Source organism: Phaethon aethereus, assembly GCF_964289735.1.
Source record: "Phaethon aethereus genome assembly, chromosome: 2".
NCBI lineage: Eukaryota > Metazoa > Chordata > Aves > Phaethontiformes > Phaethontidae > Phaethon > Phaethon aethereus.
The window spans coordinates 9227249-9515606 of NC_138582.1; the positions used below are offsets into that span (position 1 = coordinate 9227249).

The 288358-nt window shown below is 40.6% G+C and overlaps 5 protein-coding genes across 6 annotated transcripts in view; 3 read left to right on the forward strand and 2 right to left on the reverse strand.

Annotated features, from left to right (window-relative positions):
* Positions 1-15058: 15058 nt before the first annotated feature.
* On the reverse strand, positions 15059-180396 carry TG (thyroglobulin; the record flags this gene model as incomplete). The annotated part of the gene is made up of 48 exons (XM_082014969.1): positions 15059-15174; positions 22246-22436; positions 23209-23349; positions 36263-36370; positions 40669-40850; positions 48856-49023; positions 49769-49933; positions 85389-85588; positions 90574-90733; positions 95489-95582; positions 99665-99887; positions 101753-101917; positions 102882-103016; positions 114869-114934; positions 117655-117798; positions 119596-119675; positions 120236-120347; positions 121317-121493; positions 123175-123312; positions 125435-125515; positions 126239-126304; positions 126853-127020; positions 128807-129004; positions 130249-130357; positions 131006-131121; positions 132871-132993; positions 136411-136581; positions 138131-138280; positions 143004-143228; positions 147695-147851; positions 148331-148485; positions 150665-150874; positions 154824-155024; positions 156647-156758; positions 157435-157547; positions 158005-158082; positions 158648-158785; positions 159126-159368; positions 161822-162409; positions 164026-165090; positions 168294-168479; positions 170295-170438; positions 171548-171654; positions 176415-176574; positions 176928-177131; positions 177589-177686; positions 178592-178700; positions 180330-180396. The coding sequence occupies 48 exons, from the start codon at positions 180394-180396 to the stop codon at positions 15059-15061; spliced, it is 8307 nt and encodes a 2768-aa protein (XP_081871095.1).
* SLA (Src like adaptor) lies at positions 63202-79150 on the forward strand (the record flags this gene model as incomplete). The annotated part of the gene is made up of 7 exons (XM_082014970.1): positions 63202-63262; positions 69102-69201; positions 72530-72616; positions 74016-74119; positions 75309-75440; positions 77842-77974; positions 78931-79150. 7 exons carry the CDS (start codon positions 63202-63204, stop codon positions 79148-79150), a joined length of 837 nt encoding a protein of 278 aa, XP_081871096.1.
* Positions 180397-190852: 10456 nt separating the features above from the next.
* On the reverse strand, positions 190853-245114 carry PHF20L1 (PHD finger protein 20 like 1; the record flags this gene model as incomplete). 2 transcript variants are annotated; one of them, XM_082015073.1, is made up of 21 exons in its annotated part: positions 244469-245114; positions 235712-235883; positions 235481-235565; positions 234600-234688; positions 232039-232101; positions 228213-228420; positions 227411-227536; positions 223602-223684; positions 219559-219811; positions 217354-217539; positions 216944-217150; positions 209284-209502; positions 209028-209084; positions 207616-207720; positions 201455-201619; positions 200889-201070; positions 198877-198976; positions 196544-196739; positions 195776-196145; positions 192156-192318; positions 190853-190995 (listed from the first exon to the last, which is right to left on the reverse strand). In XM_082015073.1, the coding sequence occupies exons 1-21, from the start codon at positions 244549-244551 to the stop codon at positions 190853-190855; spliced, it is 3255 nt and encodes a 1084-aa protein (XP_081871199.1). In that variant the 5' UTR covers positions 244552-245114. The 2 variants fall into 2 exon arrangements, with proteins under 2 accessions (XP_081871199.1, XP_081871200.1); XM_082015074.1 differs by having other exon boundaries at positions 192156-192321; positions 207616-207732; positions 227411-227539.
* A 5059-nt stretch (positions 245115-250173) lies between these two features.
* Positions 250174-270553, forward strand: TMEM71 (transmembrane protein 71; the record flags this gene model as incomplete). Its single annotated transcript, XM_082015059.1, has 7 exons — positions 250174-250247; positions 267233-267445; positions 268260-268429; positions 268955-269134; positions 269667-269742; positions 270240-270289; positions 270477-270553. 7 exons carry the CDS (start codon positions 250174-250176, stop codon positions 270551-270553), a joined length of 840 nt encoding a protein of 279 aa, XP_081871185.1.
* A 10194-nt stretch (positions 270554-280747) lies between these two features.
* DNAAF11 (dynein axonemal assembly factor 11) overlaps positions 280748-288358 on the forward strand; it is a gene marked incomplete at both ends in the record, with an annotated part of 44530 nt that continues 36919 nt past the window's right edge. The window contains 3 exons of the mRNA XM_082015060.1: positions 280748-281078; positions 284292-284459; positions 287386-287463. Coding sequence (XP_081871186.1) covers positions 280748-281078; positions 284292-284459; positions 287386-287463 — 577 coding nt within the window. The remainder of the gene's footprint in view (positions 281079-284291; positions 284460-287385; positions 287464-288358) is intronic.

The following is a 288358-nucleotide window of genomic DNA, read 5'->3' on the forward strand; positions in this document are numbered from 1 at the left end:
AGCTGTGCATCAGTCATCACTGATCGGTTTTGAGGGGAGCATGTGGCAACACAGGCAACTGCTCCTGTGTTTCCAGTCCCTGGATTATCACCGTCACTTCACATCATCCTCCCTTTCAGGATAATTAGATTTGAAGGATGACAATCAATATCAGCGAACAAAGGAAGAGGTAACAGAAATATTTTTGTGAGGATAAAACATCTCAAAACACTATTCAGATGAAGATTAGAAAAGATTGAAGTCACCCAGACATTTAGAATAGTAATGAAACACCTGGCTCCACCTCATCTGTGATTTCTTGCAGGACGAGGAAAACTGAGGGCTCTTGCATAGCTTGCAAACCAAATGATTCAGGGACACCTGTTTGCTGCACAGGCTTTTTTTTTTTTCAGTCACGTAAGATAAAAAAATGAAACTTGCATTTTCTATTGTGTTTTCTGCTCTTTGGAAATGAATAGAGAAAATATTCTTCTATTTCAAATTAAAGGTCTGCAGACCAAAGTTTTCTGCCTCGGCCTTCCTTGTAGAAGGATGACTGGAACCTCCACAACATCATCTCCTCAAAGAGCCAAGGTTTTATGTAAAAGGAATACACTGCCATATCCTTCCTCTTTTTTCTCTTTTCTGCCTTTTGTGCATCATTTTGTTCTATCAACACTTTATTTTTCTTCACTGAGAAACAACCTTTAATCCCAAAGGACCCCTGAATGGTAGCCTGACGCTTTTCAGAGCTTTGAATGCTTGGATTCCTTAAGCAGAGAAGAAAAATGAAAGAAAACTTCAGCTCTTCATCTGAAGGCTGTGTCTGACTCACCAGCTACTGGACGACAATCTGGAAAGTTTTAAACTCTCCTGACAGTTTTGGCCATTAATAACAGAAGATACATGCTTTTCTGAGACTGCCAACAACCTCATCTGTCACAGGCTTTAGTCAGGACTCTGTAGATTATTTTTATGTCACTTAATGCTGATTCTGCAGAGGACATTTCAGTTAATAAAGTTGTTCACAAGAAACCCCTGAAAAGTGGTAGGGAAAACTCATCAGGTGCCTGTGGAGGGATGCCTGGCTCCACAGCCCTGATCAGCTCATCCCAGTACTTATGCAGGGCCTCCCAGGTCCTTCACTGGGATTGTGCTGCAGATCCATGGATGTCTATGCCATCTGCAATTTCTGTAGCCATAGACAAGCAGAGTGGTGCTGCCTAGAGGAATGACCAAGAAACTTGCTACTGATAAGTGTTTTTAACGTTTCCCAATAGCTACTAATGGTACTCTGTGTTTTGGGAATTTAAGGTAAGAGGCATTCTTGTAGCTGTCAGCAGCTGCAAGTTATTTCTGTACTCATCATAACTGCTGTCTGTCTGCAGGGATTGCCCCAGAGCTGTAATAAAAAATAACATCCCTCACATGCCACTAACTCTGCAGGTTCAGATTACAGCTAAAGAAATAGTGCCCAGTCATGGCTGCAGCCACCGGGGCAAAAAGAATATATGAGTAAATTTGATGGTCTTGTGTTCTGAAAGATGCACAGATGATGATGCACAAGAGGAAGCCTGCGGAGTGTTAGTGAGCTGTTAGCTGTGCATCTAAAAGCCGCATAAAGACTTCATCGGTCATGGGGACCAATTTACTCTGTGTCTTAGTAGGGTGAGAAGGTATTGTGTGTATGTGCGCATATACAGAATGTACTATTCCCAAACAGAGACTAGCACAGTCTTCCTGCCCAGGATTTGCCAAAAATGCTACACTTTCGGCTTTTGTTTATCTTTTAAAAGATACTAGCAAGTGGCAGAAAAATATGCACTCCAGTCATGCATCACACTTGAAGGGAGACTTGGCAAATAGCTAATTATTTATGAATCACGGAATCATAGAATCATAGTATTGTAGAATACCAGGTTGGAAGAGACCTCAGGGATCATATGGTCCAACCTTTCTTGGCAAAAGCATGGTCTAGACAAGATGGCCCAGCACCCTGTCCAGCTGAATCTTAAAAGTGTCCAATGTTGGGGAATCCACCACTTCTCTGGGAGATTATTCCAATGGCTGATGGTTTTAATCGTGAAAAATTTTCCTCTTGTGTCCAATCAGAATGTCCCCAAGGGTACCTTGAGCCCATTACTCCTTGTCTTTTCCATGTGACTCCTTGTAAAAAGGTAGCCTCCATCTTCTTTGTGGCCACCCTTAAATACCGGAACATGGTGATAAGGTCTCCCCTAAGCCTTCTTTCCTCAAGGCTGAACAAACCCAGTTCTCTCAGCCTTTCCTCACATGGCAGGCTTCCCAGTCCTTTGATCATCTTTGTGGCCTTTCTCTGGACCCTCTCCAGCCTGTCCACATCTTTTTTTGCATAGCAGGGACCAAAACTGAACACAGCATTCCAGGCATGGCCTGACAAGCACTGAGTAGAGTGGGTTAATGACTTCTTTATCTCTGCTGGTGATGCCTTTGTTGATGCAACCCAGCATCCTGTTTGCTTTCTTTGCTGCAGCAGCACACTGTTCACTCATATTGATCTTGCTGTCCACCAGGTGCAGCCTGTGAGCCAGTTCCTCACGCACCACAAGACCACTTCCCTAGACTGTAATGCACCAGATTCTTTAGGAGGAGGCTGTGGGAAGACATATTGAAAGCCTTGCAGAAATCCAGGTAGACAATGTCCACTACTCATCCCACATTAACCAAGTAAGTTACTTTGTCATAGAAGGTGATCAGGTTTGTAAAGCACAATTTACCCTTGGTGAATCTGTGCTGGTTTTTCCCAATCACGTGCTTCATCTGACTCGTCTCCAGGAGAATTCATTCCATAACCTTCCCAGGGACTGAAGTAAGACTGATGGGCCTAAAATTTCCTGGCTCCTTCTTTAAACCCTTCTTGCAGATGAGGGTGACATTAGCCTTCTTCTAGTCTTCTGGGATGCCTCCCAATCTCCACGACTTCTCAAAGATTATGGAGAGCTGCCTTGCAATGATATCAGCCAGCTCTCTTAACACCCTTGGGTTGATATTGTCAGGGGCCATTGATTTGTAGGGGTCAAGCTCCTGTAATAGTTCACATACCAACTCTTCCTTCACTGACAGTGGGTCTCTGAGTCAACATGGATTTTTGTTCCCAAGGCCTGGGGGCCAACAGTGCTGGTAAAGACAGAGTTGAAGAAAGTGTTGAGAACCTCTGCCTTTTCAGTGTTGTTGGTGACTAATCCACCTCCCTGTTTAACAGTGGACCAATATTTTCCTTCTGTTTCTGCTTGTTGCCTACATACCTGAAGCATCCTTTCGTAGTTTTTGGCACCTCTGGCCAATTTCAATTCAAGCTGAGTTTTTGCTTTTCTAACTGCATCTCTGTACACCCTGGCAATGCCCTTGTAGTTCTCAATGAGTATTCGTCCACTTTTCCATCTCTGGTACCCTTCTCTTTTGGTTTTGAGCAGACTCAGAAGCTCACAGTTAAGCCAAGGGGATCTCTTGCTCCACCTACTGCCCTTACTCTTAAAGGGGATGAACTATTTTTGTGCTTCCAAGAGAACATTCTTGAAAAACTCCCAACACTTGCTAGCTCTTTTATCCTCCATGGAAGCTTCCCATGGAATCCCTCCCAACTGATCTCTGAGTGAGCTAAATTTTGCTCTTCTAAAATCTAAAACCTTTGTCTTAGTACTAACCTTCAGCATGTTCAGCAGGATCTCAAACTCCACAATATTGTGATCACTGCAGCCAAGGCTTTCACTAACCGAGATATTACAAAGTAGGTTTTCTTGGTTTGTGAGTAGCAAGTCCAGCAGTGCCTCATTCCTGGTTGGCACATCTAACATTTGTATGAGGAAGCAGTCCTCTTCTGCATTCCAGGAACTTGATGGATGGCATGTGAGCTGCTCTATTGTTCTTCTAGCAAATGTCTGGGTAGTTGAAGTCACCCATAAGAATCAGGTTCTGTTGACCCGAAGCTTGCTTAAGTGACCCAAATATTGCTTTGTTGGCCTTATCACCTTGGATTGGAGGTCGGTAGCAGATGCCTACTGTAAGATCCCCCTTGGAGATGACCTCTCTGATCTTGACCCAGAGGCATTCCACAACCGCTGTAGTTGACTTCTATACTTTCAACATTCTCCTTTACATAGAGGGTGACTCCTCCTCCTCTTCTTCCCTGCCTGTCTTTACAAAACAGCCTGTAGCCATCCACTCTGATCCTCCAGTTATGTGAGTTGTCCCACCATGTTTCAGTTATTCCTATGATACCATAACTTTTTGACTGGGGTAGAGCTCCAGTTCCTCCTGTTTGTTCCCCAGGCTGTGTCCATTGGTATACCTACACTTGAGGTGGTTGGTCTTCTGATTCTCATCTTGGGAGACAGCTAAGGAACATTTGTCACTGCTCTGGTTTGCCTGGCTTATTCCCCAGCTGGCTGCAATGGCGTGAGCATTGCCACTTCAGACCCTGCACCCCAAGTCCTTGTGTCTCCCTGTGTAATCTTAGCAATATTTCAGCTGCATTGATTCTCTGACTTGGCTGAGTTTCACACCCTCGGAGGGAGACTTGCACTGACAGAGGGAGCCTCCATCCTGATGGGTGCGGCTGTGTTCAGCTGAGCACCCTGCTTAACCTTGGTCCTGCTCCTCCTCCTCCCCGGTGCCACTGGCTGATGCTCTGAAGGAGTCCCCAACTCATTCCCTGCACGAGGACGTCTATCCCCCTCTCATTGCCCCTGCTGATCTCTCGTCCTTGCTGTTGCAAGAAGCGAACACCCAGTCTGCCCTGCAGCCCACAGAGTGATGGGGGTTTGGAGTTATGCCCCATTTATTTCTAAACTAGCCATGGGCCAGGTTCAGCACTGTATCATCTCCCCTTTTTAAGGCTGGCGCTCGGTGGCCTTGCAGTGCCAGCATGTTTGTTTTGCCTTTCTCTGTCCACTCCTCTCAGCAGGTAAGACTTTGACTTGAAGTCAGAGAGACTTTTGCTGTGGGTTTCAGTGGGAGGAGACCTCAGCTCTGTTTGACCCTCTATTTTCTTTCAAAGTACTCAAAACAGAACTTCAGCTGCTTCCAGGGCCAGACATTTCCTTGGCCAGTTGCAAGAAGACTTCCTGATCTGGCTGTGGTACAAGCGGTCAGAATTTCAGTTGGATGGACTGTTCTCAAACAACGTCTCCAATGTATTAGGCAAAAAGGGGCTTTTTTTTTTTATGTCAACTGTGATGCATTTTTTTTTATCTCAGCACACTTTTGTCCACAGACCTATTTTCTGTGGTGGATGAGTGAAAATTCTGAGTGGGAATTAACCATGTTGTGTCTCAGGCACTGATGCAGTGCAGTGTCAATTTGCTTATTTTTCCCACTATACTATTACCATTAGATTTTTTCTACTACCCTTAAATGTTGTTCTCTGGGGCTACAAATCAGCCCCTTTCTGCAGAGCTCTAATCTTTTAATTAACGCTAAACTGACTACCCCAAGCATCTTTTAACAATATAAACACTATATTAATTTTGAGTGTTTTTTCTCTCTTTGTTTTATTTTTCTATTCCAAGTCTAGATTAACTGTGAAGCAAATTTCATGAAAAATGAAAATGGAGGATATCCACGTTCCCCACAGCGCCAGCACAATGACACACAACAGAGCAATGACAAAGCACAGCGGGTAGAACATTTCTGTTAGGCTTTGCTGCCGCTAAGGCCAGCATCACATCACAGAAGCCAAAATGAGCAGGGACTGGATTCCTTGCTAAGTAGCAATCACCTGGAGAGAACAGAGAAGAGGGGTGCCTTGCTGGGACTTTGCAATGCACCCCAGCTGTTGGCTTTGCGTCAGAAGCTCAGCTTGAAGAGGGGGAAGAAGAGTTGCGTGAAATGAATACGGACAGCGTGAAGAAACACGATAAAGTGGAGATAAATAATTAGGGGTTAAAGAGAACAGAAAAAGCAGCTGCAGAAGGGAGGAGGAAGTGGGAGCAAGACAGAGGCTGTGTCCTGGAAAGCTGAGCCGCAGCAGGCCAAGGAGGGGCTGAGGATATAGAGCAGGACTCTCCAGGACAGCATTTCCTGTTGACTCAGGGGCTGTGACAAAACCAATATCTGTTGGGGAATGTGGATTTCTTGAAACATTTCTGTACTGGTAAAAGCACCACTATTATAGATAAAAAGGGCCTTTTTTTTCTTTCTTTTTTTTTTTTTTTTTGAGTCTCATGAGAACTAGAAGTGCTTCTTCACTAGTATAAGATGATTTGTGTAGAAAGGTCTGGCTGGACCAGCTACCCCAGTTCAAGTATCCTCACAAACCTTTTTTAGCACAGACCTGACCTGTGGCAGCAACAAGAGCAGGGTGGGAATGTGGTTTCCTCTAATTTATCTTTTTCCTGAGAGTAACTCTTTGCATTGCTATACCTTAAAACCTACCTGGCTTTCCACTCTATCCCCCTCCTGTGGCCCTCCTGAGATGACAGAAAAAGAGGAGTCAAGCAAATGATGAAAGAAGCCCAGGTAGACACGTTTGAGGGCCTCCAGCTCTCCCAGCCAGGCTTACATTTGAACTGGTACACTGCAGAGTTGTAAGCATGACGCTGCTGGCAAGATGAAACTCCTACTGCAGCCTACTGAAAAGCTGGAAGAACTTCTTATATCTGTGACTTGGGTTAGTTATACCAGGTCTGTATTGTACTTGTCTGGCTGTAAAATAGAAATAATAAAAAATCCCCTCCTTGCAGGCAGGAAAAAGAAGTAAATGTCTCATATTTTAAGCTATCATTAAAAACATGACTGATATTTTTTGTTTGTGAAAAGTAGAGAGACATCCTGTAGGGACTTAAGTTTTGGAGATACAGAACACTCACCTTCCCTCAAGGTCTGCTGTTGGTCATTAAAAGTAGTAGCTGCTCTTGAGCATCATGCTGCACAACCTCTGGTGGGACACACCATGTATGTCATGCTTACACATGATGTCATGTTTTGTAACCACCATGTTAACTGAATTTGAAGTGATGACCATCAGACAAGGAGGATCATGAAACCTAGCAAGTAGTGAGGGTGACAGGAGAAGAGGAATAACCAAAGGAAGTGACCACTGACACCAGACTTGGGTCACCGACAGGCTTTTGTAAAGGGGAACATGGGATCCTCCACCAGATCCAGCCTGCTCAGCTATGGGGAACTGCATGCACAGGGGAGCAGTGTGAATAGTAATAGGGAAGAAAAATTTCACACAAAAGAAAAGGTTGTGGATTGAAATCGCAGGTTAAGTTTGTCTGGGCAGATCCCAAGCACCTGATCCCTGGGAATCACCCCCAAAGTTCAGCTTCCTAGTCTTCATGAGGCTTCACTGAGCTCCAGCCTGTGACACAACAGCCTTACTGATAGCTAAACGTAGGCCAAGGGGTCTATTTTAAGCATGCTAAACTATTTAAAAAAAAAAAAAGTGAAAAAAGGGTGTAAATCTGGATCTGGATTCCAGGGAGGAAACTTTTTTTTTTGTGAAAAATGGCTTCTCAGAGAAAGTGCTCATTTTGGAAGACTTGTGGCATCTTGGCAAAGGAATAATTCATCCCCTCCTAAACACAGCCACCACTCTGGGTGCAACTGGTGTAAATCAGGGCAGCCTGTGGCCTCTGGCTCTGCTGGGATTTCTGATTTCACCTGAAGGGCAGGCCCACGGCTTTTGATAGAAATAGCACTGCCAAATTTAAGAGTTTCAGCCCTCATTCAGGCATTTACTACCCCACATGAAAGGAGTGCAAACTGCCATGCAAGCGACCTGAAGCAAACACCTCTGTCAGAGTTTGACCTCTCTCTGCCTGTCAGCCCTCTGCTGCCTTTGGAAGCGGTCAGGCTCGTGCCTGTGTGTTTGACCGTGTCAGATGGGTCGGAAACAATTTTTCAGGCTGATCCTTTAACTCGTTTCAATGGGAGCCTGTCTCGTGAGAGTGTGCGTCCCTAAGGATTCCCACAGGGAGGCATGCACCCCTTGAGTTGTGATGTCCAAGGGGTTCAACCTTTGTCTCAGAGCACAAGTCCTGACAGCCCAGGAGGCTATAACAAAAACTGCGAAAAAAGAAGATTAGAGTCAGAGAAACTGGGCTGTCTGCCACAGCTCTGGCTAGCCTTGAAAGTCTTATTTCATGCCCACATCTTATGTGGGTGCTTAACAAATTATTTTTCTATAGAGTATTTACTACAAGGATTAAGGACAGCAGGTGTAGTAATATGCGTAGCTCCTAAGGTGCTAAGTTAGGTGCCTAAATAACTTTGAATTTGGGCCAAATGGGGAGATGGCATAAGTCTGTCTTCAGCACATTTTGGAAAGTGACTGCCTCCTTTCTGGATGCTTCATCCCCCACAGAGTCCTACCCTGGCAAGGGAGAGACAGGGTGAGGTCCGTACTTTCCCTGCTGTAAGCATTGGTAGAAACACCTCTATGACTTCTGAAGAAAGTGCTGTTGGTCACCGATGCTGAGCTATACTACACCCCACGTGATAAGATCTGCCTTGTGTAACTGCCATACATCTTACCCCTGCCACAAGTTAGGATTTTGAATCAAAACCACCCAGTTGGAGTTCTTCTGCACTTTAGGCTGGGCTGAGATGCTGGACCTAATGATGCTGCTTTGGTCTATTCCTTTGATAAACCAATCATTCTGTTCGTTAGTTATTTGTTCTTTCACCTGAACATGGGCTTTACTTCCGAGTTAAATCTCCCAGCCGATAGTATCCCTCCCTCATGATCTAATCAAATCCTAGTTACCTCTAATGACCATCGCAAACTGCAGATCGGAGGTCACATCCCAGTGAGTTGCCAGCCTTCCTACTCTAATAGTATCTGTTATCTCCACCCGGCTGCTTGTGGTCCTCTGCACCTCTGCTCTGCGCTGCCAGATGCAGTAATACCTACATGCAGGTTTCATTACATCATGATGCTGCAGAATTGTGTCTTGGTCTACTACATCACTGAAACACTCTTATAGAAAAATCCATTCTTTCTGCTTCATGTTAGGTTTCTTAAGCTCAGTGTTTGCCCATGGGAAAAATAGTCATCATAGTCATGATAATAAAGGGCAGTGCTAGATGCAAGCTAAAAGCCTGCTTGAGGAACGGCCTATCAGTCTTTCATGCTTGTGCTGTGCCAGTTTTGGTAGTTACAGAGTAAGGTAGTCAGCATCCAGCCATACACATTTGACTTGTCACTCCAAAGATCAGCCGTTAATTCAAACTTGTATTCCCTGTGTCTTATGATACAAGTACCGAGTAAGCTCTTCAAAGCCACAATAAATCCCTGCCCTACCTAGATATCCTGTTCTTGAGGTACCTAGACAAAATATTTTAAACAAAAGACTTGTCACTGAAAATTCATCCTTCCATTATTTAAGATTGATGTGTTTCAGCAAGTATGATTGCATAATGTAATTCTTTTTATGAGAAGCTTAAAATCAAAACCATAGCCTTCCTGATACTGGTGTTTTATTGGTTTCATTTTTCTTCTCTTCCCATCCCTCCAAAAAGCAAACACCATCAGTTCATCTGACTCCTGCAGGGTGACAACAATCTTAGAGTTCTTTACAAAACCTTTTTTTTTCCTTCTTTTTTTTTTAATTTTTGGTCTAAAATTTTGATCTGATTTGATTTTTAGCCTTTCAGCCCAAGGGGCCTCCATTTGCTTTGCTGTGGAAAGGCAATTCTACTTTACGCACTCTCCGCACATGATGTGTCAATCTGCGGGAGCTGAACTGAGAAGAAAAAGGAAGCCTCTTTGTTCTTCAGCTTGGGCCCTCATTTCACTTAAACTGCCTGACACATGCAGGCCAGATCACTACCTTTAGCGGCATATATAAAATGCTGCTGTAATCTGGTTCTGACTCCATTGACTTCTTTTATATGGTTGCAAAACAGGGGTATGTGGCGTGAGAGAGTACATATATATTAATAATGAAAAATGGTCGTGAAAGGTGCTAGCTGCCCCTGAAAACCAGCCAGCTATTAACATGAAACAAAAATAATACGTGAACTTTTTTTGGTTTGTCTTGCTAAAATTCTCAATCTTCACCAGGGAAGCTAAGCAAACAGCTAAATTCTCCTTTCACAAGCCAATGAACTGCTGCCAGTCGCAATGGTGCTTTTCAACATGTGGACATCCACTCGTTATGAAAGGGCTAAGACTCCTAAATGAGCACTGACCATTGCACAGATGTCGGGTGGGGCTTCCAAAGCCATAATGGGAACCGGGCATCCGAATTCCCTACAGGTCAGTGGAATCTGACTTACAGAATTCCTTAGTCAGCTTTGAAAAAACAGCTGTAATGGTTAAAAATATGCAGTCCTGTCTGACTTTTTGATGCAGTAGCATACAAGATACTATCAGTTTTGTTGACTTTTGCTTACTAGCCTCTCTATAGAGTGATTTCGTAGAAGCAGCCAAGATAAGATAAACTACTGAGACATTGCCTCTCACACCATGACAGCAGAATATGTGAGGAATAACAATAGTAAGGAAAAGGAGGTTTCCTTAAAACAACAGAATAACAGCTTTTGTAATGACTCATTCTGTGCTGTGGAATGTGGCATTTTCCACACCCAATCATACAGCCAGCCTCCTAAAGAGTGAGTAAATTTGGCAGGAATCCTAATGCAAAACTGTCTTAATTCTCCTTGACAGCACATCAGCTCTCAGCTGAAGTCCACTGAGTTTTAGTCACTGCTGGAATCAGAGGGTCTTTCTTGGGCGGATGGAAAACTAGGAGAGGGAGCTCACATCACCGTGACCAAAGGCCATGCTAGAGGATCCACATCTGCAGGAGCAGGAACTAGTGACCTCTCAGCTTTGGGCCAGATCAACGTCATGGAAACAGAAAAAGTTGAAAGCACTGACTATCACACTTCCTATTAACCAAATTCTCTCACCAGCTGAAACTTATATAAAATCCCTGCTAGGCTGGTGTCTACGTTTCAAAGACCAAATGAGAACCATGCGGAGGATCTTTGGCTTTGTGATCATGTTTATTTTTCTAGCTTCATATAGGGAGGAGCAATGGTCCGTAAATCTATAATTACTACTATATAAGCCACTGCTATATATTGTAGCTGGAGCAAGTTAGAGAGAATATGAGCTTTTCATATAATCCAGAGCACTGACTGTGTTGCTGCTATGGTGGAAGACTGAGTCATTAAATTTAGCCAAGGAATTATATGATGTGGGTCCCTGAAATAGCAGGAAAGCAACCGTGATATTCCAGCTGTATGTGTCAAGTACTTATGAAAACAATTAATGTTCCAGCATTGCCATTTAGTCAGTTGTTTTCTTTCCAACTCTGCGTGGTAAAACCTTTCTAACACTCTACTTTTTTTTTTTTCTAATATCTCCTGTGCAAAAGAATCAACACAAAATGCTGTAGGTTAGATATTCAAGCCTCAGCTCCATATACAGAAAGATTCTGACGGCTTGTCTTTCAAAATGTTCAGATTAAATGACTTAGTTGTCATTAACATGGTGCGTCTGTGTGCGTGTTCATAAGGAAGTTTCAAAGGATGCTTCACTTTTAATAACTTATAGCTCTTTCCAGCAGGAGGGAGGAAAGCATGGCTCTACTCAGCATGCTTCTGTGCATTGTTTCACTACCAGATCACTGAAGTCTTTGGTATTTCAGCTTAAAGCGCAATGACCTAAATAGTCTGAGAATGTATCTTTGTTACTAAGAATTGTATGTGGGAGCAGACTTGGCCTCTCAGTATCACTAAGGCTAAAGTCTCTTGACCTCCCTGTTGGTCAGCCCACACGTAGGCTTTTCTAATTAATTCTGCCTATTTGAATTTGACTGGGCTGTTTCTATCCATGTGGTTCCCCATGAGGAAGAGTAGTAAAATTAGGAAGGTGACCAGATTTACAGCCAAAGACTGTATCTCTTGTACTGCTGCAAAAGTCACTTCAGCTTTCAAAGATGTTTGAGCTTAAGAACTCAGGATGGAAGGTGGGTGAAATATGGGATTAGATGAATGCAGGGGATCATGAGACTGCATTTGTCTGCATCAAAATGCACCTTGCTAGAAGCGAGGTAAAAGAGGTATGGAGAATGAACAGGACTAGCACAAGGGAAGAAGAAGGTGCAGAGTATTGTTATTTTAAAGGAGAAAACAACTCGTGGGCTATAGAAAAGAGGATGAGGGCTTCTAGGAAACCTAGAGAGAGACAGAATCATTTGAAGAGCTGCAACAGGGTGGGTTTGGGGCAGTCAGCCACTAATGAAATAAAGATGTTTTACAAAAATTCCATGCTTAAAAAGGCTCTTTTACCAAACTAAGTCGAGCTGAATACCTCAGGAGGGGTGACCTAAAAGCCCAGTCATACCTACCTACCTACCAAGCCTACCAGATGGCCAAGGACATAATTAGGAGGCTACAAGGCTAAGCTGCTGTGTTCCTAGTTCAAAATTAAAACCTTTTCTCAAATTCCAGAGGCATATCTGGGCTCAGGCTGGAGTTGAATAGTGAGTGGGAATAGATTACATATTTGGCTTTCACTAACATAAGTCAATACTGAAGCCTTTTAAATCTGTCCTCCCTTTACCAGCTCCACGGGCAGCAGATTAATACTGTGTACAAAAATTAGTTCTCAAAGATATTTAATTTTGTATGTTATATTTTATACTTTATGATATTGTGATGCAGAAGACAGCATGTTCACAGTATTACAAAAGGAACCGTGATGAGCTGAGCATTTCCTGTTGGAGTTATTGAATTTATTGGAGGTATTTGTTTTGTCTTACATTTTGATTCTTCAGAAGCCAATTGAGATTATCTACTTTTTGGGAAGCTGCCCTGTTTGGAATGACACTACCAAACTTGATATAAACAACAGGGGAAAAAATTCTTCATTTGCATTTCTCTTTGTAAATATTCATCTATATAAAATAATAATTTAAAACATAAGTTTATAGTTTACTAGGATATAAATGATCTAGGTATTATATTTAGCATTCCAGTGTTCATACAATAGCCTTTTAACATCTCTTTAACAGGAGCTATGGGATATTGTGTTGATTCATCAAAACTGTTAGTCTCATGGCGCATCTTTCCCCAAAGTGAGTATTGACTCAGGTAACAATACAGCCTGGCATATGGCTATATCAAGGCCATTCTCCGCAAACAATAGCCCAGTTAACCTCAGTATTTCATGGGGATTTGCCTGGTGTTCTGGAGAATTTGATTTCTTTGGAACAGTGAAGAAACCAAAGAACATTAGGTAAGAGAAGATGCTTCAGTGTCAGGAATGAAAGATAGAAGGACCAGTTAGGGAGAGCAAAGGGACCTAAAATACTTTTAGATGAGTTATAATGCATTTGTAGAATGGATGAAGAAGAACTCTTCACATTTGCTGAAAATTTTTATATATACACACACACACATATATATAATAATAAAGATTCACAGCACTATTAAGGTCAAGCTAAGGAGGACCTGGATGCTGCCATTGCGGAAATTAGGTGACAGAGCTAGAGAATCCCACATTTCTTTAACCCAACTCACTGTTATATGAATATGAAATACTGTAGCTCAGCTTTGGGTCTTCCCAGGACTGGAGATATGCACATGACTGTCTTCATATGTGGACACATGTAAAATCGTATCTGTTGTGAAATTGAGAGGTTTTTGCAGGGTACATTAAGTTTTAAATAGAATCTATTAGACATCGATTTCCAGGAACAGCCTCAAAAGAGCAAGAAGTAAACCCAGTTTTGGCCAAGGAATCACAACTGCTGCAAAGAAATTATCCTCTGTTGAGCTATACGATTAAGATCTGGGCTTTTGAAAAAGTTCTAAAATCTTTTATTTTTTTCATTTCCAGTTAGATAGCACAGGTAAAGATAATGATGGAAAACACACTTTGATTTCTCCATCTTTACTTTTTTATATTTAATCAGTTAACAAGCTTCTTGATTCTCCTGTTCTTTTTATTGTTTATTGAACAGGATGTAAGTATTAGAACTATGAGTGCTACACAGTTTTTATTTTAGCTAGGTAAAATCTTTGGAAACTTGGATACATGGCGGACAGCAGTAACTGCTCATGCAGTGGCAAAGGTCCCAATCAGCAAACAACACCTTATGAGTTGTTTTATTAAATCATCTCAACACTGCACAAGAAATTTGGGTCCTACTGAAATCAATGGAAATTTTGCTATTAGTTTCAGGGCAACCTTGACTTTACTTTTTGTTCTCAAGTATCATGAACATAAGTGTGATACACTGTCAACTGAGTATTATCTGTTGCCAAATAATTACAGCAATAAATTAACAACCTAACCCAAACTACCTCCAGAGCTATTAGAGATACCCTACGATGCACTTTTCCTTATGCTTCCAAAACTATTCTGTATCTCACATTCCCCTTACAAAAGATAAATGTTCCAAGGACAGCATATTCTAAGCTTTAATTAACATATGTTTTGTATTTTCTCTGCTGTGTGTTGTGCTTTACCCAAATAGTCTTATACATATTTTCACAGGTGATCACGAGCTGAATATAGCATGTGCATGTGCCTGACTTCATGTGAGCACACTCAGTGCACACTCTGGATTCCCTGCTTACATCGTTCTTCCTGGATCCAACGCTTCCCCATCTTGAAGCTTTTTAATTTTCTCCAGAATGCCAAACCAGTCTCTCACTCCTATCGGCAGCTTGTGATAGAATGAGTAACAAAAAAGAACAAGTCAGATATGACATGCAGCAAATTTAAGCCTCATTGGCTGAGGGACTTCTCAGAGTTTCAATGTACATCATTTTCTGGCTGCTGGTACTACAACGTGTAGGTATTTGGGCGCTTGCAAGAAATAAAGTCCAAGTACTTTTGTTTGGTTTTCACAGTTTTTATTCATTTTTCAAATTACAGATTCATTTGACCTATAATAATAGCTGTAGGGCTTATTTTGTGCCATATTAAACGATTTTCTTGAAAAACTACTTTCTTGAGAGGTTTACTTTACTTGTTCAGAAAGTTAACTAAAGGAAGCAACTTGTTCATCTGGTGTGACACAGTTGTATGGATGTACAACTGTGTGACAAACCCATCCAATAGCACTGTGACTTTCTATCTGCTGTAAGCCACCTTGTCTCCCAGAGGCTGGCTCTCCCGGGAGGCAAGTCCTTCTCTGGGAGCTTCCCTAGGGCTGTTTTCTGCAGACGGCTCTCCGTTACTTGCACTTCCTGAAAAGACAATATAACTAAGATTAAAATAAATGTCATATCTTTGATGCTGCAAGTTAGAAGATTTACACTTTGTCAATGACACTGAAAAGCCTTTTTATGCAGCTGTAAATGTTCAGGAAGCTATTTTTCTCAGTTTGTAGTCCATTTGCTTTAGGATAATGACACATCACCTAACGGTAATTAATTAACATGCTTCCAGCATGCTTTAAATAACTGCCACTGGAATGCATAATAGTTTGCACTCCATCTGTGCAGGACTTGTGCTCTTTTTTGTATTATCTCCTGACACTTACCTACCAGTCAGGAAATGTGGGGAACATGATTTTTTTTTTCTGTCTGGGATACATAAAGCCCCAAGCACCCAACTCTAATAAATCTCTTCTTCCTTAATCTACCTTCCGTGATTTTTAGTCTTCCATCCTGTTTCAGAAGTGCAGTTGCCTCAACAAGACCAAACTGTGCCATAAAGTGTACTGATGGTGTTTATTTAATATATCCTACCCAGAGTGCTCTCGTTGCTGCACAGATGTGCTTCATACTAAAGGAATATGTTTTCTAGTGGAGATTTCCAGAAAGAAGTTGTGAACAGAATGGGTAAAAGATGAATGCTAACCACAACATTCCTGATTTGGTCTTGATTCAAGTCTGAACTATGAGCACTGTTGCTTTCTTTGGACTCTTGTGTGGCTACAGATGGTGTTTCAGAGCCAATGGAGAAGACTTCAGCTTTGCTAGCCGTTGAATTTTCTACAGGTGGGGTCCAGTCTGGCTAACTTGCACATATAAAGTATGCCTAAATGTCTAAATTTAAGCGCAAGAGTTAGGTAGGCAAGATTTTACTTTGGAGACACTGAAGGCATCTCCTTCTCGCCAGTTGCAACACTGCTTACAGAGGCACTTATTTTAGGAGTTTAGACACCAGTTAGATGAGTAAGAGATGTAGACTGGATGCAAGATTACCTGTTCAGGGTGGAGTGAGAGGCCCCTTATAAGGGGACTCACTGATATGCAGCACAGTCCTTGCATAGGCAAGGGGAATTTTAGCCTTCAGACATATGTCTGAATATGTATAAACATTCTGGAGCTCCTGTTTTTAACTGAATTTCAAGTTGTTAACACATTCCCTGGAAAAAGCCATCCACAGCTTTTTTCCACAATGGCCACCCTTCTTGTTTCTCGTTTTGATGTTTCCCATGGAAACCATCATGATTCAGAATATGAAGCATGTCTTTGAAATGCAACCATGGGAACTCCGTTTACTAAATTCAAACCTTTTCAAGCACCATCGCTTTCATAATTCCCCAGGTAAACTGCCCCCCAAAATGCCAACATTACAAACTGGCTTCAAACAAAACTTCAACAGATTTATAGAGCATCTGCAATGAAAGAGATTCAAACTTTCCTCCGTAATTTGTAAAGGCACTGCCAGTAAATACCATGAAGAATCATTGCATCTATGAAATTACTTTTGTTAAAATATCTTCAATTATGACAACATACATTTCAGTTATATGCCAGGAACAAATGGTCTCATCATTAAATGTTGCAGTCTGACCACAAAATTAAACACCTATTTCAACTTGGACAATATTTTTACTAAATGCAATGAAAATTACAGGTAACAGTTAAGCTGGATATATAAACAACAGCTTCTAGATCCAGCAGTGACTAACCTAAAAGACATGTAACTTCAGCTGTACAAGAGATTCTAAATGTGAGAGGCATTATTCCAGAAACTGCAATTTATGAGTTTATGAGTAATTCAGTTTTTCGTTGGACTGAGACCTAGGGTCTAAGATACTGAGCCTTCAGTTATCCCTAATTTGACATTTCTAACTCAAGATATTTCACCTGACAGTAAACAAAGGATCAAGAAAAATTTTTGAAAAGAAGTTGCAGTTAGATTTTAGGATCACTGGTTTGTCCAGTTCTTCTCCATATTACTGAAATATATTGGGGTTTTTTTTGCTTATAGATCACAGATGATATATGAAGCTGGAAAGATATTGATTTGAAGGAAGTGGTGAGATGGATAAAACGGGATTCATCACAGTTGGTTGAGATTGCATCAGAGTAGACCTTCTGCAGCTTTGCACTTGGATGTGAAAACTGGATTTGTTTCATTAGCAATGCCTCTTGCCGCCACACTTGTAAGCTCCATCTACTTGGCATAAGGCCACAAACTGCAACCCACAACAACTGAGACTCAGCAGTCAGAATGAACAGTGTATCATTTCTGATAAATGAAGATTTATAATTATCGAAAGGCAGGAAATTGCTCTTTTTTCCACTATGTGTTTGATTGGGTTTAGCTGACTGACAAATAGTTCTCCCTCAGGATGGAGTGCAAGGTACACCATCCAAAAATGGCTTGCAGCATTGCTTTCTCAAATCTAGCATCCAACATCATGCCAGGATCCCATACAACAGCCTGGCAGCACTCCAGGAACACAGTCTGGAGCAGTCAGGTAACAACAGAGGTGCAGTTCTTCAGCTCCAAAGGGAGGTACAGCAAGCTACCTCTGGTGCGGGGAGGCACACCAACCAAGCACCAAAATGGTGCTTAAAGACTTAAAACAAAAGAAAGGAGATTTCTGTTCTCGTGACTGAACACATTCTACAGTGTCACTTGTCCACTCCTCCAGAATGTGATGTTTGGGAGCAGTGCAAGTGATGAATTTATACCGATGGACTGACACTGCTTTGGCATGAATTTTGGCACAACCTCCTCTCAAAAAGAAATTGAGGGTGTTTAGTCCTTCTAGCTGAACTGATGAACATTATGAATCTTTTTTCCCAAGACTTGTTATCAAGTCATCAACTTCTTGCTATCAAGACACCCACAGCAGGAATCTTTGTAAGGTACCATCCCATACCGAGGTCTGGAGCAGAAACGGGTTTGAAGTGATGCTTGTTTAAATAGAAGTCATATGAGAAGTTTCAGTATTCTGGGGTGAGATAAGATTAAAGATGACTATCAAAGCAAAGTGACAAGTCAACATTGCTATGAGATGGAATTTAGTAGAAGTGAACTGTGTAGCTGCATTACCATGGAGCTGAGGCCAAGCAAATACTGGCTTGAAGAGCAGGCAGGGTGTACTCCTGCTTGCAGAAAAATATGTTGACATGTACTTTTTAAACCTTCTCCTTGACAATCCCTACTCCATAAATCTCACACTGTGTGTCTTGTTTTCAAAAATTTGACTCATCTTTGTGAACTTATTCAGTGTGTTTTTCTCTCTCTCTCTTAATTTTTATGTTTAACATTCAAGTATTTGGTTTTGGCCACTGACAAGGGTAGGATATTGAGCTAGGCAGGCCATGGACTGATCCATACATGAATGTTATTGTGTTCTTATGCCAGTTTTCATGGTTTTAAACCTTCTCCATCTCAAAAACAACCTGTCCTTGTAGATACTTTCCCACCTTTTTTTGGATTTTCTGTAAATGCTGGGAGTAGCCTCTGTCCTTGGTGCTCCATCAACTCAACACTCATCCTGCCAGAGCTGTGACTTCAAAACAGTCTGGCGTTACGTAGCCATAATGCTGCAAGATGAAGTCCCAAAAGAACTAGAAGCTATACCCAGGACTGTTTAAACATCATAATAAAGCTTTGCAAATTATGAGTATCTCAACCAGCAGAAAGCGATCAGAGAGATCAAAATATCCCCTTGGAACTTGAAAGACACTGAGGGATACCTAGAAACTGATGAAAAGGCCTATAGCAAAATCTTGAGTCCACTTTTGAAGAAAGACCATAAGTAATCACAGAATCACAGAATCACTAAGATTGGAAAGGACCTTCAAGATCATCAAGTCCAACCATTAATCCAGTGCCACCATGTCCCCTAAACCATGTCCTGAAGCGCCACATCCACACGTTTTTTGAACACTTCCAGAGATGGCGACTCCACCACCTCCCTGGGCAGCCTGTTCCAATGCTTGACCACCCTCTCAGTGAAGAGATTTTTCCTAATATCCAATCTAAACCTCCCCTGGTGCAACTTGAGGCCATTTCCTCTTGTCCTATCACTAGTTATTTGGGAGAAGAGACCAACAACCTCGTCGCCACAACCCCCTTTCAGGTAGTTGTAGAGAGCGATAAGGTCTCCCCTCAGCCTCCTCTTCTCCAGACTAAACAACCCCAGTTCCCTCAGCCGCTCCTCATAAGACTTGTGCTCCAGACCCCTCACCAGCTTCATTGCCCTTCTTTGGACACACTCCAGCACCTCAACGTCCTTCTTGTAGCAAGGGGCCCAAAACTGAACACAGGATTCGAGGTGCAGCCTCACCAGTGCCAACTACAGGGGCACAATCACTTCCCTACTCCTGCTGGCCAAACGATTTCTGATACAGGCCAGGATGCTCTTGGCCTTCTTGGCCACCTGGACACACTGCCGGCTCATGTTCAGCCGGCTGTCAACCAGCACCCCCAGGTCCCTTTCTGCTGGGCAGCTCTCCAGCCGCTCCTCCCCGAGCCTGTAGCGTTGCATGAGGTTGTTGTGGCCGAAGTGCAGGACCCTGCACTTGGCCTTATTAAACCTCATACAGTTGACCTCTGCTCATTGATCCAGCCTGTCCAGATCCCTCTGCAGAGCCCTCCTACCCTCCAGCAGATCAACACTCCCACCCAGCTTGGTGTCATCTGCAAACTCACTGAGGGAGCACTCGACCCCCTCATCCAGATCATCTATAAAGATATTGAACAAGACCGGCCCCAGAACCGAGCCCTGGGGAACACCGCTTGTGACCGGTCACCAGCCAGATTTAATGCCATTCACCACAACTCTCTGAGCTCGGCCATCCAGCCAGTTCCTCACCCAGTGAAGACTAAACCTGTCTAAGCCACGAGCCGCCAGTTTCTCCAGGAGAATGCTGTGGGAGACGCAGTCAAAGGCTTTACTAAACTCCAGGTAGACAACATCCACAGCCTTTCCCTCATCCACTAGGCGGGTCACCTGCTCATAGAAGGAGATCAGGTTGGTCAAGCAGGAGCTGCCTTTCACGAACCCATGCTGGCTGGGCCTGATCCCTTGGTTGTCCTGCAGGTGCCCTGTGAGCACTCTCAAGACGAACTGCTGCATGATCTTCCCTGGTACGGATGTCAGGCTGACAGGCCTGTAGTTCCCAGGATCCTCCTTTCCGGCCTTTCTTGTAGATGGATGTCACATTGGCAAGCCTCCAGTCTTCTGGGACCTCCCCTGTTAACCAGGGCTGCTGATAAATGATGGAGAGTGGCTTGGCAAGCTCCTCCGCCAGCTCTCTCAGTACTCTCGGGTGGATCCCATTAGGCCCCATAGACTTGTGGGTGTCCAGGTGGCATAGCAAGTCCTTAACTGCTTCCTCCTGGATTATGGGCAGGTTATTGTGCTCTCCATCCCCATCTTCCAGCTCAAGGGTCTGAATACCCTGCAGATACCTGGGCTGGCTATTAAAGACTGAGGCAAAGAAGGCATTAATTACCTCAACCTTGTCCTCGTCCTTGGAGACAATGTTCCCCACCATATCCAGTAAGGGATGGAGATTCTCCTTGCCTCTCTTTTTGTTGTTAATATATTTGTAGAAGCATTTTTTATTATCCTTTACGACTGTGGCCAGACTGAGCTCTAGCTGGGCTTTTGCCTTTCTAATTTGAAAGATTTGTTTGACCCTGTTTGACTCTGTTTGACCTAACGAGATCCTTGTACTCTTCGTGAGTTGCCTGCCCCTTCTTCCAGAGGTGATAAACTCTCCTCTTTTCCCTGAGTCCCAGCAATGATTCAGGCTATCTCTTGAACAAAAATATTGATGCTTTGTGTTTGTATCAGAACCACGAACTTGATGGTTCTGAGACACTAGTTTTGTATGACTCAAAGATCATCCTCGGTCCATTTGAGGTGGACTGTCAGGCACAGGTAGCTTAGGTAGCTCGGTGTCCTGGAGAGTACATTTTTTTCCCAGAAATGCAACTGCCCTCCAAAGCAGAAAGGGCCTGAACTGTGTTCACAGAAGATAAGTCCTTAGGACATAAAAAACACTTGTAAGTTTGCAAGCCTCCAAGAATAATTCAAAACATCTCAGCCTGCCAAAAAGGGACGGTTTTGTTTGCTTTTCTTGAGTCTATCCACATTTATTTACAACATAGACAATCTCTACCATAGGGTAGATTTAGACTAGGTATAATGAAGAAATTTTTCACAATGAGGTGGTGAAACACTGGCACAGGTTGCCCGGAGAGGTGGTAGATGCCCCATCCCTGGAAACATTCCAGGTCAGCTTGGATGGGGCTCTGAGCAACCTGATCGAGTTGAAGATGTCCCTGCTCATGGTAGGGGATTGGACTAGATGACCTTTCAAGGTCCCTTCCAACCCAAACCATTCTATGATTCTATGATTGATTCTATGAAGGGGAGTTTTCCTACAATTTTACTAGAATAAATTGAGTGTTCAGGGCAGAGCAGCAGATTGAAATCTCAGCAGAGTTGATCTTACTGTTCTAAGCAATAAAAAAAAAATGATGGAATCTCACAGATGCATGGAAATTTATGGAGAGAAAGGAGAAATACAAGGGGCATAACCAGCACAGCTATAAAAAAAACCAAAGAAACTATCCAATGTGAAGTTAAAATATGCAGGATCCATACTGATATATATCTAAAGCCTCAGTTGCTTTACAGTGGATAGAAGTTATTGTGCTCCTCCTAAACCACATGAATCTCGACATTCTCATGTTAGGTGCTTCTGGTAGACAAAAGAGGACACTTCCAGTTTAGTCAGAGTCTACAACTGCAAACAGAGAGCAAACTGTTAGGAGATATAGCTTCATTATATCTTTTATAATCACTGTATAATTCTCTAGCTCTAACTCCAAGACAATAAAACTTTATTACAAACTGTCTGCTCTGAAATAAATTTCTTTAGTGTTGCATCAGGACAGTCTCAACCTTAGACCCTGGACAGTGCAAGATATTTCATCTATGAAAAGTATTTTTCTACACTGACATAACTATATTAACAGGACTACAGACAGAGGGAAACATTAAGCAGCGAATTTAGGTCTTATTTAACGAGAGAAAACATTCTGCTCACCTGTGGATGCTTTCAGTCTTCTCATATAATCAGACCAAAAGGAACAGTCTGCTTTTTTCAATCCTTTAAGAGTTGGCAAGGAAACAGTGAACTCCTTGTAGTTATCACCATCATCATTTGGCAGATACATAGGCCAGGGGGGCATCACCCCTGACATCCTTCTTGAGAAACTGTGAGGGTAGTTTGGATTTCTAAGGGAACAGGAGAAATGATCATTAGAATACAAAGACATGAACAGTAAAATGCAGAAGGAGATCAGCTGGGTCAAGGAAATGTATAACCAGTTCCTCTGGCCAGTAGGGTTCAAATTCAGTCCACACTGGTGAATCATTCACGGTGTCTCACCCAGCAGTAACTTCTTAGTCCAGTTCACTTTCCTAGGGAACAGGTACACAGAACCTGTATAGACACAGGCTCGTGAACACCCTCAACAAACCTTGTTCTCAAACCCAAGGGACTCTCAAAACCACGTAAAGTCACAGTTCCCACACAAGCTTTCCAGAGATACTCCTCATTCTCAAGCATGACCACAGCACAGTAAAGCTGAGGGTTATTCGCAAGGTAGTTGGGAAAGGATGCACTGTGTCTTCATGTGCTTTCCCCTTTCTTCTGGGAATAATGGAATTCTTAGCCAAAACATTTCAGAATTGGGGTCCTAGAACTAAACTCTGGAAACAATACCGAGACATTTGTAGCCCCAAATATATCTAAGTAGAATTTGCAGCTGCTGCATGGAGATAAAATTCCTATTACTTCTAGCTAAGTGTCACAGTACAAATCTTTGGTATCTGCTTGACAACTTGGCCATGACTTTCCAACAGCGTTGACCAAAGTTCCCTCTGTAGGATTACAAATTGCTAGAGGAAATGGAGGCCACTTGAGTGAGGGCAGGATCTGGACTACATTCCCTCTACTCCTTGCCCCCTTCCCAGTCATTGCAATTCTTAAATGTTACATACTTACCCGGAGTTTATAAAATTGGAGATATACTGCATAATTTTCAAGGAAAGGCTCTTTTCTTCCAGAGTAAATTGTTCTTCATACTTTGGGTAGAATGGCAGTCCAAATGCATACTGAACATCCAGTAAGAGCTCCTGACCTGAACTAAAAAAATATTTATATAAAGATAATTAAAATCATGTATTTATTTGGGGGAAAAAGGGAGCTAATTTAATTCAGGTGATAATGCAAAGTTTTAAATAATTAATGACCATTAAGTAGACTGTGGTGAGCTCTGGGGCTTCTTCAGATCGGAATATAAAAGAGCAAGCAATAACAAGGAGAATTTGCCATTAAGTTAATGTAGAGTCTTTAACATCTGTTACAAGAAAAACTGTGGAAGACAGAAGGGCATATTTTCTACATTAACCGGGCATATAAGAGAAAGTGATAGAGGGAGAAAGTCGCTTGGCTACTCCTTAAGGCTACTCCTTAAATGCATCTTAAATTTTGTACAGATTTTCACTAAAATTAAATTCAGAAAGTGCAAGCAAGTGGGGACATGGAATCTGGCAGCCATGATGGAAGGTTAATTATGGTTTATTTCACAGATTTGGAATAAAATCCTGGCCCTTCTTAACAGCAATTGGAGTTTTTTCCATTTACTTCATTGGGGCCAGCATTCTGCCCCAAATCTTTGGATAAGGAAAGACGTAACAGGAGATGTTTATGAAGATTTTTCTTAGACATAGTTTTAATGTAATTTCTCTGCTGGCTGTGTGGTTTTGGTTCATACAGTCTGTTCTGCTCAAGTTTTATATGGCAGTCAAGTCAAAACAGCTTGAGATAATCACCTAGATCAGATTTAAGAATTGTTTACTTTCATGTAATAATTAACACATATAGTAAGGAATATTTCAACACTCAGAGACAAGACTGGCCAGGCAAGACAACACTTGTAGGACCTAGCAGCAAAGGTTACGCAACGTAACATCCTCAAGTCCTGCAGAAAAACAGTGGCCAACTTCTACTAATAAAAATTATAACTAAGCTATGCTCAACACCCAGCTTTGAACCACAGCTCAGAAGGAGACATTTCTGGTATGGAGTCCAGTTGCGTTTTCTGTATCCCACATTTAGACAAAGATCTTATTGACTTGGTTAAATGCTGCACGAAGGCAGACAGCATCAGGGGACCTGGGAGAAGGAACAGATGTATGTGAGACTAGGACAAACAAATCCCAGATCCACTCAGCAAGATTCCATCTGCAGTAGCTGCAGAGGTTGTTATTGAAAGGTGGCACAACTGAAACTATTTTATCTTTGGACATGAAATGCAGCAGCATTGATATGACTCTGATACTGCCTCTAATAGAATAAGGCTTGTAGTTCAAACCATTATGGGCAGGTGGACTGAAAGCAAGATGACTCCTTTAGATTTTATGAGTGGTGGCACCAAAGCCTCTGTTTTGAAAAACAAACACACAGCCCTCTAAATGAAATACATCTTTGGTTGTATTTTCCTTAGTCTTATCATAATACCTCAGTAATACTTTGCATCTGGAAAGTGAATTATTCACAGATTATTCACCAAAAAAATGTAGAACTGAAACAAGATTAAAGCATATTTTTCTTCCCCAAATATTTATAGAAGGATTAAGCAAGATCGTAGTTTAATAATTTTGCTTTAAAAATAATTTGCTTGGCCCAATGTATTACAGCAATGTTTAGTGTCAGTATTGCAGCAAAGATACTATATACTTAAAGGAGCTATTTTCTTTCCAATAGAGAGTCACTTTTGAACAGAATAGAGGACATGAAATTAGTTAAGATGTAATGAAGGGACAAATGTACCCATGTAGGGAAGGCATAGTAAAGGTGAACTTTGGTCTAAATCTAAAACAAGTGAGCTAGGACTGAGGGTTTCCCCTCAAATGAGACTGTGTTCTCAGCCTTCATGTTTCTAGAGGTAAAACCTGTTAAGGTCACAGCCCAAGCTAAAATTCAGCAAACTCCTAAACAGAGAAATTACAGAATCACAGAATCACTAAGGTTGGAAAGGACCTTCAAGATCATCAAGTCCAACCATTAACCCAATGCCATCATGCCCGCTAAACCATGTCCTGAAGCGCCACATCCACACGTTTTTTGAACACTTCCAGAGATGGTGACTCCACCACCTCCCTGGGCAGCCTGTTCCAATGCTTGACCACTCTCTCAGTGAAGAAATTTTTCCTAATATTCAATCTAAACCTCCCAAATTATAATTTGGAATAATTATTAAACCTCCAAATTATTAGGATTGAAATTGTTTGTACAACTGTAATGGGTTTGATACAGAGACATAAAATGGTAGAAAACTCTACACTTTTATGGACTGTTTTCAATATTTCTGGTTGATGCTACCACACCCCTGCCAGCGAGTATCAGTAGTAAGAGGATGAGAAAGAAAACATAAGGCTAAGAGGGAAAAGAGGCACCTATATATCTGTGCACAGAACAGCAGTAAAGACAACTGTGAAACATCTAGATGGCAGCTAGATGGAAAATATCAGGGGAACAATTCTGCCTCCTCCCTCGAACTCTGATAATAATCCTTTACTGCCAGAAGGGAGTGCAAAATGGACAGAAACACCCAAACAAGGATTTTGGAGTCTCATAGGAGCTCTGAGCATACTCAAGGTATGGCAGGTACCTGGTACCACTAACATCACTAACACAAACACTACCTGGTATCATCAGGTAGTGATACTGTTTTCACTGGAGGAAAAGCGGAGCGAGCGAGCGAGCGGAGTGACAGATAAGCATGTATAGCTTTGCTGTTGTACCCTGCTAGCTCTGTCCAGAGGTTTTTGTTTGCTGAGCTGCTCCAAACTGCACTCCTGAAACCCATATAGGTGCCACATAGGTGACTCAACAGCATCAGCTCTAAATGGGGAAGTGCAGTGCCCACCAACTGGTGGACTTCAGAGGACAGTGTGATAAAAGGGAAGACTGCAGAGACAATGGCAAGAGGGATTTTTAAAGTGTTTTCAAGGAACGCAAACTAATAGCAGCAAACTTCCCCGACAGAAGTCTCTTTTCAAGGAACAGATCTGTTATTTTAATAACGGTGGTGAATGTAGTTATATGTAAGGATGAAATCTTGGCTTTAGTGACTTCATGGGACTAGTACTACATGCAATGGTATCACTTCAGATCTTGTATGTATACCTTTTCTTTTTAAGATGTCAACATTTTTAGAAACAGATCCACAGTTCTTCTTATGTGACAGTATGACAGACTGGTAAATTGAGCCATGGGGAAGCTAGGAGCCAGACCCTACCACTTCATTCACACTAAAGTAAGCTCCCCTTGGAGAATTATTACTTTGCTTCAGAAGGAGGCACTGCTTTAGGTCAGTTATCCAGTTTACAGAAAAACAGGTAGTAAAATCAGAAACTTTGTGACAATCATAGCCAGCAATTTAACAGCAGACCCTGAAATATCACTTGCTGGGAATTTTCATTATACAGTGCCAACCCATTTAATTGGGAAGGTATTGGTTCTGAGAAAAATTTTCCTTAAGCCTGAGATGGAGTTTCCATTTAAATATTTCCAAGTAAGAGAGAAAGGGGTTTCTTAGCCATCAGATACTCCACTGCTTTTTCTATAGAACTGTGGCTACTTTCACATACAAAAGAACAGCTTCAACAGGGAAGAGTAAAAGATGAGAATGTCAGAATTTAAAACAAAAGTACTCAGGCTACGGTTGTTTTGGATCAAATTCTTGTTCCAGATCAAACAGAGCATAGATATAAATCCAGATTTCCAACAGCTGAAGTGAATATCTTAACCACAAGCTTTTGGAACAGTAAAAAAAAACAAACCCCAAAGAACAACAACAAAAAAAAACCCCAATGCAGAAATCCTCAAAAATTTTCTTTGCAAAATGGGATGTCATTAATGGCTATCCATAATCATGGCAGTCAGGACAGAAGAAGATGAATTGGCAGACCACCGTGCTATTCTACATCAGGGCTGAATGCACAACTTAGAGCTGGGGCTGCAGAGACCTCATCACACGGTGATCCATCGTCAGTTAGGACACACATCTCATTTTGAACTTTGTCCTTGTTCTAGATCTGGCTAATTGTTTTATACTGGAAACTATTTTTATGATTAATGACTGACTGTAGCCTAACACTTCTCTCTTTTTTTTCTTTCATTTAAAAAATGTAACAATTTCAATTAATCTTGAAGCCTTTTGAGTCACAGCTTCTATTCTTAGTTGGCTTAATGCAATTTTTGGTTCTTTTTTAAAATTCCACACACAGATAGAAGCCAATGTAAATTAAGTCAAAATTCAAATGACAGCCTATACAATACCAAAATACCAAACTTCCCACTGCTATCCAATCATTTAAATTTTAAAATAACAAGATAAACATAACTCTAGCTAGAGTTCAGCCAAAGTTACCAGCAAATTACTCAGGATGAGAACGCAAGTTGAAGAAGAATACATTCATCATTAGTGAACATACCAAAGAGATATTTATTTACCAATATTTTTAGCTGCATTGCCTAGTAAATACAGATATTTTAGTCCACATGAAGCACAGATAACTATTAACAGAATAGTTGTCTAATATATATGGTCTAGAACAAGAAACTAACGTGTGGCCATGAGTTTGCTTTTATTTTTGTGCATTAAAATTTTTTACTGATACCTAGACAAGAGAACCACGCAAATGGAAATTTAAACCTACTGAAGAACCTGACACCACATCTTAAATACTCTATGGGAGTAATTTAACTGATATTTTCACTCCAAAATTCATTCTATCTCCATTCATACAAACAGTTTTAGCCAATTTTCTTCATATTCCTTTTTATACATTTTTATATACTCAACCTACTGTCCATTTTATGACACAAGCACCCCCTTTTTCACAAGAGACACTGTTTTAGCATTCTGGGTTTTTGTTTGGTTTGTTGTTTGGTTGGGTTTTTTTTACTGAATTATAAGTTTGCAACAAATACAATCTAGCAGACATATTTCTCAAGCCTCAGCCTGAAAAACCCTGACCCTCAGGTGATCTTCAGTCTTCCCCAGCTTTGTCTAGAGATGTTGGCCAAAATTTCTATTACCCTATGTGATATGAGGCCAGGCTACACAGCCCGGTAAGCTAGGCCCAGCAAAAACCAAAGCAGATAACGTTAGATTCTTAAGTCCCCAGCCCCATCACGCTGGGGACAGTAACATCATTAGTCATAAATGGTCTACTGGGCAACTCCTTCCTTCTTCAATGCCTGCACAAACCTTTCAGTTCAGCTAGAGCATTGCAAACCAGCCTCTTCAGAAGGTAAAATAGAGAGATCTGTTCATTTTATTTCAGCTACAATGGTTGTCTGAGAAATTTAGAAGAAATAGTGTACCCAAACTCATGTTAGTCACTAAACTTAGCAGATATTTGCGATCTGCGACAAATGAATCCTTTACATGTAAACTTTTATGAGCATAACTGCTTATTCCAACAGCTTTGTGAAAGGATCCATGTTAGAGATGGGATCATGGTTTTGAGTTCCTAGCTTCATATTCAAGACCCTGTTCAGTATCCCATTGGCAAGGATAGGCCTGTCACTTGGAAAAGAAAACAAAAATCCTACCCACTGTCATTTGGCTTTGGTGAGAATAGGTCATTTACATGCTGACTGGACTGAACAGCATAGGTGAAACCCAGGCTCATAGAGCTGATGATAAATCTGCTGATTTGAGTCGAGATAGGATTTCCTAACCACCATATCCCTGCAGAAGAAGATATGATTTATATATAAAATGCCACTGCCTGCATGATCTTGTGGCCCTCTTCTATGTTTATTTTCAATAAATGAATTTAAAATTAATTTTTGCAAGAAGTATTGAAAATACTAATTGTGGTTGTTAGCACACATCTACGTTCTCTTCATATTAATATCAGCAGATCTGCAGAGTGGGATCAAGTACCCTAAGCTCCTAACAGGCACCATCTCGTCAATGTCATGGTAAAGGAACAGCCTACAAACCCTGCACTTTGCCTGGACTGAAATGTTCATTTTGATAATAAGCAAAAATAATAATAAATATATATATATGTATATACATAACAGCACATCTTAGAAAAAGAAATGGTATGTGATTACAGGAAGAAAAAAAAATAATCAGAGGATAGTTGGATATTTATAGAAATGTAATGAGCCAAGGTGTGACGTTTGCAGTTCTAGGGATGCATTTGGCTCATTGTGTCTCACATTACAAAGTCCTGCCAAACAAATGGGGGAAAGCATGTGAAAAACAGATGAACGTTTTTCTTTCTTTCTTCTTTTCAGGAAAATCAGGACATATGGAAAAAGCTTAACTCCTAACAGGATTAAACTGCCAAGTTTATTCACCTTTGCACCAAAAAAGCCCTATAGATACATGTGACTTCCAAAAGTATCCTGTGTCTTTTCCACTTGGATTACTCCTAATACACGCAATGTTCTACTTTGCATTATAGCTGTGCCAATTGAAGAAAATAAAACTGAAGTAGCAGATAATAAATTCAAGAACCTGAAAGATCACATTCACTGAAAAAAAATTATAGATATTAGTGCAGGTACAAAGCACTTTTATCATCTCGACAGATTACAGAATTTTTTCAGGGAATTACCATATTAAAAACCTAGTAATAGGCATATTGACACTTGAGTGCATCTTTGGGGGACAGAAATTCATGCATTTATTCAGTACACCTACTCCTGAGCTGAATGAATGGATGAATTTCCTTAGAAAGGTGATGAGTCCATCCAAAGACCTCAGAGCACCAAGAAAGGTCTCTCTGGGTATATGGACTTTTTGCTTATCATAGAATCATAGAATAGTTTGGGTTGGAAGGGACCTTCAAAGGTCATTTAGTCCAGCCCCCTGCAGTAAGCAGGGACATCTTCAACTCGACCAGGTTGCTCAGAGCCCCGTCCAACCTGACCTTGAATGTGTACAGAGATGGGGCACCTACCACCTCTCTGGGCAACCTGTGCCAGGGTTTCAACACCCTCATTGTGAAAAATTTCTTCCTTATATCTAGTCTAAACCTACCCTCTTTTAGTTTAAAACCATTACCCCTTGTCCTGTTGCAACAGGCCCTGCTAAAACGTCTGCTAAAACGCCCCTTTAGCAGCAAAGGCTGCTCTACCCAGAGCCTTCTCTTCTCCAGGCTGAGCAATCCCAACTCTCTCAGCCTGTCCTCACAGCAGAGCTGTTCCATCCCTCTGATCATTTTGGTGGCCTCCTCTGGACCCGCTCCAACAGGTCCATGTCTTTCCTGCGCTGAGGGGTCCAGAGCTGGAGGCAGGACTCCAGGTGGGGTCTCACCGGAGTGGAGTAGAGGGGCAGAATCACCTCCCTCGACCTGCTGGCCACGCTGCTTTGGATGCAGCCTAGGATGTGGCTGGCCTTCTGGGCTACAAGCGCACATTGCCGGCTCATGTCCAGCTTTTCATCCATCAGTATCCCCAAATCCTTCTTGGCAGGGCTGCTCCCAATCCCTTCATCCTCCAGCCTGTATTGATTTCTACTATCTTCTAGGTTACATTTCATTGGAACAGCCTGTCCCAGTGCAGCACATGCAGTTCCAAAAATTGTTTTGTACTTTTCTGAGTCTTTCAGAAGAGTTTTGGTTAACTTAAAGTTGATTTCTGCTTTTTCTGAACTTTGTGCTTTACATTTGCATGGTTATGGCTAATTTTCAAGATCTGAAATATCTACCGAATGATAAAGATCCCTAAACCACTCTGTGGGAAGAAAAAATAAACTGTCTAAATCTCAAGCCTTTAGCAATACAGAAACCATCTAAAGACTTGAGAATGGCATGATGTGGTTGAATCAGTGGGAGAGTGTTTTCATAGCTTGCAGCTGGCATAATGTAATAGATAAGGCCGGAGGGATGAGAGGCAATTCCAACAAGAAGAGCAAAACAACTTTTAGGAGATCAGAGGGAGTGGAGCTTTACAGAGAAAAATTACAAGCTGTTGTCGCAGGAAGTGTCTGTAGCTACCTAAGGTGACTGTGGTGCCTGCCCAGCTACTGAGGCAACGTGCATCTTTTCGTTCTTGTTACCACCTCTCCATGGCCTTACCTGCCCTCTGTGTTTAGCTGAGTTTCTCTGAAGCCCAGAGACATAACTTTCTGTCTGCCTCCACAGCACCCAGTTCACACTGTGGCCCCCCAACCTCTGGGGTGTTTGTACTCATGGACTAACAGCTACAGTCAGGAGGAGAGACTCAGGTAGACAACAAGTGGTGGCTAGATTAAAGGACAGGGATATGATTATTACAAAATCAAAAGAGTAGAAAAATCTCCTTTAATTAAAGGGATATTAAGAACAGACAAAATTAGCACAGCATATATAATAAATAGAAAATTAAAATATTTCACATAGTTGAATGGCTTTATACACAGACGTTTATTTTTTTTTTATCAGTCAGGAGTTCTCGCGTTCAGTTACAGAAATCATAAAAGGTGTCACCGAAATCCAGCCGACTATGTGAGCATTGGCACGGAGCAGTCTTTTAACAACTCACATCAATATACACAAGAGTGCATAGTCAGGAGGTAAAGACAGCCCCAACTAAAATGACTCAAAACAGACAGCAGCTCATTAATCTTGGATTAATCTGTCCAATGCACAACAGTTAACAAAAGCTTTTGTGACAATTATTATGGTAATGTTAATGACTATAAGATGGAGCCTCATTAAGTCTCAGTTTAGACCACTTCAATGACAACAATGATGCTTTGCCATCCTGCTGCAGCTGACGATCCGGCCTCCTCAGTGAGCAGAGCACTGATTTTTATCCACCATTTTTAAGACAGCACATTTGGCACCGCAGCGCAGTGACTTGGAAGTTATGCTGGTGTGGCAAGCAGTGCTACTTTATAAAATATGCAAAAATCACCCAGAATCCCCTTGAAGGGTTAACAAGGCAAATCTTTGTACAGTTAATAATAATATTAGCCTTGTCAAAGCATACTTCTCTATCACATATTTCTTTACTGTGAATAAAGCTATACTCCAGCCCTCCCCGCTAATCCTAGGCAATGCTGAGCAGTCACATTCCTCCTGCATTGTTTAGAATAAATGTTTACTCCAAGGCCTAAGTGTTCTCAAAAACAGAGTGAGAAAATGGCATCTGGGTCACGTATATATTTTTACCACAGATCATTAATGTGGGAGTCGGCTATGCATCCCCCTCCTTATTCAAATAGGAACTGAAGACTAAAGCAGACACGGTGTTATGCCAAGCTGGGGAGAATGCTACCACGTGGAAGGAGATATTAGTTTGCTCTCTGCAAGATCCATTCGTCTATATGAAAACTGTCAGTTCATGGGTTTATGTGATTTACCACGTGTCACAGAGTTTAGCGTGGCCTTTTTAATCCTACCCCTGTATCTATGCATGCTTGCATGTGTGTATATGTTTACATTTTAGAAACACCTAGTCGTGAGACAAACTTCTGCTAATTGACTTGTACTGGTAAAAATTCCTCCCTGTTTAATAACCTTTTGACTACTTTGCATCACTGCAGTTGGGTCTGTCTTTACTGGCTGACTTCCCCCTCCCTCTTGTTTATCTTGCTGTGAGTTATTAAGGGACTGCTCCATGTGAAACAAGAGGAAATACCAGTACTTTTTCATCTCTCCATTTTAACTCACTGTTCTGTTACACATTTTGGGAGACACGCATAAAGTAGAAGAGAGGTGACAGAGTAGAAAATGAAGAATGTGTTACTATACTGTGCCTTATCCTAGTTAGTGCATGGCCATTTCCCCAGCCAGAATATTTATCTAAGAGTAAATAGTCTTTCAATATTGTAATTATCTGAACACAATATTATTTTAATGTACTTTTTCCAATATCCCTGTGAGGTAGCTATTTGTAGTTATTATAGATAATATGTAATTATATTATCATCATCATCTTTATGATATAGATAACAGACTCAAAGAGGGAAAGGTCCATATCCTGTGTAAACTGAGGTCTTAGGGAGGATTTAGACACCAAAGACCAAAAAAATCCTTATTTTATCTCTTATGTTAACCTATGGACATAATACTATAGAAGTTTCCATTTTTACAAGCAAAGGTTTGTATCTCAGCAAACACAGATGTGATTCAATATAGAACGGGCTGAGAAATCGTTTTTCTGTCAAAAATGCCTATGAGTGATCAGGAATATCTAATGAGGTGTTCCTCCAGCTACAATGCACCAAGGCGGATCTGATCCAGTTTGTGTACTCACAGAATATCCTGTACGTGCCTACTATGTGCAAAACATACTGTTGGTTATTGCATTCATTAACACAAAGAAATGGCTGTAACAGGGTTCTTCTATTCAGGAATTTAATAGCTAGAATGTTTGCAGGATCCCAGATTCAATTCTCATTTCTGCTGAGCAAGTTCAAACCCCACATATACTACCTTCCAGCCTAAGTTGTAGGTTACTCAGTAGTGTATCTGCCTCTGCTCCTCCCCGTAAGAAAAGTCACAATTTTCAAAGAAGAACTTGAGAAATGGCAGGACTTATTCATCCATTGGTTAGGAAAGTCCCTTGGGACTTGGTGAAATGGATGCCAGATCGTTCCTCAAGATTAGTTTATATATTCTACTTGAAGGCTGTTTCATGTACATCATTGGTTTTAATCCAGCAAGGCAAATCACCAGTAATATTCCCAAACACTGGGTTTTGCTGGTTTCAGATTACTGAGAGTGTCTCACAGTTTTTAGCAGTTAAGGCCACTCTCCCATGCAAAGCTCCTACGCTCAACAGCATCACTTCATTGGCATGCGGTGAGACTGCTGGACAGCCTGCAATGCACGTATACTAGATGTAGGGGGGAAATACTGTACGAAGGGTGAGGGAGAGAGGTCACATGGCAAAACTGGGATAAAGAATAAGGAAGGATTCATTTAGGAGTGAATGACAGAAAAAATTCGCTGTATATTCAGCAAAGGACCTAGTGCGGCGTCCCTTGGGAAAGTGAGGGTATCACTTCATAATAGTCACATCGCAGTGTTAAATGAGATCCTTTGGTACATGGACAAGCTGAATTCTGCAATTTCTGTTTAATTGCTTGCCTTTGCAACTAAACAACATTTATTTTAATGGTACTTAAGCATAAACAAAGACAAAAGGAGTAAGAATGTAGATGCAGCATACCAATTTGGGTCCATTTCTCCTTGCACGTGCATTAGCCTAAGGCATTTGACCCTGTGCCTCACCATTCCCACAAATTTCAGACAGCATACTGGCTTTGTTTGTTCTTTTAAAGAGGGTTATGAAAAAGTGAAGTAATAACTTCTGCACTAAAATTTAAAGTAATTAGCTTAGAAGACCACTGACAACATAAATATTAAATTCTGTAGCTAAGTGCTACGTAAACTACTACTAAACTAGAGAGCGTGAGAAATGCTAAATAACACGAGCACAAGAGAAATCTTAAATAGGGCTAGATAGAAGAGGAAATTCTCATCAATTCACAATCACTGCCTCAAAACCAGTGACTCTAAGTTGTATAAGTACCTTTTCAACTACTTTCAAATAAGATCTTATCGTAGATGACTGGGTCACTATCATTCTCCAAAGCAAGAGAAAACTTGCTAGCTAATTTGAGAGCACATCTTTTCTCTTTGTGCGGCTGGATTTTTGGCATACAACAGCTCAGCCCTGTTTGGAGCCTTGTAAAAGTCACTTATCTGAGACTATCGGTAGCCAAACAGAGCACTGTGAACATTCCCGCTGGAGCTGCCAGCAAAATAACGGCTCCCCGAGGATTAACTTCTCAGCTCAAAAGAAAGCGAGCCTGTTTTACTGCAGCATAATGGCCTTCATCTGTAACCTAGATCGTGGCTGGTTTCTTTCAAATGCTTTTTCACTATGCTACCAGGAGAGGAAAAAACCCCACGTAGTTTGCAGGGAGCTTCACCATATCAAATGGTGCCAGTAGGAACCTGCTGTCTCTCCCCTGAGCCCTTTCGGACAAAGCCTGAGAAAAAGGCAAGGGTCTCAAAAATCTCTCTTGGAGAGAGGTGTGGGGAAGTACAGGGGGCAGGGGACAAGCACTGCTCCCTCGTAAGGAGACAGCTAGAAGACAAGCATCCCTGTGTGCTTTGCTGCCCTAAAGTGTGGATCTAAGGGACAGGAGGGGCTACTGTCGCTGCAGTTTCTGATCGCTCAGCCTTTGAGAGCAAGGGACCAGGCGCTACCGTGGTGCATCACAACAGCCTAAAGTGCTGACCACTGCCTGCAAACCTCAGTGTCTCATCCTGACTCCTGCGTCTAAAATAAAAGCAGGGAAGGTCACCTTAATAGTCTCTGACTACCAGCTTATTCTATGCCCAAGGGAACAAGGCATTTGCGTCTCCCACAGGCGTTTAGACTTTTCTGTCTAAAATATGATACAGCTTCTCCTGCTGAAAATTTTTCAAGTAAGCTTCTAACATGAAGGATGACATAGAGCCTGAGTCTGCAAATGCTTGTGTTCAAAATACTCCCATGAGACAGTCTGTTGGCTGATCACAAGTCACAGTGCTGGAGCAGGAAGGAATAAATCCCAGATCCCGTCCACACTGAAGGCCAGTCAGGGTAACTGTGGTACAACTGCATTGACTTCAAAAGGAGGCAGTGTGAAATTAGCACTGCGTCCTTAGAAAAAGTTACCCCATTTATCTTGAGAGCTGTGGGCTCCCGAAGACTTAGACCACTTTCTGGTTCTTTGTGGGAGATTTATCAGATACGGAGTAGAAATCTAAAAGGTTATCTGGAACTGGCAAAGGTAGGTAAGTTGGAAAAGGGAAACTCAATTTAGACATCTAACTTGAAGTGCCTCAGTTGAGAAACAGCATTCCTATATAGTCAACAGAGAGAAATAATCTATTAGAGCCCAGTTCCTCCTTTGCTAATTCAAACTGTTTATTTGAGGTACCTGCATCTGTCCATTTACTCGACAGGGTGCCCAAACAGACAGCCCTGTTTTTGCAAGCTCTAAATTCAAGAAACATCATAAAATACATCTCCTTACCTGCTCTGTGAGGAGCTCTCAGGTACGTGGTACATGAAGACATTTCCTCTGGAGGCAGCAGCCCAGTGACTGGCCATGTTTATGATGGGACACGTGATAAACTGGTCACTGATAAAAAGGAAGCAGGAAACAGACACAGTCACATAACAGGAAAAAGGAAAGAAGAAAACCCCGAGGTATCGATAGCCTTCTTTAAGTCTTCCAAAACAGCTCGTATCTCTGCCTTCAAGTCCACTGAGGGAAACCATCTTCACCCTCTGTGAGCCCAGTACAGCTTAGAATTCACTAAAATTGCTGTTTTATGGAGTGTTGAACAACGGTAAAGATACCAAATATACCAGATCTGACAGATAAGGAGTATCCTGGCCAAAAAAATAATCCCATTTTAGTCTAGTTTATGGAAGGTCATGCTTGTAATAGTATAAAGCTCCTTCTTCTGGCACCACTAGGTTGTGATGGCATCTAGTAAAAGGACTTAGATATTTCCTGGGTTAAGGATCAATAATATCGTTTCTGCATTTGGATCAGTGTGATTTTTTTAGGTAGAGTTTCCAGAGCTGGAAGGAGTAGGCGACCACTTTTGGAGGGCCTCTGGTAGGGATCATCAGTGTGGAGTATCTGGTGCAGTATGTTGAGGAGAGAAAGGTTAAACAAGAAGAGTGCAATGAAATAGTTAAATATCAGTTTATCACCAGGTATTGCAACGCAAAGGTATGAGTGAAGCAAATGTATCCAAACCTTCCTAGCTTCCATTGACCCAAGACGTGGGGCTGGAAGATGGGGTGAGCAGTAGCTGGACGGAGCACAAGCAGTTCAAGAGAGGCAGGCAGAAAACAGGACACCTTACTGCAAATATCTCATTATGAATCCTCAAGGCAACATTATATGTACACATACCACCACTTCTCATTCTACGTATGCCTGAAGACTCAGCACACTCTTTGGGTGTTTATACATCCATAACTACATGAGCACACGCAAACGTATCCGCTGCGGAAGTGGGAGGTTTCAATTCTCAGTCTAATGAATCTGAAACAGTAGCTACTCCTTCAGACTTGGTAGGTAAAAAAAGAATGCAGGCAAGAAAGAACAGTGTCAGAGCATCAGAGCAGCATAAAAACATCTTGCTATATTTAACTGGTATGATTATGAAAGACACTGTTTGGGTAGCTATCTTGGTTCAGCAGAGTTTATTTTAAGCCCATCTGTGAGACCACAAGCTATGGGCTGACTGACCACAATATTCTGTGACAGTTATGGTTGACAACACCCATATGAAACAAAAATTACTGTTCTTCACATGCCTACCAGCATGAGGTTTTAGAGGAGCAGATGGAATTTAAAAACTAGGGAGTCTGTGGAGAGCATTAGCTCTCGAGAGATGCTTTGAGATACATTTCACCACTTAAAACTGATTCTCAGTTGGTGCTATGGAGGCGGGGGGAAGTCAGCTATTCTGGGGAAGTTACAAAAAAAAAATAGTTAACCACAAAAATGAAATGGGGGTTTCTTACAGGTGTGGAATACTAGAGTTAAAAAAAAAAAAAGGAAGAAAAAGAAAATGAAACTCATTTTATACCTGGGAAATATATCAGAGAACTGCAGCTAAAACAATTTTTAAAATGGAAATATTTTAAATCCACAAAATATGTGCAATGTATGTAGTTTATAACAACTGCTTATGCTGCTTTCTCACACTTTATAATCCTGTTAAAACTTTAGCAATTAATTATAACTTCCTGACATAGAACTTTTCTTGGGTTACACATCTATGCTGGTAGTAAGTTTTTGGTTAAAAAAAAACGCAACCAAAAAACCAAAAAACCCACCCAACCAACCAAATACCAAAAACCAAACCCCTCTTTTCTCCACCACATATGTGATACTGATGTAGATGCCTGTCATTGTGCAACTGCTGTCTCCCCTCCCTTTCTGCTGTAGCTGGAGTAATTTCCAAAGTGTTTAAAGCAAAGGATTATCATCAGATGGCCTGGTTTCACCACTCATCCTTCTGCTTGCTCGTGGTGACTCTAAGCCATTCACTTCTTTCCCTAGCCAAGCCACTTGCCTCGTACCACAAACAGGCAGGTAATCCCTACGCCCGGAGGCCGCGGCTTGCGTAGCGCACCCCTGCTGCAGCCCGCCGTGCGCCAGCCGTCATAGCTGTGCAGGAGTCCGTGCTGAGCCCGGGGCTGAGCCTGCATGTCCGAATGCGACAGCCCTGTGTTATACCAGCTCTTTATGGAGCTATGGATGGGAAGAAGGGTTAAAATTTAAGTCCTTCAGTGTTTTGTTATGGCTTAAAACCTTACTGATCTGACTAAAGAGTTATAGCCCCATGGGTAACGGTGGTGATGGAAAGAGATTGAAGACAAGTTCTGGGTTTAAGGCCCACAAACCACAGCACTTCCACATGCGCTGCATGCAGCGGCCCCAGCTGCCAGAGTGATGGGTGGCCTGTCCCTGGGACAAGCTATGAGGCAGGACAAATGCGGCATGGTGTGAGACTCGATAAATGGCACAAAGCTCAACCCACAGCCTTCTGGCTTGTTTACTCCGTGACCTCAATGCATCAACACACCTGGACCACCCAGAGATCTTCCCCAAACAGATTTGGTCACTGCTGTCTTAGATCAGATGTTTCCAAGTGAATCTTGGCTCCTATTCTTCTCCCGCTCCCTGAGGCCACTCTGGAGCAATGACCTGCAATTCTGATGGAGGATGAAGACCATCTGAAAGGAAAATCTTGTCTCTGAGGTTTCATGGAGAGGCTCATACACAGTATGAGTGTGACAGAAAGCTATAACACTGAGAGTGCAGATACCAGGAGCTTGCAGTTATGATGTCTTGGTTCAGAACAGAGGTGAAACAGCTTGGATGGGGACACTAGCACTCAAACCACCAACTTATAAAACACATCACCTTAGAAATGTAAAGAGTTTTCATAACAAATCTGCTCGTGAAGCAGAGACAGGAATAGGGAAAGAGTTTTGTGATTTGTTTTTTGAAAAACTGTTCCACTTAAACGTTCAGCCCCCGAGTATTCACAGAGGCAGAAAAGGGAGGTAAAGAGATTCCCCCTCACTTTGCCTCCTTTCAGAAAAACAGGACACCCCGCCACAGCTCAAGATCTGTAATTGGCTAAAGCAAATTGGCTGCCCATGAGGGAGAGAGCAAAATTTACAGTTTTCTTTGCAGACAAAACCACCACATGACCCAAGCTAAAGGTAGCCACCAGTCTCTATGGCTTACCATAGGTGTCATGACTGCTGTGGAGACCTAGTTCAACAAAGCAATGAACTCTTCAAACTGTTATCCAGAACTGCTGGACCCTGATGCTATATCCATTAAGGGTTGAAGCTACGCACAGGTACTAGGTGGTGTGAACATGGCCCACTGCCCATCATCCTCTTCCCAATGGTCCCTGCCTGCGATGTTTCAATGCAAAGTACGGAAGCATATATGCTGGAGGTAAGTTAAGTTGCTCATACATCTGCTAACATTTCATCACTATTTCCTGAAGAGGCTGGGAGGCACTGTGAGTCTACCACGTGTCCTGATGGATCAAACAAGGCAAGAGTCAGGTATCATGTGTTCTCCTTTCACCTCCGCAAGAAGACTTCATGCAGAAGCATCTTAATGCCTGATTCTGCTTTCTTTTACCATGGGAAACCATACACAAAGGGAGCAAAATGCGGATTGGGTGACATTATACAATCACTGTACACTGGCATAAATGATTACACACGGGTCAGGGAAGTACATGAATAAGCTTAAGTGGATTCTTCTGCCATAGGTAAAATGGAGATTAGCAATGCACAGAATGGGGTTGGGGAGCCACTTTTCTGAACATTCACAAATGCTTCACTGTTTTATACAAGGATACTCAACTGTAGAAAGCCTGACATTGTGAAGAAATATATTTTGCAGGTTTCATAATATAAAAAATAATGTAATTGCTGAAATCAAAGTTTTCAAACTTGACCACTCTCCAAACCTGCAAAAACTAGAGGAAGTATCTAACTGTATAATCAGGTGACTGTGCATAAAAGCCAGCCTATTAGTTCTTCTACTGTCACAGGGATGAGAAGACTCAAGAAATAGTTGATGCAGAGTGTGTTAAACGAGCAAGACATCTTTGTCATGAAAGCATACACGAAGAAGCATTAGTAGTCTGAATCCAATATACAGTTCAAGAAAGACAATTCAAACTGACAAAAGTTGGTTCAATTTCTGTTTACCAATAACATTGGAAACCTCATGGAAAATGAAATAATTTTCCCCATTTTCTGTTCATTCGTGTAAGAATTTCTCAAGTTTTTCAGAATATAAATGCACACTTGAGATAAGCAAAACAAACCTTGCTTAACCCCAATTACACAGTTGTAATAGGATGAGTTTCTTACCGGGTGGCATTTTCCAAAGCCCTGGAAAAGGATGAATAATCATCAGTTGAATGTTCGAGGGAGTAATACCACGTAGCTGCATCTTCAATGAAGGAGTTGGAGTCTTCTCCTCCTAGAGAATTTTGCAGAGCCTGATAAAAGGCTGTTTTGCTGTTGGCTCTTCCTTGACTTTCTTCAAATTTCTGAGAACGAAATGCATACATGGAATTTACAAACAAAAGATAAGTGTTTAATGGAACAATACAGCCTCAGATCTCCCTCTACTGGAACAAGTCCGCTCTGCTGTGATCTCTGATTCCTAGGGGAAGAAGTAGGGGACAGTCCTACTTTTGCTTTCCCAACACTGGTGACACCAGCCAGCTGTATTTGTTTCCTCATAACATACGGTAGGACTTAATTCCTAAGCTGGTAAGTCCAAATCATAGGTAAAATGCTGTGCAGATGTAGCTCTAATACTACAGAAGCCCATCTGGCTCCCACAGAAGTAGTCCACATGGATAGTTCTCCAGTGTGAGTGTGCCAAATGCTGTCTTTCTGATGAGCTCCCTGCAGGAAAACTAACAGGGAGAGAGGGAGATATTGCTCCTTTCCTTTGGAAACTCCAGAAAGTGAACACACCATAGAGCCATTTCATGGCTTTATCACTCTGCCTCTTCTGGAAATATCTGCAAAGAAGGTCCCTTCTGGACTAATATCTGCCTTAGCCCTGGAGAAATCCCCCTCCTCCAAATCCCAATGAAAGTAGCTGCCATGATTTTCAAACTTCATAACCCCTAGGGCCTTTCAGTGAGATCTACCTTGAAATGCCCTTTTCCTGAGATATGTGGTCTGAAACCTTTCCTGACATAAAGGCATCTTCACCGAGCAGAGTGCCCATGTCACTGCAGAATTACTAATAGCAGGGGGACCATCTTCAATGCCAAATTGCTTACCTGATCCTATTTTTACCCATGCTAAAGACTGCTGGAAGTTTTCACCACATCTTTCTTTGACGAAGTTCTTTATTTTATCAATTCAGACTTTTCTTTTTTTTTTTTTTTTTAATAATTTATTTCAAGTTCAGAACAGAGCTGAACCTTATTGTGGATCAAATCCTTCCAAAGAGGGCAATTTGCAGGTGCATGTTGGCTGAAACTTGGTATAAGAACTCCAGAGAGAAAGATCTAATAAACCACCCATATTATTTTGGGCAGTCAGTCTGATGCAAAATAGGCTGGTGTCTGCCCAGTCCAGTTACCATAAATGCTTTACTGAATATATTATTTTGATGGCCTGCAGCTGGTTTTCATCACGCAGCTAGGTCTTTCCACAACCCTATACAGAAAGTACAGAGGGAATAATTACTTTTCAACAGATTCACAGAAATGAAAGATGAAAATAAGTCCCTGTCTGCTGAGGCCGAGGTCTGTCCTTACTGACATACTCTAGAGCCTTGTGCATTTTGATTAAGTGACTTTTCAAGGGATTTCAAAACACTACCAAATATCCTAAGGTCTAAAAAGAACTTGGCAATTTTCCTTTATTTGTAAGAAATTCCTCTTTTGCTAGATTTTGGCCCACGCAATGTTAAGAGAGTCATGTGGTGCCAGTTTTAGTAATGGAGCTGTACTTTGAAAAAGATCTGCACCTCAGACACGACACGTCACTTCATGTGCACAAATGCCACACATGACACTGCATAGCACATTCACCTGCAAAATCATTCTGTTCAAATACAGCAAGGACATATATATTTTTCTGCAAGAAACAGAAATTATCACTGAAGACCTGACTGCAGATTCACTGAATTCAAAAGCAATCTTCCCATCGGCTTTGGCACAGATCCGTTCAGCTCCCTACCAGCCAGCAGAAGCATTGCTGCTGTCTTATTAGGAATCTCTCATTTGGTGACTGGAGCTGGTGGCTTTGGCTAGCAGATATGGATAAGAACAGATGCTTTTCTGTGTCAGTGCGGAGTCCAGGCTCTTATGTGTAAAGCAACCTTCATGCAATGCTTTCACTTTGTCGGTTTTTTTTAAATGGATTTGTTACCTTATTCTACACTTGTCATGGATAACTTAAAACAGAGAAAAAGAAAGTGAAAAAAACTTTAGAGTATTGATTATGTACCCTAGAAACTGATCCTTCGCTGTCCTATCAACTACCAAGCATCAAATAAACATTATAGTTGAAAACCACAAAGGAGGAGATGGATCATCATACAACACATGGTAAAGCTGAGGAGCTCCTTGCCACATGGTTTTGCAGATGCCAAAATTGGTGAAGATGAAGTTTCATGAACAAGTTTTTGAATTAAAAAAAAAGAATAAATCGGTTGATGGTTATTAATTACAGAAAGATCAGTTCAGGCTAGGAAGTCTCTGAGCTGCAAAGTGCTAGAGGTTTGGAGAGCATTTAGTAGAAGTATGAGATTTGCTTACCCTATTCTTACAAACATACACTCTTAGCCACAGCTGAAAACAGCATTCTGTGTTAAATGGGCCTTTGACCTGACTCAGTGCGGTCAGTCTTAGGTTTTAACTGCACCTATGGACTAGTTTCTGTGATCTTCAGAATGCCCCCAAAATTTTGGTGACCTTTCTCAGCAATCATTGGTGACAGAGTGGGGTCATTGAGATGTGTTGAGTCAGGTAAAAGAGGACTAAACAGGCAGAGATGGATGAGAAACAGAACTGGCATTTGTAAGACATTTTGAGATTTTTTTCATCCCAAACAGCACTAAAATAGCACAATCTGAAACATGATGTCTCAAGTGTCTCTTTGGCTAAAACATAATATAATTTAAACATCTGACTTCAACATGATAGCACAAAACAAAGCAATACATTCAACGTAAAACCCATGAAACGTTAAAAAGACAAAGCATTTTAACTTTTTGAAATTCAATTTGACCAGTTTTGCACATCCAACAAATGTTTCCCATTAGAAAATATAAGACCAAAGAACAATTTTCAAATAGCAGTAGATACAACAGCTGCTATCAGAATAATAGAAACAGCTGCACATTATGTAAAATAATTTATATTCTGCTAACCTTTAAAGAGGTATTAGCAACTGACCTCAGAGTTATAGTGGGGTTTTCAACTATTTTTAGAAAGTAAGTAAGAAAATAATTAAAAATAGCAGGTGCACCGCTTTCTACTGTTCTGGTGATGCAAAGTGGTCATAAAAATTGTTTAAATAATGAGTTGTATAATGCTTACTGTTCTTGTTCCTGCAGCATAGCTTCTGGAGCATATGAATGAATCTGGTCCAGTGTTTTATTTAAAATGAAATTGTAGCAGTTAGTAGACCAAACATTTACATCTCCCAAGGGGCAAGATGTACTTTTCTGACAAACTGGAATAGTGGTAACACTAACAAAGTATGTACAGATCTTAGGTCTTAAATGGCTTTTGTTAAACGTTGTCACAAAAGATGGTGAAAGACTGGCCAGATATTCAGCAGAGTGTTTCAAGGATTCCAGCTAGTTACAAGGTGAAGCAAATACCAGAGCTGATATCAGCCCATTCTCCTCACTGATGACATTTATCAGGACACTGCTCCCCTGGTCATTACAATTATTATACACATATCTGCCATCTGTTGCATGTTGCTGAATATCTTTATCAATAAAGAAATTAAATACTAGTACAGTGCAGGATGGAAGATCTGGTCTGCATAGATCCAGTTGCTTACATCAGGTAAATAAGCTATATTTCTATCTATCCACTCCCCTATGTCCTGGTTCTGGGTTCTGCAGCCAACTAGATTTGCACTAAGGAGGGAAAGATAAAGAAAGAAAACACACAAAGTGCACAGGCTTCCAACTAAAAAGAGAGTTAACATTCCTTGCCGAGTGGAGATTATATAGTAGGCACAGAAGTATCGAGGAGATAAACAGTGCCATACTGACTTACATGCATATACAGCCAAACACAGCATGAGTGACTCAGTATATTTAATGCCAGTTGGAACCATTAGATCCTTCCACCTGAGCATCACATATAGCACAGGGATAAAATTTTGCCCAGTTGGGAATTGAAATCAACATTTTTAGGTGTTTCTGCTCAGCTGCCCTAATCTATGACTGCTCAAAGTTAATATCCCTGAAGGTCTGCCATGGGAATTGCAGTTAACAGGTTCAGGCTTAACCGCTCCATATGGCACATAATAGTGCATTATGGCACCACTTGCCATTCCCTTAACAAACTCTGCTTTGTTTCTCACTTAGGTTCAACCATCTGATGGCTGCTCTGCGGATGAGTACGAAGTGCTCCAGGAAGTGGTAAATCTGTCTCAGTTCACATGAATAAGCATTCAAGTGAATGCCGTAAAACGGTCGTTTCCATGGGCAAGACACTGAGCATGAATATTCAGCATACTCTCTGCTGCTGAAAGACCTCGGCCTTTAATTGTCAACAAATCAAACATAAATGTTTTTCTAGCATGTAAGTGGTGCCTTTTGTCTTACTATTTAATTTTTAATAGTAAAGGTCTTAACAGGTATAAGCACAGTGTTGCAGTGGGAGTACGGAGACATCCAACACAACCAAATTCCAGTAAGCCCCCACAGAACAGCATGGTGCCCATCACCTTCAGGTCTGGTTGCAGTCTAGAGGTTTTACGTTCACTCCTAAGACTCGGCTAAGAGTTTATAAAACTTGCATGCAACGGCAGTCTAAGGTGATAAGATTGTCTCAAGCTTGCCTGCATCCAAACGGTTAGAAGTGTCTCCTCACCATTTACAGGATCAGTATTAATAGAGCAAGACCAGGATTAATAGAGCAAGCCCTTGGCTTAATTTGCCAGTACAGCTGTTCCCAGGAACAAGTGGAACAGATCAGGAGAGGTTAAATTTTTCTATCCCCCACTCTTTGTATCTGACTACGCTGAAATCAGTCATCCTAAAGGAGATGGAAATGAAGGACTTTGCAAATTCCATACACTTGCCACAGCACTTTAGTGCTATTTATCTACCCAAATACATGCATAGTTCTTCTCTCTACAGAGTTGGAGTACATGTACAGATGGATTTTCACCCCAGGGAGGTTTGGTCCCTTCTTTGTAGAACAGATTAAATAACTTGGTTGTAGTCAGAGGCAAACTAGGGACTATGCCTTGGTTCCCCAAGTTTAGTTCAGTGCTCTGCCTGCCAGCTAAGCCCTCCCACCTTCCCTAGTATTTCAGTAAAACCAGCTTTGGGTTTTCCCAGAAAGATGCAACTCAGATCTACCTCAAGGGAACCCTTAAAATGAATAAAGTAGAAGAGTGGGATACAGCATGGGTTGTCTCAAATCCTTCTTCTAGGCCTATTATGGAGAGAGGACAGTTAACACAGATCAAAGACCTCTTATGACATTATGACATAGGAAAGGGTGCCCAGACGTTTTGGTAAGAACCACGACCCGCACCAGTTTCTGCCACTGTAGCTAAATACATCTGTGGTCTACTCAGGACTTTGTCATCTGACTTTGACTGCAACCATGCATGGTCGTGGCTATGATGTAGAAATGCTTTTGAGGACCTGCGAAATGCATGTTTTTAAATAGTTCAATGATGGAGGAAGCATTACAGTTTCCCAGAAATTAATACACTAACTGCGTGGACAAGGAAGAAATCAGGAAACTTTAACCTTGCAGTAAGTCTTTAAGAAAACAATCTGAAGACAGGAATACAGGCTGGTCAAAGCAGTCATATTCCCTCAAGCCCTATAAACCTGAAGACACAGAAAAATAGAAATAGAGGAAAATGTGCATTAAAAAATCATCAGTTCTTACTCAGAACATGAAAACAGCTTAAGTCAAAAGGGAGAAAACCAAATATAAGCACCTACCATGAACAATATGAATTTTCTGGAACAGAGATGGAGTCTGACTTACAGCAGTAGCACTAAGGTAGCTACTATTACAATAGCTAGTAAAGAAGTTAACTATCCTTCTAAGTAAGGATAGTCAAACCCTTGACAAAGGAGATCAGAAGATCTCCAACACTATGAGATTTTAAAACAGGTCTCTCAGGTTGGGGTAGATGTGACCATTTCTTAGGATCAAGTTGCACCAACTTTCTGAGCTCCCTTCCAATCTTATTTTCTGGACGCTTTTAAATAAAGAAGATATTCCAGATTTTCTTTTTGGAAAGGCAACATTTTACTGCTGTTCTCTCAGTTACAAGTATTTTTCCTTTTCATTTCCACCTGACAGTGCTGGCTTTTAGCACTTGTGGCTTTCATTAACACCACAATTTGTTGCATAATTTCTGATACATCATGGAATTCCATTTTGATTTTGCAGACAACTGTCACATGTGGAAATAGCGGTAAAGGAAAGAACTTCACTTCCTAGTCTTCATCACACGACTTGTAATGAGGTTACTGAGGTTTATTCCCCTTTCACTGGGTCCGGATCATTATCTGCAGGCCTCCAGCACCACAGTCCATTTCCTATGTCTGACTTCCTCCTTTAATTCTTAACAGAAGAGAAAGATACATGAAATAAGAGCAGGAAACTTCTGATGGAGACTAAACAAGCATTATGAACTTTGTTCAGGTGGGTCAAAAAGCCTTCTTTCAAAGGGATAATTTTGTCATTAATTCTGAAGTAAATTGGTCTATGTGTTGTTACTGGCTACCGGCAAATACAAGCTGGGATTAACTTCTCACTGCCCCTAAGAGATGAAATCCACACAGTTACAAAAATATAGCAGCAGACCCACAGTTCACGTGAATAACCCTGAAAATAATCCCTTGCGTGTTACTTTCTCCTGTTGATTTCTTAGTATATGTGTGAGTGTGTTGGAGCATTTAATTTAATTTGGCAGTATTAAACAGGGAAGTGTTATTGTTCCCATCGTAGAGAAGGACAAATGAACTAGATGAGGTTGATATTGTGTCTCAAGAACCAACAATGCCAGAAGGTTCAGAAGAAGATTCTGAAGGCAATTCTTTTTCATTTTACCAGTTTATGCCCTGAAACCCCAGCCCACAGATCAGGCCAGTGCTATTCTTAGTCATAGTTTGTCCATATTCAGAATCATCTTTACAAGAAAATGCACTTACTAAAGGTAACAGAGAAAAAAAGATTGCAAAAAAAAAAGTTGTCATGGAAAAGACTGACTTAGCTCTGCTGCACAGTGAAGAACCTCATAACCAAGTTATGAGCTTGCTTTCTTCTTTGTGATACACAACTGAGATGATTGCCATATAAATAGGATTTCAGAGACAGTAAAACATACTGTTGTATATTAATACATGCTAAACCACTGCTGATCTTTTACCTTTTCATATCTCCACCCCCGCCCCCCCATGTTGATCAACAAATATAATACTGCCACTAATCAGCCTAAACAGGACTGGAGATGGACAATGCCTTTGCATATTTGCATGGAGTATAGTTCGCACATTGTAGAAATCAAAAAGGATCTGTCCTGGCTGTGTATGATTACTATCATCACTCTAGTGATAATTATACCATCAGTTCCTTAACAGTGAGTCTCTTCCATTCTTGTGGAAGTCCTCTTTTCTCAATACAATGAAATATATTTGTTTCCAAATAATCATTAGCCTAATATGTTTTAAACTGTTGCAAAGGAACTACTAATGTTCCTCTTAACCTACTAGCAGAGCAACACTGAAAAAATGGAGAGTCCTTGCTGGGAAACAGAGATTTGGCATTTTCAGTCTAAATGCATCAAAGGAAGCATTTGAAGACACATCAGGGCAAGAGGAGAAAGAGGGTCAATCTACAACTCCATTGTTGGCGTTGTGAGCACAACAGTGTAAAGAAAGGGGAAAAAAAAAGAAAGAACAAGGCAGAACAAAGAAGTGTCCAGGCCTGCCTTGGCTTGTGTTGGGAACTGAGATGTTATAAATTAACAAATAAAAAAGGACAGGTCAAGCTGTTACCCAAGCCTCTACAGTGTCTGAGCAGAGATGAACATATAATGGTTCTAAACTAAAAAAGGGTAGATTTAGACAAGAGAGAAGGAAGAAATTTTTCACAATGAGGTTGGTGAAACCTCCTGGGTTGCCCAGGTTGCCCAGAGAGGTGGTAGGTGCCCCATCCCTGGAAACATTCCAGGTCAGGTTGGACGGGGCTCTGAGCAACCTGCTCGAGTTGAAGATGTCCCTGCTCATTGCAGGGGGGATGGACTAGATGACCTTTGAAGGTCCCTTCCAACCCAAAGATTCTATGATTCTATGATTCCTACCTTAATTGCTTTAGCTCTGCTGATCAACCCATCTTGCTGAGCACTTCCAATGAGCAGATCTACTTTCCGAAGTTGAGGGCGCTGCAGGGCTTTAGCTAAAGGTTCCCGAAGGTAAATTCCATCCATCACTGGACCCCAGTACTGGAATGGGCCACTTATAGCTAGGAGCTAGGTTAGAAAAAAAGCAATAATAGTGCAATTAAACTAGCTTACCCATGTCATTTCCATTTTACTTATGTTTCAGAAAACTGAGCTGATAACCTTCAAGTGAACAAGTGATCACTTAATGGAAGTGCAAACTCACCATTGGCAGGAAGCAATGCTTTTGCTGACAGTCTCAGTAGGTGAAATGAGTTCAACAGGCCAACAGAATTGATGGTCTTACAGTCATAAAAATATTGTTTTAAATTAGGGATTGGCTCTATGCTGGTCCTGATTGGAAAATGTATTGGCAGTGGGTGTTTTAATCTGTGGGTAAAGGATCCATCTCTAGAATCATTTATACTGCAGCTTTCACAAGTCTCCCACTTACGAGACAGAGCACTAATATCTCTCCCCACCTCCTTTTCTGCAAAAATTCAGTTAGTAAAGCTACAGACACTTGTTCCTTCTCTAGAGTAACACCTAGGGGCAGATGAAAGGGGACTGAAAAAAGGCAAAAACTATATATAGATTAATTGTGGAAGACATGGTCAAAGTAGTATAAAAGGAAGTTAATCTAAAGGAGAACCAAGCTGTGAGTATTCATAGTCAGATCTGGATGTCATGGACATCAGCATCACTCTACCAAAGCTAGTCCAGTTCCTCTTTCACAAGGATTCAGTCCAATTTATTTTTTAAGCTTCCTCACAGCTTCGTGTCAATGGCAACTTTTTGATTCCTTGCCAGTGGCATATATTTTGCTATGGTGTACCTTAGTCTGTGCATCATTGAGGACATGAGCAGGCAACTGCCGGAGGCAGGCTACAATTTCCTCACTGGTAGATGAAGGACATCCCACATCTTCAGCCAGGACTGCTGCTTGGGTCTGTGCTCTCTTCTTAGTAATAATGGATGCTGGAGAAAAAGCTGAACCTCCCTGGAAAAGAAAGACAACATCAGTTAATACATGCTGTCAAAACACCTGGTCCCCTGGTGCAGGTAAAAAAGGTGAGAAGCAAAGTCTGTCCAGTTGCAGAATGTAGAACACTAGCATTTAAATCATAAGAAGTAAGTCCAAACGAACAAAACAAAGGAGACAAGGATAGGTTTGGCTGTTTTCAGCTCTGCAATGGTTCTTTTGGAAGACCTCTGAAAAGTGTCTATGTTTTGTCTATAACCAAGACACAAATCTTTCTGAAAACTTTGCTGGAAGGAGAAACGTTCAGACAGGAGCAGATACAAAGAAGGTGCTGTGAGGCACATCAGGGAATGGAAAGCCCATCTTAGAAGATTAGACTAAATAGAGTTTTACTTCCTGAGCTGTAATAAACAAGGACTGAGAGCAGGCATGATTTTTATAAATGAATCCATGAAGAAGAGCTATTTATACCCTAGGACAATGCTGGTACAGGGCCAAATGGGCATCAACTATTCATATTGAGTGTAAATAAATTTAGGCTAAAAATGCTAAGATAGCTAACCCAAGGAGTAGTGAGAGTTTAGAAGAGCTATGAGCAGAGGTAGTAGGAACAAAAGGCTAAAACCAAGCTGCAGAAGATCAACCAGAAACAGAGCATATCAAAATCAGAGCACAGGCTACAGCCCAATCTCAATCCCAGACTCTTTGTTTCTTTCCCACAGCTGTGTCAGCATGGAAAAGGTCATCACCAAGAAAAGATGGTACAACACTGTTGAGTAACCATGAAAACTACTTATTGAAAATGCAGATAAATTAGAATAAACCTGATAAGATCTGACCTAGAACAGAAAGGCTGGAATAGCTCTGACATGGTTCAAATGACTAATTTCCAAACTTTTACATCAGTTTACTATAAATAACTACTAAGATTAGCTTACATCTTCTAAAAACACCCAAAGCTTAGATGCATGATATGAAAGACTTCGATCTATTCACCTGATTAACTTACTTCTTACTGAGTTTGCTCAAAGCATAACTACAAGTCTGAAAAAGCATAAACCCAGGAGCAAGTTAAAAAGAAACAGAAAACAAACAGCAAATCCTTAATTTGAAATTGTCTCAAACTGAAGAAGAGCCTGAAAACCTCTGTGCAGCCCTGGCCAGCACCCAGGACCTTTTTTATATTTCAAACAAGCAGACCCATTGATACTAATAGGATACCATTGCTCCCAACTGGAGAAATTGGTTTCCAAAAATAATTAGAAAGAGGTTATTGTTTGGATGTAGGGACAGTCTTTTTAGTTTACTGTATGTAGAATTTCCAGTGCTACTACCTTCGAGAGAGGTTTCTCTTCCTTTTTAAGGGATCTGGAAAAGAAGCATGGTTATTAGCTTAATGACTCAGATGCCGATGCTTGCAGATAAGCAAAGGAAAAAGCTAAGACTGTCAATCCTGGGGCACTAGAAGAGCCATCTCTGGTTTTAAGAGGGCAGAAGAACTAAAGAAGAAGAAATAAACACTGCTTGGTCTTATTCCTCACTTCCGCCCTCAATTTAGATGAGAACTTGAGTGGGCAATGGGCTTTCTCCTCAAGTGGGATTTGTGGTGGCCTATTTTGTGTTTGTAAGGCACGACATTTGCCAGCTGCTGATTAGGTGCACTGACTCAGCTGGTCATGAGAGAGAAAGAAAAATATCCTTGATGACAGTATCTCTGTGTGTGGGTGTGTCTCCCAGACACAGAATGAGAACGTTGCTTTTTTGCCTGGCCTGTGGAAGAGCATGTTCACCAGAATTAGGATGAGTGAGACTGGAAAAGTGATAACATGGCACGCACGCTTCCCTCAGAAGAGCTGCTTCCCTGCTTTTCATTTGGAGCAAGGAATTATGTGCGACCTTGGTATAGCAGAGAACGTAGATCTAGGATTGCACAATATTTATCCACTAATCTGGCAAATATGTTCTTCAACATCAGATCTGAATGTGCTCAGCATGTTTTATCAAGTATCCAGTACCTCTAAATGGCTTTCATTTAAAACAAAAAAAAAGAAAACCATAAGAAGTTAAAGGGCTTCAGTTTCCCAAATTCTGAAAGATTCACAAATTTTGAAAGTGGCAGTTTCTATGGAAATTCTAAAGTTGGCTTATTAAAAGGCTAAGTTTGGTATGGAAAGAGAGTACTGAGATCAGATGACATACAGAAAAATTCTCTAGGACCAACCAAAACAACCTAGTATGGGCTTGATTTTGAACACATCTCCTCCCAGTGATTTTAAAAGCAATGTTCCCCTGTGTCTGAGACCTTTACAAACTGAAAGACTGTCCTTGGGTCAAGTACTAAGTCAAACAACAATAGCTAAAGGTTCTGGATAGAAGTGTCCCACAAGTCCTCTCTGCAGAGGGAGAGCTAAAAGCCTGGACAGGCAAATTTTCATGTCAAAGCACTGGATGTGTATGGGCTAGCGTTACGTATGGTCCAAGCTCAATGAGTAAAAGAAAACCCCAAAACTTCTGCGAATACCTTTGCAAGGTGAGGAGAGTTCTTATCTGGAGCCTTGCTCTAGCTGTGAATATTTTCTCTTTGCGTGAGTGGTTAGAACGGGTTTATATGCTCTCCTTTATGCTGTTTTTTAGTTCTATTTTCCATGGTAATGCACTCTTCCTCATTTTGTTTTTTTTTATAACATCCGCATTCAGGAAGCATGTCTTGCACTTGGGGTTTGAAATGATGTGGTATCCACTACTGTTATTCATGTTCAATTTTTATTGGGACTGGAAGCGGGTGATAGAGGAACTTGGGACATCATTTAAGCAGTAGTTGGAAGCAATATCGTTATGTTCCCTCCCCTGGCACATCTGAAATACATTCCAGGCTCTGGAAACAAAGCTTCTCTTACCGCAGCAGTTAGGCAAGCAAAACTGTACCAGTTCTCTGTTTTTCAAATTCACATCACAACTGAGGCTCATTGTTTCCTCATCCTCACCAAAAAAACTCAGGAACAAGTAAGTGAGAGCAGAAGCTGGAGACTGCCCAGAATTAAATTTCTTCCTTTTTGAGCCTGCAGTTTTCACATTAAAAAGAAATCATCCCTAAACACTGTAGCCACATTAGAGGCAGGCTCAGGACACAGGGGATAACATAGCACCACTCAGTATTTCCCTCTTTCCCTATAAAAATATAATTTATTTGTGTGATTAGTCCCAGCAACCAGTAATGGAGTTGTGTACTTTAAAAAATAGGACTATTTAGGCAGAAGCAGAAATAGTGGAGGGACTGTTCATTTCCATTACATGACACCCATATTACCATCAACATGACAGAATCATGAATCAGGAAACCAGAAATCATGAGATCAGCTCAAAAATAACAAACACCCTGTTCTTTTTGTTAGTCTTCTGTTTTTTAATTCTCCAGGAATTCTCCTGTACCTATAACCATAAGAGCTAAAATATTCACTTCTAAAACTAACAATTGAGATCTTCAGATAATCCTGCAGAGTAGTTTTTTGAAATCAAACCTCTAAAAAATATGAGATACCCCATAAAATTGTGGATGTTAGCCATCTTGCCATCACAGGGTATTTCCTATCTCAGCGTCATTTAGATGGGCTTGACAGGGAACTGAAGCCACACGTAGTTCTTGTTACAGATGTCGTTACGCATTGATCCGCCATCATCTGAGGAAGTTCTGATGACATTTTTGACAACGACCCAGAGGAAAGCATTCAGTACTGAATTGCTGAGAAGAAGTGGTTGCAGCTGTGTTGCACAATCCACAACAGCACTGACCTCCTAAATTCATAGGAAGAGTGAGAAAATTACAATGTTGGCCAACAGCACTTACTGTGACAAGTGATGGCTATAAAAATGGAAAGCAAAGATTTCAATCCTATTTAGTTCAGGGACCAGCAACTTTGCAAGCATTTCTTTATTTCTCTTTTCAAAATTAGAGGTTAAGCTAGACAGTACAAATTCAGATACTCGGAAATGTTGCAGCTCACAATGGTGAGAAGCTGATGAATGCAAACCCGTATTACGTGAAGAGGAATTCTTGCTTTGATGTCAGGCTGTGATCAGTGGAGTTGAGGCTGGTACCTCTTGCAAACTTCTTCCTTGGAACATCATAGTTCACAGATTTGCACTAGTCCACCCCAATTCTCCCTCCACTTGTTGGGCACATATAACTATTCTCGTCTAGCCAAATGCTAGCTTTCTGCTTCAGATGTCTCACAGTTCAGGAGCCTTTAGTTAAATAGCACCCCTTGCTGCTATTCTGATGAGATAATAAAAAAGAATATATGGACTATTATTGAAAGCCATACCTCTGTCTCCAAACATAGCTGGAAAAGGCAATTGCTGAATAAGCTGCAGTGCTGAATGTCTTTTAATTCCTCATTTACTCTGGAAACTCACTTCTGCAAAGTTTTTCAAAACTGATTCACAATAGAACTAACAATTAGAAACATCGCTGCAAATATTTTTTATCACCCAAGCTCTGTAAACTCAAAACCTTCTTCCTCTCCTCATATTATGACCTCTTCTTTTTCCAACCTGACTTGAAACTGAAAACCCCGCTTGAGCCACGCTCGTCTCTTCAACATATGCACTCCCTCCAAATTAATGCGGTTTCTCTGATGGCTCCAAGGCTGCAGACTCCTTAGGAAGGAAGCTTTCTGTCTGCCCAGGAGCATGCTATAGAAAATGCAAACAGCAATAACAGTAACACCACCCAAAAAGCAAGATCAAAAAATATGTAATGAAAACAGTCAAATCAATGAAATGTCCTGATCATTCTACTTTCCCAAAAGAGGCAGCAATACAGCAATATTTTGTTAAAGATAGGCACAGATGCGTACAGTTCACAGTTAGAAGTATCTGTCAGACCATCTGGTTTGACCTCCGGGATAGCCAAGGCTCTTCCATGTCTTGCCTGCTGAGCTCAAGAGCTTCCTATGACTTAAAACATGGCTTGTGTTTGACTAAAGACTGATCTTGCATAAGGCACCTAAGCTGGGCTCAGAGACACTGAGAAATGGACACTGAAATCTTCTCCTTTGCAGTTCATGCCTGAAGATACTCACTCCACTGACAGAAAACCGCACCTTATTTCTGTTTGAGGATGTCTTCAGTTTCAGTTAATGCCAGATTAAAGACACTGTTTATATCCTGTTTTTTCTCCCTGCAAAAATAAGCAAACTGCAACTAAGTGACCACTAACTCTTCTTTCCACTTATCTTAACAGATTGTTCTCTAAAAGACTGGATTTAAAGTGTTTTCAGTTGTTCTCAATTTGGGGCCTTTTGTTTCTTTCTTGCAGGGTTGTATTTCAGTGCCCTGTGTTTCTTGTCCTTAGAAATCTAGTTCTGCATAGTGGCAAGGGCTTACAACACACCAAGGTTGTAGGGCTCTATGTGAAGATGTCATTTTTCCAGACTTTCAGACAAAGTCTATCTTCAAGAACCTGGAGGAATAGAAATCTTTGGGACAACTCAGGGAGTCTGTATCACAGCTAAGGAACTATGTGGCAGACACTAGCACACAAAGTGTAACAGGGAATCGGCAGGTCAGTCATGCAATGGAAAGGCAGACTGAGATAGAAACATTTTTTCCCTCCATAACCATCTACTAGAACTGTGATTTCCAGATAACAATGGGGGAAAGGGGAGGATCCTCTCTCTTCTGTCAAATAAGGTTTTGACGAAGGAAGATTCCTTTTTTATACATGACTCTTCACAAATCCCTCTTTGCTGTAAGCAGAGGCAGTCCTGCAAGTGCAACGTTCCTCGCTCAAGCGACTCACTGAGTGCCTGTGTCAGGTTAGTGACTTGAATAACAGGATATGAATACTTTTAAGATGATATATAAAGCCCTACTTAATTCATATAAAACCTTTCCTCCATTTAGAGGTAAACATTACCTTATCAATCACCTTATCATTAGAACAAGTTATTATCTGAATATACTGAAAGGGTAAACTGGCTCTCATCATTGCATGAGGGTAAATAGCCAGCAGACACAGGCAGAAATGACATGGAAATGGAGAATTTGATTTACCTCCCTCCACTGCGAACTCATCTGTTCCTCTACAAGCATGGTACAAACCATGGCTGAGATATATTTTGTTTCCAATGGAGCATGTTCTATAAAGCAGGTCCAACCTCTTCTTTAGTGTGACTGAGACATGCCCCATTCGTGAGTGCATCTTGGGACGTAACATGACTTTTTGCAAAGGCACAAAGACAATCAGAGCCAGCCTAAGGCAGATATTGGTGAGAAGGGTCAGGAAAAGGCAGAGCTCTGTCCCTGCCTGTTCCCACATGTGGCGCACACATCCCCCAACCTGTGAACTTCTAGTAATTCCAGAAACATTGTACATCCATTTTGGTGAATGTCATTAAGGAACACACATGCCACATCCCTATGCTTTGAAAAAAACAGTAAGGTCCTAAACAATCAAAATATAACTGGTGGGGATAATCACGGGGCATTATGGTAAAACCAACTCCCCAGAGCACTGGATATGACACTGTCATGGCTCTGTGTTGCAGACTGATTTGCTCCCTAAAGCTTTCCAGTCCCTTCAAGGTGAGGATTGCTAGCACAGTCCATCAAAAAGAAATGATATTGTCCTGTAATTACCATATCTCCAAATTTTGGCACAGCTGTGGGAATTTGATCACTGCCTCCTGGTTCTAATAATGCTTACACAACAGCTCCCACACGTGTCAACTTTTAGTTTTCATCATCAAACAGATTGGCATTAAAATGAGCATCTACTCGGATCTACTCTGGTGTGAAGTAGGAACTTTACTTTGGTTTGCTGGGTTTCCTGGTGGATTTTTTGTTTGTTTGTTGGATTTTTTTTGTTTGGTTGGTTGGGTTTTTTTAATTTTACTATACAAAATTAGGTATATGACCTTTTCAGATCACATCTTGATCATAAAAGCAAAGGGTAAACCTTCATAAAACCCTTTGACCTCTTACTCATATCTGCAGTAGTATATTCTTGAGCGACTTCAGTCAGGTTATTTAACAGGTTAGTATCTAGTTTTCCCCATCTCAGACATTGAGATGAGAGGTCCTGGGGCTCCTGCTTCTGCACTTTGTACAAATGATGTGAAAACATGCTTTATGGACAGGCTTTCACTCCATATTCCTTCATTGCTGATATTGAGCTTCAATTATTTGCAGAGAGATATGTTTTGGAATGCAGAGTAAAGAATAAAGCAAACCTTACATTCCCATTCAGGCTCAGTAAGAATGGAAAACAAAGTTTTGTGCCTCTTCCTGTCTGTCTGAAAAAACTAGCAAAACTACATAAAACAAAACAGTTGGGGACCGAACATTACTGGATAAATGAATTTGGAAGAAGAAAAAAAAAAAAAAGGAGAACGATAAACCCTTTCTAAGTAGTGTAAAACAGGCTATTTTGCTCATTTTTTATATCTATCTGCTCAAACCAGCCCTGATGCAGTGTGTTGAAAACCTCCCTGTTTTCCTCAGCCCATAGATAAAAAGTGTGTTGAGTAGTGACTTGCAACAGGAACCTCATCTGTTGCAAACACTTTGAGCCTTCCTTATTTCTCAGAGAGGAAGTATGTGGCCTGTTTGGCAAATACTGCTCTACATGACAGCGTGAACTTCACAACACACTCATTCGACCGGCTGCTCCTCGACTTGATCAGCTAAACCTTGCTGGCAGCACGAGAGCAGTATTATGACTACGGCTTTTTTCAGAAATACTGCGACCTGGAATATCATGCCTAGCATTTAAAGGTAATCATTGCTCTGATACGTTTTAGATTATCTGTATACGGGACCAAATGTTGCAATTTTTTTTTATATAAAAGGGAGTTCTATTTCATTAACAATGACAGTATTCAGACCATGGATTTCAAGTACCACCAAAGGTAGAAATAGAAAAGCCTGCCTTGATCCTTTTCATAATGAGTGGTACTAAAGATAGTAGGGACGGGGAGCATTTCTGCTGAAAGCTCACAGTAAGATAGATGCACAGGACCTTATGCTGAAGCAAACTACAGTTCATTATAACCCAAAATATGAGAAATGTCACAGACAGATTAGTGGGCTTTTTATTCAAAGCGTTAGAAGTTTGCATAATGTGGTGTTTCTATGTCGTTTCATAGTTGCATGTTTCTGTGAATGACCTTGATTACAACATTACCTTGTTCTTCTTAAGCACAAAGGTACAAGTGCCTAAAAGCTGAAAGGATGCTCAGATTAACGACAAATTAAGGGAAATTCACCCAAAAATATACAGCTTCTGAAATCTAAGCTGGGGTTTTTTTCCACATGAAAAATAACAGGCTGCTGGTGCTTTCATTTTCAAGCCAAATGGGTTTCAGACATTACCTGTGAATCTTGCTGAGAATTAAATTCTAAGGCCTTGGTGGTATAGATGTGAATATCCGGCAACAAAAATAAAATAGGGTATAGCATCTCTGGAATGATGAATGTCCTAATTTTCCCAGCCTGCAGTATCCCTTGCAGAGAGGCTTTACTTAGGTGCTTACCTTGCTTTTTTATTTCTCTTCTCATTTTAATTTCTTTACATTTACTAGTTCTCAATCATTTAAAATATAACTTTGAAAAAGTTCTTACAAAGCAACGGACTTTCCTATGCACCGTGCTATTTCGCTGCTCCAGAAGCACGTTTTCTCAGAGAACAGACTCTGCGAGGGGAAATTATTGCTACACGTGCTGCACACAGGAGCGGAAGGTGTAAATTGTACCACAGGTTTTTGGGTCAGTGAGATTCCAATATTGACAGGTGAAGAGTTCGTATCTGCCGAGAGCTCTGCCATTGATAAGCAGGACACAAAGGAGGACTGGGGCTGTAGATGTTTCCTCACCTTCCTTTTGGCAGCAAAAATAAAGCAGTAAAGATCACTAAAGCCCACTAGCTACATGTTTGCAAACAGCTATGGCTGCAGCGACCGGCTTTTGTTAAACACCGTATGTGCAGGTGGAAAGGGGAGGAAGGACCAAAGCTTGGAAGCCTGCAAATGTGATCTGAATGCTTAAAATCAGGTTTCCACACAAGCCTGAGGAGGTGGCTTGTGAGAGGGAAGCCACCCTTACACCTGCGGATCGTTTGGTTTGCAGCCCAGCAGCACAGTGGCTCCTCTGAGCTGAGCGGCAGCCGCGCTCCTCCATGCAGGGCTTTGAGTTGGCAAGAGCTGAGCTTAGAGTCTATCATCTCTCCTTAATCCTTCCCAAATCACCCTCAGTGAATGTTTTTCTTTGGATCTGGCATAATTATCTGCTTCTGTGACAGAGAGATGCCGCCTCTGCTTGTATCCCAAACTCTGTCACAAAGTGTACGTGAGATGCCGTGCCTGGAGCAGATTGGCCATTTCAAAAGAATATGATCTATAAAACCGTTATTGTTCCGCTATTGACTTAAACGATAAAAAAATTGGCTCAGCCACAAGGTACTCTACAGTTTCCTTTAAGTCTATATTTGCAGAGCATCTCAAAATTTCAGAAAGCCACCGTACAGTTTATCGTACAACAATACAATGGATTTGTGTTGACTGCCAATACTTGATGCAAGCACAAGCTACTTAAGCTATTAAGTTCTATCGCGGACTTGAGATTCACGTGCACTGTTGTTTTAGAAATACTTAGGATACAGTGATACACCATTGCCAGCAAGCAAATAGAAATAAACTTCTGTCCCTCCCCATCCTAATTCAAACAAAAATTCCAATTTATTCCATTTCCATCCCATTTTCAAATGTCTGAGAGTTGAGCCATATCTGAGAGCATTCACTCCATCAACTTTGACAGGACTATAGGCACCTTTACTCTGACCAAACGCATAATGACAAGTGGCCTTAGTGGTAAAACCTAGTGTGATAGCTGCCATTTTCCTTTTAATCACTTTGGATAAGGGAATCAGCAGCAATGGCCACAGCTTTCCATTTGCTTATTTTTATTGAACACTTAGAATCATAGAATCATTAAGGTTGGAAAGGACCTCTAAGATCATCAAGTCCAACTGTCAACCCAACACCACCATGCCCACTAAGCCATGTCCTGAAGCCACATCTACATGTTTTTTGAACACCTCCAGTGATGGTGACTCCACCACTTTACTGGGCAGCCTGTTCCAATGTTGTGATCACTTTTTCAGTAACGAAATTTTTCCTAATATCCAATCTGAACATCCCCTGGTGCAACTTGACACCATTTCCTCTCGTCCTCTCATCTCTAGACTTCTGCCATGAGTCTAGAGAACATCTTGAACTCTCTGTTCCTTTAAGACTTTATGCTGCCACCAATGGTAATTAGTGATGGTAAAACTTAGCATGGAAAATGTAATGAGACACAGTAAACCATCACGCTAGTGACATCAAAGTCCAAAATGACATTGCTCTTCACTGTTACCGTAAGTACTTTATAACATTTGTATTTTCCGTAAGTCATATTCTTCCACCTCTAAAGTAGCAGCACTGAGCTGCACGCTTTGTCCTGTTGACTTCAGAGGTCCTTTGAGAAGAATGATGATTTGTATGGCAGAATTGAGCCAGGCCAGTTTTAGATGCGCTCTGCAAAAATACGAAGTAGGCACATGCCTGTTGTCTGGTATTTAACCCATCTGGACTAGACAGCAAGTGGTTTAATTACAAACTGCATATAGGCAAGCCTTCAAAAACACTTCCAGTATTCTTAAAGCAACATTTAGAGTTCAGACCCCTAAATACCATCTAGGAAAATGAAGGTGCCTTGCTCAAATGTGCCATGCTTTTAGAAAGTTTGTAAGTGTGAGGTAAAATTTTCAGAAGTCTTTCCATCACGTAGAAATGCTACGTATCACTTTCCAAAGTGACTCAGGCACACCTGAAAATTGTACCCACTATATCTTATGAGTAGGAAAAAAGCCCTTGAAAGCACTCTGTCACAAGACTGATTGCTAGCAGGGTGACTTGCTCTCCTGGCCCTCAAATACCAAGACCCAGAATAAAGGGGTACATAGAGGTAGGACTCCATTATTTTTATTTTTGCATGTTTTTGTGACACAAAATTCAAGTACTATCGTCATCTAAATAACAGTCACGTGTGTTAAAATTATAGATGGGCATAAGATACTTATGCTACCATGCTTGGCACCTATCTGGAATTGCACAAATTTTTGGTAATTTCAGCTTACTTACTATACACTTCGACAGATACGAACTGCCCTTTTCAAGTACTGCAAAAATGCGGCTGCTACAGCACAGAGCACAGCAGAGGTTATCTGTCCAGGTATTCACCTCACTTCCTTGGCTGAGTTTTTCAGTCCTGTTGAGGTCTCTGTTGCCATGCCCAGGAAATTTTGCTGGCTAATTTGAAGATGAGCAGGAACACGTATACAGCCAAAGTACAGGCTGCACTATTCCTCGCACTATTCCTCACCCTCTTCCTCTTATTTGTGATGGGATACAACTGAGAAAAATATTGAAAAAATTAAAATTGTGTCTTTCAAAAAAAACCTTCATAGTTAGTTCAGGAAATTAAAACCTTGCAAGTAGACAGTGCCTGCCAAAATGAATTCTGATTTTAGTTTTAGAAACTTAGGTGTGTTTAAATGGAGAATAATTTTGTGTTTGCTATCAATTCAAATTTGCTAGCAAATATGGATATTTATTCAAATATGGATAACCAAATAGTTTATTTAAATTTAAGGCTACTTTTTTATTCAGCTTCTAGACTTCTTATATCAGGCAATGAAACAGTTTTTTGTTCTTGTGAAAGCAGATTTCAGGCACTTGGCAGAAAGAGACTGGCACAGCTGCATCCTACAGATGTGCCACAAGCTGGTTCCTGAGTGCAGGCAGTGAAAGGGTAATGTGTCATTTGGCTGCTGAAATATAGAGACTTCTAGCAAAGAGCTTTTGGGAACAAGCACTGAGAAGCTTGAAAACGAGATGAGGTGGAGTCAAACTGCATTACCGTCTGTTTTAGCACTAAGTCTACTTGCATTTGATAAGAGACAAATTCTTTTTCTTCTGAACTGCATTTTATTCTGGAGAGTGTCTCCATAAACTCGCTGTAACATATCAAAAATTTATGGTATTAAGCACTATATTCAATTCTGGCAATCTTATTCCAAAAGACAATTAGTAAGGAAGTCTCACTGATTTCAGCAGTACTGCTGCTCAGGTTGACACCTCTCCAGCTAACACCGTCAGGTTCTAGCCTGTTGTAAGTCAGTCAAGAGCAGCATACCAAAGGCAGCTGTCATCTTTGAAATATTTAAGCTAGAAAAGACTGAAAGATGCAGATTGCACCTGAGTTTAGCAAATACCTACACGACGCTGCTAGAAGTTGTGTTATCATTTTTACTGGGCAACTGACAGGTATATATTTTTAAAAAATAATTGGCAATCAGCTCACGGTGTTGAGTTATTTTGCTTTAATGTACAATTTCAAACAGATACAGCTTATTCTCCTCTGCCTCTGAAAATATACCATAGCATGAGACACCTTCCACATCCAAAAGGTTTTTCTCTCTGTTCTCTGTCAGGGAGAATTAGGATGGGTGCAGTAAAGCCACAAGAAGGAACTCTCCCTCTCACAATATTTAGTTCCATGATTGCCTGATACTGTTTCTTGTACATCTACCAAGACTTTTAAGACAAGTGTCTGAAGAATTTGCACCACTGGCTTTATGCAAGAGTGTTTTGACATCACAAACATTTTGAGGCAAGGTGTTACTTAAAAAAAAAAAAAAAGAAAGAAAGGAAAAAAGAGGGAAAACAACATTGCCCACATTCGCTGAGGGCACAACTGCATCAGACAAAAACCACTGAGTAACATTCTTAGTGTTTGGCAATAAAGCGACATAATATACACACAGCGCTGAAAACCCGATACGACAATCTAATTAATTTCTTTGTAGCTTCAGAACTCCGCATGCTGAAAAGAACGTTTTGTATATGAAATGACTGTACGGGCATGGCTTTGCTGTGACTTCCTATTGTGCTGAGGTACTGGTAATGGAAACTTTTACTACATTGCGTTCTTCTGAGCAACTTCCCTAGCTGTGGTTTTCTGCTATTCCCCTGATAAAAGCACCAAAGTGGTGAGAGTTTAGCAAGTATGTAAAACTCTCACATGAATTTAACACAAGACTTCTCAAAAGCAAAACGCTATAAGATTGGAGACACCCAAACTAGGTCATTTCTCATCTGTTGGCACAGCAGGTGTTATTCTGATGTTTAATTTCAATGTCTCCTTTGATTTAGTTCTGAAGAGCTTTGACAGAATTAGAAAGTGCAATGGGAAATACTGTGAAAACGCCAAGAGCCTCTGAAGAAACAAATGTGCCGAGCCAAACGGGTAAGCACTCATTTAATTTCTTTCAAGAGAAAAAAAGATGTTCAAACTATATGGTACATTCATCCATGTGTCTTCCTTCATCCTCCTGATGCAGTAAAAGCAGGCAAGTGTGTGACTGCTGTGGGAGAAGGAGGGCATCCTGTAGACAGTGCTTATTTTTAGGGACATTCTAGCTCATTTTCCAATAAGTACTTCAATTAAAAAACCCAAAAGTTAAAGCTATTATTTGCTGGTGCTCCTTGAAAGAAGTTCCTTCCAATTCAGAAAGCACCGAAGCACTACTTCAGATATGAGAAATACTGTATTTTGACATACTTGCATGTGATGTTTTATACAAATTTGGTTTTGCTTCATTTAAGGTTAAAAACCTTGATGATGTTAGGCTTGCACTGAACCTGAAGTCCACTTACTTAGTTGCATTAAATGTAGCACGCGGCAAACTTTCCACGTCACCAGGTTTATCAATAAAGGTTATACAGAAATACACATTTCACAGGCCAAGCTGCCAAAGGGACATCTCACACATCTGCCCTATGCATCTGCGCGTGAAAAAATCAGGTTGCCAAGCCCCCACGTAGGCTGGTAGAGGTCATGCATCTGCGGGGGGAAAGGAGGGATTCAGTGACCTGCTACTCCCAAACTGCAAGTGAGTAGGTGGAGAGTCAGCACAGCCTCAGCTCTCATGCCACAACATGACAGACAGCTGGTGCAAGAGGTCCCCAAAGGTGCGGAAGAGAAAACACTTTTGTTTTAAACTTCTTTTTTTGTTGTTGGGGGAAGGCATTAATCAAAATTTTTGGATTTTCCATGAAAGATGGTCCAATGTGTGCTGCTCAGTACTATAAGGACAGGGAATCAGCCTGGTTTCATTTGTGCTGGAAGGAAACCCAGCCCTGCTTTTAGCATGGCCAAGAACTAGCTGATAGGGGCAGCCCTCATAGTCCTAGGTCCTGATAAAGCAGATACTGCATACCGCTAAGGCTACTCAGAGGCCCATAACATTAACTGACAATTTGGGGGGGGGGTTGTGCCTTTTGTTGATAATTCCCAGCAACCGCTGTTATGAATACCATAACCATCAAAACAGAGACATGCTCACACCCAGAGCAAGACCTCGTTGATGAGCAGGGGAGCGAGGGGTTGCTGCCATGGCTGTGGCCAAGTTTGTATTGTTCCTGCACATGCTAAAAGTCAGGATTCAGCAGGGCTAAAGCCAACCACATCCCTCCCAGTGACATAAATAGAACATAGCCCTAAAAGATAACTCAGCAAACTTAGAGAGCACAGCGAGTGCAGGAGAAATTACCCACTTAGGAATTCCAGGCTTGATCTACTTGCACTCTCCTACACGTCTAGCACATCTAGAAAGGTGCTCTCTCAGACCCTGTCTGACCTTCTGCTGTCACCTGGCGGGGGGGTCAAGTCTCCCATAGCTGCAGTGAATTTTTCACAGTAAGGATGGTGAAACACCAGCACAGGTTGCCCAGAGAGATGGTAGATGCCCCATCCCTGGAAACATTCCAGGTCAGGTTGGACGGGGCTCTGAGTAACCCGATCTAATTGAAGACGTTCCTGCTCATTCCAGGCGAGTTGGATTAGATGACCTTTAAAGGTGTCTTCCAACACAAACTATTCTATGATTCTGTGATCTAACAGCCTGCATAGCTCTTTGGATCTAACTCTTAGTCTAGATCAGACCAACATCTTTCATAACGGCTTAGATGTTGCTAATTAAAGTTGGGAATACAAGCATCAGTACTGTCATCCAAATCCAATGCAAACAGACTTTTGAAAAGGAACTTGGTACTAAAAGCATATATTGGGATTAGTCTGGTGAGTTTGTGTATGTCTGTTTTCCTGAGCAGATCAAACTCCAAATCACATCACCAAACACAGAACATTTCCCCCAGGCCAGGAATAGCCACCTTAAAGTGAGGTGAAGGATCCAATCCACAAACTTACAACAGTCCAAATAGTTATTAGAAAAAGCAGGTTTTACACTGGTTCATTTCAGTGAGACTGAATAAAATGAAGGCCTGAAACAGAAGGGAAAGAACGGAAGGAAAGAACATCCAACAAGAAGGGAGAAGAAAACAGATAATTGGAGTCTCCAGACTTGATACTGCAGCGTGAATGTGTTCATCAGACCGCCATAAGCCCCTCGTGGTGCCCAAGACCTGCACTGAAAGCAAAACCTTATGCTTTCCTCACCTCCAGTGCATCAGTCTTGGTCCTGAGAAAGGGAACACTGCATAAACTGCATTTCCCAAGGAAGCATTTTGACTCCAAATATGACTGCACTCCATTTGTATGGGCATCCCTGACACATCCTAGGTGCTGATAACAGAGTAGCTACAGGAGCAAGGGGTCATCAGGGGTTGTGAGCCCACCCCCTTCTTTTTCATCCCCCAGGACCCTGAATCAAGGGTTAATCCTTACTGAGCTGCACCTGCATAATTCTCAGTTCCCAAGCTGGCTGGTTTAGATCTAATTTGGGTACGCCAGTGCGACTCTGCAGCCACACCTTACGGCTGCTGCACGGCCAGCCTCCTACACACACACAAGTGCCCTCCTTTACCCTCTCGGGTACACGCCATGCCACAAATCATAGTATTTCTGCTGGACAGTAAAGCTGGGATGATGCAGGGTGCTGAGCTCTGAGCAGCTCACTTCCACTCCAGACAGGGACCACACTGCTACAGAGCACAGTGTTTCTTGAGGGTGATGAGCTGGATCTGGACGCTCTGCCTAGGCTCTCCCTTCTCTCTAATAGTGTTTCGTGGTCCATTCACAATGAATAATTTGAAGCATGCAACATTCAGTCTCATAGTTTGCAAGACATCCAGGGATGCAGGCATCTAAAACTAGCATGTATTTAATATTCATTTCCTACTCCTAAAAAAAGCCCCACCAGAATTAACACCTGATTCAGTGGAAATGACTCTGCTCCGATCTTCCCACTCTTAACTTCTGAGTTGTTCCATTTCAGATGTAACCTATGCTTGCACTGCGGAGGAGAGGTTGTGTTAGAAAAACTCAGGCAAACCTTTTTTCTTCTATGACTTAAAAGTGTGGGGAGCTCATCAGATCAAATCTATTAGATCACTGTGAAATTTAGGTGTGGAGAAACAGTGTAATTTGTTTAGTTCCAGTTTCGAGGCTTTTGTGTTTGAAAGGAGCTAGTATGGGTTCTGTGAAATGTTGTAAAGGACCCCACCACACTCTACATGACCAAAAAACCCAGTGAGGTTTGATTTAAATACCAATTAAAATAAGGTCTTGTTTGTGGAGTAGGATGGTTGAAAGGTTTTGGGTAGTACAAAACTCCTTTACTTTCACTCTAAGTGAAAGGTAGTTTAAGAGGTAATGTTTGCATGGATGTAGCAGTTAACACTGTGATTAATTCCCTCCTTTTCAGAACTACAAATTCATGTGCAAAATTGAAACAAAAACGAATATAAAGATGAAAGTGTAAGCAAAGTAATGCAGATCTTGCGAGAGTAGAGAAAAAGTCATGTACCCTGCAGTGCATAAAAAAATGCAAACCACTGGGTACGCAAGGAAGGAGAGCAGAAAAGCACTTTTTTCCACCCTTTCAGTACGGAAATAAAACATTTATAAACAAACAGCATAAGTTTAAAAAAGGTACTGCTAAAGGCATTTTCATTAAGCTAAAAAAAAAAAATACATTCCATGTTGAACTGCTCTCTAACAATCTGCAACGAGAAATGAGGCAACAGCACTTTATCCTCACTCTGTAGGTCTTGCAATGTACCTTCTGGCATTAATTTCATGTAGTCCTGGGTAAAGATTTTGTTTTGTCGAAAAAGACTCAGCACCAATACTTAGGTCTCATTAGCCTCTGTTTCATAGACACAGAGTATCTCAATTTTTAGTGCAGAACAGGGAAGAAATCAAAGGCACACTTAGCAGAGAATTTCTTCAGCATAGTTGAACAAATTGTATAAGTTGCAGTAGACTAATCAGGGCAGTTGAATATACAAATACAAATGTTGGAGTAGTTCTGTTTAATTCAGAGACTCTAATCAACTAAGAAAATGATGGCAATGCTAATACTAAACACACTCTCAAACTAATCAATGTCTATTCCAGACTCTACAAAAATATGCATCCATAAGGAGGCTTACTAACTGTATCGTGGGGCTACTTCAATGGGCAAAGGCTAGCAAGACTGAAAACGCTTACATTCAGTTTGAATATTAAGGTAAAATGACCCACTACTTTGCATGACTCTGGCCTCCATATCATAACAACAAACAGCTACTCAAAATCAGCTGAGAAAACACTGGGTTTTATGTCCTTTAAACCACAGATGTGGAACATTTTCCTTCAGGCGTTCTCATTATCACTGCTGTAAGGGTAACAAATGTAAAATCTCTCCTCTTGAAAATGTTTCTTTTCCACAGACTTGCATGTTTCCTTCAGCCTTTCATCATTGTCATTATGAGTTATTTGTAAGGTCCTGGGACACAGGGGCTGAAAACACAGACCAGTCTCAGCATTCATTCTGGTTGCTGTTTCTAGGTTTCCCTCAAAAACTGTTGACAAACTTTTCCCTAAAAGACAAGTTGACGAGGAACCTGTATTAAACAGGAAAATCTAACAAGATCTGGGAGCGCGCCTGTCCCTCTGGGTAATTTCTTTCTCTCCTCCCCTGAATTCATTCCCATTTTTGCACATGTTGAGCTGCACAGAGCGGGCAAGCACGGAGATCAAACCGCCTCTGCAGATGTACTGCTAGATGGTTTTACTACGGAACAGGACACTGATCCTGCCGGAGGCAGAGGGGAAGCTTTGTCTCCCCGTGTGCGAGTGGAGGGTCCTGCAATGTGCAGAGGGAAGGGACACACCTCCAGGAGAAAGGCCTTGCACGATCGCCCTTGCCAGGACTTCTGCCAAAGAGCTGAAAACACCCAGCATGACACATTTCTGAACCTTCCACCTGTCAGCATGTGCTGGGCACCGCAGATTCCCACTGGATGAAGAGCTCTTGAATGTTTGATAGTCCCAATTGCATGAAAAGTGCTTCCTCCATCCCTCAGGAACCCAGGAGAATCAGCACGTGCTGTGCAGTGCTGCAAGGCCCAGAGTCATCTCAACTGATCTAAAAGGCCTTCTTATCTCTACTGACCTCAGTTCTGCAGATTGTAGTTGTACAATGATTTAATTATAAACACCCACGTTGCCTCTCTTCTTTAATTAAAGATAAGGGCATCGTGCTACCCCTAGAAGAGTTTCCATGCAAAGCACGGAGAATAAAGCTCTCTGACTGTTCATCAAGCTAATTTACAAAACTGATGGGAATTGGGCAATAATGGCCATGCTCTCATTGTCTTTGCTCTAAACTAATTCCATACCTTTGAAAAGCATCCGTGATGTTAAAAGATGGAACAATTCAACATGCATCTTCCTTTCCTTAAACGCAATGCATCAGCTTGGCTCAGAATTGTAGCTGGAGGCATTTAGAGACAGTGGCATTAATCAAACTGGGTTACTTCCTAATACTGTAAATACTTACTAATTTTGGTAGTTTCAGACTGAATACGTCCTTTAAATATGGTAATTACTAGAAAAAGTGGTCTAAAATTAGTTATTTACAATTAACCAAATTACTTTTTTCATTTCTAATATCTTCACATTCTTCTTATAAATTCACAGGCTCATCTTTATCTCTTTATGTTTACCAAGTGACATTTCAGAGTGAGATTTTTTTCATGTTTGACCTATTATGTAAAATGTAACATACATAATGAAAAATCCATTTCTGCTTCAGAACCCTACCTTGTTTTTAAGTTAAATTTTCTTTCTTCTTTAACAGGTCAGGAGAGTGATTTCCTTGCTGTCCTCTATGACTATCCCTCAGCAGATATAAGCCAACCTATATTTCACGTAGGGGAAAAACTACGTGTGCTATCAGAGTAAGTTGATCTTTTAAAAAAAAAAAAAAAAGGTTCTGTTAACAATTGATGCAAAGCTCTGTTTTATGCACCTGGCCCAAACTGGATGCAGTTCAGCAAAATAAACTGAGTAGAATTTGCAAGGAAGGATGCTTAGCCGTGGTGTAAATTACCCTACAGTTTAAGGATTTGGGATTTCAAATTGTTTTTTGATCCTTGGATTCCTCTGACATGGTTTCTGAAGCTGGATTCAGACTCTATTCTAAAGTAGGACTCAGAATTCTGCTTTGAAAAATGATTTTGAGAAAGTATCCCCCTCACATTAGTGGAAAACAAAGAGCAAAAATAGTTGGAGTCACATAGAAAACAAAAATTATTATGAATTTCTCTGTATGTCAAGTGTGTGTCTCATTTTCTCTTTCACCCTTTTTATCTAACAACCTCTTTATGATTAGGTCTTATAATTTCACCCTAGATTTAAGGCAACTCTAACAAAAGTAAAAAAAAAAAAAAAAGGGAGGGGGATGCCATCTTAATGTTTTGATTGATTATGCATTTTCTTGGTGGGGGTAGTGGAAGGTCAAAGATTTCCCAGCAACTTCCACTCAAAAATTTTATGAGCCCCAGAAGGAATTAGGTTTAAGAGAACTAGTTCAGACTGACCTTAAGCATAGTGCAAATATTGCCACAACACAAGAGTGAATACACTTCTTGAAAAATGGAAGCCAGCAAACCCTGACGTTCATTTATGCACGCCTTGTATCGGCACACAGTGACCTCCTCGGAGTTACTCAGCCCCACAGCCACTGTTTGCACTGCTTAAACAGAAATGAGAAATTTCATTTTTGCAGCTGGTGGAGCAGATGGATTCGAGGGGAGACCAGATACATTCATAGCAGAGAAATCTTCTGAGGATTTCTAAATTCATAAAAAGAAATCTCTATGTGGAAAAGTCAGAGCGTCAAATGGTTGGAGGACAGAAGTACTCAAGAGAAGTATTACAGATGCTTGATGAATTATCAGACTCTTCTCCAGGCCATGGTGACCCACAATGGCCTTTGTCAGCAACAAGATATGGGGCTATGTGGACCTTTGGTCTGACCCAAAAAGGCTGCATTTATGTTCTGCTGATGAAGTGCTTTCCCTGCCTCCCTGAACCTAGGTCACAAGGCTCAGACAATACCACTAGATCAAGTTTCTGCTGATGGAGAGCTTCCCTAGAGCAGGGGAATTCTTCTCTGGTAACTTCTAGCTAGTTAAACCTTGCCATAGTTTGTGTAATATATACGACATGGTACAACAATTGCTTTCGCTTGGAAATTCCAGCTTAAAGCCTTGCTCCTAATTTTCATCAGCTACGGGCCCCCATAACACCACATAAACTACATATGCTTACATGAATGGGAATTATATGCGTGTCATATCACAGGCATACATGTGCTGCATAGCATGATCTACTGGACGAACAACTTCTAAAAGAACTAGGCTTCTGTGGCAGCAGTTTTTGTCATGTTTGTCTGTTGTGCTGCAATCAAGAGCTTCTCCTAATAGCAAATAAGAGCCAAAGCAAGCCTTGATGGGAACTTTCCTCTTCCTGTTTTGAATCAGCTTGCTCACAGAAGACAAGACACTCCAATGCTCTATGCAAAGCATAGTGTCCTAATGAAGGGCCTGTTCTTCCCTGCTGGGGTATGTGCTGATATTAATAGGAACTGTTTGCATACAGACCCTTGCTGCACATAATCTGAAGGTATAATCTTTTTCTCAAGTCATCCAAAGAACCAAAATGCAGTGGAAGAGAGCAGCAGCATGGCAGGCACGATCGGAACATGACTGACAAGGAGTCACCACGGAGAAGCCAGCATGAGCAGGCAGCACGTCCTGCTTTGATAATGGCAGCTTTTCAGCCTTCTACCAAACCAATTACGTGTAGCGGCAACTGGACCCGCCAACCCTGCCAGGAACACGATGTATGGAACCCCCACAGAAAATACAACTCCTCACAGATATCTGTGACTGCTCTGCGTTGGCAGGACTGGCCCAGTTTCTCTGACGCTTGTCAGACACCTTTCAGTAGCTGGCAGTAGTCAAATCAGACGTCCTCCAATGATCCCCCGAATCTACATAATCTCTGGGGCTTCTGCCCCAGGAGACATGTGATGCTTTGGGACTTTTAATCATCACCAGGATTTTTCAGGGTTAGTAATATTATAGTGCAGGGGGAGGGAGATGCTGAGTCTCTCGGGTTTTTTGTTCTTGCAGTTCTTGGTTCTGTCTGGGAGAGTCACAGGGAAACAAAACCCAAATAACCTGAAGTTCTTATAGATTACTTCATGTCAGCTGGAAACCCAGAAACAAAACTTGTGGGGCTGTGAAATTTCCAGCTCTGAGGAGCAGACACTTCTCCTTTTCCCTCAGCATATACAGTCTGGGCCATGGTCCCAGCAGCTACAACTCAGGAGGTTTAACTTGTTTTCAACTCAGCTGTTTTGACATTCATTGAGAATCTGGTCTACAGTCTGGGCATTATTTAGGAGCATTTATATGAACACCCACAAAAAGAGCCTTACAGGACACACTATTATTTAAATTCAAAGTCTTAAAAGAAAAGGTGGAGAGAATTCATCAATCATCGTAACACAGCACGGCCACAACCCCTTTTGTTAAGCACTAAAGCTCCACAGCATCCCTGTGAAAATTCTTGTTACTCTGCCCTTCCTAAAGGATTCAAAAGCTAAAGCCAGCACTCAATATCACAGCAAGAACCTAAAATGTGTCAGTGCAAAAAAAAATGTGCCTAGTCTCCTAGTTGCAGCTATGAGGTATTTTTTATTGGAGCCTGGTCACCATCTCATTGAAGAAAAGAGTAAACCATGAACCAGGTTCTGTTAGACTGAAAACCTGTTCCCAGGCAGAAAGAGTCCGTTTGCTGAGTATCTCTACCCTGACGTTACAGGAGTAACTACAGGGCCGTCCAGACACAACATACTCAGCCGTAAACCGAATATCTTGGATACCAGTACAAGTCTAGCTGTGGGAAGGCAGAGCACAGCATGGTTTAACCACTGAGTATTTACCCTTCTCCTTTTAACTACAGAAAAATATTTTATTACTTACGTAATTTAAATGGAACAAATGTAGCTTATTTCTGTGTCCAAATTTAATCCTAATGTAGGTTTAGAAATGGAACTACGCTACATGAAACAGACTTGGGTCCCTTTCTGAATATGTAGATTCAGGAACACAGACAGAAGGTTACAGGTTAATCTGTATATCTTAACTCATTTCTAAAATTAGGACAAGCTCTGAAAGTACATCTGAAAATATCTCTTCTCTTGTTTTCACATAGTGAAGGAGGCTGGTGGAGAGTCCATTCCCTTACAACAGGTCGAGAAAACTATATTCCAGGAAAATATGTAGCAAAGGTTTACCACGGGTAAGTAAATGCATTTCCTATAGCCTTTCAACACTACATTTGTACACATACTACCCTGATTAGAGTTATTCAATGTCATAATTAAAACAATGCCAATAGTGACTAGACAGACAGAAATTTTATTTATTGATAGTCTAAAATAGTTCCTTTGAAATCTGAGTACATCAAATCCACATCTAAGTTCACAATATATGAAAAGGAAAATCCTAGTTTTAAATGCTGGGAAGGGTCAAAAAGCCCTCAAACATCATAGAAGATATTTAAAATATTTCTGTTGCATGGACTGATCTCTAATTTTAAGACATGTATAAAGACAACTTATTTAGAAAAATTATTAATATTTACAAAGAGTAAAATTTAAGCTAGAGTTGCTCATGAAAAACAGACCAAAAAGAACAAATAGAAAGACTAATAAGTCATTCAAGGATGTAAACCCTCACACTGGAAGAACTAAGGAAGGTTCAGAGGTTTCCTGTTGCCCTAGACACCAGTCAGGAAAAAAACATTAAAACACACACTTATAACTTTTCTGGCAAAGGTTTTAATACCTGTTTAATTTTAAGCATATGAAATGCGGACTTCATTGTGATTTATGCAAGTGCTTAAATTTTAATATGCTTTTATATCCTCCTGAAGTAGAAGTGCTTTTCCAAAGACAGGGCACATATGGGTAACAGAAAGCTACTGTCTGCAGTTCCCCCAAGACCATTTTGCTGAAAGCAGACTAGATTGAATCTTACTGATGAAGACAATCAGTAAGACTAATTCCACTTTCCCTTATCCACAAACCCAATTGACTTAAACGACTGGACTGTGCCCCAGCACAGGCAGAAAAATTGTATCTCATTTTGTGTATGTTTACAATACAATAAAATTTGGGGCTAACAAAAGTGGTTTAAATGAAAAAGAGGGAGTTAACTAATGCCACAGATACGCCATCAATCTACCACTCCTTGGAAACATTCAAGGTCAGGTTAGACGGGGCTCTGAGCAACCTGATCGAGTGGAAGATGTCCCTGCTCACTGCAGGGGCGTTGGACTAGATGGTCTTTAAAGGTCCTTTCCAACCCAAACCATTCTATGATTCTATGACACGTCCCAAACTATTCAGATCAAGGCAGCTTGAAAAGTTTTGTTTTCCCTAGTAAGTCCAAACCTTATTCATTCTTCTCTTAGTCTCACAAAAGTAAATGGAACTCAATACATGAAAAAGGAGAGCAAGATATTCTCCATAAACTGGGGAAATATGCCTGGACATAGTTGAGAGAATAACTACAGAAAGCCACAGTGTTATTTTTGCAGTCACTTTTCCTGGCTAATGCTGCACTTTCATGGCCACATGCTGCTCTCCGTTTCACTGGTGTCCAAATTTCAGAATTTGTTTTTTCCTGCTTCACAGCTGGTTATTTGAAGGACTGGGAAGAGAAAAAGCAGAGGAACTTCTACAGCTACCCAACACCAAGGTCGGCTCCTTCATGATCAGAGAGAGTGAAACTAGGAAAGGTGAGAAAATATGATTTTTTTTTCCCACCTTGATCTCAGGCATTAACAGTTTTACAGCTCTTTAATTCATTCCCTGTCCTGCTTCATATGGATCAGTCCAAAACCAGAAAATGCATGTAATGGGGAGGCAAAGGCACCCTGTGCAGCCTGCCGGTCTTCACCAGTCACCTACGTTACGAGCGGTGCTGGAAGCAGGGTTAGTGATGGCCGTGGAAAGTTCCACAGGCATCAGCACAAACAAGACACAGTTGTTTAAACACTATTATTTACTTTGATTGCATGCAAAGCTTATAAGGCAGTGGGACTTCTCAAATGGAGGAAAAGTCACGGCTCTGCCTTGGTCCACAAAAGATTGCTTGAAGAAGCTATAAAATACACACCAAACAGTGCAGGGAGGGCTGATAATTGCATTTCCTATATAAACAGGTGGTTCTTTTATTTGCTTTTTAAAAATTACATGTCTTCAATTTTATTGTCTTTTGTAGCAATTGTGTCACTACATGGGAGTTGTGCTGTACACACTTTATACTTTTATTCTCTTCAATGGGAATACATTTCCCATTGTGCAATGTGGTATCTCCCCTTTTTCTGAAGCATCAGAGCACATCCTAATTTCATGATACTACAGTAAGAAAGGAATACTAAATCATCTGCTCTGACCTCTTGCATACCATAGGCCAATACCCATAGTAAATTCAAAGAAAGTTAGCATCAACATTCAGTCCTTACCAACTAAACGCTGCACGATATTTTTAAACAAAGCAACAGGAAAATCCAAGTTGTCATCTCCTGCCAGGACTGCACTATTAGGTGTCAGCTGCTGCACTAGTAGGAGCTGATTAAATCAGCGTACCAGCAGATGAGTATGGTCCCCATCTTCAGAGGAAGGCAAACAACTTCTGTGAAAGCCTATTTCATTTACACCATTTCAAAAAATCCCACACCAGCAAAAGTAAAGGGAAAACACACCAGAAATTTAAATTCAATCAAAACCTCAGGTCCTGACGCTGAGCCCTTTATTCCCTTTGTTATACTTAAGTATATATATAAAGTATACTATATAAGTAGAAATTAGGATGGCCACTTAGGTTTTTCTGTGACCTTTTTCTGGATCATGGCACCATGGCCACTGTTATCCATCCAGAATTAGGGCCTTACTTTGGTGTAATTAGTTCTCCTCTTTCTCCAGGGTTATATTCCTTGTCGGTGCGGCACAGGCAAGTGAAACATTACAGGATCTTCCGCCTTCCAAATAACTGGTATTACATCTCTCCACGGCAAACCTTTCAGTGCCTTGAAGACCTTGTGAATCACTACTCAGGTAAAAAGAACTGCAGAATAAACATATTTTCCACGGGCAACTGTAAAACTATATATCAAAGGTCCAGAACAAAAAGTTTTTCCTATGTCCAAGACTTGCAACTACTGTCACAGAACAAGGAATGGAAAAACCTTTGGTTTATATCTTTTACTTTATTTTTTATCCTAAATAAAAATATGTTACCCCTAACAGTACAACTAAAATCAACCCAAGAACTCCACTAAATAACGACAAATAGGCTCTGCCCAAATTGGCATATGATACTGTATGGCCATGTCATTAGAGCTGTCAATAACACTATTTTGGTCCAACCACTAGTGTCTGGCACTCCCTTAGACAACATTCAGAATCACAGAATTACAGAATCATTAAGGTTGGAAAAGACCTTTAAGATCATCAAGTCCAACCAACCCAACGACACCATGCCCACTAAACCATATCCTGAAGTGCCAGGTCCACATGTTTTTTGAACACTTCCAGTGATTCCAATGGTGTTTGGAAGTTAGCATAGGCCAGGGATGCCCTGCCCCTCTCAGAGCACAGTTAACATCAAAATCTAGGTGTACAGAAATGTTAAGTTGTATGGATGCAAGTCATGTTTCTGGGTCCCAGGGCCAGAGTTCAACTCCTGGCTTACACTGTTTACCAACACAGACATGTCTGACTATTATTTATTTACCATATAGACAGACAGAGAGCATCCAGGACACACCAGACCAGGTTCTGCAATCACGTTTCTCTTAGAAACTACTGCATCACACAGATTTATCTGCAGCAGAAAATTCTCAAAAGTGTTGTTAGTTTCTTCCCTTCCCTTTTAGAAGTGTATGGCTGGATTTTCTCAGCAGAATTTATCTCAAGGGGCTCAAGCTGTTAGCTCAAATCTAGATGCATGGCATTTTTAATAATATCAGTCCAGTGGATGACACCTGTTTTAATGATAGTTTTTGAGATTTATGGCAATCTAACCTGTGTCAAAGAGATAACTTGAAAAACACCACAATTAAGAGGTTGCAGTTACTACATATTAAAAAGAGAACATTTAAAAATGAGGAAGGAAGATTGCAATAAGTTAATTGCATAAAAGTTACAAGAGAACAATAGGTTCTGTGCTTTAATTAGTCATGGGTATTCTGTAATACTAAAAGTGTAAAGCCACCATATCTGCGTATGTCATAGATAAATGAAAAAGTGTGCTGGCCAAAGAAGAGTACTCTGATAAACTGGGGAGAAAAGCCATATTTACATTCACACCATGCAAATGAAATTCTCAAGTCCAACAATATAAACAGAAGAGTGAGAATTTGAACGGGACTTTTTTTTTTTACATTTTAGTTAGTTGAAACCTTTCTCCATTTAGAAAGAAGCAAACAATCAAAGCCTAAAATTTGTGAGGGGGTATGGGGGATGGACACACCAAAACTTACAACAATTGATATTTTTACTGGAGTTATAGATGTAAGAGCAGACAGTGAGATTTAGCTCTTCTCCTTCCTTCACCGTGACATGCTACAGAATCTCACCCTGAAATAAGGCTCAGAGGTGTAAAACACTAGTATTCAGCCACAATATTCTGTGCTTGGTCAGCAGAACATAAGCAACATTCCTAACAGAGCAAGGAGAAGAGGCTCATAGAATCATAGAATCATAAAATCATTAAGGTTGGAAAAGACCTTTAAGATCAAGTCCAACTGCCAACTCAACACCACCATGCCCACTAAACCATGTCCTGAAGTGCCACATCTACACGTTTTTTCAACACGTCCAGTGATGGTGACTCCACCATCATCCCAGGCATCCTGTTCCAATGCCTGACCACTCTTTCAGTAAAGAATTTTTTCCTAATATCCAATCTAAATCTCCCCTGGTGCAACTTGAGGCCATTTCCTCTCATCCTCTCACCAGTTACTTGAGAGAAGAGACAAACACCTGCCTCACTACAACCACCTTTCAGGTAATTGTAGAAAACGGTAATGTCTCCCCTCAACCACCTGTTCTCCAGACTGAACAACCCCAGTTCCCTCAGCTGCATCTGTTTTGCACTCTATTTGCACAGCTGAACAGAGCAGAACTCACTGAGGACTCAAGAAACCTGGCTTTAAGTCCTTGCTCTGTCCCAAACTTCCTTCTAGACTTTGGGCAAGTCTAGACTTTATATTTTTGTGTCTCAGTTCCTCACTTTTACTGTGGGAAATATACGCCATGATAAATTAAAAGGCAAAGGTATGAAGAAAGGAAAATGTTAAGTCTGTGTTACAGTGTCCTTGCTGAGAACATCACAACTTATTGACTACTACTACTGTGTCCAAAAGTGTTTACATGAGCATGCACCAGGGTAGGAAAACAGTGAAGAGAACAGTGAGCAAAGATTAACTTTCTGTGTATTCATTTCCCTGTTCAGAAGTTGCTGATGGTCTCTGCTGTGTCCTTACAACACCTTGTCTTACCCAGTGCACTAACAACAACAGCATAACGAATCAAGTTCCTCCTGTGGTGATGCGGAATAAAAACTTCAACTGGAGAAACATGCACAGGTACCACAGGCGACACAGGCTGCCAGAAACAACAAGGGGTTTTTCCAGCCTTGTATATACTTGCACTTACAGCACAGAAGAAGCAGCCATTTCCTTCTCCTGAGACCAGTTTTAAAAAGCAGACAAAAAGCTACTGACAGCAGGTTAACCCATGAAAACTGGATGTCCAGCTTTCTAACTGATAGTCTTGGTCTAACTTTGGAAGAAAGTATAGTTAACATTAAATCATTTCTCCTATGCAGCTAAGAGTGTGGCCGCATACAGTCCCACTGAGACTCATGAGTCCTCTCCTCCAAGGGGGCAGGAGTAAGAGCCACGACATAAATTCTAGTCAGAACCACCACCAATGGCACACTAATGTGCAATGGCTTACAGATGAGCCCTGATAGTAAAAAATGGTTCCCCCTTGTTCACATGGTGGCCATCCACGGAGCACCACAAGTGCAATGAACACATTATCCCAGTGTAAATCTTTCCTGCTGTGTCTCTCAATACAGAGTCCAACTCAAGGTTCATGAGATTTCTAATATCATGACTGCAACTAGAGAAAGTAGGTCAAGTTTCAGAAGCTGGTGAAGCAACCACCTTCAGAAACAAAAACACCTCTTATTTTTGAAGTGTAAATTTCCCTCCACTACTCTTCCTTCACAAAGCATACATTTGCTTGCAAATGCAAGAAAATTTTGTGCAGTAGCGAGGCTATTTTTCCTACAGATCAAGAAAGAGAGAAAGTGTATCGACGTTACTTCCTTTACAGATGCCAAAAAATATTTACATACTACTATTGTAGTGATTGTTTCAGCAAATCACTAAGTGACAGAAATGTTTGGTGATTTATGAGCCAGGAAATTTTTTATACAATGATATTAACATAATTTGGTTTAACAACTGTTAATATTATACTAATAGGCTCAGTTCAAGTAGCTGAAATAGTAACAAAATTTTGTTTTTTAAAGGCTGGAGGTGACTGAAGATACTGAAAGCACCCTGGCAGCAATAGATGATTCTTGTCTCAGCTATGGCCTGAGGGAAAGTATTACTTCCTACCTCTCCTTAACACAGGGTGACGACGCTTCTTTTGCAAGTGCCAGAAAGAAGAAAGCCCAATCTCTTATATACACAGGGAGCAAACGTAAGAGTACCCTTCACTTGCCACCTACATACTATGAAGACTAAACGTAAGACAACCAAGGAAAAACTAGGGGTTGGAAAACCCAGGTTAGAAGAGAAACCCAGAGCATCCTATGGTCATGCAGTCCTTCGACAGCTGAGGGATACAAGCACACCAACTGATGATCAAATGCTGGCAATGCTTCTGCATTTCTTCTTCTGAATGTTAACCAGAGACCTTATTAAGGGTGGTCTCTCAGCCATGGCATATGCTGGGAACATCCCCAGTACACCTGAAATTAGAACCTGCTCACAAGCAGGATAAACTGATAGACTCTAAGTCAAGAGCCAAGCGAGGCAGATGACCCTTCAGTGAGGGTGATGCCCACCACTGCACAAAGGTGATTGCATAGGGAAGGACTAACTACAGCTGAAGAACTTAATTTAAGTCTTACTCTAGTCTTCTCCACAAGGCTGAAAACCATCTTTACAGAACCTACTTATGCTGAGAAAAGGAGCCTTTTTCTTCTCCATATAGAATCATTCACTGTCATTGACAGTGGGTCAGAAAGCCATCAATAACCCTGAAAGAGTATTCAACATCTGGAATGCAAGAGCCACCAGATTATATTGACTCCATATTTCTGTCATTCTTACTTTTTAGGGGAAAAAAATTAAAATCATTGACTTCCCAAGTGGCATTTAATTCAACTGCTGGTAATGGCCTTCAGTGTCACAAAAAGGTCACAAAACTAAGAGTAGGCTTAACTGACTGAGAGGTTCCTGCTTAGCCCTGGGATGGGAGTACAGGTATATACGAAAGCATAGCTCAGCTGCTCATAGTCTAGCAGACATGCATCAGAGAATAAAGTGGGCTTTTTAAGTGAAAAGTAAAATGTGGTAATAACTTGCCTAACTGCAAAGGTAGGCTTGCAAATGTGTGACCTGTTATGTGTAGACAACCAGATTTTAACCTTATCTCCTGAAGGCACCCCCATATTTATGTATAATATTTATATTAATAGCAGCTTTTTAAATATAATTAAACTAAGAGAGCAAATCAGTAACAGTGGATGCTAAAGAGATTTCTGAATTTCTTGTCTGAAGAGACTTATGTCAAATAGCAATGACACATTTCATTAAATTGCTTAAAGATTTCTAACTGGGTCATCTGAAATTTCACAGATTAGAGAATTCTTTTGTATACATGTATTCTTTGCTAAGTTATAAAGGAGCATGGTCCTTTGAACCTGATTTGTGATTGCTTTCTAAATCAAATAGTCACATCTAGGTGTGTAAAATGCTGCAATCTATGTTCTCAATTTGAGATCTTTTGAATCTGATATTCTGTCATACTTTTTTGCACAAATTTGAGTAATGAAGGTATGGCGAGATAGAAAATTTGGTTTATATTTTTTCTTTTCCTCCGTAAATACCTCGTAGCAAAAATAGTTGTGGTCTTTAGATCTTGTAAGAGATGATTTGCACTAGCAGGAGAGATTCAGAGATCAAAATAGTTCCCAGCCTAATTAAACATATTTCAGAACTTAAAGGGGGAATGTAATTTGGCTGATAAACACTGAACACCACAAAGGAAAATGAACTCAGGAACTCTATGTTTGTATAATCTCATTATTGTTACTGATCATTAATGTGTTACGATGACTGCATTTTAACCAGTGTATGAGGAGCATGATAGATTTCTAAGTCATGATGTATTTATTAATTAAAATAATATCCAGTAGTTACTTTTCCTTGCTTTTAGAAAATGGAAAACTTAGTGTGCAACTAGTACAAACACCCAGTCTTGCAATGATGCTGCCAGAAGGTATCTTTGATGGAATGCAACAAAAGAATCCAACACTCCCTTTAACTGGGCAGCACTTGGAATATGCTCTGTGGGAAGGGGATAAGACATGTTCTGATAACGACAGGTTCACACAATCACAGACCAGTTCAGGTTGGAAGGGACCTCTGGAGATCACCTGGTGCAACCCCCCTGCTCAAGTAGGGCCACCTAGAGCTGGTTGCCCAGGACTGTTTCCAGATGGCTTTTGAATATCTCCAAGGATTGATACTACACAATTTCCCTGGACAACCTGTGGCAGCGCTCGATCACCCTCACAGTAACAACATGAGAAAGTGACAAAAACTTATGAATTGTGCCATAAGGGATGGCTGGATTTCACAGATGGTTATGGGAAAATTCTGCGAGGGCTGGCCATTTCTCACAGATAACTAAAAGACTCTATGAGGGACCTTTTGGGAAGCACGGTCTTTCAAGGGCCAACAGCACCTATGTGGTTCTATACAAATCTGAGATTACCTAAGAAACAATATCAAAAATACCAAATTTGGGTAAAGATGTAGCAAAACTGGGACCAATGGAGAAGTAGTAATCAGAGGTGGTTGGTTTGCTTGAGAGGGAATGGGGTAAAGGGGAAAAAAAGGGAGATGGGAAAAGTTCCCTGAGGACCTGTCAGCCTCACCTCTGTACCTGGGAAGATCATGAAACAGTTCCTCCTGGAAGCTATGCTAAGGCACATGGAAAACAGGGAGGTGATGCAAGACAGCCAGCAGGGCTTTACCAAGGGCAAGTCCTTCCTAACCAGCCTAATGGCCTCCTATGATGGAGTGACCACATCAGTGGACAAGGGAAGCGCTATGGATGTCATCTCTCTGGAGTTCTGTAAGGCCTTTGACAGGGTCCCTTAGAACATCTTTCTCTCTCAATTGGAGAGAGATGGATTTGATGGGTGGACTGTTGGGTGGAGGAAGAATTGGTTGGATGGTCGCACCCAGAGGGTCGTGGTCAATGGCTCAATGTTCAGATAGAGATCAGTGATGCGTGGTGTCCCTCAGGGGTCCATACTGGGACCAGTACTCTTTAATATCTTCATCAATGACATAGACAGTGGGATCAAGTGCACCCTCAGCAAGTTTGCAGACAACACCAAGCTGAGCGGTGCGGTTGACGCACCTGAGGAACGGGATGCCATCTAGAGGAACCTGGACAAGCTGGAGTAATGGGCCTGTGTGAACCTTGTGAGGTTCAACAAGGCCAAGTGCAGGGTCCTGCACCTGGGATGGGGTAAGCCCCAGTATCAGGCTGGAGGATGAAGGTATTGAGAGCAGTCCCACTGAGAAGGACTTGTGGGTACTGGTGGATGAAAAATTGGACACGATCTGGCAATGGGTGCTCGCAGCCCAGAGGGCCAACCATCTCCTGGTCTCCATCCAAACAATTGTGGCCAGCAGGGCGAGGGAGGTGATTCTGCCCCTTGACTCCACTCTGGTGAGACCCCACCTGGAGTCCTGCCTCCAGCTCTGGAGCCCTCAGCACAGGAAAGACACGGACCTGTTGGAGCAGATCCAGAGGAGGCCACAAAAATTATCAGAGGGATGGAACACCTCTGCTGTGAGGACAGGCTGAGACAGTTGGGGTTGTTCAGCCTGGAGAAGAGAAGGCTCTGGGGAGACCTTCTTGCAGCCTTCCAGTAGCTAAAGGGAGCTTAGAAGAAAGATGGGGACAGACTTTTATAGTAGGTCCTGTTGCAATAGGACAAGGGATAATGGTTTTAAACTAAAAGAGGGCAAATTTAGACTAGATCTAAGGAAGAAATTTTTGACAATGAAGGTGGTAAAACAGTGGAACAGGTTTCCCAGAGAGGTGGTAGATGCCCCATCCCTGGCAGCATTCCAACTCAGGTTGGATGAGGCTGTGAGCAACCTGATCGAGTTGAAGATGTCCCTGCTCATTGCAGGGGTGTTGGACTATATGACCTTTAAAGGTCCCTTCCAACCCAAAGATTCTGTGATTCTGTGAAAAGGGGGAAGGAAGGGGATCTAAAGGGTAGCTGATCCTAAGATCAAGGATATTTATGGTCCATGTCAGACATCCCTGTACCCAATTGCAGTAGGTTTCAGTAGCGAAATGAATCTATTCTTTCCACCATCAGTTGACTTGCTCTCATGGCCAGGAGGGACCTTGTGTCTTCCCTTGTGTTGGGTGGAGGAAGCCTGGGAGCTTTCTTCCTGACACCCACCAGGGAATGCTGGGATGGGACAACTAATATCTGACCTCCACAGCCTCCTGCAAGAGACGGAGGCAATCCATACCATTGATCCACTCTTCTACATCAAAATTACACTGGTAGATAAATCAGTTAAACAAAAGATGAAGTCAAACACCATATTAATGCTCTTAAATAATTTAAAACAAGACCATAATTACTGAGACTACTTTTTTCTGATCATACTACTGAAGGATGAAATGTGATAAAAAGTCCTCATGTCAGCTTTACATTGATTTTGTACAATCTCTTTTCAGATGTGTTCCAAACAAAATCTATTATAGAGCTGACATAGGAAACTCAAAAGCATTTTTCTATTTCAGGTACACGCCTTCTTGTAGAGAAGGCTTCATACATCACACCTCTCTGCATGCTAAGAAACAGTATTTTTTTTGTTGTGTGACAAAGATCCAAACAAGGAAAGCAAAACTAACTTTTGCAGAAAAGCTGTTTTGCTTCATGGGATTTTCCCTCAGGAAAGCTATACCTGGTATATATTCTCAGTTTCATGATTCTTAGTCTGTGTGCACCTCCTTTTCTTACAGTAAAATTAAAAGTACGCAATGATTTTGGTGTCTTGGAACAAAAACAAGATACATCCCTTTACAGATCTAGCTGAGAAATCTGAGTAAGCCAACAGTTGCATTCTCCATCACTATACTGCACACAATAAAAGATATAGTATATTCTTAAGCCACTGCCATTCCTGCTTACTTTTTATTTTATCAGCGTATTTCACAAGAAAATTAAATCCACCATGAAACTGTGAGGATACATACTTAACGTTACTTTGAAATACGTGGAGATCCTGCTTTTGACAAGTCAGTGGTCTGCACAGTCCCCAGGAAGAAAATTGTAACAAACACTAGAATAGTGGGAAGCACTGATGCACCTGACTGCTCATTGCACTTGCCACTGTTTTTCAGTATTCGATGTCCTGCTGCAGGAGAAAGAAGGAATCCAAACCTCATTTTATAAAAGAAAAGATGTAATATGGAACTACATTCCAGCAATAATGATAAGCAAAGAGGTCCCTGCATTTCCCTTTCATCAGCTGCTCAACTGGTAAATTGCACTGTACCCTGTTCCATCTTTCACCCCATCCTGAGCCATGGCAGTAAAGGGTTTGGAAATTCAGTGAAAGAGTAAGAAGAAACTGTACTCTGACAGCAAAGGACTCCGTGCCTTTTAGAAAATTAACTGCTATGCCAAGAGCTGAGGTAAAATCTAGGAACTGTGTGAGGAATTATCTGAGAATGACGCAATACTGAACAGCAATTTTCAACAGTTTCCTTTGCCTTCTCCACGAGAGTGATACAATTAAAATAATCTTAGTCTTATTGAGACATGGGGATGCAAAAGGCAAAGTATGTTTACTGGAGCAAGGAGACACTGGGAAAAAAAAATCAAATAATAGAGTAAATTATTTCAGGGCAAGATTTTATTTAATTGGGTCCTATGTTTCCTGGACCAAAAATTCTGTTCCTCTGCTCATGTTTCCAAGTGAACACTGCTAGCAGAGAAAGCATTTTGTCCAAATACCATTTCTGCTGGATTTATAAACCTCCACTGAAGATTAAGCCTCATTTCAGAGCATGCTACTCTCATCTGAGCCTGTAAAGATCAATGGTATTATCGAAGCTGACAAAGCTTGACCTCAAAGTCCTGAGATTTGACATGGGAAGGGATGTAAAAATACAGATCATTTGGGGTGACTGTGAAAATGGTCCCGGCTGACAGCAAACAAGCCCGTGGGTAACGGGATTTTTACTCACTCTCTGAAACTTATTTTTGCTTTTTAATGAAATCCGTCATGAGATCAGATAAAAAAATTGGATACTTCAAACATGCGGATGTTTGGCTCATCGGTTTTAGAGTTTAAAAACTGCTGATCAACAACCGTATTTATGGAATGGAAACGAACCTGTTGTACCTGCCAGTTATGAAACATGACTATTTATATAACACACAAAAAACCACAGTGACAAAAACCAGATTCTTACTATGACTAAATCAAACACCAAAGTGCGTTTCTCGAACATCCTTGTGAAGCACCCAGCTCCTGGAGACGGCAGTCACAGGTGAGATGAAAAATAACCATAGAAATAACAGCCCTATTAGTGCTGCCAAGGTATGGATGAAATAAAAACGGCACCCACACCCTGCAACATCCTCACATCTGTAACAACAAACTTTCACAATGAAGTTGAAGTGGCAGGAATGGGACTTACCATCAACAACACCCTCCTGAAGAGGTCCATATCTGCTGCCTCTGTGAGCAGGTGAATGCTGGTAACGTCTGCCCCGCCACGGTCGGCTCCTAAAGAAACCTGGCTTGGATCTCCTCCAAAGCTAGCGATGTTCTGCTGCACCCACTTCAAAGCTGCCAATTGATCCAAAAGGCCAGCATTTCCTCTCGCCTCAGGAGAACCTATTGTGGAAAATAAGTAAGTCTGAAAAGAACTAAAATTAAACATTTTAAGTTTTTATTAATGTTACATTTTTAGCAGCTCCTGCAGCTGAACCTTGACAAAACTGACACCGGAGCTTAAAAGCCTGAAGTCTTTTATAAAGTCATGACTATATTAATAGACTCCATTTCAGCTTTGACCACTCCAAGAATTTAAAAGAGCTAGAATTCAGTGCTATAGTTACCATGTATTAATTCATTATTACCATCATTAATTCATTAATCCCTTGAAATAATCAGATACTTTGAAGACTTCCCTACCCAAATAACCAAAAGTTTCATATCATAAGCATGATGCAAAGCCAGAGTAGAGGGCTCTGCGGTCTGCACCAATACTTAGGCTAGGATGCAACTAAGAGTAACTAAATATTACTCTGATTAATTTTCAGTACTTTCAAAAACATCTGATCAACTCTTTCTCCAGATACCATTCTGCAGGAGTTTTTTATACAAGCCCCATAACATAGCATTAGTGTATTTCATTACAAGACCAGAGCAAGCTAATAAAAATACAAGAAATACATAGAAAGCTAATATAATTAGTGGTTCTTCCAAATGCAGCCTTGGAGGTGCCTAATTGACTGTCCCGATTATAGGAAAATAACAATTCGAATTCTAGTCTTAATTTGGACATCTCATGGCAGGAGACATAAATCGAGGCTCAAGTACCCATAAATTGAGGCCATGAGATTCTTTTTCTAAATAAATAGCTTGATCTTAAAATTAATTAAAAGCAAACAAAAAAATCAGTGTGTTTGCCAAATGCAATCGACTGTTTCCCTGGAGTATACCTAATTGCATCTTTCTGCTTCCTAGATCCCTTCTACACTTACCTGCCTAACCAATCATTTATAAGTCACATCATCTTTCATTTCTTTACACACATACAAATACTATTTTATAATCTATAATATCTCAATATACATCCTTTGAGATTGAGCTGTGCCTAACTGATAGAGATCTGAATTACATGTATTCAAATATTTGTTCCCATGAAAACAAGAGAAAAATAATTAATCATGTACTCTCCATGCGTAGCTATCACCACTGAAAAGACTGCTTTCTTTTCAATGCTAATCAGTGGTAACCTGATACTTTGATTAATAGGAAACTAATGCTGAAAGCATCTAATTATGCAAACCCTTAGGCAAGCTTAATTTTATATCAACAAAAGCAGAAATAAGTAATTCCTACACAGTCCCTAAGAAAGGAATAGAAAATGATTATTCACTGTCTACTTCTATTCTACTGTCTACTCCATCTACTGATGGAGTCATCATCACTGGAGGTGTTCAAAAAATGTGTAGATGTGGCACTTCAGGACATGATTTAGTGGGCATGGTGGTGTCGGGTTGACGGTTGGACTTGATGATGAATTACTGAGGTATCATAGAGACCTATTTAAGCAGCAGAATAGAATATAGAGGAGACCAGACTATTGATAGCCTTGCAGATGTTACAGATACACACATCATAATAGCCATCACCATGAGTGCCCTTTGAGTGGGACAGCCAAGAACAAAATGGCTCCAGAAACTACAACCTTCCATCTACACCCATAGTTTCAGATGATCAGGCCAAGCCAGTGAAGTAATGGAGGAAAAAACTTTCCCTGTTTTAGTTTTTAGGGGATTTTTAGTTTTTTTCTGCACACCATGACCAGTTCCCAGGGTTCTCAGTCCAGCAGTAAACCCACTCTACACTGTTAAAAAGGAAATCTCATTTCAAGGGCTTGCTGCATGCCTCATGAGACCTCCCCAGAGAAAGTGAAATCCATGTAAATGTTTTAGCCACACAACGTGCCTCATTACCGGTATACTAAACAACAAGACCGAGGAAGGAAATATAACCAGTTCCTTCTGCCCTGGCAAAAACCTCAGTCAGGCTGTGAAATGCACCACACTGGCGAACAGATGCATGCACAGACATTCACAGTAGTTAGACCAAACGAAACGTCTGCCAGGAATCTTTTCCACTGCTTGAGTGATAGGACTGGATAAAAATCTCATAAGTGTTTTTTTTGCGGGAAAAGATCACATTCCTGGGGACCACAGGAGAATGAAAACAAAATGGTGACCAGAAGGAAGCAAACAATGACAAACATATGCATTTCTATTATTACCAAACCGGAGAACAACAATAGTGTTAAATTTAAGAATAAAGTCATCCTGTTTTATATGACTTCATGGACTCTTAAAAGAATCAGGCCTAAAGACATGACTGTCTTCTCCATACTCTTGCCATCTGTATCACTAGCAATTCACCTTAACTTTTCTGGGTGCAAAGTGAGAGGTAAAAGCACTAGTAAGAATGTGCATCACTTTTTGCAACATTAATGGGTAATAGCAAATTAAATTAAACATCCTATATACTTAGAAGAATAAGAGCTCTTTCACTGCTTGCAAAAGTCCTGACAATGAAAGACCAAAACAACAGCAAAACAACTAACAAAAAAAAAAACCCCACAAAAAAAAGAAACTCTGTTGTTTTCACTACTGTTCCTCCCCCAAAATCTCCATTTAACATCTTCATTTCTAGTTTTGCAATTTATAACAAGTCAACATGAGAGGGTTGAGCATTTAGTTGGACAACGAAACTGGTGTTGCTCACTTTTGTTTGTAACTTCAGGGCCTTCTAACAGTCCTGCTGCTAATGTCCTCACAGTCCTAAGGGTGAGATCCTGCCCCCTTTGAAACTGATGGCAAAACTTCCAAAGGACCGGGATTTCTCCAAGTCTTTCAGTAAGAACGGAAACATCACTGGAATATCATTTGAGTCTTGAGAAAAAACTTTATAGTGTTTGACCCGGCTTGATAACCTTCACTGAAAATCCCCAGTGGCTACTGGTCATGTACAGAAGGAGCCAGAGGTACTCTACCAACCTGTGGTGGAGCAAAGAATAGATCTTGCAGTGGGAGCATTGCTCACCAGAATGGGTATGACTGAAAACCCATGCTGACAGGGAGCCCGGTGCAGATATACAGACAGCTCATCACCACATGGACTAAAGGGGATATAAGGGAGACAGGAGTGTGGCACCGAAGGAATTTTAAGGGATTCCTATGAATGTGGTATTTAGTCTGCTCCAGTGACTCTTGCAAAGAACTTTTCCTACTTGCTCCAGTTACCTCTGGAGCAACAGGATTTTCCCAAATGCACACCAAGGGTTTCCCCCAGGGGAAGAGGCCAGGAAAGACTGCACTTGTCCCTGGCTGCAGCACAGAGAAGGAGAGGGCCTCCGAATACTCCCTACTGGTAATAAATCACCTCTATTTGAAGGTTTGTACCAATGCAAATTCAGGTACATTCAGCTCATGACCTGACTTTTTGGGACATGTGTGCAGATGCCTATGAAAAAGAGCCTGGAGAATTTTTCTGATCCCTAAATTATGGGCCATCATATAAATACTGCTATACAATATTCAGCCCAGCTACCAGTTTCCACTTAGGAAGAAGGCTGGGTGAGATTCACAGGGCTGAAGGAGGTTAATGGGTAACGCGTGGGCAGGGCTGCATAATGGAACTTGCACAGCAAGTATCCACGCTGCATTAGGCTCTAGATAAAATGAAGCCACGGTATCACTTTCATAAGCATCGGGTTTGCACTGGTGAAAACAATGATTCTTTCCCCAGATACACCTGTTACCAACCTCATATCTAAATGAGTAAGGAGTTTGTAGTGCCAGGTCTCTAGTTACTGAATGAAAAACAGTCTTTGCTGGGAGTGAGCTTTGAACAAAATTGCACAACAGAGGAAGGAAACAATAACCCATAGTTGCAGCTATAGCCCCAGACTAGGCAAAATCCACCCAGCATCACTAGCAGTAAATACTCAAAAGAATCATGAGGCAAAGTATGTAGGTCCTGTATTTGCAAACATGGCAAATATAACCTCCTAAAGGTTATAAAGGTACTAAAATACCCACTAGAGAGACCAAGGATTGCCACAAGACCGATGGAGCCAGAGCTCCACTTGTGATTGTTGCATTTTCTCTCCATGGCTCTCTACCTTAAATTCCCCAACCACAGACAGAATTGAAAGATGGTAGAAAGAAAAGTGTTCCCTAGTTGCTTAAACAGGCAAATCTAATAAATGACAACATGAAAAAAAAACAATCCCAAAACCAAAGGTTTAGGGAGATGTGAATGTGCTTTTTCATGTGTACATGCCTCTTTGCACAAGATAAAATCCTGTATGTAACAGGAATTTATATAATTTTTAATCGCAATTGGTATTAGGAGGCAATAGGAGAGCAAAAGCATTCTTTACACTAGCATAGGGGGAAAGGATGCAAGCACAGAACACGCGAACGTGCAGTCACATCCAGGACAGTAAAAGGGGCTAAGAGAATTCAAATTAAACATGCCAAGTCCTTCAGAGGAGACATCAGGTTGAATTACTGAGGGACCAACCAACTGTCTTTGTGCTGTACTTTCCATACACTCATGTCCTTCTTACCATTAACCTGCAGTCATCCCTCTCTGCCTCTTCGGCATGCTGACATGGGCACAATCAAGCATTAACAAAATTCCACAGATGGAACAGCTGGAAGTTGGAGACATTGCAAACCATATCCACAATGACAGGCCACTGACATTAGCAGGAATTTTAATGCCTAACCTATTTTCATGTGCGTCTGCAAAACCCAATATCCACAGTTTCATCTGCAAACAGAAGTCCAGCCAGTGCTTTGATATAGATGCTTGGGTTTTGTTTGATCTTATCCCTGTTTGTTCTTGTCCCTTTGCCTCCAGTCTCTCTCCTTTCTCTTCAGATCAAGTGCCCATCACTTCTTGGCCATTTCTCCCCCAAAAACAGTGAAAGATACAGGTTCCTCAACTTTAAAAAATAACTTACCTTTTAAAAAAAAAAAAATCAGAAACACAGGTGTTACAGAATGCAATTTTGTCTATAGTTGTGTTTGTTCTAGAAATCCATGACTTACCAGTACTAAGGAAGCCAAAAACACCGACCCGGTAGTTCGCTGTCACAACAATGACGTTACTGACGGCAGCTAGGTATGATCCATCTATGGCTGTCTTTTCCGCCCCAGCGTTGTAACTCCCTCCATTGTGGAAGAACAGCAGCGCTGACATATTTTTGACCTGTTGTGACAACCAGGTTAATATTTCTGTAGCCAACTGCTTTTGCAGGTCACTGATGAGAACACAAGCATCTTACCCACTAACATCATCTAAGCCATTCATAGCTCTTTAACAGTGGCCATAATGAGTGGCTATCTGGCCATCTGTCTAGAATTCTAGGGCTGAATTATCCACAATGACCTATATACCATTAAAGAGGACACTATGTCCAGCATAAATAAGATTTAATGGCACCACTGTGTTCCACCAGCCAACAACTCTACCAGGTTAGCTCAAGGCAGAACCCTCCTACTGACTTGGCCATTGAGCATGTGGTGGGCTTGCTTTTGGTGTAACATGTCCACTTTGCACAAACCCGTGGGAAAAGCTGAAACAAGTGGGAAAAGCTGAAACAAGTGGGAAACAGGAGAAGAAAAAGGCCTCTTGGGTTGTTTCATCTTCAGCGGGACTAACTCAATAGCTGTGCAGAGCTACTTCCTACTCTCCAGTCTTCAGTGTTTAAATACTGGCTAGCCTAAAAAATCTCATTTGACAAGAGCTCCTCCTTGCCTGTTCACCCCACATGGAGGTTTTCCTCTACTAGTTATATAGAGGAGTCCTGCAGAGAGGACTGTATCTCAGCATGGGAGAGACTCACCTCCCATGAAGCACAGAGGGGGTCTGCCCCAGAGAATACAGCAGGACTCCCAGGATGGGAAGAAGCTGGTGCCCATATTACCACTCCTTGCAGAGCTACCCAATTTTGTGCAGAAATGGAGGCTTTTTCTCAAAGGAGCACCACATCTGGGTGGACTCTCTCTGCACAAACAGCAGAGCTGCCGCTGCGTGACCAGCACAAAAGCAGAACTACCCAGGATACCTCAGCATTTACCAGCAGATTACAGCTCTGTCAAGATGACACTTAGAAGAAATACCAGTGAAACATATGAAGGGGTTTTCTTTTGGCTTTTTCCCTTTTTTTTTTTTTCTCCTTTCCCGCTGCAAAAAGCAGAATAACCTGCTCCAAATACTAGAAAGGTTTTTTCAGAGTGTAATCTCGATTTTCCGTTCAGCACTTTCATGTCCTATTGCCCACTTCGGGACCCTCCTGAAGGAGGCTCCTCTCTCCTCTGCTGATCAGCAGGTCACACACACCAATTCATCCCTCTTTCTGCTTTGGTAGATGGTGGTGTTTTTCAAAGAAGGGCTGGTGTCCCCTGCAGCAGCATCACAGTACGTCTGAGGTTTGTTTTTCCCTGCAGCTAGAGGGTATTGGGCTCTGTTGCTGTTATTTTCTGGATGGAGCTTAGCTAAACACAACAGTCCCATCTGCTCTGGCACAGGATGTCTCCAGCAGAAACTGTCTCTACAGGAGAAGCGGCAGGGAAGTGATGGTTGCAGCCTCCTGCAAAATGACAGGATAGGAGGCGAAGTCCCCTCAGTTGCCCTTAACTGTGTGTGCTCCTCACTTATCTATCTGAGAATCACTTCAGAGGCTTCTCGTGAACACAATGTTACCAAGAAAACCCCAGAAATTACAAGCACTGAAACATGCTGCTCACTCTCAGGAACTTCTGCTCCTGAATAGAAATTGCCCAATTCACAGTGTCTTGTCCCCGGTTCCCATTTCTGCACTGCATGCAGCAGAGAGAGACATGGGGGGATGGAACAAAGAATGAATCTGTGTTGACATGGAAATTCATTCTAAAATACAACCACATCAAGCCCATGTCAGCTAAAATGATGTTAAACATGATGCTGAGCCTGCGTCATCCTGTCAGCTCAGCATGGTTAAGCCTGAGTTTCTAACTAGGCATCTCCTACCTATCCAGCAAGACCTCCATCTGCCCTGTAAGTTGTATATTACATTATGTGGAGCGACTGTACGCAATGGTCTAAGTGATGAAATGCTTAAGAAAGGAAAAGATGGGAAATAAAAGTTTAAAACAGCAAAACAAAGCCTGCTGCAACAGATACGGAGCAATTTGGGGGAAGATTTAGCACTGGGGCTGCGCCTAATGCCAAGTGTCTGGATGTAGCCTTCCCATTTCTAATCTGCATCAAGCAAATACAGATCTCTCTCCTATGTAAAGGTAAACTATCATGAAAAATAATTAGGGTTTTAATCCCAAGGCATTTCAATCTCAGAGCTCATGGATTTGGGCATTGGAGATGAAGGCTATTTAACATAATTGCCTTCCCATTTCTTATTAGCTGTTTTAACAGCCTCGCACAATTATTTTCATGCTATAATTGAACTGTGCCTCACAATATGAGATGTTTAATATCACCTATCTATATATATATATATTTGGTCGCCAAATATATATATATATTTTTTTACTATATATATATGTATTTTTACTATACATTAGCTGCTGGATAATTTATTTTGAATATAAGTGAATTTCCCCTAAGCCTTGTTCTCAATCAAATTCAATGAAACACTGCAATTAAATCTGTGAGGCAAAAGAGCTGTCAAGGCAGAAGAAACACAGGACCTTAACTAAAGCCTGCTGGAGTCAGTCTCTTCACCCCCCACCGCTTGGTACCAGGCTTAGATGCAGCACCGCCAGCATCAGTGCCAAGCTGCAGTGGGGCACACGTGGACCAATGCTGGGCAGAGTGGGGCCAGCACATTCCTCATAGACAGGCCATGTCTGCCACATAGCTACTGCCCATTGCAGCATTTTGCTCCATACTTAGCAACAAAACACAGACAGTTGCACTTTGAGGTGTAAAATCTGTGCAAAGACTTCCAGCTGGGGCATGGTCAGATGGCTCCTGCTGGCTTCGCTAGCACAGGGGTGTCTTCTACAATGGAGCCACTGGGCTCCCCAGGTCTCACACCTGTAGGGGCTTAGGTCCCATGTGCAAACCCTCAAGGAGTTCCTTGCAGGAACCTGCAAGTCAGCTGGAAGTCTGAAAGTCTTTATAATATTCAGAATCATCTTCTCTGTCCTCCTGTAAAACATTTAATGAGCTACTTGGCAGGGATAGATTTAAACTCTACCGAGCCAGGCAACATCAAGTGCTTTTACTACTGTACAATATTGCTCTGTAAAGAATTGAGTGCAACAGGGATGATGCAATGAGGATGAGAATAACACATGCAGGGGATGGGACAAGAGGAGAGAAGGTGCACTTTCTATTTTTATTTAGTGGAGAATTTCAACTCTTGATCTTACATTTGAGCCCTTTGCAAATCAAGCTGAAGCACAGCTTTACTTTGCTAGTGTGACAGGTAGCGATGGTTATAGGCGGAAAAAAGTCTCTCAGAAGTGCCAGTTTTATTTGGAGGGTTATGCGGTACACGTAGCTTTGGAAGCAAAATGAGGTGATGTCATTCACCTTCTTCACTGCTTGACAGTTAAGGAGTCCTTTGGTGGCAGGCAGCAGTCCCCGCACCATGCTCTTGTTCAGGCTCAAAATGCTGCTGAACGACCTCTGCAGTCGCTGCTCTCCAGGAGGTTTTGTATTCAGTATTTACTAGTTAATTTAACTTTCCATGGGCTGAAAACATATAACTATGGCTTTCTGTGTGAGTAAAAAATAGAGCTCACCACAAAAAGCAACAGGAAAATGCCATGCCTTCTGCTCCCATCTACTTCTGCAAAAACAGAAGTTTTGGTTCTCTCTTGGGCTAGACTTGCGCATGTGAAACTGATTGACTTGACTGGACCTACTTCTACCTTACACCTCTACACAAGACAAGAGGGATCCAGTTCTCAGTACCACTAAGGAGAAAAGACAAGCCCATTTAGTCTATCAGACAGTAGAAAATACAGTGCTTTCAAGTAGGTTGCTTGAAAGCAGCACTTAAGCAGATCTGGCAAACTGCCTGGGACAGTGACCTGATGTTTTCAATAAGCGATGACTGCACTCAAGGCAAGATGACGGTCTGGTGCTGCAGGGAGAAAATTGCTGGTCTTTCTGATGATTAAAAGAACCTTCAAGGGACTCTGTGTGCTGCTGTCACATAGCTAGACCAGCTCTTTGCAGTATGACAGACTCATAAATTTCTATTATACCTACTGTCACCTTCTGAAAATTACCAGTACTGTGGAAAGAAAAACTCTGTTCCTGTGCTCTGGGCCCACTCTTTGATGGGAGTCACATGTTATTCAGCACCTTTATCCCCAGCTGCCAGGGGTTTGGCCAATCATCTAAACTTGGCTCTAACTTGAAGCTTTATTTTATATCTGTTTAGAATGAGAAATTCAAGAGCTTTCAAATGACAATTTCTCAGATTGTACCACTGGCCCCATCATCTTTAAAATATCTATCTGTATGCTCTGTGGGCTGGGCACAAATCTAGCATTGCTTGCTACCCTCATTCTTCAACAGCTCCCACAGATGTCAACAGGGGAACAGTAAAGATGAGGGTGAATAATCCCATCTGCTGCTGCTTGACTGGTAGTGTTGACGTTGTATTGCGTTATCGTCTCCTGGACAAACAGTCTCATTTCAGGGACATTGCTGTCGCAGTCTTTAATTTCTCCTCCTTTGCTGTCACTTTGTTCTTGTGTTTTGTTTCCCTCTTTGTCCCTCTTTTATTTCTAGCTTTTTAATTTTCTACCCTCCTACTTACCCAAACACGGCTCCCTGGAAGCCTACAGGGAATACTCTTGCACCAGTACAAACAACAGAGTGCTTAATTTAACTTTGCAGGGCTTTGTGAAGACCACATGAAAAACAATCATTCATGCCAATTAAAAGTGCTTTGAAAAGACACAGTGCTCAGCTACAAAATAATTCAACTCATCTCCTACTTACAGTGGTGGCAGGAACAAAGACATTCAGATATAGGCAGTCTTCACTGACAGAGTGTGATGGGGCCTCTCCATCTCCTGGCTGCCAACAAGTTGCCCTAGAGACACGGATTGAGAAAATTACAATCAAAAGGCTTGTACTCTTTCCACTGCTGCTATTTTCTTACATTTTGATGCATTAAGTTTATACAGTCTTTAAATCTATAGATCTGAATCACATTTAAAACTATGCCCACTTATACCTCAGTAACAAATACGTGGGTTTGTATACACATATAAAAATGCAAAAAACACATTGTATTTTCAGGTCTGTAATTCTTCCCTCAGAAAACCAGCACCATTTAAAAAAGATTAGAACTTGAAAATAAGCCTTCAGAAAACTCACACTTTACATAAACTGCACAAAATTAGCACCAGATATAAGAGGAGCAGGACGGGGGGTCTCAGGCACAGACCCCTGCTATTGCCTGCACACCTATGTAATCCACTCTTTTGCTGAAATGTCAACTATTTATTTTAATTTCTAATAGTCTGTGGGCTACATTTATTTATATTGACTTTAATTTCTAACGGTCTGTGGAAAATATGGTAAGTTTAAAATGTTAACGCATTTTTAAGTCTGTTTGCTCTAAGCATCGTAGCAGACCATTAACAGTGCTCAGAAATGTTAAAAGTAACTTTTCAATAGGAATTCAGCCAGCCAGCCACGTACAGAAAATAATTTTCTGGCCATCGTCTGTATGAGATTCATATGGTTGAGCTCTCCAAGAATCAAGTGGATGACTTTTGCAGTTCAGACATAAGCTATTTTGAAGCCAGTTCCTTCTACTTCACAGCCATATTTATATCACATAATGAGTTATAGAAAAGCATCACAATTTATTAAGGAAGAAGCCAAAAGAGGCTATTGAAAAGACAGTAATATCTCAAAGAATTATTTCTAAATTATCATTTTTAATACCGTCGGTGTAAAATTTTACACCGACGGTGTGCAGAATTTAGTAGAAAACTGCAACAAAAAGGACCAGCTTTAATGCAATTCTACAAAATCTTTCCATAAGGGAGGTTCCCAGGATGGTGATATCACTCAGTAGTTTTTACACTGACATAGAGAAGCACATCATCGCCAACCAAAACTGCTCAAGCAATTTTTGGCAGACAAAATACTAATGCCCAGGTAGGAACCCGGCCAGGACAACAGGTCTAACACTATTAATCATACAGCTTTCCACAGGGCAGCAGGAATCATTACCCATGCTCATGGCAATTTTTTTTCTTTTTTTTTTTTTTTCTCCTCATGCTGGGACCAACTCCAGGGAAAGGCTGCCACCTGCTGAGGCAAGTCCACAGCTCCTCCAACAGCTGGATAGGCTTTTTGGTTGGTTTTGTTTGGTTTCTTTTTCTTCTAAGTCTTTTATCAGGTCCAGGCTGATAAATAAACATTTCCCTTCTATCAGTAATGTCACTATGCTAATGTGAATTTCTTGTCTACAAATATTACGCAAGACCAATATATATCCTAAAAAATACATATGTCAACACTTTCTATACAGAGAGAGTGAGGTCCCTCTGATTCTCCAAGTGCATCTCCATGGCATTAAGCTCAAGGAATTATCTTTTTTAACCTTAAATGCATAATAGAAGATAATGGCCAAGTCCTTCCTTGGCCTAAGGAAGCACTGAGAATTCAAGAGAAAGGAGCAGATTAACTAAGGTCCCTAAATTGCTTTGAAAATCTCAGCCAGGCTGCTCATTGCAACACCAGGTCTTCAAAGAAAGTCCACAGAGGCAGATGGCTCTTACCAAAGTCCTAGCAGACACCACGCAGTGGCTGCAGACACAAAGAGCTGATGGTGTGCGTCTTAACCCAACATCACTTTGCATGAGGAAACAAAAAGCCACATCTCGCCAGATCCCTCCAGTGTACATAAGGCTGCATGGCTACTGTGGTGCTGTTAACACCTCCACAACTCAGGGACAACCTGAAGGATGAGCCCACCAAAGGCTAGATGCTCTTTCAACTCCTTAAGAAAATGCTGCATCTCTTTTCACTCGGTGTGTCACAGGCTTTGCTAGACACTTCTAGAGACAAATCCTGAGTAGTGGAAGGACCAAACAGCTTCCACACAGTGATAGGTATCTAAATCTGCAGCCTCAGGGTGTGTTTCCACCAAGGCAGGTGGTGATTCATGTCCAGCTGCAGGGTGCCATCCTCCCAGCTCCCTTGCAAAATCTGTCATTTGCTTAACCATGTAAGCTCTTGGCCAGATCAGCTAACTCATGTAGTTCATCAACAACCACATGACAACCACTCCCAGTGCCAGGACTGAACAGGACTGCATGGCCAGCTGTGGCTGGAAGAATAAGAGAATCTCAGTAGACCTCAGGTCTATATTAGCCACCTTGGAAACTCAGGTCACTAAAGCTCAGCTATCAGCTCTGATTTCTGCAACTCCCTCTACAGAAAATTCACTCAGTCCTTCCACCAGACTGTCACCTTTTGACTGTCTTGCACCTTCAATCTCCTCTTTTTGTTTCTATCATTTTTTTCCCCTTGCTTTTTATTGATAGTGTCCTGGTTTCAGCCGGGATAGAGCTGGTTTTCTTCACAGAAGCTAGCGTGAGTCTATGTTTGGATTTTGGATGAGAAACTGTTGATGTGCTAATGTTTTGGGTTGTTGCTGAGCAGTCAAGGACAGTCCAGCTTCTCATGCTGCCCTGCCAGCAAGGAGGCTGGGGGTGCACGGGGAGCTGGGAGGGGACACAGCCAGGACAGCTGACCCAGGCTGGCCAAAGAGATATTCCCTACCATATGATGTCATGCCCAGTACATAAACTGGAGTTGGCCGGGGGGGCGGAAATCGCTGCTCGGGGACGGGCTGTCGATCACCGGGTGGTGAGCAATTGCTGTATTGGGCATCACTTGTTCTTGTACATTCCTTTGTTGGTATTATTATTGTTATCACTGTTGTTTCTTTCTCTCTTTCTGTCCTATTAAACTGTTTTTATCTCAACCCACAAGTTTTTTTTTCCCCAATTCTCTCCCCTGTCCCGCTGGGGGAGGGGGGAGTGAGCGAGCGGCTGCGTGGGGCTTAGTTGCCGGCTGGGGCTAAACCATGACAGATAGGAATGCATTGGGTACCTGCTCGTGTGTATCAACTTCCTCTGTACGTATGCAGCATGGCTTGCTCAAACGGGTTTTGTCTGCTCTGTATTTTGCTTTCTATTATGTGGAGCTGGGATGCACTGTGAGAAAGACCCTTTAAAAACACTCTCATATCTTGTTTCATTTCCATTTGCTGGGAAGGGGGGGGTTAAAGAGAAATCCACTGTCCTGACATGTTCCACAGCACAGATACACGAAGTAGTGTGACCCAAACCCTCTTTTCTTTAATTAAGAAATACACATTCACAATTTGTCATTTTGGATCCCCAATGCAACAAAATTAAGACTCATATCAAGACTAAATGAAAAACAAACATGCACACAAAGGGTATGTCCATAGAGTGCCTCCAACCCAAACTCACTGAACAGTGATGTCTGTACAGCCCTGGAGAGCCAGGGCCAGCCAACAGAAAATATTAGACACTTAGGAGAAATTTAGCTCATCTGCTAATACAGTTCCTAGTCCTTGTTTCCTCTTAAAGCGTTACCTAAAATGTTTATAACTTCTGTACTTCTGTCTAAGTATTTGCCTTTCAATACCTTTTGGACAGAAAAGACTACCTGGGTCCTTTAGCCTGATCTCCTAGACACTACTAGGCAGAGAATTTCTACATTATGCCCACAGCTTCTGGTCACATCAGCATCAAATAGCCCCTGTTTGATTAAATACAAATTTATGGCTCAGCTAGAGCAAAAGGTATTTGTATAAACACTATAAATACCTGTATAAATACTCAAAATGAAAATGGATTGACAGATGTCAGTCGATGGGGAGTTATGTGTTGCTTCAAGGCAATGGACTGGAATCTGCCTTTTTTCTTGACATGCTTGTGTGCATTAACATATACATGGAGAAAATATTCTTTTTGCTAAACAAAGTCCCAAACTTGTATTAATCCATACCCTATAGGTTCTTTTGCAAGAAAGGACATGAATATCGTGGTCATCACTCTAGCTGATTTCACAGACCTGGATGGATAAGCACTTCTGCAGATGATCAAAGGGGTTTCTTACCGAGCCACAGTAGCATTCCAGATTTCCACCCAAGCAAACGGTTCTGGAGGACTGAAGCGCTTCTCTGCAAGGGGAGGTGCAGCATATGGGATCCCTAGGAACTGGTTGATATTTCTCCACTCCGAGCCAACGTGGATCACCTGGGATTTGCCCATCAGATCTCCATGGGATGGGATGTACACAGATGGGGTTAAATCAGATTCAGAAATGGGCAGGAATAAATCTATTGGGGCGGTTGAGGGGGAGGAAACAGAGGAAAAATAATTTGCTTTTTCAAGTTAGTATCATTTCAGAAATGAAAATTAATCCCATTTCCCTTAATTTTAAACTGGTGTTTAATTCACTTCTTTAAATGAAAGATAGATACATTTGTGTTATTCTCTCCCTATAAAATACTTCATGCTATCCTAGATGTTAGCTGCTACAAACATTTAACTTCCCAAACCCTTACTCAAACATTTCTTCCAGATCAGACATCACATTAGAATATAAATCTGAGCATCTCTACAAAAAGGGAGAGAGATTTTCAGACTTCCCCACCCTGCCAGCTCTAAAAAGCACAACGTTAAACCTTTAAACATTTTTAGCAAGTCAAAGAGAGGAAAGATAACCACACGGCTCATTGGTTTGAGCTCTCACCAGGGAAGAGTTGCACTTGTCACCTTTCCAGTAGCCGCTTCATCATGCAAGACAGAAGAACTTCAACGGAAGGTAATAAGCACAACCCATGTCCAAATTCCATACAGTCCTGTGTAGGGACTGCTATTCTTGAAGTGGGAATCATCAGTGCAAGTGCTCACTTTAAGTCAGGCACATGTGTGCTTTTCTACATGCCAGAGAGGGGAATGCAAGCGGGTAGGGTACCAGAGGGTCATCACCATATCTTGCATTACACTCTATTGTGAATACGGCTGTTTTCTTCCACAGAACTTATGCCAGTATCTACATTTTAGATCAAACATAATTGCTATCTGAATTTATTTTTTGTTCTGCAGAAAATTCTGAAAGATTGGGGGGTTATAGTCTGATCCGAATTTCTTTCCTTTTTATATGAGGATTATCTGAATCCTTGGCTATCTATCCAAAGAAGAGGTTTTTCAATAATGCCTTACCTTAAAACAGAGCTAAATGATACCTCATACTATTTCTCTCCTAAAACAATGTATGTGATAGGCAGGAACCAAATTCTAAGTCATGTGACTAAAACTGAAACTGTACATAAATATACAAACACATAAGTCTAGCTTTTATCAGTCTGTGATTTTGCTTCACTTGACCATGACAAAACTCCTATTTCCATCACTGAGTTTGAATCTAGAAGGTTCTCATTGATTTGTCAATTCTTCACAGAAATTTCAGTGAAGAGAAAAGGAAATATTTCTTCCCTTCCCCTTTATTGTTACCTGGTTTTGAATTACTTCTAATAAAAGAAATAATGAGTATTACATGAAAAGTAAGTATCTTTTAAAATCAAGGGGAAAAAACAACAAAACTTAGAGTTAACAAATAAGTACATAACCAAACAATATAATTTTTACCTGTCTATACAACTTGTATTTCTTTCTTAAATCATTTTCACTTCTTTAAAATAGTAGTCCATCTTGGTTTAGTGTTTTCTGTTTATTTGCTTTTGTTTGTTTGTTTTCTCCAGAGGTGGTCATTAAGACTTTCAATTGACAGTGGGTTTTCAACACTCCTTGTCTTATTCTCAGAGTTTAAAAGGAAGAACATATAGAAATATCTTCTCCAGATGAAAAGGAAGGAGCTGGACTTTCCTAATGTTTTTTTGTTTGGTTTTATGATTCTGTACTTTCCAAAATATCCTTCATAGACTAGATGTTCTTTATTACATCTGCTTCAACACTAGACAGTAACAGTGTGACTTCATGCATTTTAATAAAAAGTATTTGGGGATATTGTCCCATCCCACTTGGTTGTAACTCCACTGAAACCACAACGGACAATTGTCTAGGAGACATCCATATTTCTTTATGTCTAGTGAGGATTTCCTCACTCTTCCATTCACAGGAATTGTGTACAGAGTACCACAGTTGAGTTCCTTCCTCCACAGCCATAGCGTGTTCTTACCTTGTCTCCTATAGATATATGTAGCTGGCTCTTTCAGTAAAACCCAGCAGCTGTGCCCTTGCAGGCCATGTATGCACATCTGTGTATCAGGGTAGAAAAGGCATCTTATTGCTGAAGGCTGGATTTCCAGTGTAACCACTGTACATGACTGGTTCTTTGAACAAACTGTGAGGTGAAACAAAGAAAAAGAGCAGAGTATTTTGTATGACATTGTTACAAGATGCTTGAAAGAAAGGTTTTACAACAGGTCAAGCAACAAAGATATGAAGTAGCTCTAAAGCAGAATAATGGGACATAAATGTCCCCAGATTCCCAGAACATTCTCCAAAATAGCCAAAGGACAAAAGGTTATATTGGCTTTAAAATGGAGCAATACAGCAAGAGAACCGGTAGGTTTTAGGAGGAGAAAAGCATCTTCTAATAAAGTACTGAGGACCTCAGCTGAATTCAAACAGTCCCCAGGGAGCCCCAGGGAACGGTTTCAGAATAAGAAAAGTGATCCTCTCACTCATCCCAGTTTGTACTCAGAGGTGGATATCCACACTTTTCCTTTAGAAAGACTCCTTCAAACATTTACAGGAAAAGGTAAAAAACAGTAAGTTACACTGTTCACCTTCATGAGGGCCATCTACTGCAAAAAGTGGAACCATTCCAAGGACCATCTTCTGCAGCAGGTGGGAACTTCTCCTTATTTCTACCACTCTTCAGCACTGAGGATTTGCCAGTCATGTGAAGTTAAAGGACCCTCTGCTTTCTATTCAGGCTATTGAGTAAAGCAGTTCCCTTATTGATGAGCTTCCCTTAACTGTTCTTTAGAAAATAATTACATCATCCTTTCATTATTCACTACAGTATTCTCCAAATTGTACAATGCCTGGAGAAGTAAGAGATCTCTGTGTCCAAGAGGTGTGAAAATTATGCAATCACTGTATGGTATTTTATGTCTATTGTATCTTTCATTAGATAAATGACTTCAGGTGCTTTCTCTCAAATTCAGAAACAGTGGGGTAATCTTTAAAAATAAGTAAAATCAGTGTATCTATGTCAGAAGGTAGGAGGAGGGCTGTTCGTGGTTTTTCAGGCTCACAAGGCAGTATTTTCTGTATAGCTATGAATAACCATTTCTTACCGGATAGACAAAAGTCTCTGGCAGTGGAGAAGTCATTGGATATATCTCTACTAACGTGCACAACTTCAAAGTTTGAGATGGATGAATCCATAAGAACAGAAGACACATTTAAGGGTTGCCATATATCTGAATAATCTGTAAAATGAACCATAAAAAAATAATATAACTAGAGGAATCAGTAAAAACTTCAGAGGAAAATAATATAGAAGTAAAGCATTGCGGAGTTCCCCAGTGAAAGGTTTTCACCTTCCTTTGCATCAAATGGGATTAAGTGAAATAGAATATTCAGAGGCCACTGGTTGACTAGAGGCTCCAGTCCCATTTTCAGAGGTCATGTACAACTAGGTTCACACGTGTATTCAGTTAATAGAGGTAAATCTGGAGCAGCTCCATCCAGGTTTGGATTTCAATAAAAGGTTTCTGAACAGGCCTAATTACATTAAAGGACATAGGTCATAGTGCTTGCACACAAGCTCCTTGGAAGGCAAGTGGGGATCCCCTAGAACCTTCAGCAGACATCCACATCTATATCTAAAACAGCAGCTGGCTTACTAAGGTAGGCTTCACCTCAGTAACCTGCAAGGTAGATGTCTACATCTGAGTTATCACACTAGACTCCTTGTACTATCAGGAGGGTCAGTTTTATTATACAGTATCTCCATCCCGGTTTAGAAGTCAGCTTTAGGATGAGAGGAATCACCCCCAGGAATCCACTGATTACAGGAGCCAGATGTCCATGTTGTCTGTACAGGGAACCTCATGTAAGTAGCTGAAACAGAGATCTCTGTGTTGCCTGCATACATCTACATACAGAGAGCACATCCTGACCTTACAGACTAAGTGAAAATGAGACAACAGTTTTCACAAATGTTGTATTTTGTCTTCACTTCCCTTACAAACAATCAACCAAACTCCCACAGAAGCACATGCAATTAGCACAGATTTACAGAGTTTATTTTTTAAAGGTCACGAGGATTATATTGATCATTTTAATTTGATTTCATAGACAGAATTACATGAAATTCTATTAACTGTTCTAATATCATCTAACTGCTACATAATTAAGATTTAATTCTATTTCATATGTATATATACACATATACACAAATATGTACACATATATACACATGTGTATTACATATATATAAACACATATATTCACATATATACATGTACACATGCATGTACCTCTGTAAGCATATATGTACACATACACACTGACTCTAGTATTCATCAAGAATTATTCTTCTGTCTCACAGTGGATTAAAAAAATGCCACAAACATTCTTTTCTCATACACAAACAGATAAAAATATCTGCAGACTCTTAGTTTTGCACACAGAAGTCTAAAAAGAAGGCTTGGGAAGAATGGGCCTTTAATTACTTTCGTTTCTTTCAACAGTTCAATATATTTTAAAAGCAAAAGGGCCCTGCTGTGGCCACCGAATCCTCAACAGGAGGTTGGCGTTACCCTCTGCGTGTAATTGTAGGATGAGGACAGAGCTGAGTCAGCTGTTGTCTTGCTATTCCTGGTGAGCAGATCTTGTCCTGTTGCTTGAGTTCATTTACCACACAGATGCAAAAGCTGTGAGCGTTCATTCCACTAAAGATTTCTTTTAGTCTTCTGAGAAATGGGTGACTTGCAAAGATGGCTAAAGTTTCCTTCCTTCCCCTCCTCACAGGCAGCTGTGACCATATCACTCAACATCAAATCTGAGGCTGAGGGCTGGGGTTCATACAATCGGGGCTGTGTCATGCCCTCCCTGCAACTTGGAAATCCTGGTGTTGACATACTTGTCGAGTTGATGAGAACCCAAGATGCAAGACAGACTACAGTCTAGCCTGGTTGCATCATTCCTTGAGCAAATAGGCAGGGAATAGCAATGACTAAATTAGATCCTTTTATTCTTTTATTCCAAATAATTCATGGCAACACAGAGTAACTGCCACAACTCAGAGCTCTATGTTGATACTAAAAGTTTTTGTTTTCACAAGGTAAATCCTTCCCAAGGAAGTGTAAACCTCAAGCATGGGTTATCTCCCAGAGTACAAGCTGAAAAAACCTGATGTGTTACCATGATTCCCAAGGCTGTTACCTTTGTGCTAGCTCCTTTTGCTCTCATCAGAAGAAAATATCTGATGGAGTGATGAATCGAGCTACTGTACCCCATATAACTTCCCAAAAAGCTGAGCCCTAGTTCACACCCGTGAACTAGAGGCAAGAAAGCAGCACTGGGTCCCATAGGTCCTTTTCAGTCACTTCAAAATCATTCCATTCGTGTTATATTTGGGAGCAACTCTTCTAAGAAAGAGAGGCTGAAAGTCTCCAGCTAAGTAGAAATGAAGATTAATTTGGTATTGCACTGTTATATGTTAAAGACCACAAGCTTACTTGATATTACAGAGTAGCAAAGTCATCATCAGCACTATATTCAGAGGGAGTCTGAACTAGTATGGGAGCAATGACCCTGCAATCACAGCTTGACTTGTGCAACAGACCCACTGCACTTAATCTTTTTCTTCCCCTTAAGCACTGACTATTCAATTATTTTAGAGGAACACAGTGAATTTAGTCATGTGGAAATTACTACATTTCATATTGTCAATGGTTTCTCTATTTTAAAACCATCTACTATGACCTGTTGCATGATCCGTGATAGAAAATTTCAGCCTCTAAACCTAGGGTGACGGTTTGTGGCATTTATTGAGAAAGATACTTAAAAATAGAAATCAGCTCTGTAAGTGATGGAGAATTAACCATTACATCCTCTCCAGAGATTATATGCCTGCAGTACTAGATCCCCCAGACCTTACTTTTCCAGATTATATCTTGTCAGTTTAAGTTTTCAATTATTTCTTAGTTTCTTTTTCTAAAAACATGAACAATAAAAGATTATTTTTTTAATCAATATGACTTAAAATTTTTTTTTTTACATAAGAGCAACATTGCCATCTTGCACTGTGTACAGTACTACTAACTGAGGTCCTGCTACTGGAACAAGTAATCTCTCTAGGTTCAGACGCAAAGCTTCAAATTACTAGCTGTGGTTCTTTCAAAAAAGAGCCTTGTCTAGATTCCATTGTAAGTGAACAAGTCTGGGTGCATCAGTGGTTTTGGAAGATATTTCACCAGGCTGAGTCTCTTCCCATAGCTTCCCTGACTCACTGAGTGACCTCGGGCAAGTCTCATAATCCTCATGTGCCTCTGCCCACAGGTCAAACATTCAGAAGTGTTCTTGCTAAGCTAAATTCTACTCTCTCAGGAAAGAAGTCCAAAACAATTCCACAAAAGCAAAACAAATTCCTTGGATTTACACCTCTGACACTTGAATTTGGCCTCCTGTGTCTATTTCTCTGAGGTTTACTAGCTTACCATTACTAAAATCTTTTGAAGGTGCTAAAATTAAGCTTGTGAGTGCACACTGCAATTATTAGGTACATGTAATGTGTTCCACATTTGATCACAAGCTAAGTTTCCTACTTCTATATGAAAATATTTTTATTTTATCCCTTTTGGGATAGAGTCAATAATAATATTAATTTTAAATACATATAAGACACATGGGCACTTTGCAGCCCATGCAAGGCACAGAAGAGTGACCACTCATGATGCAAACATCCATAGATTGTACATTTATACCTAAAACAGATGTTATTTTGCTTGTTGTTTGCCCTGAATCTCACAGAAGTGACCCTTGCAACCTCCCACCACCTACACGGGGTTGTTTTGGGGGTTGGCTTGGGGTTTGTGGGGTTTTGTCTTCCATTCTTAGTCCTGGAAGAAGCATTCATTATCTCAGATCAGATTTATATACTGAGACTTCCAGTGTTTTCCCTTTCCGATCTTCCGCCCAGCTGACCTCAGATGCAGATAAATGCAGAAATGTTATTTTTTATAATAACATTTTTATAATATAATTTTATAGATAGTAAATAAATATTTAATATTTATTTAAATAAGCACACTAATGCTTATTTTAATGACAGAGCAAAGCACTTTAACCCAGAGCTGTCCATGGCACCACCACGGACATTGCCAGCCAGCAGTTAGCCGCAAAAGAGATTTTGGCTGTTAGTCGTTTCCTTCTTCCCTTCTCCAGGCAGCGGATTCAGCAATGCCCGCAGCCATGCACACCCACTTCATTACTGGGAAAAAAAGAACTTTCCATGGCCGATCTAAACTTGCCTTGCCTAGAAACTACTCTCATAAGGCACACAGCTGCAAACTGGCACTGCTTTACTGAAAATGCATAGTGCACCTGATGGGCAGGAAGACATTTCTGGTTTATATATAGGTTAAGCTCTGACCTTCCAAACCACATTTTGGCAAATGGTTTGATTGGATAATTACAGCACTCTGAATCTAGCCAGCCCTGTAACTTTTATTGCAAAATTATAGATGTCCCATACAGAGGCCCTCTCTCTTCCAGATGTTCTTGTTTGGCTAGGCAAGGCTTAAGACTGGATTTGCAAAAGGACTCACACTGGCTTTAGTCTGTTCCCATTCAAGTCATAGGATCACAAGACTGGAATAGATTTCCTGGGGGCACGGAGGTCAGCCTCCCACTTTCACAGGCAATGACATTATAAAATCCTTCTCATAAAGTCAACAAAAGTTTCATCACTGACTTCAGTGGAAGTAAAGAGAGGCCAGCTCTGAATTTGCTGGAGAATTTGACATTTGATATAAGGAAACAGAGATACAGAAGTGCAATAAAATAACAAGTTAAATTTAGAGGAAAACTAGCGAAGTTGAGAAGGTACATAAATCAGATGAAGTTAACATGAGGTTAAGGAGGTACACAAATCAGAGCTCTGGGTTCAGTATGCCTAATTTATGTTTGAAAGACAAATTCTGATCTTAATTCTGAAATTTGTGAGCCATATTTAATAGCCCTGACTCAAGCCAAAAACATGCTTACAGACTGAACTCAGTGCTTTATATTCCTAGCATTCAGAGTTTTTTTCCAATGAAGACTGCTAACCTGTCTGTATACCAACAATCTCCAAAATGAGCAAATCAGCAACTCAGAGTGGACCTGCAGAAAATATACTCATTGTAAAATATAGTTGCTTCTCACTTTTGACTATACACAGAGACTTGAATAATTCAAAACGAGTTGTTTTCTTAAAATTACTGCATAATAACTATAATCACACCTCAGACAAACATGTCCCAAACTAACAAATGAGTTATTTATGGCCTTTAGCAGTGAGCGATCTTGCTATGCTCATGTTAAATGCAAGCTTTCTGCCTCCTTCAGTAGTGCCACTTATAGTAAATGGTATAGTAATAGGATACTAAAAATGTACCTGCTATTTCTCCACGTTTAAAATAAGCTGTTTTCAAAAGTCTAAAATTTTCATGTTTATAAACAGAATAAAAGTTGAACTTAAGACCAAAGGTAGAGTAGTTCTATACCAGGGGTCCAATATGTTGTATGGGGGCATTAAAGATCAGTTCCCAAGGATGGATAAATAAAGGTTGTCTCTGTTTCACATGAAAGATCTCTCTGACATATCCTCAGCATTGTGGGAAAACAGGAAGACAAATGATACTATTAATCACCAAAGTCAGCTATATCAGCACCTGTACTACCGTCAGCATCTCTGTTGAGAATGGAAATACCCCACGTGCTGAGATAGCCCAATGGGAAATTTATTCCCACATCGGAAAATCCCACAGCCACTGCTCAGTCCTGCATCGAGAGGACAACTATAAATCATTAGGGGATCACAGGAGGCAGAAACAGGAAGGGCCTGACAGATCATTACATCCATATGCCTCCGTGGTTTCTCAATGAATTGCTCGATTTGAATGGAGTGAGAATGGAGCCCATATGATCTGTATACAACCTGCTGTCCCATGCAGAGATCATCATTTAAGGGCCATTGTCTTCCAGCAGTTGCCAAATCTAAGATAGATAGCGGTATCCTATTTGAAACTGAGAACCGTGAAGACACGAATGCTCATTAAAGTTTGGATAATTACTGTAGACAATTCATACATGTCATAACAAAGTACAAAAACAAGTTATACATCAGTGTCACTCCTACTCTCCACGTGCACAGGAATATTTTCAGGCTCTCCAGTTTGCTTTAAGCACAAATATTCTTTCTAAAAAGTCAGGTAACATGTTTCGTAGATTGTATTGCTTCTTTCAGTCTTAATTGTAAAGACATAAAAACTTCCATAGCTCAAAGACCTGTGCATAAACTGTTTGAATAACAGCATTATACAACCGTAACATAACAATACATAATTTCTCTGAAAAAACTTTTCTTATCTCCCCCTATTTTAAAACTGGCTGCAGAAAGTTTCATCTCAAACCTAATTATGAGACCTGACTGTTTTCTCTTTTACATAACATTCCTCCATATTCACACAACTCAGCCGAGTTGTTATTTAAATAACAGTGTAAGTAAACCAAGACTGTGGCGTGACGTATTAGCATTTTTAGCACAGGCAGTCTTAAAAGAACAGCTGTTCTCCCATCGTTAAAGGTCACAGATCATACCTGAAACTCGCCACAGATGGTTCCATACTCAGTGTCATCATAGCACATTAACTTCTTCAGGGGAAAAAAATGCTCCAAATGTAAGAAGTCGGACTTTCCCAGTCTGTTCAGGCTATCTATTTTTCAAGCGTTATTTCTCAGATAACAGAAACTATGTGGAAATCACAACAGACCAGCAGGAGCATGCTCTGCTCCATGTGATACATGTACAGAAGACAAATAAAAGTATTCATTTAAGTCAAGGTGAAAACCACATATTCAGTAATTCATTTAAAAATTAGTGATGAAGACTTGGAGAGTTTAACTTTGTATCAGAAAGGGTATTGCAAGAATAAAAATAGCAAAACACACTGAAGTATCAACAAAGCAACAAGAATTCAGGTAAAAGACAGTGTGCCAGACAGCAGTGACCTGAAGGCATTACAGAACACTCAATTCCCCTTTTTTGCAAGCTAATGAGGTGTGTAATGAGTGTTAGAAATGCCAAGCAGCGCTGCTTCTAGGGGGGAGCAAGCTGGGGAAAGCCAACAGGAGCCTCAAGCTGTCGAGAGGAATCCCAGGGCTACAATGGGCTGCTGGAAGAACAATCTGGTACAAGGCAAAGAACTGGAAAAACCTCAAGCCTTCCTTCTTGCTGTGTTTCTCCTGAGGGTAGCCTCACCTGGGGAAGGGATTTTTTTTGCATCTCCCTGGTGGCTGCAGGCTGCTCTATGACAGGGCATGAAAAGAAGCCTCTATTGAAAATTATTTTTGCCATTGCAGATTCAAAGGTCTAGAGGATTTATGAAGATAACTGCTTATGAACATCTTCAAAAGCCCAGACTGGGGAACAGAAGGAAAACAAATACATGTTTTTCTTAATTTATTTATGCAGAGTTTCAGTAAAGGAAACTCCAGTAAATTATTTGTGAGATAAAAGAATTCGGTCTCAACTTTTCATCTTTTAAGCCTGTTGTGACTGCAACAGGACTCCCCTTTGTGTACAGTGGAACTAACAGGGCTGGACAGTGCCTTAGAGCTCCTTGGCTCAAGGTTTTCTGCCTTCAGGCAGACACTAGGGTAAATAAAATTATTCTAGCTGTCCCTTGCTGTCTTTGGGCAGTTAAAGACTGTATATGGAAGCTTTAAAAAAAAAACAAAACAAAATATAAAAACAGTGAGATTCTGAGTTTAAATAACACAGAAAGTGAGACAAATTAAGATCTTGTGACAGTCCAGAGACAGACAATCTAGCTCTGGGAGAGCTGGCTTGATTGTAGAACAAACAGACAAACAAAATGGTTTGAGGGCCTTAAAATTTTCTTTTAAAAAGTGTTCTCCATCTTACTCGGGGAGAAAATGGAGAATCTTGATAGGTTGATTTGTGTTGTTTTGTTTTTTTTTTTAAAGAATGGCACTTTGACATCTCCAGCGCAGAAGGATTCTACTGGCTGTTCAGAGATGCTCAAATCTGAAGTGATATCCTTCCATAAGGGTAGAGATGGAGAATTTGGTATTCAACAATCTGGCCTCCTGCAGGATATCAAGGATTCCTCAAAATGCAGCTTCTTATAACTACATAAGTCAGCTAATGTAAGATGTTACCTCAGCTTGCAAATCTTGCTCTCCTGACAACCTAAGGAAAGACAGAAAAGGAGCCAATAGTCCTATTAATTTCAGCTAGAAAAGATGAAGCATGTGTGAACATGAGAGAGAACACCGATTTTCTCAGAAGGCTGAATGGTAAAACAGCTTCTCTGTACAATTGCTAGATGAAGGTCCCAGCCAGTTTTCAGACAGAGATGGAAAACAACTTGATGGAAGACAGCTTGGTCCAAGATGGAAGTCTGCCCATTTTTCCAGCCTGTTGAGGTCATTCTGAATGGCAGCACACCCATCTGTTCTGTCAACCAGTCCTCCCAAGCTTTTATTGTCTGCAAACTCATTGCAAGTGCACTGTGTCTCACCGTCCTGGTCATTATTCAAGATGTTAAACACTATTAGCCCCAAGTGTCAACTCTGAAGTGAAGATAAACAGCATACCACTGCTCTCCCGTCATCCACTTAGACAGTCACCTGATTGTAGAAGACTATCTGGTTGGTCAGGCATGTTTTTTCCCTTCATAAATCCATGCTGACTACTCCAAATCACCTTCTTGTTCTTCATATGTCAGGAAATGGTTTGCAGGATCAGTTGCTCTATTACTTTCCCAGGGATCAAGGCGAGGCTGACCAGCCTACAGTTCCCTGGATCCTCCTTATTGCCCTTCTTGATGACAGGGGTGACATTTGCCTCCCTCCCAGCCTCAGGAACCTCCCCCATCACCAGGCCCTTTCAAAGGTAATTGAAAGTGGCCTTAGAATGACATCAACCGGCTCCCTCTGCACTCATGGGTGCATCCTGTCAGGCCCCATGGGTTTGTATGTCCAGCTTGTTCCCTAACCTGATCCTCCTCCACTAAGGGTAAGTCTTCCTTGCTGCAGTCTTCCCTCCAGTCTCAGGGGCCTGAAGGCTGGACTTGCCAGTAAAGACTGAGGTGAAGAAGGCACCTCAGCCCTTTTGATATCCTTTGCCATCGGGTCTCCTTCCCCATTCAGCAGCAGATCCACATTTTCCCTACCCTTCCTTTTGCTGCCCATGTACTTGTAGAAACCCTTCTTACTGAGGCTTTTTCTATTGTTCTATGATCCTACATGCCTCTACTCTCTCTATCAAGAACAACAACGAGAAAAAGAGGCAAAGCATCCACTTCCCACAAGACTGAAAATAAGTCTGCTAATCTGTGTTTCTTCACAATGTGTCAGGACTGGAAACACCACCCACTTGGAATGGAGTCAGCGCCCCGACTGCAAATGGGAGGAAGCGAAGTGCTGGGCACCCTGTCCAGTTTGTCCAGCATTGCAAATTGGCTAACTAGAAAATGAGGCAGCCAAGTGCATTAACTATCTATTGAAATATAAGCCTTAATTGTGCTTCAGTAAACTCAAACTCTAGACTGGACATAACTTAACTCATGAACTTAATCAGAGCCTTCTGGCAAAGTATTCAAACTTAAGCACCTTTCGATGGAAAGTTATATATATATGTTTTTAATATATATATGTGCTTGTATGCTCACACACACACATATATATACACACAACAGTGCCCTTTAAACAGTGACATTTCCTCACCCTCACCATCTGGTTACCACACAGGCTTCACAACGAATTTTTTTTCCCCCATGTACAAGCAATACCACAATATAGCAAATTCAGTCACTGCTAGTTTTTCTGTTATGCCCAACTCTAAAATCATCAATCTTCTATAGCATATATTAATATAACATATATAATCATAAAGAGTTTGGAAAAAATGTTTTTGAAAATTTTCCAAAACCTCTGACAATGCAACAGAGAGAGCAATCTGACCTAAATAAGCAGGCTGGTAGTTTTACCATCAAAATGAGGCAGAACATAAGAAGGACAGTTGGTGCCCAGTTGCATTTTGAACGCATTACTGCACACACTGGTGTCAGAGACCCAAGGAGTACAGGGTACTAGTGCTAATTTGACTGCCAGGCTAGTTGTGCTCTTTGTAATTCAGCGACTTCTCCTGACTGCTGTTCACAGGACATCCACTCTAATCCAGAATCCTGCCTCTTTGTGGGAGGCTCTGCTTGCTTGGGTGGTTAACCAGACCTTTGCAAACCAGAGACATCCCTAGTTGCCCTGCATTTGGAAAGATGACCTGGAAATGGGTGTGATAGATCAAGATTGTTACTAAGGGTAAGATGAGAACCCTATTTGCTGTGGCTAAGTCCTAGGCAGTCTTTAGAATAAAAAAGCAAATTACAGATAGAAATGCCTAATTTCCTTAAGTGCTGCTTAGGTCACTATTTTCCTAGATTGAAGAAAGCAAGAAAAATATAAAAAGAAAATGACAAAATTACTACTAAGCTTCATACTGGGAGGAAGAAAGATTAGTAAAGCAGTTTTCTGCATCTCATGGGAAAAACAGTTTGAAAAGGAGTTGAATTGCTGAACCTACACATTACCCTACTAACTCCACAAAGCATTTCATACAAAAATTGTTTCTGCATACCTATAAAGGTAAGAATTTTCCTTCTGTTATATTAAAATGATCATTAAAAAACACAAATGCTACTAATAAATACAAATAGTCTGAATAAGATCATGACTGGTGGTCATAGATATGATGATAAAACAGTTAGTAATAAATTCTGAACTCAATATTTAAGGTACTTTGCAAATATTAACCACCTCCTGCAAGTACAGTTGCATATGGGTTAAGGAAAGACAGACAAACAGATTAAAAAATTTGTTCAGATCAAACAGAAAATCAAGGTCAGAGATAGATAAGACTTCTAAATTTCAGTCTAGTCTGAGGGTTAAATTGAGTTATCTAATGACTAGTCAACCTGCTTCATTTCTGTTACACACAGCATTTAGCAGATATGCTGCATATTTCTGGAAAGGGCACATCAGGGAAGCCTGTAGCTGTTGACAATTTGCATATATTTTTAGGGGGCAATAGAAACAAAGCCCTGAAAGACAGCAGTTAAGTTTCCTTTATTAAGAGGATCCACCCACTTTTAAAATAAGGCATGTGAGTACTGTAAGATTAATTTGTTGTAAGACTGAAATAAGTTTTCTTCCCGATACAAAAAAGATGGTTCATAGCATGTTACAGCACCTCGTCAAAAGTGGGACCCAACACACACCTCAAAAATGACATTTCTTGTGATCCAGTTCCGAATAATCTTTGAAATAATATTCCCATCCTTGCAAGAAACCACAAACCAGGACTAAAGGCCGTACAGTTTATCATTCTTCTGTACCACCAATTATAAAGCAGTATAAACCCGCATTAATTCCTGGAGAAATAGCCCCTTTCATCATCTTGGTTTTTGGGGAAAAGTAGTTTTGCTAAATTTGACTTTGCATCTCTATTGAAATTGTATCTACTCGAAAACTTATCGTCACTCCTTCTATTGAGCATTACTGACAGAAACTGCTGGTGATTTGTCCAATCTGATATCCCTTGCCACCCTGGCAAGCACCAGATGCTATAAGAAAGGGGCTAAAAACCCAACAGGACAATAATGCAATAAACAGCTTTTTGGGGGGCTACTGTTACCAGTGTTTTTCTTCATTGGCCACTGCACTAAAACGTGAAGTTATATCCATTGAAAATGATGTGGCATCCACACTTAGAAGTGATAAATTGCTTCATGAATCCTGCCAAATATTTTGCCTCCGTGACCTCTTGTGGCAGAGTTTGAGAGATAGTAGGTCAGCATTCTGGATGACAACAACTCTTCCGTTCAAATGATACACAATAAAAATGAGTAAACACCTGAATGAGTATACACCTGACTGAGTAAACTCATGGGGAACACAACCATTTCATTATAGTGTGGTCTTTTAGCAATACATATGAAATACAGGATGTCTCCTTTTTTTTGGCTTAATACATGAATACACTTACCACTTTCTGGCCTGAGAGGTAAACTAACAGGTGGACACAGGTTAGGCATGGTGTTCTTCAAGTCAGCTAAAAGCAGAAAAATGAAAACATTTGAAAACAATTACACTTGAAGGTTTAAAATGTAAACACCTCAATATTTCCAGCATTACTTCTGGGTTCTGAATGTTGAATCTTCTCACCACAAACACCAAGAGTAAGTATGTGAGGCTGCTTTGCTATCAAACCCTTTTGAGCTCGTACATGAAACCAGAGTCCCCTAAATTTCTGTATTAATAAACATTCCTACAAACAATTTTCAAAGCACAATTATTTATGAACGACTCATTTCATTAGTTCTGTGGGTTTTTCCATGCCCCTGTCTAGATTTGGTTTTCTGCGTCACAAAAGATATGAGATTTTCTCTGCTTCCTGATTAGCAAACTGGAATTTCTCAAAACAAGAATTAGGAACGAGTCAGTTTCCAGGAGGAAACTTTCTAAATTCAAATTCAAATAAGCATTCATATTTTCCACAGATGAAACTTCTCATTTTCTAATATTTCCCTTACGCATTTTGTAATTTTAAGTAACAAACAGAAGTTTCCCCTGTGCATTCATATATTGCGAAACACTTCGACTAATCAAATCAATTATAAATTCTCTACTAAGACAAAATAAATTGCCATCCCTACAGAAGCTGAAGACAGACCAGATTTTCTGTTTGCTTCTTCCACTTTGTACTGTCCATGCATGTAACCAATAGTTATTTCTAAAAACTCAGTAGTTTTACCATTCACATTGACAGGATTGAAGAACTGGGGCTGTCCAGAACTTTCTTTAAAATGCTACTATATGTTCCTCATTGACTGAGCTACAGCCATGACTATACGTATGAAGTCAAATTGCTAAAGAGCAGAGGTGTGCGGTCAAACAGTTCACACATTAACTTAATATTCTATGAAATACAGAGACACAAGTACCTTCCTACAACAGCAGGCTGTAGGCCAAAACCAAAGAGCCTGCTTCATGCTAATGTCCCACTGCCTCCAGTAAATTCCTCCTTCAGATTTCACTCATTTTCCCTTTTAGCCTCAGAGCTTTCTTGTTCTTCTTCCTGGTTCCCAGACCCCCAACACACCAGCACAACTGATACAAATTTTTGTCTGCAAATATCTCCATTTGCATAAACATCTGTGCCTTGCTGTGTGTTATGGTGGAAACGCATCTGAAGCTTCCTCACTACATAAGAAAATGCCACCATCTCTCCGAACACTCTCCCCTCTGCATACACCCCAGGCTCCTCTTCATCATCCCTCTGTCTGTGAAGTGAGCAACATCCTTTATTTTTAGTTTGTTTTTGTCAACAAGAGAAAAAACAATTCCACGAAGTGGAAGTGTGTCTACACCTCCACCATCTCTTCTTCACTTTGCCTTTCTAGCATTCTTCATTCTTATGCCTGGTTGCATCTCAGTTCCGCCAGCCCGCAGGCTCCTGCCGTTGCTTACTTTACCAGGCCTGTTGTTCTCCTCCTCTCAGTGCTAGACTGACAGCCCACGCTCCCTAAGCCCACACCCAGGATCTCAGAAACCCTATAAGCTTCCATGGTGCCCCCTCAACTCCATGCTGTGTCTCCTCTTTAACAAGGGTTGCTCCACTGCAGGAGGAAATGGATGGTCTAGAGGGCAGAGTGCCAACTTGGAAAAGCTCAGGATCAAGTTCATCTTTCAGACATTCCCAGTGTGAATGAGGGTTTTCTTTCAGTTTACCAACACTATAAAATGCAGTGTATTGCCAAGATATAAGATATCTCTACACAGTTTTAACTGGATTATCTTTATATCACATGCACTGGACGGTACATATCTACACTTCATGTCTCCCCTCTCCACTCAGGTATCAGTCCTCTCTGTGAGAATTAAGGGAGTTTAAAAGCAGGAAAAAGTACTCCTCATTCCTTTTTTTTTTTCCCTGATTCTGTCAACATTGCCAGACTTGTCCCAGTGAGGCCTCGCTGCCTTCAGTGGAGTTCAACAAGGTCTTGCCCATTTAGATTCGATAACAGGCTATCCTCCCATAAGGGGGGATACAGTCAGACAAGTGTTCATTGTCCTCATTATTTCAGTTATGTTGAATCAAAGCTTCACAAAGTAGAACTAGAGCCACTCATGAGGAATGTGACAAATGGCAAACTCATTGAAATTTTGCAACGAAGTAATGGAGTCTTTAGTTTTGTCATGGAAAAGAAAATTCACTTTGACAAGATCTGGTTTTGATTCCTCTTGAGTAAATAACCTAATCTCTCATAACTTCTCTTCTGTCACGTGCTTAAACACATGATGGCTTCTTGAAGAATACAGTGCTACCTTGAAATTTGGTCTTGGCCCTTGCTTTATCAAAACAGCCAAAAGTGAATTTTAAGTTCCTTAACAAAATCAAAGTTTTTGAAGTTATGCATCCACACACACTGTTAAATCATAAGCCAAGCAGTGAGAAATAATGAATGATGTCCTGATCAGGACTGTGCAGTGGGACAAAATATATTTGGATTCCAACATTGGCCTGAAGTCTCCCATACAATCTAAGAAATTAAATTATACCTCCTTGAGGTATTTCTATTCCTTTTCTATTAAAATGGAGATTTAATTGCACCTTTATTTCCCTTGCACATACTTGGCTGCCTTGGCTATTTGAGATCCTTGCAAATAGGTCCTCCATCTGATAGCTGAAGCTTCTATACATTGAAGCTAATCAATAAGCTTCATTGTGCAGAAACCAGTCAAAAACGCCATGTGTGCTGCACCACTTACCAGGCTTTTGATACCAGCCAAACGGGTGTATTCTGACCTCAGCATGTGCTGAACTACAATTTGAAACGTGCCAAGCACTTCTTGTTTCCTCAGCACACGTCTGGATTCCCAGGCTATTCAGAGTCAGGCACACAATCTTTCCACCTGCCAGGGAAATATAAGGTTATAGAAATTATGAGGAAAATTTTCCTCTTCTATATAGTATTCCGAGGGAAGTGAATACAGCGTGGTTCCACTGAGTGTTAAAAGGAACTCCACTGACTTAGAAATCAAAGGAAGGAAATACCTAAAATGGGCCAGGTTTTACTGTTGTTGAAAATAGTGCTGGAAAATCACAATTAATTCAGTGTGGGGGAAGGTGGGTACCAACATTATAACCCATTAAGGTCACTAGGAGTATTTCAACTGAGCAAAGATTGGGACCTCTTCTTTGAGCAACCAGCCCTTTCTGGTTAATACAATCCTGGAAATTAAAAATCTGCATGTATGTTGAAACGTGGCCCCTACTTACACCAAGATAAAAATTCTGACTTTCAAAGACCTAGTGTAAATATTTCTGTACCTGAAAGAATGGAGGGTTTAAAACACAGCTAGTAGTTTCATTGAAGACTTATCCTGGCTCATGTTAAAATCACTACTGAAAGTGCTTCTTGACTATATGAATGCCAGGACTGGATTTAAAATCCTTAATTTATTTTAGAACTACTTAACTGAACATGACTAAGTTTCTTTAATACTTCAAATCTCACGTGGTCATATGGAGGTATGAAAACCGTCAGCTATTTTTGATTTGCGCATTAATTCCAATCTAAACTACATTGGATTAATTTTCCAAACTACTTATTTTTGATTGAGTGAAAATTTTGTCTCCTCAACAAAAAAGGGAATTAAAAGTATGTATTTCTACATACAAATGAACTGTAAAACCAGCACGTCCTAATGACCTCAGAGAGAGTTGATTAGCATATGACATTTCTGAAAACATGGTTAGCCATTTTAGTGGCCTAAATCTGAATTTGAAATAAAATATTAAAAACTATTTCATTGACTTTGACCTAGATGGCATCCAATTTTAAAAACCTGCTAAATACTTTCTTTTAAACAGAGTACATCCTTTACAACAAGTGGAGAGAAAGAGAAGTACCTCCAGAACAGGATTCCGCAACTAAAGCTCTTAATGACCCTATAGCTGTGTCTATACATCTCTCTGCTGAATATAGAGGGAGCATAGGGTGACAACACCCCTTAACTTAGCCATCTCAGGTGAATGAAATATGTTTGACTTTCTAATGGCTTTCAAGTCATGCATACTTTTAAAGATCTGATTTCCTCAGACTAAAAGAAATGCTACTTGAGATGTCTTAAGTATCTAAAGTACTCAGGAGAAGAAAATAGGCAACCTCTGTCTCCAACCAATCTTCCTCAAGTGAAAGACTAAAATTTGGGAGCAGAGAAGTTCAGACATCCAATAAAGTCAAAAGGCTAAGCTGCCCCAAATTATCCACAGACATTATGTTCTCAACATGCATTTAATTTCAGTATTATTTAGGATTCTAAGTCCTTAGGCTTTAAAAAAAAGAAACAAACAAACAAACAAACCACAAAAACAATCACAAAAAGAAGTCAAGTAACATTTTGGAAGAGAGGTTGATAAATGAGAAGTAACAGTTCCCTGGAGTTTTACTAGTTTGAATTTCATGCTGTTGGAATTGCAGCCTCTTAAGGACTCATTCTCATAAAGTTTTCTTAATAATTTCTGAGGTGTGGAACGTGTCATTGGGCTAACTCCTAGAAATGGTTATGATTACTCAAAAAGGTGCTAAAGAGAGCATCATAAGATCTGCAAGAGCTTTTAAAGTGCCCTTCATGGCAAAAGAAAGGTAAAATTTGTAATAATGAAGGAAGATTGAAATTATTTAAAAAAAAATAGTGAAAAAATACCTGATAGCTGGGACTCATTAAAAAAGCCAAATCCCACGCAACAGGGGTCAGCATCACACCAACGCTCACACTCAAAAAAGCTGGGAAAAGATAAACGTCATTACTTTTATTATCAGTAGTAATCTGTCTCTGCCATGGAGAAGGGAAGCAAGGACATTGTGTAGGAGAGAGACACTGAGAACCTCTAGAGATATCTTTCATGACAAGACCACCTCATTGTTCTTCACACTGCATAGGCACTTCTATATATTTTCCATTTGTAGATGAAATTATGTTTGATCAGCATATATCTATCAAACTAAATCTAATAATTTAGATGATTATTTTTATATCTGCCCTAAAAATATCAGACTAAATTAATTTGGTCTTATTGCCAAGAGATTTAACTGGCCAACCAACAATTTAATAGCAGCATAAGTAATAATCCACATACATATAATTGCTAATTATATACATTATTATTTATAACTCAATTATAAATTTCCTTTAAATCATATGGGGTTTTTTTCTTTGTTAAACATTCTGAAATAATGTTGTTCTTGGATTAATACATCTGATCCCTTTCACCTACATAACAGGGCCTTGGTATTCTAAGCATGATTAAACTTCCAGTACAAACAAAGGAACAGACATGTCCTACCCATCTGAAACAGCTTTTCTGCTCATGTCAGTCTTATTCCTCACTGAGATCCCCATTAATTTCTGGAATGGTACATGTATGTAGAAGCTCTTCACAGAATTTTTCAGAGTGACTGGATGGAAACAGAAAAACAAAATTGGAAAAATAAGGTTTTCCTTGTAATTTACATATAGAGGTCAAGTTATCACATGGTAAGGGTAAAGTTTATGTTTCTGTGCTACAACGGTCTTGATCCATCAAAACATAATTTTTACCTTATCACAGTAAACTTTTGATGGTTAAGCATGAAGATGAACAAAAATCCAACAAGCTCTACAAACTGAGCAAAGTACATCACCAAGACTTCCAGCCTAGGACTTCTGTTTCTGAGACCTGTATTGACATTACTCCTTCCTCAAGGTCCAAAAATTGGGGGACAACTCCAGATTGGAAGACTCCTGTGTATTTATGCATTAGTCAACTTGTGCTGCACTTTGAGCTCCCCCAAAAGACACAATTTAATAGTTTAGTTCAGTGGACCTCTACATTTTTCACAGCAAAAGTATAGGTTCCTGTACAGTGATAACATGTTTGTTTATCCAGCTTACTCACATGAGCCCTATGAGAAAATCAATGGACTTCCCAAGCATTCAAAGAGCAGAGATAAAAATCCACATGTCTATAACTCTGGATTTGCTAAAAAACACCAAATATTACTCTCAATAACTTTCAATTTTTGCATTGCTTAACTACCATGGAAATTTTAATGGTAGAAAATGGAATTTGTGACATCCCAATGACATTCCCACTTCACCCACATTATAAAAAGGTCTAAGACCTGGTATACAAATCATCTGAGCTACCCTTGGCCTCTCTGAATTGGGAATAACTGAGGTGGAGAGGGGAACTCGTGGTTATTATCTTTCCATTCTGAACTGAAGATGAAAAACCATACCCAGAACAGCCTGACTTTCCCTTGCACCATCGTGTCCCAGGACTCATTCATACATTCAGACTTTTTATGTCAGAATCGAGAGCCAAAACACTAGCCTGCATTACCAGGGTTAGAGCACATGTTATACATCTAAATGTTAAAACTTGCCTATTTTATGATACAATGTCTGTGGTTGCCAGGGTAGTATGGTTCGACAGTTTTCTGGTATTTGATCGACGCTACTATCACAAATCTGTGCCTCTGGATAGAGGGTACACACAAAATATATGCCTGCAGCATTTTGAAGATCTGCCATTCGACAAAATTCATCTTCTTCTGCACAACCTGGGAAACAGAGTCACTAAGAGTTAAACATAAACAGGAGGACTTTTTCCGCTCTCTATTCCTCTTCATGTCTTCAGCATACTTAAAGCTACACATCAGCAAACAACTAAAAGTGAGAATTTCAATATTATTCGATTACAGTGCAAGAGAAATAGGGATAGATTCTGTTTCTAGTGACACTGAAGAGCAGGTTTACCTGGAGAGCACAGAAAAGAAGCTACACAGCTAATTGGAAAGATACATTCTCCAGCTGTGACAAGCATTAGCCTAGTGTATTGGTCATTATTATAAAGATATCTCTCTTACTTTTTAGTAAATTTTACCTACAAATTGTATAATCATAAAAGAACTCTGCATCAGTCATGGTTCTCGTACTTTAATGAATAAAAAGGACAATAAAATCTATAATGTCTTCTTTTTACAAAAAAATATTTCTGAAGTGTTCATACATCACAGAAAAATATAAATAACTTTTCTAGAAATCAAGTCATTTGTTTGTAAAAATTTGCACTGAAATTTGCCCCAGTGTAATAATGCACCTTCAGAAAAAAAACAAAGCTGTCAAACCTGTTTCTGAATTACTCTGGCAATGGCTTCTGTAAATAATATATGTCAATGCTTAACTTTAAACAAGCATATCTCAACCAACCTCTTACAGTGATGTTCGTTCACTGTTTAGTACTCTTGTTTCTGCCTTCCTGGTAGTCAGAGCTAGAAACTCTTCTCCATTTATCGCATCAAAATATACTTTACCATTAACCCTGAATACCTGCATTTTACCTTCTTCTTTTACCACTATGTCATCTATCTATTTGGAGGGGTGCATTTCAAGATCAACAGAGTATTGCCTAAGCTGTATCTTCTACTTCTCTTGCCCATAAAAGGGATATTCTGATGATGAATGATGGTGTCCTGGTTTCAGCTGGGATAGAGTTAATTTTCTTCACAAAAGGTAGTGTGAGGCTGTGTTTTGGATTTGGGATGAGAAAATGATGAAAACGTGCTGATATTTTGAGTTGTTGCTAAGCAGTCAAGGACAGTCCAGCGTCTCCTGCTGGCCTGCTAGCACAGGAAGCTGGGAGGGGACACAGCCGGGACAGCTGACTCCAACTGGCCAAAGGGATACTCCGGACCATATGACGTCATGTTTGGTATACAAAATTGGGACGAAGAAGAAGGAAGGGGTGGAGGGACATTCAGAGTGATGGCATCTGTCTTCCCAAGAAACCGTTACACGTGGTGGAGCCCTGCTTCCCTGGAGATGGCTGAACCCCTGCCTGCCCATGGGAAGTGGTGAATGAATTCCTTGTTTTGCTTTGCTTGCACGCACAACTTTTGCTTTCCCTATTAAGCTGTCTTTATCTCAAACCATGAGTTTTCTCACTTTTACTCTTCTGATTCTCTCCCCATCCCACCGTGGGGGAGTGAGCGAGTGGCTGCGTGGTGCTTAGTTGCTGGATGGGGTTGAACCACGACAGTTGGGTATCCTTTCTGCCACAGTAGATAAAGATTATAAGGAAGAAACAGGTGGCCCCATTAGCAACTTCCATGAAAATTTTGTAGGTTTTCCCCCAAAAAATCTCTAAGACCAGAATTTCTACTCATCATGATTATAATGTCTATTAAAAGATTTTAATTAATTATTATTCCCTACAGAACAACAGTCTCCAAGATGTCTTACGTGTGAGACACCAAAGCACAGCTTCCTCTGTCGAGTACTTCTGCCTGAAGACCCAATACTGCTGGTAGGGGAGAGAATAGTTCTGGTTACTTCGTATCCGGCTGTTGTCCATTAGGTAGAAAAGATCCTTTGTAGAATCTGAGATTCAAACAAACAAACAAACCAACCCACAAAAACTTAACTATGGTCTGGAATAAATTAAATTTATTTTCATATAAAATTCTGCCTTTCACGTTAGAACAGCTGCAACTGTTTTGTAAGGTTAGCATACACCAAAGGCTGCTTTTAATAACAGAATTGTTCACCCACAGTTAATGTTGCTTGTATACGCAATGCCTCCTCGCCGAGCTGCACTGCACAATATAGCATTGCCAGACTATTTCCACCACCCAATGGTGGAAAATGATGAAAAAAGAAAAACTAGATGAAAATCACAGTTCCTAGAAAATAAGAAGGTTCTCTCTACTCTGTCATGCAGCACATCAGCCTAATAGTGAAGTATGATTCCTCCAAGAATGTTTACAATACCTTAATCAAGTGAGTTTTATTAACCCAAAGTACAGCTGTTTCCGTATGTTCCCTTGAGAAGCTTTTACACCTCTCAGTGTTAAAAGTTCTCTTAACAATCTTAATACCTGTTTCAGTCATTTAATCTTATTTCTCCTAGTTTATGCTCCCACAGGCCACATTAAATAACTCATTTCTGTGTCCTGCCTGTGATCTTTAGACATGTATCCAGTGCTTTATAACTCCCGAGCTTCCTCCGAAACAACCACAACTATTTCAGGCTGTTTTCAAATTAATCCCTTTAAATAAGGATTCAAGTAAAATATTGAAAGAAAGGGACACTCTTCATTGATGTCTTATGAACTTCTTCATGAAGACTTACAAATTTCTTCATGGACACATTTTTATTATGTAAGTGCCATCAGCAGGTCACACGCCCAGTTAGTGAGAGACTCCTGTTACTTAATCTTACATGCACCAAAACACCCAGACAAAATGAAAATAGGAAAGTAAGGACGTGCTGATAATTGCAGCTGAAATGTTGGAGTACCTATTGACATGCTGGGAGTGCACAAGAGCTTTGAATTTTCCATCAGAAAATAGAAAAGATATGTTACCATATGCTTTAAGGATGATCATCAAGTAATAAAAGCTCTGTAGACATTATCCCAGATGTATCCCTAACTTTTTTAAAAAGATGACATAAGTCCTGCTACCTCTCAAGACTTAACTTCAACCTTCAGTTTCTCTTAAAACAGTTTGTGTCACGATTAAGACTAAGGGATGGAGGAATAGGCTGCATTCCTTGCATAACTTCAGTTTTTAATGATATCATCAGCCACAGCAAGGTAAATGGAGAACCCTGAGGGCTGAACTCATGCCTTGGCAGGTAAATGCAAGAGAATTTCCCCCCATGTATAAAGTGCAGTTTTTTCTCATTTTTATGTCTAGACTTTAAAATAACACTAAGCGTATAGGAACACCAGTAGGTAAATGGGCATTTTAGTTTACCATACATTCAAATTACGTAAACAAAACCAGCAATTCACTTTGTGTTAGGATTTTACATGTATTAAATCACACGCTCAGGTATTCATCAAGGCTTTTCAGTAAAGACTACAGATCATTAGAGATGAACCAAAGTGCTCTCAAGAGGCTCCACTGCTTTCTTTCTGCTATGATTATGGTGCTGAAGGTCCAAATGAACTCTAGTAACTTAATAAATTATTTTGGATATATACATGACTTACATAAACCCTGGAACACCAAAGGAGCTAGAGAACTTCACAGGTCCCTCACTTTCATCATGCATGGAAGAAACACTCGTGACTGCAGTTTCATCCTGAGTTTCTCTAAGCATCATATTTACAGTCATATTGTCAGTAGCAGTAAATATGCCCAAGTACCCAGGTTAAGGATTTGATTTCTGGGTTTATGCCAAATAATATTTCCTAAGTCTTTACAGTTCAGTAAGTCTGAAAAAACAAGCTTTCACAGAACATTTTAACACTTTCATTTCCAGCCTGGCCTGAGAAGGTAAAAACATAAAGAAAGAAGTCTTAGATTTTGAACATCTTTCTCAAAACCTGTATCGGACTTCCCACCTAAGAGAAATACTCTGGACTTCACAATACCTGTATCATTACAATACATATATGGCAATAGATGATATTTTCTGGTTAAATTCTGCCCTGCCCTTCCCCCACCCCCCCCCATCTTCTGTTGCCTTCTCTATCTGCCCTTACTATAATACCTGATAACGTTAGATCATTGTCTCTCTTCAAAGCAGTAGCATCACATGCAGAGGTTTTAGTCCGAGTGACCATATCGGAGCCTAGAATGCAACAGGAATTAAAGAGCATAGCAATTCCCTTTATCTTTCTTCCACAAGACAAGATCATCCTTAGTTCCCAAAATTTAACAAATATTTTAAAGTGAACCATTTAGGAAAACTCCTTAGGTAATTCCACCAGCTGTTGAATCAAAAGTGAGTAAAACTATCTCCGTATAACTCTGGGGAAAACCTAAACCAAAGTGCTCTGTTTGGAAGATAAAAGCACATGCCGTATCCACAATCACGGTGCATTTAGCGTCAGTGCTCTGGAGGCTGTGTGCATTTATAAAGCTGTACCACAAATCATTTGTGCAGGACCTGCTATGTACATTGCGACATTCAGAAAGTAAACTTGCAAAAATAACACATACAGGATTATCAGGGTAATAAAAATGATGCATCTAGTTATGCACAAAGTGACAAATTGTTATGGTACCTGGGCACTGATGGGACAAAGGCAAGTCTCCATGATATCATTTTCACAGGTATCAAAAGTTATAAAGTAATTTCTCAGACACAAGAATTTACCCAAATTTCATTAAACTGACAGTAGGAGAATTACTCCAGGTTGCACCTCCCCCTGCCAGAAAAGACGTCTGAGTAGTGTCTCAATTTCAACAGTATAAAATAAAGTGAGAATGACACTGCCATTATAGAACACACATCTGCCACTGCCTACAGTTCATTATAAGCTTTTATAACAACTTCTGTGAGATAACTCACCTGTCCACAGATAAACTTGCTGAAAGGTAGTAAAATTTCTTTCTGCCTCTTCTGCCAATTTAGAAGCTAATAAAGAAAAAAGTTTGTTAGAATAGCTGTTCAAATTAAACAGGTAGTATTGAAATGCTCAGAAAGTGCACTAAAAACACATCACTTGACCTTATTTACAATACAAGACCCTAAGGAAGAAGGACCCCGGTGTTCTGGTGCTACTCTGGGTCCGGGGTGCTAAGGTTGGACCTTTACTCTATTTTCCATCACTGCTTTTTCTGTGCAGCTCTGGGCATTTATCTTTTTTCACTTGCTCCAGAGTTAACTTTCTTTCATATTATTGGTTTGAATCTGTCTGAATTCAATACTGGAATTATTACAGGGTAACATTCTAAACCCAACATAGTCTTGACTGTCATTCATGTTCACACAGAAAGAAGTGAGAGGCCCATCTATCTAACAATGCATCCAATTAGAGAGTTCTTATTCTGTTGAGATTGTACAGATCTGGATTTACTTGAGAGAAAAAAGCACCGAAGTACCAGAGCAGGCTGCTGAAAAAGGCAGAGTCTGTAGAAGAACTAAAGAAAAGCAATGTAAATTGAGATAATTCATTAACATACTTCCACTGAACACTTGCCCTCCCAGGGTGAAGGAAAACATCTTCTCTTTTTCATCATAGCTCACACCTTCACATATCCCAGCTACGAGAGACGTTGGTGTTGGACTCCAGCTATTTGCATTGCAGATCAGCACGTCTGGGTAGCTCATCAAACTACACAAAATGATACCTAGGTTCAAGCAAAGAGAGAGTTGCATCACTCCAATAATGCTTTGCACCTACACAGAGCTTTTCACCCCAGCATCCTGTGCCAATTCAACCTGTGTCACTGAGATAGATACTCTTTAGTCTTGCTACCCCAAAAAAAAAAAAAAAAAAAAATCAGAGCCACACATTCAAATTGGAGTACTAAAGTTAGCTATTCATACCTAAAACAAACATCTGTAGCCTGATTTTCAGAGATTTCAAGCACATACTATTACCACCTAATAAAATATTACTATTGTCTGATAATACCCAACAGTGTTCTCAGCACTTTATAGCACCACAGAGACATATTCAATCCTTTGGCGGTCTGAATCAAGAAAGCACTTATATTTTTACTGGGATGGTTTCCTGGATTGGTGCCTGATTTCAGTCAGCCCAGGCCTGAGTCTCCCTTAGCATCACGGTGTGAGCCGGGGGGACCAGCAATCTCAAGGCCAGGTGTTCTGGCGTCAGTCTGCTACCATAATGTCTAGACAATACTCAGCTCTTGCTTTGCACTTGCTGTCACAGCTCAGACATTTCTATGGTCTTACAACGCCCTCTCAGATTTATATTTTTTTTTTATGGACTGGGTATACAAGATATTGAATGTCCTACCTATGGCTTTTTTTCTTTTTCTTAACAAAATGCTAGTCCAAGTAATGCATTTACCTGTGTTCCTGATCCAAATAGGTCACTCCAAATAAACAAAGAGCTCCACAACATTCACTTTCTCCACACCCCTTTCAAAACTTGTTCCACCTTGTTCATTCAAACCTTGTTCCACCTCACAAGTTCAGGGAACCCCAAAATTTGATAGTAAATATACACAGAAATAGACTGTACAAGATCACCTAGAATATTTTGATGCAAAAAATACAAGATGCCAAAACAGAAAATAATTTCCTGGAAACATTTGCTTGACAATGTCCACAGAGAAAGTTTTCTCAAATCCAGGATCAGTTTCCACTCAAAACTAAAGAAGTGCTTGCCACATTAGCAGCCAATAGCACATGCTTGGATTTGTAAAAGCCCATTTTTAAATACTTCAGATGTTTCAATTAGAACTTCATGTTTCCTATAGGAAATGTACCTCCAGCGGGAAAGTTGATCCCATGTGAGCTTGAAAAGAAACTGCAAAAAGCAAGCACTGACATTAAGTGCTTAAATTTCCTGGCAGAAATCTCAGCTTTGCCTAAGACCTACTTCTGCTAGACTCTGTCCATCCCACTCCCACTTGCTCTTCTAGCTAGACACCCAGATTTAGGAGATTATAGCATTCCTGCATGCAATAACATAACATAATCCCTTGTTTAGCAACCTTATTTCCTGCTCCAAAAAGGGAATTGATTTACATTTGCACTGCAAGCACTCTGGAGGCGCCATCTAATTCCCACATCAGCTGAAAGGCAACCAAGCTGTGTTACATAAGGAAAGAGGCTCTTTCAGAACGATTTATCCCATTGGATGCAGATGTCTAAAGCAGGTGAAAAGAATTATCCTTTCAAAATGTCCATTTCTTTGCAAGAGCAGCTTGCCACCTCAGGTCTTTCTCTCTATTACTCCAGGACAATTCTTGGGCATTATGTCAAATTCTGCCTACACCGAAAAATGTCAGTGACGCAGAGGCAGGCTGCTGACACTCTGGTATAATGTAGATGCAGGTGTACTGTGTCCAAAAATGAGTTCTACCCAGTTAGTGCTGGTTTTCTACTGCAGTTGTTGGGTTTTTTGGGGGGGGGTTGTTTTTTTTTTCAGTTAGACAATACCTCCATCAAGTGCAATCTGACTCAATATGAAGCCATCACAGCAAGAGTCCCTGCTGCAAGTCTGCCGGCAGAAGAGCTGAGCATCAATCAGAGATGCACTGGCTGCTGAGACCACCATGGAGTGATACACGCCAGAAAGCACATTCTGAAAATTGGTCCTTTCAAAGGTCTTGAGTCCAGATGAGTTAAATTCTTGTCCTGGGTAGACAGCACAGGAAAGAATTGTTCAAAAGAGTGCAAGAGGAGATGGGATGCTTTCAGATTGCCTGCAGACTAGAGCTGGTTGAAAGTTTTATGATAAAAACTCACCCTTCAAAGTCTTTTTCTGGACTTTGAGTTCCTAACGCACGATGAGATAATCAAATGTTTTGGTGCAATTATACCTGTGTAGTCGGTCAGAATGTCCTGCCAGGGTAGGAAAATCAGTACACTGCACCAGCAAAGGGCTGCTAAACCAGTCTACGCAGTGAAGTTGGTAATATCCCACTTTCAAGCAGTACATTAATAACTCCCAGGTATAAATGAAACAAACTTATCTTGTTAAAAAAGTAAAATGGGTAATTTGGCCAGCATAACTGCATCGGCAATTAGGGCTTCTGCTGACTAGACACATATGTAAGAGGAGATTATTCATATCATCCTGGATCTAATTAGCAATATGAACAGAAATCTAGAGTGATCTGGTATCAACAAGATGACGTTGATTGCAACAAGCTCAGAGGACTTGTCTTTTTTCAGGTTAGACTTCAGTCTTTATTTTTATTATTATTAATAAATGGTGACTCAGAGGTTTGGATAGAAGTAAAAAGAAAACAGTGACAGCAGAGAGTTTTGACTCAAAACCTGCAGCATTCTGCATTTGGTTGTCTTGTTTCAAATTTGGCATGAGGCTTAAAGTTGGACACACATTGGATGGGACATGCAGTGGTATCAATCACACTTAGGCAAAAAAAAGAATAAAATTCATTAGTTCAGTTGAGTCACTTTTGGATTCACTGGAGAGCACGTTATTTCTTGGCTGGTATATTAGTAGGACTATTCACAATCAAAATTAATGTAAACTGTTAAATTATGTACAAGCTGGTCATTAATAATGCCTTATATACTCAAATAACAAACTGTTTAATAAAGAGAAATCATAGTACAACACAACAGATCAGAATATAATAATACATTGGATAGAATTTGAGGTTTTGTGGTACTATCTGCTGGAAAAAGCCGTCAAAATGGCTTACAAAGCCTGTATTCCTAATTTCTAGGGAACAAGACATGAAGGGAAGATTTGCTGAGGTTTCTGGACTATCACTAAATCTTAAGGTCTGAAAGGTATTCCTTCTTCTTAAACAAAGATGTTCCCCACATTTAGTCATGATCTTATATAGAAGTAACTGCAAGTTTGGGCATAGCAGTCTAACATTAGATGAGCGATTTGCAGCCGGTACCTCTCTTCAGATAGACCATCACTGCACCTCCCTCTGGATTCCTGACATGAACCAGGCAGTTGAGACGACCAATGCTAGTGGCAGTGGGGTTCCCCAAAACACCTTGCACCTGAGATGGAAAACAGACATGCACAATAAACACAACCTAATTGATTTCCTATCCTAAAATATGTTCTCCTTATGCAGAAACTCAGGGGGAGGAATTGGAGCACACAGTTTATAAACACCACAGCTCTGTCTGGCCCAGTGTGAACATTTTTTTATTCTGTCAAACCGAGATCTCAACTCTTTCAATGCCACATTGCTGTGTTTGAAAGTAGTGAATAGGAAGATGTTACAGTGCTAAAGAGCACATGTTACAAACCCTGGACCAGAGGAGGGGACTGAGAAACGATGACTGTTTTAGGTGACCTGATTACTGACCTGGATACTTCTAGTTTGGACTATCCAGATGAACCCTCCCTCCCTTTTAAGATAACTTGATTTCCAGACCGCGGGAGCTCAGCATGTTTTCAGAATCCTAGTGCTGTGTGAAACACTGAGGCATTCATATGTCACCTTTGGGAACATTCGGGTGTAGTTTCTTACATTTGGGTGTAGTTTCTTTACCAACTTGCAGGAATTCATTACTGTGTTAGTGAAGAGCAATGTCCAAGAGGTCAGGTAACAGCCTGCCTTTCTTCTGTGAATACCTTCTACTTACATTGATCCTACAGTATTATGATAAACACATATTTTTAAATAGTATCATTTTTACCAATCCAGAGGTGGTGCAGTTGAAGTTGACTTCAGCAGCACTGTATAATTCACACAGAACTCCAGCACCAGCAGAAGTTACAGTGGTAAAACCACATGCGTCTTCCTTCTCGCAGCCTGAAAAACAGGAGAGAAACCTTAGGTTTCCTACCATTTCATGTGCAAAAATTCTGCTACAAATCCCACTGTTCACTGCCGTTTACCTAGTTTTTCATAACTCCATCAAACTGCAAGCACATGAATTTCATTAGCCAGATGAACATTAGTATTCAACTGTTTTAGCAGAGGGTTAGGATTTAAATTAAATTAATACAAACTGTTGTTGGGACATTCATCGCCTGATGATACAAACAGCTGAGTTAGGTCTAACCACCAGCCAAATATTTAACGTCTGCTGGATGATTTTGCCTGAGGTAAGAAGGGAGGACTCTCATGTACAACTTGGCCAGCACATCACATCTGCCTGATACAGTAACCCCGTGGCAAATGTTGTGACAAATATGGGAGTGATAGGAAAGAGGGAAACATCAAATTTGTCAGTCGTGCCAGCCGCCTCTGCAGCAATCACCTGGCCAGTGTAAGTGAGCAAGCAGCCATCCCCCTCCCTATTTAGGAGTGGTTGAAGATGCTTCTGCCCTTACACACTCACCACTAACTCGATCCCATAGCTCTGCTCCTAGAACAGGAACTGAAATTGTTTCCAAATAACTTTAGTATAAAATCAACCAGCTTAGATCAAAACATCATCAGAAATGTAAGCTAAACTCTGTCTCTGTAGGGAAGCAGAGATGGAGGGTTAACCCTTAGCCTTCAGTGACCACCTCAACAGTAATATTTTGTAGTCGTGCTGCCATTTGACAGTGGATGTAACTTCTAATGACAATACAGGCTATGCGCACTGAATCAGATCGTTAGCCCAAGGGGCACCTTTTCCTCCCTAAGTTCATTCCCATGGTCCTCTCGGCTCACCGCCTTGCTTTTGAAGGTCTCCAGTTTCAGAGGATGGTGCAAGAAACCTTACAGTACACACCTAGGGGATGATCTAGTGCAGGAAAATCATTCTTGTAACACACATAATGCTTCATATATTCACTTCTTAGCATGAGAGGTGACTGCTCCAGCTAAACCATGGTACGTGACACAAAGCCACTGACTTTGCCAAACTTCAGTGATGTCTGCCCTACAAACAGGCTACTTGTGTTGTTACTGCCAGGGTCTTTTTATTTTTAATATAACCCTTCTGCCTCTCCTCACAAGTCTGAGCATTAAGACACTAATGGCATTGATTCAAAGCACCCTGAAAGCAGTGTAATGATTCCCCTTGGTTTTAGATTACTTTGAATCAATATAAACCAGCAATCATGATGTATCCAGATGTGATATAGTATATACACTGTAAGGCTCAGCAGAGGAATATCTCTGAACTCATAATACCCTTCTGACGTAAGCAAGGATGATTATTGCTCTTTTATGTGCCAATAGGGTAATTTGGGAAGAGGCGAAAGCTTGGTTTTCACATGTCCTGAACACCTAATCCTTCTTTTGTCTGCACATCTGCAGTCTCATGAATGTGTCCTGCTCTGAGTCTCAGGTCTCATCCATATTGCAAACTATACCAACTGGCTTTAAAGTCAGATGACTTGTCTAAAGTGGTACATAAAGTCCAAAGACTTCATTCTGAAAGACAGACCATTCTCTTCCCTGAACCAAGGTCACCAAAAGTTGTAAATATCTTGCAGTGAATTGGTACTGAACTGCAAAACACATAGTTCATCTAGGAACTTAACTATAAGCTCATCATATAAAAAGATGATTATTTTCCGTAATGTTTAGTGTTGTCTCAGATTTTCTGAGAGTTTTTCTTACCTGAAATGCATTGAAAAGCTGGATTTTGCAGGTCTCCCCCAAATGACTGAGACTGAAGAATTTGAGCTTCTTCTGACCTATAGGTCAGTTTGGAGGCAGGAACTCTCTCAAATTTTCTGAGCACTAAAAAAAAAAAATCCAAAAAACCACTATTATCAGTTCCCATGCTGCAGAGAGACAAAGACTTTAGGTAGAAAATAAAATTCAAGAATTCTTCAGGGAAAGAAGTTTGTTCATTAAATGATGTACCATAACTCCACAGATAACACAGGGAACAGCTGGACTGAGGATATAATTTCTATTCTGCAACAAAAAGTGTCACAAGATCTTTTAAAAAACAGTTAGCTGGGAGTGGGATGGAAGTTTCTATTCAAGTAAGACTTCTCTTCCAGCAGTAGACTGGCCATCTCCCATTACTTGTTCATGGCACTGAACTAACTATTGAGTCAACAGAAGAAGCAACTTTCTGCAAAACAGCCACTGAAACAAGAGCCAGCGCCAACAGAATTTGGTTAGAAAGGAAATCTAGGACTCTTATCACTTGTTTACAGGAGCACAACAGCCTGATCTCCACTAATTTCAGGCTCACGGGTATATCCAAGGTAGTATGTCTTGCATGCTCCTTTCAACTTTTAACTCCAGACTCTCACTTTACTTACCAAACCCTGCCTGAATTGGACCCACTGCACCTGAGTGTAAGGAAGTGTGACAAGCAGAACTGTTCACAAACTGGGAAAAGTACATAGGGTCTGTATCTGCAAAACCCAAAGGTCACTAAATGAGGTGAGGATTTCAGTTTAAACTGCAGAAGGTTTGGCCCTGGCTGTGCCCTGAAGAAGATTACAGTCTGCTGAAGGGACACACAGTGGCACCACCACTACCCTGCTCGGGTTGCTACTACCTGTATTACAAAGGGGTTTTGGTATGGCGTTTCCGCCAGTTGATATATTAATATCTTTCAGTGAGTACAGTATATTAAGGAGAAGGGAAGAACGTGGTGACTTGGCATCACCCCTGTGTTGACCAGACTTGTCCTCTAAATGTCCCAAATGAAAGCACACCTCTCATGTCTGGCCTAGACCTAAAAAAGCTAAGAATCAGGAGCACTGGTCTGATCTCAGCTAATGGGAGATGTCTGCACATGGAAGAGCTGGAGGCTCAGCCCTTCCCTCCCCTGCACACATGGGCACAGATGTCCAGCAGGAGGATCCCAGGCCTCTCTCCCTGAAATGTCTGCGTAAACCACAAAATAAAAGTCAGGGATAAGTTCTTAAAACAATCATTTGTACTGTTACAGCAAAACAGCCAGGACTAAATCAGAAGCAAATGTCCACTGTTGTCAGGGCTGAGTCTGCAGGTGCTTTTGATATAACCGTCATTTCTGCTCAGAAAAAACACGAGGGCCAGCCAAACACTTAACACAAAAAAGTCCCTGCACTCTGGCTTGGCTGCGGAGAGGGATGGATGATGGTGTAAACAGCAGTGGAAGTTTTTTCCTTCCCAGACATACAGGACACCAAAATATAAGCGTTTGCTTAATTCTGCACTGAGCTGCATTCCTTCTACATCTGCAACTTGCAGCAATGCCTGGTTAAAAACAGAATTCACGTTTTTTCATAACACTGAAAAGTAGTGGGTTTATGTTGTTTGAAATTGTTTGCTGCCCTCATTTCTAATGCAAAATTCAAAATAAAAAAAATCATATTTTAAATGCTTTTCTTTCTTCTGATTTTTTTTCTTAATGCTGGCTTCATCCCACCCCTCCATTTTCTCTGCAATAATATGGGAGAAAAGTAGTGAAGAAACAGAAAGTGTAATGAAACATTAAACTGAAAACACTGCAAAGAAAAGCTGCCTTTTTTGAATTCTTGAATTTTGCTCTTTTAAAATAAGGATAGATACTACTATGTCAAAAAAAAGGACAATGAAAAATATTCTAGCAGCTCACATTTTCAAGAACTTGTCAGTTCACATTGACCTCTTTTCAACAGTAATATAACTACTCAACCATTTCACAGGCTTACTCCACTGCAAAAATTCTCCTTCATCTCGCGTTACTAGAGAGTAAAGCTCTAGATCCCATCCCTGTTATTGCAATAAATGTCAAGCGTGGCTTAAAACATAACAATAGAGAGAACAATAAGAACAAGTATGGGTTGTTACAGCTTATTACTGTGCATTCATAAAAGGAAATTCTTCCTCCCACTGCAGCCTGAAAAAACAAAGAACAGTTGTTTTTTTTTATTGACCCTGCCCAACAGCCAGCCTCCTGTCAAAGCAAGATCAGTCTTCAGACCCTGCTGTCCTGCTGCATGCTGAATTCAGTTAAGGGAAGTAGAGGGCAGGGGAAAAAGTGAAAATAGAGATAATTGGTTTCACTTTCATGATTTATAAAAGAAAAAAAATTAAATTAAATTACTCTGTAAATTATCTAAAAAAAACCAACCAGACTTCTTGGGTATTGCCTGTTGGTTTTTTAAACCTTAAATTGTTAACCCTTAAAACTATATGTTTGTAGTGAAATCTTCTAGCACGATCCACAAAAATATGCACAGATATCTACAACTGCTTCATCCTGGACAGTGTCAGAAGTGCTCATGCAGGAGAGCTCAAGTTAAGTAAGTAACAGGAGAATTAAGCTGCTGTGAGTCCTCTGCCCAGAGAAACATCCCAATTGCCTCGTGACTGAGAGCAACAAAGGCTTATACCTCATGTCCATAAGTACAGTCTCCAAGTATGCTCGGGGAAAAAAATAGCTATTTTAACTGAATATAGTTTTGCAACCTCTTCACAACTGAAGGCTTTCATTTCACACTCCTTCCACTGATCACACTTGTCATAAGACATTGTCTAATTCAGAGCACTCCATGACATCAGTTTCTAAACTGAAAATTCCATTAAATTTGATACCAATCATATGATGAGTAATAAAACCTTCTGGAAAACTATTTTTGGGCAAGGCTAAAGTTTTGAGGCTGAGAAGCATAATTAGACCTTACTGCAGGCAGCTTGGGGACTGTTTAATGAATGACTTTTTTTTCAAATTATTCATCCTTGAGAACTAGCATTTCACAACTGTGTTCAAGCAGGAGTAAGTTCCCCCAGCTTGCAAGGATATGTTCACCAAATCAGATACTGTACAGCAGGAGCCCAGAGGGTGACGTTATGCCGTGACTGTGAGGTCATTGCCAAACACAAGAACACACTGATGAGTGATAGTTTTACAAAGAAATTCATTCTGCTTCTTCCCCATTAGCCCTCTCGTTATTCTTGTGGGTTTCCAAGCAGAGAGCGGGAGAACAGCTTACATCAAAAGCTGTTAGCTATCTGAGAGTGCAAGAAACCTGCTTCTCTCTCTTCCCTTACAGGAAATGACTTCTCCAATGTAGTCAAGAAGTGCAAAATTAAGGAGGAATGTAGCTTAAGGCAGGGGCCACAACTATGGGAAGGTGAATCCCATTAAGCTGTGATGAGTCTCTTCATAAGGAGGTTTCATTTATGTGCGTCAAAACATATCCAAAATATTCTTCTGACACTTACCTAGGCACTGGTAGTCTGTAAGATGATCATCTGTTTCAGTCCAGTCCAGTGCTGCTCCAAAGCTATCAACACAGAAGGATTTCTTAGTGTCAGGGTCTTGCTGGGAAGGTCTGTACTGGCCATCTTCATCACACTGCAGACCCTGTTCATTGCTTTGACAGTATGTGATGCCTGATACAAGTAAACAAGAAAAGAAAAAAAGGTACTTTGATAATGCTGTCACTGGGTTTTACAGAATGGTTCTGGTTGGAAAGGACCTCTGGACGTCCTCTGGTCCAACATCCCCACACAAGCACGGCCACCTCGAGGCGCTTGCCCAGGACTATGTCCAGTCAGCTTTTGAATATCTCCAAGGAGGGAGACTCCACCACCCCTGCCAGCACGGATAGGACAAACTCTGCTGATCAGCTGCAGGGCAAGGCCAGGCAAATGTACTGACCAGCAAACTATTTATGCACGACTGGCCCTTTTTATCCCCTTCTTCCTCTCTTTTCCTCACGCTTGTTCCTCCCCAAAACATTTAGATCCATCCATTTTGCCCACCTTTGGTTCCGTCCTTAAACATTCCATAATAAGTCTTGCGCAATGCCAAAATACTTTCCTCCGATGTCCCAGCCCCGGGCTGCAACCCCACCTTAGTCCCAAAGGTGATCCAGAGAGCTGCTCGGGGCAATGCACCCTGCTGGGTTTCACGCCTGGATAATGGGGGTGATGGAGCTGCTGGTCAGCCCTGGCAGGGGCCTGGGCAGGGGGTGCTTGTTGTTTGCCTGCCCATCATGCTCCTCTGGGCTTCTGCATACCCTGCTGGGATGCTTGGCAGTGTTAGGTTTACGGTTAGACTTGATGATCTTAAAGGTCTTTTCCAACCTAAATGATTCTGTGATTTTGGAAAGGGTTGGCACTCAGACTCAGCACACAGGGAAGGTGGAAACCAGGCGGGGAGTAGGTTTAGTTGCAGGCACTTTCAAGTGCAGTAAAGAAAACCTAAGAAGCAAACTTTTAAGCACAGGAGTCTAACACCTACACTGGGAACACATATGAAAATGAAGAATGGCAACTTCAGTCAAAAGCTAATTGATGTCAAGGTGCATCACAATAAACCTGTTTTTTTATCTCACCTAAAAGAATAAATAGGTTGGAACAGAAAAAAGCGGTGGCTACTTCTTCTACTCCCAAGAAACTCATTCTTACTACACATTTTTATTTTTATCCATGAGCTAATGCTGCAGACAACACTGAATTTGGGCTTAAGTGATTTTCTTTATGGAACTGCATGCAGAAGTAAGTCATTTGAACTGAATACACCAACTTTAGTGAACATATCAATAACTGTTTGTGAGAAGTATTTGTATTTGCAGGGGAAAGAGCTGCACAAAGACAAGACTTAGTGTTTTTCAAAGTGATGATAAATGAACTACGTAAGATGTTTCTCACTGGTACTGAATATCCAGATACCATTCCTAAGGCCAATGAACATGTCTCAAGGAACACAACATCCTGGATGAGACTGACCGCTCATTTCTCATGCATTTTTGGGCAAAACACCAGACAGCTTTTTCAGTCTTTGAAAAACATCTTTGAATGTATGCAGAAGAGAACATACCCATCCAAAAAAACCCAGAGGGAGGAGGTTTTTTTTAATCTTACAGATGAAAAGAAAATCCATTAGTTGTTTGAAGCCAGAATACAAAGGGCAAGGGAAGAAATACATCCAACTTACAGTGATCAGCGCTGAAGGCCCCATAGGAGTTGGTAGTTTTGCCCACAGGACACTTGATACAAGAGGAACGTCCTGTCTGATGCTGATAGTAGCCAAAAGGGCAGGGAAGGCATTCATCATTCTGGAAATGACTGCCCGGAGGACAAACAACTGCAAAGAGAACCACCACGTTATTGCTCTTATAGAATCCAAGCAGTTCAGGCATTTGCACACATATGTGTAAGGTATATGTATGTATGTATGTGTGTGTGTGTGTGTGTGTGTATGTGTATGTATCACACTGGTAGACTTGCCATAGGCTTCAAGCTCTCAATATACATACTTCCAAGTGGGATAATACACATAAATGTTCATTAATCTCACCAATGTCTGGAATATAGACCATGGGGCTTTTTTCCTCAAATCACCCTAAAAACGTTCTTGTGTTAGTGCACATAAAGCTCTTTGGAAATGCCAAGTCCAGGCCTGATTGCCATTTGTCAAATCCATTTGTAATAAGATAATGCACTTTGTGGATAGGTTGTGAAAGAAAATAAAGGAACACAAGCTACAAACAGAGTAAGTTATACAAACACTACAGACAGAAACAGGAAGACTCCTAGGAGTAGAAACTCCAAAAACATCATCCAGAAACCCACCATATGGTAACACTTTCAATCAGAATTCCTGGTAATGAAATTTTTGGTAAGCACTTCCAAACTAAACAGTAATGGCTGGATTAAAAGTCACTAGTTGTGCCCATGACAACTCAAACACAAACCGAAAATATATTCTTAGTCTGTGTATATATACATATATAATATTCAGAACAAATAAGGAGTAATATTTCCAGCTGACCTGTTGCATATTACAAAGAAAACTCTTTGTCTGCTGGGACGTCATGAAATACTGTCTTTCCCTCCAGATCATTCTAATGAACATTAAAGCAGAAGAGTCACAGAAACATTTGCAGGACAATACTTTTACTTGTTATTTCACAGCTGCTTTCCAGATGTAGATTTCCTTCAAAACACTATCAAATGTATATTTTGGGATTTTGACAACGTGCAAAACTTCATTTCTGTTTTTGCCCTATGTCTTGACAGCACTTTATGCTTGTATGAGAGAAAAATAGTAATGGAAAATTGGCCATCCGCACTACAACCCATATGGTGAATTGCTGTTCTGGACAATGCACTGGAATGTAGATTAATTTAACTTACAGGAGCACCCAAATTAGAATAGACTAAAAAGACAGCTAGTATAAAAATGATCATATCTTCCTTCATCCGCTCTATATGGACCCATGGGAAATTCTAGGATGAGGCAACTGTGAGAAGGAAATTTTCCGCCCAAGTACATATCAAGGCAATTATAACACATATCTAAAATCAATTACAGAACCAAAAAATCCTGAATCAGACAGAATTCTCCTTTCTTATTTGTATTATTTAATACACAAGAGTGTCTGATACATTTTAAAGACATTTTCTAACACATGCAGAAAGGATCATACTCATTGCAAATGAACAACAGTAGAAATTAAAATGAAATGAGTAATCCATGCCTAAATTGAAGACAAACTGCAGATGATGAGAGAGACTAATTAAGCAATTAAAGTTTAAAAAGGAACAAATCAAGCTTTTCAAAGCAACCTCCTTTTTTCGTATTTATAGTCATGATGTGAAAGTAACATCTGTGTCTCCAACCACATTTTAAGCAAGTAAAATTGCCTTTTGCCTCAAATAGTAGATTTACAAAATGGCACAAAGAACAGAAAAAAATGTTGGTGCAGAGATGTATGTTTTCTAGACCCTATGACTCTTGAAGGCATGTGTCATTTCAGCTATAGGTTACACTCGACACAATCACATAGAGGTTAAGCTTGATTCTAGAAATCAGACAAACCATCATATAGTACTTCTTCACACATTTTAACAATGTAGCAAACTAGAGAACAGCCGTGAGCCAAAATCTCAGAGCTAAGTGTTAGCACTGGGCCCAAAATTTATATCCCTAGAATAGGAAAAAATAAGTAAAATAAAATAATAAAGTAAAATTTAAATTTAAATACCCAAATTGTATCCCTTGCTCCTGAACATCAAATTTGTAACCTAGCCTCACTTCTAACCAGACTCCAGCTTCTGTGTACCAGAGGAACAACATACTGAGGAGCAATTTACAGGTTGAAGAACAACTCACTGTGGAACCACAAAGCAACTCTGCACAGGGGTACTGCTCCTCACAGTAGCCTCCTTTTACTTAAGACCAGCTCTTACTATGCTAAGCATGCTTAAAGACTGCCGCAACTGATCCTTACACAATGCTTGCACTTCTCTTTCCTCCCTCCAGGGATAGTGGAAAACTTTGGGGCATCAGATTCTTGATACTGATTATTACAAATGAAGTCCTGAGCTGCCAGCTCAGCTATAAATCTAGCACTTTATTTGATTTGGGTTATGCTCTGCTCAAAGCAGCTCTGATGGAATTGCCAAGCATTCTAATAAAAGGAACGAGCATAATAACATATAATAAAACAAAGATAACTCACAAATAGGCTTCAGGTTTTCTCCTGAAATAGATGGGGAGAGAGGGCTTGATAAAGCTGCCTCCTAGACAGTTTCCAACTCTATTCTTTTTGACTCACGCCTCAGCAAAAAAGTGTCTTTTGTCCCTTGAAAATTTAACTAAGGTAAACCCATTACCTCAGACTCTTAAGGAATTATATTCATAAATACCTGTGGGGTAAAGTAACTCAGTGTAAGACTGAGAGAAAGAAAAAACGTCACAGAAGAAAAACTAACACATGATAAATGTTACTCATTTTACCGGCAGAAAAACATGAAACAAAGCTGCAATAGATGCAAACCTAAAGAAACAAATGACTGTAAGGAAAATACATGAGAGATGAAGAGATAGGTTCATGCAAGCTGCATGTTCCTAAATGAAAAATGGTAGCTAGAAACGTTAGTTAGAAAAAGAATACCAGAAAGCTGCCGCTACTAAGAGCTATCCACACTTCCTGAAGCAAGGGGAAATGTCACTTACAGTGAGATAAAAACAAGCAAATCAGTAAGATCAGGATCTGAAAAGATAATTTTTATTTCAACAACAAGGTGGAACAGGAAAGGGAAGAGAATAAAGAATCCCTGTCACCCTCACACAACTCTGATTTCTGTAATTGCGGGTGATAACTTCTTATTACTAGTTCCTATTATTAGTAGAAAAACAGACTGAGAAGCATAAATGAGCAGAATATATCCATGATGCAAAATAAAACTAAATATGTATCTATTTTAGAGGAGACAAATGGAATTCCTAAATCTCCTGTTTAGAATAAAATATGCAGTCATACTACATAAACCAGTGTCCAGCAGTTTGTCTACCATGACATCTTAGAATATAAAATCTCTGACAAAAGCTGGAGTAGAAACTGTCTCCTTTCTGCATCTCTATGATAAGCCTGTTTTACTGAATGCCTTTTTCTACAGCTGGCTGGTTCAAATATGTATGAACTAACTTACAAAGCAAATTAATTCACTGCTTCCTAGAGGCCTTTATCCCTGGCAGGAAATATTTGGCAGAAAGATCCAATGCTTTGTAAGTTCTTCTGCTCTAAGTGATGGACTCTACTCAATAAATAACAGTAGCTTTAATCAGTACAACAGACATCTTGTTAAGTAACTGCAAGTTGTTACAGACACTGGATTCTCAGTAGGAATTAATCTTTTTTCCTGCATGATGTATTTAAATAACCAAAAACTGAAGTGTTTCAGACTATGGAGATGAACAGAAACTGCAATTTACCCTTAAAGGTCCAAGCTGGAAACTACAGCCATTCAGAAATGATTCATCACTGATTACTTTGAAGCACTTGCCCAAGCATTAGGAAGCTCTCCTAACATAAAGAGGACCACCACACCGAGCAGGGAGCTAAGTTGTTTTCATGTATTTCGATTCACTCTTAGGGTCTCTAACATAAACTGCATAGCGCTGAAGTTTTCCTGTCTGAAAATATTCCCCATCTTGGAAATGTTATCCAATACCTGCTGCTGGTGATCTTCTACCTAGAAGTGGTCCATCCCTCCTCTGTTCCGAAGAAGAAGCCAGACATAGTGAATGCATCCCAAACTGACATAAGTAAGACACAGACTCATTGAGGCTAACTGGGCCAACGAGAACGATGAGGCCTGCACTGTAGGAGGGCTGATGCTGATAGAAACAAGAGCTGGGCTGTTTCGGCAAAGGCTCTTTGGCAGCATGACCTGGTACACAGGAGTGCTAGGCACAGCTACGGGCACTCGCCGAAAAGGTAGCCCTGGCAGCCCTAAGCAGGATGTTGGCAGAAAGGCAGCCTGTTCCAAGGAAGCAGACTAAACAGAAGGAAAGAAGATGAAAAGAGGGCAGAAGTGCAATCAGGTCTGGGTGTAGGCCAGTACTGAGAAAGCTTCCATCTGAGCTGGCTGGACTTGGCCCAGGAATTCACAACCTCAGGACTTTTGCCATTTCTGCATCTAGGTTTCTATTCTGAGTAATGTATCATCATCTGAAGCTGTGGCTCCATTATCTTTGTGAAATCCTCTTATTAAGGATCACATACATTACAGAAAAACCTTCTAATAGAAGACAGATCTAAAATATCCCCCAAAACGTTTGCAAAACCTTATATACCATGTCAGTGCCATGATGCCTATTTCCAAATCATTGGTTCAAAGCAAGGACTGAACAGTAAACAAAGCACTAATTCCCATCTCTCCTCAGATTTGTCATTCACCTTGGTGCTTCACACCTTTTATATATTAACCATAAATACAAGTTCACTGATGATTTCTAACTCCAGCTTTATACTGATTCCTAACAGCATCAAAGAAGGAAAAGCTAAACTGAGACGTACCACATCCTTGTGAATTTGGGACTGCTTTCCCAGGAGATGAAGTTCTTCGAAACCCACTTCTACATCCTAGCTGCACACTTGGAGACAGATCAAACTCTTCATCCCGGGGAAAATCAATGAAAGGATCTCCTAAGAATTGCTTGGAGTCCAAATGCAGCAGGAAACCACCATCCTTAATCTCTTTTATAAATGCTCCAATTAGATTTTCTCCAACAATTGCATTTTCTAAAGGTGGAAAAGATACAACAAAATAGCATGAAAAAGACTCCCTATAGGGGAACAGGTAACCACACAGAAACTGATGAACTTTAAGTTAAAAACATATACAGAAACAGGAATACAAGCATGTTAGCAAGCAGCAGACAAGAACGAACGTGTACAGTGTCTATCAGATTACAGCTCTAATCTCAGCATAGGCAGAGAGTGCTAAAGAAATAGCAAAAAAAACCCCAAGAAAAAATGGAATATTCAAAAATGAAAGCATCAGAGAACATAATTTGATTTCTGAGTTACAAAAATTCAGCAGATTAAAACCAGGATTATCTGACATGACATTCAGATTTAATTAATTCCTGATTTCTCAATGGGTATCATTTGCTTCTTTTTCAGCATTTTGTTGGTTTGTTTTTGAACGCCAGAATCTGTAACGATATAATAATCATCTTCCATCACACATGATATTCAACATATCCATCTATGCAACAGACAGGCTCTTCACAATTGCTGAGGCTGGTGTTGAAAGCTGGAAAACAGTCAATACCTTCCCTACCCTCTATATTCTTAGTTTCCCAGATAGCTTCCCTTTCGATGACTTGTGCAAGGACAAGCTTCAGCACTAGATCAAGAGCGAATTCCCCAGTTTTGCTGGACCAGAAGAACTATAAAAGCAGTGCTCCCAGCAGATTTTGTTTGCTCTCACATTCTGTTTATCCCTGCAGGCTTTATGGTATTGAGTGAAATAAAAAATTACTGCTTCAAATATGCAAGACAAAGGCCTCCTGAAGTTACGGGTGATGGGCAGCCCAGTAACCCAGCAAACAGGAACTTCTACACACTATATACTTTGAGTTTTGCGAGGACGCCAACGGCCTTTGGACATTGGATTTTCACAGGGAGGATGTTATATACATAAAGAGAGCATGAGGAATTTTACAGCTCACACACTGTACAAAGATTATTATTTTGTGACTGATGTGTCCAAGGCAAATAGCTGAGGGCAGGTACTGCTGCCTTCTCACGTGGCAAGTTTCCTAACTTTGCACTGTAGCCCAGAGGTGGCATTTCAGTTGTGCAAGGAGAGAATTTCGCAGCCAGGTACGAGGCTCCGATGACGCACGCTGCCCTCCTGCCCGTGCTGAAAGGACCACAGATGTACGATGCTTTTTCTGAAAGATCATCCTAGACCTTTAATACTGAAAGCATAGCTGCCCTCTCTTCCTGAATGTTGGTCGGTAGCCGATTGCTGTCATGTAGATCTTGTTTCCCCCTTTGCAGAGGAGGGACATGAGGTTTTTACAGTTATGGGCTAAAGTGAACAGACCTCGCATTAAAGCTGGCAGCTCTGTCCTCATATTCTCAATGCTCTGTTTCCTCCAGCTTTGAGCAACCTACCTTTCTGCTGCACTGACACATACTATTATCAACAAAATAGTATTTAGTTTTGTTTAACCCCAGGCCAAAATGTTACTTAGCTTGCGAGGAAGTAATTGAAGATCACCATACAACCAACAACAATTTGTAAATGTTTTGCCAGAAATTGTCTCATAATTAAAAGCAGGAATAAGCAGATTAGCCTTTTATTTAAGCAAATATCCTTCTGAACTGTCTAGTGACTAACTGTAGCAGAATTAAAAATAGCCTTGAAATGGTAGCTGGAGGGAATTCAAATGTAGAAAAGCAGCAAACAGTCAAATCAGTAAGAACCCACTTAGGTCTGTTGAATTTCCTATAGTCTAAAATGTTCCCCTGTGTTGAAAAGTTCTCAACACTATCGCTAAATGTGAGCTCCTATGACCACACTGTGACACACATGTGGTCACATGCATATATTGTATCCTTTACATTCAGCGTATATAAATAAGTCTTTAACTGTAGAATACATGTTCATGCATTGCAAACAGACAGGTACATCCTATTACATCTCAACAGAGGAGAATTCAGTTCCTGCCAGACATGCTAGCCACAGATTCGCTGGTAACATCTTACACGAGCTGCCTTGGTTCAGCCCTTCCAGCACGGCTGGGCAGCTTGGGGCCACGCTTCCCTGCTTGTCCAAGATGAGCTTTCCAGAACCCTCAGCATGTTCTAAAGCATGGCAGATGGAACAGTGCTTCCCTGGTTTTGCTCCCATTTGTTTTGCTGCACAGTTTTGGCAATTCAAGCTACTATGTATCTCATACTTTGTTGGAGTAGAAGTAAGAACTGGAAGAACTTAGAAGAACTGGAAGTTTATACTAAGCATTTCTCCAGACCCTGGTATACCTTTAGGGACCTGGATTTCTCAGGGGACAATACATCTTTTCACACACAGAAATACCCTGCAAACATCCTGTGTGGATGCTGGCTGGGCCTGATCCCTTGGTTGTCCTGCAGATGCCCTGTGAGCACTCTCAAGATGAACTGCTCCATGATCTTCCCCGGTACGGAGGTCAGGCTGACAGGCCTGTAGTTCCCAGGATCCTCCTTCTGGCCTTTCTTGTAGATGGGCGTCACATTGGCAAGCCTCCAGTCTTCTGGGACCTCCCCTGTTAACCAGGACTGCTGATAAATGATGGAGAGTGGCTTGGCAAGCTCCTCCGCCAGCTCTCTCAGTACTCTCGGGTGGATCCCATCAGGCCCCATAGACTTGTGGGTGTCCAGGTGGCTTAACAGGTCCTTAACTGCTTTCTCCTGGATTACGGGGCGGTTATTGTGCTCTCCATCCCCGTCTTCCATCTCAGGGGGCAATTTTAAGGAAAATACAAAGCACAAAGGCAAAGATTAAAATATCAGTTGCATAGAGCAGGGAATGATTTCCTCCAGTCTCACTGGTGGGAACTGTTTAGTGTACATTCATCTACCAAAAGCTCATTTTATATTCATCAGTATTTTTCCCTATTGATCAGAAAAGAGAGAAGTTGCTGCAAGTGTTTCTCACTATTTTAGAGCTGAGGCCTAAGCTACAAAGCCAAATGGCATAAGAACCTTCAGGAAGGGATTTGCACATCCTTGGAATTTAATACATGAAAATATCTGCAAGAAAAAAAGTAATGAAGCATTCATGAGTGATTTAGGTTTGAGGTTTTTCATTGGGAACATATGCATGTTGTGCTTCTGTTCAGCAATTTTCCTCTCAGCTAGTTCAAGAGCAAGACTTTTTATTTACCCTTAAAGAAGCTAGGGAAAGAACTAAACTATTTTAGTAATATAGATTTTCAAATCAGAGAGACAATTTCCTCACTCTGTGTAAATACACCAGAAAATTCCTGAAACAGAAAGACCCAAAACTGTCTTAGAAGGTAATGGAAGTTGACGGTGCCAAGCGGATACAGAGAGCGGGTTCCCCATTGTCTGATCTCACCAGACTAGACTCATACGGCCTCTTCTGAAACCATACAGCCGTTCCCTGGAAAGCAATTTTAGTACTACGAGGAAATTATAGCGTGGTGAGGGTCAAAAATGTAATGCCCTCAAAGCAGAACACTTTCCAAAGCAAAGCTTAATATAAAACTAAACATACTTCTACTTTGATCCACCTTCTGCAAACTGCTTGAATATTCATGTTTCTCCATGTTTAATCTGGAGCAACTGAATGGATGTAAACATAAACAGACTGTAAAGCCAGGAACCACACAACCACTGCAGCTGCTGTCTGCATCCTGAAGGCTTTTGAACTGGGTTCTGATCAGGCAAAAACTGCTGTAGGGCACACGCACACGTCTCCAAGTCCCAAAGTTAGAGGAAAGGACACGTGCCCACAGAGTTACTTATATTTAGTACTGGGAACACCATTGCAAAGCAGTAAAACTGGAGAAAAGCTGGCACAGAGAGCATTTGAACTTGGGGTATGTCTTTTATGTCTTTTACTATAAAAGGAAACACTGACTGCTTTGAAAGAAGTTCCTTACGCTATCCCTAGCTCACTTGGAAACCACAGCAAGGACCTGCCAGTCAGTGGTGGCTGCATAATTGCTCTAGGACTTCTGAGGTAAGGGTCATTCTTCAGTGTCAAATGTAATGCAATAAATAGAAAAAGGAGAAAAAAGAAAGCAATAATTTAAAAAAAAAATTTGCAAGAAATTAATTATATTTTTGGCAATGTGTGAACTGTGTTTCTCTGAGTACAACCCAGTAAGGAACACAATCTTTTCTACCACTGAGGACCTGCCCACTGGAAATTAACATCTGGGACAGTTCAGCTCAGGCCCGATACAGTCATTTGCAATCTCAGTTGATGAAGCTGGGAGAGGCAGTCCTATCTGAAAGAAACGTTCGATTATAGCTCCTTTCCAGTGTGCAGTCACAGCCTGAAAAGATAAATAAATCAATACCAAATGGTCAAAAACATAACTCCAGCATTATAAAGACTCTTTCCATGAGCATTTATACTATCTTATTAGTGCCTCCTAAGAGCAGACACAGGGAAGAAGAACAATTACAAGCAAAGCAGACTTAATTCACAGAAATAGCAGCAGAAAAAAAAAACAACTTACCAATATCATGTAAGTCAGGGAGGGAAGCTGCCGGGATGTTCTCCAGCTGAGTCTTCCATGTGACATTCACCCCCAGGCGGTCCACGCTCAGGCATTCCACAAAGACAGTGGAATCATCACAGACAGAAATCGAGCCGGTATTTCCAAACACATTTACCTCGAATTTAAAATTAAATGAAACCACAGTTACTCAACCCGAGAACCTTCTGTTTCTTGCCCTTCCCTATTCAGTTGCACTTTGCTATGCTCAAAGGCAACGTTTTCGAAAGGGCCTGTGGAAACAGAAGCAGAAGTAGGAAAAGATAATTTTAGTGGGTCATTTATTTGCTGTAAGAATAGTCAAACGGTTCTCTTCCATCAAAGCATATTTTTAATAAATATTGGACTGATGTAATATGACTTCTATGGCTACAATTAAGATGATCTTCTGATGTGGGGTCAGTGAGACTAAACATCCTATTTCCTCAGCCATCCATTTGACAGTGCTGCCAATCTTGACAGATTTCATGGCATTTTCTGCTCTTCCACCTCTCTCAAACAGGCAAGGTTCTACTTTGCGTCTCCTGGTTTTTTTTAATTAAAAAACCCAACAGACAAAAACCCCACCAACAACAGAGAATAAGGAATTGAAATTACCTTGAGGTGACACAAACCACGAGCTTTCAACTCATCTAAAATAAATATCTGGAATGCCTGGAGCAATCCAGAGTAGTCAGAATTACAAGTCTTCTCAGGAGGCAGTAGTAGTTGAAATTGTGTTTGAGCTTGGACTGTCTGAAGTAATTGGAGCTCTAAAAAATAAGTAGAAAGGGCATTTAGTAGTCTCGCTATTTAATGTGGAAACTGATTTTCAAATTCACTTTGAGAAAAGGCAACATTGATTTGGCATTTTGATCTTGCATCAACAGCAACTCCCCATTTCTAGATGAAAGCAGTACAGTATGCTTGATAAATATACATGTTGTGCATTAGAGAAAAAGCCAGGTGATATATAATAATAAAGAAATATTTTACATTGGAGCACTAACTCACAAAAGGATAAGAAACAATCTGGATCATTAATGATGATTTTTTGTAAGCCTCAGCAGATAGGAATTTCCAGAGAACTAGATGAAAGTTAACGTTATGCCAATACACAGAAAAGAAAGAGGAAGACAGGAATTATTGACCTGTCAACTTCTGCTTCTCTTAGATACGACTATAAAAGAACTTCTATTAAAAAATGAATTAAATGGTTGAAGTAATTAATACTAATTCAAAAGGGCTTTCAGAAACGTAGTTTGTCAAATTAACTAGGTATCAAGTTTTAGGAGAGAATAAATTTGATTGCATCTTAATGGCATTGATGTGGACATCTACAAGGGACTTCCAATTTTTTGATGGCAAACCAAAATGACACAAATCTCACATATCGATGAGAAACTCGTGAGCTCATGAGTCACAAAATGAAAATCTATTTAGCCAGCTTTTAGCCAGAACAGAAAAGGTGCAAATTTCTTGTCTCCACTGGAGTTACACTGATCCCAGGCTTCATGGAGGGTTTGTTATGTCAGATTCAGCACAGTGGTGATGCTGTCAGGCCACCTCCAAGTGGAGCTGGCTCTTAGCCCACCAGTCCAGAGAAGAAGCAGAGCTCTCCCTCATCCACCTCCTCTACAGACTCTCACTGCATCATGTGCAAGTGTCACTGCTGGAGCACAATTCCTTCCCAGAGAGCATCCAAGGAGAATGGTGGGAGGGACCAGAAGACTCAAAAGCTTGCTTCTTCCTGCAAGGCACAAAGCCCTCTATCTCTTTAGTTTATCAGAGAGTAGTTAAGAGCTGACTTAACCACAGTCTCTAAGTGTACACCTAAGGTACAGGAAATAAGATGTTTAAGAGTGTGGGTAATTACCCACTGGAAGAAATTAGTAACTGTTGTGGTGAATTCTCCATTATTGTGAAGTTCTTTCAATCACCTTCAGATGTGTTGGGAATTTTTTCTCTCTCCTTAAAACCATGCTCTATTTCAAACACAGATTACTGTGAGAAGTCATTAGCTTGCATTAACTGGCAGCTCGTATCAGATTGCCACACACTCCCCTCTGGCCTTTCAAACAGTTATTCAGTTGCCATCAAGCAAACATGAAAATGACTTAACACGATGCTACAAAAACCTAGCAAACATGACTAGAGACAGACAAGAGTCTCATCTGAAATTTAAAATTTAAAATCATTTACGTTTAGAAGACCTGGGCTAAACTGGAAATGTGTCAATACAGCAGTTTCTAGAATGGGCTCAACGCATTCTAGATGAAGATTAACTGCAAACTTGGCATGAAGATCTGCATTTCTCAAAGTTCAGCACTGCTACAAATTGCCATTTTGATCAGAATGTATCTCTATTTGAAATAATTGAAAAGGACAGCATTAATATACGATTACATGAGCTCTGGATAGAAAACTGATTCTTCCAAGATTTAAAGTGCCATTTTTTTCCTGGAAAAAAAAAACGGTTTGAAAAATACCACAAGTCAGCCAACAAAGACAACAATAATCCTAAAGAATAGACTGCTGCAAAAAGATGCAGCAGTAACAGTGACTTGATTATGCAAATAAACAGTCAAGGTCTGCCACATTCAAACATCTGGTGCTCATCTGTTCTTCCAAGACTAAGTGGTTCCATCAGAACCACTTCATGGTGCCAGCATCTTTTAACTTGCAAAGAAAAATCTGCATATAGATTGAATAACTATTTATAGCTATATTATTAGAGAAAAATGGGATTGTTTCTGACATAGGAGCTAGCCAAGAGACAGAGATTAAAATGGCAGAAGACAGGACTAATCTACTGCACCTTAATTTAGCAACTCCCACATAACTTTTGTGTCCTATTATTTTCATTCACACATAGCTTTGTGATGAAAGCACGTTGTACAATCTATTGACATTGCTCTGTGCCCTTCTCAACCCACAGCTGTTCAGACGTACTCTGGCAGGCCTGATAAAGCGGGGCAGCCGAGACCCATCGACGCTGTTGCACATCACACTGAAACGACGTGCTGGCAGAGGCACTGTGGAAGCCCTGGCGACACACCAGCCGGCACTGCTGAACGCTTGAAGCTTGCCCAGAAATGTTTTCACAAAATACAGCTCCGTTGAGAACAGAGGAGGCACCGAATGGCAGACCACACTGCGGACCTTTAGGCACATGAGAAAGGGGCTACATTAGTGGCATACTGTGAAGGACTCTAGTAAAAAGTCCACATAACTGTCGTATCAACAGAGAAAACCTGGACAGCACCCTGTGTGTTGTCCACTCATCTCAGCTTGGATGTGGTTTGATGTGAGCATGGTTCAGCTTACCGAAGCTGATGAAAAGACACATATTGGCTTTGACGGGTAAGGCATTGGGTCCAGAAAGCTACGTGCATGGTTTCTAAAAACAGATAATTTTAAAACAGTCATGAATAAATTTAAGCAGGAAATGAGGAGGTTTCTAACCATCAGCAGAACAAACCTTTACAAAAGATATCCAGTGGAAATAGGCAGGGCCAAAAAAAAAAAAAAGAAAAAACCTCAATTCCCTCTAGAGTGAAATTCGAAAACTTTAGGATCAGGAACTTATGACTATGGTGTCTTCAACAGCACCAGGATGTTTCTAGTGACTCATCACATCCTTAACAGTAGTATACAGCTTTGGAGTTGGAGCACAAAGTTTACCCTATCAGCTCACTCTGCATCAGTACAGTCATTTCAACCCTGCTAGCCCACAGTAACAGACTATTATAGCAGGCTAACTACAATGATAACTAATTTCTACTAATCAGTACAAACCAACTGCTTCACTCAATACTAGTCAAATTCCAACCTAATTACTAAATGTATCTAGTAATAATGAAACACTTCTGAGTTCTAGAGCTACAAAAGAGGAATAAAAAACAACTTTGTCACTTAGAAAAAAATTAAAAGATAAAGATGTTCTCATATCGTACAATTCACTTGCTTGGTGTTATGTATACATCATTTTCCAAATACCAATGCTCAGATCAGTCCCAGCCTCCCCAGTCACTGGAGGAAAGCAGGCACTGCTGATAGTCTGAGCAGCCTTCTGTCTCCCCTTCTGATAGCGATATGGAGATTTATTCCTTAACTTAGCAGCCACCTCAGTTAAAGCTTAAAACACTGCAGGATGAATCTGGGATCCAGTGTGCACAGTACATCTTTGTTTTCCAACCCTGAGCATTTCAATGTCAAACTAAAAGGCTTTCATATCTGTCTCTCTGAATTGCCAAATGCATTTTTTCTAAGTCTCCTTTATAGCATCTTTTCTGCAATAACTCTGTAAATGGGGCCACTCATCTTCACTCATTGATTCTGTATCCAGACTCTTTTTCAGTAAATGTAGAAACCTGGAATCCTTGCTTAACAAACTTTTAGTAAGCCTCTCAAGATATTAGGACCAAAAGGTATCATTGTAAAAGAGAAGTAATACTTATCCTGACCAATGTAAACTACATCCACCATTATGTGTAAATTAGATTAATATCTCTTAATGCAAAGTATATAAAAATCAGTCAATGTCTTTTTATTGCTCTAACACATTTCTATATCCAGCAAGTCAAATCCAGTCTCAGCCGTATGCTGCTACAGTCTTTCACTGTCTGTTCCAGTGAGAGCTGTTATGTAAACTAGAAAAATAACGAGCCTCAAAGGCTAGGTGATGGATGGTTTCCTGGTGTGGTTCACAGGTTTCTGTTCACAATCAGTAATTTGCTTATTTATACCTCTACAGATATCATCTCATTTATTATTGTTATCAAGCCTGCACCATTTTGTTATTGTTCTATTCCTGCCCCAGTTTCTGGAAGAGTGAATCAGAATCCAGTTGAATATTGACACTTCTTTCGTAGGTATTTCTAAAGATTTCTATAAGGAAATGACTGTCTCCAGGACCTTCCCTGGAAGGTTTTCTCTCCTCTATCTCTACTCAGAGCTGTGGAAAGTGGGCACGAGGATGGGAGATGCATGTGAGGACTGCTAGGATACTTGGCATCATCTCTCTGGTGAATGTCAACTAGAAAAAGCTGGATTCTACCTCTGATGGAAATGATTAAGCTAATGAAAAAATCATTGCATGCACTGGGCACTGTGGAGTTATTACTTACTGTTTACAGCTGTCTGTTCTGATGTTGGAGGAGAAGTTTATTGTATCTTCTCACCACAACAGCTGATAGACAAGATCTCCAAGATAGTACTCCCCTCCCTTTTCCCTGAACAATTCTTAGTAGTTCCCAGGATGAGAAGTATAAGGCTGGATAGACTGAGGGGAAAAACAATTTTTGCTTCTTTATTCTTACACAATAACTAAGTTGTTTAGCATGAAAAGTTCCATTACTGTTTCAAAATCCAGGAAAATCATTAAAGATTATTTCAATGGTATTTCTATGCAGAAAATAACAAATAGCTTTCAGTAAAGCCAGGTTTCCACTATATTTTCAAAGCAGTTCTCTCTCTCAGCTCAGTCTTTTAAAAAAGAAAGGTCATTAATCATTCAGTCACTGTTTCCTCTAGGAAAAGTACAGCCTTACAGGATCCCAAGAAACATCAGATGTGCACGCAAAATGTAAAATCATCTTACGGGAATGTCTCGGGGTGCATTTACACCCTCCTTAGAACATATTCTATAAATTTAGGGGGAAATCTAGAAAATGAGCTTTCATGGAGAGAAGGAGATATCAAGAACTTAACATTTACAACTAGTTCTGACTTTTCTCTGGCCTGCCAGAAACACTTCCACTTTTCCCAGTTCACCTTCATAGTGGATGGGAAAGTCAATCCATACTGCTGAGTGCTGGGTGTCACGCTGAGTTGCTCCAGCTGGTCCAAAGAAAATTAATATCACACAGCCCTGTGCCCCACGGAGACACCAGCCCATAACCCGAAAGCAGGATGGCAGCAGCACTGTGCTTGTTAAACTGATCAGCTCTGCTTCTCTGAAGAGCTAGAAAATTGGAATAGACTGCTACACTCACATGGCTCATGCCACCCTAGCTCTGGAGCTCATCTCTTCAGAGCTCAGTTGGGCATCTCCACACACCACCCCACTGCATGGGGCGGATATGACCCTGGGGTCTTCTTGTAGCTTCTCATAAAATCTCATCCTCATAGCTCTCTATTGGTACAAGAGAGTTCAAAGAAAATGATGGTGGTGGTGGTTTCCAAGTTGTCTGCAGAATTATCTAATTGAGTAAAATGACTTACAGCCAGTTGGGCTGACACAGTCAGGTGTTTGGTTGGTGTGCGTGTGTTGCTCTTTATATAGCAGAATCACAAAAGGAAACCAAAGCAATTTCTTATCATGTGGTCTCATTTTCCTAAATCTACCAACAGCTCTCATTTTAAAAAAACAAAAGAACTATGGAAACAGTAGTGTCCTGCAGGCACTAGTTGAAGGTTTTCTTTTTACACTTCTAGTTTCCACTAATCATTACACTTCGGAGCACAGCCTTACAGAAAGTTTAATTTGTTTTGCTTCACTTCAGTGATGGGGAGATATATAAAGGCCATTTAAAATTAAATTTATCCAAATGTCTCCCATTTGGACATCTCAGTGGAAACCAGGAGTGAATTCCAGTGCTCTGCAGCTCTGGTCATGCAGGAAATATTCTGTGAATATGAAGCGTTTTGGCACATTGTTTTCACAACTCTGGTCACAAGCCAAGAGTAGGAGTGGCAGAAGCATACATTTTTCAAATTTTATTTTAGTCAGTTGAATGGCTTTTAATCCTAGAGCCAGCTCAGACTGGAACAGGTTCAAATTTGCAGCAAGCTGTTCTGATTGATTTTTTAGCAAAGTTTAATAGGTGAACTGCTTTGATTTAGTCAGTTTTATGAATAAGGAATAGTCAAAGATCCACTCCCTTCTCCATTTGCTCTGACAAAGCACTTGAAGAAAACTGGACATCATGCCCAGGTAGGTCTGAAATCTGCTGTAACGCAAAGATAACCATACCTCTTGCGCAAAAATCTCTGTAAAGGTCTGAACAAGGAAGCTTAAATACAACTAAATACTGGAAAAAGTTAGGATCTGGGTCAAGTTCCAGACCTGGGCTTGCTCAGAAGCAACACGCCTCAAGCAGGAACTTACTTGCACATGCAGGTCTTCCTCTGCTTACTTGTGTCCCTGGCACCTCTTCTCCATTGTCAAAGACACACCAGCAGCTCTCTTGATTCTGGCTGCACTGCACAGGTGAGAAAGTCCCGTTGTCCCCTTCACACTGTGGGATGTAGCCTTTGCCAGCTTCTCGTAAACCACTTTTAGACTTCAGCATATTACAGAAACTAGGACCTTTAAAGACAGAAATTCATTGTAAGATACAGAGCAGAAGACAATAAACTGATCATCTGCAGAAATGAATAAAGTACAGAATTGTCCTAAACAGCAGTGCTTTTGGCCTGTTTTTGTATAATGAAGAATGGTGAGTGATCAAGAAACCACAAATAATTCAAATAATTATAGAAAAGTGGAATTTTACTTCCACTAGAAAAAATACACTTTTTTCCTAGAGATTAAAGTGCATTTTATATGGGTTTGCATCAATAAAATAGTGGAAAGTAAAACATACTGATCTTTATTTTGTATCAATATCTTTTTTTGCTATAAATTTGATAGTGTATCATTTAGGTGCTGATATTTTAATTTAAAAAGAATCAAATTAATCTTTTTAATATGAATTTTTGAGTGAGGTAGTTTTAAGTGTAACAATACAATTCTGTACATTTTAAAATAGCCAAAATATCTCAGTCGAATACCTTCAAAAATGGAAAAAAAACCCACAATGGAACAGAAATGTTTATGATCTCCCACAAACAAACAAAACAAGGACATGAGCATGCAGAACCACCCCTTGACAAGAAAATCCAAAAAGTTCAGTCCGAACTTGAGACAAAGTTGGTCCTTACTAATTTTGTTCATCTGCTTGTAAACCTGTTTGACGAACAATTACAAAACTAATTAATGGGCTTGGTGGTGTTGCGTTGATGGTTGGACTTGATGATCTTAAAGGTCTTTTCCAACCTTAATGATTCTGTGATTCTGTGAATTTCTCGGTGAACATGCGGTTACTTATCCCCCATCAGGCCTGTTGCAGGTCTTCCGGGACTTCTATCATTAGCCCATATATAAGAAAAAGAAAGCAGACTTGCTCCATCAGATGAAAGTACTATCTAATCTAACTCAGTGTCTTCTCCTGAGTTAGTAGACAGTGTCTACTCTGTTACAGATGTTCTGGGAGAAGGTTTTCCTGAATCCAGCAGATTATTCTCCCATATTTTCCATGGGAGATGGCAAACAGCAAATCACTAGTTAAAGAACTGAAGAAACAGGCACAGCAGAACTGTAGGCTCTTGGGCTGCCTGTACTGCTCAGAAGAGCAGAGCTAGGGCATGGGCTCCAATAGGGCATTCCAATTCCTACGAGCAGGGATTCTTCAACTTTTTGGATCAACCATCTCTTATGAGACCTCAACAGATCTCTGTCTTTCTTTAAAGACAACACAAAGGTATTGCAGAGCTAATGGCATTCCATGGAGCAGTTGTGGACCATATAAAATGGACCCACTGACTGCACGTGGCCCAGTTCCCACAATTCAGGATTCACGGCCTTAGGAAACTCATCCACAAGCCCAGAGAATTTTCTATGGTGGTAAGAAATGGAAGGTAAAAAAAATGCATAGAAGCCTGCTCATCAGTTTGTCTAGACTGGTTTATTTCTAGTGTTACGGAAGTAAAGGGTAACTATTTTCAGTTACCCTTTCAATGTCGATGGGCTTGTATATACCATATCACTGAGGAATTAAACCCTAAGCCCCCTGTGTTTCACGGGCATCATTCTGAAAAGGAAAGTACATATGCCACGAAGCATGAGGCATTGCCACTAGCGTCACAGGCTGTGGGTGAAGGATTACTCACACTCAGGATTCCCATCCAAATCTTTGCTGGCACGCTGAAATACTTCTCCTGACACAGGATCTACACACCAAATATCTGTGTCGGATCTCTGTAGCACAGCGTATTCTCCTGTCTACAAATAATCAATTACACGTCATTGCAGAGCCACGTATATTAATACAGCCACAATTCATACCCTAAAGATTGGTTAAAACATTTGATTATATTTATATTTGTCCATTAATACAACACATTGAAAAGAAACACAAAATATTAAAATACAATCTAATTTAATACACAGACCAGGTCCTGAGAACAGCAGTATGCAGACCGAAAGCCCATTGAGATGAGTTCTGGTATAATCTTGGTTTGAAATGTCTGTTCCTTGCCAATCTCAGGGCTCTATCCTGCTCACTACCTTGTTTTGAGAGCATCACATACCCTATTTTGGGATACCTGCATCCAACTCCCTCCCATCCTGACATTCTCTCACAGCTAAGAAAGAGCCCCCCAAATGTCAGTCAATTAAGTGATGCCTTTTAAGCATAGCCCTGCAGAGCCACCCTGTAGGAGGGCAGTGTAGGCAGGGACAGAGCTTCCTATTCCCAGTCTTCATCTCAAAACTATTTAAATTCTGCCTTATGGAGGGCAATGCCTGTTGGTTTTTTTGTTTTACCCTTTTCTTTCAGTTTAATAGGAAAGACAAGAGTTGCTTAAGGAGCATAGACTGAAACTGTACAGGCCTTTGGCATGGTGTAAGCAAAACTGGTGAGGTTTTGTTTCTTCATCCCTCAGTCATGTTAAATCACCTCAAGGCAGTAGGGGACGAATAGATTGGCTGTAGAGCCATCCAGTTTTGAACCGCTCTGTCTCCAGCTGGAAATTAAGGCATTGCTTCGAGATCGCTGACATGATGTCTGGCCTGTAAGAGGGAAAACATACATTCATGTTAAAATAAAATAAAGTTCTCAAACCTAAGCTAGAGGAAAGGGGTACATCCCCAGCTCCTTTGCACATCTCCATTAGGTTCTGCTACAGCCTCAGGATGGGAATTCCTGGTCGGTGTTTCATAACCACAGAATCACACAATGGTTGAGGTTGGAAGGGACCTCTGGATACATCTGGTTGGACATCTGGTCCAACCTCCCTGCTCAAGCAGGGCCACCAACAGCAGAGGGTCCATTCTCAAATCATGCAAGCCAAAATCACACATAGTGAAATTAAATGAACTAGCAAAACAAGCATAAAATTACTTATTCTTTTCTTGCAACGGTTAGAAACAAGCCTTGCTTCATGCATAGTATACTAGAATTTTCAATAAATATTAAAATTTCTAAGAACAGGTAAAAACAAATACTTAGAAAGAAAAACCAACTGACATTTGGGAAGTTCTGCTGAGCGTGAGACCAAGGAGTCCATGACATAATGTCCTCTCTCATCCACACACCAGCAATGACCTGGACAGGGAAGAAAAGCAGCTTTATTTTAGGTGTTGTACTGCAGTATGTTTGTTGTGTACTGGGAAGATTTTCATCCTCAGCAGAACTACAGAAGCTGGTCAGTAAATCTAAGTCGCAGTTAACTCTGCTATCCAGAGATAAGTAGGCCACACCTGAGTGGTGAGAATGGAAAAGTAGCAGCTCAGGTGAGACTCTTCCATTGCAGCCCTATCCTGCAGCCTATCATCTACTCCCAGCAATTTGTTGTTGTCCACAAATTTGCTGAGAGTGCATTCCATCTCATCATCCCGGTCATTAACAAAGGCATTAAACAATACTAGTCCCTGAACTCACCCCTGAGGAACACTACTAGTAGTAAGCCACCAAACATCGACTGATTTTTGAGCCCCAGTGAGCTGCCACTGGAGTCCCCCACTCCAGCCAATTTTTCACTCATCTTGTGGACCACTTCACCTCTCTCCATTTTGTCTACAAGAATACAGATCTTCCATCTTTTTATTAGAATTATGCTTAGCATTTCTTTGTTCGGACAGCCCAGAGTATCTTGTTAGCAATTGCTCACCTGTGCTCTCATAGCACTGAGTTGGCTCCCAGTTTCCCAGGCCATCACACTGTGGGATGTACGGGAGAAATCCCAGCTGTGTTGCTTCCCCAGCAGAATGTTTTGAAGTAATGCGACTCTGCCAGTAGAAATGCAAGACTATAAAAGATAAGTAAAAGAAAGCTATTAGTGGTCAATACAAGATATTTTAAATGCACACGTTTGCAAACACCTGAACGTCCCCTGTACTTTAGAAGGCAAATTAACAAACACTGCAACTACGTCAAGGCTGGTAAATATCCAGATCTTAAATATGCATCATGTCATACATATGAGACAACCGAAATCAGCTCCTGGGTTGGCAGGTTAATTACAGTGATTAATTACACCTGCTGAGTTGCATCTGTTTTTCAGCAAAGTTGAATTTGACATAGACTACTTTTGCACAGATCCTGGGCATTAATCCATTTAATTAAGCTCTCATCTCTCTTTCACCTACCCGACTGTGCAGCCAGCTGGAGAGCATAGTCACTGCCTGATAACAGCTTTTCGGAGACCACCACCTCTGACTCGTAGGGCCAAGCAGAACGTAGGAGGTCGTTGTCTGTGAGCTGTATTCCCTTTGCCATCAAGAAGCTCTCTCCAAAAGCAAAGTGGGAACGATTTGATGCTAGGATGAGCTGCTCTGCCTCCTCCATAAATTTCACGGCTTCCTGCTTAACACCTTCACATATACCAGGACCTACAGAACCAGATGGTATATTAATGCCTTTCATCTAAATCCAGTAAAGATTTGTGTATGAAAATGGTAGATGGTCTTTTAATTAGCATCTTCTGTTTCCCTCTGCACTCACTTGGTTCGTAATGAAGCAAGCAAACGGACCTGTCAATGCTTAGCTATATAACAGCAGGAGTCCAAGAGTACCAGCAATCATTCAAACATTCTCCAAGTCTTGGGCCAAAGCCTTCAAGTTACCTCCTCCTCATTGGTTACGGACAGAGTTAATACATCTCTACAGAACTATCCCTCAGTTGTTGTCATTAAAAAAAAAAGTGGACAATCAGAAGAGAGAGTGAGAAAGGAAAAATAAGGTCTATCTCTTGGGTTCAGAGTGGCAGCTGACACTTGGCCTGTATAGTGTCTACTGACTCAGAAATGGCAGTTCAACACACCGAACCAGCTCAGTGAAAGCTTCCCCACTAAAATAACTCTGCTGATCTGCTTCATCCCCTTTATTCCCTATTTGCCCACAGAACTGGCATCTTCAGCACTCCTTATCCCTTTGGAAGTTTGCCACCCATTGTCCTGTATCTTCTTCCCAGCTGGAAAATTACTATGTGTGTATTGGGGTTGTGTGGCAAGGTTCGGGGGGGTGGGGGGGTGTGGGCTGCAGGGGTGGCTTCTGTGAGAAGCTGCCAGATACTTCCCCCATGTCCGACAGAGCCAGTGCCAGCCGGCTCCAAGATGGACCCACCGCTGGCCAAGGCCGAGCCCATCAGCGACGGTGGTAGTGCCTCTGGGGGAACGGAGTTAAGAAGGGACAGGAATTGCAGCCAGAGAGAGGAGTGAGCATGTGTGAGAGGAGCAGCCCTGCAGCCCCCGGCCCAGAGCAGGAGGGGCAGGAGGGCTCCAGGCGCCGGAGCAGAGGGTTCCCGGCAGCCCCTGGGGAAGCCCACGGGGAGGCCGGCTGTGCCCCTGCGGCCATGGAGCTCCACGGGGGAGCAGATCTGCACCCGCACCCGGGGAGGGCCCCACGCCGGAGCAGGGGGATGCCCGAAGGAGGCCGTGACCCCGTGGGCAGCCCGCGCTGGGGCCGGCTCCTGGCAGGGCCTGTGGCCCCGTGGGGAGAGAGAGGAGCCCCGGCTGGAGCAGGTTTGCTGGCAGGACCTGGGACCCCGCGGGGGCCAGGCTGGAGCAGCCTGTTCCTGAAGGACGGCACCCGTGGGGGGACCCAGGCTGGAGCAGCCTGTTCCTGAAGGACGCACCCGTGGGGGGACCCAGGCTGGAGCAGCCTGTTCCTGAAGGACGGCACCCGTGGGGGACCCAGGCTGGAGCAGCTTGTGAAGAACTGCAGCCCGTGGGAAGGACTCACACTGGAGAAGTCCATGGAGGACCGTCTCTTGTGGGAGGAACCCCAGGCTGGAGCAGGGCAGAGGGTGAGGAGTCCTCCCCCTGAGAAGGAAGGAGCGGCAGTGTGTGATGGACTGACCACAACCTCCATTCCCCGTCCCCCTGTGCTGCTCGGGGGGAGGAGGGAGAGAAATGGGGAGTGAAGTTGAGCCTGGGACTTCTTCCTCCCTTGCGCAAGTGGCGCGGGGGGACAGGGGATGGGGGTTGTGGTCAGTTCATCTTCCAGGAGGGGTGGGGGGGAGGTGTTTTAAGATATGAGTTTAGTTCGCATTATCCTTCTCTGATTTGATTGGCAGTAAAATAAATTAATGTCCCCAAGTTGAGCCTGTTTTGCCCATGACGGTAATTGCTGATGGATCTCTCCCTGTCCTTCTCTCCACCCACGAGCCTTTTGCTATATTTTCTCTCCCCTGCCCAGCTGAGAAAGGGAGTGATAGAGCAGCTTTGGTGGGCACCTGGCATCCAGGTCCATAGGAATGGTTTTAGTGACAACATTTATAACATAGGTCATCTGCTGAAGTAACCCCAAAGAGGGCCCAACAGCTTTGGTGGAGATGTCTAGACAGAGGGCTTACCAAACTTCAGTGCTGGCCTCTCTTTCCTCCTAGTGACTTCTAGGGGATAGCTGTTACTCTTGACTGCATAGTAAGAAACAGTAAAGAAAATTCCTCTTGCCTCCTTTTAAGGCATTCTTGAAAGTCATTTACATCACAGTGTAATTGTGAATCTTCCATACAACCCTTCACACACTGTTTCTAACTTTAAAGGTGTCCTTTGTCATCTGGCTAAGCATTTTCTGCAAAAGCATTGTAGGTCCAAATTATAAAATATAAACAAACTTGATATGGAACTTTATTCCTCCTTATTCCCAAAGCTGAGAGACCACTTATTTGCGAAGAATTAGTTACCCCACCTCTGGCAGCCAGTGACAATGGCAATATTAATGATGTTTCTGACAAGTCATTGTCTCCTACCTCACAGCACTTGAAAGGACTTTCCTCTTGTGGCATAGAAGCAAAGACCAGAAACACTGATACTTATGTGCCAGAAATTCTGATACTTACATGTTGGGACCTGGTTCACTTCTGCCCTTGTTCCTTGCAGCTCTTCTCCTTTGCTATCAACACACCAACAATCACGAAGTTCAAAGTGGCTTAATGGAGCGCTGAAGTCAGTATAGGGTCCTGGGTAATAGGCCAACTGCTCATTCAGAAGCTGCCAGAATATATACGGATCCAGTAAAATGTTCTCAGATGCAGAGGTCACATTTCCTTCCAGCACTTCAGGTGGGAGATCAGCAAAGGAGGAATACCTGGTGAATGCTGGGAAGACATTCTGGTGCCCAGCCTCATACAAAGCTTTAATAAAAGCTGAGAAGCCTTTGGAAGACACCTCTTTGTATCCAGTTATGATGTTCAACAGATTACCGATGGGCAGGGTTTTCCCTTCGTTGTTCTCTGCAATCCACCTTCCGTACCACTCAAAGGCTTGCTCGGAAGGTCCACTGCACTGCACCTGCCTCCAGGCACCGCCAGCATCGCACTGAGGGAGGTGAATGCTGGAGAGCTGGGACAGAGCACTGGGGTCTGACAGCAGGAGTTTCACAGTCTTTAGAAACTCCTGACCAGCTGTTACTTGGCAAGCGCTTGGGCCTGGCGAAAAGAAAAACATGCACAGCACATCTCACGAATGCACCGAAGATAGACAGTACCCCTGCCCTCCCGATAAACACCCTTACTAAAACTTGGTCACTTATCCCAATACTAACAACATTATTTCTGGCCTGCTATTAAAAGGGCCAATGCTATTAAGTCTCCTTGCTGAACGAGGGTAAGATTTCCAAAGGCATGTAAGCACTGAAAGATGCATATAGAGATTTTTTTTTTTTTTTTCAAATATTTGAGCACATTAGGTGCCTGTATTTCTTCCTGGGAAGGATAGGTGCTTGATGCCACTAAATGCTTTCCTGATTCTGTTCATACCAACTAGGTATTTTCAGATACACTTGATAATCTGGTAGTTAATTCTTATTGAGCCAATCCCTGCAAAAGCAAGTATCTGAATAGTAGGATAATACTGACTTTATTTCCCCCTGGACCTAACCAGAATTTTCAGATTCTGTTGTCCTCTCTTCCTATTCTCTACTGAATATTGCAGCTGAATATAAAAATAACATCCTTCAAAATGGTGGAGTGAGTTTGTTTTGGAAGCTTTTTCTGCCATCTCCAGAGCCAAATTTCATTTTCACAGAATCATAGAATAGTTTGGGCTGGAAGGGACCTTTAAAAGTCATCTGGTCCAACCCCCAAGCAGCTCTGCAAACCCAGCAAAACACAGGAGCTCATCTCCTTTCCAGCACCAAAGAATTATCAACCTGTTTATTTTTGACTGCACTACAGATGGGTTGCTAGATATAAATCCCCTACCAATTCAGATCATTGCAATAGATTTCCCACCACTTCTGCAAACTGATATTTAAAGGAGCTCCTTCACTATGTCCTGCTATCATCTGCTGGATACTCTGCTATTCCTTCCAAAATGAGAAGCAGGCTCTTCTCTTGGTCTGCTCTCCCTGTTGATGTGCCATTTTCAGTTCACAGAAACTTGAAAGACAAATATCCCTAGCCTATGTGCTTCCTTCTTCCTTTGTATTACATTACTAGAAGGGCAGAAGAGGCAGTTCATAGTCTATAAGCAAGACGCAACAGCCAAACTGATGTCTGACAAGTCATTTGTGACTCATTTTTCTGGCCTGACTGCATGACCTTTATGAGAATCCTCTCCTACATTCGGACTCCTGTGACATCCTACCAAGTGATGAGCCAGTGACTGTGACCAGGTGACTTGGTCCTGGAAGTAAAAGGGTTTTTTCACTTGGCATGGGTCACATTCAGTTACACGGATGCTCCAGGTCTCATGGGCATGATGGATGTTATACACTCTAGCTACACACTTAAGCAGAGACAGATGCCAATGACACACTCGTTAACAAGGCAAGACCTCAGGCTCCTCTGTTTTGAGTGTGCGTACCCTAACCCACTGAAAGAAGAGGGGACCATCTTTAAGACTTAGGATATCAAGGTTTATGTGCACTGTGTTTCCCACTATTCCCGTGCAACTGAAAGGCTGACTCACTTTCCTGTTAGGGGACAATATTGATTACATGCATCATCCATACATTTCCAGATATAATCAGATATGAAGAAAGAATCATGAAATTCCAACACAATAAGGAAGCATCTTTAAATTCCCAGACGCTAGGACTTACATTGCATCGGCTTTCCAGCTTTTCCCCTTATTCCTGGAATAGTCTTGCCATTCAAATCAACACAGAAGCAATTTGTCCCGTAACACTGGAGTGGCAGAAAGTCTCCGTCCTCCGTACAAGACGGAATAAAAAGATCTGATCCCGCAGGGAGGCTTTGCTTCAAATTTTGCAGGTTTCTCCTTTGCTTCTCACAATCAGTGGGACACCTTGGACGTTTGCCTTGAACCCTTGAGCCTGGAACTTCCTTACCTGAAGTGTCCAAACACCAGCACTCCCCTGCATAGCACTGAACTTCCTCATACCTCCCCTCCTTGGTGCATGTTGGAACAAACAGGTCCCTTGGCTCCTCACCACAGTCTTTGGATCTCAATGCTAATTTCACCACTTCACCTAAATCTTCAGCAATGCTTTTCGGGACAGAAATCACTTGTTGAAGAAAAGTAAAGAACTCTGGTAGTTCCAGGACAGAGGAAAGGAATTTCATCATATTCTGATTGTCCTGTAGAGTTACTGTGCGGCCAAAGCTGTCTACAAGAGGCTTACTCAAAATGGAGCTCCCCTTTGAAACCTCCAATGAAAATGCCTCAGCTGATTCCAGAAGGCCTTGGCCATTATCCCTCTGTGCCACATCATCCTGTGGAAAAAATTGGCCAATGCTGTATTTCCCACTAGTGCCAAGTGCCCCTGTGAAGTTAAACTGGATCAAATTCTTCAAGAATCTTCCTCCAAAGAGGTTTTCTTGGAAACGCTTTGGATTGGCAGTAAATTGCAGTGCCACTTGAGCCAGTTCCCTGGATGGGAACATCCCCTTAATGGCTTCACTAAGGGTGGTTTCTAGACGAGGAATCTGGCTGGCATACGGGCTTTGTGCAACTGGAGACAACAATCCAGAGTCCAGAAACAGCTCCTTGAAGGTCGGAGGGCAGGGTCTTAAGAAGCCAGCTATGTTTTCCAACTGCATATCTGGCGTAGAAAACAAATTGGGCTGACTGAAGTACCCAGCAGGGCCATAAAAGATCCTTGACAAGGCACGTCGTCTCTCAGAGATGCACACTTGTTCTTCACCTAGACAGAGGTGGGGTTTTTTTAATGCAAATTTTAGAACTTCCAAAACCTGTAACTCTATGACTATCTTTCAGCAGTCTCAGCAGAAAGCACCTAAAAATATAGTTTAACCTGTCTCTAGTTCTTCAAGTACACACCATGCACATTGATAAGGAAATTTGAACTGTTGTTGAATATGGTCTATAAATAAAATTCTGCAGTCAAGACACAAAGTGAAAGGAAACATTTCTTCACCACATCTGAGTTGCCTGCTCTGTAGTCTCTTTCTGGTTCTGTTGTTTCCCAATGTAAATCCCCATTCCTATTCCTATGGCTGAAAGAACAAATAAACTCTTTTCCAAATATGTTAACTCTCTGTTAGGATGTCTGCTTCTAATGAAAACCTCCAATTATCCAGACATGATATATGAACCTAAGAAAGAGAAACAGACGGCAGAAAAGCAGAAAGTTATTTTAACCAATGCCCACTAATGAGAAATTTATGGAGGCTTCCTACCTAGATCTTATAATAAGAGGTTTGAAAACAAATCATTAAAATTAGCAGGAATAGAGTGCTAAGGACCAGATGGCATTCACAAATGAGCCTAAAGGAAAAAAAATACAAAGTTTCAACAAAAATAGTGAACTGTCAGGGTACCAACAGTGACCCTGGCAACCCACATCCTGGGCCAAGCTATGTCATAGGTGCGTCCGCATCCGGCCCGGTCTGCACGTTCATACACAGACAGCAATGACTCCAAGTTAGGATGCAAAACATCACAGAAGAAGAATCTCTGAAAATACCACCTTAAAGCTCAAAAACCATGAAAAAAATGAAAGACTTAGTAGATATAAAGACACTGAGAACCAAACAGGCAGAATGGTTATGGCACTGACTGGATCTCTGGAACGCACACAGCAGCTTGAATCATGTGCCACACCATTGCATTTCCTTGAAAAGTATCAGAATTATAGAGAAGGGATGCAGGAATAACAGAATTATAGAGAAGGAAGGCAAGAATATGAGGACAGAACAGATTTTCCAGTAGGAGGGACTCTTCAGCTTGGACAAAAAAATGCGATAAAGGTTTTTAAAAACCAGGGTTCTCCACATCATTCACAACAGACAATTACTATTCAGTGTTTCTCACAGTACAGGAATTAGAATGGTCCAGAAGTAGGGCACATAATTATGATCAAGAAATTTATTGCCAGAGGATGCCAGGAAGAATAAAAGGTTAAAGAGCAGTTAGGCAAATCCTTGGAAGATCACTCCGTAGAGAAGTGCTGAACACAATGATCTGGGTTCAGCCTCCTGTCTGGGGACTCCCTAGCCTGCAGGCAACAGGGACAATATATGGAAACTATATGCATTTCCCATGTTTCCCACGCTTTCTCCCTAAGCACCACTGTCGTCCCTGTAGAGGACACTATGATGGATAAACAGCTTTGGCCTGCTCCAGCATGGCCTCCCTTGCGCTCCCTGCCCCATTCCCATTTATTCCACATTCAGACAATACGACAAAGAAGTCATAAATCCTGTTATCAGTAACGATTAAAGCTGGAAATCTTAAAAGCTGTTAAAATAGATTAGCAAGCAATCTGAGGCTCTGCGGTCAGCATCTTTCCCACTCCTCCTTTCACACCCTTGTCCTGCTCCACAGGTTCTGACAGGGGCTCAGGGTCCCTCACAGTGGTTCCTTTGTAAAGGCATTTTCTGTAGGATGGGCCCCTTCTGTTTGCAGTGTTGGCTCTTGGTGAGAGGGATGAAGAACATTCCTCTGGGGACCAATAAGTTCGTGTAAGCCACAATCCTGCAAGTATGCTAATATGAAACAAATGTAAGATCCCAGTCTTTAAACATTCTCCCCTCCCACCCACTCTTGCATCAAATCGAAGCAGAGTGAGAAGGAATAAACAGAAAAGCACTGCTGGGGTGAATTTACTGTAAAGGTCTGAAAAGGAGCATGTCCCTATCAGGACTGCCTGGTGTCCCAGGTCACGCGAGTACGCGACGTGCTACGCCTCTGACTCCTCCAGCGTTCACGCTGCCAAGTGTGAGAGTCGAAGATATCCAGGAGAAATAAAACAGAGCAGAACCGGAGACACGCACGTGGCATGTAGCTGTCTGAACACAGGCTGCAGCTATATCCTCATGAAATACCTTCTTGGGAGTTAGTCTGCAAAACCTCTGCAGAAATCTTTCCCTGCTTAAATTTCCTGAGTCTGCCAATAAAAGCTGCAAGCAGCTTCAAGTCGTGACCCCACCACCCACCCCCCCCCAAAAAAAAAATCATCAGGAGAGCTCAGCAAAGCACATTCAAAGAGAAAGCAACCAGTCCCAACACATGGCGAGGCATCTCAGAGGTCCCCTTGCAATCCCCTTGGTGATCAGGGTTTTTCATGCTAACATTTTCATTTCACAGAGAGCTGCCTGTGCCCAGAGCACTCTGAGCGACTTGCAGCCATGACACCCCGGGCAGGTTCCACCTTCTCGATCTGCGCGGTATGACTGTGTCTCGCAGACACAGCAATTACCTGCCCCGAAGTCAGGCCCCGCGTCAAGACCTTGTGCTCCCCCAGCCCTCCAGCGCAATCCTGGATATTTAGGTAGTGTGCTTCGGAGTGAAGGTTTTTAACTTTCCTCTTCCCTGCGGCCCTTTGACATTTCTAATGTCATTTCCATTTGGGGCACTGATTTGATGGTGTACTCTTCAGGAAATCCCTCAAATCCCAAACCCATACACCTTTTTGGAATTGTTTGGGGGTTTTTTATGGGATTTGACAATTTTCACAGCCAAATATGTGGTGACAGAGATGGGAAAAAAATGCTCAGGATGAGAGATGCCTTAGAAATTCCATAGCATTTCACCAAAGGACGGAGGTAAAACTCAAAACCACCATCACTGGCTTCCTTATATTATCCCAGATATTCTGACTTAACACCCCAGCTCCTGGAGTCAAGAGACAGATACCACAGCTGCATAGAAAAGCCTTGCTATATGCAAAACTAAAAGGCTAAAGAAAGGTCATAAAGTAAAATGAAAGGAATATGATATTTAATAATTTATTAGAATGTGGCTCTTAACCCCAGGGAGGTTTTTGCATCTCAGTTTTTGAAGACCAGAATCTGTCAGAGCCAAGAAGGGAACTGGTCCTCTGGGTTTCTTTCTAAAGACACCGAGACATGTGCTCATTTTTTCTTTTCCAAACCTCATACATACCACAGGCTGGGGGTTGTCCTCGTCTCTTTGTGCCCTGAACCTCTTGCCCTTTGGTGTCCACACACCAGCACTGTCCTCCCTGCTGACACTGCACTGGTGTGTAGCCCCCATCAGTATCACAAGACGGCACGTAGGCGTGCTGGTAACGCTGGGCTGCATCCCGCTCAACCTCACACTTTGAGGGGCCTGGAAAAACAGTGAAGAAAATCAGTATGCGTTAAGGAGGGAAAGCTTAAAGTTTCAGAGCCATCTCTACTTGATCCCATTGTTTGCCTATTTGGGAGGGAAAAGAAAAAAAAAATCTTTAATTTCCTGACTGTTTTTGGTGAAACTTCAAGTACCAGCCCAAAATGCAAATTCTTCATCCTCTTTTCCCCTGTAGAGTTGGCCGCAGGGCTTTCTGCTGTAGGTATTTATTTCTGAAAACTAAACAGAAAATAAAACCTCAACACATTTCCCAGCCATAGTCATGGGTAGGTGGAGTAGCAGCATCTCTCTTGTGCTGGAGGCTGGGTGAGCTCTGGCCCTTAATGCAAATGCAAATCTGGTCAACAGAGATAGATGTGTAGCTTGGGAGACTGAGATGAAAGCAAATATCAACATTTCTGAAAAGAACGAGGCATTGCTCCTGCAAAAGGATCTGTACTTGACTGTGGAGATTTGGTCTGGGACCATCCAGTTTCCTTCATTTCCCTCTACAGGGGTCTGAAGACCCTATTCCTTTCAAACTAGCCTTAATGGCAGAGAAGCCAAAACTCTATAAAGCAAATTTTCTGAGATATGATCTCTCCAATACTAAACTCCACCATTCCAACAGAAATTTTGCTTGTTTATATAAACCTGCAATCCTACAGCCTAAACATTTCTCGCCTTCAGGAGCTTTCCAGCTACGTTCAGCTACCAGGTTGAGGCAGCATGAGCATCACATCAGACCAAGCTCTTCGTCGAGGAAGCCTGACAGCTTTCCTGATGTGCATGGATGGCTTCAGGTGGTGGAGTCAGCAGCTGAGGAACGTGGTCACATCTCCATCTTGTGGCTGTTACAGCTTCATCTTTGCTGACAGCTACTGCATCCCCAGCTGCAGCCAGAGCTTATTGCACACCACTGTGCAGTGAGGAGGGGGAAGATGTTTTCCAGACTCCCCAGAATTATCAGCTCATCCCAGAAACAGAAAAACTGTGTGATTATGCGGCCAGAAGACTTAACATCAGTATCTGCTTAATACCTCTGGTGATGCAAACTCCTTAGCGAGGGTCAGACAGCAGTGTCAGAGGAATTTGGATGGGAGGATGAATCACAAAATCACAGAATCATTAAGGTTGGAAAAGACCTTTAAGATCATCAAGTCCAACCATCAACCCAACACTGGATCACACCAGGGGGTTCAAAGTCCCCCCAGCCAAGGCAATTCTCTTGGGATCTGGTGTAGGAGAGAGAAGGAGGTACCTGACCTCCTGTCCCACAGAGTTCGCTGCCCGTAGGCAGAGAAACTCTCTCCCCATTTGCCTGCCGCAACCACGGAGGGAATGGAGCCAAGGGCAGATCCAGAAGTTCAGTCTTGCTGGTTAAGGCACTACAAACTCTTGTGTAACCTCCTGGGGATTGAGTGCACTGTGGCCAATGTAAGATCCTTCCTATTTCTGAGTGTACCGTCATAAATTAGGGAGCATTTTGTCAGGATTTTAATGTAATAATCATCAGATCCATCTCCAGAATCTCAGGACAAGAGGTACAGACAGTTCATGAGCTTTCAACTAATGCAAACTTCAAGTGCATGGGAAAGAGCTGGTCAGAAGACAGGTATAATCTGCTGGTGAGACTGTACAATCCAGAGGTTCAAAGCCAGCTGCAGCTCAGCGACCTTGATTCTTGCACTGAAAGTGATGCTATATGCTTTTAGTGCAAGAGGCTCCTAGAACAACTCTACCCAATGGCAGCTGTCACATATAAGCTTGAAAATTTTCACCTTATTTACACGGCATCACCTGGCTGCTACTTACACCTGAACTTGCCAGAGGTGGCTAGCTGAACCCCCAGAAACCGCCTCTGCAGGATCCGATATATGCTGGTCTCCATGAACATGCGGGCAGGCTCCAGGGCAGAGAAAACTGTGTCGTAAACGTCATCGAGCAGCAGTTCCAAGCCTGGGAAAGAGAGACTTTTAGCACAGAGCCTGGTTTTAAGACTGAAGTCACCTGCTTTACACCAGAATAGCAGAATTGGAAGCCTATCAGGAAAAAGAAAACCAGTCTTCTAAAGAGGCCAAATGTGAACGTATACTGCATAACCCTAATGCACCACACCATACAACCCACTGCTGAGTGCCCAGTCATTAGCTTTTTGCCTTGTCATCTACCAAAATGATCAGGAGGAACATCCAGTGTGCTGTGGTTTTGTTAGGTTCAGTTTGCAGTAGAACAACTCATGTTTTTGGGAACCGATGTTTCCAAACACCAATTCCTAATCATCTTGATTGTATACCTTAAGTAAATGAAAGATGTGCAGTAGTTACTCTGAGTGCACAAATATTTGGAAAATTTCTCACCCTTGTGGGAATGAAATGCTGAGGTTCTCATTTACCATCTAAATTTGAAGCTATCATGCTTTGCATTTTCCTGAGTTTGGTTTTTGGTTTTTGTTTTTTTAAACCCACAATATCTAAGGAAGAGGACCTGGAAGTCCTCAACCTCCTCATTCCTCCTTCCTGGAAAAAAACTTTTCTTTTTTCTAAGGTGTCCCATCAACTATTAACATTCCTAAAAATGAGAGAAAAGGAAAGACCATCTGATGTCCCTGTCCACAGCAGGGGTGTTGGACTGGATGATCTCTAAAGGTCCCTTCCAATCCAAACCATTCCATGATTCTACCTGAGCAAGAAGAAAATAGTTATTCTCCAGGCCCTTTATATTCCCCTGCATTTACGAATTGGACTTATCGAATATGACACAGCTTTCTAGTGTGGGCAGAGGTTGGACGTGCAGAAATCCTATTCCATCATCCCAGAAAGGACAGGATTAGCTCCTGGGCAGCGGCTCCACTTGCTGCTGACTGAAGCACTGCTACTAAGGGTGGGATTTCATCAGCAAGCTCCAGTCTTTCCCATGGGCACTACACTGTTCGCAGTGGTCTTACCCCTGTGGGAATGAGACTGAAGTCCCAAATGAAGCTGAAGACTGATAGGTGTTATTTGGCCCTTTCCCGTGGGAATTCAAAGCCGCTTAAGTTAAAGGATCAGATGTTGGAGGGTACTTACCGGTGTCTGCTAACTCTCTCCCCAGGCTGTCCACGCAGTAACAGTACCCAGAGACCTCCGGGAACATCTCCCGCAAGGAGCTGAACGTTTGGAAAGCCTCCGGGAGCCTGGAAAGAAGAGCAGCCTCCTGTGAAGAGCCTGGGGAGGCACATCGACAGCAACAAAGCATCATCTGTGTTTCCCTCCCAGATTTGTGCGGCAAGAATGTCTGCACAGCACAAAGCCATTACAAAGCCCTTGGGTCTCCTTGTGGCAACCAGGTTCTGACATGATCCAAATTGGTGTTTCAGCAGGCAAACAAGACTCCTAATTGCCATTTTTTTAAGCACAATTTTTTAAGAAAACACAGGACAACACGATCTCCCTTCAGACAGATTTCTGACCCTTCCTAAGCTGGTAATCAGCATTTAACAGTCATTTTCAATTCTAGTCTCATCTTTGAAAGCCTGTCAAAGAGTGCAAAACAGATGGACGTTGGCTTGATGTTATTACAAGACCCGTTCATTAGCTCCTTTCACAAATCTGCACAGAATGGCAGAGTGCCTAAACATACAGGTTGCTTCCTCTTCCCTACATGCTGCGTATGCTTTCTGCACTGAATTAAGCACAAAAGCTGATAAAAACCTCGCTAATCTTTTTTCATTTTGAAAGCATGGCTCAACAGATTAAGGAGAAAGGCTTTTTAACATATTAAAAGTAAGATTGACTCTTACTTCTGGAGATCAAAGAGACACCAGTTTCCAGTATAATACTCTAGGAGTGACGACAGCCACATTCCAGCAAAGCAATGATTTAGGAAGGAAACTTAATATGGCCAGAGTTGGAAAAAACATAATAAATGCGATCTTAACTGACAGACACTCTAGGGTTTCTCCAAGCAAACAGAAGATAATTTTTTCTAGATTCAGGCAATATGACCAGCGGAAGAATTTTGCAAAGTTCCAAAACAATCGTATTATTTTACAGACACATACCCTTACCCTGAAATACGATAAAGTTCTGGTGTCCCCGCTGCATGTAGCTTATTTGGGAAAAATCTAACAACAGGGAAGTGGAATTTCCTGCTCAAGACTTTGAGAATTACCCAAAGTAGGTTTTTGCCAGGGAAGGACACTTAGCAGTAAAAGTAATGGTAGATTAGGCCCCGATCAACTGGGGAAAGGTTAACGTGCCAAAGCAGTTTACAGTTACGCTGTGAAACTGGGACTATGACCAGCCTCCATTCCAGTGCCACCCTCCTGCAGCCTCAGGGCTGCTCTCGCACGTGCGGTCTGCAGCATCCCTGGGAAGCCCAGCGCAACGCCGGTCGGGCTCAGAGCCGGCGGCATCCTGGCGGTCGGGTTGGAGGAGTGGAGTAAGGGGCCTTTGCTCCCTTCAAGAATCTGCTTGAGAGCTCTGCCACCTCTTGCCGGGAGAGCTGAAGACGTTCCCACTTCCTCAGTATACCAAAGCACGAGCTGGGGAGTGCCCAAAGCAGCAGCAACCCCCGGCAGGGGAAGGGGCTGTCCCAGCGTTTCCCAACAGTGCTCCTGGCTCAGAGCTTGCACATCCCTGCGCAGCGTTGCTCAGCTCTGGCACCCTCCCGTATCTTCACGTTAAAAGCCTACTGACTCCCTCCACTTTGGGTGGTCAAATCCTGCCCGCTGCTGACGCTGGCATGCTGAAGGCAATCAAAATGTCATACTTCAGGGCACAAAGGGACTTCTGTCAGCATTAAAACAATGCAATTTTAGAAATAAGCAGCTAAATATCATCTTTCTATGGTCTTCTATGTACACACGGATATAAGTGCTTTGGGGCATTTCAGGAGCTTTCTTCTCCCACGCACTGGCCACTGCCCAATCAGGAAAATCATCTTTTCTCCTCTTAGGGGCACAACGCCCCTGTATTCAAAGGCAGACCTCTGCACTGCTCATGTCCTTGGAGCCCATCACCTCAGCATCTCAACGGCTAGCTGAGTGAAACAGGATGCAATGAACTAATTCTGCATGCTGCTTTCTTTCATCCTCAACGTTAAGAAGTCACATGCATAATTATACTACATTTTTATGGGGCAGGTATGTAGTCACATCCTGTCATTCTGGTTATTTTTGTTCCAAGTTGAGACTACAGCTAAATAAAGTACAAACAGATATAAACTGGCCCACACAGACAAGAGGAGATAATTTTGCTCACCTTACTTGGAAAACTCACTTCCTACTGCTTCGCTTCTTTTCTTAGCCTCTGTTTTTTCACACCCTCCAAGATGAGTAGTGATAACACAGAGTACCTCGTCTATCAGACCCAGTCCAAAACAACAGCTGAGGCAAAGTTGACTACATTTAAGTTATGGATACATAAGTAATTACAGGAATGCTCGCACTCAAAAGCATGAGAAAGTAAATAAATGTGAGGTTGTTGACCTTTTCTTCCAACTGTGAGTCTCTGCTTTTGGCTTCCAGCAAAGACAACTCATTACTGATCTTCAAAAGCAGGTTTGCAAGTAACCTCTTCCATGTTTCGTATGTTCAGCTCAAGTTACAGCTGCCTTTCTCACTGACTTTCTCACTCAGAAACAGAGGGAGAAAGCCAAATCATGTTTTTTTCCACTGCCAATTAAATAATACCTAATAGGGCAGAACCTCCAGTGAGCTGGGATAAAGTCACTGACACAAGGTCTTCAGTCTGACGAAAATTATAGCAAGAAAATAAAACAAGATCTCCTTGACTTTGATTTTTTTATCACTCTCCCCAGTCTGCCACAGGGCCTTCTATATGGCTGCCCATGCAAGTAGGACCCAGGCAGAGTCTAGGTAAAATAAGTAACAGCAGTCAATTTGCCAGGGTGAGGCAGGAGATTTGGGCTCATCTTTCTTTCCAAAAGTCTTCCTCTTGGGAAAGTCTTAGCTCTAAGCTTCTGAATTTCTCCTTTTAATTTTTTTAACACACTGATTTATTCTGGAATATTTATGAAGGTGTAGGGAAATGATTTGGGAAGGGAGTTAATGTGACATGTCTAGATTTCAAAAACTAAGTCTGTGGAACCGAAGAATGTTGCTCCACTGGTTCCACATGAACATAAAATATGCGTTTAAAACCCTGTTGTGCTATTGTCCTTCGCTGTGGAACTCACCCCTTCAACTCTGTATTCTGGCCTCCTGTTTATGTGATGGGATAAAGACATTTCAGGCAGGTATAGTGTGAAAATAAATACATTAATGACCTGAGATACTCAGATATGATGATAATGGGTTAAGTCAGTGCCATAATTAGAAAGGTGGACAGCTGGGAGTGAAACAATCCTGCTGAGATCCATTACACAACACAGACACAAGAAAAGCCTGATCTCACAGGCCTTTGCAGACAACCCTCCCAACGGGAGAAAAAAATATGTTAATTTAAAGCATTGCTTTCTCCTCAGTAATTGCTTTTTTAGAATTTCCACACTCCACAAGCCAACAAATGAAACAGCTAGATTATTTTGCCCTTGCCAAAATAGCCTCTCCAGAAGCTCTGACAAATCTGTACTGTGCATTTGGGCCTGCCTTTCAGTTTTGCTTAAATTAAAAAAGAAAACCCTCAAAACAGCAAAATGACATTTACAATAAAATGCCTTTGCTACTACAGAGCCAAGTCAGAATGAGACATTACATTTACTCCACTGCCCTCCACCGGAGAAATGCGTTGCCTGAGATGCCAAGATCAAAAGGTTTCTCTGGAGAGTCTGAACATCTGCATCAAAACGAACTTCTCTCCCCATGGCTCCCCTTGCCTCTCCCTTATTTCTCCACCTGAGCATTAATTCCCAGCTCCTGCACAGGACAACGGCTTCTTGCTCCCACGGACAAGGATTTGATCCAGCAATTTGAAATCTTTCCCAGCCCACTGCGACCATCCAAAGCCAGTCATACGTCAGCACACTCGTTCATCACTTGCTGGTTCACCTGTGTGAGCAACCATGGCACTGCCTAAATGGACAAGAGTTTCCCACCGTCATGCGGAACTTGCTCTTTGCATGTTGCCCCTTGTCCATCTGGCCATCTGTTTTCATCTCCCATATGGAATTATCTTTCCTACCTCATATATACACAGAATCACAGAATCACTAGGTTGGAAAGGACCTTCAAGATCATCAAGTCCAACCACCAATCCAGTGCCACCATGTCCCCTAAACCATGTCCTGAAGCACCACATGCACACGTTTTTTGAACACTTCCAGAGATGGCAACTCCACCACCTCCCTGGGCAGCCTGTTCCAATGCCTGACCACCCTCTCAGTGAAGAAATTTTTCCTAATATCCAATCTAAACCTCCCCTGGCGCAACTTGAGGCCATTTCCTCTTGTCCTATCACTAGTTACTTGGGAGAAGAGGCCAACACCCTCGTCGCCACAACCCCCTTTCAGGTAGTTGTAGAGAGTGATAAGGTCTCCCCTCAGCCTCCTCTTCTCCAGACTAAACAACCCCAGTTCCCTCAGCCGCTCCTCATAAGACTTGTGCTCCAGACCCCTCACCAGCTCCGTTGCCCTTCTCCGGACACGCTCCACCTGAATTCCTCTCTTCCTTCCGCATTTATTTCATTTGCTGTTATGTGTCTGTCTGAAAGGTAGCCCTGGCTACTTTTCCAAATCCAGATTGCAATGTGGTATCCACTGCTGTGTGAGGACACACAGATTAGACTACAGGGATGGAATACTGGGATTTTCTAAATGAGCAAATTTAATTTAGAGGAAAAAGTTTTTTATTTTGTCCATTCATTAATAGAAAATAATATCATGTGGGGTCACAGAAGAAGAACTTCATGTTGGGGAAAGAAAAGAGAGCAGTAGGACAGTGACTTGAAGAGGTATGCAGGATTGCTTTCCTGCTTCAGAAGCTTGTGCTCTTACCTGTTATAACTATGAACAAGATCAAAAAACGTCATGTCTGTAGTGTTGACAAACTTGCACTGGACAGGCAGAAACTCTCCATCTGCTGAACACTGTGGTGGGCTCTTCTCCCCAAACCCATGCAGAATACGACGGTCTCGGATCTCACAGTTCCCCGGACCTGACGGGAAACAAAGGTAATGTTTGCTGGTGTTTTAACTTCCCACGAAGAGCTGAACAGCTACTGCATGGTTTGGAAGGAGTTTAAATTTATTACATTGAACGTGGACACCTAGGTGCCTCGTATTCTCTTTATGAGGAGCAGGGAGTTGGACTCAATAATCCTTATCGGTTCCTTCCAACTTGAGATATTCTATGATTCTATGAAACAGGGACTTAAATGTCTCAGTTAAGAACCTATACTTCTATAGGATAAGTGTAGGCTGCGGTGTCCAAGCTCCTGATCTACCACCTTTCATTCACACCAAACCTTCCCACCCTAAAACACCCACTGTTTTGTTGAATATTACTTACACTGTGTTGGCTTTCCTCTCTGCCTGGTGCCATAAATCTCCATTCCTTCTGGATCTACACACCAGCACTGACCCAGCTCTGTGTCACACTGCACCACATCAAAAGCCCCTGAATCCAGGCACTGAGGGATGTAAGAGATGCTACTGCTGTTGATGTATTGACTCACCAAGATCCTCTTCTTTTGCAGCTGGCAAAAGGATAAGCCTGTAGTATCAGAGGGGCACTGTTAGAGGAAGGTACTGTTGGACACCGAATCATTTATTAAGACAAGATCTGAGTTTTCTTGGAGCTGCAAGTTCTGATTTTGCCACTCAGGTGGCATGACGACATTGATGGACTTGAGGTCGTGAAAACTGGTATACAGAAACCCACCACAGATGGGGTTGAAGCCCTCCAACTCAAAATCCAAATCATTAAGTTGATCTCTCACTCATGATTTACATTATTGTGACTTTCATAAATAAAGATCATCCAGGTGTATCAGGTTTCCATGATAAGCTCTGCAGAAACTCTAGAACTTCCACTAGAAATACCCAGCAAATTACAGCAACCTAGAGTCCATCAAAGTCTGGGGCTATCCTATTCTTGATTTCAGCAGTCCAAATGCAGATTTAAATGACTCTTTACCCAATCTGAACAAAAATAGAAACTTGTGACTTACAAGATATGGGATATCCATTCTGTTTGCTGCCAGGTACCTCAGTGCCATTCTCATCCACACACCAACAGGAAAGACCATTCCTACTGCACTGAACTGCTCTGAAGGAGATCACAAGTAACATGTTGTACTTTGTTAGTGACAGAGTCCTCAGTCAGTATGGGACATAAACCTAGACATAAAGCAGGCCAAACAAGTTCCAGTACTTTTACAGTGCAACGAATGGAATCAGAAAGGGCTGTGTTTCTGGTGACTCTAAATCTACCTGATGGGAGGTCTTAATGCTAGTAATTCTCTGAACTCTTCAGGAATGGTAAAGTGACTTGAAGTCATTCAGGAAGCAAGCAGGTTGGACAAAATACCTATTCTCAGTATCTAAGAACTACCATGCATTTTGAGACATTTTTAAAGTAAAATCTAGCATGGTCTAGGTCCCCCACCCTAGGCAACAACAGGAAGATCATAAAGAACGTTACAATTTGCTCTCTCCCTCAGTCTCAGCTTTAACTCATTAACTTCTTGCATCTCCAAGCAACATGCTGCTCTCTAAACTACTGTTCGCCATGTGCTTTAGCTCCTTTACTGCCTTTAGAAGGAAAGACAACTGTGCCACTTAGAGTTGGGTGGATAAATTCTCCAAGTCAGCTTGATTCAGCTGTGCCAACTGGCACACTGATCACAGACCATGAGCTCATGAGCGTGCGTAGGAAGAGAGCAGCTGCATTATACAACAACTGCACCAAGTATTTAACATGCAAATAATGCTGCCAAGATTAACCTATTCACCTTAGACTGACCTCTTAATCCAGAGATTATTTCCAACACCAGGGAATTCATTCAGGAGAGGCTGGATCTGCGACATGGCCCAATGAAGCCCCTTCAGTCTCCTGCACCCCTCACCCTCCAGTCCACCAATAAGGAGACTCATCAAAACCGAAGCTAAAGTTTTCATTAGTAGTGAAAGGTCATGTCGTATAACGCCAGAATAACAGCAGGGATGAATTACCTGAACTGGCCATCTTCTGAGCACTGAGGAACGTAGGTTTCTCCTCCTGAAAAAGCCTTTTCCCTCTGAAGTTCGCATGGACGTAAGGGTTGGGAATCTGTCTGGTACTCTGAAAGCAGCAAGAAGGTAAACACGTAAGGGTGGCTTCACCACAAGCTTGTTCTTATCAAAACCCTGTTAGTGCCAGCGCTGCATGGTAAAAGCACCAAGGTCACGAGTCCTCCCTGGTTCTTCTCCCATTGCTCCTTGCGTGCATTTCTGCATGGGACAGCACAGGGAGGTACTGAACAAACTCGCTGGGCTGCCAGCTGCAGGATAAGCACATGACAGAGATGCTCATGAACCCCTGTCCCAGGCCTGTATTTAATTAGCCTCAGCTCTGTTCTGTACTGGTATGGCTATCATTTTCTGGTACCTGGGGTACTTTACTTACTTAGAGTTAGTTGCACTTATCACCACAAAACAGCCCTTTGCCATAACCACACGCATCACTATTAATATTTCTGAGTATTTATTCTTTCCTGAAGCTAAGTCACTCACTATTCCACCAGAAGGAGAGGTATTTCTTCTTAATCTCATGAAAGACCTAAAAAGAATCTAGCAGTTAGCATCAGACTAATTCATACCAGGAGAACTTCTCAAGTTTTACCAGGACAAGTGATCAACTACTGAAGCCACCTAGCAAGGAAACAGTCAACAGTTCTTAAATAAAACCCAAATTTGGATGCTGTTTTAGGAGAATGATGAAATTCAGTAGGTTCTTTTTCACACAACAGATTAGTTGATTTGACACTTTCCCCATCCTCAAAATCTGATGGATTTCATGCTCCTAATTCCGTTCACTAGTTCTGTAAAAATACAGTAAACAAACAAAACCATAGCAAGAGCCATTTAGACCAAAGGTTCACTTAATCCACTATTTGGTCTGAGTGTGACCACAAATAGTAGTGCAAATACAATATAAGTATTCTGAATACTTTCCAGCCTCCAATAATTTGTAGCTCAGAGACTTCTTTAACCACAGATGGTTTCTGCGCACCCAGGATCTCTGAATCGCTTCTGTTTCTGTGAGTTTTTACTGTGTCCCCTTATGCTCACGTGAAAATTTTCAGGAAGCTGTAAAGGGATTTTAGATTAGCCCACCTACAGACATCCACATGTAGGCAAACCTCACCATTTTCGTCTCATGTGACTCTGAGCCAGTTGCTCTGGGATGTGTGGAGATCCCTGCATACAGTTCTAGAGAGGGTCTAGTAAGACATCCAAGTTAAGAAATTAATGAGTGATTCAAACCGCTTGTTGTGCAGGACTATCAAACTCAGATCAAAAAAATGGGAATGGCACTCAGACTATCCAGTATCTTAAGTTAAGGTTCAAGCCTAAATTAGATGATGGCACATACAAGTAGAAGACACAATCTTCAAAACCCTGCAGCACCCACTTTTCTTACCCAAGCTCCTTTTCTAGCCCAGCCTGCTCTTCCAGGAAACTTCTTCTGCCACCCAAAATCCAGATGTACTGAAGTCACATAACCCTGAACATTTAAAGATCCTTATAGCTTAGGATTTAACCCGGAGCCCAAATTCGGTCTGCACAGCACACAGTAAGTAGCTGTTTGCAGTGTGTAAGATTCTAGACCATTATATACTTAGTTGGAATAATAGAAAGAGGAGCACAAAGATCACAGGAGCACAATTACTGCTGGACGCAAGCAAAGAAAAAGAACAAGTCTACTTACCAAATACACTGGCTGCTGCTATGCTAATAAAGCAGCAAAGAAGGGTGCAAAATGGGATGGAGCCCATCTTGCGATGGGAGAGCTCCATCCCCTTTTGTCAGTGAGGCTGCCCTGCACACCCCACGTAGCCTTCACCCGCCTTTTTATAGCAACCATCACACGGATGGGTTCACTTATGTGCTGCTAGACTGGCCACGAAATTGGGCGAGTGACGCATACGATGCTTCTGAGAAAACCGCAAGAGGCCCGTTCACCTGGAACAGCCCTCGTGGTCTCCTCAGCCACTTCTCATCCCCGCTCCAGGGAGCACTACTGAGCCCGGTCATCGGAGAGAACAAGTGGCAGCAGGCACAAGGGGGGACTTCGTTAAATCAACGTGTAAATTAAGCATATTGACATGACCCTGGCCAAGAGCTCTTGCTCTCACCCGTCCTGTGGTGCAACCGGACTTTGTGCTCTGTGTCAGGAGTAGATTTTTTTGTGTTTCTAGAGAGCCTAGCCTGCTGAGGGAACAGGCAAGAGTTAGGCTTCCAGGTGCTGCAGCACTGAGAGTAAATACAATTCATAATGTGGTTATTTATTAAGTGAAAAACAGGCTGGATGCAGCTCCTCTGACTATGAAGGGGACTGAGGGTCAGAGTCAATTACATTTGACCTTTCGCTTTTACTCCCACCTGCACCATGCACTTCAATACAGCCAAGTATCTGGTGGGAAGCACATTAGCTTCTTGGGCTTCATCTGCCAGGTAAGATCAGTATAACCATTAAGCATATTAAGTCAAGCTTTTTGGTACTAATTACATGCAAGGTCCTTGAGGTAAAAAATATAATTTTCTTGGCTCCAGAGTATCATTTCTTACTTGTCCACCTTTTATGACCATCAGTCAGCATTTAGTTGCACCAGAACTCATGCTCACTTCTGCAAAAGTAGTTGGACAAATGGGCCCAGAATAATTAGCTAAGTCATAACAGAAACACATATTTGAGGCTGGACTTAGGCCGATTTCAAGAAAAAAAGTGACAGCAGCACTCTTCTTTGTGACTCATGGGTACTAGACAGTCTAGAAACAACTCTACCAATACTCTCCTACAGCCCAAGACAGTGCTAACAGTGATTCAGGCATCCTTCTGTCTGGGCTGTAGACCACTGCAGTGCTACAGCATTTGATACAGATGGTAAATGTGATCTCAGACAGCAGTAAAAGCTTGGTTTAGCATGACTAGCCTTTTTAAAATGAGTGAGACTATATTTGGATTTGACTTTTGAGCAGCCTACTCTGGACTTGACGAACATCAATAGTCAGCAAAAGATCCAACTGGGAGAAGATGAAGAACAGGTCCAGTGTAGATGACAGACCAAAAAAGGCAACCTTCAAAGGCATAAAGAAGAAAAATCCTGTAACAGCCCTGATTAAGCAGACACAGAAAGAAAATGAACTGCTGGATTAGCATAGCATTTGTAGGGAAACCTACAAGCAGAGCAAAGGAATCCGACTCAATAGAGAACAGCCAGCATTAGCACTAGGCTGGCTGAACCATGAAAGATGAAAAGTCTGACCATGAAATACAATTCTGACTCAAGTGTGCTTCAAGACCCTCAGGTGTGTGTCTAACCCCCAGTGCAGTGCGGCAGTTACAGGAGAGCAAGAGACAGCCCAGCCCAGGGCCACCGGCTCTCCAGGGGCAGCGGGGTCTGTGCTTACAGGCACAACGATGTTTCCAAGCCACTGAAACACACATCCGGAGTGTGTGTGGTGGGGATGTGTGTAGTATTTGGTCCAGTTTTCTGAAGTTAGTCAAAACTTGTCATTCAGGTTCCTTGCACAGCAAATTGGGAGAGAAGCAAGCTCATTCAGGTAGCTATTCACTTTCCTCCTTTATTATTTGCTACCAATGGTCATTAGCAGCTGATACCAGAGTAAGGCGGACAGGAAACCAAGGAGATATCAAAGGGCTATTACTAATAGAAAAAAACCACAAATCAACAATAACTACATAGTGTTGTTTCCCAAGATTATTTTTATTTCCTTCAGAAACGCTCAGAAAACAACCTCTGAACTATGCTAGTTGGGAAGAACAGCCATGTCTCTAGAAGGCTCTTAAAAGCTGAAGCAAGAAAGTGAGTTTTGGCAATTGGGATCACTTAAACCACTTCTAGATGTGCGTCAAACCAAGATGGGCATCTCAGTAGACGCAAGTTCAATGAGATGCAATAGCCCATAGATTTTAAAAAAACAAACAAAACCACAAAACAAAACAAAACCCAGAAAAAAAGTAGTTTTCAGAGCAATATGCACAATCCACATTCTTCAGAGAAAAAAAAAAAGGCACTTCTCATATATGGTTAGTCAAATTCAAGTTAAGAAAAGCCTCACTGCATAACCTTCAATGAAGGGACAATTGAATTGAACTCTATTTTAGCACCTGAGAAGAGATGGAAGAATACCTTAAATTAGCTCATCAATGAAGGGGAGCAAAGGAGCAAGCTGAAAAGGTTCCTGTGGCCAATACGGCCTTAGAATTAACACATCTTCAACATCATTGCTCTAAGGCTGGAAATGAGGGTTTTGTTTGTTGTACACACTGGCAAAAAGCTACTCAATTTAGACTATAATTGTTGGGGTAAAGAAAAATGTCAGCGTGATGAAACATTGAAATCACAAACCTCAAGGAAGAAGCAGACCATTTATTCATTGTCACAGTTTTGCATACACTTTCTCAGCAGAAAAGATGATTTGTGCAACTGCAATTTTTACATATCAAAAAGCCCAAGGGTAAATGTTTCCGGTATATGAATACATAAGCATCTATACCCACAGAAAAGTTGCTCTTACCCGTATAAAAATTGAGCCTGAGAAGCCAACCCTAGTTTAAGAAATTAACTTAAGGGAGCCTCCTGAATGGAGCAGCAAATTGGAAGCAAAAAATTTTAAGAACTGAAAACATTGTCAAATTATGCCCGTACCAATCACCTCATTTATTTTTAAATAAGCAGCTGCTTTTCTGTGTTAAATAAATCACCAATATTGGACAATCCTCTCCCATATTTTAAGAAAACTAAGTAAAAACATAGGCTCACACCATTTGTTAGCAACTTACTACAGATAGAGAACTTTTACACTTGGTACATTTCTTCCCAAGCATGAGACATTCATCTCAGTTGACTTCGCATGATTTTGGCAGATAACAAGACTGTGTGTGAAGCACTTATCTCTATCACCTCTGATTAAGTTTTAAAAAGTCCTTATGTGATGCAAAATTAAAAAATGACAAGGAAAAAAGTATAGCCCCACCAGATAATGCAAATTTCAGTCACTTCATAAATGACATGTTCTTCAGATTTAAAGAATGATGGGGAAGTTGCAGAAGCTTCTATACTAAACTTGGCTAGATCAGAAAAGTGGGCAGAGGCCTTCTCGACTTTCTCTATTATGATTTACCAGCTGGCAAAGTGCCTTTGGTGGCAAAAGAACCTGAAGTAGCCCATGTAAGAATATCTGAATTTGCCTTTGTCCCTGCAGAAACAAACCATTTCTTGGACAGGTAAAATGGATTTTTTCTTTCTTACCCATTGGAGATAACAGAGTTTTCTGCTATCTAATAGTACCAGTGGTGCAAGGTAGAAAAATGTTTACTTTATTCTCACAGCATCTGGGATGCAGATTGTGTTGAAACCCGCAGCAGCAGTCAGTTCTGCATCCCGCAGCGGCGTGATGGATAGATTTGCACGCTGAATCGACTCAGCGTTTGACAAAAGCAAGCTCACGCAGTGAGAAAAGACACCGCCAGTCACCCGAGCATGGGTGCCAAAATTCGGGTGTAGGACAACACTACTTTTGGTCTCTTCGATAATGCAATATTTAACCTTCTCCGAACTGAGGGCGGCAGTGTACAGCCAGTGGAGTCGGAAGGCAAGTTCCAACACAAGCACAACTCCTCCCGCCACAGAACAAAGCTGCGGAATTCCGCATGCCAGCTGAGGCTGCGGAAAGAGATGGATTTAAACTCATGGAGCACAGATCCGTCAGTGGTTGATAAAACTGATGGTCTTCATAAAGATTTTGGTAAAGGAAACCTCAGTGTACCAGAAGTGAAAGACACATTAAGGGAAAGACCACTTTGTACAGGTCTTTTATGGTTACTACTTTTCCACAGATGCTGACGCTGTATTTCTACTGAAGATAGGACACTGGACTGGCTAGATGTTTAGGCTGACTCAGGAAACCTCTTCTTTAATAATTCTGTTAACTACAAGAAGGGTTTCAATGTATTGCTCCAAAATCTGAATTTGGCCTTGTATCTTGAAATTTGAGAGACTGCGCCTTCAATAATGCTTAAAGTATTTTATTTCAGCCTTAAAATTTTGACATTTCTTGCATGTTTAAGATGATATCTACTTTTAGCTGTGAACAACAGAAACACTTCTCTGTGTTAGTAACTCATTTAGATTCTGCCCGATTTCCACAGGACATCTAGGACAGGAACTTTCTTAGCACCATTTGCTTATTTCTTTCCTGCTACAACAGTGTCCTGAAAAACAGTTTGTAGGCAATACTATAATACAGGAAATCACTGAAAGCAAATGTAAGTTATTTTGTAATGACATTGTACAAAGGCACAAAACTAGAAACACCCTTAGAAGGCAGACGTCTGCACATAAGAAGAGATGCCATCACCACGAATGCGTTGTTGAAAGACATTGTCCTTCAAGAACCGAGTGCATTGCAAAATTCAAACCCTGAAATAGTTAAAGACCAAAGCAATTCAGGAACAGGAAAATCTTCCAATTACTTCGCCATACAGTAAGTATTTCAGTGCTGTAAATAATCTGGCTGCATAATTTGCCTACAGTCTAAAAACGCAACTGAAGATTCCCTAACACTTTAAAACATATACAAGCACTCACTAGCTCACCAAAACAAAAAGTCCACTGAAGGGGAGCCCAGGCACGTAACAATCTCAACAGACCTTTATTGTGAGTATTAGAATGCAGTCAACATTATTGCTATTATAAAAAACCGTATCACAGAAGAAAGTATTTTGCTCCTCTCATAGAAGATTTAATAGTAGTGCACTGCTGCCTCTCGGAGAGCGTGTAGTGACAATACACTGACGCACACGGCTACAGCTGAACCAAGGTGGCTCTGGCCGCTTTTAAAGAAAGGAAGGAGGCTGATTGACGTAAACAGCAATCGAACTAGCTGTAGTTCTTCAGTCCATAGAACACGGCTGGCTCATCTACCACTCACACACGGGTCCAGCGTGTATGGGAAGGGAAATTTGCTCCTGAATGATTTTTGACACTAGTTCGTTTTTTTCCATGCGATCTCCAATTTTTTATTTGGTTGTTCAGGCTGGTGCAGAATGGCTGCCAAACGCACAATCTGCTCTGTGCAGTGTATTTTCACCATCATTACATGCTCCATACTTGTTTTCCATAAACAAACAGATATACACATAGTGTATAATACTTATTGCTAAAGACAGACCCCCGCATCCAGGACACAAGAGAGTATAAAACAAACCATTACTGAAGTATTTCAAACATCTTCTGTAAAATGATCACCTAAAGCCACGTGGACTCAGTACAATAGAAAAAAGTGGCAGCTAATAAGATGCAAGAATAGCAACGGGCATTTCAGAAGTGATTAAGCCTCTGGCCTTAATAAGCATTCCAACATGAAGGAGGGAATGTGCCATAACACTTCTAAGCAGTGGAGAGAAATCCTACGGTTCCAGTGTTCTAGCCCAACGTGGCAAAGATGGGTCCCATCTGCAAATGAATGGCGTCAGTGCATGCACCCCCTTTACACATCCCCAGCTCCACGTTAACTACTAACAGGGCAAGGTAGTCAAGATGGCCCGATCGCACACTTACGAAGCCCCTGTTTGCAGAGTGCTTCCCACCCCCTATTTCTGTTGTTCCAGTTCAGTTCAGGATCTGTTTTGTGTCTTTTAAAGTTTCAGTGAAGAAAAATAGTTGCGGTTTCCCTACAAATACAAAGGTTTGCAAGCAACAAAATACTTTTATAATCTCACTGTGATGTTTGAGTAACTCCTCTACATCCCAAGTTTCAGTTTGGTAAGGAGTGCTGGAGCCAAATAGTGCCAGATGGCTTTTGCTGTAATATTCATTCAAGTCTAGTTAAGTTAGAAGCCAGATGGGAGTAGAGGAAGATCACCGTTTGCACAAGACCAGAAGAGGCTCATCAAAGGCAGGCAGCAAAAATGTAAGAAGCTTTCGATCATGATACACACAATGCAACCGTGCACAGCCCATAGGACACACTGGAGGCTGAGGACAGAAGAGCAGAGAAGACCTTTCCCTACAACTGCTTCCCACAGCAGCCAGAAAGAACTGGGCACACGAACAGTGGAATGAAAGCCTCCAGGCACCACAGAAGACAACAGCATGCAGAAAGCTGAAGGACAAGAGGAGAAACAGGTGCAAGCTGCAGAACAAACAGACGAGGTGCACCTGTAGAAGCTTAGAGACAAAATTAAGAGAGGCAGGTGGATGTCAGCCATACAAGAGGACTGCACCCATGGAAGAAGTTTCAGTTCTTTGCCACCCAGCAAATATGTGAAACGTTTCAGAAAATTGCAACCCATCTTCTGCGACTATTTTAAAGATGACAACAGGCTTCTACCACTGTAAATTATTCCATAGCTGAACAAAAATAAAAGGAAGAAATTTTTCACCATGAGGGTGGTGAAACCCTGGCCCAGGTTGCCCAGAGAGGTGGTAGATGCCCCATCCCTGGCAACATTCCAGGTCAGGTTGGACAGGGCTCTGAGCAGTCTGATCTAGTTGAAGATGTCCCTGCTCACTGCAGGGGGATTGGACTAGATGGCCTTTGGAGGTCCCTTCCAACCCAAAATATTCTATGATTCTATGACAGATCTATGCATGTAAGGCCAAAATACAAACACTGCTCAACCTACAGCTACCCAAGAAAAAGGGGTTAGCAGGAAGCAACTTCCAAACCATTCCCTGCCATGACTTGAAGTACCTTCCTTTTGTAACTGTAACAGAGGCAGCTCCATCATATGATATCTGACCGTGCCACCAAGACTACGTTTCACTTACGACTGCAATACTGATGTCCTACAGACATCACTACAACTGAAAACACAGAATTCCTGATATAGATGCCTACAGTATGATCACAGGAAGGAGAAGGCTTTGACATGGTACCTCCCAGATACATCCCTGAAAAAAAAAAACCAAAGACACCAAAACCACCCCACACTCAAAAAGCTGGACATGTAAAGGCTCCGCAAGTTTGCCATTTAGCCCTGTGAAATCACAAGGTTTCTGTACAATGGCATTTCCCTTTTATCTGTTACTATTAAGAACTTAAGTCAAGAGAAGGCTGCAAATTTAACAATTTTACCTTTCTGTGCACTTGTATCAAAAACAGTCCTGACATTGCCATACACTATTTCCTCCTCAGTGAGGGTCTGCCTCCTTCATCATACAACACAAGTAATTGCAATTCACACCCCAATAAGGGATGTTGCAAATAGACTGCGTGTATATCCCTGGCTTATTTACAGAGGAAGCAGGAAGACAGATGGAAAGTGATACCTGCGGGACAAAGATTCTCTCAGTAAGGCCAACTAGAAGTACTGGTATGAGCCAGATCACATCAGGTTTGACTGGCAAAGCAATCAACCATAGCTTACATTCTGTGCAAAACACTTCGCATTTTTATGGCACTTGACTTGTAAGTGTTTAAGAAAAAACTTCGAAAGCATCCCAAACCTTTGAATACTTGAGAAACTTGAGCCAAAACTAACGTGCACATCACAGACTAACATCACAACTGGAGAATGCAGACTCAAGATGACTGCAAAGCATTCGAGCAATACACAATGTATGACAGCACTGCCCATAGGGGCACTGAGATTGTATTTCTTAGAAGATATGAATACTTGCAGGAATTTTTATAATACATGACTACACATGAAATGAAGATAAAAAAATACAAAACAGATTATTTGTTTTTGTAAGCACAGTCCATCCTGAATAAGGCAGGATCCTGAGGGATAAAATTACATATTCATGTAAATTTAAGAGACCATTACACATACAAAGAGAAGCTAAAGCCGCAACAGCAACTTTAACTTTGACCCTACGATTTCCTATTTGGGATACCATTCCTCCATCTCTGCACTAAGAATGACACCTCCATCCTCCCACCTGGAATCTCAGTCCACCTTCAGTAACATTTACAATTATATTACATCACACACATGCACACACATTGCATAATATTGCTACAGTGTATGCTGTATAAATTATGTAAATACACTCCACTTTGTTTCAAAGCAATTCATCTGGATTTACACTTGTCTTATACAGTACACACAGTACCACATTCAAGGATATGCAGCCAGTGAATAATATATAAAAGTCTCACATATCCAAAAGCAAGGTCACTCAACTATTCATATTGTTTGAAGAAGTTATTTAAGCATCCAACTATATAATACAGAGTATTTTATTTATTAACAGTTGCTATAAAAGTCAACAACTCTTCAGCTCTTGTATTCATTCTGCATTAAGAAGTTGCCAATCGTGATCCCATAATTAACTTCCATGTTACCACACAGCTCTAATGTCTCCTGTAAGGTTGATGTGGCAAGTTTTTAAATAACCACCACTGTGTAACAAGGGCTTACATTTTGCTTTGGACATCAAGAGTGATAACACACTTCAGACATGACAGACAGACAGGAAATGTCAGGGTAGGTTTATTTTAGCCATGAACCAGCCATGCTGCTTGCTTTCTCAGTAATGCTTTTACCATGAAAAAGTTCAATGCACTGGTTGCAAAGCCTTTCCCAGATATTCCATCTTTGGCACATTTTTCAATTTTATGCATCCTCAAAAGGCATTCCAAGATTTTTTAATAGTCTGTACATTGTAACAATCGCTTTTTTTACATTTGTATGTAGATCAGGAAGAAAAGTGGAAAATGTAGAGTATGCAGAATAGTTTTAATAAACAGTTTTACATACAGTACCTTACATATAGAACAGTGTGTTTGCAAATTTAAATAATTTTTGAATGTACAGTGGCTTGTACTCTTATCAAAAGGTATTCAAGTTTACTGTCTATCGGTTCTAAAATGCATTTATACAGATAACTAGAACTGATAAACAGACGTGAGGCATAAAATGTTCAAGTATCTTAACGTCATCAGTTAAATAGCCTCCTTTTAACAGTCATATTTTACAAATTTCAAAACCTGTACATACATTATTTTCAATTTTAGAAACTGCGTGTTAAAAGGTAACATTTCATGTTAACCACCAGTTCTAATAGTCTATTGTAATAAAACTAGACATGTGTAGATATAAATGAATGTAGTATGTATATATGTACATGTGTATCTATACACATACACATACAAGTATGTATGTAGCACTGGGTACAGCGGCAACTTATAAGCGCAGGAAAAGTCCTGGGCTCAAAATCCAGCAAGAGCTAATAGAGCAAGTAGGTTGCCTTTGGTTTCATGACATTTCATTCACTGAAGCTGAAAAGCTTTTATAAAACATCTTGGATAACTCATCTTGTGATATTTATTCTAGTGGTTTTGTATATTCACAGCCACAGACAGTTTTGCTGCTCTTGTCATTCCTCATCCCAGCTGAGGATGGTAAAGTTTCAGAGGGCCAACACCGAAACAGAGCTACCCAGGACAAAAATTGTACCTTGAATCCTGAATACTGCAGTAGAATATAAAAAAATATAGACTAGATACAATTTTGGAGGATTGCTGGCACCAAGTAGGACTTTGGAAAAAACCTTCATGTAAGTCAGAATCAAGCTCTCATTCCAGTGGTTTTAATATTAGTTTGGCACATCTGACCACTATTTGCCACTTATGTTTTAAAGGAGCCTAACGGTGCTGTAGTAAGGATTTCTATTTAAAAAAATACTTTGAAAAGGAGACCATGATAAGTAATTTCTTTCAAAAACCAAAGCTAGTATGTTCAATTTCCTGAACATTCATGAGAAAGAAATAATCTAAAAAAACTTTCCTTGTAGAGAGGATACAGATCTCTCTGTGTCTATCTTTCACTATCACAAGATAAAAGGAATTCACTAAAAAAGCAGTTCCCAAATGTTTTTAGTCAGTTGAATTCTGTGAATTTAGAATTTTCTGCCAAAGGTTTCAAAATACTAGCATTGTTCTTCACAGAGTTTTTGTTTGTTCAACTTTATTATATGTGGGGATTTTCTTGTTTAGCATGTTAAAATCCTATCAATGTTTCTCAGCATGTAATATATTACATTTTGAAGCTTGGACATTGAATATTCAGATTTTCAATATAACAGATTCCTTACTCTATGTTTCCTCTCCTCTCTCTAAAGCTTCAGGCTACTATGGTAATCAGCCAAAGAACCAGATAAATGCTCAGCTTTTCGCTGTCTTCCTGTCAGTCTTGTGGCTAGTAAGAAAATTCACTGTAGAGAACCTATTTTTATTTCTTTATTCTTCCTTTTGTCATACAGAGCATAGCGTTGCTATTTGCTGTACTTTCCCCATGTCAATTAAGAGTTGTTTGATACGACGCTTGAGCTGAGGCAATCTTGCCAGAGGATCTGGTGGTTCCAGTTCTCCAGTGAAATCAAGCCAGCTTTCTAAAACTACAGAAGGAAAAGGAAGTTGATTAGAATAAGTCTTTGAGAAACAGTTTTCAGAGAAATTAAACTTTTCTTTCTTACTCTGTCTTTTGTAAGAAGGGAAAATATACTGAGGCTGTGATTTTTATTTAACAGAAGAAATGTTTATTAGGGAAACACCAACTAATTCCACGTTTCACTCAAATAATCCAAACATATCTTCTGATTGGTTTATTACTATGAAAAGGTACCTGGGAGTAAATTATACCCTTGGCTAACAATTCACCATCTACACACATGAAAGAAACCTCAGATCATGGCCTTCTAGCTATGACAGTTCTGCAACAGAAAATGCAATCCTTAAATGCAAGGCTTGCTTCTGTCACCTTAACAGGCTCCTGATTACAAGATCCAGATTACATAATGGTTTTCCTATCTTCAACAAACGTTTTTTCAAGGAATTTCTATGCTTGTAGAGGCAGAGAAGGGAAAAGGTCAACCCTGTTAGCCTAGAAATACTGCCCAGTGCAAGTAGGAATACTGAAAGTAAAACTGAAAATAGTAATAAGACAACTTTATTTGTCAAAAGATAATTAAGAACTCCTGTGACTAGGCTACAAGCTCCCCTCATTCTTAATTTCTATGACTGGTGAGTAAATTCATATGCTGTAACATTTACTCCTACACTATAGCCTCATTCCAGTTTTCTCATGAAGCCTGATTTGTCTTCCGGAAACCAGTTATTTACTAAGATATAGCAAACCAAAGTTGAAGGCAGAATGAACACTTTTTTTTTTTTTTTTTTTTTTTTTCTCCTAAACATTATCAAATACTGGAACAATCAGGCCAAAGACACTCCAGGCATAGAAAAATTCACCAACTTTATGATCCATATCTGGACACAGACGAAACAAGTTATCTAAGCTTTCTGAAGTCTGCCTAATATCACAAACCAGAGCTAAATTTTCAGAGGTCCCGAGTGCTTAAGCTACTTTATTGGGCATTCAAAACTAGTGGAAGGGGGTAGAGGGATCACAGGTACAAGCTCTGGTTATAATTTTGGGTACCTAAATTTGAATACAATTCTTAAAAATTCATCCTCAGTGCCTCAGATCACCTCCAACACAGTGGCTATAAAAGATGCTGTTACAGGTGTATTAACAAGTATCTGGCAATGCAGTTACCATCAACTTCTTTTTCAATCAGGTCCATTCTGCTGGTGACTTCATTCTGTACATTCTCTATATGGGTAAGTAGATTTAGCTGCCATTGAAGATGTGTGTCCACTTGTTCTTCTGAGCCTTTTCTTTCATTACAAACAAACACAGTGTTTCCTTCAGCAGAATTCTTCTTCATAGGAGCAATAGAAAGAAAAAAAATTGCCATTTAAGAGGTGGGTTTGTTGGGTTTTTTTGGTTTGGTTTGTTTTTTTTAATTTCTGGTGTTCATTTCAACACTCGAGTCACATGATAAACTATGCTGGTTTGGAATTACTTCTATTTAACAAAAAGCATACTCAAAAAGCCATGTACCTTGACACATCAATAGACTAAACCAAACAAAATGCAAATTCCATACAAACGAACATGTACAGCGGTGGGGGGAGTGAGGCAAGAGGTTAACTTTATCAGCTGAAGCACTAACACAGTAAGACAGACTGCATTTCTGTGCTCTTTTTATATACATCGTGACTTAAATCATGAAGTGCTGAACTGCATCGGTCTACCGTCACCAAAAATGTGCAAAACCCTACGGTTTGTTTCAACTTTAGCCAGACAATGAAGAAAAAGTCCTTAAAGTGCAGTAATAGCCAAGATGTCAAAAGTCACCATTTTGCACAAATAAGCTGGCCAATTATTTGTTGATTAAGACAAAAGACTTCTTCTCCTACCATTACTGTGGGCCCATGCAACTTGCAAGAACAAGCTTGGGACAGAATTGAACATGTCTGGGAATAAGTTACATGGACAGTAACATGCAGAGTTATGCAAACATAATATCTGAGGAAGATTGACTTCTCTGAAATAATTACCATCTTCATAGCAAGTTGGAGGGAATACACAAGTTCCTCATCTTTCTGTATTTGGCATTTCAGCTAATGGAAGTGACCAAAGGAACTATACTGGACTTAATGAGTTAACATGTTCAGCATCTCCATTAATTAGCAGGATTCACAGTTTCCATTTTATACCTGCTATGACTTCATATCTGACACAGTTCTTTCACTACCGATGATTCTATTTTAAGGACTAAAATGCTGGATATGTGTGCTCACACAGTATCAATTCCTGGCAAATGCCACAGCAAGGAGTGAATTTTGTCGTATTAATACACTTCTCCCTGACGAATCTCTCTGATGATCTTGGCTAATTTTTTTCCAAGTCACAAAACAGACAACACCATTTTTTTCTTAGAGTATTTCTTCCCCAGCCAAGAACAGGAAGAGTCAAGAAAAGGGAGAAGAAGAAAATAGGGACTAATGGATTTTAAGTTACTTCTTAGAGCAAAAAAAGTAACTTTCTTTTTAAGACTTAAAATCAATTAAAAAAAAAAAAATTCAAACTTGGACCAACCTGCTGGCACCTTTATGAGTGTGTTCTGGAGGCCAAGTATCGTTAATACTCACAACAGTCAATGGAGTTATTTATCAAATACAGGTTTTAAAAGTCATAAAAGTCTCTAAACTCTCAAACCTTACAGATAAAATCTTTCATCTCTCAAGACATCAGGTTTGCTCCACAGTGTTTTTAATATTCTGTTATTAATCTTTATAAAGGATATTTCCAACGTAAATAAGAAATGACCCATTTCTTACAATTTTCAGATCCTCTCTAAAACCACGAGACCATCACCACCGTTTCTCCCTTGCTGTATGAGGGCCCAAGGCCATAATTCTAAAACTGAGATCATGTGTTAGATGATTCTTTTAGATGCCCACTGCAGTAAGTTAAGAGAAAATCTTAAAGCCAAATAACATCGCATCGTCAAAGATTTTTTTTTTCCCTTTTAATGACCTCTGTATTTATTCAAATGGCTAGTAAATGCTCCTTGAAAAATTAAACACAAGATCAAACAGGTCCTACTCTAACCTAAGAGATCAATGCAGGTAATCAGGGAGTGATGGCAGAGGTGGTAAGAGAGGCAGAGTACAGGATCCAGCTTGTGAGGAAGAAATTAACAGGAAGCTCAGGTGGGAGAGGCTCGTGGTTTCAGAAGTAAGAACAAGGAAACCAAATACAATTTTAAAAGGTGATGCATAGTCCAAAAAGGGACTTAACAGTCTATCTGAACACTGTTTATAAGAGAAAAGATGATATGCAACAGAATTGTAGATTAGGATAAAACAAAACAATATGGAAAACTGGAATATTCAAGGCTCTGTAGGATGCTAGAAGGGAGAATCCAAAGCCTCAACCAAAACTTTGACAAGCAGAGATGAAGAAAGCACCTTACAGAGAAGTCAGTTCATGTAAAAATGGCACTTGAACATCAGTGTCACCATGGTTTTACGTTTAAATACAAACAGGTTCACGGTGAAACTCAGGAGAGCTTTTCAATGTGTAGTAAGTCTAAACAGAGAGCCTTCTTTCAGATATCAAGGCTGACTACAAGGTGAACTAAGGTGTCCTAAGGAAAGAGTACTCTGACACTGCCCCAAACAGATCTCTTCCTGGTTTAAAACAGGGAGCACCCAGCTTTTTAGATATATGCTTTAGTCTCTGAAGGAAACCTTAGTTTTATTTCACTGCTCACACATGTTTTCTTTTACTTCTAAATGTATTTGTACTATTTACAATGACAATTTAAGCTACTGTGGGAAGTGTATATCATACTGCTGCATGTCTCCTTACTACACAAAGGGAGTATAATCATGCGATTTAGCATACAGTTATTTCTAACTAGAATGAGCCAAAATTTTCCATTCAGACTATAAAGTCTACATGCCACATTTAAAACTAAAGTTAAAAGAAAAAAAAAAAAACTTATCTTACTCATTTCTTCCAGAAATTGTACTTCAAAAAGGGGATGAGTTGGGTGATTTAGTCTCACACAGTTGATACCGTAGAAAACAGAAAGGTTTGTTTTACTTTGTTTTTTTGCTCAAAAAGAACTCCTCACTAAAACCAGACTAACAAATTTCAGACCTTTTCCACAAAGTAATGGATTCAAACCATTAATGCGACATGAGAGAGAGATGTTTAACTAGGCAAATATAATCCTGACTAAAAACCTGTGAAACATTTAATTAGAAAAAATATGCAATACAAAAGACTCAAAAGAAGTTGCACATGAGATAAAATTAGTTGGTCAGTAGATCATTACCTGTGGACAGATTCTAGTAGAGCTATTAAAAGAAGAATATGGTACAATAATAAACACTATTACAAACCTCAGTTTAACAAAAAACAACAAAAAACCCCACATGTAGAAAACAGAATTGAGAGAAAAAAGGAAACTTGCCCCGTTTTCCTCACCTTACAAAAAACACCTTCAAGACCCTGCATTTTAAGAATAGGATTTCCTCCCCCACCCCCCCAAAACATTGGACTGAGCATGAACAGTTTCAGCATAGGCAATACTGTAACCATACCTTGCATTTCATTCACCAATTGAAATGGGTGTACTTCACCTGAAACTATTTCAGTGATCCAACTTTGCTTCCAGTGATTTCTGCTGACTTATTTGATAGAATACGTTGGATTATAACAATGAACATTTGTAAGTACTTGCATGTGCTTGAGTTTTATCAGATTGAACATATTTTTCCAACTAAGAAACTTCCCAGGTGAAGAACAATACTTACCTGCTCGTTCATGCCATCATCTTTAAAAGAATATTGTAAACAGTTTTTATTCTCTGTATGAAATTCCTGATCTTCCTCAAAACTACTTGTATCTTCATCATCTGAGCTCATAGGGTCAGTGACTGCTTTGCAGTCTTGACCGAAACTCTGTGGTTTTTGGTAACTGTGCTCACTTGTGATGTATGTTTCTTCCATCTTCTGGGGTATACTGGGCGGCTGTCTATGGTTTTGACTGTGACACGTCCGTTCAGTTGGATTAACAGCATCCGGCAAAGTCACTAATTTTTTCTCTACCCCAACAGTTATTTGTTCTTGTTCTTTTCGCATCCCTGAATAAGCCCAGAGATGAAGGTCTGGGTGATGCTTATTTCTGCAGCAAAGGAGGGGGGGGGGGGGAAAGTTACAGACAATACCATTTACAGCACTGAACTATTAAGCATCCACTTCTGCTAGACCACAACTATTGATAAGCACCATTATAAAACATGTAATGATTCCTAGGTCACTTCTCAATTTAGGATAAATCCAGAATATCCCTTTAACAAAAAAATGCCTATAATTAAAAAAAAAAAATCACCAATAATCCCAAAATATACCGGATCTCCTCAGGTGCTGAACTCCCACTGAAGCTGAGGGTACTCTACATCTTGCACTGGAATGGTTTACGCTATTATACAAGAAAACTTTAACGTGAGAGAATAATGCATATGGAATAATGGTAGTCTCTGCTACCTAAAGGTGGAGACTAAACCCAGGACTCATACTTACTTTAATATCCCAATCTTTAACTGAAGTCCATGCAATATTTCAGTTACACCATATACATCTGCCAGTAGGTGATGTGTTGACACAATCTTTTTGGCATTAAGATGAGAGTAGTTTTCTTTCAAAAATGATAATCCACACATGTGTCCATTGTTTAGCCAGTCTTTATCATAAAGATATTTGGCACTCCACCTCTGACCTGGGGTAAGCAATAAACACACTGAGGGCAACAGCAGAATTGTATTTAAAACTAGAGTGCTATAATTATATGCTATACTCTGCTAAATGTCTCCTAACATCCATGAAAGAATGATACAAGATCTTGCTATTATATTAAATTTTAGTTTTCATGGATTAAGAGGAAACTCTAAACACTTATGAAAACAAAAATAAACCTGAAATGTCAAGACCTCTCTAAATGGCATTTGAAATGAAAATCTAATCACCTTTGCAATCAAAGTACAGGATATTAAGAACTGTGTTATTATCAATCTAACTGAAAAAAAAAATTAACTTGGTATTTTATTTAACTACTGCAGCTTACTTTAAAAGAAAACCTAAGTCACCAAGAAAAATGTTACAGAGTAGATTTTACATGGACATATCCAGAACACCTAGTTTGTTTCTAAAAGACAAATAATTTGCTTCAATACTGAAGTGAATATCTATTTATTAGAAGCCAGGAGAAGGCTTCATGAAAAGCAGACATTTCAAAGTCAGCTAACAGCAGAGTTCTTACACACTCCTTTGAGGTGCCTTTTACCAGACACTACTAGACAGGATATTGATGGAGGTGGGCTTTAGGTCTCCCGTGCTACGGCAACATCTACAATTTTAACCCAAATAGGCATGAATGAGTATTTAGCTAATGCTTCTACAGTAACTTAGTAACTATTAAAAAAAAAAAATCAAAACCAAACAAACCACAAAACAAAACAAACTAGAATTATATAATGCTAATTATTCCATTTTTTTTTTTTACAATGAGGAACCCAGACAAACAGACTGACTAAGACCGCAATATCTTACACTCAATTTCATATCAGACTATCATCATATACAGAACAAAGAATGGGTTGATGGAAGCCCTTCATACCTTTCAGGAGAATACCCTGTCTATCTCCTTTCTGCCCATTATCCCAATACACTTTAAAATACTGACATTGTGAATGACCTTTTTCTCCTGACATAGAAAGAAAAGAAGTAATGGTTAGGAAGGGAGAGAAGATAAAAATTAGGGACACAGTCTCTGCATAGCAGGGGATAATGAAGTACCTAGTACAGTGCAAGGAAAGAACACAAGACAAATTAGTTGGTTTTAATAAGAAAAAGCTTGACTGCTCAAAGAGGGTACCACAGAACTACTAAACAAGACTCTATACCATCAATTTAGATTCAGATTGGGGCAAGTGTCCTATCTCTTCAGCTCTATTTTCCTAAATTTTCTTCCCAAAAATAACTAATAAAAAACTGTGCTATTTTATACCTCTGCAAAGAGTTTTCAGCTTTCATTTCTTAAATTCACAATGAAAGTAAATTTGGGGGTGTAGTCTCATTGCTCTTTTGAAACAGCGAGACTGTTGGATACTTCACCAGAAGACATGTACACGCATTTGTATCAATTGTCAGGACAAATACTAAAATCTTTCTTCCAAATCGTATAGTTTTTCTCCAAATAACTGCTAAGAAAAACGGGTTTATGGACAGAATAATTTTTAAACCAACATCATGCTAATCAAATGTATTCAGTTTAGAAGTAAACAGACTTCTCCTAATTCTTACCATTTCAAACTTATCCTAACAATCTTAAGTTCAAGATGTGCTCTATGTGTGCTATATTTACCATAAAAAGTGTTAGATTCTTTTCATATTTTACACATTTTGTTCCACATCTTTATCCACACAATTCTGGACAAATGCAAACATTATAAAATTGCAATTAATATGAAGTGATATCCACAGCATATCTGAGTGTACTCTAAGACCCTTTTCTCTAAAAGATATTTAAATGAACAGATATGATTCCAAGAACGATTTGTTTAGAAAGACTTTCCAGACCCCACTGACATGAAAAAGTGCTCAGGTTTTGAGGGAATTAAGTTTCAACAACTAAAGCGATGGTAATTAAGATCATGAATAAGATTTAGCATAGCTGAATAAGATGTTACTAAGAGGAAAGTAAGTTTCTGCTCAGAGCCAGACTTAGAAGCACTTGCCCCAAAGAAGTAAAACAGGTAACACAAAACAGACAAAGCTTTAACAATTTAAGCAATGCATAACATCTCTGCTTGAAAATCCCAAGCAGCCAGCTGCAGATAAAGGGGGTTTACCCGTACCTGGTGGATCTCTGCAGATATAACAGATGTACTGCTCTGGAATGCTGTCCTCTAACAGTCCCATGCATACGCTGTGCTGCCAACACAAGCACTCTTCACACTGACATCAGAAAAAAACAAAAGCAAAAACTAAAACTGAGATAAGTAGATTCAAAAAAATCAGAAGCTATTTCTTGTATCGTCAAAATGCAGAGAACAGCAGTTTAACTTAAACAGCTGGTTTGAGTAAGATTATTTTAGTTGGGCAATTTGTGTTTGGGTAGGCAAAAACGTCAAGCTAAAAAATAGCTCTAGTTCTGAAAGTTACCTCAACCACAAATTCCAGACTGGAAAAAAAAAAAAAATTGAAGATGTAATATTTAATAATATTTTATTACAACAGTCAGTATTTTAGCACCTAAATATTTACTAGTGAAATATAAGACAGGAGTATAATATTACAGTAAAGTAGAAAGATAATGGAATACATTACAGCATAACAGTGAAAAGTAGAAAACTCTTCAGTTTAATTATTTATATTTACAAAGCATCTCTCCAGTGCGCTAGAAAGATGTGCTTTTAATATCGCACCAATGGAAAATCTAAAAGAAAAAGAAAACGAAGAGAAAATGAAAGAGGAGAAACAAGAGAATAGGAGAGCAAAATAGAAGTGGTAAGACATGAGGGCCTAGAAACAGCAAACTGGTTGCTCTCAGTGAGACAGGGCATGAAGAAGAAAAATCAGGCTGTCATTGGACTTTAGAAATGGGCAGGAAACTACCACTTAAAAATACATTTCCCTTTCTCAACTCAGCATTTGCCTGTGTTTTAAATACCTGCTGGTTTACTACTGAAAAAGTCTCTCCTCTTTGCTTTGACATGCTTTTGGAGCATATCAACCTATTCAAAACACTGAAGTCACTTTTCCTCTTGACATGCCACTATGGCTACAGTTTCCCCTCCTCTCTCCGAAGATTGCTACACCAGTCCATTTTTCCACATTATCAGCACAGCTGAACTCCTGCTTAGTTCCTCCAACACAGCAATGCATTTCAGTAATGTGTTTCCAGGGACAGTCTGTGTCCTTCATTTTCAGGTCTTTCTGTCATTTACAGAAGACTTTAAGTCCATTAACACAAGACAGTCATACTACCTTCCTTCAAATCTCAACTAAAAAGGCTCCATATTTTCAACAGAAACTGTACCACATCAATAGTTGAATACAAACCTGGTTTTTGAGGGGGGAAAAAAACACCACAGGAAGTTCATGGCTTTTTAAAAATTATCGACAAGTCTGTTCTTCCTCATTCTTGCTTGCATCTGATCTAATTGCTATATTATGAATTCCTTGAGATAAAACTTTAAATTATTCATTACTAGATGGGAAATGCTCCCCTCATTGGAGCACAAATAAATAAGCAGCCTTAGCTGCAACTCATCAGCACCTGAACACCATGTAGACACTGTATATTCTTCTTCCCTTTTTTTTCCTACCAAATAAGATTTAAAATTCTTAGCAGTTTCTAAAACCAGTTAGTGATTTCTAGTTTGAGAGCTGCTGTTCTAAAGATGAAGCACACACATCACAGTTACTGATGATATTAATGTCTGTACAGCAGATGAGGTACATCTACAGTGAGCAGAGTGGTAGCTACAATTGGTACTGCAAAGCAAAGGGCCAGACCAGAAGGGCAGATACAATTGGGATGTTCTGCAGACAGGAGCGATTATTTATGTGCAGGAAAGGATACTTTATTCCAAATTTATCAACTGGCTATAAAGAAAAAGGTTACTTTTCCTTACAAACCTGTTCTATATATCGAATTGCTAGAGAAACCCCATCCTAAAGTAATAGTTCTGTATACACCGAATAGAGCCATGCCAGGTGCAGAAGAGCACAGAAATATTTTGTTATTGGTCACTTCTATTTATAGCTCTCTACATCACCTCCGTCTCCAACACATTAAAAGTGCACCTTCACAAGCAAGACCTTCACATGGAAAAAATATATCCCCCCCGCTAAATTTCTTTACCTGAATCATAAAGCCATTCTCTTCATCCAGTTCACAAATGCATCTAACAATTTCATTGAGAGCATCATCTTCATCCTGAGACTCTTCAAAGTTCGTTGAATCAAAATCCTGATTGTATTCGTCACCACTAAGTAACAAACTCTCTGTAGAGGAATCATCCAAGAACTCCACATCTGAAAGGTCTAGTAAAAATAACTACATGTGAAACCGTGTGTGCAGAGACGCAATACTTTACATGGGGCTTTGGCAGTTAAAAATTTTAACCTGCACATAGCAAAAAAAAAAATGCTCTCCAACACACCGCTGGTATATTAGATTTCTTGATGAATTCTGCAAAATGCCTTTTATGTGATCTCCTCAGAAGCAGAGCAACAACACTTAACCAAAGCAAATAAAATGTGGGACAGCTTGAGGAGTGTAAGCATTTTGATTTAAATAGAAGAAGTATAGATCAGTCACTGTATTTATAGCTACAATCCCAAACATAAGCCAAATAATTCCCTTTAATATTCTCTTTCTTAAAGAATTAAACCTACAAACTCAAAATTGCTGTTCAGCCAACCTACTTTCTCCACTAAGGTCAACAGACAAGATAGCTCTTGGATACTGGTATGATGTATTCTTCTCTGAGAACATGCTGCGCAAAGTCAGAGAGCTCCCTGAGGACCGCGTTAATGGAGAGGAGCACCTGTCCAAGAATTCAACAGAACTATCTTCATAATCTGAATAATCTGAAAAGTTAAAAGAAAATAAGTCGCTGTTACAAAAGTAAGACAGTTTTTGACAAATGAAAAAAAAGTAAGCATACTGCAACATTATGTTCCGAAGAACATCAACATTGAGTTATTAAGATTATGAAACTGTAAACATCAAATGCTAAAAGCTCTTCATAACATATTTTAGAGAAAAAAAAATTCCAGTATGAAACATAATGGAAGTTTAATAGCTAAGACAAGCATTACTCATTTAACCCCCCTCTCCCCCTCATCTCTGAATGTACAGAGGAATCATTTTTCCTACAACATTATACAGTCTTTTTTTCCTCACAATTCATCCTGTACCATCTGCTATCCTTAGAGATGCTGCTAGTAGCTCTCTTTTTCCCTTAGGTCTGTTGGTATCACTACCAACATTGCTACCTAGAAGTAACTGCAGACTGTCCTGTCACGTTCAGTGATAAAAGCTTGTCTGCACAGCTGCAGAAAAGCAGAGGGACCCCCAAAAAAACCCTCCCGGGATGATCCCAGGCCCATCCCAGGAGTCATCAGCCATTGACAGGCCAAGGGCTCCTGGGATGGATCCAGGAGCATCATACAATCAGGATCATTTAAGTTGGAAAAGACCTTTAAGATCGTCAAGTCTAACCGTAAACCTAACACTGCCAAGCATCCCAGCAGGGTATGCAGAAGCCCAGAGGAGCATGATGGGCAGGCAAACAACAAGCACCCCCTGCCCAGGCCCCTGCCAGGGCCGACCAGCAGCTCCATCACCCCCATTATCCAGGCGTGAAACCCAGCAGGGTGCATTGCCCCGAGCAGCTCTCTGGATCACCTTTGGGACTAAGGTGGGGTTGCAGCCCGGGGCTGGGACATCGGAGGAAAGTATTTTGGCATTGCACAAGACTTATTATGGAATGTTTAAGGACGGAACCAAAGGTGGGGAAAATGGATGGATCTAAGTGTTTTGGGGAGGAACAAGCATGAGGAAAAGAGAGGAAGAAGAGGATAAAAAGGGCCTGTCGTGCATAAATAGTTTGCTGGTCAGTACATTTGCCTGGCCTTGCCCTGCAGCTGATCAGCAGAGTTTGTCCTGTCTGTGCTGGCAGGGCTGGTGGAGTCTCCCTCCTTGGAGATATTCAAAAGCTGACTGGACATAGTCCTGGGCAACCAGCTCGAGGTGGCCGTGCTTGCGCGGGGATGTTGGACCAGAGGACGTCCAGAGGTCCTTTCCAACCTCAACCATTCCATAATACTTATTAAACCCCATTTCTAACCCTTACCCAGGGAAGCAGCGCTCTATTCAGTGTGCAGGTGTGTGTACAGGGGTCTGAGTGCCAGCCAGTGTAGTCAGACCACAGGTCGAAGGGCCCACGGGTCTGTGGTGCCAGCACCTGGAGAGGCTGGAGTGAGCGACAACCACGTGTGAGGGATCCCTGGTCACAGGGGCCCATGAGTTCATGTTGCAGCACCTGGAGCCGGTGCCAGTGTCTGCTTGTTAGCAGAGATCAAGCTGGACCAGCTGGTGAGCAGGTGAAGTGGCCTGGGAGCAAGGGGTGAGCGGGTCTGCAAGGGCCAGCTCTGGGTGCGAGTGCCTCTCTAAGGGTGAGCGCCATATGGGGCTACGGGAATCTGGGGAGCCCCAGCCAACTCTGGGAGTGTGCGAGCGTGCAGATGAGTGGGACGGTCTGTACCGCAGAGGGGCTGCGGTCCCAGCGGCTCGTATCTCTAGACGCCAGCATCTAGGAAGAATGGGATCCAGAGGCAGATACTGGGCAGACAGTGTCTGAACCCAGCTGCCGCAGGGATCCACACTGTATGTTTATAACTACATCTATAGAGAGATGTATCTGTCTGTTCTCACCAGCAGACCCCCATCCTGCTCAGCCAGAGAGGGGAGCAGGATGAAGCTGTTCGAGCATGCACACAAGCACAGAGAGCACCATGTGCTTGTGCCTACTGGTAATAACACAGTATCGACATAGTGATACCAGCATGATATATTTTCCTCTAACATATACTATTTGCAACAGTCTCAAGGAAAACATTTGCGTGCCAGTCCTTAATCACAGTGACTGCAGAGACTGTCCCAGGTAAGTCATGGAATTACAAATCATAGAGTGGTTTGGGCTGGAAGGGACTTTAAAGATCATCTAGTTCTAACCGCCCTGCCCTGGGCAGGGACACCTTCCATTAGACACGGTTGCTCAAAGCCCCATCCAACCTGGCCTTGAACACTTCCAAGGTGGGAACATGCACAACTTCTCTGGGCAACCTATTCCAGTGTCTCATCACCATCACAGTAAAGAATTTCTTTCTAATAGCTAGTCTAAATCTACCCTCTTTCAGTTTAAAAATTACCTCTTGTCCTATCACTACATCCTTGATAAAGAGTCCGTCTCCACCCTTTCTGTAGGCCCCCTTTAAGTATTGGAAGGCTGCTATAAGGTCTTCCCAGAGCATCTTTTCTAGGTTAAACAGCCTCAGTCTGTCCTCGTAGCGGAGGTGCTCCAGCCCCCTGCTCATCTTTGTGGCCCTCCTCTGGACCTGCTTGAGCAGGTACATGTCTTTCCTATGCTGGTCAAATGATAATTAAGAGTAGCTATCCATTTACTCGTCTTGAAACTTATTACTTCAAATATAAGTGAGTAACCAGATTTCCACACTTTACTGGAGGAAACACTCCTGCCACCACCTGTATCTACAGTTTTGTTGCAATGGTTTCCACAACATGCTTCTCTCCTAAATACCTTCCATAAAGCCACTGTTACCATCTACTACATTTCCTAAGTATATTCACTGTAAGGGAGTCAACTCAATCAGTAGTTTACTTCATGTTGCATTGCTATCAACCTCACTGTAACAGAACACCATAAATTAGAGAAATTACCTACCTTCTGTGTTAGATGGGTTTTAGACAAACAGTCAATCATGCATATACTCAGAGCACAAAAAAAAGTTTTTGTTGGGATTTTTTGTTTGTTTGTTTTAAAACCTTGCACAAAACGTATCTGGAGCACACAATGTGCCTGCTCCCTCTTCTTCCCCTAGATGCCTCAATTTGATTTCAAAGGAAGAGAGCATGCCTCATGCCCTTTCATTTCTGCCCATGTCCTGAGTGGAGTGAGCTAGTCCTGGAGAAAGAGAAGACTGCTTCTTCTGAAAGATCATTTTTCAATGTGCTTTTTCAGGGTCAGACACTGGAGTCGGAATCTGCCAAAGTATTTTTCTTTTTTCCCCAGTTACAAAAAAAAATCCAGGCAGAGTACCTTTGGATTGCTAGAAACAGATTTTCACAAGGTGAATTTGCAAAGAATAAAATGCTCAAATTTTATGCACACAGTTTTCTGCATCTGGATTTAAGATTTCTATTTTTTGGGGCATTAGGAGGTATATAGTTTTCTCCTAATATTTAAAAGCATTGGATATGGCCCCCAGAAGTTGGAACCTAATCATGGTACCTCTGACAAGCTTCTAAGTTTCAAGACAAGCTGTCAAAAAAACAATTCTTGTCCAAGAATTAAAGAAAAAAACAACCCACGACAAACCACCTCACGACCTCAGCAAGATAAAAACCAAAGGACAATACTGGGCACAAGAACACAACTCTGATGTTACTTTGCAACAGGTACTCTGTGTGAATCACTCTGCATGAATAGGGTTTGCAGAACCCATTACAGGTCGGAGCTGTATGGAGCCACAGAACCAAGTGCACTCTGGATGGCCTGAAGCTTTAGGCTCTTTGATCTCAAGCCCAGCGCTTCAAAAACAGCAAAGTATCACATGCTCAGATGCGAACCACCAGTCTGACCAACTCCTCCCACACCTTCTAAATTGTGTGCTGCATCAGCCTTTTCTGACAATTCATCTAAATTCCAAGATTCAACACCAAACATGACGGACAACTTCTCTATTCACCTCTTTCTTTGGAGCTATATGAAACAGGAGGCTCAGGGAAACACTATGTCAACATTTCCCCATTACAAAATATACATCTGTAGTTTTGAACTTATTTCAAATCTGTAGCTTAATTTGTTACCTATTAAAACAGCTCTGCTTAAAAGATCTTTTTTCAAGTACTTCAATCATTATTCTGTTTATTTTTAAGCAAGTTCTTTTTCAAACACTTTTATACCAACACTCAGTGTCATATACTCAAAGGATAGAAGAGCTATAAAACATTTTTCTCACTCTTAGCAAGCTGCACTGAGAGTGCTGCTGGGGATATTGCTGTACACAAGGTGATGGCACATTACTTCGAAACATCTTCCTAAAAACAGAACCTGTGGAGAATATTAACTCGCTCTGCCATGTTTTACTGATCACAGATGAAGTAGCCAGGACTGCTCAGGGTCTTGGGGTTTTTGGTTTTTTTTTGGCTCTTGCATACCTTTACCAGCACCTTCTTGCAAATACTTCAACGCCTTCTCAGCGCAAGTAAAACACTCCCAGTAATTTTTAGATAAAATAAGCAATTGAAGTTTATAGTTTAAATTATATTACTCCAATATAAAGACAGTGAAGCACACGATACCTAGATTATTGCAGTTCATCTTCAAGCACTCCATGATCTGTCAGCATTTTCATGTTATAGCTCAACTTTTGGACAGACAAACACATAATCACTCTAAAGATCCACAAGGCATCTTTAAAAGTCTGTGGTCAGAAGCTCCTTTTAATGCATATGGTTTTTCCATAGGCTCTTGAGGAAAAATTTCTAAAAAATTCTTTGATAGGTTTTAAATTTTCACCTTCTCTTATTTTAAAAAATTTTAATCAAAGTTATTATGACTGATATCCAGTAAAGTACATGAAAGTTAAGCCAACCCGACAGGCATAGAAAGGACAGTCTATCATTTTTAAAATTCTGAATATTTAAAGATGTTCTCAAGACAAACAAACAAACAAAACCCACAAAAAACAAACAACCAGCAGCAAGACATAAATAAGTAGTAGTATTTTAAGCCCTGAAACACTGTTTGAAGTAAGCAGGCATAGTACACGAAAACTCAAGTTCAGTCTTTGGCAAGAAGAAGAGACAGAATGAGTCTGTATTTGTCCATGCTGTTATTTTTATTGCCATAATGCTGCAACTAAGACTGCACTGGATGCATGAAAAGGTAAACCAAGGAACCTGTATAATGTGATTTTACAGGAGATTAAAAGAACAAAAGGATGTGGAAGAGGGTAAGAAATACAAAGAAACAGTAAAACTGTACTGGTCAGCAGGATAGTTATCTTTTTATTAAAAAAAGAAAACCCAAATATTGTCTAGTTTTTCCACAGAAATAAGGCCAAGGAGAGTTACAGAAGGCACGGTGCTAAAACTTTAAACCACATTCGTAACAGGAGTACTTCTCAAATAAGGAAAAAAAAAAAGCACAGAGCGGTTTAAAAGGGTTTTTTTGTTAAAAAAGCACAAGCTACTTAGAAATTACAAGTTACTTACAAATTATTTTTGTCCCTCTAGGGAATGGAAATAACAAAGAAAAGAAAAAGATGAGTGATATGATCCAAGAATTGGAGTAGGGGAGTGAGACAAAGGCAAATGGAATCACCCTTTGTCAAGACAACAGACCAGGCTGTTGCAGCAAAGACACCGACCTCAGCTGTTAAGGATTAATTGTTAAGGTGGGGCTGCATTTTATACAGTAAACCACTGAAATTCAGCAACAGACTAAATACTAGAACAGTTTTAATGTCCAAGCAAAATAGATAGGGTGTGTATACAGAGCTTCAAACAACGAATTTAGAGATGAGAAGAGCGAGCATACCTTTTGAAGGAAGAAAAAACATCTATGAAATACCTACATTTATCAAGGAGAGACAGACTATAAACACAAAAATAAGGTCATAGACCTAAGTGTCCTTTCAACATTTAAAGACAAAGCTTATTCTTTGAAACTTCTAAAATTTGACATTCATATTGCTTAGAAACAAGTTTTAATATCTAATGCCAGAAATACACTGAGTGGTTTTGCTTATTCTAAAAAAAAGTAAACTGAACTTACCATGCTGTTTAGATTTCTTCTTTTTTTTCTTCTTCTTTTTCTGTTTTGATTTATGATCTTTCTCTTTTTTCTCTTTTTTCTCCTTTTCCTTTTCTTTCTTTTTACCTGAAATAAAAATTAAATATTTTAAAACAGCAATACAATTCCAAATTACTTGCTTCATTTGGCTTAACCGAAACATGACATTCAAAATCAAGTATTCCAGCTGCCTAGTCACATCAAAATGCTTCCATTAATTTACTTGATATCTTGGGCATGTCTCTTATTAATTGCTCACAGAATGGTTCAAAGGAATCTCTCTCAACACGTAACATTTTACCATTTTAAGTATTTCCAAATGAAATATCCTAGCATAAGATACAGAAAAGCACACAAAATAAGTGACATTATTTAAATAGCTTATAACATCTGTTTTACTTACAGCTTACAAGAAAAAGGTTTGGGCAAGAGAAAAAGCTGTCAAAAGTGCAAAATTCCAAACTAAAAAGATAACATAGTCTTAAAAACACATATTAGGCCTACAGAAAGTCATTTGAAGAACACTTCAGTATCACAAAACTGCTGATGCTGTCAGCACTTTCTACTACACAGTGACATCCTCATAGAAAACTGAGTCTGACTGAAATTTATTATACTTTTTTTTTACACTGCACTTCACTTCTAACCCCTGTTGGCATATGCATGAGGACAAGTACTTGGTCTCAGAAAAATTCTATTTATCCTGTTAATTCTCCCCAGAAAGCACACATGCCACAACATTGTCACTTCATAATAATTTTCTAAGTAATCAGCAGTGAGAAAAATAATGATGAAATTTACTTGTTACAGAAAATAAACCCTTAAAGTCAGTATTGAAGGATTGTTTTCTGCACACAAATTGGGGTGTTATTATCTTCTTGGTGAATACAGAAAAAGAACTTTTACCTCCTGGAAAAACAAGGCAGAATCACTTATGAATTTATGTCCATCACTAATAATTGTTCGTTGGTTTTCTTTTATAAAGCACATGATAAAACCAAAGCCCTCTTAATTTATATTTTCCTTCAAGAATTGCCAAATGTTTTGCTAGTAACACTTAGCCGTTTCCTCCTCTCCCACAAACAGTCAGTACAAGAAATAAAGGCAGTATCACCAATTCAACTTAAAAAAAAGCTTTATTTTTGCCAGGCCTCTCATAGGTACTTTTGGATCTGTCCAAATCCTTGCTATGGGCACTTTCATTTTTTCTTATAAAAGTATTCTTCTACTGTAAACTAATCATATATATAAAAACTGTTTTTAAGACCTAAACAGACAGAAGAAGTGCATCTGGGCCCAGGAAATATTTTAAGCTTTTACGTTTGCTCTTCAGAGACATCAAATGTTAAAGAACTTTTCCTTTTTTCCTAAAAATATTATTGCTCTGTACATACCATATGTTGAAATACTTCTCTCTTCCAGTTTTCCTTTTCTTTCCATTCTCACTGCACCTGCAAATTGAAGAAGAATATATGACATAAGTGCAATGTCTGGCTGATGACCCACTTTCTTGTAAAAGTCATTAGACCATAAAAAGTCCTAATGGTACATAAAAATAAGAAACATACAAACAATAAAATTATTTTTAATGTCACTTAACAATAATTTTTATTGTCTAAAGCACTGGAAACAAAAAGTATTGTAGTTTACCAACTTCTGAATGCTTGTCCTTCTCAATCACGTTCTTTAATATTTTCTCCTTCAGACTCTCAAAACATTTCTCCTTTATGGGCACAGAGCACTGTATCTCTGTCCCTTCAGAGCTCACTGATGTGGAAGACCTCTTTTTTTTACTATTCCCTTTGGGTAACCTTAGACTATTGGTTAAAGGCATTTCCAGATGCAAGGCATGTACATGGGACGAGGGTGCTGAAAACAAGAAGACAGATTTACTAGGCATTCCATAAGGATTGCAGCCAGATCACTGGCTGAGACAGATCACTGAAATGTCAAGTATTGGTAATAATATCATCACACTTAACATATCATTACTGCATATGAATGCCTAGGTCTTAGCCTTACATACAGACAATACATGCCACAGACGGTTTCTTTGTTTTGGAATTTGCACTAACTTTTAAACTGCTTGTGCTGTTGAAAGTGTACTTTTGCTGATACTTCTAAGCCTTTTTGTTTCCTTTGAGTTTCACTGTAATAGAAACCCACCTCAATAGGAAGGTGCTGACATTGTCAATATTAGATTAATGTTCCATTACATGAATGGAGAAATTAAGCTCTAGTGTAACATTTTTAGTGCTACGTATAAAAGGTACACTTCTGCTTATTGCACTTCTTATTGATTTTAATACTATTTAAATACTAAACTGTCTTTCATGTATATATTTAATCCACATTTGAATTACACACAAAATACTGTGATAACTTGTCAGAATTCAGCATCCTATGCCAACAATTCTTAGCTTGGATTATTCAGAAAAGTTTATTCACTGAAATATTTAGGTGTTTTTTAATCTTTATCTGATGCAAATTAAGCAATAACATGGCAAAACAAAACTCAAATTATAATTTTCATTGCTATCATCATTTATACACAATGGTATTTTCAAATAACCAAACTAGAACAAAAGTTATTTATAAAGAACGTTACTGATGTCATTCAAAACTCTCTGTTGTTGCATTCATCAATATTGTGAGAGTTTTAAGTTTCATTTAAATGTAACTAAGAAATCCTAATCTTCATCTGACCATTGAGGACATTTCAGGGCCATGCCAAGGACATGCTGTACAAAAATGCAGCTCTGCAAAGTCATAAGGGGTTCAGGTTTTCAGTGCCAGCTGTAAACACTTGGAGGCACCAGACACCTTCAGGGTCTCTCACTTTTGTTGGGCTCATATATTATCAGCATGTAAAAAACACTTGCAGGTTAGTGTTGAACCAAAATAAGAGTCCTGAAAAATACCTGCTAGTGGTCAAGATATGAAACAAGACAAAATATGAAGCTGATCTGGAATGGCTTCTTTTGAGGCCACCCCCCCCTTTTGGTAAGTATTCAGTAATAAAACAACAAAAAGCAATTAAATAAGCGGCGTTAAGATAATTTAGTAAATTCATCAGTCATAAAAGGAGTCTGAGGAACAGGCAAGAACAGGGTTGACTCTGTGAGGTAGCCTTCCAGGCTTGGACAGACCAACCCAATTCTACTACAACACAACACACACACACCATGAAAATTACTCCAGCTCCTAGGCAGCCTTCTCAGGAAAACAATGGAAAGGGCACGTAGTGAGAAAGCCACCAGGGCAGTAAGAGCAACAGCAAGCAGTACATCACCTACCACACCATACAGCACTTTGAAATGACAGATGTTCCCAGCTGCAAGATGCAAGACATTACCATACCACGCAATCTAGCCAGCAGGCAGCTGCAGCCACCCTCAGTTCTGCGTGCTGGACTCCAACACAAGACACGAAATGTATGACCATGGCTGAGGCTACCCGAGCCTTTCTACTACTTCAAATCAACAACCTCACCTAAGACCACAATCCTTTCAAGATTGGTCTACTATCCAGGCTCTGGCCTTTGTCTGTATTTCAATCGGACTTAGCTTGCTGGGATATTTATCATGAACAGAAAACACTATCCAAATTATTCCTTTCTTGGGTTTCCTAATTAATGATTATCTACATTGCAGGACTGAACTGCTTTGCCATCTGTGAGGCAGTGAGTATATTTTAGCACCTCAGTAAAAGAGAAAAATAACACTTCTCCACATCATCATGCTATCAGCATCTTGCCTCATTTCTAAAAAGAGCACAAAAGGATCACCCAAATGAATGTAGTTTGGTTAGGTCACTGCCATTTTGATGAAAAGATGAGAGAATACTCATTCCAAAGAATCTCAAGAGAAATTCAGTCTCAACATTGGATGAAGTACTATTTAAACTTCAGAAGAAATCCTGACCTCAGACATTCAAATGTGCTCTGGTATTGACAGCCACAACATACCAACAAACTTCTGTATCTCAATAATTTTCCATACAAGCACATCTGACAAAGTAATCAGCTATTAACTAAATAACTGTTTGAAGGGCAGAAATCTGCTACAGTCACACAAATATCCATCTGAATGACAGAGCTCTCCAAACTGCCTTTCTATAGTAGCCTGAAAAGTAAAATTACTATTATGCTGGCATACACTGCAATGTTATTCTTGGCTTTTACTTTTATTAATGAGAAATCATTCTAGGTTAAGAATTCTAAATTCTCAAATCCTAACTAAAGTCTTAAGGCCTGCAAAGTCTAATTTTCAACTGTGCAAATCGTGATGCCTTACAAGTAACCACAGAATTAGACAAAGTAGACAATCATAGTCTAAAGATAAAGTGACGAATACAGCAAGAAAAATATTAGTTTATAAAATAATTCCATTATGGAAATACTACCATATCTCTTTTAACTGCTACTTTTAATTGCAATTTTATTCCTGTTGAGAAGTCTAGTCAGCCACCTCCCACACAGTGAAGCATGGAAGGTCTGCAATTAACACTCAGAGAAAAAGATGCTTAGAGATTAGACTTGATAGACTACCGACTATGTCGTTATCTAAGATCAAATTTATCACCAGCAGGCTGATTTCAGATTAAAAACAAATGCAAGCCACAGCAATGTCCAATCAGCTTCATGACACATTTCCAATGCTACCTCTCCTGGTCTGGCACAGTGAAGCGACACAATCCCCCGCCGTGTGAGCACAGGCACAGAACAGAATCCTGTGCTCCAAGCGCAGCAGCAGACATGGGCTTTGGTACTGCTTATTTCAGTTCAGCAAATGAAAATAAATTGTACCACTGCGAAGTGACTTAATTTGTTGCATGATATTCTATTCCATGGTTTTTGATGTTTTAACTTTCCTAACAACAGAAATATCATCTGTATTAATACAGAAGGTAAATCATAACATGGCTTTATCATAATTAATTTTGTGTTTTGAACTCCCAGTACATAGGATGAATTAGTTATTTATATTACAGGTTAATACCAGATCCTGCACAAAATGATCTCTTTAGGAAGGATGTGGACATGAAAGGTTCTTGCTTGCCTTCAGCTAACTACCCCAAGAATCAGCTGGGAACTTCAGGGGAGAGACTAGAATGGCCGACATCCAAATTAGGGAGTAAACCTGAGTAAAACAAAGAGCTCCAAAGCAACAAGAGCTTTAGTTCACTAGAGTCTAGATGCCTCTTAAAAGCAGGGTAACCAATACCACTGGCAAGAGTTTATTGAAAAGTGATTGATCTCATTTTCTGAAAGTTACATACACTGGCTGTTGCTTGTTCCTGCTGCAGTAAACTGTTATCAATAAAATTATGTAAAAGTATACAAAGTTTTCTTCTTTTAGCATAAGTGCAAATTTCCTCCATATATTTAACCTAATGCTACCGTACTAGCAAAATCATCTAGATTAAGCTAGAACAGGTAATGAGATGATGAAAATATTGTTACGTTAGGATTATAAATATCATATTGTTATATTGGTAAATGTAACAATATTTTCCTTTTACTTAAATATTAAAACCCAGAGTGCTTGCTGAAATTATGTTTGCTCAATATATAACAGCTAAATTAATACAAATGGTGTGGAGTTACAGAAACCAAGAAAAATGATCACAAATTTAAAGAAAGTTACAACTAGAGAAGGATCTGAACTTCTGTAGTCAGAACTGGAAAACTACAGTGTTCTGCATGTATTCCAACTGACTGTGATTTTTAAATCTATGAAAGGCTAAGTGACAAAAAGGCCCGTTATCTACTGCTTAAAGCAGTTTGACAAATGAAAGCAAGGATTCTTAGTTATGTGTGTACAACATCAGGTGATCACAAGTAGGCGCGTACAACAGTTTAGGCAAAGCAGTACCTCTGTTCAATAATTAACTGGTAGTGTAGCAGTGCCTACCAAAGCGCACAATACCTCCATGTAGCCCATGGACTGAAGGACTTGATCACAGTGCTTTTGCGTTGCCTTTACAAAATGACAAGTTGTTCATTTTGAGCAATGATTTTGAGTTCTGTGTGTTAGTACTATGAGTTGCTATTTATGCTTCTGCACTTCAGTGCACCTCATCCCTCCTCTCTGAAAAACACCAAGTTACTATCTTTTCAATAAAGAAATCATTAAAATGCATCATTTTCAATAACATATAAATTTTTTTCTTCAGTTGACTCAACTGAAGTTGATGGACTTCCTCTATCAGAAGTCTAAGCTTCCAAAGCCACAAGGTGCATCTCTGGATCTAAAACAGTACAGCTCTTTTACAGAAGGGTTGACAATCATAATAGGCTGCTTCAGGCTAAATACTTCTGTTACCACCATAATTTCTGAACCTATCTAGAGCCATCTACTTCAATGACTACAAAGATGGCAGGTCCAACTTAAGCGCACTTAGCAAATTCCATAGTGTTGTCAAAATCTAGAATACCAGATCTGTCCACACTGTGCCAGTAACATCTAAAGAGCAGAAATATCATCAAAGTACATAGATTTAAAATATTTTTTTAGATTAAAAAAGCAGACAGTTACAGGATAGCCTGGATTCTACACCAGAGTTCTCAAATTGTAATGTATAGAGTCACAACGCATACACTAAACAATGCAATGTATTAAATTACACTCTAGGCAGGCAGATTTTCCTGCATAATGCAAATTAACTGTTCTGAATAATTTCAAGCATCGACAGGAATGAGAAAGGAAAGCTTTGGGCACCTATCCTTCATATATTAGCTTGCCATTGTTTAAACAGGTTCATTAAAAAAGGAAGAAATAGTCATAGACAGTGAATTCTATTCATTCTCCCGAAGCATGCAAGAATTTGGTGTAACTATGTGTGCTTGAAGTAATATGACTTGAGAACCCGTGCTGTTTCAAAATTAAAAAGACACCTTCTAAAGCAGAGAACACAACAAAAACTACTCAACAATGTAAAGTATCTCCAGAGCTTCCAAATATGAATTTAAAAGCCACATTTTTCTTCTAAGAATATGAGAAGGATATAAGATGAGTTTCACCAGTCAGAAGTCTGAGATAACCCAAGACACATGAACGTAAGTTACAGAGTCCTAGAGATACTACCAAAAGAGGCAGCTAGCTCCAAAACGTTCTATGGAATCTCTGAATTAAAGATATCAAACTGCTTATATTAGTCTTTCAGCCCACAAAGCTTACACTGCTCAAGTGGATGCTGGGCTGCATACTTCAGAAAACTTCTAACATTTGGACAAGAAGTCAGTATAAAAGCTCAAGACAGAATTCTATTGATTGCATGGAGGAAAACTGTAATACATTAAAATTAGCAACAAAACACAGGTCTGTCCACAAGGCAAAAACCCAGAAGATGAAAAGTTATAAGCTCTCAAGAAACTGATTTGCCAGATAACTCTTGGTCCAAAAGAAGCTCCACTAAACTGTATCCTCCAGCATAGGTTGCAAGTGCTTCTTCCATATTCCCTTTCCAGACTCAAATAGTAATACCACTAACTTTGTCAGGGAATGGTTTTCCCTAGACAAAGTACATGGACATGTCAAATTTTTGACTCATAACTAAAGGTGGCTATAAATGACACATATTATTTCTTTAATTAGACTCAGCTGTGCGCAAGATCAAGCTCAACAACTAAACAGGTGCAAGTGTACTCACGGATGCTGGGTTTAGAACCAGCTCACTCAGAGTCCAAATCAGTTCCATGACAGAAGTGGGCAACAAAATAAATACTCATCAGTACTACCAACTACACATTAAGTGATCCAGAAAATATATCAGAAAAGCCAGAAGTTAAATTCCTAGTAACTGAAACGCGTTCTAATAAACAAGAAATAGATGGTAGTTGGGAGCTGTTGGTTTATGATCCTGTTCTATGAGTGGGCAAATATACATTCCCCAAAAGCACTTCTCAGAAGACATGAGATAAAAGGACTTTCACACAAGTCATTTTCGCAGGAACTTGCAATTCTACTGCTATGCAATGTATCAAAGGCAAACCAAGACTATCACATGGTTTTAGTCAAGAAATTAAGTAATATTTTTAAAAGCTTAAGTGGCAGCTCATTAGAAATACCCATAGTCCTTATTTTGACAAATTAGTTTAAGAGATTAATAATTTCTTTTGAGAGAGAAAGGATAATTACAATGATCTTTTTGATCTAGACAATATTGATCTAAGAATCCCACCCAGCCTTTGACACATCAGGTTAAATAGCTATGCTGCAACTCGATGAAGCAATCACCTTATACTTTCAGTGGGAGCATGTGTGGGCAGACACCCAAGAAGGGGCTGTACATACTAAACAAAATGGTTCACTGACCTATTGAGCACTGCAGCTATACTATCAGCTTAATGCAAAGCTGTTGGTTTTTTTTCTTCCCCCCTAAACACAACCAAGTTGTAATTTGAGTGCCATAATTATATACTTTTAGGTTCATGTTGTCCTCCCTTATTATTGGTCACATTTACCAAAAACTTCCCCAGTAGAGTATAATAATTTGATTTTTTTTTTTTCTTCCTCTTTAATTAACAATTTTCTCATTTAAAAAAAAACCTTTTGAGAAAATTCTTTCTTGGAAGCCAATTAAAAATGGTATGATGCTCACCCACATAAGAGACTTATTTATGAAAAAAGCATATGGACACCTGACATACACTGGATGAAAACAACCCACTTTTATGGTCTGCAAACCACTATATAAACCCTTCCCCAAATCTCTTAATTCCCTCTATCCAAGTGATTCACTTAAACCACAGCAGCCAGTGAACTGTTACAAACTGAGAGGGAGCACAGCACTCCAGTATTGTGAGACAAGCAAGTCTATATAATTTTTAAAGGATTTTTCAGAAATATTTGCAAGTAACATTTGAAAGCAAGCAAATGACAAAATTTCCACTGCAAACAGAAGCAAAGGTAGAGGAATGCTGACTGCCTCTGGAAATGTTACTAAGTTTTAAAGCAGATGCCACAAAATAAATGAGTACATCTAGATTTAGTATATATTAGTATGTTAGTAAACAACTTCATAAATTATTTTTACAAGTTCTAACAGGGTAAAATATTTTTGAAAGAAATACTTTTAATATTCCACACTTTCAGATCCTCCTTAAAGCGTGTTAGAAAAAGTGCTAATGCAGCTTAAAGCCAGCGCAAGACGAGGAAAATGCAGATGGATGAACCCCAAGAGGAGTGGCAGGCTTGCAAGTGTGCAGGAAAAAAACCAAGTATTCCCTCCTTCTGTGTGACTGAATACAGACACATTTTAACCCTACAACTATAAACCTAACTGTTTGTATACTGAATCTCTTTACCTGACGCTGTTGTAGCTATTCTTCCATCAGTTACTGCTTTGGAAGAAAGATATGTAATCATCTGAATATCTTCCTTGTCTTTACTGGGATATTCGTTACGGAAAGTGGATTCTGTGGATAATGGCGCTGTAACTTCCAAACTACGGCTTAAATCAAGAGGGAGACATGGTCCACGCTTCTCAAGTGAGATATGAGCAACATCAGGTACTACATAAAAGAAAAAATGTAATATTAAAAAAGATACATTGGTCCAACAAACAACAGTTTGGATTGCAGCGTTACAAAACATATGAACAGCATACAGCTTTAGCTACAAGTCAAAATATCCCATTAGATGAAAACCGTCAAAGGTCTCATTTTTATGATTCAATATCCCTTGGGCAGTTCTTTATTAGATTAAGATACATTACCCTCCAATTTTGATGACTGTTGGTTTTGACCACTGATGGAGAACACTTTTCCATCAGTAACTGAAGAGGGAGAAGAAACTTTTTCTACAGAATCATCAGGCAAGGAGCAAGTGGCTAAACGCTGTGATCTTCTTCTCCGTTGGCTATGTTTGTAGGATCTAGGGGAATTCACTGGCTGTGATGGACCTAAAAAGAGATCTTTCAATGTTCATGAAGCAGAGAGATATACCATAATCTTACCGCAGTATTTGAGATCTAAAGATGGGAAGTGCTTGAAATAGCTCTTATTTGCAAAACTGGTAATCACAGCAGAACTGGTCAAAGTAGTTAAAAACTGTGACTACCAGGAGCAAAAACAAAGAGTTATGCTCAAGACACAATTCTGCTTTTTGCTGATTATACATTACTAGGGCATCTACTTCCCCACTGATAAAGGCTGTTGTTTTAGGCAAACAGTGTATTTACAATAAGCAACCCACCCATACAACCCATGAGAGTAGGCTACTTATAATGGAAGGGAGGGCAGTAGGATTTAACAGTAAACAGAACAAACGATCACAGTTAAAGACCTAAAAAGTCATGGATAGTGGTAACATAGAACTTAAATAATCAAAAGCAGTGGTTCATTTTATATCCTACCTCCTGTCTTCTGCTAACCTGGTATCAATACCCCAACTATATTTCAAACGCACACTGCCAACGCATTGGCACAGTTAAGAAGGCTCAAGAATCTCATACTTAAAAAAAAAGGGAGGGATTGATATAGGTTAATATAGGCCTGATTCATTAAAAACAAAAAACCCACGCTCCCCTACACCACTCCAATTTTACCTAGTTTCACAAATTTTTGCCTTAGAAAAACATTTAAGCCATTATTACACTGCCAATAACTGTTCTCTCCTTTTCTTATGCAGTTTTCAGAGTCAAAGATGTACAGATTTAACAGTAAACACACAGCAAAATTACATTTCCGTTAGAGGTGGTAAAGACTCAGAAGCAAAAGATTAAAAGACAGCACTAACAAGATCTAAGCTATTAAGCAACCTATTGTTTAAATTAGCTAATTTTTATAATATTGCTACAGAGAAGTCTAACTTAATCCAAAATACAAACATGCTAAAGGAAAACTACTTACCATTGTTTTAGGGGTGGGGAGGGAAGGTGTATTACAGTATAGATAACCGCTAATATTTTGTGGGGACAAAATATAATTTATATCAATATGTCCTGAATAACAATGGCTGAATTTTCACCCCTCCCTCTCCCATGCATTTAAAATTATCTGTGAGAAAAGACTAAACGAAACTTCTCTCCTAAGTGAAAATATCAAATCAAGGTTAAGGGGAACACACGATGCAGGCATAGTCTTCCACCCTCAATCGCTATTCTAAAAGTGAAATAAAAATGTAGGTTTTGACTTACTGTAACCCACGTTTATTTTAACTGTTGGCCTCATCATTTAATGTTCTTCAGGCAACGAAGAGCCTGACCCTAAGCAACACTAAAAACCTAATGTAATCTCAAAAATTACAGAAATATTTTAACATCCACAAAAAATAGCATATTCAAGGATGTAGCATAAACCTTTCTCTGTTCTTCTGATAACCAATACTTTGGTACTTTGCAAATCAGTTACACATGTCAAGAAGCTGAACACCTATGGTATTATTCTGAGACCAAGAAACCTGATTTTTTATTTTTCCCCACGACAGAACCTGAACCCAACTTTTCTTTCACATTGTATTTGGAGGAAATATCACACAAGGTGAAGAATGCCACAGCCAACAGGTACAGCACATGAGCCTGCTGAAGGTAGAATTTCTCAGAGAAGGAAAGGCCCACAACCAAGGTGTATGTCTTTTCTTTTTAATGAATCAGGCCCCTTCAGAAGAGAGGTTTGACTTTTCCTGTATCACTGTTAACACTAATGTGGAGGTTTAAGCTGGAGGGAAAGCCAACCATTAAAAGCCATGACTCTATAAATATAAATGTATTATTTAAATGGATTATTTCCAGTAGAGTAATTCATATGCCTTATTATGTGACTTGACTTTTAAAATACTGAGCTACCCCTAATTCTCCCGCTTGGACCTTTTATTTAAAGCAGATTCATTTTTAAAAGCAATAGCCATTTACAACCAAAAAAAAAATTCTGTATATCTCTTAAGTAATTACGGTATTTTTTTTTAAAATGTCTGTGCTCACTAGTTTTATTTATCACAGAAGAAGGAAGCTGAGAGACCAGCGACAAATCCTCGACTTGTATTAATTCTGGGGAAAGTGGTGATTTAGGGGGCTTTATACACCCAGAAGAATCTCCAGATTCTTGTTTGCATTTCTTGCTGCGAGCCTTTCCTGAAGACAAAGTTGAGGATAACAGTGCAGGTTTCTGAATGTTGGCAGAACTGCTAATATCAGCTTCATTTTTTTTCTGACTTTGTGGTTTAGGTGAAATCTCCTGAATAAATAATAAAAAATTGATACTTTTATTTCAGTTTCTTCGCTGTAGTTCTTGTATTCTATTTTGATCTTTTTAAAAGCAACTTTAGTATTCAAAACACATTTTAAAGCAACATTATTTTCAGTATAAATGAAAACGATTTAAAATGCATCACAATAAACTGTTTTGGTTTTTCTTTTTAAAGGAGCACTATCAATTATTTTCAGTATTCAGAACACCCGCATTTCTTACTATTTGAATACAGGCAAAAAGCCTGAAAACAAAACATTTTTCCTCTATTCCCATTTTAAAAATCCCAAGTCTTTTTAGTTTCTGTCTTTTTCATCTTCAGTAGATGAGGACCAACAGTGCTGTCTCAAAGTACATCTTGGGAGAACACTTGTTACAAGCTAAAATACATACACCGATCTTAAATCATAGAATTTCTCAAGTTGGAAGGAACGCATCAGGACTATATCGAGTCCAACTCCCTGCTCCTCGCAGGACTACCTACAACTAAATCATATGACTAAGAACGTTGTCCAGATGCTCCTTGAACTCTGACAGGCTTTCACACTACTATGAGCAAGCAATTCTCGCTCGGAGAAATGCAGTTCTAAAAAAAGTTGCCAAGATTTTTCCCTTCAGTTATTTCCCTGACCATAGCAAAGAAAAAAAAAAAATTTAAAAGTTCCTCAGGGAAACTGTTTAACGTGAATTTCATTTTTAGAGAAGAACATGAAAAAGTTGATAATGCTCCTTTAAAGAATGCCTAAAAACAATAAAAGGTTTCCAAATACTGAACACACTCTCACACAACCCCTTTCAGTGCTGGGAGTCTGGATTTCACCACATTATATGTTTGTGCAAACACATGAAGAAATCACAACTTCTAGCACCACAGGGTTAAATAGATTGCTAACTGTTGGGGGAAAAATGAGCAGATAAGAGTTAAAACAGTTTTTGAAGGAAAAAAAAAAGAACAAATCAACATATAGTGCAGCTTTCCAATTTCATCAATTTTCATCCTTCTTAACACACATACTGAAGTATTATTTTTAGACAATTAGCATGCACTGACAGACATTAGCATTTTAAATTTTTAACTGGAAGTTCTTCCTGCTTTACTGAATAAACTGTGCATGTGTTACAACTTGCCCAATGATGGCAAACTACACTACCTGAAGGTAACTTCTTAAACCTGACCCTTTTCTTGTCCCAGTTACATCACACAACATAGTACCATCTAATAAAACCATAACTAAGTAGAAAGGTATTTCTAGAACGTGTGCACCACTTTAACCAAACTAAAAACATCACATCTCTGACGACTGGAAAGTATTATTGGGTTTTGTTATAAATCGTAAATTTTCCACTAGAACTTTCCGTGTTCCAATGGAAAAAAAACAAAAACACAAAAAAAGGCAAAACAAAAAACCACAAGTGCACATTCTCTGTTTGTAAAAGAGCACCCCTGAATGCTACATGAACAGTTTGCTGGAAGTATCATGTAAAGACCCGGTGCAAAAACATCCATTCAGCAGACATCAGTTCTACCTTGAATAATTCAATTACACATGTACTAAGTGCAGTTTATTCATTTAAATAAAATATTCCATGAACTGTAGGGTATGCCTATGCTGGTTATGAGAGGTATTACCAGAAATTAATTAGAGTCGTAACTTGTAAATAAACAATTTTATTGTTCATCTTCACAGATGTGAAAGACATTACTACAGCATCCATTACTTTCAAATTACAAAGTTATTTAAACAAGATTAAAAAAATTAAATTAATATTTTGATAAGGTGCTTCACCTCTTAACAGGACAAATTAACATTAAAAACCTTAATGAATTAATGCTATTCATCTAATCAGGTCTCGGTCAAAAGAAAATATAACATGACATACCCTAATACAGTTAAATAAAACTACTGTATCTGCAACTAATCATCTGAGGTTTTGGGTTTAAGACAACTGTAAACTAAAAATATATAAATATAAATAAAATAATTTTCCATCAACAAAGTCAGTTTTCGGCTATTGGCCTGAATACTTCTACCATGTTTTATGTTACATTATTAAAAAACCCTACAAGATATGTTACCCATTCAATTTTATAGCAGTAGCAGACAAAACCTCTAAGGAATGTCAGCTTTGCTATTGGAAAACCTTTTGGGGAGGTTTATAACTCGGCCATTGGAATTTGGGCAGGAACTTGGTGAAAAAAGCTCTAAGCTCAAAAATTTTCCTCCCCACAGTTAATCATTTAAATGTTTGTCAGGTTTCTGGTTTTAGTTAGAAGCAAAGGAATAGGACAATTTGGGATTTTAGATGCCTCTTTAGAAGGAGCTTAACTAGTATTTCCAAAAATGCGGTTTTTCAGACCATTAGCATGTAAACAATGACAGAGACATCTTTTTTATATCTAATCAATAAAACAGAAACAGCCGAGTTACTAAGTGTAATAAGTAACAAAAAGGTTTTAGTAAATATGCACTGTAGTTTATACTGTTGCATACACAGTCTATGTAAACCACAAAGTCCCATTCACTGCAATGGGATTCTGCATGATAAGATTTACATTGTAATGATTCCTCTAAAAACAACATGCTGTAAGCCATTTCACAGTTTTTTGCACATTGAAAGTATCACACACAGTAGCAATAAAATCATGGCATCTTTAATATGCAAAAATTTGAGAAATGGGATGTCATGTCAATACATTGTAAACCTTTATGCAAAATATCGGTCAATGCATTGACACTGTAGCGGCTCCATTAGCCGTTACAGTGACAGCATTAAAAACAGAAAATCATGTTCCATTGACAAGACTTGCCAGTGCCAATGGAAAAAACACAGCAATGCAATTATGTATCAGCTCTAAAGAACCAGTACAACCAAAATATCAAATAAAGTTTGGGGTAGGGACTGTTCATAGAGTGTGCCGGGGTGTAAGAACAGAAGTGCTCTTTTAAGAATCATGGGCAGCAATTATTTAAATGCTGCTGTTCTTGAAAAAGAATGAAAATGAATACAAAAAAGCTGTATTAAAACTATATTAAGGCTCTGATTTAAAATCACTGGAAAACAAAGATGTCCTGAATCAAGACTACTGTTCATCCTTAGCTTGCTTTACCATGTTTAGGCATTCAGCCCTTTTAGTATGCAAGACAATGCACAACTCTGAGTCAAGCAATGCCTGAACACAATGGAATAAGCCAAAGATAAAATGGCAGCCTTCAGGTCCTGCAAATATGCAGGTTTGAAAATCAGACCCTTAACATTATTTAAAAGTTTCTTTTTTGTATTTATTAAAATACACACCCTTGCAAAATGTATGGCTCATTGAGCAGTTCATAAACACACACAAGCCTACAACACCAAATTCTTACAATAGAAAAGAAACTTCTTCTAAAAGAAGTTCTATTTGATGTCAAAAAACCCTGTTTCAAACACAAATTGAATCTGTGTAAGGGCCTTTTCGTAAGCCAGTCATGGTCATGGCGCCAGTTATAAAACTGGACATTGGTACACTGGTCTCCTCACATTTGTTGCATGGAGACTTCATTTTTCTTTGTTTTCTGTTAGTTTTCCAACACAAAAGCTCATTACTGAAATTCAAGTCAACACTGTGTTCAGAGAATTAAATTCCATACTTCTGGCTCTGCCAGAAATGTAAACATAAGATCAATTTTCAGTTCCCTATTATATCTGAAGGGGCAAATTTTAATGTTGTAGGTACTACATCTCCATGGCACACTCCAGTGGGAACCTTGCAAAAGAATCAAACTCTACCATTTCATACCTGCTCCAGGACTGGAGCTGTTTCTTTGTTGCCTTCCTTTTTTTCAGCACCATCCGCAACAACAGCTTTGGATGCCAATAAACCTTAGGAGAAAAATTGCAGAGATCCTCAGTTAGAAGTAGCTTTGCAACAAGAGTTTGTGGAAAACAAAGCAAAACAGCGAGACAAGAAATATGAACTGCTTTTATCTACAACATAATTCTCTCTGAAACAGCTCCACACAAAGCTGAACACTTTAAATTAGAAGAAACAAAGAGTTGAAGGATGGTCCCATGACAGTGCCCTTTCACAAGAGTTACTTCTCTGGCATTTCCACAAGATAAAAATCAAATTATCAATTCTAAAATAAAGCCCCACCATCCTTTTAAAGCCCAAGGGCTTGGGCTTTAAAACCGAGCCTATGATACTTGAATTAAATTTTGAGGAACCAAAATTATTTACAAACCTTTTCTATCTCTCCCCTTTCCTGTCTTTCAAGAGCTATCACATTTCAGCATTCCAGAATAACTACTATGTGCTTTTATTCATTTACTCTTTATGTTAGACTAAGTTATGCTTCAGATTACTGGAAAGTAATATGTATCAAATAAACTTTTTCAGAACACCATGTCCACAACAAGAGGTGCATACTAATTGATTTTACAGCTAAACAGGTTAACCAAAAAGTAGAAACTTACTTAGCCTTATTATATTAATACAAATAAAATTATCAGATAAGATTTTAATTCTGCATTAGGCTTCATAAAGTGTTTGTTTCATGGACCTAAATAAACCTTTGTGACTCAAATTATCCTGTTTAAATCAAGTTGCAAAATTAGCAATGTTCTTTGTATTAACAACCACACACCTACACTCAAAAGCTGAAAATAATTTTCAAGATTAAGAGGAGTTTTAAATACTAAACAACAAGCTACAGTCTGTAAGGTCTTGTGGTTCTAACAAAGCACAGTCTACCCAGAGAAGTTGTGGATGCCCCATCATTGGTGATGTTCAAGGTCAGTCTGGATGGGGCCTTGAGCAGTCTGATCTAATAGATGTCCCCACCCATGACAGGGGGGGGGTAGACTAGATGATCTTTAAAGGTCCCTCCCAACCCAAACCCTTCTATGATTCTATGATTTTTATTTCTAGCTAGATGCTCAGTGCTCAGAAAGTAAAGCCATGAAATGAACCTAGACTGTCAGACCTGTGACTATATAACCCTTATTTCCTTCTTCTCTACCCCATCAAGTAACTTTCTAAACAATAACTACACTTGCAAAAAAAGACAAAACAACTCTACAAGCTACTACAGCAGCAGGACTACAGGTTCACCATTCCCTGTCAGTAACAGCACCTAACAAATAAAAAGCATGGGGTGGCACAGTGAACCGGAAGTGTTTCGTTCTGTAAGCTTGCTGGAGATGTTATCTGTTCTTTTAGGTATCAACACTGCAGCAGGAGATATGGAAGCAAGCAAAAATTAAATGAAAGACTACATTAATACATGCTTAACAGAAGACACCCTTCACCTTCGGGAAATGTAATTTCCCCCAGTGGTGGTAGCAGAAGAAAAAGGAGCAAAGGAAGCAACTTTTATTTTGTTGAATGGTGACCAAAGAACACCAGATGCAGCTGTGGCCCTTGTGGCAGACAAGGAGAACCTTCTGCGACAAATACTGAATGCCGAGTTGAAATCCAGAAAACAGGTCCCTTCAGACAGCCTCCTACAACCACATTATTAGCTCTATTTCCCCAATACAGCTGTAAGACCCTTGGTAAATGATGTTTTCCTAACAGCTACAATGCTTTAAGATTCTTTTATAGCAATTCTGATGGTTACACCAGCATGATTCCCAACATTCCTTAAAATCTAAAAGCTCATGCTGGAGACACAAACAACAATTTACAAGTTTTTCAAGCATAAGACATAAGCATGTAGCAAAAGAAAGCTTTATCATCAGCAGTTACATTTTCAAAATACAATTAAAAAAACCTACTATAGTATGAGTTACAGAAGCACGTTGAGAACAGTTACACAAAGTAACTACCACACATGACAAATTTAATCTTGGAATTAAAGGATTAATTCACTTTCACAGAAAGGTAACATTCTCTCCCAGTGCAGTATGCTTTCATGGAGACAGACGCACACTGGTTTTAGGATGATACCAAAGTTAGTGGCTGCAACATTATGTTTTCCGATTATTCAGTTCAGTCTATATGAGCCTGTCCAACTGTTATTATTCTCATGAAGTTCCATAGGAAAGGAGAATCTACCCAGGACAGAAGCTTCTAGAGCTACAGGTTTTTCAGCTGGTTTTGGTACCTTCTGCTACTAACTGCTATTGGAAAGAAATTAACAGGGCTCTGTAAAGATATATCACTAGTGTATACATATTTGACTTCTATTGCTCGTGGCAGCAATGAAATTGGGACTTAACTGAGGGTGTATGCAGTATGGACAAAGGAGAGTTGAAATGAGGCTGATAAATCAGACATCTGTTAGCTAAACTTGGTACCAAATAAGAAGCCTTCCAGGAAGGCAAATCCTGGAGGCAGAAGATGGGTTTTTCTGAGGACTGCTCCCTTCATATGTTCCATACTGGCCCACTTCATTTGTTTTCTACTTCAGACTGAAGTACTGATTGAGAGACTGAGACGGAACCACACACATAAGAAAACTGACTAAACACCCTCCACTGCTGACCTATAAAAGGTTGCATCACCCAAATCAAGTCTGAAAAAAATCATTATGCAGTTTACTAAATCAGGTTATTTTCAGCTTACAGAAACAAGTAAAACTTTCTATATTAATGACCATACCATACCTACTACAACAAACCAAACAAAAAGCCCCTCCCCTCTGTAGCATAGAAAAGTCTGTTAGACTCCACACAAAATATTTACTACAGTGAGTGGAATGCATCTCTACCTTACCGTCTGTCCAAGGGCCCTTCTGTTAAGGAGGGAACTTCACAACTTTTTTCCACCCAGGTTTTGAAACGCATCTGATACTTACTCAGCACAGGTACACACATACTACCTCATTCTAAACACTGAGAGCATCAATGCTGGCAACACAATTTGATTATTGGGAGGTTTGGGGGAAGCGGGATACAAATTGAAATAATTTCTTCACAGTTAAGTAAATTTCTATTAAACTTTGGAATAAAATGCATATTTTAACTTTTAAAGATAAGACCAGTTACCTACAACTCCATTTCCTGTTGTATAAGATGTATTCTATAGCTGTATATTTGTTTTCCATTAATACCTTTGAGTAATAAACATAGGCAAGAAATGCCTTAAGACACTGAAAAAAACATTTCAGATCTTCACTGCTTCAATTGGTAGCTAGGCTTGTATACTTTTAAATGACATACTGTCAACTCTTCTCTGCAACAGTTTTACTTTATGACAAACTATGACAAAACATTTAGTTGTTCCACAGCTAACAAAAGCTTTATCTTACAGTGGTGGTATGGAACTCACGACCACGTTAAGTTGTGCAACCCCAAATTCACACGATAATGGAGAAAATTGTGCAGCTAGATTTGAACTGATGAATTTCTTGAGTATGTTTTAAAGATGGCTACCTTCCTAAAAAAATTAAAATATGAAGTCAAGTCTGAGACCATTCTCTGAATTTATGAACAAGGTAGATTTTATTACCATTTACAGATTCCTTTAAAATTCCAAACAAGTAAAAGACTGTAGTGAATATGTGCCTGATGAATGTGCTTTTACTCTAGTACCTTATATGTAAGCATATATATTTCACTACATTAAAAAGGAAAAAAAAATCAACAACAAAAAGAGTATTTTACCAGTGATCTTGTTAAGACGAGCTCTCTTTGCCTGAAATGAGTTGCCTAGATTACTTTTCCTCTTGTGTGATAACGTGCTCTCTGCCTGCACAAAGGTCATCTTTGGAACATCCACTACAGGAAATCCTACTTTTAAACAAAAGAGAAATCTAATAAAGTCACATTTCGTAAGTATGTAACAACAGCAAAAATACTTAAATATTTCAGAACTGCTATTAGAATACTGCAGTAAAGAAACCTTAAAATTCTATTAAAAATTAAAATGACACATTCTGAAGATCTAGTGCTGCACATTGAAGCATTAGATGCAGATTACCTCAAAAATTGGTTGGGTTTGTTTGGTTTTTTTACTCACTATTATGAGAAATAAGTATTAAAGACTACTAAAGCAAACAAACACTTATCAACCCAGAAACAGTTTCAAACATCCCTGAATATGGATGTGTCATCCATATTGGAATTTTTTTTCCTGAAAACAAGATCAGGTATTATCTCACAGGTAACAGAAGATGCAGGAATATGAACCAAAGCATACTATGAAGTCATTCAAAACCCGCTATGTTCTGCTCTTGTTAGAGCTAGTTAGAAGTTTTCCACAAGGGGTAAATGCTGACCAAACTACATTTATCTGATAAAAATTGTTTCTGAACTGATTCATGTTACATATCATAAAGTTATCATAATTGCAAGTAAGACATCTTCCTCCAGACATACTAGTTATTACTTAATTGCAAAATTAACAACAGGAATTCTACTACATTACAGAAAAGTCTATATTATCTTTTACAGAATTTGTTTTTACCAAATGTGTCACTAGATGTAGGCTCTTCTTCCTTTTTTTGGACTTCCTGCATGATTGTAGATGTTGAGGTTTCTTCCTTTTTTGAAGGAACTTTTAGCCATTTTCTGTCCTCTTTATCTTTATTGCTGTTTGCGCTGGTTCTAGGTTTACTTCCTGCTTTGTTCTTGGCTGCTGCCGCAGCAGCAGCTTTGACCAGAGCTATCCAATCCTCCAAAAAGGAAAAAATGGTAAGTAAGTATTAAAAAGTGCCTGAAACTCAAATAGAAAATACTTATAAACCCAGTGAAATTTCATCTAGAAATGTTCAAGAGCAGTTGAATTTATTTTTATGGCTACTATTCAAAGAGTGGTAAAATAAGTTTCCCAAATTGCCTAAATAATCTTGAAGTTTTATCAGTATGCCACATGGATAAAAAGCAAAAGGAAAAAACCTTCAAAAAAACCACTGTGTATAGAATTCTGGCTGCACATGTTCCCTGCTACCTATTTTGTGTCACAGCTTTAGAAACCCAGGAGCTCCCAAACCCAGAAGACTGACTTTTTTTCTTACCCTTCTGGCCGTGAAATACACCAATACCATTATTGCTTGAATTTAACTATTATTCAAAACTACAATCAACTCAAAGCATGGTCCAGCCAGCTGCATGATTGGGCAGAGTTCTTCCTGAGTTAAATTAATAAAGCAGGGACAACTCTTTTCTAATTTTATCTGTGTTTCTAGAGTAACTACAGAAAGCACTCTTGGTATTACACATTACAATTTTCATTCAATAATTTTAATAAAGTGCTCTATAATATGACTGAATTTCACAATCCACATTTAAAGTAACACAAGTGCCATTTTGGATAATGGGTTATTTGACCATACAGAAACAAGGAGTGAACAACAGAACAGAGAGCCCAAATTCATCTACTTTTTGGCACATAGACAAAGTCTAGCCACCCTGTAAGTCAGAGAGAACTAAATACTTCCAAGGCTGACCCAAGCTCTTCCCACTAGTTGGGAGTGATCAGACTCCTGCCTTATGTCTCTTGAGTGTCAAGGATCAATCTGGCTGCAAAAATTTCTTAACTTGATCCTTTTTACTAATGTATTTTTTCAAATTTTCTATAACGTCTGGGTAGAGAATTTTCCCATGGAGAACTTATATGTGATATAAAAACCAATAGCATGTTAACCCTTCACCAGTAAGAATTAAGCACCTGAGTGTTTTGAACAATAATTAATTTACTATATGGCAATTTTTCTACAAGAGTATTTCCTGATTTGTACTACCACATATAAAAAAAAGGTATGATGAAGACTATTTTTGTCTAGTTTTGCACGAGTGCTTTAAAAACAGTAAAACTTTTTTTTTTTCCCCCAACTATAAACAGACTATATTTTATTCTGGACTGTTTGTTCTTGTTATATTATAAACTTTTTCACCACTCATTACATATTATAAGTCTTTCAAATTTCTGTTCTTACTGAGGTTTCTTTGCCTTCTTTGATGTATAAGAAAAGCATAACACAAAATACAAAGCATTACTTTTCCTTGTATTATGCTTTTCCTTTTCCTTTTCCATAGCTCAGTACTTCTAAATCACTGCTTTATATAGGTTATGCTGCTACATTGCATCAAACTATGTACTTAGAAAAACCAACAGTTTTGATTCCTCTAAGATAAAGTATTCCATGTTCAAGCTGTCAATGCAAGATGCATACACTCAGTCTAGCTAGCAGCAGCAAAGTTTAGAAGCGCTTTGGCAATGCTTACACAACAGGCAACTACCAAGGCCATTTGGTGATGTGCCAGCCACAAAGAGCGTATCTAACTGCCAGCTGCATAGTCAATCAAAAACACACATACCTCTTTTTTGGCCAGCCAAAACGAGCACACACATTAGCTCCAGTCCATCCAGAGCCTTGCTCATCCAGCAGGACAAAAAAAGATTGAGCTATTTGTGCTGTTGAGGAGTTAGGAGACCTGAGAGTAGAAGTCTTACACTGTACCCTGGCCAAGGGATGAAGAGGATCAGTAACATGGCTGAAGTTTGGAACTTATGATAAAAGTGGGAAGCAAGGAAGCACAGTCTGCATCAAAACAGCTTCTAAGCAACATTTTAATTTTCAGTCAGGCTAAGCACCCTGAAATCAGAAGCTCTCAGAGGATATAGAGCTTCAAGGACCACACTGAGCTGAGTATCCTGTTCTAACGGTAGCACTTCCTGTGACACAAGAAGGGGTTTTTTTGTTTACATTTTATTTCATTGTTTGGATACTTTCCTTGAGGCATAGAGCTTACAAAGGGTAGCAGGACACATACAACAATGATGCAAACAAAGGTTAAACATTCAGAAGCCAGAGCAGAGGCACATTAATTTTGGTGATAGTTACAATTTTCTTCTAGATTAACACGTAAATTTAAACTCAGTGAAGAGAATTTTGAGCTGAGGGGGTGGACAAGATTATCTCAAGAGGTCCCTTCCAACCTCGTGATTCTGAATTGGCCAGAAACTCTGAAAGTCCATTTTTATTTTGGCTCTGGAGTAAACATAAGGGCACTGAAGTGACACAGGTAATTCCTACTTTTTAACCTTGAACACCAGCTGAGCAACTGCTCAGCTGCATAACTCCTGACACGTGAGAACTATTTAGCATCTAAGGTGCTAAGGTGTCCGAGTACAGGAACTGCTCCTTAAAAAAAGATAGGTTTGTGCCTCTTTCAGAATTTTTAGGAAAATTTAACAAAAAATGGGGGAACAATGAGAGACTAAAGCACAATGAAATCTGTCTCAGGGTCATCGTAAGATGTCTACTCTGTCAACCATAACATCAGGACGCTAAATATCATAGATAGCAGAGAAACTACATGCAAGGACTTTTCCCCAGAGCATTCAGTATACATAAAGCCAAGGGCCCAAATATGAACACATTAGAAATTAATGAAGTAAAAGCAAAATCCTCCTAAGAGAAGTTTTCACTACTTCTCCCTTGTGTCCTGACATTGACCCTCTACTGGCTGTGGTTTTGTAACTCTGCACCCGTTACTCTGCACCATCCAGCCCGATTTCCTGCTTCCTACAGTATCTCACCCCAGTGAAAGTTTTTCATTTATGTATACACCTTTTTTTTTTTTTAAAGTGTATTTCCTTTTTTATCTTACTAAAATTCATCTTTCAAGTAAGCTAAGAAAATTGACAGAAGAGAAGTAATGGGACACTGTAGTTAGAAGACAAAACATTACTTTATCACTACTGAGGAAAACTCATTATGCTAATTTGATTCACTAAATCAAAGCACAGGAAATTGCACAATCAATACGTTAGTAGAAATTATCCAACAACCTTGCACATCAATTAGCTAAAACACTTGTACTTTAAAATATACCGTTGCATAACCTTAAACCTGCAACAGTGGGAAGGCAAAACCAGGGTAATTTCTGAAATCCAACCCTTGTGCCAATAGCAGAATTCACACACACACATCATTCTCCCTTCATCTGCCTACAATCACCACCTTTTGGCTTCTCTACAGTACTAAAGATTCAGCTGGTTTTCCTCTCCTGACACATCACAACTCCCAACGCCCACACATTCATACATACACATACGTAAAACATCATTAACCTATTGACTGGCTGATTCCACATCAGGCCTGGATTCCTTACGCTCACCTTTCAATTCTAAACAGTCTGCCCCACCTACATCTTGGCTTACATTGTCTCCTGTCACATCTTCTTTTTTCCTCTGTCCCAACCGCAAATCCATGATTTTTCCTCAGCTTCCTCTTCCTGTGTGCCAAGTTCCCTCCCTCTCCTTCAAACCCCTCCTCAAAACTCACTTCTTTTGGTTCGATTTCCGTCACTAATCTCAGCTCCGGCGCTATCTGCTCCCTCTCGCGCGCCTAATTACATCGAAGATAAAACAAAAAACATGAAACAGAAAAAGTAAGTTATCCGAATACTTCATATGTGCTCTCACAAGGGCAATCTCAATATCCCCATCTTTTTGTATTTTCTTTCTGTACTACATTAGCCACATTTGTGTGATTTCAATTAATTTGTGCCTATCTGCAGAACAACCTAACCTATAGTCTCATTGCATTGAACCACACAAATATTTTCCACTCTTTAAAAATTTTGCCTTTCCATCCTCACAGCTGACTCTTATTAAAACACACTTCTGCTGCAACTCAGAAATAGAGTTTGAGTGTTAGTGTTTACAATCTCTTCCTTTAAGATACGGTAAGCTCAAATCAAAGAATTAACTAGTCTATATCCCTCTTTCTCCATGTAATTCAAATTCTGCATGCTTAGCACACACCTTCCAAGGAGATCTTGCATTTGTTAAATTTGCTAATGCACTATCTTAAGCCTACACTCATCTCTTGAAATGTATTTTTTTCTTTGGAAACAGACAAAAAACAAGTCATAGGTTTAAATTAAGCATGAAGTGTTGGATCTGTCAACTCCATTGTTTTTCAACTCAAGTTATATTCTTGGAATTTTTTTAAGCTTTACACAATTTTTAGTAGATGTTGTCTTATAAAATAAAGAATGTAAAATAGCAAAAACGCCCATTTTGGTTCTAGGCTTGGACAAAGCTCAGTTCCAGGTAACTGATTTTCAAACCAAATTTTAGATCATGTTTTTATTTTAAATAGCCACAAAAATATTTTGAAAAACAAACATTTTACGATAGCAGAATGATGTAGGAGATGTTGCAGGAAAAGAAGTACCTTTGCCTTTGAAAGCTACAGGACTTCATACCTATCTCTAATCTTGCAAAATGAATTGCTAAGACTAGTATCAATTAGCATTATAGAAAGCATAATTGGTGGTGTTCTTGCTGCAAGACAACTTAAAAATTCTAAATCTATCTCAGAAAGTGTAAATCTGGCCCCCTTGTTCTTTCTTAAGACTTAACTGAAGCCATCTACATTCAGCCCCTGAGGTGCATGAGATTGACACCATAACTCTCAACTACTGAGAAAAATTAGAAATAACAGATGAGCCGGACTGTCACCAAGCATGTTTGGACATCAAAATGGTTGCTAAGAAATTAATTTTTTTTTTTTTTTTAAACTGAAAATGCCTGTGGCGTAAGAGTAGTAACTCAAGATTAGACACAACATAGCTCCCTAGAAAAAGCACAGGACAGAGTAAAGGACGACTTCATGTTGGCACAGAAAGGCTATTTCAGTTCAGTCACAACCACATTACCCAAGTTTTCCTTTCTATGAAATAAAATGAAATATTCTAGCTTCCTAACTTACTGTCATACTGAAAGTGTTGCTTGAAACATTATATACTGGTTCAATAAAGTTATTGTAAGACTGGCAAGAAGCCAGTGTTAGCATGACTGTGGATTTCAGTTTAATTTCTCTGAGGAAACATAGTTTAAATAGTGCAGTGTTGCCTGCATAAAGTTCCAGTGTTCTCTGCACAGACGATCAACCCTAGTATACAGCTACCCATAACCTGGAGACAGAGGTTTTCTATTGATATAGATATGTTTTCAAGCCAATTCACTTATCCATCTGCCCTTGTCACCATATGTATGGTTACAACAGTAATTATGAAATACCTGAATTTTGTTTGCCAAGTTAGAAGAAGTATTCTGAAGAAAACAAATAAGAACAGTTATTTTACATTTCTTGTCTCAAACAGTTTCAGTGGAGTACCTTCTCATTAACTATGAGAATACAGTTACCATGTAAGATAAATCCAATGGCATTTCCACTGGAAGTATGCAACAGTTTCCAATGCAGTTTTAATTTTGCAAGTAAAGATATGCCTGTTGACTAAATCATGGTCCTCTACTTCACAGCCTCCCTAAACTTCTAGTCAGCATCTTTTCTTTAAGAGCAACGGGACATTATCAGAGATAAAGAAATATCTATCTGTCTGATTCCCCAAAAGTTCTGATACAGGGGAGAAAAACCCCACAGAACAGTCATGTTAATAAGAACATGTGGGCAAAAAGCTACCATGGTAGCAAAGAAAAGAGATGGGGTGAGGAAGAAAAAAAATTAAAAAAAAAAAAAAAAACAGCAGCACAAACTTCTGACAAGCTGAAGCTTTTTCCTCAAAAGACACCAGAGGAAAAAGTCTCTGGATGCCCCTGGTTTTGTAAACTCTGCAAGACAAAACTCTGGGAACAGACTAGCCAGCAATGGAGTGTACAGCAGCTAGACATTTCAGATAGAGGCAAGACTACGTGAGCAGCACAGTCTACGGCATCATCCACAAAACTGGTGAAGCAAGGCAGTGCAGGACCTAGAAAAAAAGACTGTAATCTAAAACTAGTTATGCTAGATGACATTTTTACTATTCCAAGATATTAAAAAAAAAAAAAAAATCTATATAAAGCCTAACAAAGAGATACCTAAAGTATTCTTACCTGCCCTTTTGCATCCTCTGGCATAGATTTGATATGCATCCTCTTAAGACATCGAATAACACCATCATAGAACTGTACTGTGAAAGTTCCTAGAAGAGGATTGATGTAATCACTATGAGCAGTTAAGAAACAAAACACACCTTGTTACTATGAAAGCTTTAGCAAAATGTTTTGTAGGCTATATGAACAAAGTAACCAGGTGTTACCTACAGTCAGGACCATGAATTCTAAGAAAAATAAATGATGGCCTCAATGAAACTCTGTTTTTATATTGCTGTTATTTGTCAACTTGGACGATTTAAAGCATGTTTAAGCTACTGTGTCACTTTCCCTCATAATTCATTTCAAGAACCGTGTAATATTTAAACTGTCACAGCAGGAAAACAGTTCAATTCACAATCAACTCCTCGTTTGCTTTAAACTACAGTAAGAACTTCAACTTTTACTTATGTTCATTAGAAATACCACCCCATTGTGAAGTATTGCATTTAGTTTGTTCCGTTATTTCCCCATTTCCATTGTTTTCTTCCAATAAACAGAACTTTGAAGAGAACTACCATTCCTAAAACAATTACAAAAATTTAAACATATTGTTAGCCCAAATCAACAATAGTACAAAGTATTTATAACACTGTCCACAGGATATTCTTCTCATCACTGAGGAAACATTAAGCATTTTGTCTTCCAGGAGAAATCAAAATTTTCTTTTTTCACAGATAAAAGATGAACCTCTTATTAAATCTGATAGAATAGAAACATTTCTACTTAATATTGAGGCAGTGAGGAAAACTGTATTCGCATGTCATTTTTTTAAGCAGACTACAGCTACAGCACAGCATATGCAAACGGTCCTTACTAATGGACCATACATAAATACATACCCTCTTTATTAATCGCTTCAATCTTTGCAGGGTAATATCGACAGTCTGTCCAACGAGCTAGGACTTCTTCTCCAGGTTTAAAATCCTATTTTATACAAATTTAGTCATTAATATTTTAATAATTTAGATTTTTTCCTAAAAAGAATTAAACATTATGTGCTAGAGAGATTTAATGTAGGAAAACAAGGACAGCTTAAAGAGAGTCAAAGACAAAATAAATGTGCCACTTACAACAAATTCTTCGTCGTCTTTCAGCCCTTCTTTCCTTAATGCTGGTCGCTCCAAGGGTCGCAACCTGTTGCTGTCCCAGTAAATCCACTCGTCATAGCGATGACTCCAACGTTCAAAATGGACCAACATCTTGCCCTCTTCATAATCTATCTTCTCAATACGAGATGGATACCTCGAATGATAAATGTAAACTGATAAATCCCAAAGCTTTTTCCAGGGTTTTGGGGTTTTTTTTTGCATACAACAGATCTTATGTGAACATTCAGAAAGTTATACAAACACCTTGTACAGAGAAATCTCCAAGTCTGAAAAAGATGAAGTTACTAAATTGGTAGTAGGATAACATTTAAATTAAGAGTTATCTATACATATCAGTAATATGTCACCGGCTTTATCCTAGTCAGATGATTATACACAAATTTAAACCTCAAACGCCCAGATGAAGACAACCTGAAATTGGCATTAGAAGTTTGTGCTTATCAGTTTTAAAACCTGTGTTTGTTTAAAGCAAAATCCTATAACAGTGTGTGTTTGCTTGGGGATGGGAAGGTTATAAAATAGTTTTAGGAGTACATTCATTACTATTATCATATGAAATGTTTCATCAAACTATACCATTGATTCCAGAAAAATCCAACCATCTAATCAAACCCAGAAGTCAACAGAACACTCTTACTTAATCTAAGCTGTTTACTAATTTATAGATCAGCTTCCACAATTTCACCGCCATTAAATTTGATTCATAGTAACTATTTTTTTAGCAATCATCTCTCTGTAATTCCACATGCACTAAACTAAATGTCAGTCTTAATTAATATATGGGTTTTACTCTCAGCAAACATTGTATGCACTCAGTAGAACTAATGAGGACTGAGCTACAACCAGATCAAGTCTTAGGCATCTAATTTTGGGTGTGGCATAGACGTAGTTTAGGAACATAAAGTTTGAGAATACATTTGTAGGGAAAAATGGCAAACTTCTCTAACTTCAGCAATTATTGTTCAGTCTTACTATTTCTGTTTCACCAAAGTGAGACATTTCACAAAACTGTAGTAGGGGAGCAAGGCACAAACTGATTTTTGTCACACTACTTCTTCCATCAAAATTATGAGATCCCATTATTTCCACTGTATGAAATGCAGAGAAAACTGGAATGAGGCAGAATTCAGCTGCTTCTGCCCTTCACAAAAGTACTGAAATGGATTTAAAAGCTCAAAGAAACTCCTAAAAAACCAAGTTAATTATATCATCAATTTTTCTCCAGAGTTTATATTAGGGTGGGTCTAAAGTTAACAAAACATGTATTGAAACAAAAGACCAAAACAAAAGACCACAACAAAAGGGCAGCTGTCCTTCAGTAAGAGCCAACCTGTTTTTCTAACAAAGTGCTACTGTGGAGCAACAGCAAGGAAGCAGAGCTTGAGCAACCGATTTCCAGTCCTACTGCAAATTCCATCAGCTAGAAACGCACACTGACATATACAGGAATCCAGTCAACATCTTCAATTTTAAAAACTTTCTCTCCAAAATACTGATGGTGATTATAAATGAGTGTTTAACACTATGTTCTGATTAAAATGTAAGTTCTCAGCAAGTACAGGCTTGCTTTATTTCCTAGTGACTAGAACAGGGCATTAAAACAAAAGGTGTCAATCTCAATTTACTCCTTCATTTTTCCAGACTACTTTTCCAGCTGCAGTGATGTATACAGCTTCCCAACATCTAAGTATCTTGGGATTTGCTGAATGAGAAAAAAATCCCTCCGATTTTCTACATTAATACTGCAACCACTTCAGTCACATTTCACCCTCACATCAGAACACAGACAGTCCAACTTCTTACTGCATTTGTCTCATCCATACATTTCTGAAATGCAAAATATTTTCATAGCCATTCTTTAAGTTCTGAACTTCTTCTCACTGAACTTTAAAAAGAATAAACAAAAAATCTCATAGCCTCAAACTGCACTCTCATTTGCCACCCTACTAACCAAATTTTTTTCCAAGACAGAAGAACCCCATGGGACTTCTTTCAGAGAAACAACAAGATCAACCTCCTTTCCCCTCTCAAGCAGACTGACAACAACAATCTAATAAGAACCGTGAAACTGATGACATATTGTATCAAAACAAAGTAAAACTCGTAGGTCAAAACCTGAACCCCATCATCAGCATTCTGGTTTAACTTTGAACAAGCCTTCAAGAAAATCAGTCAGCCAGGACTAATTGGCTAATTTTTTTCGGTTTTCCTAAGCCCTGCCTCTGACGATGCTTTCTTTAGTTAAATTTACATGCTGCTACATTTAGGAATTGTACCATAAAATTTCTTACTATTTTTTTCATCTTCCCAAGTGTTCCAATTTCAGATACCAAGTGTCCGAATAAGCAGGAAGGAAGAGTAGCAAAGCAAAGGAAAAAGTAAATTTACTGTTACTACAGCAAATGTATGAGTAACGATGTCACCTAAAAGAGTTCCAAATAGAAGTAAAGAATGACACAGAAAGCATTTGACAGATGGAAGGAAAAACACCAGAAAAAGCAAGAGGACATGAAGTTTACTTCGTAGCGATCAAAACTGAGAGCTTGTGCACAAGCACTGAAGCTGAGTAAATAACATGCAACACAAGAATGACGGTGCTCTTCTCACTGCAGTTGGAAATTTCAGGTTTATCCCATGCCAGCCAGGGAGTGATGCAAAACTACAGTTACTTTACAAAATTCAGGGACCATCAGCCAAAAGACAGAATCCTCCTTTTCCTACGCATCTCCAACACAAATACTCTGTTCCCATTATGGCACTATGCTATAGCAGTTCCCTTGCTACACTTTTATTGTTGTTATGGTTGGTAGCTTTCACAGCAAAGTCACCATTCCAAGCACTGCGTGTAGAAGACAACAGAAGGGATAAATTGGTAAAATATGGTACACTGTCCTGCAAAGAGAAAACTGAGTAAGAGAGGGAAGTAAAATACAGACTATAGTTTATGTACAAATATGTAAAAATGACGGTAGTTTTAAGGAAAACTCAGCAAGCCAAGAATCAAGATGTTAATACATACAGAAAAAAAAAAAAAACAGAAAAAAGCAAAGCTAGCATCAGTTAATAAAAGAAGATATGCAAAATATTAAATCTCATTAGGGATCACTCAGAGGAAATGCAGCACCATGTGCTTATTGGTTTATTTCTCATTGATAAATACAATTCATGCCACCAAAGCCTTTTTAAAATGTCATTATCAGCTCTGAATTGAAGTCCATGATACTGATTTTTCCACAGTTATTCTTATAATAATCATGAGCACATAATGGCTTTATTCCAATAATTTATGTTTCTTCAGTGTATGTCAAGACAGTGGTTGCAAGATGAATAAAGCAAAAACCTGCACTCAACTCCAGTCCTCAGAGATGGAAGACTTAGCAGATCTCTGAACCACCCAAGCTATACGCAACTGATTATTAGGCAACCCAAAAATAACTTTGTATGGATTTAGCAATAAGATATTACCCTCAATATCCACTAAAATTATCCACACAATGTGCCACAAATATGTATAAACAGTAATATTTCACAATACTCATCCCACAGTGGAAAAGAGCAGAGCATACGTATTGCAGAATTTGCTATTGCAAATTTTACACTGCACAGAAACATTTTTCTGGTGTTACAGTCTTTGTACTTTTACTGAAAATAGCCAGTTTCATAAATTGCAAAATTATATAAATATTTCAAAGGCAGGTATGAAACTCCTGCTAATAAAAGATAAAATGGCAATGTAAATTTTTTAATCTGCCTTTTTTAAGAATTCTAGTAACAGTGCACACAGGAAAGCTTTTACTATGGCCAAGTGCAATATTTATATTTATTCTGAAAAGATATTAACATAAAGATGATCACATCTAACACATGAGAAATTTTATTTAGAAGTCTCTTCCATTGCAAAGCTACAAGTAGGCCTTATGAAGAAGCACTACAAAGGGGAATACGAACATCACTCTACAGTACCGAAGTGTAGTGATGTCTAAGCCCCAACAACCTTCCAGTCAGGTTAATTCTCCCCATTCACCCCCAACAAATACTCCACATCAATGGATCAAAATTAATTTGGTATACAAACAGATGTGCCAACATTTGTTCAGCACAAACCAGAAAAAACTGGGTTTTTTTCAGCACAAACCAGAAAAAACAGAAAAAAACACTCTAAAAAACTGAGGAAGAAGTCTTTACTTTTCACGGGGGGGGCAGGGGGAATAAAAAAAAACAAACACCAGACCACCGAACTCCAACAATGAAAGTGTTCTTTTTTGAGAAGAAACAATAACCTGCAAGTTTTGGGTGCACTTTTTTTAATAGCATGCTGGAAATAGTATTTAGTAATCCCCCAAAAAGTCTCTCTTTTTTGTTTGGGTTTTTTTTTTTTTTTTTTTTTGTTTGTTGTTTGGGTTTTTTTAGAGAGTAGGAAAACTATTGTTAGGTGATGGTATCTGCCCATTTACCTATTGCATGCTCTCCATTCTCATGTTCCAGTGATTCTAACCCATAAGAATTATACAACATTTTTGTAAAGCTGCAAAATTTAATATGGCTTACAAAATTTACACCATGAAGCACTGGTCTGACAACAATAATGCTCCAACATTCATATAGTAAAAATTAATGGGAAACTGCCAGTTTTCATTTCTTGACAGAGTACAAAAACAACAAACAAACATTTTCTCCAACGCACTCAACAAATATTAATGGCCACACAGACAGTATTTTTCATTTTTACAGCATCATCTTCCTTTTGACCCTTCAAAAGTGACCAACAAGTGGTGAATTACCATGTTAGGTGGGACAAGTTATTTCAAACTGTAAAAATGGATGCAAAAATGTTAGTAACTTTGCCCAAGTTTGCACCTACAAAGTCTAGAAACTGATACATAGTTCCTGCCTTCACAGTAATGGTATAAAAGTTTCCTTCTACCTCATAGAGGATGTAAAACCAAATACTCTCCATTCTGACTTCTTCACAAATAGTCTTCTGGTATCTGCAAAAACCTTCTTCTAACTCCCCACCTTTTATTATATATATATTGTATTGTATCAATATAAAGCAGAGTCTTCACAGTCCTTTCAAATACCTGGCTGCCAGGTAACCCAGTCAACTGAAATCTAAAGCAAGGATTGTACAAAATAAGATTCCCCAGCATCTTACAGGAAACAAGCTTCCTCCATACTGGGGGGCGGGAAGGAGGAATCCATCCCAATCATCAAATATACCAAGACAAAAGTGCTGCTATTCTGACAACTAACCTATTTTAGTGAGCTGTTTCCATTCCAGAACTGCAACAAGGGCTATATATCTGTACTTACTTCATTATCAAACTTAGAGTTTTGATCAAGCAGATTAATAAGGACTATGGTCTCAGAAAAATAACGGTTGTTTGGTTGAGTTTTTTTCAAAGTGGTATCTGGCACTTACAGGACAACCAGGAGAGCTAGAGCCACAAAGGATACAAAAAAACAGGGAAAAAAAAGGAAAAGATGCATCTTTAAACACACCAACTTTGCAGAGACTGTGTCCTACTTGTGAGAGCTAACAGCTTTAGAACCAGTCTTACACATGGGCACATACTTGCAGATATGTGCAGTTTTACTGCTATGCCATTTACTTTGTCAGTGACAGGCATGAGGGAGTATGTGCACATGTGTCAGTTTTTGTATAAGATCATAGAATAATTCGAGTTGGACACAACCTCAGAAAGCCTCTAGTCCAACCTCCCACTCAAAGCAGGGTCAGCTATGGGACCAGACCAGGTTTTCCAGAGTTTTATCCAGCCCAGTCTTGAAAACCTCCAATGCTGGAGACTCCACAAACTTTTTGGACAACCTGATCTACTGCTTGACTGCCCCATGGGGAAAAAGATTCTCCTCAACCTAGCCTGAATCTCTCATTTCAACTGGTGCCTGTTGTCTCCTGTTCACCAACCATGCACTACTGAGAAGAGCTTGGCTAAGTCTTCTTGATACCCTGTAGGTATTGGAAGGCTGCTGGTGGGTCTCCTGAAGCCTTCTCCAAGCTAAACATGTCCAGTTTCCTCATCCGCTCTTCACAGGTCATATACTCCAGTCCCCTGATCATCTCATACATATATTTAATATTCTTCTATTATCAGTCAATCCCATCTCATTTACTAACTGCTGACAGATGATCACATTCATTTTGATTAGAGCTGCATTTCATAATTTGCTTTAGTGAATTTAAATTTAACAAGTGGCACGAATTCATTATGTAAGATGACCTCCCCTGCAACAGTATACTGTTTTTCACTTGATAAAGAAGCAATTATAGTTACCTCCACAATAAAACAAAAATAAACACGCTCATTGACAGCCTGTCTTTGCTAATCAATTTGACCAGGTTTTCTTCTACTCAGTTATCATACATGTCAAATGATACCAGTGACCCAAACACTGTCTGCAAAAACTTCCTTATTTAGAATTACAAAGGTTTTAAGCAATATATAGCCAAGGTACACAATAACCTCTCCAAAGTTCACAAAATTCAAACAGAACACCAGATTCTATGAGATGAATTTCAGCAACTACTACACAGATGGAAATTTGAGACCTACAGTAGTGTCCCAGAAAGCAAAAAAATACAGCAGAACTTGACTGTATTTTTTCCCATCCTCTAGAAGCCTTTTTTCATTCACATTTTAACTGGTCATGAACACCAGGTCTTTAAATAACAGCAGGCTTTCAGAAATATGGAGGGGGGAAAAAAAAAAAAAATCAAAGGCTATTTTTCATTAAGTGTTCTCAATTTGTTGCTTGTAGAAAGACTGAGCTAAGCAATACTACTGCTCTTCAATTTTGGTTTTGTTAGAAAATATAAAGAGGTTTCATGTAAGTTCAGCAACTTTATTTTCTCTGAAGTATGTTCTATTTCTGCATGCAGATGAGGGGAATGCATACAGCTTATATATAGAAAGAATTTAAAAAGCAGCCCACCACCCCCTTATACAACAGAAAGCTAAGGGGAAAAAAAGGTCACATAGATTATTATTCCAGCCCATGTCACCCTAATAATAACATGATAGTAGGCTTTCTCTAATAAGCTCTTGGGTTATGTGGATGAATATAATTTCATTTGAAAGAGTCCTGTTTTCAGAGCTACTAAAACTGCAAAATTTTAACATTGACTTTCTGCTCCTGTATATGGCACCACAGAAGTTTACATGCATATAAACTTGACCTGTTCTACGTGGTGGTCCAGATGATGAATCAATTCCTAGAAAGTTCAGAATAAATTCTATTCTGCCTGAAAATACCATGCAACTCAGCTGCAGAGCTTGCAACAGGGCCCATGACCAACAAGGCCAAACCTAGACAAGTACTCCAGAACCTACCCGCAACCCTTCCCTGTGAAAAGGCTGGGCAGATCTGATACAAACTACACACTGGATATTGTGATTTTTTTTGATACCATTAAGCTGAAACTATTTTTACATATTAACTTGTGTTATCTAGCTACATTAACCAGCTACTTCTAGTCACAGGAAATGCTATGAATAGTTCTATTAAAATTATTTTTATAGCACTATTCAGACAGTTTCGTGATCTTAGCATTCAGTTATAGAATCACTCTGTTGAAAACCCACTCTACAGCAACAGACAAGAACAAGAACTGTTCCGTAAACCGTATTTTCCTTTAGAGACCGTTTATTTAAAAAAACCACAACAGTATTTTTGCTGTAATTAAAACATCAAAGCTCTACAGATAAAGAAGTTTAACCCAACTTTTTATACAGAGCATATAACTACTGAAGTAAACATGTAAATAATACACTGACTTCTCTATCTAACTTGGAGTTATCAGGATCAGGTATTTACATGAACATGTTTAGTTCTCCAGGAATGCAACAGAAAAGCATGTACAGGCCTCTACACTTCCTAGCCCTAATTAATCAGAGAGCAGCTACAAAAAAAAATTCTGGGTAGAAATATCAACTTCCTGTGTCACCTACTTCAACAAAACCAGTGATTTTTCAAACTGAAACAGCATGGCCGGCATACATCATGAAATTAGCCCACTTGCATTAATAAAATTTTGACTAACAATTTATTTTAAAAGAATAACTCCTTTCACAATACACATGCTGTGTAGCACGGCCTTTGTGTGCAACATTTCCATTTTATAGCCTTGACCATAATATAATTTGACTCAAAATATGACTGGGTAGTGCAGACTCACAGTTTTAAGCACTTCATTCCTCCAACTGGTTGATACAATTGTACTTACCTATTCCCTGAACTCTGATTAAAGACATTTTCTTTTTTAAAAAACAGTTTTGTGAACCTATAAAGTGTGATAACTGAGTACAAACCAAATTTGCCTGTATGCCTTCAAACTAAAACAAAAGAAGTCTTTAGTCACAGAAGTTTGCCACCTTAACACACCTATCATCTTGCATGTGACACTGTATTCCACCCTACTCTGGAAATGCTCTTTGTTTACTACAGTGGCACAAGCAACTAAAAGCAAACGAACGAAAACCCACAGAAAAGTTTAGTTCAGTTTCTGAAGACAGAATATTTTCCTAAGAGCTAACAGTTTTAACAGACATCTTATGTAGAAATTCATAAAGTTCACATGTGAAATGGCCAATTAATAAGTGCACTCAGTTTTATAACTGGACATCAGAACATACAATACACACAAAATAATTTTGCTCTTATCATTTGATAAGATAGACTGCACAATGTCTTCCATACCATTTTTGTAAATAGTCCAGTGCCTCCAAACGAGCACCAATCTCAAAGGTGATTCCAGGACGATTTGGAGGCTTTTTACTCATCTTGGTATCTTCTTTTTCCACTACCTTTGGAGGAAAAAAAAAAAAAAATTATTAAAACACATACTATCATCTAAAATGTGTCCCTGACAGCAAATATATTCCAGAGGATGGAAAAAAAATGTGAAATTTCTACCTTGGCTTTCCAGTAACTGTTTAGTTTTCAGAAGTACAATCAAAGGCCCAAAGGAGACATTAAATAAAATTCATGTATTCTTATTCAGATTTCTTTCCCTCCCAGGATAAAGAAAAATAATAAACTGGTGCTCATCTCTGGAACTGTACTACACTGCAATTCCTTCACACCCCTTTGGAGCATAATTTTAAGAGTTATCTAGAGTCAATGGGTGTTCTCCCCTCTGCTGTGGAAAAGGTCAAACCCAAGAAAAATGTACCTTACCAAGAACTGAAATTGAAAGATAAACATAGCCTAAAGGACAGGTAAGATGCAATTAGCAGAAACAAAAATAAACAAAAAAGCCATCTTCAGCCTTTCTACACACTCTCAGGTCTCATTCACAGCACTAGGTAAGTTTCATTCACCAGTGCCCTTTAATGCTTTTTTGATAATTGTCACTATCGCTTCTCTGCCCCACTACTTTCGCGATGATCGTGACTTTCTGATGTACCTCCTTTACGATCCCGAAGCACAGACTGCCTTACCGTTGGGGCCACAGGCTGCACGCCTACTGAGGTGCAAGGCTGCTGGGCTGCGGGGCCGGAGCCTGCTCGCCCCAGAGCGCCAGAGGAGCGGCAGCCGGATCCCCGTTTCTGAGCGGGGCTCCCCTGCCCACGCTCAGAGCGCGATGGGGGCAACTGCCTCGGAGGCGAGGGCCGGCCCGAGGAAGCCCGGGCCGCTCCCCGAGCGCGGAGGACACAAAGGGGTCCTCCCCAGCCAGGCTCGGGGCGCGGGAGGGCCCCGGCCGCCGGGGGCTGAGCGCTCCACCAGGCCCAGGGGAGGACGCGACCGGCCGCGGTCCGCCGGACAGCCGGCCGCAGGCAGGGCTCGGCGCTAGGCGGGCCGCGGGCGCCGCCCCGCCGGGCCCGGTCGCCGTGAGCGGGGCGCCGGAGCCCCCCGCCGCGCTGGGCCCGCCCGGAGGGGGCCACCGCCCGCGACCGCCCGCGGCCGCCCGCCCCGTCGCCCGCGCCCTCGCCGCGCTCCTTACCGCCTCCTCCAACTCGCAAGGCAGCGGCGGGGCCTGTGGCGGCGCGCAGCCCCGGCGCGGCGCCCGCTGCTCGGCGCGGCGCGGGCTGTCCGGCGCGGCGGCCGCCCTCACAGCCCCATCCTCCCCGCGCCCCGCCGCCGCGTCACCACCCCGCGACGAGCCCGCGAGGCGCGGCTCGGCGCCGCCATGCCACCGCCCCCGGCACGTGACTGCGGAGCCGCCGCCGCGTGACGCGAGGCGGGGGGGGGGGGGCCAAGCGAGGGAGACAAAGGGAGGCGACTGCGCGCATGCGCGGTGGTGCGCGGTGCTTGACTGGCCCGTGGGGCGGGAGGCGGTGCCGCAGGGGGCGCTGTGCTGGTGACCCTGTCGCTGAGGGGTACTGGCACAACGTCACGGCTTTCCCTGATGCCGTCATACACCTTCAACCTCAGCCATAAAAATAGGGGCGGGGGAGAAGAGTGTGGGGTGGCCACCAAGGTGGCCGCTGAGGTGGCCACGGCCAGTGGCCAGCTGGGCACCCGTTAGCTGGCGGGAGGCACACAGCAACAGCCCTATCACGGTCCGCATTCTCCTCCCTCCTGTACCCATGAAACCAGCTTTATCTCAACCCACAGATTTTCTCGCTTTTGTTCTTCCCAGTGTTCCCCCCCCTCCCCATCCCACTGGGAGCTGGGGGTGAGCAGGCAGCTGGGTGGGCGCGTGGCTGCTGGTGGGGCCAACCCACTGCCGTCCCTTTTGGCATCCAGCGTGGGGCTGGAGATCGCAATGGGTTTGGTCAGGGTGTGCTAGGCTGGCTTTATCGTGGTTACAGCTGCTCAGCTGCTCCTTGCTGTTGCTGGTCACGGTGATGAATTACTTGCTCCCTTTCTTGCTGCACATTAAACTCCGGGGCTTCCTAATGCTGTCAGCTTTCAGTGTTTGCTCTGCTGCTTATCACTGTGTTTTGCTTTGCCTGGGACACCTCTGATAAAAGCACTGGCCTTCAGTCAAGGCTGGCATTTGGCCCCTGCATTGCTGCCATCCCAGTACTCCAGGAACCATCTCATGGAGACCTTCCTCCTCTTCTCCTCCAGCACAGAAGTTTCCAGCCTTTTTGTAATGGCAAGATCAGCATCATCATGTCCCCATGGATGTGATCAGTAAGATAACAGTCAAGTTTCCATCTCCTAACAAAAAAGAAACACAAGCTTTCATAGGCATAGTGGTTTCTGGACACTGCACATTCTGGGTCACAGTCAGATCACAGAATCACAGAATCACTAGGTTGGAAAGGACCTTCAAGATCATCAAGTCCAACCATTAATCCAGCGCCACCATGTCCCCTAAACCATGTCCTGAAGCGCCACATCCACACGTTTTTTGAACACTTCCAGAGATGGCGACTCCACCACCTCCCTGGGCAGCCTGTTCCAATGCCTGACCACTCTCTCGGTGAAGAAATTTTTCCTAATATCCAATCTAAACCTCCCCTGGCGCAACTTGAGGCCATTTCCTCTTGTCCTATCACTAGTTACTTGGGAGAAGAGGCCAACACCCTCGTCGCCACAACCCCCTTTCAGGTAGTTGTAGAGAGCGATAAGGTCTCCTCGCTGAGTCCTCTTCATTGAGTGACCTGAAAGAATAACTTTTTCAAGTGTATTGGGTTTGCCTGGCAAGGTTTTGGTAGTGGGGGTCTACAGGGATGGCTTCTGTGAGAAGCTGCCAGAAACTTCCCCCATGTCCGACAGAGCCAGTGCCAGCCGGCTACAAGATGGACCCACCGCTGGCCAAGGCCAAGCCCATCAGCGATGGGGGTAGTGCCTCTGGGGGAATGGAGTTAAGAAGGAGGGAAAAAATGTCATACAGCAACTGCAGCTGGAGAGAGGAGGGAGAATTATGTGAGAGCAACAACTGCACAGACACCCAGGTCAGTGAAGGAGGGAGAGGAGCTGCTCCAGGCACTGGAGCAGACGTTCGTGGTGAAGCCCACGGGGAGGCCGGCTGTGCCCCTGCGGCCATGGAGCTCCACGGGGGAGCAGATCTGCACCCGCACCCGGGGAGGGCCCCACGCCGGAGCAGGGGGATGCCCGAAGGAGGCCGTGACCCCATGGACAGCCCGTGCTGGGGCCAGCTCCTGGCAGGGCCTGTGGCCCCGTGGGGAGAGAGAGGAGCCCCGGCTGGAGCAGGTTTGCTGGCAGGACCTGGGACCCCGTGGGGGCCAGGCTGGAGCAGCCTGTTCCTGAAGGACGGCACCCGTGGGGGGCCCAGGCTGGAGCAGCCTGTTCCTGAAGGACGGCACCCGTGGGGGGACCCAGGCTGGAGCAGCTCATGAAGAACTGCAGCCCGTGGGAAGGACTCACACTGGAGAAGTCCATGGAGGACGGTCTCCTGTGGGAGGGATCCCAGGCTGGAGCAGGGCAGAGGATGAGGAGTCCTCCCCCTGAGGAGGAAGGAGCGGCAGAGACAGCGTGTGACGGACTGACCACAACCCCCATTCCCCGTCCCCCTGCGCCACTTGGGGGGAGGAGGGAGAGAAATGGGGAGTGAAGTTGAGCCTGGGAAGAAGGAGGGGTTGGGGGAAGGTGTTTTTAAGATTCAGGTTTTATTTCTCATGATCCTACTCTGATTTGACTGGTAATAATTTCCTCAAGTCGAGTCTGGTTTTTGCCCATGGCAGTAACTGGTGAGTGATGTCTCCCTGTTCTTATCTTGACCCACAAGCCTTTCATTACATTTTCTCTCCCCTGACCAGCTTAGGCAGGGGAGTGATAGAGCAGTTTGGTGGGCACCTGGCATCCAGACAAGGTCAACCCACCACAGTCCCTAAACAGCAGCAGGACAGACAGGACATAGTTTGTCTGGCAGCCCTTGGACCTGTCCAGACAGGACCAGCTGTGAGAAACATGCTCTGCACCATAGCTAGGGAGCAGGGTCTCACCTGGAGCCTCTGTCAGAAAACACCTTGAGAGACTTGAGGTTGAACTTGGGGGTTCTGGAGCTGGGGCATCAAGGATCCGAGCTGCTTGTGCTGCCCTAGGTGTTCATAGAAAGGGTCCCCTCTACGCCTTATGCAACCGATTCTACGTGGAGTAAATGGGTAGCATTGATCATGCAACGGGCTCAGATGGGGAACTCCCACTGCCCATGAATCCTCTAAGAGGTCACAGTTTGGCCATGAGGCAGAGATTTCAGAGCATCACCTGAGAAGGTGGCTCAGGCCTAAGGGTATAATAAATGAGCACAAAGGGAAAGGCTCTGTTTACCGGTGGATCCTGGTCTCTTGTGTGAAACCATCTGATGTGGAAAGCTGCTGTGTGAAGCACAAGTCATGGACCAAATTAATTGATTAGACTTCTATGAACATTTGGGGGATGTTCCACAGACTAAGGGAATGATGTTTCTGTGTATGCCAAAGGAAGAGGAGAGGGTCATGATTGATGGGGATGTACTGGGGAGTGTAGAACCTGAATATGGTGCAAATGGTATGGAACAAGGGGTGGAGATTGTACTGAGTCTGGCTGGGATGGAGTTAGCTTTCTTTATAGCTGTCTGTATGGTGCCATGTTTTGGATTTGTGGCTAAAACAGTGTTGATAACACACCAGTATGTTGGCTGTTGCTGAACAGCACTTGCGCTGCATCAACGCTTGCTTTTTTTGTGCCCTGCCAGCAAGGAGGCTAGGGATGGGCAAGAGACTGGGAGGGGACATAGCCAGGGCAGTTGACCCAAATTGGCCAAAGGGATATTCCATACCATAAAACATCAACCAAGAAAACCTGGGGCAGAGGAAGGGGCTTTTGTCTTTCACGGCAGCCGTTGCTGGGAGACTGGCTGGGCATAGGTCCGCTGGTGGGACATGGTAAGTGATTGCCTTTGCATTGCTTGGGGTTTTTGGGGGTTGGGTTGTTTAGTTTAGGGTTTGTGGGTTTTTTGCTTTCCTTCACTTATCAAACTGTCCTTATCTAGATCTACAAACATTCTCACTTTTTTTCTTCCTATTCTCTCCCCCATGCCACTGCAGGGGAGTGAGCGAGTGGCTGTGTGGGTGTTTGGCTGCCCTCCGAGGTCAACCCGTCCGCTTTGGTTAGTCCCTGCGAGGCTGCCTCCCACTTGAAGAGCCTTTACAGGGAGACTGTGCAGTAGGATATTTTAAAGTATTTGCTACAGGATTTTTATTTCTCCTTTGATTTTTCCCTGTTCCCATGTCCTGGTTGGTGGTGGCAAACAGGAGAGACTGAAGGAGGAAGGAGGCATGAAGAAAAACAAAGCAAACAAAACAAGACCAAAACAAAACAACAAAAAAAGTTTTTTCTCTCTTAGTAAAAAAGCTTCCATTGCATTTTTTTGAATTCTCCAGCTCTTACTACCCTGAGTGTGGTTTTGATGCAGGCTTTTGTTTAGAGGGTTTGTTACAGGATGGTGAAGGTTGTTCTGTTGGCATTGAGACCCCTCCAAGTAGCAATGACCCCTCCAAGTAGCAATGACCGTGCAGCGTCAGGATGCTGTTAGAAAAGAGAAGGTGCTTCTGCCCAAGGAGAGGGAGACGGGGGAAAGGTAAGAGGCAGCAAGGATGGGGCTGGGTACATGTAGGTGGTTCAGTCACACTCTGTTGGCTGCTGGAGGCTGGCTGGGTTTATGCCATGGCACCTTGAGCATCACCTCATGCTGAGGCTGTCGGGAGAGTGAGGCGGAGCTGGCGGCACACTGCAGCGGTGCAGCAAGCCCCAGGTGTTTGGTAATAGGTGCTAAAAGCTCATCTGCACAGACACAAAGGAGCAGAGAGGACAGCAGAAGAGGAAGCCCAAGTAACACCCTGACCTGGCAGCTCCCGGGAGCCATCAGCGCATCAAAGGCCCATTTCCTCAAGCTCAGAGGAGCACAGGGGCAGGATGGCAGGTGGGAACCCAAATCAAGGACTCGGGCGAAGGGACACCCCAAGGCACGGTGCTATGTGTGACTCTTACCACACTGCCTTTGGAACAGCAGAAGTCTGCTTGTGGTCCAGCAGTACAGGCAACATTTTGTAGCACTGTTATCAGAATGGTTAGGAAATCAAGGAGTCCCAACCAGTGTCCCCATTTCTTTGCTGCCGTTTCAGGTATACCCACCCTTGACCTGCTGTACCCCTGAGGGCACCCGCAGCCCTTACTGGCCCTGACATGCCTGCCCCAGTGCCTCCCCAACCCTGCCCGTGGCCCAGGACCCCATTTCAGCTACTGTGTTCCACCATGAACCCAATGAGGAGCAACTTTTGCCAAGGCCTTTTTTTTATTCTTTTAGCACTAAAATGTCTCCAATATTTAGCCTCGTCTCCTAGGAAAAAAGGGCTTACATGGCTGCATTGCATGTCTGCCTTCCACTTTGCCTTTCTCCACTTACTTCTAAAACTTATGCCTTACTTCAAGCTTGACAGAGGTCTCATCACATTATCCCAACCAGTTTTGTTAAAATGCTCAACTGGGCAGAGAAGAGCAACTGCGTCAACCTCTCCATCATAGAAAGGCTCAGTGCTTACTCTCCTTCAGACAGACACCAGAACATCACAAGGTAGAGATGCAGGAAAGGAGATTTCATTACTTCTGCTCCTCACAAAATTTGGTGTTTAATCTTGTCACGAAGCATGCCTTAGCATTGTGAATATTATACAGACCATAAATTGGAAACCAAACCAGATAGGAGATTTTATCTTGCCAGTCAGTGACTCACAAAGACTTGGAGGAGGAAGAGAGGATTTCATAATCAGCTGAGCATGAGCTCATGATGTGCTGTTGGTGCTGAAAAGACTAATGCAGTCTTTGCAAAGCATATGCACGTGGAAATACTGAGTAGGAGTACCTCTCTCTGCCCTTGGCACCAGTACGTAGTTATTAAAATAACTTACTGTTCAGAAAAGCCATGCAAAAACTGGAAGGGTTCAGGAAAGATCTGGGAGAATGATCAAACACCTGGGAAAAAGGATGTTATGGTGAGAGACCTAGACACCAGTTTGTTTATTTTGCCATTTAGTTTTTCTTTTAGGCAATTGGATTAGTCTATAAAATAACTACTTTAAATGTCAGATATTGCAGTCACGAGGTGACAGTCAACAGAATAAAACTTCATCTTTGTTTTTACCCTTATTTTAGTAGGAAGGCATACTTAAAGTGACTGCTTGTATTTAAATGGTGCCTGCACAGCCTCAGCCTGGCAAACATGCAGCAGCACCTCTGCCCTGCGCTAGCTGTCTGTGTCAGCGCCTTGGTCACAGCCTGGCTCTGCGCTGTCATCACCTGTCCTTTCCCTGCCACTTCCTTGGCCCATTTTGACACCCTGTCTGACATCAGTTGCTATGTCCTCCTCTTCAGTTTCTCTGTCCTCCTTTCATCCCAGAAACTCCTTCCCCTCCAGAAATTCCTCCCTCCTTTTGTGACGATTTCCACTACCTCACCAAACACTTCTCCTTTTGGAGACCTAAATTTTCCAGATGCTGGGAAATATCCTAAAGTGGGTGAGTTTTGGAGTGTCTGGCCTCATATGGGAAAAGAAAGTAGCTAAGACTCATTGCTGTGGATGCCAAATAAAACAGTAACCCTGTGGGTTTGGGACACCAACCCCAGTCTTTTCCAGTTTTGAAAGGCACTGAAGCTGAACGCTTTTTACTCACTTGCTCAGGGGTTCTTTGCAGAATGCCTTTAACTCAATGAATGATTTCTCCCAGAGAAACCATTTGCTGACAGGTATTGCAACCACAGCACTGTGGTTCACTGCATGCTGGAGAGGTGACATGAAGCTATAAACCAGAAGTAAGGTTCCCTACTAGGAGTAAGGGTGAAGCACAGTAATATGAGGAATCTAAGCAGTGAGACCTGCTAAGGCCAAGTGGGTAATGAAATATGCATTTATAGAGGTAGTTCCAACATTAGGGAAAGAGTCCCAAATCCACACAAAGACAGAGAAGAGCGAGCAAACGCTGACTGCTGATGGAGGTTAAAGGAAATCCTGGGAGACAGGTGAAGTTACTGCTTACCAGAGTGGTACCTCCTGATGCTCTGCATGGCTGGAAGGGAGCAGCTACCTGTTCTGGATGAAGGCAGCTTTGCTGTGCCGTGTTACAGCCTGGTTAAACCACTTTCTGTGCATCCATTTGGTATTTCTTGGGGGCGTACTCAACATTCCCAGTGCTATGAATATTGTTTTGCAATGAATGTTAGACTTCTTGAGATTTAATCGTGCTTTTGCCTTGGAAACAGTGCTGTGCAATGTGTTGCTTACTTCTGCCTGACATATTGCAGCCATATGTCTTGGATTGTGTTTTGATTTTAGGGGAGGTTTTGTAGATTGGAACACATCAGTAAATATTTTACTGAAGTTTCTTTTAAAGCCTTGATGAGACAGTACTGAACAAAAGCTGTGCTAATACCTGCTCTGGTTGTGCACTGATTTCCTAGATTATTTCCCTGTGAGATTAAAATTCAGCATTTACTTCATGGTGGAGCAACAGAGCACTTGACTCACAAACATATCCAAGTGGTAAGTTTTTCATGGTCTGCCATTTTTGAGAGCTGACCTTAGTCTGGGTAAGGGAAAGGGACAGAAGGAATGTCCTGCCGAGACAATGACTGTGTCAGAGTCACTGTCACCATTTGAGCACTGAGCAGCAGGATGTTATCACAGTCATAATGATATTGGGGTGTACTGTAAGAAGAAAGGAGAGACTAACAGGCAAATCACTGCAAAATATGCAGTCTGGCAAGTGATTCAAAAAAGTCAAAGAAATTTAAACTCAGTAACATCAAAGTGTTATTAAGCAGACATCTTTATTGCAGCACTGGACGCATGGGGGATATCTCCTCCTAACATGCATGCGCTGAAACAAACTTCATCCTTTATATACCTTAAGGACATGAATATTCACACATTTTCCAAGAAATCACCGCCTCCTTGCTTCTCTACTACATTTACATAATGCTGGTGTTGCAAAACTACACTATGCGTATGCGGAGGTCTCGGGTGGTCGTCGGTGGTCGTTTGGGGATTCAGCCCTCTCCTCCTTTTTCCTTTTTATGGTCACGGGTCTCTTGAGGATAGTTTCTTCTCCTTGGATGTTTGCCCCTTCTATTGTCCAGCCAAGCGGATCCTTCTTATCATCCTTGTTAGAGCATTCCTGCCAGTCTGTCTCTACACTCAAGGTTAAGATATCTTCTCTGTTCTCTTTAATCTCTCAGTCCTTGCTCTTAACTCTTCTTTGTTTTAATTTTCATGAGGCCTGCTTTCCTCACATAGTTACAAGGTTAGCATTGAGGCAAACACAGCCTAAGGACTGTGAGAGTAGACCGTTAAACATAATCACATAGTTATTAGGCTAAAGAATTCTATACTGAAGTTAAACTAATCATGTAATCAATAACCTTCCATATGTTAAGAAATTTGCAAAACTTACAGTTGATTAGTGACACATGCTAAAACCTTATAATTGTTTTAGATCCTTGTTTCACAAGGACAGTTTTGTAGTCAGATTGCCAATATGAATCTGTAGAGAGAATTTGCAACTTGGACTGAAGGAAAACAGAACTCCAAAACTCACATCTGCCCAACCTGGTGGAGTCCAGTAGTAAGAATGAAAAAATACACATCCCATCTGCCAGCAGGCAATACCAATCACTTTGTAAAACTAATGTGATATTTTCCTGTCTTCTTTGTGGTCTGTTGAAAACTGGGGTGTCCTTGGGGGCTGAAGGATGGTTGTTGATTAAGAGATGAGCCCTTAGTGTCCAACTTTGCCTGTGAAATGCTTGCAAAGCATTTGTTTATGGGAAGAGTCACTTGTTTCTTGATACTTGGCCATTGGGTCAATGCTGACATCACATGGACAGGTTCCTGGAAGGCTATCAGAGTTCTGGTCTCTGTCCTCGATTGCCTTGTAGGCCACATTCAAATCTTTGATCTTTATGCCATGCTGGATACCATCCAAGCTATAAAACCACTCTGCCTGTGCCTTTTCCTCTCCCTAACAGCTGAATTAGTCGAGGACATCAGTTTGGATCCAGCTGGAAATGTGACAAGCATGGCACAGGCATAGCTGGAAAAATTGCAAACAGTTCCAGAAAGGCTTGCGGACTCTCAGTACAAGCTTCACAAATTTAGACCTAAGTACTGGTGTGCAGGCAGAAAGGAACTCGGTCACTGTCAGACTGCGGTGGTGGGGCAGACCGACGCGCGGACGTTGTCTTAAACTTTTCTTGGTGCGGAGGCCTGCAGAGCAGAGCAGAGTGGCGGTGCAGACACAGTGGTAAATACCACCTGGACAGGTTTCAGAGCACAAAGGTGAGATGCAGGGAGCTGTGAATCGGCTCAGCTTCGTCTGACCTTGATGGACCCTTATCTATGCGGAGATGACTTGCGGGAAGCTGCAAAACTGGCTCAGCCTGGGGAACAGTGCATCATGGTAAGAACCTGAATGGAGCCTTAAGTATGGCACTTAACGAGGGCACCCAACAAGCAGCGACCCCCCCAAGCATGAAGAACGTCCTGCGTGGGCACTAACAACGTGCCATTTCCTCGGGCAACTGGAGTGAAAAAGGTGGGACTAAAAAGTATAAAAGGCGGTGTTCAGAGGGGCTGGGAGGACCCCCACCACCAAGGAACAACAGGAATCAGGAGGACCAAGGGGACGCCGCTGGATCCACGGGCAATGATGTTTTCTTCGTCTCTCTTTGTCTCCGTCTCTCTCCTCATCTCTCGGTCAAATTGTGAAAGACATGTTGCACGGGACTTGTTGGTCTAATTGGATTGTTTAATTTACTATTAAATTGTTAAATTGGTTGGCTGGTGTCGTTTCACCTTAATTCAGTCCAGGGGGGTCACGAACCTGGTCGTTGGTCCCAAGGGGAGGGAGGTTGTCCTAAACAGCTCCTTTCAGTCTGCGAGGAGTGGTCATTTACATACATACAGAGAGACAACTGATCAGGCTGCTGTGTAAAACAGCATGGAAGACAGGCTTTTTAAAGAACGTTATTAGAGTATCACTGTCAATTGTTTTTTGTCTACATTTATGCATCAATCAGGATGATTTATTATAGAAACGACCATGACATCCATATCATCAGTATTCTGCCAGAACCATTGTTTCAGGAACCAGCATTACCAATACCTTCTCAACTATACATTTTCAGTATATCTAAAGTGTACTATGATCCTCTAGAATTATTGTCGTGGTTTAGCCCCAGCCGGCAACTAAGCACACGGAGCTGCTCGCTCACTGCCCCAAGTGGGATAGGAGAGAGAATCGGAAGAGTACAAGTGAGGAAACTCATGGTTTGAGATAAAGAGAGTTTTAGGTAAAGCACAAGCCACGCACACAAGCAAAGCAAAACAAGGAATTCATTCACCACTCCCCATGGTCAGGCAGGTGTTCAGCCGTCTCCAGGGAAGCAGGGCTCCATCACACGTAATGGTTTCTTGGGAAGACAGATGCCATCACTCCGAATGTCCCTCCACCCTTTCCTTCTTCGTCCCAGCTTTAAATACTGAGCATGATGTCATATGGTATGGAATATCCCTTTGGCCAGCCTGGGTCAGCTGTCCCGGCTGTGTCCCCTCCCAGCTCCCCGTGCACCCCCAGCCTGCTCGCTGGCAGCCCAGCACGAGAAGCTGGACTGTCCTTGACTGCTCAGCAACAACCCAAAACATCAGCACGTTATCAACATTTTCTCATCCCAAATCCAAAACACAGCCTCACACTGGCTTCTGTGAAGAAAACCAGCTCTGTCCTGGCTGAAACCAGGACAATTATATGGTTGCCAAAAGCCTTTGCTGCACATCAGTACAAGACCCTCCACCATTGGTCCATGCAGATCACATCAGGACTGTCACAGAAACCCCCCAAGGTCTCAGGCACATGGATCAGCAGTACCTCACCACCTCCAGAGAAACATTAGTTTTAATTTTGAGACTCATAATGTAACAAAGAAATTCCTAACCAAAGATTCAGATTTTATGTGTCTAGTTAGAGCACCTAGGTGGTACCCTAAAGCTGTGTGTATCTGGGTGGCCTGTTCAGCTTTCAGCCACCAAGGTACTGCTATGCAGGTAGTCTGTCCAGCATAACTGCGGTGACATGGAAGACAAGGAATGTGGGCAGTCGCGTCTTCACCGTGTCTTATGGGTTCTTCCTAGGTTGGCCACATTGTGCTGGGTTTGGACATGCCCTTTTATACCCTTCCAAGCTAGAGTGATTAGTCTCCCCATACTGTCCTACCTGGTTTAGTCCCTGTCCTTTCCCTCTCAGTCTGGGTGTCCTAAGATGCTGCACATAGACTTGTGCTGGAAGCTTGATGACCTGCTAGCCTAGGCACCATGAACACATGCCATCCATACAGCGCTTCCCCTGCCACCTCAAGCCCCGTTCCCATTCTCCATTGTTCCACTCATTCTCCACTCAGACCCGTGATCGTGCATTAAAGTCTCTATTCTCTGCAAATAAGATGCTGCTACATCAAAATTGGCCAACAGCTGGCTCTGTCCTAGCTGCTTCTAGTCACTGCAGGCACTGTAGAGTGCTAGTTCATGAACTTTTGTAATCCTTAATAAAATTGTCAGCCAGTTTTTAGCATAGGTGTGTTTGGTATTTTCTTAGCGTTCCTACCTTCTTGTTCAATAACAGTCAGATCTTCTTGTGAGGAAGTTTACAAAAAGTCTAATGAGGACCCACCTGAGGTCTGTTAGGGACCTCAACTAAATTCTGCCTTGACTGATGGATTTGCATGTTAGCCTCTTCCTTTTGTTTTCTTTCTCTGATAAAATACTTTTTAAAGGAGCAGTATTTTTGGATGCAAGGGGTGGGGAGTTGCAGATTCGGATGGAAGCACTTCTCTTTTTTTCCCCATGTATGCTTCTCCACTGTGCTTATATCTTGATGTGACATTGTACAAAATTCCTCTCAAGCATATTCTCATGTCTACATCAAGTATTATACCAACCAAATTTCCTTCTGATACCATATAATTGAAGAGCAAGGAGGTGCAACACAGACTGGTCATGGCTTTGCACAGAGAAGTCTCATTGTGCATTGCAGGCTTGCTTGATTTAGATCTGTTCTAAACACTTTTTGTCTATCTGGACTCTGTGTGTAGTATAATACAGAAGTAGCTGACATATATAGCATTATTGCAGGTAAGCTCTTGTTGAGATCCAAGCAGTGTGGATATATTAGAGCTAATTCTAAGTTTTACAGGTCTATGCATTGTACTCCACCGTGCAAAACAGAAATGCCCTTTGTTGCCTGCATTAAAGGAGCGATTAAACTAAAATAATGAATTTGGAAAAAAACAAATCAAGTCTGAAACTAAGAAAGTCTCTGACAGGGTGGAGTGGGATTTCCATCTGATAACATTAACAATAAATTTGTTCCTCTTTTAAAGCAAATTAATCTTTGTTCATACAGCTGACCTGATAAGGTTATTAAAGTCATATATGATGTGCCAGTTCTGTAAACTGCAACAAAGTGCTAACTTTATGCAGGATCAGCCTTCTCTTAAAATTGAAATAAAATGTCTGGATTTGTGAGAAATTTTTTTTAATTATTTGGGTACCTCAAACATTGCTAAGTGGTTCTGCTGCATGAAGGAATGTACTTAGGTTAAAATGTTATCGTTTACAAAGGTGAATTCAAATGAGTCTTAGTTTTCCCTGCAGCAAGACTGCAGGCAGCGAGCGTTTCATAGACCTTCAGTTTGACCCAGTGTGGCTGCCCTGATGTTCTCATGACCAACCCTTCCCTTGGTAGTTTTTTGAATGTTTCAATTAATTCAGATATTTCAGAATATTTTTTACTTATGAAGTACTGTATAAACAGCATTAGCAAAGAGCTGTGATATGGGACAAATGGCCTGATTTGATGGTTACTGAAGCTGGTGGAAAAGCTAAAGGGCTGTGAGCTTTCCAGGAGGTTCAAAGAGAGTGTCCTGGTTTCAGCCAGGGTAGAGCTGGTTTTCTTCACAGAAGCCAGTGTGAGACTGTGTTTTGGATTTGGGATGAGAAACTGTTGATAACGTGCTGATGTTTTGGGTTGTTGCTGAGCAGTCAAGGACAGTCCAGCTTCTTGTGCTGGACTGCCAGCGAGCAGGCTGGGGGTGCACGGGGAGCTGGGAGGGGACACAGCCGGGACAGCTGACCCAGGCTGGCCAAAGAGGTATTCCATACCATACGATGTCATGCCCAGTACATAAACTGGAGTTGGCCGGGGAGTGGAAATCGCTGCTCGGGGACGGGCTGTCGATCACCGGGTGGTGAGCAATTGCTGTATTGGGCATCACTTGTCCTTGTACATTCCTTTGTCGGTATTATCATTGTTATTATTGTTGTTTCCTTCTCTCTTGCTGTTCTATTAAACTGTTTTTATCTCAACTCACGAGTTTTTTCCCAATTCTCTCCCCCGTCCCACTCGGGGAGGGGGAGTGAGCGAGCGGCTGCGTGGGGCTTAGTTGCCGGCTGGGGCTAAACCACGAGAGAGTTAGAGAGGCATTAAATAAATTCAATCAATAAGCACTCTACTCCCTCCACTATGGCCACTCATTTCACTCTACCAGGCAAAACACCCTTTCTGAAAATTGCGTGTTTAGCATAATAGTGCACTGCATTGAGTTGCAGCGGATTGCCTAGGTGGTTACCTAGACTTACGGTGTAATACATGCCGAAAGCTCATCTGCACACCCACAAAGGAACACAGAGAGACAACAGCAGGAGGTGGACCCCAAATAATACCATGCCGCAGCTGCTCCCAGGCCCATCCCAGCAGGAGCCATTAGCCCATCTGCACCAGCTCAGAGGAGCACAGGGGCACAATGGCAGGTGGGAACCCAAATTATGAACTCAGAGGATGGGACACCCTGTCCGGGCCCCTCCCAGGGCTGTCCCAGAGGATCCTTAGCCCCAGTGTCCAGACATGAAACCCACCCAGATGAGTCAAGACCAGAGCGCCTTTGGGACTGAGAGGGGTTGCCGCATGGGGGCGTGGGACATATTGTGGCCAGGGGTGTCTCTAAGGGCGATGATGTAGGGAGTGAGGTGCTGAGGACCAGGGGAGTCCCAACCAGCTCTGTGTGTGTGTGTGAAGGTCTGTACCAGCAACTGGAGTAGAGCTGTGACCTTGAGGGCTCATACATCCAGGTGCCAGCAACTGGGGAGACTGGGATCTTGGGGAAGTTACTGGGTGGACTATCTGGAGGGATGCAGCTTGTACAGATGTGTTGATATCTGTATATTCCCACAGTGGACCTCCATCCTGTTCAGCCAGAGAGGCGAGAAGAACGGTGTCTGTGTGCGTGCTCTGTATGTCTGTCTGTTGTCTGTGTTGCCAGCTGTGTAGGTACGTATATATATGGTGTATACGTGTGCTCTGTGTGTGCCTACCAGGTGTACGTGCTCAGGCTCGATGCTGGTGGGACCTCAGGCATGAACTTGCCCCAGCCTCACCCCTCTTGGACTGCCAGACCCAGCACAATCTGTTTTCCAGTGGAAATACGCTTTCTCCTTCATTTGCAGTGTTGCCCAGAGTAAGCCTGGGAGAAGAGCAGAAAGATGTGGTATTTATATCGTAATTTCTCATTTCCTTCCTTTTGTGGGCTGAACTTGTAATGTATGTAACAGGCATAAAACTACTGCACAGCAAGCTTGGTGTATTCATTTCCTAGAATTTGAAATCTGATGGTTGAGATGGGGCTTGGGGTGGGGGCAACAAGGAGGGCTACAAAAAAAACCTTTGTGTGTGTGTATAGATAAACTATAGGCTATAAAATCTTCACTAATGCACAAAGATTATGCATCAAAAGCTTGTTGAACAGTGAGTTTCAGATATGAATGATAGCAATTAAAAAAGAAAACACCTCTAAGTCTAAATGTGATATAGACACACTAAATATAATATAGACACAATATATTTTAACTATATACACAAACATGAAAGGCCAATGTCCCTCAAAAAAGCAGCCCAAGCTCAGAACTGCTTTCTGTTGAGAAGAATACGAAAAGAAATCAAAAATACTCCCAAGAAGTAACCTGTGCTGTAAATCAAAGTATGTATAGAAATTCTTGAGTAGGTGACCTAGTTTAAAAGACCATTGGGAATTTATGTCCATGGCCTGTAGAGAGACAGGGTACCCTGGGAAATCCTTCTGTGATGAAGTCCATGCATCCATGGAAACAGTGTTGGACGAAATTTCCTCATTGGCATAATTCTACTAAATTAAAAGAAGTGATGTCAAGAACGAACATGGCCCCGTGTTTTCACGTTTGAGCAAAAGGACCTTAAAATGTTCATTTCAGTTTAGCTCCCAAACAGAAGCTCTATTGTAACTTCCTAATTGCCTAATTCCTATTTTGTTTCCTTTTCTGTGAGGTGAGAATTTTACATTCCTTTGTTATCAGTGGAAGTATTTTTCCTTCTCCGGGGGGGGAAATAAATCATTAAATCAAATCAATCATCTTTACTGGATTTATGCTTTCTTTTTTTCAGTGATACATACAGACATCAGGAGCGATACCTACTGGCATATTTTAACGATTCGTATAGAGATGAAGTTTTGCTCCCTAAGGTTTTATAATTCTTCAGTGTCAAGCAGCTAATTTATATTACTTTTGTGTGTAATAGTTCTACAGCTAAATCATGTTGATTGCCAGGACATCTTATTCAGGGTCCATTTCTCTTACGTGGATTTGACTTTATTTTTGTATACTTTAAGGTATGATGAATTGGTACCTTACATAGTATGAAACATGGAGTGGAACAATGAATATGTTTACAAATGTCTTCATTCCTTTCTCCTTTCAAAGGAATTTATCTTAACATTGCATGATATATATTTGCAGTAATGTTTTTGACTGTGAACCTTAAACAACTCTGAACTCTCAGCAAATGCATCTTCTGCATAATAGTGCTTTTGCAGAATGCCTTGTTGCTATATACGGGGTTTTTTTGGTAGCTGGATTGTTTTCCTACATCAAAGCCCGTCAGGCTCACAAGTATTTCAACAAGTGGAGTGATTTGGACATACCATATTAAAGTTTTCTGAGTGAGGTAGAAAAGTAAAGCTGAAACAAAAATCTGTGTCACTTTTCTTTATGAGAAAAGGTTCTGTCTTGTCCTCCATATCGTAATTGGAGCGAAGCATTATTCATAGTGGATCGTCTCTTTCTCAAGAGCCGGCGAGAGCGTTCATTGAGCTAATCTTAATCTTCAGTTTGCTCTTCAAAATGAATGCTTCTGATGTGAGGCTACTTTACAGGAAGCATGACCTCATTCTGCCTCTGTGCCGCTGATTGCACGGGCTCTTTTCAAAAGGAAACAGGGGACTCACAGACCTGCCTTTCCGAAGACCCGGGGCTGATCTCTTCCTGGAAGCTGCAGAAGGAGCACCCTCCACTTCACGTCTCCGAGGCTCTCGTCTCGATGATGAGAAACTTTTTTGCATGCATGTGTTAATAGTGAAATGGATTTTCCAGGTTTGGAAGATTTTACACGCATTTATCTCATAATAGATTTGTTAGCTGAGGAATAACTACGATTTGGATTCGTTTATATACTGCTCTTCAGGAAGTTTTGTGGGTTTGTGAATGTTGTTATCATTACCTGCAGAGAGAAAAGACTAGACTGCTCTTCAAAAATGACTGGTATGTGTGAACAGATAAAGCAATCTTTGTAGACACTTGTGTGTGGTATCTACAGTAGAATAAAGCTGGTTGCCCAGGCTTCAGCTATTTTAATAGTTAGCACTGTATTTTTGGTACATGCTAATGTAAATATTTAGAATGTAAACACTGACAGAGGATTTCTGGCTGCTAACTGAGTGCATCATTGGCTTAAAAATCAGTTTTATTTTTGGAGGGAAAGGTGGTTAAAACCGACTGCTTTGGACAGTGACTTTTCTTTATATTATGACATGAGCTTTCAATCATTTTGGAATTCAAGGGGGGTTGTTGCTTTAAACTTTTATTTGAATTCTTGACATAAAATATTGCTGCATTCACCTCAGATTCACTTTTAGCGAAATTTCTTAAAGCTGTTGGCCTTTTCTCGTGCCATAGTTTAAAGGTCCTGTACTGATGCTCCTTTTGTGGATTACAGATATTACTGATTCATTGTGCAGTGGTGGTTGAGATGCTTTGTTTTGGCTTGCTTATATTGTTACTATAGCTTCTCACACTATTAATAGCCCAGAAAGGGAATTGAATATTACCTGAAAGCAGAACACTGTGCAGCATTGCCTACAACAGTGCTTTCTCTAGCATTGATTGAATTATGATTTTCAGGAACCCTCTTCATTAATGCATGAGACAAAAATTTTCATGATCAAGGGTAGCAAAAAAATCCATTGGTCTGCCTGTTCTATGACTGTTTACAGAAGCTTGATATTATCATTACTTTAAGAAAGGTTAAAAGCAAAGTACAACTGCTCGTTAACTGTTCTTCAAAAGAGAGAAAGCATCCCCAGTAATATGCTTACATATGTATATTTCTCACTTTCTGTTACAAATATGTGTATATACTGTATTTTACTTTCAATTTTATTTCTGTGGAAGATGGCAGATAAACAGGACTCCTGCAGTATTTTGCAAATTGATGAGACAATTTGAATTAATAACGGAAGGACTGAGGTTTGTTCTGCCACTTTGATCAGTATGTGTCAACACTTTCTAATGAAAGCACTACCCAGATGTAAACTACTATTCTTAAAAGCTACTCTTTTTTAGCAGTTGCTACTTTATATTATCGTAACTGAGAAAATCACTTGCAGTACAATGTTCTGGGTTTCAGTTGCTGGAAAGTTTCACTCTCAGATTATTAAAGAATTGTAGTAGGTATAATCAAAGTAGTGCACCCTCAGCAAGTTTGCAGACCACACCAAGCTGAGTGGTGTGGTTGACACACCTGAGGGACGGGATGGCATCCAGAGGGACCTGGACAAGCTGCAGGAATGGGCTGTGTGAACGTCATGAGGTTCAACAAGGCCAAGTGCAGGGTCCTGCCCCTGGGTCAGGGCAACCCCCGGTATCAGTACAGGCTGGGGGATGAAGGGATGGAGAGCAGCTCTGCCAAGAAGGACTTGGGGATACTGGTGGATGAAAAGCTGGACATGAGCCAGCAATGTGCGCTCACAGCCCAGAAGGCCAACTGTCTCCTGGGCTGCATCCAAAGCAGCGTGGCCAGCAGGCTGAGGGAGGGGATTCTGCCCCTCTGCTCTGCTCTGGTGAGACCCCACCTGGAGTCCTGCGTCCAGCTCTGGAGCCCTCAGCACAGGAAAGACATGGATCTGTTGGAACGTGTCCAGAGGAGGCCACGAAAATGATCAGAGGGATGGAACAGCTCTGCTGTGAGGACAGGCTGAGAGAGTCGGGTTTGTTCAGCCTGGAGAAGAGAAGGCTCTGGGGAGACCTTGTTGCAGCCTTCCAGTACTTCAAGGGGGCTTCTAAGAAAGATGGGGATGGACTTTGCAGCAGGGCCTGTTGTGATAGGACAAGGGGTCATGGTTTTAAACTAGAAGAGGGCAGATTTTGACTAGATCTAAGGAAGAAATTTTTCACAATGAGGGTGGTGAAACAGTGGAAAATGTTGCCCAGAGAGGTGGCAGATGCCCCATCCCTGGCAACATCCCAGGTCAGGTTGGACGGGGCTGTGAGCAACCTGATCTAGTTGAAGATGTCCCTGCTCATTGCAGGGGGGTTGGGCTAGATGACTTTTAAAGCTCCCTTCCAGCCCAAACCATTGTATGATTCTATAATTCTATGATAATTGATGCTGAGGTGTACTTCTACGTTGCTTTTCAAATGAATATGCTCTACAATCAATAACTTTTGTCTAGTCAAGAATTTATTATAACTGATAATATGATATATATGATGATGCAACCTTACACATCCTAATTTTCAAGTAATACATAATAAAACATCTGGGTTTTTTTAAACCCTTTTACAGATAATCTATATTACCTGTTATCCCAGGGTGATTGAAACAGTCCTTTTCAAGATGTATGGAATATCACATGTTGCATCAACACCAGGAGCAAGTAAATTTGTGCACATTCATCAGAGCTTTTGCTAAAAAAAATCTGTTGTGGACAGATTTGGGATTTTGCCAGTTTAGTTTATATCCAGATCTACAAATCACCTGTCGAGTTCTTGTATTTTCTTTTAGAGTTAGGATTAATTCCTTGATTTTGACTATAATATTTTTGCACAATTAAAAATCATGATTCTGCCTAAAATAAGAGAAATCCTTGTAGAAGCTAACTGTATATGTAAAAAATACGTCTACAACATGTCAGTCTATGAAATACACCACCAGTCTCACTTTTGATGCAACTTGCACTTGCTGTGTAGCAATCTGACTGATGCTACTTGACTTGTGTACTTCTACCAAGTTTCTTCCAGTTGCCTCCTCCCCAAGTTGTTTTTGTCAGAATTAGAAGATAATTTTCTCATGGTAAAGTGAAATATTGAGGTTTTTTTTTCAAAGTGGAGAAGAAACAGTATGTATGGCAGTAGGGTAATAGGATTGATTTGTGAAAAATACCCTGGAAGGTTTTACTTCCATTCTTTGGTGACCCTGCCTGGTCCCAAGACTCAGTCAGTCTTCACATCCAGGCTGTGACTGGCAACTGAGCTCCAAATGAGGATGAATGAGATTACCAAAGTAAAAATACTGAACTTCATGTCTTTTCTTTGCCTCAGCTTATAATTGAACATAAAAAAAATTGTCTTAGACCTATCTCCCCTGATGGGTGAATGATGGACATTTACTAACAGTCTTGTAAGCACGATGCTCTAAAGATACAGGAGAGGTAAGGTAATATGGGGAAAGATCATATCTTTTGTCTGTCCATGTACTAACAGATATAAATTCTGCCCATGGATAGCCATTGCTCATATTTTGTAAGATTGATTCTGTCAGATGCTGAACATCTGGCAGCACTTTGTAGACTTGGGCCATGGTTGTCCAGACAAATCCTATTTCCTTAGTCTCCTGCCACAGTATTATTGTCAAATCTTTGTCACTGTTGCTATCCCTATGCCTGTTGTGCTATGTCTGTAGTTTTCATCTGAAAAATATATTGTAATGGTAACGGTGGCCCTTCCATTCTATTCTGTATCTATTGCCAGTACATGTACTGTTTTGGCATGAAGCAGATTTTTGGGAAAACACCATTAAAATTGCTGCAGCTATTGCATTTGTGTCCATAATGTCTATTCTTCCATTTTCTGTCTTTCCTCCATTCTTATCTGTTTTATCTCTAATCTCTCCCTTAGTTTCCTTTTCTTTTTTAGCTTCTTTATGATCTTTTGGGTATGCACAAGGTACTTGTCAGTGAAGGCCTGTCAACTCTTTGAGCTGTCAGTAGATATGATAACGACTCCTTCTTATTTGGTCTTTGCATCTGCAGGTTCAACAGCATTTAATGGAGAATATAGACGCAGCCTCTCACAACATATTTTTCCAAGGTATTGAGGAAAATTATACTTGTTTAGTTTTATTTTTATTTTTTTGAGATTTTGTAAAATCCTTTTTGTGCCAGTTAGAATTATGGTGCTGATATTAATTTAATTACTGCTTTAAATGGAAGTTCATAAGAACAACTAATGGAGATTGGAGGCACTGGCTTTACAATTACAAGGTTTTGGAGTACCTCTGTTCTACTTGTTTTCCTCTCCACTGAAATTATCGTATCCCTCTGTGACACGCCATATGGGATAGTTAAACCTGCTACTGAAACCCATGTCAGCCACTCAATCAACCCAGTGTCGTCCTTTCTTTCTATGGATGTCACTGCATGGCCACTTGGAACTCAGAGGTGTTGAGGAGAAAGGACTCAGCATAAATCCAATTTTATTTGAGCTAAGTAGGATGTCTACAACATTTAGATTCTTTCACCTCTGTCACTGCTCACTTCTATTTTAAATACCACATAGTATATTTTTCTGCGCTGTATTTTATCTCAATGTCAATTGTATTTCAGTGCTGGATGAAGTTACCACTATGTGTAGACTTTATCCTATCTTGTTATAGCTGCATGGTATTCTGCGGTTTGTGAGAATTCAGTCATGTACCCTTAACTCTTCATTAAGTATGGCTAGGTTATGGAAAGCAAATAAATGCTGACTGATTCAGAAGCAGGCAGGCTTCTGCCATGCAGAGTGACGCAGCGAAGCAAAATACTGGAACATCTGTAACAGCTCCATGTAGGTGTAGATCTGGCAGGACTCCTTGGCCAAGAGCACTGCCACAGAAATACACCATGCACTTCTCAATTCAAGCTAGCTCCATGAGTTCATGAAATGCTTCACCTGGCATGAAGCCCTCCTGTAATCTGAAGCTCTGGAAAGTGTGATGGAGGCACACTCTAGCTGGCTGAGACCTCCTACGTCCAGAAGTAATATTATTTCCCACATATTTTAAATCTATGTCATTACGAGTTCTCATCAGCTGGTAATGTAAATTTATTATTATTAAATCATGGATTTACACTGTCTAGACATTCACTAAATTAGAGGGTTTCAATTCTCCTTTTCAGTTACACTTGTGCCTTTTTGGATGATGACCCTGCCTATGAGTGTTGCTCCACAAATCCTCGGACAGGCTTCCTTTCCACATGTCGCCGCAGCCCTCGACTGCTTTCTAATGGTTATTACATTTTGACAGAAGATAGTTTTCTGTCTGATGAAGAAGGCAACATAACACTGACACCATCCCAGACAAGTGTTACATATAAAGAGAATTTAGTTCGGTAAGTGAATTATATGCAGATTTTACTCAATGTTGGCTGTTGCCTCCACATCTCTGGACTCATGTGGAGGTATCTGTGTGCCTGTCTACATTTTGCTTGGCATAAGGTCAGCATTGCTTCTTAATGGGAACATCTCAACTGATTTAATTTAGAGAGTGCAGTGATTGAAATAACTTGATTTCCAGTCATGTCTAATCTTACAACCCCAAAACTCTTTAGTACACAGTTGTTGCTGTAATTGGGGTTGTGTGCAATACAGAAAAAGGAGAGCTACAGCTCGTTTTGCCAATGGGGTGTTACCATGATAAGGAATAAGAAAAATGTGTGTGTGTATATATGCTTGTATATATATAAAAATAAAAAGGTCTGGTCCTGTGTTGTGGTTAACATCCTGGAATTCTTACTCAGGGAAAAATCTCTCTTGATTTCAAAAGAACATCAGTTTAGGAGGTATGTAAAATGTCGTTCAAAAAGGATGAAGTACAGTGGATTCAGGCTGCACCAAATGGGATTATGGTAGGGTGAAACTCTTGGGTAGCATGAGATGCTCAGAATAGTATCAGAGCCTAACAACTGTAGTATCATTTGATATCACAATATCCAGTATCGCAACAGCATGATATATTGCCATGCTGCTAATACATTCTTTGAGTGCTGCAATCATTCTTGCTGACACACCCAAGGTCAACAACAGAGCTAGGAACAGCAGCCAGAACCTGGTTCTTTCATGTCAGTCCTGCAAGCTTTAGAGCTCTGTCCCTGCTTAAGAAGAATAATTAACTCTATTCCTTGACAGTGTGTCTTTTCTTTCTAGCGTATTCAGGCGAAGGAAAAAAATCCGTCGCTCTCTTGCCAGCTTGTTCAATCTCAGTGCCTCCAGTTCATGGCTCAGCAGCTCCATCCTCAGTGATATGGATTCCTCCCATGTAGACGAGCCTTGGCCTGATGGATGCAATGAACTAGACACCAGTCAGAGCGATACTGGTAAGCCCTGACCGCGTACCAGGTAATTGAGCTACAACATTACAATCTATATTTAGTGGGACTTGGGTATCTGTTTCTATAGATTTTGCGGCGGTTGTCTGCCAAGAGCTGCAGATAAAGGGTAGATGAACAACAGAATTTTAAGTGGTGAATTGAGGTCCTGGCATTAAAACAGAGCATGAGTCCACTCACAGACTCACAAAGACCTTTGTGCCCAAGAGCCATTTTTAGACTGAGTTTGAATCCCGAGTCATCACTAGTGATGTTTGTGCTGGTGTCATTAATATCTGGCACTGTCTGCTTTCACCTGGCTGTTTTAGTAACTTCACTGTGTTACCCTCTATGCAGTTTTGTCTTTACTCTGCATATTTTCTCTTGCATACATTGAACCTGCCAATTCCTTACCCCTAACAATTTGGAAACCTCCCTGTATTTAAGTAATTAATTCCCCCCCCGCCAAATTCATTAACACAAAGTCTCAAAGCCCTTCTTTTGTGCAATCTCAGTTCCATGTGCTTCTCGTAGGTGATTCAGACTTTGCTTCTGAGTATAATAGCCATGTCCCACAAAGGCAAACTCCAGCATCTAATGGAGCCTCTCTCACCAAAGATGATGAGTTTCTTCAGCCTGAGAAACCATTTTGTGCTTCAAAATCCTACTCTCCATTTATGATAAATGCAAATGAAGAGACTTTGAGCAATGCAGGTATGTTACATTCTTATTCTGATATGCCTTATTTTTAGAGTGAACAGAAAATACATTAAAAGTATTGATATGGCTCCTTGCAGAATAGAATCTATTTCCTGAAACATACATTTTAAATGACTGATTAAAAATAACAAAATCTTAAAATTGGTATTTACTTGTTTACTCCTCCCTGCTCACATCTTTTCCTCTCTTATTTCCAGTGATAAATGGAAAAAGAAAAAAGTGTAGTTGAGGAAATGGAGTAAAGGGCATGGGAACAAAAACTGAAACGGCCAATTATTCAGAAAGGCTTGTTTTCTGCGAGCATGCAGGGCACAGTGTCTCTATGGTCGTGGGGGAAAAAGACTCCTGAGAGACACCCAGAGCATGAAAATTAGGTTTCTGCTTTGAATCACTCTAGGCGAGTTCTCTTAAAAAGCAACTGAAGAGACTGGCCTCACAGACTGACGGTAGCCTTTGCAAACACCTCCTGTCATATATTTACTTTCCTGAAAACTCATGACAATTATTTTCCTGACTTTTGTTTTAGAGTCCAGGACAGTGCAAAATGTCTTTTCTCAGATGGTTGCAGTGATCATGTGTTTACTCATTTCGATATGTACAAGGTAATTTTTATTTCTCTTATTTGTTGTTTCTGATATTAATGCTTACTCTATTTCAAATGGTGAATAAAACATAAATTAAGGGTCACATTTTCAAAGTTACATATATCTTGGTGTGAAAATACATTTTCACATGATAGTTGATGCAGACAAATACCTGAGCTGTATGGATATGCACAAAAATAAGAAATATGTACGCAGATATGAGAAGTACTTTATCAAGTGTATTTCGACAGGAGTTTTGAAGGGCTGAGAAGAATAAGAATGGATCCACGTCTTTCTAAGTCACAAATATGGGTGTTTCTCTCAGTCTGGGAATGCTGAGGTCTTTCTTTCCAGGAGATTATCCTCAACAGTTTAAGTAAATTTAAAGTTTCAAACTGCAGATGGTTCATCCACCAGAACCTTCTCTCCTCCTCCCACTCAGGCTTCACCCCTATTAACCCAATATGCATCCCTTGGGTTTTTTCTAACCTTTATGGGTATTGTTATGTTCTCAGATATTTTCTGGGAGGATTGTCTGCCACTTTGTTGCTGCTAATTTTAGTTTGTAAGTACAGACTTTCTTTATATTCAACACACAATATTTTCCTAAGTAAGTTACATCTGAGGACCAAAATCCATCCTCGGATGTATATCCATGGCTCTTATTGATGCTAATAAGAGCAGTATGTGGGCATACAGGGACAGAATGTAATGTTCAATCAGTTACAGGATTTTGCATTCAAATTTCACAGTTCTTTTGTCCCAAGATGCTGCTGTGTCATCTTTCTTCAGTCTTGACACATCCTTCAAAACAACTAAGTTTTGGTAAGTGGATCCAGTGTCATGTGATGGATAGAGGAAAATAGAAATTTTATATTAAGAAGGGGAAGGAGACATTCCTTCTGTCATTTCCATGTTAAAAGATAGAAGACATGATCTGAAATTATTGATGGAGGATTTGGCTTTTCCTGTTACTGATCTGTATTCATAGAAACTTTCCGTTTATTTTGAAAAACTGCCTTTTCATAATGTGGAATACATGTTGTAACTCCTGTTTGTTAGCAGAAAAGGAAGATAAACCATAACCATAAACCAATATGCCATAACATGAAGATGCAGAGGCAGAGCAAAGATAATAACATTATGAATCCAGAGACATGCTTTCAAGTCTTGCACTGAAGTCCATTCCCAGGCCATGAAACCCACCTGTTTTTTTTTTTTTCCCCCTGGAAAAAACAAAACTAGCTAACTATGATGCTAACCACATCACCATCTTCCAGGGACTACAGAATTGATATGACTTGGCTCCACTAACCCAATGCACCATTAGGTTCAGGACGCAGCTTTGCTTTTGCCTTATCTTGTTCTGGTAAAGGTCGTAGAAAGAAGTATTAAATCACTCTGATGAGTTGATTTAAGGTGCTCATGTTGCTGTTTCAGATTGTTTTATTTCAAAGTTTTGCACAGAGCTGTAGCTTCTAAATCCTTCTGGGGAAAAAGACTTACATATTTAGAAGTTCTGAATGATATCTTCAGAGCAAGCTCGTACACAGGCCTCCATGCTGCAAGCATGTGTCTATGTGCTGGATTTATGATCATTCTTTCACTTTTTACACAGCAGAAAATTCTTCTGAGTGTGTAAAATATGTCTAAAATGCTGCTAAGACTAAAAACAGTTGGGCTTATCTGAATTTTTATTTGGGGAAAGTGAAGCTCAACAAGGACATTTGTTTCTGAAACTGCATCAGGGTTCGGGAGTTCAGTGTATCCCAAGGGCACCGAGACAACCTGGCAGACCTCCTAGTGTTTGAATTGAGTATAGTGGCAGTTAGAGGCAAGAAGGCACAACTTGGAGAGCCCTATTGCAATGACAGTCTCATGTTCTGAGCATGCAAAGGTCTTAGCGCAACACCTCGGATGCTCAAGGATGGTATATCACTCTTTGTCACTATGTCTTTATTCCAAATAAAATCAAGGCCACCAGGTTAGGACCAGCGTGTTGCAAACGCACACTCCAAAATACTGCTTTCTGACTTCCTGAATAGTTTAGCCCTGAGTCATAAACAAAGCTGTTCTTCACCAGAGGAAAACAAATACTCTCCGAGAGCTTTTCAATTACTGGTAGACGAAGAATACCTCTTCTATGCTCATTGCAAGTGAGAGGTTACCTGTTCAATCAAGTAGTCCTACAGCTTAACTAAATCTGGAAAATCAGAACCTATGTGTATAGTGATTATAACAAACTGTCGTTTAAATCAGGACATACAAATATGTATGCTTTATTTTTCTTCCCCTGGGAAATAATTGGAAAAAAAATTGGTGAGTATATACTTAATTTTAGAAAGAATTCCTTATATTTTGGGGTAAGTCCTATTATGAAACAGTGTTCAAGCATGCCAGAAAGGTTCCCTGGACTTTTCATTAAAAGGTTTATCTGTGGGACCCTTGCCAGTTTCTACTGTGAATTATTCCACTTTGCTGTCTAAAGCTCTTCTGATTTTATTTGGATGAAATATTTTTTTATTGTTTGGCAACAGTTGCTAAAGAGTGTAAGCTGTTAAACAACTGCTGTGCCTCAGCACAGTCAAAACATGTTTTTCAGTAACGGGCAAAGCAAGTTTTCCTTCTTCCAAGTTTTAACTGCACAGTAGGGCAAGGTGCTGTACTGCTCTAGCTTGGTACTACTCCACTGAAGGATACATCAACAAGTATCAGCCCAAAATATCTGGAAAACACTTACAGGTTCTTCTCTTCTCTATTTTTTTCCTTCAAGCATCATCCTCAGTCTCTAGTTTCTGTTTATCAAGCATTTCTAAGCCTTGGTGCAGCTCAGGACCCTTAAAACAAGAGCACGGATTTATTTGTACTTGGAGCTGGCCATCCCAGTCCTGGCTCTGTTATTTCCTTTATCTCTTTACTTTGAAAAGATAAAAATGCAAAGAAGGAACTAAGCACTTTTGTGTTCCTTGTACTGTGGATAAAATGGCCTTTGTTCATCAGTTCACTGTTTGAGTGCAGTCCAGCTTCTGAGATCTAAAGGCACCTGCACAGCTGCAGATGCAACCTGGAAAACCTTTCAGTCAGCCCTCAGAAATGAAGGGCTGACTTCATCCTGAGAACAAAGCATTTTAGAAGAGTATGCAGGCATTTGATCACTTTGCAGACTTACTAAAGCCTATGTTGAAAAATACACCCTATTCATCCAATGTGCCAAGCAGTGGACGCTAGATATGGAACTTCTTAAAGTCAGTGTAACTATGTAAGAGCTGCAAGACCAGAGCTTTAAAGCTGACTCTGATTTTGAAAGCCAGTATCAATATCGACCAAAGCAGGTACTACAGGATGGAGTGGAGAACTTGGGACTCATTGCCTAGCTGGAGTGAAATAAATACAGGCTGGCACAGGGTATTGCAAGACAGGACCCCCAGCATTTCAAAACAAGCTTGTCTCTTGCCTTTTGTAAAAACTTAAAGGCAGAGTAGGTACTTAAATATATTTTGAAATGAGTTCACTAACAGTTTTAATTTTTCCTCCTCAGATTTATTTTCTTCAGCTCTTCAGCATCAGACTACTGGATACCTCCTTATGGCTGTCATTACACATGTTTCTGTGGGGGAAAAAAAAAAAAAGAGAGAATTGTTAGTGTTCTTCCTTCAAAATGCAATTCATTTTAGTTTTATTTTTATTCTGGTCAAACTATGGGTGAGGCCATACTTCCTGGTGACTATCTGAAAGCAGTCATGCAAAATGATTGCTGTACCTCTTGTCTCTCGTAATAGAATCATAGAATGGTTTGGGCTGGAAGGGACCTTTAAAGGTCATCTAGTCCAGCTCCTCTGCAATGAGCAGGGACATCTTCAACTCGATCAGGTTGCTCAAAGACCCATCCAACCTGACCTGGAAAGTTGCCAGGGATGGGGCATCTACCACCTCTCTGGGCAACCTGTGCCAGGGTTTCACCACCCTCATTGTGAAACATTTCTTCCTTAGATCTAGTCAAAATCTACCCTCTTTTAGTTTGTCAAGGAAGTGCTACAAGCATGGGGTCCTCTTCAGAAAACCAGGAATCAGGACGTAGATAAGCAATGATGAATCTGAATTACCTGGATTCAGGTACAAAAATATGAGACCTGCGCCTGTTAACTTTACTTTGGAAACACTAAGCCCTGTTTTTCAACTTCAGTCCTTGCTATTACCAAGACTAAATTACACACAGAACCTGTGGGTAGCCAAAAACTGTCATCTTGTGACTCTAAGCTATTAATAATCTGCTTCTTAAAATATCTCCTTGCCAGTTTAGCTAGGACAGCATGGATTTCATCTTCCCGTGCAACAAAATGATGGTCATGAGTGAGGATGCTATTGCCCACCAAATCATTCTATAACTAGTGCTGCTTCTAGCCTACTTGTCCCTTGTTGTGCTAAAAGCAATGCTAGCACAGCCCCAGCTGGTAAATTGGACACGAAACGCTGCCTGTGGAAGGGCTAGGTCTGCCTGGGGTCTGGCTAGGTCTGGGGTACAGTCAGGCCGGCACACATAATGACAGGGATGTGAAAACTGCAACAGAAGTGCAGAAACGAAAGATTCTGGTGGAAGAATGAATCGACAAAACCGGAACACCGCTGTCTGTTCAACTCTGCATCAATGCGAAACTCAAGCAGGTTATAGCTGTATTTCTATCATCAGAAATCTGAACAAGTGATGCAATGAGGAAAAGGGTACTTAAAGTTAAAATGTACATTTCTATTTCAAAGTGTAAATATATGCTGGTTATATTTTGAAGATAAGCATTAATAGCTCAACATTAAGAGCTCAGTGAGGGAAATTTCACCCGAATTACCAAATTGGGATAGCAATTTACTTTCTCCCGTGCATTAAATTGACCTTATATGAAGACAGATGATCTGATGTAATAAGACCAGGTTTTATAGTTTCAAGAAATGATGACAATAGAATGTTCTTCTTCATAAAACTGATGTATTACGTAACTACAATCTTAGTTATAATACTAATCCTCCTATTTACTTGTAGCTAATACACTTGAGTAATTTTGTCGGTATTAAATAATTCTGCTTCTTTATTTGCTTTAACTATAGAGAACACTAAGAGTAAATATCATTGTGTAATACATATAAATACCTTGTTACTTATTTTATTGCTACTTATAACAGGTCCTTTACTAAATGCACTTTTAAAACTAATGGATTATAAAGAACTTTAGTGTTTAAATAATCTCCTGGAAGAATAATCTGGAAAATGAAATCCTATACTGAGTGAAAGTAAGATTGCAATTACCCTGCAGTCACCAAAGCGATCGTGCTGAAAACTAGAAAAACCTTAATTCACGGTAAACTAGTTAGTGCAAGTACAATAACTAGTGAAGAAAAAGCTGATTTAGCTTGCCAAAAATTTGGTCTAAAATTCATTGCTATAATATGTCTATGAATAAATTTAAACTGGAAATTAGAAATGTTCTGATCTGGAGAGAGGGAAGTTCTGGGACAATTTGGCAAATTAAATTCAAGGGCTATAAATACTCGGGATCTGTTAAGATCTGCCCTCCATGATATTCATTAATGTTGAATTAACAAAGTTCTATTCAGTTACCAGACTGGCTGGCTTTGGCAGTTCCCTTCCATATATTCCTATGGACATAAACGCAAGCTCTGTATTGTTTCTCTGAGAAGAGGCACAACGAAATGTTATGTTCAACCCTCTTGGATGAAAAATGAAAGCCAGAATCTGTCGGATGAAAAACTGAAGACAACATTTTCTAACGAAAATGTTAAAATCCAGACTCTCAGAAGTAATTAGTATTTGCAGCTTCTGTTAACTAGTATATCAAGCCCAGGTTAACGGTGAACTGTAGTTCTAGCGAAGTAAAACCACTTGTTGATTAATGAGTAACTGACACAGCTACGAACAGAGAGGACTGCTAGAATTTTATGTTTCTGTCCCCAGTGATTAAACTCTTGCTCTGCTTTAATATAGCACCTTATTTAGAAAAAGAGAATCAAAGAAGAATTTCAAGATACAGATTTATAACCCCATGTACATTATCACATACCTTCTATTACTATTATTTTGTTGTCTTATACTTTGTCTTATACTCTTCCATTTCTTGCTGTGTTCAGCTGAATTTCAGGGTCATTCCTGAGTATATATCACATAGTGCTTAATAGTGTGAATGTTTTGTGCTGAAGGGAACAGTAGCAAGAACAATAATATTTATGGCTTAGCTTATAATGTTCCTAGTCTGTGAGCAAGTCTGTTTTGTATTTGTCCTGAAAGCATTACTCATAGAAGCCAAACCATACAAAGATTAACAGGTTTTAGTTAAATTATGTGGAATAAACCACAGTGGTACAGAATACAGGTGTGGACATTTAGTCCAGTTCTACAGAATTTGCTCTTTGCTGTATTTTTTTGTGAGTTAGCTGCAGTGTTTTGTAAACCTCTTTGTAGATTTTAATATACATTGAGGAAAACTTACTTCATTTTATATTATTTCTTTTTTAAGGTTTCTTATGCTGCTTTTTTTATTTCCTTATCTCTGGCATTTACATATAAGTGAAGTTGTTCTTGTTTGCATTTCTTCCTGTATTTGAGGGTGTTGTCAATACTGAAGCTGATTATTAGGTATTGCATATATTCAAATGGATTTGTTATTTGTCTGCTTATATCCTGCCCTGTAGATTGTGTGCTCTTTGGGAGAGGATTTGGTACTTTGGAGTGAACATGAAAGCCTATAACATGAAAGTTATATTAAGTTACTATGTAACTTACCAACAGATGATGATGATGATGATAATAATAATAATAATAACAAAACTAATAATGATAATTTAAAAAGAAATAAATAGAAAGACATAGGTCCAGATTCTGAGTGGGTATCAATGAACTGATTTCCACCAGCTGAGACTCTGACCTGCAGCGTTTTCACAGTCAAGATTTGTCCATGGACATCAATGTGCTAGGGCTGTAGCAATTTACATGAGTATATCCTGATGGAGTGAGTACATATTCAAAATACTTCTGATGCACTGTAATAATAATGCTATAAAGCTTATTTTTGTCATGATATACATAGAAATATATCTTATATTGCATTGTTTTACACATTTAACAAATAAAATTGTAATGTATTAAAGCAGTAAAGTGAATTTCTTCAGGGAAGGCATACCAGATGGGATGCTTTTTCTTCTTTCTCAACTCCATTATCCTGTTTGTAATGTGGCTTATTACATTAGCTCTGTTGTGTACATCACTTCATGCTAAGATTTCAGGCTTGTGCTATTTAAAGCTCTTAGTACATAATTTGAGTGAAAAATAACTGCATGAAAATAATGAACACAATAAGGTCAAAATATGTAAAGATAGAATTTTTATTTCATTTGAAAATAAATAAATGCAAAAGTCTCTTGAGAAATTGCACACCACTGTACATGCAAGTAACATCAAATTTTCTATATTTATATTGTGTTGATGTTGTATAAGCCGCAAACATTTTGTTCAATGAAGCACATGGTAAGAGCAGCTCACATGTAGGCCTCCAAGCTGCAAGCATGTGTGTATGTGCTGGATTTATGAGTTATCGTTCTTTCACTTTTTACACAGCAGAAAATTCTGAGTATGTAAAATGTGTCTAATATGCTGCTAAGACTAAAAACAGTTGGGCTTATCTGAATTTTTATGTGGGGAAAGTGAAGCTCAACAAGGATACTTGTTCCTGAAATTGTGTCAGGGTTCAGGAGTTCAGTGTATCCCAAGGGCACCGAGACAACCTGGCAGACCTCCTAGTGTTTGAATTGAGTATAGTGGCAGTTAGAGGCAAGAAGGCACAACTTGGAGAGCCCTATTGCAATGACAGTCTCACATTTTGAGCATGCAAGGGTCTTAGCGCAACACCCCGGATGCTCAAGGATGGTATATCTTTATTCCAAATAAAATGAAGGTCATGGATTATAAGCCTCGTTCTGAAGAGCCTGCAGTTTTAAGAGGGAAAAGAAACCAGTGAGATTATCCTACTTCAGCATCTAGCTTTGCCCCATGTGTGCCAGGCCACCAGGTTAGGACCAGCATGTTGCAAACGTACGCTCCAAAATACTGCTTTCTGACTTGCTGAATAGTTTAGCCCTGAGTCATAAACAAAGCTGTTCTTCACCAGAGGAAAACAAACACACTCCAAGAGCTTTTCAATCAGTGGTATACAGAGAATACCTCTTCTATGCTCATTGCAAGTGAGAGGTTACCTGTTCAATCAAGTAGTCCTACAGCTTAACTAAATTTGGCAAGCCAGGACCTATATATATACTGATTATAACAAACTGTCATTTAAATCAGGACATACAGGTACAAGAACTTGGAGTGAAGTTGAGCTGTAAAGAAGGCAGAGGTGGAGGGAAGGTGGTTTTACTTCTCATTAACCTACTCTGTTTAATTGGCAATAAATTAAATTAATTTCCCCAAGTTGAGACTGTTTTGCCCATGATGGTAATTGCTGTGTGATCTCCCTGTCCTTATCTCTATCCATGAGCTTTTTGTCATATTTTCTCCCTCCATCCTGTTGAGGAGGGGGAGTAAGAAAGTGGCTAGGTGGGCACCTGTCAGCTAGCCAAGGTCAACCTACCACACCTTAGTATATTGCAATTTAATTAATTGTGGATTTTATATTTCTTTTTTCAGAACTATCATATGGAATCTCTGCAAAAGGTGTGCAAAAAACCCCTCGTTTTAGCATAACAAAATAACATAGGTATTTCTGTGCAATACAAGGTAGACACAGCAATTATAACACTAGACACAGCAAGAACAAGATTTTTTTCTTCTTCTTGAAATTGGTTACCCTGATTACAAGCTATGCTCTCATGTAAAGAATTAATAGTACTAGCAAAAGACGCAGCTATAAAAGTCGTTATTTGAAGAGTCCTGCAATTTAATATGAAATAAATGGGTAGGTAGCAGAAGGTTCTGCTAGTGGCCCTTCTTTAATCTGTGCGGAGTGGCCTTGGGTCACAGGGTGGTGCCGTCCCACCAGCTGTGTAAACACCCCTGTCCACAGCTTGGATATGTTACTTACCCTGTCAGACAGACTTGGACAAATACCATGGAGTTAAACTAATGTGCATAAACAACTTCTGCTCCTTTGTGTCTCATTGTATCCACAAAAGTTAGCAGGTTTAACTCAATGACACTTCCTTTCTCCTATCCTCTAAATAGAGGATAAATAATAAATAAATAATAATAAATAATAAATAAATTAGAAAGTTGCAGAGTGGCTGTGGGGAGTTCCATGTTTTTCATCAGAGGTAAATGACTTAATAAATTAAATTGATCAGTTAAAAAACACCCTGGAGCCTTACTTAAACTTACATGTGAATCTCCTGTTAGTGTAAGATGATCTTTAGGTTTGGTTAGACCTTTAGGTTAATGAAGACCTGTGTTAACAAAGAGGTATGAAATACGTACTGCCTTTCCTGATGTTTCCACTTTGATCCAGTGACAATTCTGCCAGTTTGTGTTCTGTAACTGAAATTTTGGAGTCGTCGATGAGGGCTGTTACAAGGTTGTGATCAAGGTATGACATGGTGATGAACAGGATATATGAACATACAAAGAAGAAAATAAGAGTTTTAATCTAAGTATGAAAAAATTCATTACCTTGTGATCAAACGTACACTTCATTGGACTACTTCTCCACTGCTCAACTGGACTGAACTCAAACTGGTGGTCAGCAGGTCAGGATTGGATGAAGGACTCCATAAAGCTCATTAGTGATGTCTTGAAACGTGTAGTCCCATCCAGTTTCTTTGAGATTTAGTGTTCCATAAGTTTGCCAATTGGGAAACTGTTTAATCAAGTACTTGAAGAAATGCTACATCATTACATTAACTGCAAAATAGAAAATATCAGACATGAGAATTTCTGTAACTGCCTGAGCAGCTACCTGAGGCCTCCAGCCATAACTCTTACTCATTAGATTTGTTTAGAAGGTAATTTCACTGAGGGTGAAGTTATAGTGCTGTAATGGCACGAGAGAGTCCACAGAAACCTGCAGGAGGGCATAATATCCATGTTCATAGCAAAACAAATTTCAGGCTGCTGTTCAACCTGATCTATGAGTTACATATAGTGGTAAGAGATATTTTGAGCAGTGACCTGCTGGGAGAATCTCCCAGGTAAAAGGTGGAGGACAGGAGCATTCCCTGTGAGAAAACGTACTCGAAAGGGGCTGGGGTGCTGGTTGGCAGCCGGCTGAACATGAGCCGGCAGTGTGCCCAGGTGGCCAAGAAGGCCAACAGCGTCCTGGCCTGTATCAGCACTAGTGTGGCCAGCAGGAGTAGGGAAGTGATCGTGCCCCTGTACTCGGCACTGGTGAGGCCACACCTTGAATCCTGTGTTCAGTGTTGGGCCCCTCACTACAAGAAGGATGTTGAGGTGCTGGAGCGTGTCCAGAGAAGAGCAATGAAGCTGGTGTGGGGTCTGGAGCACAAGTCTTATGAGGAACAGCTGAGGGAACTGGGGTTGTTTAGTCTGGAGAAGAGGAGGCTGAGAGGAGACCTTATCGCTCTCTACAACTACCTGAAAGGGGGTTGTGGCGACGAGGATGTTGGTCTCTTGTCCCAAGTAACCAGCGATAGGACGAGAGGAAGTGGCCTCAAGTTGCACCAGGGAAGGTTTAGATTGGATATTAGGAAAAATTTCTTTACCGAGAGGGTGGTCAAGCATTGGAACAGGCTGCCCAGGGAGGGGGTTGAGTCACCATCTCTGGAAGTGTTCAAAAAAACATGTGGATGTGGTGCTTAGGGACATGGTGGACTTGACAGTGCTAGGTTAACGGTTGGACTTGATGTTAAAGGTCTTTTCCAACCTAAATTATTCCATGATTCTATGAATCACAGGAACAGGCCACTTCCATAGACAATGGAAAACATGCTTTCAGCCTAAAACGGGTTATGCAAACTAGCTGATGAATACGCAGGAAGAGGACAAAAGTATGACACAAAGGATAGTGAAGGATACATGCCTGAGGAAGAGGCATTTCACATATGCTTGCCCAGCCAAAGAAAGGGGTCGGCCGCAGCCAGAGCAGTAGAACTCCTACTTCTGGACTATACAAAAGCCATTTTGCTTCATGGGCAGGCACACAGGCGCTTCCGGCTGCTCTGGCCTAAGGACAAGTGGAAGCGGGTACAGAGAAAACACAAAGCCGAGCCGCGCGCCGGGCGGCGGAGGCCCGGAGCAGCGCGGCCGCTCACGGCAGCGCCCGGGGCCGTCCGGCCCCGTTGCCATGGCAGCACGGCGGCGTCCGGTAATGGCGGCGGCGGCAAGCTGAAAGCGGCCATGGTGCGGAGTGAGTGTCGCCCAGAGCTGCTTTCCCGGGGCCCCTTCCCTCTTCACCAGGACGTGCCCCTCTCCCTGGCCACTATGTTCCCTCTCCCCACACTTGCCCCCCTTTCCTGCCATCCCCACACCCCTTGGCAGCCCTCTCCCTACTTGCCTCCCTTTGCTCTCCTCACCCGGCTGGATTATCTGGTCTCCCTCCTCCCTGGGCATAACAACCCATTTTATTTCACCAAGCAGAGCACAGGGGTGCACTTGCCTCCTGAAACAGCCCCCGAGAGGCCCAGCAGTGGGGATAGCCCAGGCAGGGACCCCTCCATGTGTGGGGCAGCCCCCAGCATGGGGAGATGCTTGATAGGATGGCTTGTGTCTGGGTCTAGAGCTGTCAGTGCTGCCCTTCCCCTGCAGTTATAAATTTTCAGCACCACATGATAATTTATTTTTTTAGGTAGTAATAGCCAATGTAGATGCTTTTTCAGAGACATAAAAAACCCTGAATGAGGTTGAAATACACGATACTATTGCTTATGAATCCGTAATCTTTTAGAGATGAAGCAGTATGACCTAAAAGACTGAGTGCTCATACATATCACTCAGGAAAAAAGCTACTGAGGATTTCCCTTCATCTGTGATTTTCCCTGTAGTCTATTTTGATTGTGTACCATCACTGAACTGCCAGTCCCTTGCTGGGCTAAAATACTGCTTTGGAAAGGAACTCCTTCTCTCTGCATGAAGCTGGCAGATGTCTGCTTTGAGCAGGCACTGCCTGAAGGAGAATGGCTTAATCTCCTGAACAGCATGGTATGGATTTGAGTCTTAAAATAATGGTTGAATGCTTTACTTTTCTGAAATGCAGGTTCCCCCACTGTTTCTTGATATACCTGCAGCTGTCCACCTGCTTATTCTTTCCATTTTTTTAATGCTTTCCTTCATATCTGTTCCTTTTTGAGTAAAACGTCATTTTTGGAAGTCCAGCTCTAAGATCTTCAAGATCTGTTGTTATCTCCAGCTGATTGATGCCATTCCTTACTTCCTCCTGTGTTCATGGGAACACGGGAGTAGCTGTGATCTCTCAGGTCACCAGTCCATTCTCCATTACTGCAACATCAGATCATCAGGTTCATGAACTTCTCGGTGAGAAGTAACCTTATGATGTGTTTTGTCAATGTCCTGGAAAAGCTTTTATTTAAAATTTGTTGTTTTCTCTTGCAAGTTTGTTTCCCTCGTTTTTCTTAAATGAAGTAGATAGCATACAAAATGTCAAATATTCACTCAGTTCCCTGCAGCAGGTCCCCAAAACAGGTCTCTCAAGCTCCACTGTAGCTTCTATTGGGAATGATTGTCTTTGCTTTGCAAACCATCTGGTAATGAAAGTGGACGTTTCTGCATAATCACTGCAGCAATCACTTCCATTTTGTTTTCATCAGCAAAGGGAAATCTGACTATAAGAAAACTCTGTCCAGAATAGTTTGTATGACTTCTTTTTGTATAGAAGGAATAAAGCATAATGTTGTCTCCAATGTGCATGTATGCAGACTGTGGAATATTGTTGTTTTCTTGCTCAAACATACCTATTTGCACTGGAAATACTTGTCAAACGCATTCATAAGCAAGCCTTTTTTTTTAAATTTCCAGCAAATTTGCCAAGTAACTTATGAGAAATGCCAATGTTTTTCATATTTTCTGTGAAGGCTAAAATATTTAGTCACAGTTATTGCCTTTTTTTTTCTGTTTTCTCTATTAATTTAATCAGGTTTAATCAATGGGCTGTTGAAGGGAAGATGGTTGTTCAGATGCAGCAAACCTGCCCAACATGATTAAAAAAGAAAAACACACTTACTTTTCCCAATATGCTTTATGTGCAGACAGGATCCTCTCTTATATCAATATCAGTATCACCATTATATAAGTATGTAAATCATGTCAGGTGAAACTATTGAACAGAAGCGAGATTTAACCCTGGTCATCTGTAAATAATATAATATACGCCAAACCAGTTTCATCTCTTTCCCAAAGGCTGTAGCTAGCGGAGTCGCACTGACACATGTGAGTTTGGGCTGTACTGGTACGTAGTTCACCCAGTTTGTAGCAGACCAGTCCGTGTGAATGTGTGCGGCCATTCCAGGCCCACTAATAAAACTGGATGATTTCACAAAACCTCCCTGAGACAAAGAAGCGATGAAAGAATACTTTTAATTAATGCATGGTAGGAACAACTTGTTTTCTCTGTATTTATATTTTTTCTTTTTACTTATTTTTCTTCAGAGTCTTTTTGAAAGGCTTGCTAGTCTTTTTTTGGCATTAACAATCATGAAAATACCTATGCTAATTTGATAAAACCCTGTTTTTTTAATCAGTACTTCACTGTTGTTCACAGTTTGTCAAGGAGAGGAAAATGCTAGTGCTTTTTTGGTGTAGTGGGCTGGAAACAAAGTAATAACATCTAGCTCAAGAGTGGCCACTGGTTCTCATAGAATTTCTTTACCTTCATTATACAGAGCCTTTTCACTGTTTGAAAGAATGCCTGGCATTAAATATTACCATGTGAAATCTCTGAACCCAGGTCTCTGGTATCTTTCAGCCACTGAAACTCCTATGCTGGCTGCTAATGACCTGGTAGTACTTAAGAAATACTCACGATTAAATTTCATTCTAACATAAACATTTATGAGCATGAATTAGTTACAGCTTTGCCTCAAGCACTGAAAAAGTACAAAAATATCTGCCTACCTTCAGCATTCATCCTGCTTATTTCTGTGCACGCTGTGCTGGCAGAAGAATACGATGACATACTGTAGCTAGTTTACTCTTTGCCCCTCACTGTGTGATGTGAACATCTGTCATCAAGAAGTAAAAGAGCATAAATCACTTCATTGCTTGTCTACCTGAATCAATCTGCAACTTGAGCTATGCTGAAAATAATAGATGCTGGATTAATTTCTGCAACGGTTGTATCATACTCTTATGGAACACTCAGCAATTTTCATACAGATTTTTGTAAATGTTACAGGTGATGTGTGTTTCACAAACAATGTTTACTGTGGCAGAGTGGGTTGAAGTTACTTGGCACTTGATGTCAGATTTTCTAGCAGATTTTATTTTTGTGTTCCTACCAGATATGTATTTGGTATGATGGAACAAAACGTTTGAATGATTTTATAAGTTGTTCATGAGTTGGAGGAAAATGAATAAAGGGAGATATGACCTCTAATGTTTCTTTCAGTCACTGAAGATCTTGTTAGAAGACGTGCAGAACATAACAACTGTGAAATTTTTTCACTGGAAGAAATCTCTTTACATCAACAGGAAATAGAAAAACTAGAGTATCTTGACAAATGGTGTCGAGATTTAAAAATTCTTTATCTTCAGAATAATCTAATTCCAAAAATTGGTAAGTGTTTTCTGGATATGTTTCTTTTAAAATGGATTTACATTAATTTTGAAATCAGAAAAAAATATCTGTTGTGTCATACTTTAAGGGAATGTAGAGTGAGTAAGTTTTTTGTGGATCTGCTCCTATAAGATTTCCTTTCCCTGTCTCTTTAGCAGATTTCTAGGAAGCTCAGAAATTTGCAAGAGAAATTTTAAATGAAAAAGATAGTACTGAGATATAAGTCACTAGAATATGAGTGTAGAACACCTTTTATTGATTAAAATCTTATAAATCAAGATATAACTTAAATATTCTGTCTTTGTGCCAAACAGGGAGACAAACAGTTTAGCATATACCATGGACTGTGATATCATAGTACTAGCTCTTATACTCATTTTTAAATTCAGTTTTTATACATACGGTATTTTTTGTTAATATTGGAATATTTTTCATTCGGATAAAATACTTGCTTTTGTGCATAAAGACAACTTTTTACAGCGAAATCTCAATGGTCTTCCTGCACCACAGGAGAAGGTATAATTTTATATGGTCTGTGTTTTGAGGTATAGGTTCACATGTTTGGTAGGCTCTCTACAGAATGATATGACATCAGGCCTTGGGCTGGAAAAGCTTAGACTCTACAGATAGTGTGTAGATGAAGAATGGAAAGTCAGAAGTGCTCAGGAATTATATTAGCATATTTCTTTGAAGTTCCTTAGGAAGAAGAAAAAAAAAATCTAGTTTTAGGGTAAAATTGTGTGTTCGGGACTTGTAGGCAAAGGCTTTAAATCCTCTGGAGGGTCTCACCAGGAAACTCCTAGGCAGTATCTTTACTGCTAACATCTGCATTTCTTAGAATGGAGGAATCTTCTCCCAGAGAGAATAAGGTTTTTGAAACTGCTGTGTGCTGCTCTGCCTCATCAAAAATGTGACTAAAATAAGTTGTTTTTCTCTGTTACTGTGTTCTTAATAAAGCACGAGACTTCATCTTGTTCTTTTGTCAAAACTCATACCTCCTTTAGGTTAGTACAGTATATCGTATTTTTCAGCAATTCATGAAATTAAAAAATGAAGATTTTTTCAGCAATTGCATTTTTGAAACATTCGATTTTTACCTGAATTTAATCTAACTGTAGGAGTTGGAAAAGTGTCCAACTTCCTACTTCATATCTTCTTGTATAACGTAACAGCTTTCCAAGATAGAGCCTTAGTAACAAATGCAAAAAAAAAAAAAAGAAAGAAAAAGCACTATATAAGTAGTGACCAAAAGGGTTGCCAATAGGGGTTTTGTTACAAATTATGATCTGAGAAGTCATTCTTCCCAGTGCATACTAACATGTCCAGGTGGACCACACAGCAGTTCCAAGCACACAAAATATTGTAGCTGAATGTTTTATATTGACTCTATTGGGATGTGTCTTTTCTCCTCTTGAAGAAAAACTTTATGCAGCCCTCAAGGTCAGACTTGCCTACTAATCAGATGGAAAGTTGTAAGACATCCACTGTATGGATGAGTCCTGGTTCTTTTCTTTTCTATAAATAGAAAAAAACCTGCAAGATGCCACTGGCTTCAACATTTGTCTCTCTCACATCTTCATCTCTACAGGCACTGCCGTTACAGAAATACGTAAGAAAAATGAACAGCCAATGTAAGCTGCACAGGTCCTTGCTGAGCAATTAATTTCATCATGTTTGTGAATTATGAAGAAAATAACTCTGCAAGGTCTTAGTAAACTAAGTGGCAGGATTCATATCACCAAACTTTTAGACCTCTGTGTCTTAGGCAGTTACTGTAGCCTCGCTTTATAACCACTGACGAAGAAAAGGCATATTTTTGAGCGTGGTTTGGATCACTGGTTCTAGACAGCCAATTTAAAATAAGACAAATTGCACCTTGAAGAACCTATTTCTCTTTATTGATTATAGAGAAGCCGAGACAACTAACTTAGCTGTAAACATGATCTGTGTTGGTTAGATGAAGCTCCCTCTGCTTGAATTTCTTTGTTTGAAGAACTGCAGGGACAGTTTGTATAGCAGTTCATCAGTGCAGCTTGTGAATTAGAGTTTGAGGTAAACTTTATGACTTCATTGGGTAGGTTTTCCAGTCAGATCTTTGAAAGTTCGGGTGATTGGCGAGAAATTGGTAAACTGCGACACAAGTTATACTCTGTATCTTGTCTCAGATTTGTGTCTCTGACCTGCGTGTCATGTATGTCAAGTTGTATTTGCATTTTTCTGACATTGTTGAGACTGAAGAAGATTGTTGCTACCCTATTCTCTCTTTTGCCCCACTGTGTATTCAAGGAAGGAACTGCTAGCCATTCTGACACAACCCCACACATTGCAAACCTGCTGTTTTCAGTAGTTCATGGTGAAAATGATACAGGTTAGCTTCCAATTAGGAGGGTGTGTGTGGGTGTGTAGCTTTGTTTTGTTCATACTGAAGCCATATAAAACCTTATTTGCAAAAATTTTAGAAAGGGAGAAGACATTTCTTGTATTAACCCTATAGATAAAAGACCTTTAAAAAGTAAACATATACTAAAGAAGCCAATCTTTTCTATATGAGTGAGTGTAAAATTCTGATTTTATAAAGCTTGACTAAGTATGGCCTGATCTCTTCTGAGTTTCATGACAAATGGAATGTTTCACCATACTTTTTGGCCAGTCCTCTTGCATTATGTACTTGTTTTATGGATTTGTGATAAAAAATGTGTTTATAACCTTCCTTATTTCTTTTTACTTTTTTAATTAGTGTTTTCAGATAACATTTTGGTTTTGTCTTTTTATTAATATTAAAATATTAATGCCCATTAATCTGATATATATTCTGATTTGTCCTTCCTATGTTTCTGCTTCATTGTTTAGTTGAAGTGAGCAAGTAAAATGATAATGCCCTTTCCAATGAAGAAAACTGAAATAAGAAGTCTATTTTTTGTTACAGAAAATGTTGGCAAACTAAAGAAGCTGGAATATTTAAACGTAGCTTTGAACAACATTGAGAGAATTGAAAATCTGGAAGGTCAGTTTTTAAGCAAACCATTTTACCTTTTCGTATTGAAACATTTAAGTTGTGACTTAGTGTAAAAAAGCCATTAAGTACGTCCACCAGTAAAGGTACTTTGCTGATGCTCAGAAAGAGCCTTTTTGTGTGCAGCATTTCAACAAATGCTTCTTTGCAGGAAATGCTTCCTCCTGCTGCAGTTTTATAATTTAATTTTCTTAAATGTATTTCAACTCTCTTTTTGCATACTTTCTCACCATTGTTGCCAGCTGTGATAGCTCTATTCTTTAATACTTTACAAAGTAAAAAAAAAAAAAAAGAAATTGGTATTTCCCCACTGTAAAGATAAGATAATTTGTTATGCAGGTTAGCTGGAGCAATGTGATGATTTTTTTTTTTTAATGCAGAGGCAGGCTGTAAGAAGTCTCTCTTGTGTAATGTTTCAGCAGTCATTTTCACTTCAGCAATCAAGTGTCACACACAAGAAGGTTCAGCTCTGTGTACAGGTTGTGTACAGGTTGCGTTAGTAGTCTGGGGTATTTTTGAGTTTTTCAGATGGTTCTTTTCTCTGTCATTGCATGAAGTCCTGTCTGTTATCCGTGTTTCTTTATCCTGTCACTATAATTGCATGTGCAAAGATCTAGCATTTTCCAAGATCAAAATCTAAGACGTAGAGCCACCCATAAACACATTCCACATTACTTGAATAATTTCTGACTTCATTTCTTTTTCTTTCTTGATTATGATTAGGCCAGTTGCTGAATCTTTAAAATGTCCGCTTTGACAATGGAACAAGAAAAAAAAGCAGAGTTTCTGTTTGTTTGTTTTGGGTTTTGTGGTTCTGGGGTTTTCTAAGTCTGCAAGCTGATTCAAGAGGATAGCTTAAATCAAATATAAAGGAAAGTGAATAGAC